This window comes from Oncorhynchus kisutch, linkage group LG14 (genome assembly GCF_002021735.2).
Source record: "Oncorhynchus kisutch isolate 150728-3 linkage group LG14, Okis_V2, whole genome shotgun sequence".
In the NCBI taxonomy this organism is placed as follows: Eukaryota; Metazoa; Chordata; class Actinopteri; order Salmoniformes; family Salmonidae; genus Oncorhynchus; species Oncorhynchus kisutch.
Genome location: NC_034187.2, coordinates 57,874,073 through 58,162,430, shown reverse-complemented (window position 1 = coordinate 58,162,430; position 288,358 = coordinate 57,874,073). Strand labels below are relative to the sequence as shown.

The window sequence follows — 288,358 nt, the reverse complement described above, 5'->3', positions numbered from 1 at the left end:
CCCTGCGCACCCGAAATGACAAACAAACAACCCAAAACTTATCATGTTTTGTTGATTTCCAAAACATTTTGACTCAATTTGGCATGAGGGTCTGCTATATAAATTGATGGATACCGGTGTTGGGGTGGGAACATACAACATTATAAAATCAATGTACACAACAACAAGTATGCGGTTAGCAGTGGCAAAAAAAGACAGAATTCTTTCCACAATGCTGTGGGGTGAGACAGGGATGCAGCTGGAGCCCCACCTTCTACAACATATATATCAAATAATTGGGGAGGGCACTAGAACAGTCTGCAGCACCCGGCCTCACCCTACTGTACTTTGAAGTCAAATGTCTGCTTTTTGCTGATGATCTGGTGCTTCTGTCCCCAACCAAGGAGGGCTTACAGCAGCACCTAGATCTTCTGCACAGATTCTGTCAGACCTGGGCCTTAGCAGTAAATCTCAGTAAGACAAAAATGAATGGTGTTCCAAAAAAAGGTCCAGTTGCCAGGACCACAATGCAAATTCCATCCAGACACCATTGCCTTATAATTATTTGTGTGCCCTACCTACCTCAGCCAAATATCAGCACCATAGGTAACTTTTACAAAGCTGTGAACGATCTGAGAGACAAGGCAAGAATGGCCTTCTACACCATCAAAAGGGACATAAAATTCTACATTGAAATTAGGATCTGGCTAAAAATACTTCAATCAGTTATAGAACCCATTGCCCTTTATAGTTGTGAGGTATAGGGTCCAATCACAAACCAAGAATTCACTAAATGGGAGAAACACCACATGCAGAATTCTGCAAAAGCATTCTCAGTATACAATCTAAGACCCCAAATAATGTATGCAGAGCAGAATTAGGATGATACCTGCTAATTATAAAAATCCAGAAAATAGCTGTTAATGAGGTGGGGTTCCGCTAGCGGAACGCCCGTCCTAGACAGGTTTAATTAAGCCCTAGAACCACCTAAAAGGAAGTGACGCCCAAACCTTCCTTAACAAAGCCCTCACCTACAGCGAGATTAACCTAGAAGATTCCACTTAGCCAGCTGCTTTGGGGGCTCTGTTCACAAACACTAACAGATGACACAGAGCCCAAGGACAGCAACACAATTAGACCCACCAAAACAAAGAGATAACTATCTGAGACACTGGAAAGAATTAGCCACAAAAAAACCACAGCAAACTGGAATGCTACCTGGTTCTAAACAGCGAGTGGCAGAATAACTGACCATTGTGACACCCAAAATGAATAAAAGCTTTGACTATGTACAGACTCAGTGAGCATAGCCTTGCTATTGAGGGAGACCGCCATAGGCAGACCTGGCTCTCGAGAGAAGAAAGGCTATGTGCCCACTGCCCACAAAACGAGGTGGAAACTGAACTGCAATTCCTAACCTACTGCCAAATGTATGACCATATTAGAGTCACATATTTCCCTCAGATTGCAAAGACCAACAAAGAATTTGAAAACAAACAAAGTAAGGGGAACGCAGTGGCGATTGTAGCATGTAAATCTACAAAAAATGTATAAAAAATGGGATGCATGCCAGCAAAGCCACTACACTACACAACACAAGACTAAACAATGCATTAATTGCACTATAACTGTGACAAACTGTGCCCACAAACTGTGAGGGCCTACATAAAGCTATCCCAACAGCAGTCCCAACATCTTACCACTGCTACACCTGGTTATCAGGAGGAGCCTTGTCTGGCAGAAAAACAGTTCATTCAGCCTCATTTACTGTCCTTAAAAAAACATAGCTTATATGGCTGACTTCTTTAAACAAATGTGGTTTCTAATGACAATTCAGATGTACAAACTATGGCATAAGGGGACGACAAGCGCATAAGAGGCAATCCGCAATTTCAATTAAGACATTAATGAGCGAGCTGGGACGGACATAGTCAATATAACTATTTGTTTAGCACTTTTGACATGTACAACGACAGAATTCAGAACATGGGCCGTTCTTACAGTGTTCTCCCTGTATACCAAGTCAGAACCGTAGGATAAATGAGGGGGGCATATAAGCAGACAATGAAAGCTCTTACAATAGTTGATGATTACATTTCTCTAAAACAGGTTATAGGCTACATGTGCACCACCAAGTCAAAATAGTAGGTGAAATTAAGAGGGGAAAATATAACAAATTATTAGGGTGAGACACATGGGCTACTAACATCTTACTACACAACACACACTTAGTATTACTTTCTTAACTACAGTATACATATCTCCCTGGCATATTACATCATTCATGCAGCAGCAAACAAGACATTTTTGGACTCACCTTGTTGTGCTGTGCTCACTTAAACAGGAAGGGGGCGCGACGGTCCTTTGTGGGCAAATTTTGTCATCAATGTCTGGCATTTGTTGGGGCGGCAGGTAACCTAGTGGTTTGAGTGTTGGGCCAGTAATCAAAAGGTTGCTGGATCAAACACCTGAGCTGACATGGTAAAAATCTGTTGTTCTGCCCCTGAACACTGTTCCCTGGTAGGCTGTCATTGTAAATAAGATTTTCTTCTTAACTGGTTTCCCTAGCTAAATAAAGGCTAAATCAAATAAAGAAATATCTGGATTTATGGTGCTTTCAAAACAACTCTGAAAAAAACAAGCTTGAATCATGATGACATTGATCTTCAGAAAGAGGCCCGATTTACAATTCCGAATTGGATGGCCGCTCAGAACGTATTTTCCCAGTCGGAGCTCGTTTATTCCCGACTTCCCAGTTGTCTTGAACTCACTGAAGTCAAGTTTTCTCAGTTCTGAGTTAACAGTTGTTTTGAGCAAGGCACAAATCATGCTTCATTGACAGCATGGCCAATGTTGAAAGTTTATCATATTAAACTTGGAAAAGAGCCCCTTAATCCCAAATTTGGGACCACACAGAAACTCCACTGAATATCATTGTCTTTTACAATGCTTGCAGTTAGCCACTGTCACTTATTCATTCCAAACCACTCATTGTTGAATTTGCGATTTCCAACTTGTGTAATGTTTATATCCAATGGCTGCTGATGAGCACCGATACGTTTTATCCATAATTTCATTATTTCTCTTCATATGACAAGGATTTAAAAGTATTTGCCAGTAGATTGTTGACTTGATTCATGATGACTGCTAGCTAAGATTTAGAAAGCAAGGGAAGGGAAAGGGAAAGGGGTCAGTTGTATAACTGAATGCCTTCAACTGAAATGTGTCTTCTGCATTTGCCCTCCCAGTCACTCCTCTCAGGGCTTAATGACTGGATTTACTGCATCAATTAGCCATCAAGGTCTCTGAGAGGCGAGAGGCCTGGCTGGATGATCGATTGTTCTCTGGCACCTGATATCCCCTTGCCGTGCTGTTCTATGTTGACATGATCAGTCCAATCAAAGATACTGTACATATAATGTGATTTGACGCCATTTTATCTGTGGCCAATGACCTTGAGCCTTCTTGGATGGGCACTTCTAATGTAACTTTATGGCAGCGCCCAACGGGATAAAATGTTCTATCTCTACCCTTAGACTTGGTGGTGACATAGTGTCCCCATGAGTGACAGAACACTGAGCCAATCACGGCGCAACTCTCCGTATTTTCTGCTGGCTTGCCCCACCACCACAGAAAGCACTGAGCTAGGTTGAAACACCTGCATTTTGTAGCTGCCTTACTCAAGAAAACAAAAAAGAGACAATGTCTGTATGCGGCTTTATTAACTCAATGATATATATATTTTTTTACATTGCTTGCAAACTGATACATGCTATTTTGGTATTAATGCCAAAATAGCATGCAAAACAGACAAGCCCCACCTGCCCTGAATGACGGGTCGCCACTGGGGGAAGGTGGTGTGAAGAGGCGAAGGGTCCGGCAGAAAGAAAAGGAGGTAGAGAGAGAGATACCCAGAGAGTCCGGAAGCGAGGGCCAGAGGATAAAGGAGAGTGAAGGTCAGATCGAGACAGAGTTTGAGAATCGGCATACAGTCACAAATGAAGAAAGAGAAAGACGGCGAGAGCAGACAATTTGTGTCTGAGAATGGCGCTACACCATATGTTGATCCCTATCAGTGCAAGTTGGATGTGCTTTACCACCACAGTTTGGGCGAAGGGAGGCAGAGAACTATGATTGGCATGTGAAAAAAGAGCCAACCGCCTCCACTCCCTATCTAACCCTCTATTTATATTTCAGTGTCATCGGGTCTTGACAGGGAGATCCATGCTTCACGTAGGCACCACATGGAAACCCTTATCTACCCAGACCATCACTCGTCAACTAACCCCCTCCATCTGCCTGGGATTGAGAGAATCCCCCACCGCCGACTACACATGGGTTATTCTATTTCATTTCAATATTGTCGCACCCTAATCTGTTTCACCTGTCTTTGTGCTTGTCTCCACCCACACCAGGTGTCTCTCATCTCCCCTCATTATCCCCTGTGTATTTATACCAGTGTTTTTCTGTTTGCCTGTTGCCAGTTCGTCTTGTCCCGTCAAGTCCTACCAGCGTGGTCTAGTTTTTGTTTTACTATCACGGCTCAGGCTAAGACCCAGATGCAGACACAGGAGGCAGATAGTACGAGTCTTACAGTTTATTGTAGTTCAAGGGGCAGGTCAGAGTCAAGCAGGTACAGGACAGGCAGAAAGGTCAGAACTGGGAAGACTAAGAAACAAAAACTAGAGCACAGGGAACACGCTGGTAGGACTTGACGAACTGCCAACAGACAAACAGAAAAGGCAGGTATAAATACACAGGGGATAATGGGGGGCGATGGGAGACACCTGGAGGAGGGTGGAGACAAGCACAAAGACAAGTGAAATCAAATCAAATCAAATCAAATTTATTTATATAGCCCTTCGTACATCAGCTGATATCTCAAAGTGCTGTACAGAAACCCAGCCTAAAACCCCAAACAGCAAGCAATGCAGGTGTAGAAGCACGGTGGCTAGGAAAAACTCCCTAGAAAGGCCAATACCTAGGAAGAAACCTAGAGAGGAACCAGGCTATGTGGGGTGGCCAGTCCTCTTCTGGCTGTGCCGGGTGGAGATTATAACAGAACATGGCCAAGATGTTCAAATGTTCATAAATGACCAGCATGGTCGAATAATAATAAGGCAGAACAGTTGAAACTGGAGCAGCAGCACAGTCAGGTGGAAGTTGAAACTGGAGCAGCAGCATGGCCAGGTGGACTGGGGACAGCAAGGAGTCATCATGTCAGGTAGTCCTGGGGCATGGTCCTAGGGCTCAGGTCAGTTGAAACTGGAACAGCAGCATGGCCAGGTGGACTGGGGACAGCAAGGAGTCATCATGTCAGGTAGTCCTGGGGCATGGTCCTAGGGCTCAGGTCCTCCGAGAGAGAGAAAGAAAGAGAGAAGGAGAGAATTAGAGAACGCACACTTAGATTCACACAGGACACCGAATAGGACAGGAGAAGTACTCCAGATATAACAAACTGACCCCAGCCCCCCGACACATAAACTACTGCAGCATAAATACTGGAGGCTGAGACAGGAGGGGTCAGGAGACACTGTGGCCCCATCCGAGGACACCCCCGGACAGGGCCAAACAGGAAGGACTATTAGTTGTCGGCTACATCTAGAGTGATTTTGAGCACTTAGAATCTTGGTGCTGAAAGGACAGCAGTGGTCCTCGTGTCGTTCTGGGGCCCGTGGAGTTATGACCAGTATGGTATGGACTTGTACACATCAATATCATAGGGATGTTACTAGATGACATCTCATGCATAGATGAATATAAACAATTTACCTTACTGAAATATGTCTGATCTGAAACAGATCAGGGTGTGACAGATATAAAATATGAAAGTGCATAGGTTGACATCATGACAACAGTAGACACTTGATATCATGACGGCACATTTCTATTTTTCTCTATTGTTATGCTTCTTCTGGGGGGGGGGGGGGGGGTGTTATGGACTATGCGTTGCTGGTGAATGAAAAATCCTAACAGTCTTGAATAATACACCCGTGGGAAAATCCCAGGGCCAATTGATTTCACAGCAATCGAAATAGGATCTGCCCTAACTGAATTACCATGGACTTGTCTCTCTAATACACAGATAGAGCTCAGCTGCTTGGATACAGAGTAAGAGATCTCTCCAAAATAAATGTCAATATAATCATCATGAAACCACATAGAGGCCTAAACTTCCTCAATAGGTTAGATCTGGACTTCTGTTGCTACTCTCTCATTATGGCTACCTGGTATCACTAAATGCTTCGTGAGGACGGACCCCACATCCCCACACACAGCCCTAACTGGGGCAGGATGTCCACACCCCGCTGAGGAGAGACAGCCCGTTGCGAGGCACGTATCTGTCTTATTTTCAACTCTTCAACAACAGAAAATACTTATATGGCCCGAAGATGTTTTGGCTAGCATTCAGAGCCCCTTTGGGGTCTGGCCTCTCAGATGTAGACTGCCCCCACTTCTCCATAATTGTACACACCACCCTGACCCTGCAAACATCATGCAGTCACATTGTCAGGTGTGCTCTCAGTCTCAATGCACAATTTTTACTCTGAGGGGAAATGAGGCAGAGGAGACCAAGGGATGATAGTATCAATGAAAAGAACACACAGGGACACACAGCAGTGGGGAATGCTGTGGAGCATGTATGCCAGATTTACTCGAGGACTGCCGCTGAGACGACTAGGGTAGTTAAGGCGGTCCACTCTAGGCCCTGCCCATGGACATCTGGTCACCATGGTTACAGGCTATCATGACATGACTGGTCCAATTGGAAGGCATTGTGGCTCAGTGACAGCTTCAGGTCAACCCCGGCCTGTCCCGGAGAGTTATGTCATTCAAATGGCTCACTTGCACAATTACACACGCTCACTCTCAGCCAGTCATCTTCTCTGTCAATTAAAGAGGCGGTGTCAATCCGAAAATATGTGCTGCCTGGCAGGCTGCCATGCATGGGCCAGGGTGTCAGTCACTGGTTACGTTGTCCCTGGCCTGTGGTTTTCATTTATCAGCTCTGCAGGTCGTCTTCGGCTGTCAATCTATGTGGGGAACTCGGCAAACACTGTGAGGAGGAGTCATAAAGGACCATTATAAGTGCAGATGAGCTGATTGAATAAAATTACCTCCACATATCGTGACTTTATCTTTGTGAAGCATGCTTGAAGGTGGCACACACACACACACACACACAAACAAAACACACACATACTCACACCCATCTCTTTGTGTGCCACCCCCAAGCACATACACCGCCCAGGAGAAAGCATGGGGTATAAGGGTAGGGTTCCCGTGGGGGGGGGGGGGGATTCTCTCCTCTGTTGATCTCTGTCACCCAGCGATTAGATAGTAAAGAAGCAACAGGATCCCGGTGCTGAAACACTTTCATTCAGGAGTTCATCCACAACATCATGCTGTTGAGTGTGCAGCAACCTGCAGAACAGCTGACACAGAGTTCTAGAAAAGGAGCCAGTCAGGCATGCCAAACCATGGCTAGTGATGTACATGGTGCATTGAGGATTATGTATCAACAGTAAACATCATGTTAACTTTCACATGTCTGGGACTGCAGGTGATGTTTTGAAGATCAGATTGCCGGTGAAAGGTTTGAAATTGAAACAGTGTCTGATGAATGGTCTTCGCTGGGGTTCTACTAAGCTAAGATGGTCATACAAGGATCATTAGCCCATAGAAACGCATTGAATAACAGATTCATACATGGAAAAACAGATCATTTAAAAAATCGAAATTAAGTTTGTCCTATATTTGAGAGGCAAAAGAAAGATCAGGAAAATATTTATAAAACATTTTATTTTTTTATTTTTTTATTTCACCTTTATTTAACCAGGTAGGCTAGTTGAGAACAAGTTCTCATTTACAACTGCGACCTGGCCAAGATAAAGCATAGCAGTGTGAACAGACAACACAGAGTTACACATGGAGTAAACAATTAACAAGTCAATAACACAGTAGAAAAAAAGAAAAAAAGAGAGGAAAAAAAGAGAGTCTATATACAGTGCCTTGTGAAAGTATTCGGCCCCCTTGAACTTTGCGACCTTTTGCCACATTTCAGGCTTCAAACATAAAGATATAAAACTAAAAGAAGAAGAATCAACAACAAGTGGGACACAATCATGAAGTGGAACGACATTTATTGGATATTTCAAACTTTTTTAACAAATCAAAAACTGAAAAATTGGGCGTGCAAAATTATTCAGCCCCCTTAAGTTAATACTTTGTAGCGCCACCTTTTGCTTACTATTACAGCTGTAAGTCACTTGGGGTATGTCTCTATCAGTTTTGCACATCGAGAGACTGAAATTTTTTCCCATTCCTCCTTGCAATACAGCTCGAGCTCAGTGAGGTTGGATGGAGAGCATTTGTGAACAGCAGTTTTCAGTTCTTTCCACAGATTCTCGATTGGATTCAGGTCTGGACTTTGACTTGGCCATTCTAACACCTGGATATGTTTATTTTTGAACCATTCCATTGTAGATTTTGCTTTATGTTTTGGATCATTGTCTTGTTGGAAGACAAATCTCCGTCCCAGTCTCAGGTCTTTTGCAGACTCCATCAGGTTTTCTTCCAGAATGGTCCTGTATTTGGCTCCATCCATCTTCCCATCAATTTTAACCATCTTCCCTGTCCCTGCTGAAGAAAAGCAGGCCCAAACCATGATGCTGCCACCACCATGTTTGACAGTGGGGATGGTGTGTTCAGGGTGATGAGCTGTGTTGCTTTTACGCCAAACATAACGTTTTGCATTGTTGCCAAAACGTTCCATTTTGGCTTCATCTGACCAGAGCACCTTCTTCCACATGTTTGGTGTGTCTCCCAGGTGGCTTGTGGCAAACTTTAAACAACACTTTTTATGGATATCTTTAAGAAATGGCTTTCTTCTTGCCACTCTTCCATAAAGGCCAGATTTGTGCAATATACGACTGATTGTTGTCCTATGGACAGAGTCTCCCACCTCAGCTGTAGATCTCTGCAGTTCATCCAGAGTGATCATGGGCCTCTTGGCTGCATCTCTGATCAGTCTTCTCCTTGTATGAGCTGAAAGTTTAGAGGGACGGCCAGGTCTTGGTAGATTTGCAGTGGTCTGATACTCCTTCCATTTCAATATTATCGCTTGCACAGTGCTCCTTGGGATGTTTAAAGCTTGGGAAATATTTTTGTATCCAAATCCGGCTTTAAACTTCTTCACAACAGTATCTCGGACCTGCCTGGTGTGTTCCTTGTTCTTCATGATGCTCTCTGCGCTTTTAACGGACCTCTGAGACTATCACAGTGCAGGTGCATTTATACGGAGACTTGATTACACACAGTTGGATTGTATTTATCATCATTAGTCATTTAGGTCAACATTGGATCATTCAGAGATCCTCACTGAACTTCTGGAGAGTTTGCTGCACTGAAAGTAAAGGGGCTGAATAATTTTGCACGCCCAATTTTTCAGTTTTTGATTTGTTAAAAAAGTTTGAAATATCCAATAAATGTCGTTCCACTTCATGATTGTGTCCCACTTGTTGTTGATTCTTCACAAAAAAATACAGTTTTATATCTTTATGTTTGAAGCCTGAAATGTGGCAAAAGGTCGCAAAGTTCAAGGGGGCCGAATACTTTCGCAAGGCACTGTACATTGTGTGCAAAAGGCATGAGGAGGTAGGCAAATAATTACAATTTAGCAGATTAACACTGGAGTGATAAATGATCAGATGGTCATGTACAAGTAGAGATACTGGTGTGCAAAAGAGCAGAAAAGTAAATAAATAAAAACAAAAACAGCAAAAACAGGTTTTCAGACCATTTACTTGGTAATTTTTGAAGCACCCTTGGCAGCGATTACAGCCTCGGGTCTTCTTGGGTATGACGCTACAAACTTGGCACACCTGTATTTGGAGAGTTTTTCCCATTCTTCTCTGCAGAGCCTCTCAAGCTCTTTCAGGTTTGATGGGGAGCATCACTGCACAGCTATTTACAGGTCTCTCCAGAGATGTTCGATTGGGTTCAAGTCCGAGCTCTGGCTGAGCCACTCAAAGACATTCAGAGACTTTTCCCGAAGCCACTCCTGCGTTGTCTTTGCTGTGTGCTTAGGGTTGTTGTCCTATTGCAAGGTGCACCTTCGCCACAGTCTGAGGACTCTTAAAAATGGTTCTTCACCAACATCTTCTTCAGTGTTGTGACCAAATAATGTCTCATTATTTATTTTACAGATTACTCTTATGTTTGAGAAGGTAGATGACAGTTTCACACTAACATATAAATGAGTATGAATTAACTCTCAAAATCTAACTTAACTTATATAAACTGTAATGAAAATCAGTGGTCAGCTAGCTAGAAGGGTGTCTTTAGTCGCAAAATGTACCGTTATTTTCCAGGCCATTGAAGAGTTAATTTAATCCTCCAACTGCTAGAAAGTGTCCGAAGTCCGGGGGTGTCCGATGTTGGGGGGAAATTAGCTACAAGGTTGCTGGTTCAAGCCCTGCATAGCACTGCATTATGTGTAACACAGAAGGCTAGCATGGACAATGACGACTAAGGTGCTAATTGGATCCACGGGAGATGTATTGTGGAATATAAACACTTCTAAGGAATGGAAAACATTTACATTTTTGGTGAACTGTCTTTGTTCTCATGCCACGTATCTGATTGTCTTTGGGATTCAATTAATTTCAGCTAGAATCATCCCATTGGGTAAAAAGTCAATTCGGCCTTAAAACTCTCACAGAGGTGGTGAAATGCATTACAAAGACACTCACAGGTGGCATAAGGATATGGGCATACACATATTTACTCACACACAAATCTACAAGTACAATAGAATATGGCATACAAAAAAAATACATTTGGACACAATAAACACACACACAGACATGCACACACACACACACACACACCATCATGGCACGTGGATGCGAATAAACACCTGAGGGATGCAAAGGCACGGGAACTCACTTGAACACTTAAGAGGTATTGGAGGGAAATACGCACACGCACGCGCACACACACACACACACACACACACACACACACACACACACACACACACACACACACACACACACACACACACACACACACACACACACACACACACACACACACACACACACCTGTGCAAATACACTCACAATTATAGCTTAAAGTATTGTTTTATATATTATGCCTGGCAGTGCCAGGTTCAAGCCTGTCCCACCCTGCTCTGTGACAATGATATAGTTTCCTGTTCTTCCTCTACAACAAAGAAATAATAATAATATCCAAGAGAACTTTACAGGTGAATTCCAAATAAAAAGTCAAACACATGACTGCAGTAAAACAAACAGTGAGCTATTGCATTTCCCCCTAAAGTGAATCCATGAACACACACAATTGGGCTGCCATCTGATTAGCACTTTCTAAAAGGAATGACAGAGAGAGAGAGAGAGAGAGAGAGAGAGAGTAGGGAGAGAGAGAGAGTAGGGTGAGAGTAGAGAGAGAGAAGAGAGAGAGAGAGAGAGTAGGGAGAGAGAGAGTAGGGTGAGAGTAGAGAGAGAAGAGAGAGAGAGAGAGAGTAGGGAGAGAGAGAGTAGGGTGAGAGTAGAGAGAGAGAAGAGAGAGAGAGAGAGAGAGAGAGTAGGGTGAGAGTAGAGAGAGAGAAGAGAGAGAGAGAGAGAGAGAGAGAGAGAGTAGGGAGAGAGAGAGTAGGGTGAGAGTAGAGAGAGAAGAGAGAGAGAGAGAGTAGGGAGAGAGAGAGTAGGGTGAGAGTAGAGAGAGAGAGAGAGAGTAGGGAGAGAGAGAGTAGGGTGAGAGTAGAGAGAGAGAGAGAGAGAGAGAGAGAGAGAGAGAGAGAGAGAGTAGGGAGAGAGAGAGTAGGGTGAGAGTAGAGAGAGAAGAGAGAGAGTAGGGAGAGAGAGAGTAGAGAGAGAGAGAGAGTAGGGAGAGAGTAGAGAGAGAGAGAGAGAGAGAGAGAGTAGGGAGAGAGTAGAGAGAGAAGAGAGAGAGAGTAGGGAGAGAGTAGAGAGAGAGAGAGTAGGGAGAGAGAAGAGAGAGAGAGTAGGGAGAGAGTAGAGAGAGAGAGAGAGAGAGAGAGACTCAGATTACATACACCCACAAATAATTCCAAAACAAATCCAATTTTGATAAACTCCCATATCTATTGGGTGAAACACCACAGTGTGCCATCACAGCAGCAAGATTTGTGACCTGCGAAGAAAAAGGGCAACCAGTGAAGAACAAACACCATTGTAAATTCAACCCAACCCACATTTCACGGTCAAGTCGACACCTGTTGTATTCGGTGGTGGTGACAAATAAAGTTTGATTTGAACCCATATTTATGTTTATTTATTTTCCCTTTTGTACTTTAACTATGTGCACATAATTATAACACCGTGGGAGCCAGGAGTAGAGAGGGAGAGTGAGAGGGGGCGAGAGAAAGAACCGGAGAGAAAGAAATTAAAAATATGAACGAACGTAGGAGTAATCAACAGCCGCTGATTGAGACTGATGTAAACAAGTAAGAGAGCAGAAGGGGGAATGACACACACACTCACACCTAGCAAGTACTCCTTCACACAAGCACAAACACTCACACACAGCCACTGCATGTACACATGAGGGAAAACTAGCACTTCATAAGAACACGAATGATCTCTGTCTACTGTATATCACGTATACTATGATTCACAGAATTATAAACTCTCATTCATGATCACATGCAAAACACAACAGATGCTGGTTGGTAGCTACACATACAATACATCTGTATGACGCACATGCAAACTATTACAGACATAGACATGACCAAACTCAGAACCCCCCCCACACACACATAATGCACCTAACCACAGGCACGTGCACAGGCACAAAAACACACACATAATGCACTGAACCACAGGCACGTGCACAGGCACAAAAACACACACATAATGCACTGAACCACAGGCACAAAAACACACACATAATGCACCGAACCACAGGCACGTGCACAGGCACAAAAACACACACATAATGCACCGAACCACAGGCACGTGCACAGGCACAAAAACACACACATAATACACCGAACCACAGGCACAAAAACACAAAAAGGCAAACACAAAACCACTCAGCCAGCCATCATCTGTCCTTATGTCGTTCAAGGTCCCCGCAGAACATCACACACATTTTATATACTTAAGCAATAAGGCCCGGGGGGGTGTGGAATATGGCCAATATACCACAGCTAAGGGCTGTTCTTACTCACAACGCAACAAGGAGTGCCTGGATACAGCCCTTAGCCGTGTTATATTGGCCATATACCACAAGCCCCTGAGGTACCTTATTGCTATTATAAACTGGTTACCAACGTAAATAGAGCGGTAAAAATAAATGTTTTGGCATACCCGTGGTATACGGTCTGATATATCACGCCTGTCAGCCAATCAGCATTCAGGGCTCCAACCACCCAGTTTATAATTGACATTATAGCCATACAAAAACATGAGCTATTCTCATGTTTGCAGTGTGTTGTTCAAGGTCTTCGTCCAAACACACTAAACATGAATTTATACAGTACATAAACGCTCTGCTAACATGTGACCAAAGACATACAGAATTGTTCGCAATTTGGTTCCTTCCTTTATGTTGTCAAAGCATTCAGTTTTAATATCACAAAAGTTTATACAAACTGTACACATGTGACAAAACACACATGCATACACACACAGTAAAGTATAGAGACATTCAGTAATCATCACAAACGTGCATACAGTAGTCAGTAATGCATTCTATTTGACCTTGGGTAAATACCTGCCACTCACTGTACCTGCGAACTCTTTCAAAGAACTTTAGGATAGTGCAGTTAAACGACTGTCATGATAACTTCAACCCCCCCCCCCCCCAAAAAAAAATACTCATCGGCATCATTACATAGAAGTAACACTGTTTCAGCTGCTACTTTGTAATATACAGGGATTATAACTGATATTTTTATTTAAGCAAAAATGATGGGGATAATAATGAAATCTTTATGGTACTTGCTTCAAATAATTCAACACAATTGGTGACTACTTGTTACTACATTCAGCCATGTTTCAGCTTGTACTTACCCTGTAAGCTTTACCTTAGACTTGCCCTAATACATTTAAAAAATACCTTCATTCAAAAATGATTGATTGACTGTGCAGCCAACACTGTATAAAGTATACTGACAGTGATTTCACAAAAAGATCTTCAGCCCTATTTCTGGCACACAGATAGGCCAATAGTTATAAATTAATATATATGACCTTTAACCTGTTATCTGCAGACATCACTGACCTCTTGTCTACTGGGAGGGTTACGGTTACAAGGTTAAATACAGGCCAATGCAGTGCTTATCACCATATATTGGCAGTTACCTTTCACCTATAATAGTCTGATCATTCCTGGGAAAAACTCACACACACTTTTCGACATGGATACACCTATGCATGCATGTGGTGGCAGGGTAGCCTAGTGGTTAGAGTGTTGGACTAGTAACCGAAAGGTTGCAAGTTCAAATCCCCGAGCTGACAAGGTACAAATCTGTCGGTCTGCCCCTGAACAGGCAGTTAGAAAATAAGAATTTGTTCTTAACTGACTTTTTTTTAACTTCATTGTTGGTTAGGGGCTCGTAAGTAAGCATTTCACTGTAAGGTCGACACCAGTTGTATTCGGCGCATGTGACTAACAACATTTGATTTGATATGCTATTCATTAAACCCTACATTGCTCTCAGTCATTGCTCTGACCGAACCACTATTGGACTATGACCGCATAATATTCTGATGAGTTGGATGTCACTCCATTCTTAACATTACTTATCTGATTCTCAAACATTTGAAATAACAGTAGATATGCAACAGTATATTTGTCCTTCATGCATTAACTGAACAAGGCTGCCCTCTTGTGTTGATAAGAGGGACTGCATGAACGAGACTGCTTCAGTTGGGTATACACTGAGCAGGTAAATCCAGGTGAAAGCTGTGTCATCTACGCTGATTGATGTCAATAAGGGATCATCAATCAGTGTGGATGAAGGGGAGGAGACAGGTTAAAGAAGGATTTTGGGGATCCTGTCGGCCAATAAGAGGCAGCGGTAGCAACAGGAACGAACGGGAAATGGCCAGGAGTAGTGCGGATAAAATTGAGAAAAAGATGGTGAAGCAACAGCTGTGCTGGAGTGCAAACAATATGGGTGTCAGTTCTGATGATATGGAGCGGGAGGATAAGGGTCAAAGACCGGAATAGTCGGTAGAGGAAATATCATGATACAGAACGCAATGGAGCATCTAGTAAAGAAAGCATAAAGGGAGCCAAGGTAGGAAGCAAGAGTAATGATGTGTTGGAGTGGAAAGTGGTGACAGTGTTTGATGAGACAACAAGGCCTCATTTACATCCTATCTGACTAACCAACGCCGTAAAGAAAGGGGTGCGTAAAGTGAAATTAGCTCAGTTAATTGGAAATGGTATATTGTTCATATGTTGTGGTAGCCAGGCTTAGCAATAGAATATTGTGAAAATGGAAAAGCTTAATGGGAAGAAGATTGAAAGCCATGTCCCTGATGTTTACGCTAGATTGAGGGGAGTCATCACTGGGGTCCCAATATCTATGTCCACAGATGATATTAAAGAACATGTGAAGGGAGGAAGAGTGATTGAGACCAAAAGGTTGATCAGTAGGAAAGAGGGTCAAAGAAGTGGAAGCCTATCTGTGATGCTGAGGTTTGAGAAAGTCTTGCTGGGAAAAGTACAGATAAGATTCCTTAGTTTCAATGTTAAAGAATTTGTCCCATATACACTGCGGTGTTTTAAATGGCAAGGAATGGGAGATGTAGCTGCTCAGTGTAAAGAAAGAAAATATGTGCCAAGTGCAGAGGGGAATATGATTACGATGAATGTGGAAGCAATGTGAAGGTTATGTGCTGTAATTGTGGGGGAAAGGCTAGAGAGGCTTCAGAGATATAGGATCAGTCATGATGTATCATATGCAGAGGCTATAAAACAGATTGGAAGAACTACAGAGTGGAATGATGAAGCTTCCATGACTGCTTCTGTACTATGTGGACCTACTGTCAGACTGATGGAGCTTCCATGACTGCTCCTGTACTAGGTGGACCTACAGTCAGACTGATGAAGCTTCCATGACTGCTCCTGTACTAGGTGGACCTATAGTCAGACTGATGAAGCTTCCATGACTGCTCCTGTACTAGGTGGACCTACTGTCAGACTGATGAAGCTTCCATGACTGCTCCTGTACTAGGTGGACCTACTGTCGGGGTAGGTGCTTCTTTCTGATGGTCCTGCCGTCATTTCGAGGGCCGGTTCGGAAATCTTGTTATTTATATGCAGTGTGAAATTACACTTTAATAATGAATAAAGTTGACTTCATAGCTTTTATTGGTAAGGTTATCAATATGACTTGGGTTGTGGAAAGCAGAAATGCCAGTTTGAAGGTTATTGTGGAGACTGCAAAAGAGCTATTGGGGGTAACAATGTTACTGTTGAAATGGTTGTTGACATGCTGAACAATCCTATGGGTGGAATGTTTCAGTATGATATAGATAAATGTTGGTGAGGGGAAGAAGTTAGTAGGGATTTATTTGTATTTTATTTCCATGGAAGTACAGAATTGAACAGATCATGATTGATCGTACATTCCAGCACAGTAGGTGGCGGCATGCACTTAAACGATTGTTTACAGACCTCCATGATATAGAAGAAAGATTTTTAAACCTTGAGACATGGATTGTGTGTGTACCATTCAGAGGGTGAAAGGGCCACCACCCAAAGGACATCCATCCAATTTAACAGAACTGTAGGAGTCAACATGGGTCAGCATCCCTGTGGACCGTTTTCGACATCTTATAGAGTCCATGCCCCGACGAACTGGGGTTGTTTTGAGGGCAAAAGGGGGTGCAACTCAATATTAGGAAGGTGTTCCTAAACAAATTCTCTGCTCGTCATCACTCATTATTACCTGGCTTGTAAGCTTAAATCCGTGTTCAAATAACAGAAGCTTTATGCTTCTTAGTAGAGTTATGCCTCTCACTTGTATCAACAAAAGTCTGGAGCATAGGCTACATTTATTGGAGTCAGTGAAAGTTGTGCCACCAACCCATTACTTAACTATACAGAGCTGCAGGCCTCTGAGTGCAGCAATGTCAACCCACTAAAGCATAGTTGTCACTCATTCCATGGAGGGCCTAGTGTCTGTAGGTTTCTTGCTTTTCCTTTCAATTAAGACCTAGACAATCAGGTGAGGGAAGTTCTTTACTAATTAGTGACCTTCGTCAGTCAAGTACAAGGGAGGAGCGAAAACCCGCAGGCCCTCATGGAATGAGTTTGACAGGTGCTCTAGATCCGGGTTTCCCAATCTCGATTTAAATCCCTAGAACCACACAGCTGACCGAAATGATCAAAGCTTGATGAGGTTAACGGTTGACTGTTATTTCGCTGTGGTGCTGAGGGGCCAGTCACAACATGTTCCATTCAAGGTTACAGGGATAACATTTTCAGACTGCTGTTTCAGATCAAGGCCTCTCATTTAAGCCCTACTCGCACCAGATTTGTATTACTATAGAACGTCGGTTATGTAATTATAACCCAAGCGATGTCCGTTTTTTCCAGTGGACGATTTGGACGGGATTAGTTTTACCAAACTGCCTCTAATTATTTTTTTCCTAATTCACAATGGACCGTTATGATGGAGGCCTGGAGCCTCTTCTAGAAGTGTAGATATTATATATAGGCCTAATGGCCTTCAGTTTGGAGAAAGTCAAAATCATGCATATCAGTAAGAACCAGGAACTGTAACCGACATGTACCTGACGTATTTGGCAATTTATCAATTAATTGGCACAATATCTTCCACTTCGTCTTTCAAAAGAGAAGTATGGCATTGGGAAAGTTGATGTATGACAAAACAGATCATTAATCAGTAGGCTACATGCATATCACTTTGTTTTAAGTATCAATTTTTCCCCCATGTTCTTACCCAAACTGTGTGTAGCGCCTGTTAAACGCTGTAATATCCCTCAAAACACAGGGATGACGATTCGCACGGGATAAGTATTATCAGAGGACCTTGGAGTTTGCCGAAAAACAGTAGGTCTTTAGGACTGGGCTAATGACATTCCTGCCAGGTAAAAATTTATGACATGGCAGATTCGGACAGCAGTAATATTACAGATGTGTTCATTTGTGTTCATGCACATAATTACATTACCTGACCCCCCCCCGTAGTAAAACGTATCCTGTCCAAATAGGGCTAAAGAATGGCCTACCCTACACACACCTCCTCCACACTTAGTCTGCCATTAGGGGCAGGCCAATAATATTAAAATGGCATCCTTTCCTCATCTATTTTCCTTTATCTGCACTGATGTGAACATTAACAAGACAGGTGATATTTCAATCGTTCGTTAATATCCACCATGTTGTTTTCGTTCCATTTTACTGAAGATCAGTAAGATGAAGGATGGTCTCGCTACTGGTGTCCCCCAGGGCTCAATACAAAGTCCTCACTGATTATATACTGAACAAAAATATCAACGCAACATGCACCAATTTCAAAGATTTTACAAAGTTACCGTTAATATCAATCAATTGAAATAAAATAATTAGGCCCTAATCTATGGATTTCACATGATTGGGAATACAGATATGCATCTGTTGGTCACAGATACCTTTAAAAAAAAGTAGGGGTGTGGATAAGAAAACCAGTCAGTATCTGGTGTGACCAACATTTGTCTCATGCAGCTAGACACATCTACTTCGCATAAAGTTGATCAGGCTGTTGATTGTGGCCTGTGGAATGTTGTCCCACTCCTCATCAAAGGCTGTGTGAAGTTTCCAGATATTTGTGGGAACCGGAACACAGCGTTTTACACGTCAATCCAGAGCATCCCAAACATGCTCAATGGGTGACCTGTCTGGTGTGTATGCAGGTAGAACTGGGACATTTTCAGCTTCCAGGAATTTTGTACAGATCTTTGCAACATGGGGCCATACATGTGGACTGCGGTTATCAGGCCGGTTGGACGTACTACCAAATTCTCTAAAACGACATTGGAGGCGGCTTATGGTAGATAAATCAACATTTAATTATCTGGCAACAGCTCTGGTGGACATTGCTGCAGTCAGCACGTGAATTGCATACTCCCTCAAAACTTGAGACATCTGTGGCATTGTGTTTTGTGATAAAACTGCACATTTTAGAGTGGCCTTTTATTGTCCCAGCACAAGGTGCACCTGTGTAATCATGCTATTTAATCCGCTTCTTGATATGCCACACCTGTCAGGTGGATGGATTATTTTAGCAAAGGAGAAATGCTCACTAACAGGGATGACAACACATTTGTCCACAATTTGAGAGAAATAAGCTTTTTGTACATTTCTGGGATCTTTTATTTCAACCCATGAAACATGGGACCAACACTTTACATGTTGCGTTTATATTTTTGTTCAGTGCAAATAGCTCTGGGTAACGGAGTCTATTAAATTACTAAAGTCTGAAATGTAAAAATGCTTGAGTTATAGCAGTCTGGATTAACCGTCAACACTTACAATACAGTTTCAGCCAACAGATCTTCAATCAAAGGCATTTATTTTGTGAAAACCTTTTCTGCACACAGCCGCCAAGCATCAGCACTGGTGGTACATTAGCATCAAGACAAGATTTCAAAGATGTTAAACATGGCTATAAAAATGTTCTCACTCACTGAGGAAAATGGTTGTAACAATCCGCTCCGATTCATATCAAAACAGTTAAAATATGATTTACTGGATTATTTACAAAGCCATAGATTATTAGTCTTATATTTGATTATGAATCATCAACAGTTACACCTCTACAGTGTGACACGATTCAAAAGTAGTGGAGATTATACCAGAAATCATGTCCACAATTAGCCTGTCAAGGACAGCGACTAAAAAATTGTTTTGCTAGCTAGCCAGAGACCAAATTTTTAAATGAGCCGTATGAAAGATTTTGGGCTCCTGAGTGGCGCAGCGGTCTAAGGCACTGCATTTGGGGCGGCAGGTAGCCTAGTGGTTAGAGCATTGGGCCAGTAACCGAAAGGTTGCTAGATCAAATCCCCAAGCTGTCGTTCTGCCCCTGAACAAGGCAGTTAATCCACTGTTCCCTGGTAGGCCATCATTGTAAATAAGAATTTGTTCTTAACTGACTTGCCTAGTTAAATAAAGTTTAAATGAAAAATCTCAGCACAAGAGGTTTGAATCCAGGCTGTATCACATCCGGCCGTGATTGGGAGTCCCATAGGGCGGCACACAATTGGCCCAGCGTCGTCCTGGTTTGGTCGGTGTAGGCCATCACTGTAAATAAGAATTTGTTCTTAACTGGCTTGCCTAGTTAAACAAAGGTTACAAAAATGTTTTCATAATATAGCATGGCTTTATCCCACTGCTGTGTCATTGCAGCTGAATACACTTATATATCTAATATAGCTTAATTCGCATCCGGTTCAGTGGCTTTAATACACAATATTGATGTAATTGAGTTATACAAATTGACTTAAGTAGCTTAACAAAAGTACTTACAAGTAGAGTAAATCATTTGCTTTTGGGTGAATTTAACAAATGATTAAGTTAAATGGACTGAATCAGTAGATGCCCGAGTTGGCTGAATCATTTGCTTAATTGTCATAATCACTGGCTCTGTAAACTCAATTTATTTTACACATGCATAAATGTTAGTAAAATACTCTAATGTGGACATATTACCCATATCAGCACAAGAACACAGCCGACTGGTTTGCTTCCCTATACAAGCCAATAAATGTCCCCTTTTACCCGCTTATAAAAAGGACCCTTCACCTCAGTCATTATTATTAAACATTCACACACGGTCGGAGAAAATAATTTATTGCACCTCTTCATAGAAATAAAGCTTCATGTTATGGCTTTAATTAACTGAGGAAGATGTTCCACACATCTAGCTGTACGGCGTTCCTCACGGATAACATTGGACAATAGGCCCATCTCCCAAACCAATGCTGTAGGTACAGATAATCCTATCCAATGGTATCATTTTGAATACGCAGGACAGAAACAGTATGTATAGGGATGAGGAAGCATTTTCCTAATAGAGACCAGGATCCCATTTCATATGCTAATTAAGGTTATAAACTAAGTGCAAGTTATGAAAGAGGACAGCTAGTAGTATTTGTGGATGTGGTCTCTCCCCTTTGACAGAGAAGTTTGGACTTGAGACTTGCAAGACAGCTGCTCCTCACAATCATCTGAGAAGATATTATGGATCATCAACATACTTGGGTTTGTCATGTGCTCCCCACAGCTTGTGAGTTCAGTAAAATGGAATCCATGAGTTCATGATTCTGGGGAAGTAGATAAAGGGCCATCATTGTCAAAATCCCAAAGTATCCACCCACTGAATGACATTCTGGCTTTCTTTGTGCTGTGTAGCACAAGATGTATAACTTTCAAAATACGGTATGATGAATTTTGCATCATGATAAATGCATCATACAGGCTGTATTTAGAAAGTTATACATCTTGAAAACATTTGGGGCTACATCAACAATGGACGAATGAAACAAATACCGAAATAATGTCGTTTTTCTTTAAAGCCTGGGTAAATCACAACTGACAAACTTCATGAATTTGACTTTGTGTTTATGCATCTACCTCTGTGTGTTTGTGCCATTCGGAGTCAACAATGTTCAATGTGCCGGTTCAATACACTTGCATGGGGAAGGTCCTTCTCAACTACCAAACCAAACAGCTTTTGGGGAATTTAGTGTTTGAACATTTTAGAGCATGAACAGGATACAAAAGGCGTAGTTCCAATACAACGCTCAATTGCAAATTCTCTCTTTGATTCGAAATACTACTGTTTCAGTCCACCAACCTATATCTGAGCATGATCTGCTCAAAACTCTAAACTTTCCAAGCAAACAGTGTACAGGACCCATCATGCTGCATCCTTAGACACAACAGCACTTCTAGACTTCTACCAGCGGACCTAAAACGTTCTGCTAAAATGCCTCCTTCCAGGCTTGAGCTTGAGGAATGTTCGACTTGAGCTAGAACGTTCAACCAAAAATTCGGGCTTCTTCACGGTTTGAGCTTGAGCCAGGGGTGGACGATGGTGAGGATGGAGAGAACAGAGGAGGCCAGGCCGCAGGCCCCCACGAAGCCCTGGCCGGTAGGGTAGATGCCCAGACGGTCCAGTGGGATAAACACATCGCATGCATTCTTCAGCAGGTCCAGCAGCAGCGGTGGGTTGCTGCGCAGCACCATCCCCAGCAGGTGGAACTGTCTGCTGAAGCGTTCGGACAGAAGGGGTAATATGGCCACAGGGAAGGAGGAGGAAGAGGGGTGGGGGTGTGAGAGGTCTCCGTTCTCAGGGGATGGAGAGGAGGTCCAGGTAGCATTTGACCCCCCGTGGGAGGTGCGGGCCTCACGCTCCATAAGCAGGCGGATCTCGTAGGCATCCCGGGTTAGGTTGAGCATGAGAGCAAAGAGGTAGTACCTGTAGAGTGAGAAATGTGTAAGAGCGTGAGAGAGAGAGAGATTAATGGAAAACATGAGAGACAGTAAAGATAGTGCAAGGCCAGAAGAGAGGATGTAGAAGACATTAAATAAAAGAAAAAGTGTGAGGGAAAAGAAGAGGGTGAGGTAGAATTAGAGAACGAAAGTGATAGAAAATACACTATATAAACAAAAATAAGTCGACACCCCTTCAATTTAGTGGATTCGGTTATTTCAGCCACACCGGTTGCTGACCGGTGTATAAAATCGAGCACACAGCCATTCAATCTCCATAGACAAGCATAAGCAGAAGAATGGCCTTACTGAAGAGCTGTCATAGGATACCACCTATCCAACAAGTCAGTTCGTCAAATTTCTGTCCTGCTAGAGCTGACCCGGTCAACTGTAAGTGCTATTATTGTGAAGTGGACAACGTCTAGGAGCAACAACGGCTCAGCCGCGAAGTGGTAGGCCTCGCAAGCTAAAAATCGTCTGTCCTCGGTTGCAATGCTCACTACCGAGTTCCAAAATGCCTCTGGAAGCAAAGTCAGCACAACAACTGTTAGTCGGGAGCTTCGTGAAATTGGTGTCAATGGCAAAGCAGCCACACAAACCTAAGATCACCATGCGCAATGCCAAGTGTCGGTTGGAGTGGTGTAAAGCTCGCTGCCATTGGACTCTGGAGCAGTGGAAACACGTTCTCTGGAGTGATTAATCACGCTTCCCCATCTGGCAGTCGGACGGACGAATTTGGTGGATGCCAGGAGAACGCTACCTACCCCAATGCATAGTGCCAACTGTAAAGTTTGGTGGAGGAATAATGGTCTGGGGCTGTTTTTCATGGTTTGGGCTAGCCCCCCCTAGTTTCAGTGAAGAATAATCTTAACGATACAGCATACAATGACATTCTAGACGATTTAGTTTGAGAAAGACTCTTTCCTATTTCAGCATGACAATACCCCTGTGCAAAAAGCAAGGTCCATACAGAAATTGTTTGGTAGAACTTGACTGGCCTGCACAGAGCCCTGAGCTCAATTCCATCTAACACCTTTGGCCCGCAGACTGCGAGCCAGGCCTAATTGCCCAACATCAGTGCCCGACCTCACTAATGCTCTTGTGGCTGAATGGAAGCAAGTCCCCGCAGCAATGTTCCAACATCTAGTGGAAAACCTTCCCAGAAGAGTGGAGGGTGTTATAGCAGCAAAGGTGGGACCAACTCCATATCAATGCAAATGACTTTGGAATGAGATTTTAGACGAACAGCTGTCCGCGTACTTTTGGTCATGTAGTGTAGCTCTAGGGAGAGAATGTAGGCAACAACTGCCAATAATAGTAAAGTTCACTACAGAACTTATGATGCCCTTGGACAACTCAAATACACTGACTCCCAATACAGTTTAGGACTTAAGGTTCCCAGTTATAACAGTCACCTGAAGGATCTCTGGCTCCACTTGTCCTGGTCCAGTTTGGGCAGGAGGCCCACCTTGCCAGCCCACAGCACGTTGTCACAGGCGAAGTACATGGCCTTGTTGAGGTGGGCCACGGTCAGGCAGAGACGTAGCACACTGTCTGAGAGGTGCACCGCACGCTTCGCTGCCTCCACAGCCTCTGCAGAGTTCCCCAGACGCATCACTGGAGAGAGAGAGAGAGAGAGAGAGAGAGAGAGAGGTGAGACCCAGGAAACTGAATTGAGGCAGTGAAATACCAATGGAGAGTAAGCCTGAGCGATAATCCTGAGACACAGAGGTGCGGCAATGATTTACAAACATTGACTTACACTTCCTTGTTAGGCTCATATGCGTTTCCAGTTGTTTCACCATCTTCAGGAGCTGAACGCCTGACCCACCCTTCTGGAGAGTGTAGCCTAGCAACGTGCAGGCATACTGTGCAGCCCTGTGTTAACACAGAAAATGAATGTGTGTCAATCTGATTATCTATTTTACTATAGTTTAGTCATTGTTTACATCTTGTGATGAATAACTTGGACACAATGTGTGTTTTCATGTCAATGGCAACTGGTACTTTCATGTAGCTAGCCATCAGTATAATACCAAATGTAATTGGGACTATGCCCACTTGATAAGGAAAGGCTGGACATTAGCATTGTGCATGAGACCCCCTCAATTCGAATCCAAAAATCAGCTGTGGCGCAGTAATTTACCCAATAAAACGGGAGCCCAAAAACGACTTTTTATAAATGTATTTTTTGTTATTTGTATTTTTTCGTCCTCTTATACATTCGTATTTTGTATGCTCATGGATATCAGTTTACATTGACTGCGAATGTATGTGCTAGCTAGCTGATATTAGCAGACTAAACTCCCTAGCTACTGTATTCGCGTAATGAATTTAACTTGAAACCTACCAGCTAATTCTGACTTGTTGACATGACATACTACTGTCTGAGAAATCTCAACTCTCATATGACATTGTTCCTAGCTACTGTACCTGAAAACGCGCTCCTTGGCTTGGCTTTGCGAGCTGAATCGAACCCAAGAGTCCATTCTCACGACAGGTAGACTACCACTTCCGCTCACTTGCAACCGTGGATTAGGCCTGTGCTTTGTTAGCTAGCAACGTTCTATACCGTCTTCTGGCAAGAGCAGCCCAATGCTATACACACAGTTCAATATGTCCACAATGTGCCCCACACGTCTGCCAACACTTTGTAAAATGTAGATTTATTTGTTTACTAAAGAGTTAGCTTCACATCATCTTTACCCATGGACGGAAACTGTGCAGGGACACAATAGCGAAAGACCTTTCCCAGGGTAATCATTAGCTCCGTAATTTAACTGATAGGAAGTTCGCGCACAGCACATTGATTGTATTGTTCATGGCATTAGTCGATTCGTGATTTTTTTTTGTGCAGCACGCTATTGTATAAGCAATAGCATAAATGAAAACGAACGATTGTTGTTATTCGACCACAACAGTCAAGCCAAGGTAACTCATTACCGTGGATTATATTTGCTGCGAAACCTCATACCGCCACATGGGGGTGACTCACACACACACAGAGAGGCCAGACAAAACACACAACCAATTTGGAAAAAAAATGTCAGTACATTTTATTTTAGTGTGTTAATAGAAAATAAATTAAGGAAAACAATCATGATCAAGAGGAATAAAAAACACAAAACATAATATACTCCCATATGTGGCACTACCAGATCCACGGAGTGCTGAAATAATAAGTGCACAACCGTTGTACTACAGGTCAGGGGGTAATAAAGGAGTGTGAATCACTCTGGAGAGGTACTGTACTTGGCATTATCTCTATTTACTGGAACACTATAAAACATTGTATGATGACAAACCTGTTGTAGGCGGAGCAAAATTAAAATGCCAGCTGCGCCCATCAAATTCCATTCTAGTGGACCATATTAGGCAATGCTGCACATTAATGGCTTGTCAACATCAACACCACCTGTGTATTAAATATCCTCAGCAACTCAGTTCACAACTGTCAAAGTATTCCCACTGCAACATGGCACCAGTCCTGAGTACAGGCTGGTCAGCTTACAAACACAAAGCAATAACCCATGAAAGCATTGAGGTTCCTCTCCAATTCAATTGAAAAGCCATCAGAACATCTTGTTTTCATCATCTTCTATATTACAATCTTTTCATTCTTTCCATTTCCTTGGCTGGCAAGATACTCCACATCCTTTGGGACTCTCCCTCTAATCTTCAAACTCACGTCTCATACCCCTTCGCAATTTCCCAACCGCCTTTAAATCAAACTTCAAACTCACTCCTCAATACCTGCCACTTTACCTACTGTATGACCTTCTCATCCTAGTATTTGCTCCCTTCCCCTCCACAATTCCCCATAATATCTACCTTTCTTCAAGCCCCCATCCCTCCAGGACCGCAACCCCTTTCCTCCCTCCCTCCCTACATAGTTTCACCTAAACATCTCATCTCTGGCTCTCCATCAAAGATAAATGTTGTAACTTCAGGCAAACCCCACGCTGTCTCAGCATTTTTTAAATATTAAACACTACAGTCAATTGGTTTCATTGGATACTAAAATGCTAATGTCGGCTGTTGTTAAAAGCCAGACCTCAATTTCAGCACAATGAGCATACGGTACATCAGCATGGTTCCTGCCTTCTCTAATGCGCACAAGAGGCTAATCTCTTCAGTAACAATTGTTAGTTTCGTTGCTGTTGCAAACACTCATAATCTAACTCGGACAAGAGTCATTAGTCTCCTCGTGGGAGTTGGAACTAGGAATTGGGGTTATAAGGGTACCACTGGAGGACTGTCGTATCCCACAGTGCCCCTCTCTCAGTGCTCAGAGTGCTGTTTCTTGTGGAAGGTGGAGCGCATGCGGCTCCAGAACGAGTGGTTCCTCCTGGTCTTCCTCTCACTGCCACGGACCGACTCGGCCTCGCGTTGGCGAATCTGGCGGACCAGGGCGGCGAAAACCTCGTCGATGTAGTAGCGAAATGCCGCAGAGGTCTCGAAGAAGGGGCACTGGAACTCCCTGGCCAGCTCCTTCCCCTCCTCTACTGACACCTAGTGGAGTGGAGGGAAATACCATGTTGAAAGCCAGTATACAGATAAAAACTACAGACAGGAGACCATTTTTATATACAGTATATGTACCAAACAGAGTCATGATGTATATGTTACCGAAGTGTGTGGATCTACAGATTCCCCGTCTCCTTGGTAAATCTACAGATTCCCCGTCTCCTTGGTAAATCTACAGATTCCCCGTCTCCTTGGTAAATCTACAGATTCCCCGTCTCCTTGGTAAATCTACAGATTCCCCGTCTCCTTGGTAAATCTACAGATTCCCCGTCTCCTTGGTAAATCTACAGATTCCCCGTCTCCTTGGTAAATCTACAGATTCCCCGTCTCCTTGGTAAATCTACAGATTCCCCGTCTCCTTGGTAAATCTACAGATTTACCGGGGAATCTATAGATTTATCATACCAGTCAGACAGGCAGTCTGTAAATCTCCCAGTAAATGTGTAAAGATAGGCCTTTTTTATAGTAGTAAGATTTTAATGCCACCAGATAGTGGGCAAAACCTACTTTAGTGCCAAGACTACCAATGTGCGTGTCCCCCTTCCTTCCCACAATTCTCACCTGTCGGAGATGGGTCAGGTCAGACTTGTTGCCCACCAGTACCACTGGTGTGTTGGCAGTGCGGCGCACACGATCAATGAGCTGCTTGAACTGGCGCGCCTCCTGTAAGCTCCGCCTATCTGTGATGGAGTAGGAGATGATGAAGCCCTCGCCCGCCCGCATGTACTGGTCCCGCATGGCTGTAAACTCCGCCTGGAGAGGGACGCGCGTGTGTGTGTGTGTGTGAGAGAGAGAAAGAAAGAGGCAAAAGTGGAGCGAGTAATTAAGGACTGGAACAGAAAGAATAACAGCAAAATACTTAGATAACATTACCTATGCAGATGCTACACATATACCCACACATTCATGTACTGGTGTGAGTGTGAACACCTGAGAGCATCCAGAGAATCAATCACCAATACATCGGTCTGTCCTACAAGCTACTAGAGGACGAACATGGAGACCCACTGAAAAATATTTGAATTTAGATTACTCAGAAGTTAAGGGTCACTTGAGACAGTGGACTGTCGAGGTCACTCAGAGCATTAGCTCTCTAAACACAATGCCCTGTGTGTGGACACTTCCCTGGATTTGGTCCGGTATGAACAAACCCAGTCATGGGCATGTATTATAGAACATGTACATGACCATATATAGAACATGACTAACCTCATAAGTGAGCCATGCATGAGTCTATGGATGAGTCAGACAGGCAAAGATGTGGTGCGGGGAGCGGGTGAGAAAGGCAGATTATGTAAGTAAAAGAAGGGAGAAGATGGAGTGAGCACTGCTTAAAACAGAAGCTGAGAAGAGTAAAGACTTGGATGTCATGACGATGAAGGGGAGATATGTTCTTCTGGGTGTACTTTGATAAATAATGATCTTACATTGCCAATGATAAGGTATCATGCTAATAAGAATGATTGAATTGAATGTAATTGAGAGACAAGGACAGACAGTCAGAAATGATTGATTTTATAGGAAAGTGAGCATCAGGATAGGCGGAGAGGGTTTCCCCTCCTCTATCTGATCTAATGTGAAAAGACTAGACAGATTAAAGCAAATTCCCAGTCCTTCCAAGGTGTTTTTTTCCATATTGCTTTCACCTATCCTATGTTTACAGATCAGTAGAGGAAGGAGAGGAGGCGAGGAAGCCATATTAGACTACCGAGAATGAGATGCAACCAAAGAAGGTGGAGGAGTGACGTTTTAATGGAAGCCCTTTGTGAGGAAGTTACCTGTCCTGCTGTATCCAGGATGTCCAGGTTGGCTGGTTCATCATCGATGCGGATCTGTGTCTTGTATGCATCCTCTAGGAGAGACATTGAGTGGTATTTTAATGGCTATACAAGATAATTGTGTAGTTACGTCATAGGCCGTGGTTCATTGACTCTGGTCGATGCTATGCAGCGTGCATGTGCGCTTTATCAAGTCACGCCAGGTGTTCTCTTGTTTTGGACTGCGGTTCCTTGTATGAGTTCTGACATTTCAGGCTCGCAAGGTAAGTATTGTTCTTGGAACCATGGGGTCTATACCCTATATGGGCCTCTGACAGTTCAGGCTTCTCAGGTAAGTATATTAGGGGAAAGGAGACTTCTGTAACCCCTTTTCGGAGCCGGTGGAACCTGTGTGTGCTTGGCGTGCCGTGGGCCTCCTTGCTTGGTACCCTCGGAGTCAGCTTGGGGAATGATTGTATGTACCCATAGTATGTTATACAGAGTAACCGACTGAAAGGGAACATACAGTTATTAATATAAGTAATGAAGACTGGAACGAGTTAGAACATATTTTGGCCACCCACGTCGGGGGATTTGTGCTCGCTGAAAAACAGTTCTGAATTGAGGAAATGGATGTGAGCCCTGGTATTATAGCCAGGAAGGCGGGGCATCCGAGGTTGGGCCTCGGCATTCATTGGCCCGTTAGGCGTGATTTCAGTTTTTCAAGTGAATATTATTCACTTGACTGCCCGTAGTGTTATACCTCATTCCCTCCTTCAGTAAGTTTTGTTGATGGTGGTGGAAAACGCTGTCTCAAGCGCTGCTCTAGAATCTTCCTTAAGTGTTCAATTGGGTTGAGATCTGGTGACTGAGAACGGTCATAGCATATGATTAACATTTTCCTGCTCATCGAACCACACACACTGACAAACCACCGAGCCCTGTGGATGGAGGCATTGCCATCCTATTGGGGCAGAGCCATGGTAGCCAAAATAATGGTCTGCCCAGTATTTTTTTATATATGACCCTAAGCATGATGGGATGTTAATTTCTTAATTAATAATTAAGAACCTGCTTTCAATATACTTTGTATCCCACATTTACTCAACTGTTACCATTATTCTGGCAGTTACATGTATACACATCTATCTACTCACCAGCCAGTTTATTAGGTACACCCATCTAGTACTGGGTCGGACCTTCCTTTGCCTCCAGAACAGCCGGAATTATTCAGGTGATGGATTCTACAAGTCAGACACGTTCCACAGGGATGTTGGTCTACGCTGACGCGATGGAATCACACAGTTGCTGCAAACTAGACGGCGGTACACTGCTAACACCAGGCAGAATAGAATCATGATGCTTATGTCAAATCCTGACTCTGCCATTGAATGATGCAACAGGAACCGGGATTTGTCAGACTCAGCTGTCCGGTGTTGGTGATTGCGTGTCCGCTGAAGTCGCTTCTTCTTGTTTTTATCTGATAGGAGTGGAACCCGATGTGGTCGCCTGCTGCAGTAGCCCACCCGTGACAACAATCGACAAGTTGTGCGTCCCAAGATGCCGTTCTGCGCCGTTATTTGTCTGTTCGTGGCCTGCCTGTTAGTGTAGCACATGGGGTGTGTGAAACTTACTCCTCAGCCTGAAGTATGCCCATTGCGCCAGCAAATAGCTAGCTTTTCACGTAGCGCAGACTGGTAAGACGCTTCAGGAGGGCGGTCACATGTGCTAGCAAGTCAGAGGTCCCGAGTTCGCGCCAGGTATGGGCTGAAACGGGAGGAAGTGGTACTCGCTAAGCAAGCAACGTGACATCTTTTACAACGCGACGTCCTTGCCATTCTCTTTCGCCCACAGGACTTCCACTGACTGGATTTTTTGTTTGTCGCACCATTCTCGGGAAACCATACACACTGCCGTGCATGAAAAGCCCAGGAAGGCGGCCGGTTTTAGAGGAACTGGATCCGGCGTGCCTGGCCCCGATGATCATACCACGCTCAAAGTCGCTTAGGTCACTAGTTTTGCCCGTTCTAATGTTCAATTGAACAGTAACTGAATGCCTCGATGCCGGTCTGCTTGCTTTATATAGCAAGCCACTGCCATGTGACTCCTGCACTTTCCATGACAGGTGAATCAAGATTTTGCCTTACTGATGTCACCTGTTAAATCCACTTCAAATCAGTGTAGACGAAGGGGAGGACACCGGTTAAAGAAGGATTTGTAAACCTTGAGACAATTGCGACATGGATTGTATGTGTGCCATTCAGAGGGTGAATGGGCAAATCAAAAGATTTAAGTGCCTTTGAACGGGGTATGGTAGTAGGTGCCAGGCGCACCGGTTTGAGTGTATCTAGAACTGCAACGCTGCTGAGTTTTTCATGCTATTTCCTGTGTGAATCAAGAATGGTCTACCACCCAAAGGACATCTAGCCAACTTCACAACTGTGGAACACATTGGAGTCAACATGGGCCAGCATCCCTAAGGAACACTTGAGACACCTTGTAGTCCAATTGAGGCTTTTCTGAAGGCAAAGGTGGGTGAAACTCTATATTAGGAAGGTGTTCCTGATGTTTTGTACACTCAGTGTATGTAAATACAGTACCAGTCAACAGTTTGGACACCTACTCATTCAAGGGTTTTTCTTACATTATTACTATTTTCTACATTGTAGATTAATAGTGAAGACATCAAAACTATGAAATACATATGGAATCATGTAGTAACCAAAAAAATGTCAAACAAATCTAAATATATTTTATATTCTTCAAAGTAGCCACCCTTTGACAACTCTTGGCATTCTCTCAACCAACTTAATGAGGTAGTCACCTGGAATGCATTTCAATTAACAGGTGTGCCTTGTTAAAAGTTTATTTGTGGAATTTCTTTATTTCTTAATGCGTTTTGAGCCAATCAGATGTCATATGACAAGGTAGGGGTGATATACAGAAGATAGCCCTATTTGGTAAAAGACCAAGTCCATATTATGGCAAGAACAGCTCAAATAAGCAAAGAGAAACAACAGTCCATCATTACTTTAAGACATGAAGGTCTGTCAAATACGGAAAATTTCAAGAACTTTGAAAGTTTCTTCAAATGCAGTCGCAAAAACCATCAAGCGCAATGATGAAACTGGCTCTCATGAGGACCGCCACAGGAAAGGAAGACCCAGAGTTTTTATTTTTTATTTCACCTTTTTTTAACCAGGTAGGCCAGTTGAGAACAAGTTCTCATTTACAACTGCGGCCTGGCCAAGGTATAGCAAAGCAGTTACCTCTGTTGCAGAGGAAAAGTTTGTTAGAGTTACCAGCCTCATAAATTGTAGCCCAGATTGATGCTTCAGAGTTCAAGTAACAGGTACATCTCATCATCAACTGTCCAGAGGAAACCATGTGAATCAGGCCTTCATGGTCAAATTTCTACAAAGAAACCACCACTAAAGGACACCAATAATAAGAAGAGTCTTGCTTGGGCCAAGAAACACCAGCAATCGACATTAGACCGGTGGAAATATGTCCTTTGGTTTGATGAGTCCAAATTTGAGGTTTTTGTTTACAACCACCGCATCTGTGAGACGCAGGTTAATGACCCAACACACCTTCAGACTGTGGAAGGGCTATTTGACAAAGAAGGAGAGTGATGGAGTGCTGCATCTGATGACCTGGCCTCCACAATCACCCGACCTCAACCAAATTAAGATGGTTTGGGATAAGTTGGACGACAGAGTTAAGGAAAAGCAGCCAACAAGTGCTCAGCATTTGTGGGAAGTCCTTCAAGACTGTTGCAAAAGCATTCCAGGTGAAGCTGGTTGAGAGAATGCCAAGAGTGTGCAAAGCTGTCCTCTAGGCAAAGGGTGGCTAATTTTTGGTGTGGTTTAGAAGGCCAAATTTGAGCAAATAGGAGTCGCCGTATTTTGATCAGAGACCAAGCACTCTCACCTATGGTGGGGTCATGGTCTTCAGGGAACCTGTGGCTGATAAACTGCATTATAATAGCTGAGGAGAGAGAGAGAGAGAGAGAGTTACGTTTTAACAAGCTTCATAGGCACTGCATCAATAATCCAAAAAGGAGAAATCAGAAACAAACTACAAGTAGATCAGAAAACAGAGTGGAAGAAAGAGAGAGAGAAAGAAAGGGTGATGTAGAGGGATTATGACGTCAATACGGGAGACTTTATTACATTTCCCAGGTTGTATCACACACACTTCCACTCCCTCTCCCCATCTCTCTCGTCTCTGTTGTTCTTCCTCCAGGCGTGCAGTGGTTCACGCACATAGATAACACACACACACACCTCCGCAGCATCAGTGTACACCCACTCTAGTTTCCATGACAATAACTTGCACAGATGAAATCAGAATGACGGTTGTTTTTATGACCCATCTCTTCCTCCATCCCTCTGTATCCTCCCTCTCTCCGATGTTTTTACTACTTTGCTGTGCACCTATACCAGGTGAACTCTGCCAGTCTCCACAGCAACAGTAGCCAAGAAGAGGAAGGCGGTTGCTAGGCACTGATGCGTCTTCCTGACAACAGGCACCCAAAAGGCACCCCAGACTGCCGTAAAAGGCAGCCAACGCCCATGCTTACGAGAACTGACTGCCTGACTGTTCTTGGAGGGTGTGTGTGTGTGTGTCTTTCTCTCTCACACACAAACACCCACACATCTCACTCATTAAAAAAAAGAGGACATTAGGAAAAGTAATGTAAATCAAGACCGAGTTGAAGAAGAATAGTCGAAGTCAGAGATAATACGTAAAAAAATAGGAGCAAGACAGAAACAAAGACATGCACTGAGTAAGACTGAAGAGTATAGTTAAGTGTAATTATGAGTGTGTGTGTGTGTACTCACCGCTCTTCCCCACTCCCCCCTCTCCCAGCATCACCAGCTTGTACTCGCGGGAGAGGCCCCCAGAGCCTCGCGATGACTCCATTTACACTTTGAAGAGATAGAGGCGCTGATTAATACTCATATACCCTTTACACACACAGGAACCGGCACATATCGACACCCAAATAATTCACATAAATATACACATACATTTCCATTTTTGGTCCCAGTTTATTAAGCCTGGGACTATTGAATAGAACTGTAAAAGAGAGTGTACAGAGTTGAAAGTGACTAACACACAGTACCACACGTGCCAATGTGCAATCGTGCCATCATGTGTAAAGCGCTGAAGCTGCTGACAAGAGATGAGAGAGAGAGACACACACTGAGAAACTTGAACCTCAATATCCATTCACTGTTGAAATGGACCATACAGAAGATCTACTGAATGGCGATGGAACGAGTTTTCAGGGACAGAAGTGGAGCTATACCAGCCAAGTCTAGTCTACTTTGCCACCCTTAGAAATAAAAACTATTCAACTCATCTGAATAGGCCACTATTGTCATCGCCTCAGATCCATTTGGTGTGTGTGTAGATTGACTTATGAGAGTCAGATGACTTCAGTTTATTAAATTGGTCTACGCAGCAGCCAGCAGCACTCACGCGGAAAGAGGAACCGACTCGTATCGACTTGATGGGGCAATCATGTGATTTCTCGGTGGAAGGCGAATGTGTGACATTGACCACCACAACCCCAGGCAATGTCATCAAACCTATTATTTGCCATTTTCCATAGCGATGTCGCCTAGCTTTCCCTTACCAAAAATACTATATTTTTTACTATATTAAACTTTAATTTCAATTGTCAGAATAAATTTATGATATATTTACAAGTGATAAATAGGCCTACATAAGCACATATTTACTTATCATTAGGGCCTAGGCTAATAACGGTAGACCTATGAATGGATCACATTATCTCAATGATGGAATGCGGAGACAAAATATTTTACAAAGCCGGTTCATTGTTGTCAGGACAGAGGCAGATTGAACAGACAGCATTTGGGAGGTTAAAAATAGATGTTCATATCCGCTTGAGAGCAGCTACGTTTTTTGACTCGGTTTTATGTCAAATATGAGGTCTGAACTTCAATAACGCCTGACTGAGCTCATGTCCGTGCACCATTGCCCAACGTTTGATCCAAAAACACAAAGGAGTGGATGGTATTGTGGTATCATGCCGAGTTGTTGTTTCCTCCCTCGCCCTGACAACATCACTACATGGGCTCCGTGATTCAAGGGAGTCTCCAGGCTTCAGATGGCTCAGGCCTCGAAGTTTGTTATTGAAATGCAGATTAAATAAATACTCGCTGTACTAGCTTTATTCAACGCCCAAAGTTTGGGAATTTCATTTTTATTGTACTTTTATTGCGCTTAGTTTAGTTAAAAGTTTGTTGGACTATTGTCACTTTGTTATAGACTACAATGTTACAAACAGTGAGTCGGCTACAATGTTTCAGCTGCCAAAAATATTAAAAATATTTGCTAAACAACGAATGAGATTAACACTGTTTCAAATCATTGGATCTCTGACAAAAGGCGCAGTGAACTGCATCCGTTGCAGTCGCTGAAATAGAACAACCATTTGATATACTTTATTGGCTACTTTGAAACAGGATAACGAGACTTAACAGGATAAACAACAACATTTTAGAGGGCAATAGTGAACCTTCAAAAGACTGCTCAAGTAGCAAAATGAATTGTGTGGCTGTATGTGAAATGGGATTTGGGGGGAAAAAGTAGGCTAACTTTTGTAAACTTTACATGTAAGATCCTTCTAAAATCAAGTGTAGCCTACGAACCGATGAAATGTAAAACAAGCTGCATGGATTTGTTAGCCTAACTGTTTGCAGATCAGTGTTCAAAACAGACATTGAAAACATTGTTTCGTGTAATTACAAACGAACAAGTTAACATGAATAATGTTGACTGCGAAAAAAGCAAATGATTGAACATCTGCAAACATAAATAGCCAACTTACTTTATGCATGAATAGAAATTAGCGACTCACCTGTGTCACAGAAGTTCTTTCCTCATAATTGCCGAAATTACGTCTATGGCTATTTAGTGCTTGATGTTTGATAATTCATGCCACAAAATGATCAAACTGTAAACAGCGCGAGCGGTCTGTAAACGCTACGTGACAGGGTCCCACCGCCCGTCGGCTCAGCGGCTGTGACTTTTCAGTAGAGTTGGACAGCCTTGAAATGTACCTTTTGAAGTTCAGTTAGGCACTGTTACACACGGGTAACGAATGAATAGGCCCACTAAAACGCAATTTCATATATTTTAAGGTTTCTCGTAATAGAATATAATAAAGACACTACCATATTGTTGTTGAGAGGCACATGGTCAGTGATGGTGCAGCAGCCCTGGATGGGAGGCACTTTTGGGTTAACAGTCTTGTTCTAGGGCACAAAGGCAGTGGTTAGGACCTGGGATCAGATACCAGCAGCCCTCCAGGTGCCAGTTCACTTCCCATTTCTGTAATCTCCTGGCCTATGTCTTGAACCAGCAACTGTCTCTCTAACATCTAGGCTACGTGCCATGCGTAGGTGGTGGTGTACGGTGCATTCGGAAAGTATTCAGACCCCTTAACTTTTTCCACATTTTGTTATATTACAGCCTTATTCTAAAATGTATTAAATCTACACACAATAACCCATAATGACAAAGCAAAAACAGGTTTTTAGAATTTTTTGCAAATGTACTACAAATAAAAACAAAACTTATTTACATACGTTTTCAGACCCTTTGCTATGAGACTCGAAATTGAGCTCAGGTGAATCCTGTTTCCATTGTTCATCCTGTGGTAAATTAAATTGATTGGACATGATTTGGAAAGGCGCACACCTGTCTATATAAGATTCCACAGTTGACAGTGCATGTCAGAGCAAAAACCAAGCCATGAGTTTGAAAGAATTGTCCGTAGAGCTCCAAGACAGGATTGTGTCCAGGCAAATATCTGGTGAATGGTACCAAAAAATGTCTGCAGCATTGAAGGTCCCCAAGAACACAATGGCCTCCATAATTTTTCAATGGAAGAAGTTTGGAACCACCAAGACTCTTCCAAACAGAGCAAGCGGGGTGAAGGGCCTTGGTCAGGGAGGGGACCAAGAACCCGATGGTCACTCTGACAGAACACCAGAGTTCCTCTGTGGAGATGGGAAAACCATCTCTGCAGCACTCCACCAATCAGGCCTTTGTGATAGAGTGGACAGACTGAAGCCACCCCTCAGTAGAAGGCACATGACAGCATGCTTTGCGTTTGCCAAAAGGCACCTAAAGGACTCTCAGACCATGAGAAACAAGATTCTCTGGTCTGATAAATCCAAGATTGTACTCTTTGGCCTGAATGCCAAGCATCACATCTGGAGGAAACCTGGCACCATCCCTACGGTGAAGCATGGTGGTGGCAGCATCATGCTGTGGGGATGTTTTTCAGTGGCAGGGACTAGGAAACCAGTCAGTATCGAGGCAAAGATGAATGGAGCAAAGCACAAAGAGATCCTTGATGAAAACCTGCTCCAGAGCTCTCAGGACCTTGAACCCGATCGAACGTCTCTGGAGAGACCTGAAAATAGCTGTGCAGCGACGCTCCCCTTCCAACCTGACAGAGCGAGGATCTACAGAGAAGAATGGGAGTAACTCCCCAAGCACAGGTGTGCCAAGCTTGTAGCATCATACCCAAGAAGACTTGTAATCGATGCCAAAGGTGCTTTAACAAAGTACTGAGTAATGGGTCTGAATGCTTATGTAACTTTGCTTTGTCATTATGGGGTATTGTATGTAGATTGATGAGGGGGAAAAAATGATTTAATACATTTAAGAATAAGGCTGTAACGTAACAAAATGTGGAAATAGTCTAGGGGTCTGAATACTTCCCGAATGCACTGTATACTAGGCATGTACATGTAACTGCCAAAATAAAGGAGATGCTTGAGTAAATGAAGGATACACAGTATATTGAAAGCAGGTGCTGCCACACAGGTGTGGTTCTTGAGTTCATAAAAAAATGGACATCCCATCATGCTTAGGGTCATATATAAAAATGCTGGGCAGGGCATTATTTTTGATACCATGGCTATGCCCCAATAGGATGACAATGCCCTTAAGTGGTCACTGAATGGTTTGATGAGCTTGAAAATGATGTATGCCATGGCCGTTTCAGTTTTCAGATCTCATCCCAATTGAACACTTGTAAGAAATTCTGGACTGGCGCCTGAGACAACATTTTCCAGCACCATCAACAAAACACCAAATGATGGAATTTGGCATGGAAGAATGGTGTTGAATCCCTCCAATAGAGTTCCAGACATGTAGAATCTATGCCAAGGTGCATTGAAGCTGTTCTGGCTAGTGGTGGCCCAATGCTCTTTTAAGACACTATGTTACCATTTCCTTTATTTTGGCAGTTAACTTTATGTCCCTATTTGCTGTGTGCTTCCTGTGCATTGTTTGATCTTAATTAGCTAGGCCAGACAATTATAGGCTACTGGATATTCTCATGCTGTAAATCTTGTAATCTGTAGCGTATTGGGGGAAAAATGTGTAATATGTGTTTGTGTGTGTGTGTGTGTGTGTGTGTGTGTGTGTGTGTGTGTATATGTGTTCACAGACATTTGTGTCAGAGAACACAGAGTTTGTGTCTGAGAAAATGATGCATTTCCAATTTGGTAATTTAGCAGCCGTTCTTATCCAGAGAGACATCAGTGAGCTTGTCGTGTGTCTGCCCAGGTAACTTAGCAAAAGGACTCAGAAATAGTGTATCAGTTATTTTTTTATTTGCACATTCGTTGTGTTAACAAATTCAACAAGTCAGCATTAGTGTAATATATTTAGCATAGACTTCATAGCATTATGCAGTTTAAACCCAGTTCAGACTACTTGTCTTATTTTGCATTTCACCCACACAACATACAGTTCTGACTGAGGCGGTGAATCAATGATAGCCAATGGGATACTCATAACCAATGAATCAATTCCTTGTTCTCTTTTTATTTACATTTGACATTTCAGTCATTTAGCAGATGCTCTTATCCAGAGCGAATTACAGGAGTAATTAAGGTTAAGTGCCTTGCTCAACGGCACATAAACATATTTTCACCTAGTCGTCTCGGGCATTCGAACCAGCAACCTTTCGGTTACTGGCCCAGCGCTCTTAAACGTGAGGCTACCTGCCCCCCCGTCAGATTTATTCACACCTCAGATTTGTCTATACAACACACGAAAGAGAGAGGGATGGGTTGTCAATGGAGGAAAGAAGGGGCTGAAAGGGAAAAAAGGAGTGTGGATTCAGTGCGGGCCAAGGGATAGGAAGAGGGAGGGCACCCCAACAATGGAACACATTTACAGCGAGGGGAGAACCCTTTGCCATTCCAGGGGGAACAATCACATACTTTAAGGACAGGCGGCAGTGCATCTGCCTGATAGTGCTTGGGAACAAACAGTAATTTACACAAGGATATACGGTATTTAAAATGTAGAGATCTATAAAATAGGCTTATTTGTGCTGTGGGTTCAGGGTGAGGCCAGCAAAACAGAGGGTAACAAAGACGGAGCATATCATTTTGTTTTGGATTATTCAGTGATATGGGACATCGTTGCTGATTTTTGCAGGGTGCTTTCTGTGCTATTTACAAAGGAAAACGCTCACAAGAGGAGGAAACTGTTGAATATTGATCAGGCACCTGTAATATACACACCCCGTGTCTCAAAGTAAAGTCAGAAAATAAGCAGTGAGAACATAGAAATAGGAAACTGGAAAATCTATCAAAGAATAAAGAAATGGGAGAACGTACATGATTTGTTTTCTAAAATAAGTTAACTTGCAATTATGATCCATCTTGATTTGATCTTGACTAAACCTTCCTGTCATGAACAGAACTCACAATGTTGTAGCCAAACTTCTCACAGTAATTATCTGTCATGCACAGACATGAGGCTAAAAAAACACTGGTGTCCTTACCAACCAACCGACACATTGACAGCCATCTTTTTCTACAGAATTAGGCCCACAATGCTAAGATACTGTCATTCTCTTTTTGCCTTTCAAATATGCTCCACTTTTTAACACTTTTAGAATATTGAACACAACCCCTATTAGTGAAGTTATAGTTAGGAGCCTGAACTCTCCAGCACTGCCAGAGCAATGAATAAAGATAACATCACATCATTCCTCAGCAACTATGTTAGCACCTCCTGGGCAAAGTTGACCAAACAGTGGACTACAAACCATTGGCCTTTCAGTGGTGAGACTGATGTGCTTTGTGTCTGTGCTCACACTAGAAATGGGGGCATAGAAGCTTGTCTTCAGGAGTCCATATGGTTAATGCAAACACACACACATCCAGGCTACTGCCCAGCACCTCTGTGCCCAAGCTAAGACCAGGTTGGGGTTACGGTGTTAGAGCTAATGCAATTTTTGCCTCACTCCAACGGCTCTCATATCCATATTATTAAATTATGCCCCAGACTGCAAGCCTCCTACAAATACAAAATCATAGTCACAGGACATTACTCTGAATTGGAAAAAACTACTAATCATCTCTCTTCATCAAAACCTGTGCGGCTGTTGTGATTATTATCAACCAAACATTATGAAACCAAAAGCTCCTGGGACAGAGTGATTCTTAATGAAAATTGTATTTTGTTTCAACAAGTTGCCTTCATATATTAGTTTTGATGGAAACTGAAGATACTGTGCATGTATCTACACTGAACAAAAATATAAAAACACATGTAAAGTGTTGGTCCCATGTTTAATGAGCTGAAATAAAAGATCCCAGAAATGTTCCATACGCACACAACGCTTATTCTTCTCCAATTTTGTGCACACATTTGTTTACATCCCTGTTAGTGAGCATTTCTCCTTTGCCAAGATAATCCATACACCTGACATGTGTGGCATATCAAGAAGCTGATTAAACAGACTGATCATTACACAGATGCACCTTATGATGGGAAGAATAAAAGGCCACTCTAAAATGTGCAGTTCTGTCACACAACACAATGCCACAGTTTAGAGGGAGCGTGCAATTGGCATGCTGACTGCATTAATGTCTACCAGGGCTGTTGCCAGAGAATGGAATGTTTATTTCTCTACCATTTCTCTACCATTTTAGAGAACTTGGCAGTATGTCCAACTGGCCTCACAACCCCAGACCACATGTATGGCGCGTGTGGGCAAGCGGTTTGCTGATGTCAAAGTTGTGAACAGAGTGCCCCATGGTGGCGGTGGGGTTATGGTATGGGCAGGCATAAACTACGGACAACGAACACAATTGCATTTTATCGATGGCAATTTGAACCCCATAAAAATAGAGTGATGAGATCCCGAGGCCTAAGTGAGGCCTATTATTTTTAAGGTGTCTGTGACCAACAGATGCATCTGTTCAGTATATGAATTTCTCACGGCTGTGAGAGGGGAAACTATAGGACTAAGGACATGAAATGTGCAGGATGTCAAGAACTGAACTGGGAAAGTGTACCTTTTTACTAAAATAAATGTGTGTGAGGGGGCTAACTAAGACCAATTCATATGACAATTTGATAGCTGTCACGTTCTGACCATAGTTCTTTTGTGTTTTCTTTGTTATAGTGTTGGTCAGGACGTGAGCTGAGTGGGCATTCTGTTGTGTCTAGTTTTCCCATTTCTATGTTTGGCCTGATATGGTTCTCAATCAGAGGCAGGGGTTAGTCATTGTCTCTGATTGGGAATCATATTTAGGTAGTCTGTTTTGTGTTGGGTTTTGTGGGTGGTTGTCTTCTGTCTTCGTGTGTTTGCACTAGACAGAACTGTTTCTTCACATTTGTTGTTTTGTATTTTGTAGTGTTCACATTTATCATCTTTATTAACATGATGAACACTAACCACGCTGCGCTTTGGTCCTCTCCTTCGTCCACAGAAGAAAGCTGTTACAATAGCAAAAACAACAAGATATTAGCCTCCTATGTTACAATATGTACAAATCGATTTTTTTTTTCTTCTTCAAAAAGTAGCAAAAGAGAGCAAAAAACAAATCTAGTTCCGTAGCAAAGAAAGTTTGGTCAAATCAACCAGTGATAAAAACAAAGGTTGCTTTGGGCTTTTCAAAGTGTGATCAAACATCCTAAATGTTCAGTGTGCAGCCTAGATGTGAGTACTGCCTATTCAGTTCCTTATGGGATGTGATTACCTTTATAGGAAAGGACACAACTGCCCACTTAACCACTTCCAGCGCCATAAGTGCTATGGCCGTTGCTGTGATACGCCAAGCATTAGGAAAAGAAGCTTACTGAGTGACTACGCCACGCAAATAATGTTATAACAAACACTAATGTTGATGTGTTTGCTAGCTCAAGTTAGATCAAACTCGCATTAAAGCCAGTTTGTAGGGATGCAGTTTGAGCACCTCAGTGGGCAGTGAAGCGGATTGTGTACAAGGTTTACCTGTGTGGGAGTGTAGGGACATGCAGCATTCAAGTTAAGAGGTTAGCAGTGTACACACACAGCAAAGAGACATAGCGTGCGGTGACAGCTTAACTTCCTTTGATTGCTATTGACTATCAGAGTAAAATAAATAAATAATAATGACAATGGGGACAGTGCCGCAGAGCAACAGCTGTGATAAACAGAGAGAGAGAGAGATCCCGGGGAGAAGAGAGGCAACCAGAACGAGAGCTGACGGCACGGACATCTTTGATGAGTTCAGTGGTTGTGACATTGCAGGAGACTAACATTTGAAATTCTCACACATATTCACCACACACAAAATATATTGAAAAAAATGAATGTACAATTCTTAAGATGCAGAGTTCAAACGAGGATATACTGAGCTGTTACCAGTAGCATGGCTATAAATTCTAATAATTGGAATTAATTATTTATTCACATAAATTAACAGGAGTAATGCACTGCCAGGCAAGTGTATACAGGGTCAAGTGGCCACTGTGGAACAGCATATAAACTACAAAGCTCACTCTGATAAAATTGGTTATACTGGTAAAAATTGGTGATACAGACACAAAGTTACAGATACACTAATGGTCCTTTGGTCACTATGACAACAGATGTACTATAAACAACGGGTTTCGGTACATTAAGGTCCAGTGAATTATAGATACCCATGCTACATGGCTACAGCCTTGCCTCAACCAATCGCATCGGGTCTAAAAAATAAATGCACCAATCAAATGATAGTGAGAGCAACAGCAGTCACAAAGTAAAACCAGAAATCATCCATTTACTGTAATGGGACAGACCCAATCCACTAACCTTGTCTGCTACTGAGGGAGGGTTCAGTGAAGGGATATCACTGAGACGTGGCAGAGTTCTCTTCCATCCCCTCAATTTAGATGAAACTGTTTTGATTAGCTCCACAATGCACTTATCATAGACACATTGTAATATACTGAACACAGGTTTTCCAACATGTACGTGAACTGAAAGTGAATCATGTCTGATTGTTATGCCAGTGTTGGTATGAATCTGCCCCACAAAATGAATGTCTCCATTTTGTACCTGTCTCTAAGAGAGCTGGCTTGAACTCAAGCCCATGTTACACTGTGCATGCAAAAGCTCTGACACATGCAGTTTGACTATTGACTTTCATGGATATTGTTGCTGCATGTGAGTGTACTGATGAAACATATGATCCACATAGAAAAAAAGAAACATAAGTAGTGATAAATATCATCAAGACAGCCCCATAGCCTTACCTGAATATAACTTAAACACTTAGCAACAACTGTATTATCCCTGGTAAATACTGTATTATAAACTGGGTGAGTCGAGCCCTGAATGCTGATTGGCTGACAGCCGTGGTATGTCAGACTGTATTGCACGGGTATGACAAAACCTTTATTTTTACTGCTCTAATTACGTTGGTAACCAGTTTATAATAGCAATAAGGCACCTCAGGGGTTTGTGGTATATGGCCAATATACCACGGCTACGGGCTGTTCTTAGGCACTACGCATCGCGGCCAATATACCACAGCCCTTAGCCGTGGTATATTGGCCATATACCACACCCCATCGTGCCTTATTACTTAAATATAGTACCCCATACTGCCCCATAATTTAACCATGACTCTAATATTACCACTCCTGTTAAAAAAACATTTTTCTACCTTAAAAAACTGCCCCATTGCAATATAAATTAGGCACACCCTCTAATTAACATAATCCCCCCAATCCTGTGCAGTACCAGGGGATACTTCCTGATTTAAAGGGAATTGGTACACCAGGGCTGCATTTCAAACACTTCAAACACACTCAAACACACACAAAAGACACACCCTCTCCCCTCAAATTAAGTGGACGCTTCCGATGACGTATCATAACGTCTGACGAGTTGACACTTGCAAGACAAGGGAAGAAGTAATTCATTTGAAATGGACCGTTCTTTCCCAGGAAATGTGTCACTCGTTCACCCCACGGTTGTGTGTTTTCAGTCATCATGGAACTGTTGTGTGTGCCTTTTATATGCGCTACAGTCAATTAAGACAACGCATCAGCAGACATCGAATGTTAGCCATCCTCTACTAAGTTATTTATATCAGGTAAATGGAAAACGACAATGTAAAAGTGTGATGTCAGAGAACGTTAAGTGCGCAAGTTAACGTTTCCAAAAAGCTAACCAAACAAAAACATCATTACTTTTATGATACGTGTTTGAGCCGTCATGTGCATTAGTAGCACAATTTCTAACTTATGTACATTCTTTTTACTTACACTTGTATGTTGACTTCTCCATATTAATGTTGGTTTTAAGTTGTCTGACTGTTCTTAGCGGATGTACAATCGTCGTGAATTGAATTATGGGGCGTTTCAGGCCCAGAGTGAACATAATTGTACACTCACAAACTCAATGTAAGCTGAGGGGCTTACGTTGCCAACTTCCCTTCATTGGCTAATCATTTGAACCAACGACAAAGATGGCCACGGGGGTTCCCCCAAGGGCAAAGGTGAAGATAAGTGGAGGAGGGTGTCTTTTATGAGTTTGAAATGCAGCCCTGGTTAAGATTAAGAGAGAGTATTACCTACTGTATTCTTCCTTCCCAGGTGTGTTTTATTTTGAACTTGTTCAAGCATGCAAGTAAAGGAATGTTTATACCTATGGGTGGCGGGGGGCTGGAGGAGGGGGTCAGGGGTAGGGTTGTGATGCACTCTGTTGTGAACTCTGATTGGAGGAACCACAGCCCCTTCACACACCCACCCAACCGGTAGGACCACATGGATCTCACTAACAGTATTGAATGTGAAGGCTATATATTTGTGTATACATTCAAATGTGTGTGTGTGTGTGTGTATATATATATATATATATATATATACACACACACACACACACACACACACACACACACAAATGTATATACGTATATATAATATATATATACACAAAATTCAGATTTTGGTTTTGAAATCTTCAATCAAGTCTTTTGTGGTCAGTGATTCCTGAAAGTCTGGTCAGATTTCTCTCAGCCCCCGTGGTTGTCTCAATGGTTGCAGGAATTTTTCATAGAAGTGACTGGTCCAACCATACATGTCCATGCTGGGTGGGGTTCCGGTGGTCTGGTTGGGTGTCTTTACTTCAGGCAGGAAGGGTTTTATTTCATTCTTTAATTTTCTAAGAGAATAGGTTTGAAATAGTAGTGGGGGTGGTGGTTTTTCGACAGAATATCCACTCCGAGAAATTGCACGATTTTTGAAAATGTTCAGGTATTTTTCTGAGCCATCCTAATACTCGCCCAGGTTGTGCCACTTGGCAATCTGCCGGCGGGGGTTGTCGCAGACCTCTCTCCAGTGGGTGACCCCAGTGTGCATGAGGCTCTGGCCGCCGAGCACCAGGCGGCCCACCACTTCATTCTTGGTGGTACGGTCGAAGTCGACCACCAGGAACTCCACGGAGATGTCGGCCAGCAGCTCGGCGGGTACGTCGTAGATGAATGACTCGTTAAAAACGGGGTTGAGGGTGCACTTCTTCACGTGCGTCTTCTTCTTGGCAATGCGCTTGCAGCCGTAGAAGACGTTCACCTTCACATAGGGGTCTGTGAGGGATGGATAGAGGGGAAAGTGGGTAAGGTGTGTGTGTGTGTGTGTGTGTGTGTGTGTGTGTGTGTGTGTGTGTGTGTGTGTGTGTATGCGTAGTACTTACTGCCTGATAGGCCAGTGATGTCCATCTTGGGCAGGTGTTTGGCCTTCAGCACCACCACATTGAGCCTGTGAGTGACAGGCTGGTAGGACAGAGACACCAGTAGCTCCCCACGGCTCACACACTGCAGAGAGAGCACAGGGTTAGAATGTAGATGCACACACACACAGCGGGGAGAACACAGTTAGACACATACAGTGCCATCAGAAAGTATTCACACCCCTTGACCTTTTCCACATTTTGCTGTGTTACAAAGTGGGATTAGAATGGATTTTCATATGAACTATTTACACAATAGTCTTAATGTAAAAGTGTAAAATGTGATTTTTTGGGGGACAAATAATGGAAAATAAAACACTAACATATCGATTAGATAAGTATTCAATAAGTAGTCAATACATGTTAGAATCACCATTGAATCAGCTGTGAGTCTTTGTTAGTAAATCTCTAAGAGCTTTGCACACTTGGATTGTACAACATTTGCCCATTCTTTAAAAAAAAAAATCTTGAAGCTCTGTCAAGTTGTTTCTTGATTATTCCTAGACAGCCATTTTCAAGTCTTGCCATAGATTTAAGCCAATTTAAGTCAAAACTTAACACTCAGGAACATTCAATGACATCTTGGTAAGCAAATCCACTTTGTGTTTTAGGTAATTGTACTGCTGAAAGGTGATTTTGTCTCCCAGTATCTGTTGGAAAGCAGACTGAACCAAGTTTTCCTCTATGATTTTGCCTGTGCTTAGCTCTATTCTGTTTATTTTTACCATAAAAAACTCCCTTGTCCTTGCCGATGACAAGCATACACATAACATGATGCAGCCACCAACATGCTTGAAAATATTACTTTTGTGCCTTATTGCAAACAGGATGCACGTTTTGGAATATTTTTATTCTGTAGAGGCTTCCTTCTTTTCACTGTCATTTACAGTTGAAGTCAGAAGTTTACATACACTTAGGTTGGAGTCATTAAAACTAATTTTTCAACCACTCCACAAATTTCTTGTTAACAAACTATCGTTTTGGCAATTTGGTTAGGACATCTACTTTCTGCATGACACAAGTCATTTTTCCAACAATTGTTTACAGACAGATTATTTCACTTAATCACAATCCAGTGGGTCAGAAGTTTACATACACTAAGTTGACTGTGTTTTTAAACAGCTTGGGAAATTCCAGAAAATGATGTCATGGATTTAGAAGCTTATGATAGGCTAATTGACATCATTTGACTCAATTGGAGGTGTACTTCTGGATGTATTTTAAGGCCTACCTTCAAACTCAGTGCCTCTTTGCTTGACATCATGGGAAAATCTAAAGAAATCAGCCGACCTCAGAAAAATTGGAAGAATTGGAGACCTCCAGAAGTCTGGCTCATCCTTGGGAGAAATTCCCAAACCCCTGAAGGTACCACATTCATCTGTACAAACAATAGTACGCAAGTATAAAACACCATGGGACCACGCAGCCATCATACTGCTCAGGAAGGAGACGCGTTCTCTCTCCTAGAGGTGAACATACTTTGGTGCGAAAAGTGCAATCAATCCAGAACAACAGCAAAAGGACCTTGTGAAGATGCTGAAGGAAACAGGTACAAAAGTATCTACATCCACTGTAAAATGAGTCCTATATCGACATAACCTGAAAGGCCGCTCAGCAAGGAAGAAGCCACTGCTCCAAAACCGCCATTAAAAAAGCCAGACTACAGTTTGCAACTGCACATGGGGACAAAGATCACACTTTTTGGAGAAATGTCCTCTGGTCTGATGAAACAAAAATATAACTGTTTGGCCATAATGACCATAGTTATGTTTGGAGGAAAAAGGGGGATGCTTGCAAGCCGAAGAACACCATCCCAACCGTGAAGCACGGGGGTAGCAGCATCATGTTGTGGGGGTGCTTTGCTGCAGGAGGGAGTAGTGCACTTCACAAAATAGATGGCATTATGAAGTAGGAAAATTATGTGGATATATTGAAGCAACATCCCAAGACAGTCAGGAAGTTAAAGCTTGGTCGCAAATGGGTCTTCCAAATGGACAATGACCCCAAGCATACTTCCAAAGTTGTGGTAAAATCGCTTAAGGACAACAAAGTCAAGGTATTCGAGTGGCCTTCAAAGCCCTGACCTCAATCCCATAGAAAACTTGTGGGCAGAACTGAAAAAGCGTGTGCGAGCAAGGAGGCCTACAAACCTGACACCGTTACACCAGCTCTGTCAGGAGGAATAGGCCAAAATTCACCCAATTTATTGTGGGAAGCTTGTGGAAGGCTACCCAAAACGTTTGACCCAAGTTAAACAATTTAAAGGCAATGCTACAAAATACTAATTGAGTATATGTAAACTTCTGACCCACTGGGAATGTGATGAAAGAAATAAAAGCTGAAATAAATCACTCTACTATTATTCTAACTTTTCACATTCTTAAAATAAAGTGGTGATCCTAACTGACCTAAGAATTTTTACTCTGATTAAATGTCAGGAATTTTGAAAAACTGAGTTTAAATGTACTTGGCTAAGGTGTATGTAAACTTCCAACTTCAACTGTGTTATGTTAGTATTGTGGAGTAACTTCAATGTTGTTGATCAATCTTCAGTTATCTCCTATCACAGCCATTAAACTCTAACGGACCTTCCAGATAATTGTATGTGTGGGGTACAGAGATGGGTTAGTCATTTAAAAAGTATGAACACCATTATTGCACACAGAGTGAGTCCATGCAACTAATTATGTGACTTGTTAAGCACATTTGTACTCCTGAACCTATATAGATTTGCCATAACAAAAGGGTTAAATACTTATTGAATCAGGACATTTATTTTTTTAATTAATTTATAAACATTTCTAAAGACACAACTTCCCTTTGATGCGGTATGTGTGTAGATCAGTGACACAAAATCTCAATTTAAACCATTTTAAATTCAGGCTGGAACACAAAATGTGGAAAAAGGCAAGGGGTGTGAATACTTTCTGAAGGCACTGTACATTACACACATATATACACACACAAAGTACCCATAAAGTACACACATACACAAACCCTGCCTTGCACAAGAATATGGCAGACACAATTCATACATAATGACAGTCAAACTAATATACAGTACCAGCCAAAAGTTTGGACACACCTACTCATTCAAGGGTTTTTCTTTATTTTTAATATTTTCTACATTCTAGCATAAATGTGAAGACATCAAAAATTTGAAATAACACATGGAATCATGTAGTAACAAAAAAAGTGTTTAACAAATCAAAATATATATTATATTTGAGATTCTGCACACACTTGGCATTCTCTCAACCAGCTTCATGAGGTAGTCACCTGGAATGCATTTCATTGAACAGGTTTGCCTTAAGTTAATTTGTGTAATTTCTTTCCTTCAAATCAAATCAAAGTTTATATCTGTCACGTGCGCCGAATACAACAGGTGTAGGTAGACCTTACAGTGAAATGCTTACTTACAGGCTCTAACCAATAGTGCAAAAAAGGTATTCGGTGAACAATAGGTAGGTAAAGAAATAAAACAACAATAAATAGACAGGCTATATACAGTAGCGAGGCTATAAAAGTAGTGAGGCTACATACAGACACCGGTTAGTCAGGCTGAGTGAGGTAGTATGTACATGTAGATATGGTTAAAGTGACTATGCCTATATGATGAACAGAGAGTAGCAAAGAGGGGTTGGCGGGTGATGGGTGGGACACAATGCAGATAGCCCGGTTAGCCAATGTGCGGGACCACTGGTTGGTCGGCCTAATTGAGATAGTATGTATAGTTAAAGTGACTATGCATATATGATAAACAGAGAGTAGCAGCAGCGTAAAAAAGAGGGGTTGGGGGGGGGGCACACAATGCAAATAGTCCAGGTAGCCATTTGATTACCTGTTCAGGAGTCTTATAGCTTGGGGGAAAAAACTGTTGAGAAGCCTATTTGTTCTAGACTTGGCACTCCGGTACCGCTTGCCATGTGGTAGTAGAGAGAACAGTCTATGACTGGGGTGGCTGGGGTCTTTAGCAATTTTTAGGGCCTTCCTCTGACACAGCCTGGTGTAGAGGTCCTGGATGGCAGGCAGCTTAGCCCCAGTGATGTACTGGCCCATACGCACTACCCTCTGTAGTGTCTTGCGGTCAGAGGCCGAGCAATTGCTGTACCAGGCAGTGATGCAACCAATCAGGATGCTCTCGATGTTGCAGCTGTAGAAGCTTTTGAGGATCTAAGGACCCATGCCAAATCTTTTTAGTTTCCTGAGGGGGAAAAGGCTTTGTCATGCCCTCTTCACGACTGTCTTGGCGTGTTTGGACCATTCTAGTTTGTGGTTGATGTGTGTTTGAGCCAATCTGTTGTGTTGTGAAAAGGTAGGGGTGGTATATAGAAGATAGCCCTATTTGGTAAAAGACCAAGTTCATAATACGGCAAGAACAGCTCAAATAAGCAAAGACAAACGATAGTCCATCATTGCTTTAAGACATGAAGGTCAGTAAATCTGGGAAATTTCAAGAACTTTTAAAGTTTAAAGTGCAGTAGTAAAAACCATCAAGCACTGTGATGAAACTGGCTCTCATGAGGACCGCCACAGGAAAGGAAGACCCAGAGTTACCTCTGCTGCAGAGGATCATTTCATTAGAATAACTGCACCTCAGAATGCAGCTCAAATAAATGGTTCAGAGCTCAAGTAACAGACACATCTCAACATCAACGGTTCAGAGGAGACTGTGTGAATCAGGCCTTCATGGTCAAATTGCTGCTGAAAAAGAAACCACTACTAAAGGACACCAATAAGAAGAAGAGACATGCTTGGGCCAAGAAACACGAGCAGTCCTTTGGACTGATGAGTAAAATTAGAGATTTATGGTTCCAACCGCCATGTCTTTGTGAGACGCAAAGTAGTTGAACGGATGATCTCCACATGTGTGGTTCCCACCGTGAAGCACGGAGGAGGAGATGTGACTGTGCTTTGATGGTGACACGGTCGTGATTTATTTAGAATTCAAGGCACACTTAACCAGCATGGCTACCGCAGCATTCTGCAGCGATACACCACATCTGGTTTGCTCTTAGTGGGACAATCATTTGTTTTTCAAAAGGACAATGACACAACACACATCCAGGGTGTGTAAAGGTTTTTTGTCCATGAAGGAGAGAGATTGAGTGCTGCATCAGATGACCTGGCCTCCACAATCACCCGACCTCAACCCAATCGACACTTTTTCGTTACTACATGATTCCATTTGTGTTCTTTCATAGTTTCGATGTCTTCACTATTATTCTACAATGTAGAAAACAGTAGAAATAAAGAGTATTGAACTGGTACTGTATATAGACCTGTGGCCCATCTTTCTGTTCATCTCTTAGTTTCTCTCCGTCTCACTCTTTATAACTGCTTGCAGCTCTCTTTCAAAGAGCGTGAATTCCTATACTACGTCTAGGTGTCACCATGGCAACGCGCTGCGGGATGTTAGCCCAAGGCTGAGCTTGAATTTAGAACGGAGAAATAGAGAATTTCCGAGGCCGAGACGTGTGTCTGTGTGTGCGTGTAAATCTGCTACCATCTGCATACAAAGTATGACGGAAATAGATAGCCTCCTAATTGTCTCCAATACCGTGTATCGGTAGCTTTTTCATTAGTGAGCAAGACTAAATGCCACACTTCATTTAGAATCGCCACTACTGGCAGGGGAGCTCTGCTCTACAAAAAAAGACATAAAAATAGTCTGAAACTACTGGTCTGTACACAACCATTTGTAGTGTACAATAGCTCAGTTCCCTAACATTTGAATATTTTTTCCTTTTTGACTATATTCTAAAGTAAATGATGCATTTCATACTAAAAATGATCTTTTGAGTACATAAATTAACATGCCAAAGATTCACTGCAGTGTGAGATGCAGATATTACCCATCATGTTTGGCATCGCTTAGTTCCCTGACATTTTAATCTAAAGTACAAGTAAATGGTGCAGGTTTTTTTTTTCTTTCATGGATGGTTCTTGCTGCAAAGCACAGTCATAACAGCGCTAGGAGCTAATGCCGCCATATAAACCAATGTGTCATTTTGGACGGCTTGTGCTGAATGGGGGTTTTGAAGCGTTTAAGCGCTACTGTAGAATGATGGAGAATCACAATGGCCATGCTCAAAATATACATTATATGTTCTAAACGGATAATAGCTTTTATGAACCACCGCTAAGTGTGTGAGCTACTTCTGTCGTAATGAGTGTGACGTCTTTACTGCCCCCCCATTTCATCCCCTACTACCGGATCATCCATCAATCTCCTGTACTCACTTTTGTCTTCTTCATCTAGTCAGTGCTATTGCTCTCTTTCTCCTCTTTCACTCCATCAGCAGATACCAGTCTCCTCTTTTTCATTTACTCAAACTAATCTCTCTCACTCTCCTATTTATGTCTGGTTCCTTCTCTCCCTCTCTCTGGAAGATCGATTCCATCCTGTCTCTAAACCCCTTAAGGTTGCACTAAAATAGGAGGGAATTCAATTTAGATAAGAGATAAGGAGGAGAGCGAGAGATGAGGGGGTAGAGAACAAAGAGGAAGAGAAAGGAAGATGAGAGGGGGGAAATGGAAATAGAGGGAGGACGGGAGAGGAGATGGTGGAAGTATGCACTTATACACCTCCATATGAGGGAGAGGGGTGTGAAATAGTGTGACTGCATGGAGATGAAATGTGTACAGTACCAGTCAAAATCTTGGACACGCCTACTCATTCAAGGGTTTATTTATTTTTACTATTTTCTACATTGTAGAATAATAGTGAAGACATCAAAACTATGAAATAAAACATGGAATCATGCAGTAACCAAAAAAAGTGTTTTATATTTGACATGATTTAAAATAGACACTCTTGGCATTCTCTCAACCAGCTTCACCTGGAATGCTTTTCTTGAAGGAGTTCCAACATATGCTGAGCTGGCTGCTTTTCCTTCACTCTGCGGTCCAACTCACAACAAACCATCTCAATTGGGTTGAGGTTGGGTGATTGTCGAGGCCATGTCACCTGATGCAGCACTCCATCACTCTCCTTCTCAGTCAAATAGCCCTTACACAGCCTGGAGGTGTGTTGGGTCATTGCCATGTTAAAAAACAAATGATAGTGGGACTAAGTGCAAACCAGATGGGATGGCGTATCGCTGCAGAATGCTGTGGTAGCCATGCTGGTTAAGTGTGCCTTGAATTTTAAAACAATTACAGACTGTGTCACCAGCAAAGCACCATCACAGCTCCTCCTCCATGCTTCACAGTGGGAACCACACATGCGAAGATCATCCATTCAGTGGTCTGTGGAAATGCATCATCTAGTGAAGTTAGGAGGCTGCAGAATGCACAGAATAAAGCAGCAAGGATTGTTTTAAGGCAGAGATATGGTTCTTCTGTTGCAGTCATGCGCAGTGTTCTTGGTTGGTCATCAATCGACAAGATAATTATACATAATTTAAAACGGCCAAGTTCTATTCACAACGGTATTCAGTTGGTAAGAGACAGACATTCCCTAAATACTAAGAATAGATTGTCCACCATCTATGCGTTATCCAGACAGAAAAAAGAAATGGGCAAAAGAACATTTTGATTTAGAGCAATAAAGAAATGGAATAAATTAACTGATCAAACTAGAAACCTTTCAATATATAAGTTTAAACATTATTTTAAAACAATTTAAATATAGTATATAGAAATGTTGTGGGACTATAGTAGATGAAGAATCAATAAAAAAATTTAGATTGAGTATTTATTGGGTCATTATGCTAGTGTATTATGTATATTTGTAATAGTGTGTTATATGTGAAAGTGTGTTTGTATTATAAATTGTATTTTACTGTTAAGGACTCTTGGAAGATTAGTCCAAATGGGGACTAAAATAGATCCTAATAAAATAAAATAAAATAAAATCACATACTCTGCATCTCACAAAAACACGGCGGTTGGAGCCAAAAATATCAAATTTGGACTCATCAGACCAAAGGACAGATTTCCACCATTCTAATGTCCATTGCTAGTGTTTCTTGGCCCAAGCAAGTCTCTTCTTCTTATTTGTGTCCTTTAGTAGTGGTTTCTTTGCAGCAATTCGACCATGAAGGCCTGATTCACATCACGCAGATGTGTCTGTACCTTGAACTCTGAACCATTTATTTGGGCCGAATATCTGAGGCTGGTAACTCTAATGAACTTATCCTCTGCAGCAGAGGTAACTCTGGGTCTTCCTTTCCTGTGGCGGTCCTCATGAGAGCCAGTTTCATCATAATGCTTGATGGTTTTTGCGGCTGCACTTGAAGAAACGTTCCAAGTTTGTGCAATTTTCTGGATTGACTGACCTTCATGTCTTAAAGTAATGCCTATTTGAGCTGTTCTTGCCATAATATGGACTTGGTATTTTACTAAATAGGGCAGTGTAGCCTAGTGGTTCGAGCGTTGGGCTAGTAACCGGAAGGTTGCAAGTTCAAATCCCCGAGCTGACAAGGTACAAATTTGTCGTTCTGCCCCTGAACAGGCAGTTAACCCACTGTTCCTAGGCCGTCATTGAAAATAAGAATTTGTTCTTAACTGACTTGCCTAGTTAAATAAAGGTAAAATTAAATTAAAATAAATACCTGCTGTATACCACCTCAACCTTGTCACAACACATCTAACTGACTCAAACGCATTAAGGAAAGAAATTCCACAAATAAACTCTTAACAAGGCACACCTGTTAATTGAAATGCATTCCAGGTGAAAACCTCATTAAGCTGGTTGATGGTTGAAAGAATGCCAAGAGTGTGCAAAGCTGTCATCAAGGCAAAGGGTGGCTACTTTGAAGAATCTAAAATATATTTTGTTTAACGCTTTTTTTGGTTACTACATTATTTCCTATGTGTTATTTCATAGTTTTGATTGCTTCACTATTGTTGTACAATGTAGAAAATAGTACAAATAATGGAGGAAGATGTATTATGCATGTGTGTATACATCTGCACTGTCTCACTTGACAGGCTTACAGTGGCACTGGGAATGATACTTATGCCTGTAATGTGTTTACACGCGTGTGTGCATGACTGAGTGAGTGCATGCGCGTGTCTGCTGTCTTCGAAGAGTAGCTGTGTGTACTGCATGAGTTCTAGAGATGATATGAATGTTTTAATGTCTCTGTGGGAACATAATGGTGTGTAGCTTATTGACGGTCTGTCCTAACAGCCATATGGTCTAATCAGTGCAGACTTTGTACCGGGTCTCTCTCTGTGTGTGAGTCTGGCTGTGTGCAGTATGCATTCAGTGCAGGTTTCTTTATATTTATCATTTTCTCAGTGCAGATTGTGTTGGGCGGAGGTCTTTCTCTCTGTCTCTCCCTCCTTCTCTCTGCGTGTGTGTTATGGATGGGGCCCTTTGTCAATTGGAGTAGCCCTCCCCCCTCTTTCTCTTTCCATCACCCTCTCTCTCTTCTTTCTATACCACCCCTCTGCTCTCTCACATCCCTCCCTTCCTCTGTCTGTCCGCCCCCCCCCTCCTCTGTCTTTCTGCTCCCCCACCCCCCACTCTCCCTCCCTCTGCCTTATATGGATCATGTTTAATGATTATGGGGAAGAGGCTTTTGTTTCCGGTGCTGACCATGATGGATGTCTTCCTACAGTCAGAAATAACACCAGTCTCTCTCCACTTTTATGGGCCTAATGGGCCTCCAATCAATACACACACACAAAGAGACCAGCCTCCCAGATATGTTTCAGCTGCACGTGTGTGTGTGTGTGTGTGTGTGTGTGTGTGTGTGTGTGTGTGTGTGTGTGTGTGTGTGTGTGTGTGTGTGGAGTGTTTGGGAGTGCATGCGTGTGTGATAATGATTAAATGAGAGAAAGATTGGTTGTTTGCAATAATACATATGCAATAGCCAAAAAGCAAACAAGCCAGGATTGGTTATTATATTATTTACACCATTTCATATTTCAATCTGTAGACATTTATTTAGCAAATGTATCACCCTTCTGCTAACCCTGTGCTAGAAGCCAGCTATGATTAGTCAGTCTCTTCTCTCTCTAAATCTTTCTTTCTCTCTCTCTCCCCTCGCTCTCCTTATCCCTCCCCCTTCATCTCTAGTGTTGCTGGCCATAAAAGCCCAGTAACTGCTCATCCTATCCATCCTAACCTCCTCTCTCTCCTTCCTCCCATTCCCCCTTTCTCCATCCTCACCTTTCCAACTCCTCCCTCTATCCTCAAATTCTGTCTACTCATCTCTCTATGAATTTCTATCTTTTACCACACCCCTTCCCTCCCTCCCTTCCTTCATCCTCTCTTCATCGGTCCTTCATTCTAGAGTATATTTCATAATCTATCCTCCATCCCTCACCTTTATTCCTCTGAAATGTATTTTTAATAAAAAATAAAAATCCTCCATCACCCAGTTTCCCCTCTCTCTCCCTCCTTTTCTCAATTCCTCATTCCCTTCTCTAACTAGGATGGGTCTAATGTCAGGCCATTACTGTAAAAGAGAAGGAATGTGTTGTTAATAACCTACCTAAATAAAGGTAATAAATCAAGGTAATGCCTTCTCTCTTCCCTCCCTCCATCCACCCCCTCCCTCACCTGGATGTGTCTCTTGCTGATCTGTTGGGTGATGTGGACTCGTCCCGTGCTGGGGTCCACCCCTGCCAGGGGTACCGCCGCCTCCCCGATGACATCATCACGGGCAAAGCGGTCAAAGCTAAGCACCAGGAAGTGCAGCGTGAGGTCAGGCAGTGCGCTGTAGGCCACGCCGTAGAACGTAAACGTCTCGTCAAATACTGGCTCCAGGGTCTTCCTCAGAACGCGGGTCTGCAGAGCAATCGCTTTTATTTCAGTCTGGTTGCCATTGTGACAGTAGCACTTAAACATTTACAGTGACACTAACACTATCTTTTACAATAACAAATAACAGGGATAATGCAGGGCTCTTCAAACTTTTCTTGCCTCATGTTTGCAATAATAAAAACATATGGCGTGATCTTCTTTTGATCTAAATCTGTAATAATGATAATTCAAATAATTCAATAATAACAGTATTAGCCTAATTGGGACTGCAACCCCGAATACCTAATCCCTTAACAAAGCAAATCAAAGCAAACAGTGGAAAGGAACAACCCTGTAGGTAGGAAGAAACCTCCAGAGGAACCAGACTCACCTTGACCCGGTGCTTCTTTTCTGGCAATATGGTCATCTTCACGTAGGGGTCCGAGCTACCCGCCTGCTCGTCCACGGCGGGCAGGCCATGGGCGCCAAGAATGGTCACCACCAGCGCCTTCTTGGGGAAGTTGTAGTCCACGACCAGGCTGAGGGTACCTAGGGCAGCGGGCGGCATGGTGTTGCCCTCCCCCTGACACGGGGTAAAGGGCGAGGCTGTCTTGCTGGCGTCACAGCTACTGCTGCTGCTGTTACCCCTGGAGCTGCTCTCCAGGCAGTAGTCGGAGCGGATGGGCAGCGCCTTCTCTAACCTAGGCTGTCCAGCAGGGGGCAGTAGGTGGCTCATCTGCAGGTTGGTGGAGCTGTTGAGCAGGCCCGTTTCTGGGTCGACGTCCACTAGCATCACCCTTCCTCCTCCCCCTCTTCCTCGCTCACCATTACGACCCCACTCGACGCCGGATCCGCTGCCATTTCGCGAGGAGCCCGGGCGTCGACCCACACGGACTATCTTCTTGTTACTAAGTGTCTCCGGGTAGATGCTGATTCCCTTGAGCATGTGGATGAACTTGTAAGGCGGATCCACGGCCTGGTCGCAGGGTCCTGATTGGAGCTTGTAGCTGCCCGTCATCTGACGGTAGCGACGCTGGCAGCAGGTCCAGAGGAAGACGGCCACCGTGACTGAGACCACCAGGACCCCGGCGCCCAGGAAGCCCGCCAGCACCGGGGACACGTCTGAGAAGGGTGGCGGAAGAGAAAGAGGGACAGAACAGAGAAAGGTTATTCATTTGATCTTATCATTTCATTTCCATCGTTATAAACCCCATTTCTTCAACACTGATGGGTTGAAAGCCTTATTAAAACAGGAAGATCTGAACTTTTTAAAAACTGCCTAAAACAAACCAATGAAGAACACGTGAGATATGACACACAAGGTAGGATACCATCAAAAAGCATCACATGAAAGGCTGTCATAAAGATGTGCTAAAAAGCAGGAAAAAGAGGTTCAAGACACAAATAAACCTTAAATGGATGAAATTGATAAATGTGGTAGGATCAAAGGATTTCAGTTTGTCCCTGTTCATGTTTCTTGGGGCCTTGTCAGATGAGGAAGTTGAAGTTGCTGTAATCCTACTGCAACGACTTATAATATGTTTTACACCATGTTTACACGGCGCATTTTGGAAAACACACAACACCACTGACCTCAATTTGGACTGCAAGTGGTACCGGAGCGCCAAGTCTAGGTCCAAGAGGCTTCTAAACAGTTTCTACCCCCAAGCCATAAGACTCCTGAACATCTAATCGAATGGCCACCCAGACTATTTGCAATGCCCCCCCTATTAAACCACTGCTACTCTCTGTTATTATCTATGAATAGTCACTTTAATAACTCTACCTACATGTACTCAACTAACTGTATATAGTCTATAAATAACTATAATAGTTCTAAGGCAAGCCTGTCAAAAACGATCATTGGCCTAAACTTTTAACAGCAATTTAGCCTGCACATATGGGTACCCTTATGCCCAGGTAAGTTCTATCAGTCATCTACTGATGGTGTAGGTAGATTAAGGTTTGGTGATGCTGGTCACATCTCAGGAACTGATTGACAGAGGCACAATGTCTATCTTTGAGTAAAGCAGTGGGTTCTCTGTCTTGTTGCTAATGTTTAAACTATGTCTGTAATGTTACTTTTGTTTACTACATTATTATGCATGTTGACTACCATGAAAATGTGGTTTCCTTTGCCGTCTCCTTCAATTTAAACCATTTTATTCAAATTAAGACATTTTCCCCAATAATATTCTGTCTTTCCTTCACTGTCCTCTCCCTCTCTTGTTTGGGTGGCCCTGGCAACAGCGGGGGCCCCTCTCCCGTCGAGCTGGTCGGTCGGAGCTGTTTGGAATTCCGAGTTCCCCCCGGAGTGGATGAGAAGAGGATGTGCGTTCCACCGTCTCCACACATAATCAGACTCCAGAAGCCATCGAGAGAGTTGGGGGGGGGGTTACTCACACACTGGCACACACACACACTAAGAAACACGGAGCCTGGTATACAGTGTGAGAGTGTTTTCCAGTTAATGGACACCCGTTATTGTCATGTACGGTAATGTGGTGAGGGATGGAAGCCTCTGGATAAGCATGTCTGTGTGTGTGTGTGTGTGTGTGTGGTCAGGGGTGTGAAGAGTGTAGTATTCAGCACGCGTCATGCGGTCTTGCTCCATCAGGGGCGGGACAGGGACCCGGGGCGTATGTAAGGTTCTGCATACAAATCATCAGTGCACACTAGAGCAGGGATCTCCAGCACTACTGAGTCTGCAGGCTATCACTCCAGTCCTGCAACAACACACCTGATTTAGCCAATCATTGTCCAGACTGTAGAGATCATGAATGTGTGGATTGCGTGTGCGTTGCGTGCGGTTGACAGACACTGCTGTACGGCTGCACTGATCACAGCTATAATGAGGCCTCAAGAGCCTCATTATTTCTCCTTTTCTCCTGCGAGTTCTATGTAAAACAACTCAGCAGCAAGGAAAACTAGGAGGTGAACTACACTATACACACTTAGCATAAAGAATGTTCATGCACTTACAGTAAACACACTCACATACTGCATTCACAAAAAGCCACCGATGCAAATGCATAAACAACTAAATAAATAAAAGCCCTGAATTATGCATGCCGTTGTCATGGGAATTGTCATGGAAGTTCAATTCGTTTTTTTTGTGTAAACGGACCAATTTGCTCACTAATAGGTTTAAAGGGACTATATTACAGTGTAGGCTACGGAATACATAGTTGTTTCCGACTGTTCACTTGTTTACTGTAAAGGCAATCATGTTATATGGCAAGAGCCATTCTGACTTCTGTATGGAGTCAAGTCAGCCTCTAGAATGAGTCATTCTCTATATCTCACTGACCTCTCCTTGGGTCTATAAATGAATACAGATACTGATGAATACAGATGAATGTCAATGTCTCATTCAACATGATGTGTCTTCCTAACAATGGTATCAACACACTTGGAAATTCAAGTGAAGTGCAGCTCATATTTATGCGTGCCACATGGGGATGTCTGCCAACTGAAGAGATTCCTCCCACCAGAGTTGTGTTCAATAGGACACACGGAAAACAAAAGTCTGTGTTTATGTTGGGCAAGTTCTGGCAGCATCTCTCAGTTTCAAAATGTTTCAGGACGTTTTCTCCCTACTGAATACGACCCATGTGTCATGTAAAAGGCGGCGGGATAGGCCTGAAACTGAAACAAGAAGCCACACCCACCAATGGACATCCTAATGATTTCACTTCCGGCGCCGACAGAGATGGCCGCCTCGCTTCGCGTTCCTAGGAAACTATGCAGTATTTTGTTTTTTTCCCGTGTTATTTCTTACATTGGTACCCCAGGTCATCTTAGGTTTCATTACATACAGTCGGGAGGACCTACTGAATATAAGAGCAACATCAACGCACCATCATTACGACCAGGAATATGACTCTACCGAAGCGGATCTTGTGTTTTGCCTTCCACCCAGAACAATGGATCGGATCCCAGCTGACGAACCAAAACAATGTCGCTGTAAAAGGGGCATATGAAGCGGTCTTCTGGTCAGGCTCCGGAGACGGGCACATCGCGCACCACTCCCTAGCATACTACTCGCCAATGTCCAGTCTCTTGACAACAAGGTTGATGAAATCCGAGAAAGGGTAGCATTCCAGAGAGACATCAGAGACTGTAACGTTCTTTGCTTCACGGAAACATGGCTCACTCAAGAGACGCTATCGGAGTCGGTGCAGCCAGCTGGTTTCTTCATGCATCGCGCCGACAGAAACAAGCATCTTTCTGGTAAGAAGAGGGGCAGGGGGTATGCCTTATGATTAACGAGACGTGGTGTGATCATAACAACATACAGGAACTCAAGTCCTTCTGTTCACCTGAATTAGAACTCCTCACAATCAAATATCGACTGCATTATCTACCAAAGGAATTCTCTTCGATTATAATCACAGCCCTATATATTCCCCCCCCAAGCAGACACATCGATGGCCCTGAACAACCTTTATTTGACTATGTAAACTGGAAACCACATATCCTGAGGCTGCATTCATTGTAGCTGGGGATTTTAACAAGGCTAACCTGGATCATTGTTATTCTAACTTCCGTGACGCATATAAGGCCCTCCCCCGTACTCCTTTCAGAATAGCTGACCACGACTCCATTTTGTTGCTTCCAGCCTATAGACAGAAACTAAAACAAGAAGCTCCCGCGCTCAGGTCTGTTCAATGCTGGTCTAACCAATCTGATACCACTCTTCAAGACTGCTTCGATCACGTGGATTGGGATATGTTCCGCATTGCGTCCAAAAACAACATTGACAAATACGCTGATTCGGTGAGCGAGTTCATTAGAAAGTGCATTGGCGATGTCGTACCCATAGCAACTATTAAAACATTCCCAAACCAGAAACCGTGGATTGATGGGAGCATTCGCGCAAAACTGAAAGCGTGAACCACTGCTTTTAACCAGGGCAAGGTGACCGGAAACATGACCGAATACAAACAGTGTAGCTTTTCCCTCCGCAAGGCAATCAAACAAGCTAAGTGTCAGTATAGAGACAAAGTAGAGTCGCAATTCAACGGCTCAGACACAAGAGGTATGTGGCAGGGTCTACAGTCAATCACGGATTACAAAAAGAGAACCAGCCCCATTGCGGACCAGGATGTCTTGCTCCCAGACAGACTAAATAACTTCATTGCCCGCTTTGAGGACAATACAGTGCCACTGACACGGCCCGCTACCAAAACCTGCGGTCTCTCCTTCACTGCAACCGACGTGAGTAAAACATTTAAACGTGTTAACCCTCGCAAGGCTGCAGGCCCAGACGGCATCCCCAGCCGCGTCCTCAGAGCATGCGCAGACCAGCTTGCTGGTGTGTTTACGGACATATTCAATCAATCCTTATCCCAGTCTGCTGTTCCCACATGCTTCAAGAGGGCCACCATTGTGCCTGTTCCAAAGAAAGCTAAGGTAACTGAGCTAAACGACTACCGCCCTCACTTCCGTCATCATGAAGTGCTTTGAGAGACTAGTCAAGGACCATATCACCTCCACCCTACCTGACACCCTAGACCCACTCCAATTTGCTTACCGCCCCAATAGGTCCACAGACGATGCAATCGCAACCACACTGCCCTAACCCATCTGGACAAGAGGAATACCTATGTGAGAATGCTGTACATCGACTACAGCTCAGGATTTAACAACATAGTACCCTTCAAACTCGTCATCAAGCTCGAGACCCTGGGTCTCAACCCCGCCCTGTGCAACTGGGTACTGGACTTCCTGACGGGCCGCCCCTAGGTGGTGAGGGTAGGTAACAACATCTCCACCCCGCTGATCCTCAACACTGGGGCTCCACAAGGGTGCGTTCTGAGCCCTCTCCTGTACTCCCTGTTCACTCACGACTGGATGGCCATGCACGCCTCCAACGGACAACACTACAGTGGTAGGCTTGATTACCAACAACAACGAGACGGCCTACAGGGAGGAGGTGAGGGCCCTCAGAGTGTGGTGTCAGGAAAATAACCTCACACTCAACGTCAACAAAACAAAAGGAGATGATTGTGGACTTCAGGAAACAGCAGAGGGAGCACCCCCCTATCCACATCGATGGGACAGTAGTGGAGAGGGTAGAAAGTTAAGGTCCCCGGCGTACACATCACAGACAAACTGAATTGGTCCACCCACACAGACAGCGTTGTGAAGAAGGCGCAGCAGCAAACAAACTTATACAGATGCACAATGGAGAGCATCCTGTCGGGCTGTATCGCCGCCTGGTACGGCAACTGCTCTGCACACAACCGTAAGGCTCTCCAGAGGGTATTGAGGTCTGCACAACGCATCACCGGGGACAAATTACCTGCCCTTCAGGACACCTACACCACCCGATGTCACAGGAAGACCATAAAGATCATCAAGGACAACAACCAATCGAGCCACTGCCTGTTCACCCTGCTATCATCCAGAAGGCAGGCGAGGTTAGTACAGGTGCATCAAAGCAGGGACCGAGAGACTGAAAAACAGTTTCTATCTCAAGGCCATCAGACTGTTAAACAGCCACCACTAACATTGAGTGGCTGCTGCCAACATACTGACTCAACTCCAGCCACTTCAATAATGGGAATTGATTGTATCACTAGCCACTTTAAACATTGCCACTTAATATAATGTTTACATACCCTACATTACTCATCTCATATGTATATACTGTACTCTATACCATCTACTGCATCTTGCCATCTTTATGTAATACATGTATCACTAGCCACTTTAAACTATGCCACTTTATGTTTATATACCCTACATTACTCATCCCATATGTATATACTGTACTCTATACCATCTACTGCATCTTGCCATCTTTATGTAATACATGTATCACTAGCCTCTTTAAACTATGCCACTTTTATGTTTACATACCCTACATTACTCATCCCATATGTATATACTGTACTCGATGCCATCTACTGCATCTTGCCTATGCCGTTCTGTACCATCACTCATTCATATATCTTTATGTACATATTCTTATCCCTTTACACTTGTGTGTATAAGGTAGTAGTTGTGGAATTGTTAGGTTAGATTACTCATTGGTTATTACTGCATTGTCGGAACTAGAAGAACAAGCATTAACATCTCCTAACCATGTGTAGGTGGCAAATAAAATCTGATTTGATTCAGATTCACAACTGCAGTCTGCCAAGCCACCTTCTTTGGTTACAATCTGTGACTGGGGCCCAAAATCAACCTCAGTGGTCAGGAACAACTACACATAGTCACATTTGCTGAAGGTTACCTAACTCTGTTATAAAGCAAAGATGACAGAGGCCCCAGCTATTGACTACAATAATTCTGCGTGAGATTTTCTCTTGGAAAATGATAGTAAAGGAAGAGAACTTAAAATTGTACTATCAAAAACCAAAAGGTTTCAGCATAGCAGCCTTCATTAGCCGTCATGCACCTTGGCTGAAATTAGTAGCCTGGTAAAACCAGACTGAACACAGCTCTTACAGCTCTCTTGAGTGCAGCATTCAGTCTGGTTTGACCAGGCTAGAACTGGACTGGATGACCCCAGATGGTTGAAGCTGCAGGCAGCCACACCCCGGGCCACCAGTAAGCTGCATGTGCAGGGATTTAGCTTTCGTTTTAGCGGCCAATATTCATATCCAGCAGTGAAGTCAGCTGGAGGGGCTTAGCAACAGTGCTGGAGGCAAAAATTGGGTCAGGGTTAGCAGGCACTTGTCCAGTTGTGTGACAGACAGGAGGATTTTAACAGCTTGACAAGCCAGACAGAAAAACTAAAATGGCCATGAAATGAAGGTGGCAAACACGGTTACTTGAGGATAAGAATCGGGGTAGAATTCAAAGGTAACAGGAAGAGAGAGGGAAATGGGCAGGAGAGAAAGGGGAGAAGAAATGGTGAATGAAAGAGAGAGAGAGAGTCAGGAAATGCGGTATGAATGAGTGGTGACTTTGGCTGCTAACGGAGAGACAACCAGTGAGACAAAGGATCCATAGCTCGGGCCCAGACGGAGAGTCGAGAGCAAGCGTGCCAGACAAACAGACTTTTGGGACATTTCTGAAGAGTGACAGTCACTTCCATGCCGGCCTTGGGAATTCAGAACAGCAGACACTTGTCTGCGTACCGCAGGGCATACCTCACGGCTAAACCATTTAGTCATTTTATCGTCAATAAAATCAGTTACTGGCATCTTTCCCTTTTCTCTTTCTCCTTTTCCTCCCAGAGGCAATGTTTTACCTTTTCCCACCCTCTATTTCTTAATCTCTCTCTTCCTCTCATCCACTCACTGTATCTCCATAGTGTCTACAGTAGCTGCCCACACCCACTCACTCCCCCTCTAGACAAAGACTCGACCACCCCCCCAACACCATTGATCATTGTGACCCCAGTGGGGCATTTTTTGGAGAGTCTTTAAAGCACAGCTGTGAAGCTCCCGTTGCCTAGACACATCCCCTGAGAGACAGACACAGAGAGACAGACACAGACCAAAATGGTCAAGGTCTAAATGAAATAAAACCTTGAGTGAGTTCACATCTCGATAGCAATACTGAAGGCGAAATCCAGGATTTCAAAAGGAACAAAATGCGTGAAAGGACAGGTGTGTGTACACGTGTCTGTGCAAACGCAGGAGGCGTCCATTATTAATAGACTGCAGTAAATTGTTAATCACGAGCAATGATTCTAATGTCTGATTCATACGTGAGGAGGCGAGCGGGGAAGTGTGGGACTGTGGAGGAATACGGTAAGTGTCTCGTCCTGACCTTAGTTACTTTTTTATGTCTCTATTTTAGTTTGGTCAGGGCATGAGTTGGGGTGGGCATTCTATGTTTTGTGTTCTGTTTTCCATTTCTATGTGTTTGGCCTGGTATGGTTCCCAATCAGAGGCAGCTGTCAATCATTGTCTCTGATTGAGAACCATACTTAGGCATCCTGTTTTTCCCACTTGAGTTGTGGGTAGTTGTTATCGGTCTCTGTGTCTCTACCAGACAGGACTGTTTCGGTTGTGCTTTTGTTTACTTTGTGTTTCAGTGTTCAGTTATCGAATAAATCTAACATGGACACTTACCATGCTGCATCTTGGTCCTCTCCTTCCAACAGCCGTTACAGAACTACCCACCAAAAAAGGACCAAGCAGCGTGGTCACCAGGAGCAGCGTGGAATGGACTCATGGACATGGGAGGGCATTCTGGACGGGAAGGGTTCCTACACATGTGAGGAGATCCTGGCTGGAAGGGATCGCCTCGCATGGGAACAGGTGGAGGCAGCCAGGAGAGCGGAGGTAGCAGGTAAAGGGAGCCAGCGCTTTGAGGGAACACGGCTGGCAAGAAAGCCGGAGAGGCAGCCCCAAAAATGTATTGGGGGGGGGGACACGGGGAGTGTGGCTAAGTCAGGTAGGAGACCTGAGCCAAATCCCAGTGCTTACCGTGGCGAGAGGTTGACCGGGCAGGCACTGTGTTATGCCGTAAGGCGCGCGCACGGTGTCCCCAGTGTGCAGGCATAGCCCGGTGCGCTACATCGCAGCTCCTCGTATCGGCCGGGCTAGAGTGGGCATCGAGCCAGGAGCTATGAAGCCGGCTCAGCGCATCTGGTCTCCAGTGCGTCTCCTCAGCCCGGGGTATATGGCACCAGCCCTACGCACGGTGTCCTCGGTTCACCAGCACAGCCCAGTGCGGTCTGTTCCACCCCGCCGCACTTGCCGGGCTTCGGGGAGTATCCAGCCAGGACAGGTTGTGCAGGCTCGGTGCTCGAGACCTCCAGTGTGCCTCCACGGTCCGGTCCATCCGGTGCCTCTTCCAGGCCTCCGGTGGCAGCCCCACGCACCAGGCTGTCTCTCAGTCTCCTCCCTCCAGCTACTCCCTCCTGTCCAGCGCTTCCAGAGTCTGGGGCGGTGTGTCACAGATACACATATATTGATAGCAAAGGGTTTAAACACTGTTTCCCATGCTTGTTCAATGAACCATAAACAATTATTGAACATGCACCTGTGGGTCGGTCATTAAGACACTAACAGCTTACAGACAGTAGGCAATTAAGGTCCCAGTTATGAAAACTTAGGACACTAAAGAGGCCTTTCTACTGACTCTGAAAAACACCAAAAGAAAGATGCCCAGGGTCCCTGCTCATCTGTGTGAACGTGCCTTAGGCATGCTGCAAAGAGTCATAAGGACTGCAGATGTGGCCAGGGTAATACATTGCAATGTCCATACTGTGAGACGCCTAAGATAGCGTTACAGGGAGACAGGATGGACAGCTGATTGTCCTCGCAATGGCAGACCACGTGTAACAACACCTGCACAGGATCGGTACATCCGAACATCACACCTACGGGACAGGTACAGGATGGCAACAACAACTGCCCGAGTTACACCAGGAATGCAAAATCACTCCATCAGTGCTCAGACTGTCCGCAAGAGGCTGAGAGAGGCTGGACTGAGGGCTTGTAGGCCTGTTGTAAGGCAGGTCCTCACCGGCAACAACGTCGCCTATGGGCACAAACCCACCGTCGCTGGACCAGACAGGGTCACAGTTTTGTCTCACCAGGGGTGATGCTCGGATTTGCATTTACCGTCGAAGGAATGAGCGTTACACAGAGGCCTGTACTCTGGAGTGGGATTGATTTGGAGGTGGAGGGTCCGTCATGGTCTGAGGCGGTGTGTCACAGCATCATCGGATTGAGCTTGTTGTCATTGCAGGCAATCTCAACACTGCATTACAGGGAAGACATCCTCCTCCCTCATGTGGTATCCTTCCTGCAGGCTCATCCTGACATGACCCTCCAGCATGACAATGCCACCAGCTATACTGCTCGTTCTGTGTGATTTCCTGTAAGACAGGTATGTCCGTGTTCTGCCATGGCCAGCGAAGAGCCGGATCTCAATCCCATTGAGCACGTCAGGGACCTGTTGGATCGGAGGTTGAGGGCTAGGGCCATTCCCCCCAGAAATGTCTGAGAACTTGCAGGTGCCTTGGTGGAAGAGTGGGATAACATCTAACAGCAAGAACTGCAAATCTGGTGCAGTCCATGAGGAGGAGATGCACTGCAGTACTTAGTATCTGGTGTGGCCACCAGCTGCATTGACTGTTACTTTTGATTTTGACCCCCCCCCCTTTGTTCAGGGACACATTATTCAATTTCTGTTCGTCACATGTCTGTGGAATTTATTCAGTTCATGTCTCAGTTGTTGAATCTTGTTATGTTCATACAAATATTTACACGTTTAGTTTGCTGAAAATAAACACAGTTGAAAGTGAGAGGACGTTTATTTTTTTGCTGAGTTTACTTTATGAATGCATTGTCACAAATCAACGTGCAGTTTCTAGCCAACTAGCCTGCTAATATTAGCTTTACCAGCCTGCTAACATTACCTTAGCACTGAATCAGTCAGCCATTAACATTTTAGTCATTTAGCGGACGCTCTTATCCAGAGCGACTTACAGAAGCAATTAGGGTAAGTGCTTTGCTCAAGGGCAGATGGTCCAATTTTTCACCTAGTTGGCTCAGGGATTTGAACCAACGCTCTTAACCGCTAGGCTACCTGCAAAATAGATAGCACGCAAGCGCTAAGCTATCTGCATTCTGAGGTGGGAAAAGTTACAAAACTCACGTAGCCTACTTAACAGAGAACATGCCAAAAGTTGACAAAACAAAAAGGAGAACAGACGAGGTACTACACCGTTAGTGCAAGCAGGTATGATTTTCGCTTTCATTGAGACCACAGCAATAAAGCACCAGAGCCTGCTGTGCTGAAGTGTTTCCACTAGATAACACAGCCAAAAAGACTGTGACTAGCATGAGGTGTGGCTAACGTTAACCAGCTTGAGCTAGCTAGCTTAAACTCTGTAGCACAAAGTAGATCCTCCATATGACGTTGAGGGTACTTTAGAAGTTATCCGGAAATAAGTCAATAAATATGAAACAACCAGAGTTGCTAAATTCCTGGAACTTTCAACAAATTCCCTTGTTTTCCAGAAATTGTGGTTGGAGGATTCCAGGATTTTCTGCTTATTCTCTCCTGATTCCAGAAATCTCCAACCGGGATTTCGGGAAAACCAGGGAATTTATTGAAAGTTTCCCGAATTTTGCAACCCTAGTAATAACCCAAAAACATTACTATGTTTGTACTTATAGGTAACCAGGTCGTGACTACAACTAAGTTACTAAGTCTTTGACCACACTGTGTTGTTACATTGTTGAGTAAAAACTCATGTTTCCTACCCTTTAAGTGGCAAACCGTCCCGCTCAGGAGTGACCGCTAACTTCCTGAAAGGTGACGTCAAGGTGCATGGAAACATTACATTCTGAAGTACCTCCACTACACAGAGTCATGTGTCTCAAGAATTTTTCAAATAACCCAATCGTTTTTGTAAGCAATCTCTTTTCGCTCTTACACGTACAACATATGTCACACAGTAAGACATTAACAAAGACGAAACATCTAAACATCCATCTCCCCTACTGCCATCAACACGCCGAGGTAAATCACTGCTGCTCAGCTTCACATGACTAAGCTAAAAGACTATCTAAACCACCTTTCACACAACGTTAGCTTCCTCGGTGTGTGTTTCTTCATCCTGAAATCTCAGTGAACATGAGTAATACAGACAGACATCTTGTCCCGAGGTGGATTGTGCTGTATTTCACCACTGGGTGAGAAAGGGGCTTGTCACTCTGACACCAGTCACTATGGCATTAAATCACAAGCACTGTTCCGGCTAGGCCGGACACACTGCAGAGAGAAGGTACAGAGAGAGATGGAGGGAGGGAGAGAGGTGAGGAGGGTAGGACTGTGTGTCACTGTCAGCTCACCCCTTAATCCAGGCTAGTCTGCCTCAGTGAGACATGTACCCCCAAAGAGACAAAGAAAGGCAATAACATAAGGGTACTGTGCTCCCGAGTGGCGCAGCAGTCGAACATGCTGACCACACCGCTCGCAACTTTACACATACGTGCTAGTCAATCATTGCACCCACACTGCTCGCTCGCCTCAGTGAGCGTCTGTGTGGCCAGGTGCCAAAATAGAAATAGGTTCTATTTGTGAGGCTCAATGCGCTGCAAGTCTGCCCTCTCCCATCTCCTCATTGGTTTTAAAGATCATATACCCATGTGCCATCTCCTCATTGGTGTTTAGGAGCATATACCCACATGGGTGATTGAAAAATGAACTGACGTCTACACGCCAGTCGGATGTAGTAATGCACCATAAAGTTGGTTGCCAACCGCCTTATAAAGTCCAAAGAATTAAAAAAGAAGCCTGAGGAAGGAGGAGAGATGTCGAGAAAGGAATTAGGTTTACCGTTTTATCTGTGGATTAATTGTCGGAGTAGAGGACCTTGTGCATTTCAGGTAAAATAACAACCCAATGTTTATATCCCAGGACAACAGCAAGCTAGCTAGCTAAATTGCCATATATGTTTAATGCTTTTCGACCAGTCTCCAAATTAATAGAATTGGTTCAGTGTTTGTTTTGATATTTCAACCTGCATGTCATGATCGTGTTTGGTGTGGGGGTACAAAATCAACATGCGCACGATCGCGCATGCACGCATCCAGTTTGGTCAGCATGTAAGGCACTGCATCTCAGTGCCAGAGGCGTCACTAGAGACCCTGGTTCAATCCTGGGCTGTATCACAACCGGCCGTGATCGGGAGTCCTATAGGGCACAATTGGCCCAGCATCGTCTGGGATAGGGGAGGGTTTGGCCGGGGTAGGCCATCATTGTAAATAAGAATTTGTTCTTAACCGACTTGCCTAGTTAAATGAAGGTTAAATAAAACAATTAAATGCCAAATAAGTACACCAATAAGAATGAGATTCTTCAAAGTAGCCACCCTTTGCTTTGATGACAGCTTTGCGCACTCTTGGCATTCTCTCAACCAGCTTCATGAGGTAGTCACCTGGAATGCATTTTAATTAGCATGTGTGCCTTATTAAAAGATCAGTTGTGGAATTCCTTTCCTTCTTAATGCATTTGGGCCAATCGGTTGTGTTGTGACAAGGTAGGGGTGGTACACAGAAGATAGACCTATTTGGTAAAATACCAAGTCCATATTATGGCAAGAACAGCTCAAATAAGCAAAGAGAAATGAAAGTCCATCATTGCTTTAAGACATGAAGGTCAGTCAATCCGGAAAAGTGCAGTTGCAAAAACCATCAAGCGCTATGATGAAACTGGCTCACACGAGGAACGCCACAGAAAAGGAAGACCCAGAGTTACCTCTGCTGCAGAAGATAAGTTAATTAGTGTTACCAGCCTCAGAAATCGGCAATAAACTGCACCTCAGATTGACTTCAAAGAGTTCAAGTAACAGACACATCTCAACATCAAATGTTCAGAGGAGACTGCGTGAATCAGGACTTCATGGTCAAAGAAACCACTACTAAAGGACACCAATAAGAAGAAGAGACTTGCTTGGGCTAATAAATACAAGCAATGGACATTATCCAGGTGGAAATCTATCCTTTGGTCTGATGAGTCCAAATTGAGATTTTTGGTTCCAACCGCTGTGTCTTTGTGAGACGCAGAGTAGGTGAACGGATGATTTCCGCATGTGTGGGTTCCACCGTGAAGCATGGAGGAGATGGTGGGATGGTGTGTGGGTGCTTTGCTGGTAACACTGCCAGTGATTTACTTAGAATTCAAGGCACACTTAACCAGCATGGCTACCACAGCATTCTGCAGCGATACGCCATCCCATCTGGTTTTCGCTTAGTGGGACTATCATTTGTTTTTCCACACGGCAATGACCCAACACACCTCCAGGCAGTGTAAGGGCTATTTGACCAAGAAGGAGAGTGATGGAGTGCTACATCAGATGACCTGGCCTCCACAATTACCCGACCTTAACCCAATTGATATGGTTTGGAATGAGTTGGCCCGCAGAGTGAAGGAAAAGCAGCCACCAAGTGCTCAGCATATGTGGAAACTCCTTCAAGACTGCTGTTGGGAAAGCATTCCAAGTGAAGCTGGTTGAGAGAGTACCAAGAGTGTTCAAAGCTGTCATCCACACAAAGGCTGGCTCCTTTGAAAAATCTCAAATATCAAATATATTTAGATTTTTTAACACTTTTTTGGTTACTACATGATTCCATGTGTTATTTCATAGTTTTGATTTCTTCACTATTATTCTACAATGTAGAAAGTAGTTTAAAAAAACAAAAAAACATCCTTGAATGAGTAGGTGCGTCCAAACTTTTGACTGGTACTGTGTGTGTGTGTGTGTATATATATTCTCATGAATTTGATTATATAATCTTGAAGCCTATTCAAAACAGTATGGGACTGGATACGGAAGTGAAGCAGAAGGGGTCATCACTTTCATATTATCTTTTCCAGAACAGTTACTGCAAGTATAGGGGATGCATAACCAGGCCAGCTCAGTACAACTTGTTTTGGCTCAGCTCAGTAGTGTGAAAATCCTTAAGGTGGGGTAAACTGCAGCTGTTCCCTCCAGCTTTGGCACTGGGCTGAACTCTGAGGGGAAATCCACCCATGAATCAAAACAAAAGCAATGAAAGTTGCTCTGGGAGATAGCTATCTGTTAAGGAGAGGAATTATGCTAATATGAATTTAACAATGCAGATAAATTGATAATCAAGAGATGATATAACAGAGAGTCCTTTTGTTGGTGTAATTAGACCCCACGCCCTCACTGAGGAGCTGCTCCAACACTCCAGACACAAACAAACAACATTAGCGCCTCTACCCTTCACTGCACACACAAAACAATCTCTACAGGAGGTCATTTATTTTCATAGACAATTCGGTTTGGAAAAGAGGAGGAGAGTTTGAATGTGTCTTACTGATTTTGTCAATGTGATGTGTCTCATCCTGTCCTGTTAGTTGTCTGCACTGGTTGTTGTGTAATCGATTGTTGAGTAATTGTAGGTGTAAACCATATATTTATACAGTAGGCTAAATATATGCATGACTGGGTGTAGTTAGTTTTTGAAATCTTTGTCCACTCATTCTCTTAATAATAACATATTCTGCCCAGAGTTAAGCCCCATAGTTAATGCTTTAACTCTGACATGGGAGCATGGTGCACTCGGCTATTGGCAAAACATCCATCAATGCTTCCCACCATCCCACGGTGACTTAACTAGATTACAATGACCACGCAAATTAATTGCCCAGCGAGTGAGGTTTTTGGGCAGAAGTGAGAGACCACCATCCACCCTGCCCAAATGTTCTGTTACGCTATGGACAAAGGGTCCAGTTCAGGAATTCGGATAGATATTCTTTCAAATAAGAGAAGACCGGGCAGTCGTGCACAGTTGATGCCAAGCCTCAAGAATAGATTGAACGTCATCATCCTCTCTAACCCACACGCAGTCAAAAGCCATTCGAGAAGGATGGAGAAGTGCCTTCCAAACGGGTCTCACCTTTAACAATAAACCTGTACCGCACACGAGATTAACCAGAAGTCAATATATATTGGTTTATATATAAATGTCAAAAGGCACATTTTCATTCAGTCCATATCCCCTGCCCACATTCCTCCTACAAGACAAAATATGACGAAGCAATAGTGGCTACCGCCGGAAACTAACGCCCGCATGACCACACATTTTCATATATAGGCCTATTTGTAATCCCAACAAATTAAACATAGACAACAGGCCTATGCTCAGTTTTAAAATGATAAGAATCGTTGACACTGTCGAGGACTTGATAGGTCTGTGTTCTCCCCTCTGAACATTGTTGATTAAAAAAAATACATACTCCCTAAATCCACATAGTTTAAAGAGGCTTCCCATATTCTAGGGGTCTTTTTTATGTCTTCCTGCTATTGGTTCAAAGCGACTGTATTTAATTATCAGAATAACAAAACTGTAGGAAATAAGACTCACAAGAAGGAATCAACAATGTAGGCTACACGTCACTCGTGTCGTTTTAAATGTTAAATCGACGTGTGCCATTTAATTTCAAACATTAAATGAATTGAATATAGTACAAAAAAACGAGACTAAACAACGAATGTAGCCCCTGGAGTCTTTCAGCCTTGTTAGGCCAACAAGACACCATTTAGAATCTGAGAACCTGAGAAACACTCGCCTAAAACAGTTGTCTGGCATGTTATTTATCATGAGGAAAAACATTTAATAAGATGTCTTACCATATGCTGGTCTTAAATTGGTTATCTCAGCCATTTTGGGGTTCAAAAGGCTGTTGTCCCCCCCCAAAAAAATTAAAATAACAAATTAAACTCGCAGACTTCTAATTTATTTCCATTAATGATATTGTCCCTACGCTTTTTCTTTAGGTCAGTAGGCTATATCAGCCGGGCGATGAGGCGACGATGTTTGACGGTCGGATTTTCCTCAGTCCGAAATTATTGTTGTGATTCAGTGGCTTCTCAAGGATGCTCTCGCAATTGCGCTTGCTTCAGCACACTCCTGTCTCGAGCTCAAGTCGGGTGCGGTTGCTGAGCAAGACGGCAACAACCAGCCTTGAGGACCCCCCCCTGACAACCGTGCGTTTAAGGGAGAATGTTCTTGATTCCTCGAATGCTCTCTTCTCGCCTCTTTAACAAAACCCATTGGATGAGAAGGTCAGAGGGGCGGGACCTCTGACCTTCTCATCCAATGGGTTTTGTTAAAGAGGCAAAAGATAGGATTTAAGGAATCAAGGAAACTCAAATGAGATTCTCCCTTGGAAATGTCTGGTTGCGAGATCCAATCATATCACCCTTTGCTACCACGAAGTTACCGAGAATTGCCCTCACCAACCAACCAGAGACAGCAACGCTACCAAGAATTGGCGAATGAGAACAAAGCAGTGGCATTGGCCAATGGGGATAGGGCTAGGGCAGGACACAGAAAAGGAGCATCTGTCCTATAACTTTTTTTTTGGACTAGTGAAATACAACTTTTTCACAGCATAGTAACCAACTTGGAAAAAATTTATTGATAAGTTGACATACTTTTATTTTTAACCCCTACAGATGTCGAATCTTAACTTGATTACTCTTTTGCCACTGAGAATTTTCGTGTTGCGTCAGGAAATTCAAATGAGCCTCATGATTAGTTGACTACAACTCAGCGTTCAACACCATAGTGCCCACGAAGCTCATCACTAAGCTAAGGACCCTGGGACAAAACAACTCCCTCTGTAACTGGATCCTGGACTTCCTAACAGGCCACCCCCAGGTGGTAAGGGTTGGCAACAACACATCTGCCATGCTGATCCTCAACACTTGGGCCCTTCAGGGGTGTGTACTTAGTCCCCTCCTGTACTCCCTGTTCACCCACGACTGCGTGGCCAAACACGACTCCAACACCATCATTAAGTTTGCTGATGACACAACAGTGGTAGGCCTGATCACCGACAACGATGAGACAGCCTATAGGAAGGATAAGTCTTTGATATTTATTAACAATCCAAAAGAGGTAGGCAAGAGAATGGTCTTGGACAGGCAAAAAGGTCAAAACCAGTTCAGAGTCCAGGAGGTACAGAGTGGCAGGCAGGCTCGAGGTCAGGCAGGCAGGAATGGAGTCCAGAAAACAGGCAAGGGTCAAAACCGGGAGGACTAGTAAAAGAGAAATAGAAAGCAGGAGCACGGGAAAACACGCTGGTTGACTTGAAAACATGAAAACAGATGAACTGGCACAGAGAGACTGGAAACATAGGGATAAATACACTGGGGGAAAAAGCGACACCTGGGGGGGGTGGAGACAAACACAAGAAACAGGTGAAACAGATCAGGGCGTGACAGGTTCACATACTTTTTCCAATCTACACATTGAATTTTTAATTTATGAATTCAATATAGACAAGACTGATGGTTCCGGCATCTGATGGTCATGGTGCTTTCAAGACAACTGGGAATTCAGAAAAAAACGAAATCAAATCATGATGTTACTGAACTTCAGGTTGGAAAGTCGGAGCTCTAGAAAGATGCCAGAGTTTCCGAGTTTGATTACTTTTCCCTAGTCAGATCTCGTTTTTTTTTCTCAGTTCCCATTTGTATTGGACGCACTGAAGGCGGAGATTTCCGAGTTCCGAGGTGTTTTTAACACGGCATTAGTCTCAGCAGAGACAAATTCCTGTTGTTCCTATGACCAGAGAAAGTGAACTACTCCTAACACGACGAGCTGCTAATAATAATATCAATACACTTGTCTACTCATTCATTGCAGCTGCAACAGGAGTGGAAGTAGAGAAGCGCGTTTTATGTTTGTAATAGCGTTGAATAAAAACTGTGTTGATAGTTCTGGATAAAACGTAGACATGAACTCACTCATAAAAACAGCAGCACTTTGCTGTATTCTTTGACAGCCTCTCTCTCTGATCATGGTTTTAAACGTTATGAAATCTCATGCAGGCTTGTATCTAATTTTGCTGTGGCCGGAGTCGTGGATGCTGTAGAGAGGCACGGTGATTTAAGCTATCCGATTGTCCAGCACAGTAGACGCAGTCGATTTAGCAGATCTCCCAGTTCGTCGGGTAGGCAGAGTTTTTATTTTCAGACAAATGAAATGTTCAAAATGCGAACAGTTTGCCTACTTGGTGTGCAGGGTTTCTGAATCAAGTGCAGCTACCTTCAACAGTGCAACACGAAAAAAAAGAGCGCAAGCCTTCATGCTTGTATCGTTGGCTTTTCTATAAAAATGTCTGGCTTCAGGATTAGTCAGAAACATTTATTCCAGTGCCAAAATGGACTAAAAAGTGTAAATTGACTAATGTTGGGCATAAATCAGTATATTCCAAAATAGAGATGTGAGATTTGTGAGCCAATGCTAACTAGTATTAGCGCAATGAAAACCATAGACTTGCGCTAACGCTGGTTAGGAATTTGCGCATCCTTCAAACGGCACGCAGAGACATAAAAATGGTATCCACGATTTCATCTAACTATGGGGAAGAACATAAAGGGCCTCATTACCAAAATCCCAAAGTATCCCTTTAACCACCATAATGTCGATCTTGTCGCTGTAACTTATTACATTGTATCATGTTGTTGTTATTAGGTTGACGTTTGGTGTGATCTGAGCCTTGATGCTTCAGTGATGATGGTAAACTTATATGGAATTCTGTTAAAGACTCCAACCACCCAAACCATATACTATTTTCTCTGCTGCCGCACGGCAAGAGGTACCGTGCATCAAGTCTGACACCAACTGGCTATTGAACAGCTTCTATCCCCAAGCAATACGACTGATAAATAGCTAATAAAATAGCTACACGGACTATCTTATCGACCTTTTTATTTCAATTTCTCTATGCACACTCACACACACTGTCACTCCAACACCTAAACAAAAACTCACTCCACCATTTGCTCACTCACACATAATATGCACATACAATTACAATGACTCTACACACCCTCACTCCAGTATCCCTGCACATTGTAAATATGGTATTGGAACTTACTTAAAAATATATATTTCCTGTATATGGTATGATTACTTACTTACTTAGTGTATTTCAAATTTCTTATTCTTATTTCTCATGTTTTATCTATGAATACCTTGTCATTGATTATTGCATTGAGTTTGCAAGAAAGACATTTCACAGTACTTGTTGTGCATGTGACATTAAAACTTGACATGAAAGAGCATGGAATCAACACTAGGTCATAAGTATTTTATACTTTGGGATGATTTTGGCATGAAGCGCAAAAATGCTAATATGGGCACCATTGACTAATATAGGCTGGCCTATATTATGCATAACGCACAATATAATGAATAGGATGTGGAAAAGAGGAGGTTGGTGGGAGGAGCTATAGGAGCTATAGGCTCATTATAATAGCTGGAATAGAATAATTGGAACGGTATCAAACACACGGAAACCACTTCTGACTCTGTTCCATTCCAGCCATTACAATGAGCCCGTCATCCTATAGCTCCTCCCAACAGCATCCTCTGATATACAGTTAATGATAGATAGCCTAAGTAACTGAAAGATTAGGCAACATATGGTGTTTTTTTCCCAATCTGTCATCATTCCTGCCACTACTCAAAGGGAATAGGTATGACTGACTTACAGTGGCTCTAGAAACTATTCAGACCTCTTGACTTCCACATATTGTTGTGTTACAGCCCGAATTCAAAATGGATTACACACATTTTTGTCCACCCTTCTACACACAATACCCCATAATGACAAAGTGAAAACATGTTTTTAGACATTTTTGCAAATGTATTGAAAATTAAACACTGAAATATCTCATTACACAAGTATTCACACCACATGTTAGAATCACCTTTGTGGTGACATCTTTCTGGGTAAGTCTCTAAGCTTTGCACACCTGGATAGTACAATTTTTGCCCATTATTCTTTAAAATTCTTCAAGCTCTGTCAAATTGGTTGTTGATCATTGCTAGATAACCATTTTCAAGTCTTGCCATAGATTTCCAAGCAGATTTAAGTCAAAACTGTATTTTGGCCACTTGGGAACATTCACTGTCTTCTTGGTAAGCAGCTCCAGTGTAGATTTGGCATTGTGTTTTAGGTTATTTTCCTGCTGAAAGGTGAATTCATCTCCCCAGTGTCTGGTGGAAAGCAGACTGAACCAGAATTTCCTCTAGCTCCATTCCATTCCATTTCTTTTTTTATCCTGAAAAACTCTCCCGTCCTTAATGATTACAAGCATACCCATAACATGATGTGGTCACCACTATGCTTAAAAATATGAGGATTGGTACTCAGTAATGTGTTGTATTGGATTTGCCCCAAACATGACAAACATTGCATTCTGGGCAAAAAGCCACATTTTTTGCTGTATTACTTTAGTGCCTTGTTGCAAACAGGATGCATGTTTTGGAATATTTGTATTCTGTACAGGCTTTCTTTTCACTCTGTCCATTTGGTTAGTATTGTGGAGTAACTACAATGTGATTAATCCATCCTCAGTTAAACTCTATAACTGTTTTAAAGTCACCATTGGCCTCATTGTGAAATCCCTGACCGGTTTCCTTCCTCTCCGGCAACTGAGTTAGGAAGGACACCTGTATCTTTGTAGTGACTGGGTGTATTGATACACCATCCAAAGTGTAATTAATAACTTCACCATGCTCAAAGGGATATCCAATATCTACTTTTAAAAAATTACATTTGCAAGACATTGGAAAACCTCCCTGGTCTTTGTGGTTAAAACTGTGTTTGAAATTCACTGCTCAACAGAGGGACCTTAAAGATTAAATGTAATGTATGTGTGGGGTAGAGAGATGAGGCTGTAACAACAAAATGTCAAGTCAACGGGTATGAATACTTTCTGAAGGCACTGTATGATAGAGAAAGTATGTCCTCCAGTGTTCAACCTGAGCAGTAGCAAGCCTATGGCCACTAGAATAATCGTCTCTCCTCAAAGCTGCTGTGTGGCGGAGATACAGCGACTGTGAGAAGAGACGACTCATTCTATTTGTTTGGGAAACGCTAATCTCACCTGCCAGACTTTACATTACTTTTATGGTAAATTCAGAGACATTTGTCTGGCTCTGTGAGATAAGAACAATTATTGGAGTAGCTGCAAAGCCAATATAACAATGCAATGACATGGTTAACAGTGTAACACTAACTGTGGAATAACATCCATCACAATCTTAAACCGCTTTTATAAGGGTATGAAGATCATATGACACACTTATGACTATTGTATAAAGGCAATTCAAACCTCATACTTTAAATGTCTTGTAGGAGAAGCCTTGCATACATAATGTGCAACATTAGCAGAAACCTTCACTCTGCCTTGGGGCAACGTTCCTTTTATCAGAAACTTTAACTCTGCCTCAGAGCAGTTTCCTCTACCAAATGTTTCCCACTGTAGATGAACATTTCAGAATTTGTACCCTAAGGACTTGAATACTGGAACTAAATTAACATGAAAAGTCAAACAGTGTCAAAAAGACAAAAAAAAGTTTGTATTAAAATGACAATGCTGTATTTTTATTTCACTTTGGTGTACAGTCAACATTACAAGAGCAGCATGTCTTTTTACAATAAAATAATTACAATTACAACAATAATAGAAATAACAATACCATAAAATAGCCAAATTGAGTAATTTCACACTTGATAACATATTGTCTATTATATTTTCTGTTTTAAAATGAAATAGATAATTTATGTACGGAATGATGTATGATTCCTGTTGAGTGACCATCATCTCACTCACGTTCTCTTTGGTGACAGGTATCAGTTTGAATGTGGTCAAATGCAGAGGAACATGACATGGGTCTCAATTAGGGTTGCAAAGGGAGGGTATATTACTGGAAACTTTCAAAGTTTACCAGTAAACTACCAGAATGTTGGTATCTTTCAAGAATTTTCTGTAATCTATCAAAATACATCTAGTGGACCTTTTTGGTATCTCATATTATCACAGGTGTCTGTAATTACCTCTGGCACTCTGTGTGGCTTTATCACAGGTAAAATATAAAATAGAATGCCAAAGCTGTAAAACATTATCCTAAATATAAACCATCAACTTAGTGAATACCACTGATATTTAGTATTAGGGTTTCAGCATGAAATAGACTTGTTTTATTTTTACTATGTCAATATGTATTTGTTGTCAATGTTTGGCATCAAATCGGTGGCAGTTGTGAAAAAGTCAATAGTTGGAAGTTGCAGAGTTAAATGAAAATAATGGCATTGTTGATTATATGCTTTTTCATTAATTAGGATATTTTCTGTTTAATTATATGGTCTATCTACTAGAAACTCATGGACAATATGGACACAGGTAAAAAAAAAATTTTTTTTTAAAGTCATTCAAGTATAAATTACCAAAGTTAAGATAAATTGCCACAGACTTTCTGTTAATTACCAAAATTACTGAAGATTCTGGTAACTTTGGAAAACTACCGGTAGCTTTGCAACCCTAGTCTCAATGGTTAAAGCACTGGTTGAGGGGAGATATAGCACTACGATAAGCAGAGCCATAGATGGAGCAACAATAGTTTTAAACCTCTCTTCATCCCTGAATACATAACACTCCCAGACACATGCCGAGCCCAAGTGAAAAATAATGAAATCAACTGTGACAAACGTGTGTGGAGTGCATGGGCAGTTTCTAGGGGCAGCAAGTTTTCCAATTCATATTAGACACCTTAGTAACATAATTGTTCAGTAAGGCTAAACAACAACAATGGCTATATGGATATTTGGGGTATAACTGTCAAACAGTATTAATCCAATACCAGCCTGATACAATAATAAAGTGGTATGTAATAATACCTACAATGGGGCAGTACCTGAGGGAACCACTAGATGTCGGTCTCAATCTAACTCAGGGGCTGTTGAGCTCAACACTTTCACTTCTTATTGCTTCACTGCCCGAATTGATCAGCAAAACTCAGTGGCATGTACAAACACTTGATCTATGTTATTTTTCATTCCTCCCCAACCAACACACTCAACAGAAGGGATAAAACTATTGAGATGACAACCAGTATATAATGGTACTGTATATCTACAAAGGAAGACAAAGTGTAGTTTGTGTGTTACAATCCAGTGTGAGGTGTATCATCTACTTTGACTAAAACTAAAGGCACTAATCACAAACAGTGAGTATAAATGGCTGTTCACTTTAAAGCAGTTGTGTTAAATGACAACAATTACATGAAGGCTTACTTCTATCTTCAACATAACCGGAGCCACCTTTTTCAACCCTGCAGTGAGGCTTCTCTTTCAACAAAATCTCTAGTATTACTGAATAAACTACCACTAAAATTGTTGAATAGAATCGTTGAATTGACTCTTTCAACTACAGATTTTAAAAGAGCTATTGAGATTCTCCCAAAACAGCGAGAACACCTTTTTGACCTTGACCATTGTTGCCAACATGTAGGCTTAGTAGAAATCCCACTCTGACTGGAGGAGTATAGTCATGCTTTGGAGAGGCCCCACTTAAGAATGACATAAACCCTGGCGTCTGAAGTACATTCCTAAACAGCTTGACTAGGAGAACGGAAAGGCACAGGTATCAAATGCACCAGAGCACAGGAAGGAGCAAATAAAAGCACTCATGTTCCTGTCCCTGGATTGGGAGATGGTTTGCATTCAGTCCAGGCACTTCAACCCAAAATCATGAAGCCAAGCCTACTTTCTACTACTGTAGAAAATGTGTTACGTCTTATATGATTAGCTTTCATATCGTATCACACATCAATGTTAGAACATCAGTCATAACTTCACTTCAGTAGGCTTGAGGTTGATTGTTACCAACACTAGGGTACCTGATTTAAATGAATGCAAAAAAGTGAAGATACATTTATGTTTATCAAAAGTGACCTAAGTCACTGTATAAGTGATATTATTCTGGACTAACTTAAATTGACTGAGAATGAATCATTCTATCCAAAAGTGGGACATCCTATTAATATGACATTTGAAAACGTTGTGTTGGGTCTCTACTCAAAATATTATTCCCACGAGTCACGGGATTTAAGATTTTAAATCTGAGCAACTACTGTATTACAGCCTGGATTATGTCTTGGTGTTCCCCAAGGCTCCATTGAGGTTCCACTCCATATTCCATTTTATATTGATTTGGTGATACAGGCATAATGTGTTATGAGGCTGTAAGGGGGAACTTACAAGAGGAGAAAATGTGAGAGTCTGAGGTTTTGGCTGAAAGACAAACTGTGGGTTTACACTGTTATCATGAGGTATTCTGGCTTTGGTGAGTTCCACCATATGGCAAACTGTTTGGTTACATACACTGTACTGCTTCATCACAAATACAAACACCACTTTTAAAGCTGACATTTTTGGGCTTTTTTCTCTCCATCTTTTGGTAAGAAAATAAATTAGCTTGAGAAAGGTGCCCTGTGCTATTACAGGGCTAACGAGCTAACAATGTTAACAATGACTAACTATGCGATTTGAGATCCACACACAGGAGAACACAACACAAGCACAGATATGACAAAAGGTTGGCTGGCTAGGTTCATTAGAACGCTGGTTCCATCACTCTGGTGTTCTTCCAAGGTCCCAAGCCATTTTGGTTCTGTGACCCAAGTTTTGGTCTGGATTTGCCAAAAACTCTGTAAATCTTCTAGGTTAACCTTAGAATCCACATCTGATTTTTTTTGTGTGAGATGTGTGTGTGACCAGGTCATTTTATTAATGAGTTATTTGGGTCAAGTTCTTTAATCCTCCTGGGTTTGGGTCATCTCTGGATTTCTGACCTGTGTGTGTGTGTGTGTGTGTATAAGCAGGAAATAAGAAAGTGTGGATTGTGTGTGCATTTGAGGAGTACCAAAGTATATCATGTTACACATCTCTGAAACACATCCCTAGATTTCTACAGTGCATATCCATTTCTGTAGAGAACAGAAGACGAATAAACATAAATTACTCAGTAGACATATTCACTAAAGTTACCTGATTATACTATAATAAAGAACCTCTGTGAAAGGTAATTCAGGGGTCTGGGCTGCTTTATAGTGTTCGTGTTTAGCATGTGGGAGCTGTGCAAAAACAATGAATGTTCACAAAATATTGAAAGTATGTTAAGGACATCAGTAGCTTTATGTCTGCATGCCCACAGACATGTGGTTTGGTTAGTGGTTGCATGGCCATGTGGGAGACCGTACAAGTGGTTAAGAAGTGTGCAGTGATTGTTGGCTGCTTAAGTGTGTGTCTGTGTGTGACGGAGAGATTGATGTTAGCCTTTGTGGGGCTTTGTGTGGCTCTAGATTGTGTGCGTTAAATAGAAAGAAAACATGCATGTGCCTGTATGTGGTTCTATCTGCATGTTTTGGTCTATATGTATCATCAAGAGGGGGGAAATCAGTGTGTGTATGATTGTACATTTTAACCCAGTATGGATTTTTAACTGGTCATCTTTCCTTCCACTCAGTTAGAGGGTCCTGGGTCGGCCAAGGGCATGGTGTGTAGTACCTCGTCCAGCAGCTGCAGAGCCCGGTGCAGGTGTACCTCCACCCAACAGGGGGTATGTTTGATGCTCTGCCGGGGGTAGTCGGGCCCCCAACCCTTCACAAAGCTCAGCCGCAAAATACACAGCCTCCGGAGATCATCTACACCTATCCCCGCTGCAGCAGAAAGACCTGGAAGAAAGAGGAAATGAGGTATCAGGGATAGGCATTTGAAAGGATTTCACTATTAGAATAATAGTTCAAATACATGTTTTTTTAAGAAAACCCTTATATATTTTTTACTTCAATGGGGAGTTGCTCGCATGACTCGGGAGGGAGCCAGTGCGCTACGCTACACTCTTAGAAAAAAGGTTTCCAAAGGGTTCTTCGGCTGTCCACATAGGATAACCCTTTTTGGTTCCAGGTAGAACTCTTTTGGGTTCCATGTAAAACCCTCTGGGGAAAGTGTTCAACATGGAACCCAATAGCGTTCTACCTGGAACCAATGGGGTTCTGCAAATGGTTCTCCTATGGGGACAGCCAAAGAACCCTTTTAGGTTCTAGATAGCACCTTTTATTCTAAGAGTGCATGCTTGTTTCAGCAGTAGGGTGGGGGAGCGGAAGAGGAGCAGGGGCTAGTGTGTGTGACAATCTGTGTGGCACGGAGGGAGAGGGAGAGAGAAAAGTAGCCAAACCGACTAGCGCTGGATAGAAAAACTTATTGCTTTCATAGGTTCCTATCATACCATCTGGTAGTGCCTGTTTTGACTGCATCAAATCAATGTAAAGAATCTAGCTAGCTACAATAGCCTGCTAAGTTAGCCAGCCAGCTAGCTAATGTAGCAAGGCTAACTGAGGCTATTTTGCTGAGCTGATCTTCATTCATATTAAACAGCCTACCTGTTGGTTGATCATTGTAGCCTTCTCATTTAGTCAACGTAATTCCATAATTGTAATTCCATTTTGCATTGGTTAGAAATCTCCCACTTCACTTGATACACATGGAGCCTCTGACTATAGAGCAAACAACAAGTTACACGTGTCACCTGTATGGCTATAAGGTATGCCTTTTTATGGGACGCAAGTCATAAAAACTACATTCAAAAGTCGGAGGTTTTATCAAATTAAGAATTGAAAATGTCCTGGTATATCCTTCTGTGTAGCAATGTCACCTATAAATGTATTTAATTGAGAAAGCCTTCATAGTTAAAATGAGTCTATATATTTTGAATTTAAAAAAATGTATACTCTCTCAAGTAATCAAACACTAACATCTGTTTGGATATTGAAATATTTGAATAATCGTGCCCATCCCTATGAGGTATACACTGAGTATACAAAATATTAAGAGATAGACTGACCAGGTAAATCCAGGTGAAAGCTATGATCCCTTATTGATGTCACTTGTTAAGTCCACTTCAAATCAGACTAGATGAAGGGGAGGAGACAGGTTAAAGAAGGATTTTTAAGCCTTGAAACAATTGAGACATGGATTGTGTATGTGTGCCATTCAAAGGGTGAACGGGCAAGATGAGAGTTTTAGGTATGGTAGTAGGTGCCAGGCTCACCGGTTTCTCAAGAACTGCAACGCTGATGGGTTTTTCACACTCAACAGTTTCCCTTGTGTATAAAGAATGGTCCACCACCTGAAGGGCATTCAGTCAACTTACCCAAACTGTGGGAAGCATTGGGGTCAACATGGGACGGCATTCTTGTGGAATGCTTTTGACACCTTGTAGAGTCCATGCCCCGACTAATTGAGACTGTTAAATGGGACAAAAGGAGTGCGGGTGCAACTCCATATTAGGAAGGTGTTCCTAATGTTTGGTATAGTCAGTGGTGTCCCACAGGGGTCAATACTTGGACCCATTGTCATTCAACAGAGGTTATAAATTCACAATAGCCTAATGGAAAATTGTAAATAAAAGACACTAAGGCTGTGCATATCTCATACACTGTACATTGTACTTACTGACTGCAGGGGCAATGCCTCCAACACTGCCTGGCCCGGGGATGTTGCCGGCCACGGCGGCAGCCTGAGCTGCTGCTGCTGCCTGCGCTGTAGCTGCTTGTTGCTGCATCTGCCTGTGACACTGTCTCAGGTCAAACACCTACAGGGGAGAGAACAGTCTGATGTCAGAACACCTACAGAGAGTCATCAGTGTCCAGTGAAATTCCTATAGGAAGAGGTTATCAAGAGGTCAAACAACTGCAAAGAGAACAGACGAAAGTCATTGTGTTCCTCACCTTGATGTAGGCGCCGGGGTAGATCTTGTGTACTGCGTCGCCTGGTGCTCTGCCTGCCTCTCGGTCCAGGTAGTAGCTCTGCACGAACACGGCATGGTCGCTCATACAGCGCATCCACACATCTCCCTCGCCACGACACTCCAGCTGCACTCCTTTACCTATGTGTAACCTGTGAGATAGAGGGAGAGATGAAGATGATGAGTACAAGTGAATATAAGTTGTATTAAAGTGTTATATTTCAGTCAATAAAATAAGTTGCATTTTGCTAGAGTGGGTCTTCTGCCACTGGTACAAACAGAAAGAGACAAGGCATGGCATGATTATGAACGAGAGATATACACCTATTCATAGTTTGCAAAAAGGCATAGATATACCAATCAACATTTCTGAGCCAAAAGAACACAGACACATATAAAAACATACAAAATAGACATTTGTGGCAAGGTAAGAACTAGCATGCTTATTGATATAGAGATGGCATTAGAGGAGCACAGACCTGGCTCTTTCGCTGGAGTCGGTGCGGTGGACGTTGCTGAGCTGGCCCAGACAGAAGCGGTCGCCCCCTGAGGGGTCCACGTAGCCATCCACCGTCACCACCGGGCAGCTGGCCGGCACCTTGAACATCTCCCCCACCTGGACATCCATCTCAAAGTAGGAGATGGAGCACCAGAACTCTGGTCCTGCACACAGACAAAGATGTGGATAGCAGAGTGTTTGTGCATCTATATACAGTGCATTTGGAAAGAATTCAACCCTTTGACTTTTTACACATTTTGTTAAGTTATAGCCTTATTCTAAAATTTATTAAATTGTTTTTTCCCCTTGTCAGTCATTCATTTCTAAAAACCTGTTTTTGCTTTGTCATTATGGGGTATTGTGTGTAGATTGATGAGGGAATACATTTATTTAAATCAATTTCAGAATAAGGCTATAACGTAACAAAATGATTCAACAGGTCTGAATACTGGCCCTCCAACATCACGTGTGTATGTGTTGTCTTACCTGGATGATTGGACACAGGGGGAGGAAATGAAGCCGAGCCATGATGCTGAGACCCTAAAAGGTGAACAAATAAAAGATGTAGATTACGACACAGGTTACCAAACATGTACTATTCCTAGGGCTGGGCGGTGTACCATATTTTACGATACACCGTTATTGATGCCTGGAGTGATTTGGGTTTTTACTTGACCTTCTATAACGGTATTAAATGTTTGTTTTGTTAAAAGTGATATGCCATGTGTAACTTACATTTTTACAATTTACTCCGATACTTGAGTAATATTTCGCCACTCTCACTCTCTCCATGCCACTTTCCACACAGACCTAGCCCCGCCCCCTGTCACATGCATTGAGTCTGCAAGGTCAATGCAGCACAAGCAACATTGTTGATGACAACGATGCTGTTTTCACTTTGCTTCTTAATAGAAATCCACTAGCGTTCTATAATTACAATATTAGTTTGTGTTTCTTCTTTTCTTAGCAAGTTAGGCCTAAATCGCGTTAGCCGCTAATGCTAATCAGCATACCACCCTGCATCCCACTGCATGGTTGCCTCTGAAGCTAAGTAGGGTTGGTCCTGGTCGGTCCCTGGATGGGAGACCAAATGCTGCTAGAAGTGATGTTGGAGGGCCAGTAAGAGGCATTCCTTTCTTTGGTCTAAAAAAATATCTCAATGCCCCAGGGCATTGCCCTGTGTATGGTGCTGTCTTTCAGAGGTGTCCTGACTCTCTGTGGTCACTAAAGATCCCATGGCACTTATCGTAAGAGTATGGGTGTTAACACTGGTATCTTGGCTGAATTCCCAATCTGGCCATAAAATCATCCCCAGCTTCTAAATGGCTCATTCATCCCCCTTTCTCTCCCCTGTAACTTTTCCCCAGGTTGTTGCTGTAAATGAGAATATGTTCTCAGTCAACTTAGTCAGCTAGCTACCTAACAAACACATTTATTGAGTCAACAATATCTTCTAAATCAAAGAAGAATATGCGAAGCATGAATATGTTAGCTACATGAAGTAGCTATGAGAAAACATTAAATGTTACCAAAGAGTATAGGGTCCCCTAGGAAACACTTAACAACACTTTGGTTCCTACCCTGTCACAATAACTCCTCCCTGGCATTTTCATTTGTTGTCATGTGAAACACTGTATTCAAAGTGCCCACTATTATATTTTAACAATATAATTGGAATAATCCTTCTATTTCAATGATTCCAACAGTTCACCAAAGTGTTTTGCTCTAAAACGCCAGTCAAATCGCAATTTCAACATTTGGTGAAAAATAAGGCCTAGATTGTTTGCTTATATCATGCAGCCCTTTGTGGCAGTGCGGAAATGATCCCAAATGAGTGCAGGAAATGCAAAAATGTATCAATTGTTTTTGGTTGAAGTTGAATTGAACAGTATAAAACAATCAGAATGGAGAAAGACCCATTGAAATCACTTAGAATGTACGTGTTGCCACCCTATGGTCACACACTACTCAGAAAGCAAATTTAAACTTTTATTATTTAAACTTTTATTATATTTTTATCCAACATAAAATACTGTCCAAAATGTAAAAAATACCAAGATATGATATTTTGGCCATAACACCCAGCCCTAACTTTTCCTAACAATATCCCCCCAAAAAACCCACCTCAGAAGACATACGGACACACTTTGGGCTTGCATACTATAACTTACTGTAACTGCCTAACTTACAGAAGTGGGTTGGATGGTGGAGAGGAGGCTGTTGGTGGCCACGCCCATTCTGTTGTTGGGGTCCTACAGGAGTGTAGGATGCTGTGCTGCTGCCTGTCCAAGTTGCTGAATTCCCCCAAAATAAATACAAGTTAACAACATGCACATCAATCTAGCAAACAGCCATTTAGCATTTTTACTAATATTTTGATTTATTTTTACACTTTCTAAATATGATGATCCATCATGCCATTGAAATTAATTGTGTATTGCTCCCTGAGTGTTTGTGTGTGTGTGTGTGTGTGTGTGTGTGTGTGTGTGTGTGTGTGTGTGTGTGTGTGTGTGTGTGTGTGTGTGTGTGTGTGTGTGTGTGTGTGTGTGTGTGTGTGTGTGTGTGTGTGTGTGAACCATATGGCAGTACTAACTGTGGAACGCAGCCTGTGTCTGTGTGTGTTTGGAGCTGTTGTATCCATTCTGACCAGACGGGAGCTGGGGTGGCTGGGGGGTGTGTTGTGGCCCATGTGGTAGCCCGTGTGTTGGGGTGGAGGGGGGCGGCGTGGGGGTTATAGGGGTCATGACCTGACCCTGCGGAGAGGCGATCTGTAGGAGCCCCTCACTGTGACCTCCCTGGAGAGGCAGCATAGAGCCGGGCACTAGAGAGAGAGGAAGACAGAAAGAGAGACAGACAGAGAGAGAGAGAGAGAGAGACACAAGAAGAGCTACCAGGTTGTTTTCAATATCAATAGGTAGGCAGAAGTCGATAAACAAATGTCATATAACGGGATTACGTAGTAACACCCTTAGAAACAAAAATATAACCCTTGTGGACATCTTTGGTGACACCTACCAAACAATCCCCTAAGCTTTATTAAAATATCACCTTAGGGAGCAGCAAAACAGGAGCGGATATTCAATGTTTCTCTATGTATTGGAACTTATTTTTGTCTAGTTCCCGTTATTATGTTGGATGTGCGTATAACTCCCTCCATTCATTAAACAACTATCGGTTTTACCTGTGGGCGAGAGGGGCATGTTGGGGTAGAGGGTGATGGGCGGAGGGGCGCACTGCGGTTCCGGCGGGAGCTGCAGAGGCGGGAGGGGCTGGCCGTAGTGGTCGGGAGGCGGTAGCTTGAGCGCCCCTGGGTGGGGGTGGTCCGATGGGGACATGCCTAGTGGCATATCCATCTGGATACAGTCATGAATGTACTCCTCTTTGATCAACCTCCCAGGGGGGCCTAGAGGAGAGAGGGAGAGGGCTACCAACAACATGGTATAACATTGTCATTAGTTTCAAGTTTTATTAGGCGTATGTAGGGGATACACATGGTATACACCGTCCAACGAAATGCTAACTTGCAGGTTCCATCTCATCAATGCAACTATAATAAGAAATAATTGAAGATTATAATACGACCATGAAGTAAATGGCTCAGTAGAATAAACATTTTAGCATAAGAATAACATGAACCATGTGTGTGCAATTAATTAGCCATCTGTATTAACAGGTTTAAAACCTGTTTTACAGCATTACCACCTGTGTGTAATGCATTGTGAACGCATTTAAGCAATTATAAAACATTAAGTTCAATGCTTTGTAATGAATGCAAGTCATTTTTGTCTATGAAACTATAAAGAATTGATTCATGCAGAAACAGTCTGGCATCCAGGCCAGTGAGGCACGAGCGAACCTCAATAGTACTCTTTTCACACTATAGTGCCAAGTCGAACCGTTGAGTGCTGGCTTGGATTTTTTTTTTTCACATTGTCCTTTCCAGCAACTATGGTGGATGCTTAACCAGACCAGCACAGTGCAGCTAGGCTCAGTAGTGTGAGAAGGGTATAGGAATGAAAGGAAAGAGGAATGTTTGGTCATCTGATACCATCAGCAAAGTATAATACTGTTATACTTAACATGCCTGCAGTAAGTTCATTAGTGCTGTGATAGGACACTCACCTGTATTTTGAAGACTGAGACCAACTTTGAAAGAGAACAAAAGAAAGAGGGGCAAAGAAAGAAAGAAGAGAATAAGAGACAGAATGCTTATCATTTGTAGTTACATTGTGGTGAAGTCAAAATATCATTCACATAAACCATTTTATGTGAGTAAAGTACATGTTGGATAAAAATGTCATGACAGGCCTGACGGAAACAGCAAAAATCTTTCTGTGTCAGTAAAATGTATTTCGTGAGAAATGGCAGTGAAAACGCCTTGATATAATAACCATCATATCAAAGTAAACTTGGGAATCACGCAATGATATGTCGGTTGGTCTTCCTAATACGACTCGGGAAAGCTTGCAGTTTGTTAGGCAACACATGAAATAAGTGATGATGAACTTCACAGGGAGGTGAAAGTGCACGTTGATGAGGTTGATGCACTTTTCCAATAAATATTCAGGGTCTAATTCTGGTTACATTATGATCGATGCTTGGCTGCCGTTTGACAAATCTAAAATCTTGCCCGTATCCATAATAATCTCATCATGTAGGTAACCTAACCGTGACTGTATCTGCGAGCTGATGGCTAGAGCACATGTACCAAGACCAGAGCAGGCGCATTAGATTACTATTACGCAACTTCTTTGGGACAAAACCATCAGTAGTACTGAAAATGCAATGGAAACGTAAAAAAAAAATGTTTGGTGCATTACATCATCACGCAGTTTTTTAACCACAGAAAGTCAATTTGACTGAAACATCTCTAGTGGGAAAATGTGCATATTGTTTTTCTGCAGACTTTAATTTTTGGAATGTTATAACAGGAAACATAGTATTTACATATCAGAAACACCTGTACCATTAGACATTACGCGATATATGGTGAACTATCCCTTTAAGCTGTTGAGCAGACCTACCAATGCCGGGAGAAACCACTCTCTCATAGTGGTAGGGGTTGACACACACATTGTCATATTTGAGGTCAAAAGCGTATTGGCAGAATTTGACGTGCTTTAGCTCATTCTTGTGCAGGTCTGGCCAGCGCCATAGTCGAGCGTAAATCACATGGGGGAAACCTTTCCTCCCTGCAACCTGGAGATAAAGAGAGAAAGAAAAAAAGATTGAGAGAGGGGGGGCGAGAGAAAGAGAGGGGGTGAGAGAAAGAGAGGGGGTGAGAGAGAGATATTTGCAATTTGTTCCAGTCATTGGCAGCAGAAAACTGGAAGGAAAGACGGCCAAAGGAAGTGTTGGCTTTGGGGAAGACCAGTGAAATATACAGTTGAAGTAAGAAGTTTACATACACTTAGGTTGGAGTCATTAAAACTTGTTTTTTCAACCACTCCACACATTTTGGCAAGTCGGTTAGGACATCTACTTTGTGCATGACAAGTCATTTTTCCAACAATTGTTTACAGACAGATTATTTCACTTATAATTCACTGTATCACAATTCTAGTGGGTCAGAAGTTTGCATACACTAAGTTGACTGTGCCTTTAACCAGCTTGGAAAATTCCAGAAAATGATGTCATGGATTTTGAAGCTTCTGATAGGCTAATTGACATCATTTGAGTCAATTGGAGGTGTACCTGTGGATGTATTTCAAGGCCTACCTTCAAACTCAGTGCCTCTATGCTTGACATCATGGGAAAATCAAAAGAAATCAGCCAAGACCTCCACAAGTCTGGCTCATCCTTGGGAGCAATTTCCAAACACCTGAAGGTACCACGTTCATCTGTACAAAAAGGTATGCAAGTACAAACACCATGGGACAACGCAGCAGCCATACCGCTCAGGAAGGAGACGCGTTCTGTCTCCTAGAGATGAATGTACTCAAATCTACCCCAGAACAACAGCAAAGGACCTTATGAAGATGCTGGAGGAAAGGGGTACAAAAGTATCTATATCCACAGTAAAAACGAGTCCTATATCGACATAACCTGAAAGGCCGCTCAATAAGGAAGAATCCACTGCTCGAAAACCGCCATAAAAAATCCAGACTACGGTCTGCAACCCCACATGGGGGACAAAGAAAGTACTTTTTGAAGAAATGTCCTCTGGTCTGATGAAACAAAAATAGAACTGTTTGGCCATAATGACCATCGTTATGTTTGGAGGAAAAAAGGGGAGGCTTGCAAGCCGAAGAACACCATCCCAACCGTGAAGCACGGGGGTGGCAGCATCATGTTGTGGGGGTGCTTTGCTGCAGGAGGGACTGGGGCACTTCACAAAATAGATGGCATCATGAGGTGGGAAAATTATGTGGATATATTGAAGCAACATCAAGATATCTATCAGTCAGGAAGTTAAAGCTTGGTTGCAAATGGGTCTTCCAAATGGACAATGACCCCAAGCATACTTCCAAAGTTGTGGCAAAATAAGGACAACAGTCAACGTATTAGAGTGGCCATCACAAAGCCCTAACCTCAATCCTATAAAAAAATTGGGGTAAGAACTGAAAAAGTGTGTGCGGGTAAGGAGGCCTACAAACCTGACACCGTTACACCAGCTCTGTCAGGAGGAATGGGCCAACATTCACCCAACTTATTGTGGGAAGCTTGTGGAAGTCTACCTGAAATGTTTGACCCAAGTTAAACAATTTAAAGGCAATGCTACCAAATACTAATTGAGTGTATGTAAACTTCTGACCCACTGGGAATGTGATGAAAGAAATAAAAGCTGAAATAAATAATTCTCTCTACTATTATTCTGACATTTCACATTCTCAAAATAAAGTGATGATTCTAACTGACCTAAAAGAGGGAATTTTTACTAGGATTAAATGTCAGGAATTGTGGAAAACTTAGTTTAAATGTATTTGGCTAAGGAGTATGTAAACCTCCGACTTCAACTGTATGTTCCAATGGCACGTTGTGTTAGCTAATCCAAGTTAATAATTTTAAAAGGCAAATTGATCATTAGAAAACCCTTTGCAATTATGTTAGCATAGCTGAAAACTGTTGTTCTGATTAAAGAAGCAATACAACTCTCCTTCTTCAGACTAGTTGAGTATCTGGAGAATCAGCATTTGTGGGCTTAAAATAGACAGAAACAAAACTTTCTTCTGAAACTCGTCAGTCTTTTCTTGTTCTGAGAAATGAAGGCTATTCCATGCGAGAAATTGCCAAGAAACTGAAGATGTCCCTTCACTTCTCCCTTCACAGTACAGCGCAAACTGGCCCTAACCTGAATAGAAATAGGAGTGGGAGGCCCCGGTGCACAACTGAGCAAGAGGACAAGTACATTAGAGTGTCTAGTTTGATAAACAGACGCCTCACAAGTCCTCAACTGGCAGCTTCATTAAATAGTACCAGCAAAACACCAGTCTTAACGTCAACAGTGAAGACTCCGGGATGCTGGCATTCTAGGCAGAGTTCCTCTGTCCAGTGTCTGTGTTCTTTTGCCCACTATTTAATGAAGCTGCCAGTTGAGGACTTGTGGCGTCTGTTTCTCAAACTAGACACTCTAATGTACTTGTCCTCTTTCTGCGTGACCCCAAACTTATGAACAGTAGTGTATATTACCGTGAGCACTCCCATGGTAGTCTAATTAAGCAATAAGGCCTGGTGGGTGTGGTATATGGCCAATATACCATGGCTAAGGGCTGTTATTATGCACGATGCAAAGCGGAGTGCCTGGCCACAGCCCTTAGCCGTGGTATATTAGCTACATACCACAAACCCCCAAGGTGCCTTATTGCTATTATAAACTGGTTACCAACGTAATTAGAGTAGGAAAAACAGATGTTTTGTCATACCCGGTCTGATGTACCACTGTTGTCACCCAATCAGCATTCATGGTTCAAACCACCCAGTTTATAATTGTTTTGATAGAGAACTTTTCAGGCCACCTCCAAGAGTCAATATATAATTTGCAACCTGCACTAAGTCTAATGTAGTATGTAATGATGTCACTTTTGCTCTGCTCATACATCTGCTGGTGTCAATACTGTTCTGACTGTACCTGGAGCATTCTGGAAGCAGGGAGATTGTGTGTGAAAATAGGGGTGGAGAGTGAGTTTGTACAGTATTTAATGTGTGTTTGCGTGTGTGCCTGCGTACGTTCATGCCTACATGTTTGTGTGACGGAAAGAGAGAGAGAAAGCGAGACAGAACGGGAGAGTGGGTGACAGAAAGAGAGGATATGGATCTACATGTGACTGTGAGCAAAGTCCTTAGACATTTGAAGCCTGATCTAGTCTACAGCTATGTCTATACAGCCCCCCCTCTCTCTCTCGCTCTCTCCCTCCCCCTCTTGTTGGGGAGAAGGTCACAGAAGGTGAGACATGTCTTCACTCAGCAGTTAGGATTTATTCTGCCAGGGCGTATTGAATTAATTCCCTCTCTCTAGATCCACTGCGCGCACACATACATACAGTATATATACACACACTCAAAACAGACGGCCTCAGATTAGCCCGGTCCCTTTCCGGTGTCTCAAGACAAAACAACTCTAACAGCCCCTCCAGCCCTCCACTCCCTCCCGCTCTTTCTCCCCCTCCCTCTTCAGGGGGATGGGTGGGGGTTCATTGGGAACTCCCTAAAACGTTCTCTCTCTTGACATGCAAAACTTGACTGTTGTACTGGCCACCATAATTCAGGCTTCAACTGTTAAACACAAGTTTCATATTTTTTTATCATCACCAATAACCAAACACCCTCAACCAACATTGGAGATAGGATTCTTCTTAGCAATACTGAGGTGTTAGCTACTATTAGCAAGTATCCCTTTGTTTCACTACTATAGCGCTAGCCCCATAAGCAAAACCTGGCTGTTGGCTAACACGTTTAGCATTTACTATAAGCAGTGAGATCTTCAGCTGTCAGTAACTCTATAGTGTTAGCCTCCGTGAGTACAGTCTGCTGCCTAGTAAATTTGCAGCATTAGCCACCATTAGCCAGGCTTAAGTCACTGAAACCTCATAGCATCCGCATAAACTAGCAACTCCTCATTTGGCTATTGCCTTTAAGCATTAGCCAACACTGTTTCCAGGGAAAATCTATGAAAGAGTTTAGCATTTAGCTGTATTGAGGCAAAGATTTATACATTCCATGTAGCCTATCGTCATTAAACATTTCTTATGTCTTTCAGTACAATACCTCCCACATGTGTTTGACAGCAAGTGCTTGACAGAAACCTGGGCCCAACTCTCAAAAGAGAAAACCAGGGCAACAGCTGCAAGGAAAAACGTATTGAGAGGTTTCACAGTAGGCTACATATGATGTGGCATGACATTCAAAAGTTGTCAATGTATTTCTCCGTTTAATAAAGTGTAGTCAAATAATCGCCTCCTCATATCGCACAGTTGTCAAATTAAATCACACTGCAAGACTACGAGGTTCACGCTATTTTTGGCACTTTTCACAATGCTCTTGCACTATGAAAATTCTGTCCCAAGTCTTTCTCTGTGACATTACATGTGCATTTGAGTCATTTAGTAGATGACGTACATGATCAATCAGGGTTACGTGCATTCCTCAAGGGCACATTTCTCACCTAGTCGGCTCTGGGATTCAAACCAGAGACCTTTTGGTTACTGGTCCAATGCTCTTAACTGTGCTATAGGTGTCTCTCTGTATGCTATAGGTGACCCATCTGCAGGTGTCCATATACATGAATGAATACACAATATATAATTTATACTATAGACTTTGGACAATACTTTTGCACTATGAAAATGTCTGTATTATAAATTATATATAGAGTATTCATTAATGTATATGGACACCTACAGATGGGTCATCTATAGCACACAGAGACATGTAAGTAGTGCATGTGTACACTGTACAGACCTATATCACAGAGAAAGACTTGGGGTGATATTTTCATTGTGTCTTCTTACTACTTTATGACCCACTTGCAGGCGACCGTCTAGGGTCCTCTGGATGGTGACACACTTGCTGGGGTGCACTCCATTGGTGGTGATGGCGGTGATGAGCGAGTCCAGCTCGTCCTTCTTCTCCTTCAGCTTCTTCACCAGGCTCTCGATGGCGCGCTTGGCGAAGCCCTCATTCTCGCCGCCCTGCCGGTGGCACATGAGGCTGTGCACGATGCTCAGGCAGGCGTCATTGCTGCTGGGGGCATTCACCGACATGATACTGCAGAGGGAGGGAGGAAGGAACGGAGAGGTCAGTGGTTGGCATAATGATAACCCTCAACATATGTCATAGCGCTTGTCATAAAGGTTCAGGTGCATGCAAACTGACACTGTCTTGACACTTGACATTCAGTTATGTTATGTTTATGACAACATTGTGATACTGTTATAGCATACAATTGAAAATAGTGTCCCACATAAGGACTTAATAACCCTTTCATAACCCATTCATACTGCATTCATGAGCACAGACATGAGTGCACACCATTGGCGCACACAGTCTCACACACACACAAAAGGGAGTGAAGTTGTGTATCAAGGCTTGTGCTTTGAGTTGTTACGACTTGCTTGTGTGTGTGTGTGTGTCATCATTCTTTACTGGCATTGTTAGTCAGCAGCGGATAACACTCAGTATCAACAAATTCATTTAAGCGTTCCAACTGGCTTCCCTCCATCTCCTCTAGAAAGAGTCCCAGGGTTGCATTCAATAAAATGAGCTTCTTCAATGTTGATTCTGATGCAGTGTCTTTGCTTACAAGCTGCTGCCCCTGCACAGGTTGCCATTGCCAACCCTCCCGGCTGGTCTCGACCAGAGAGTCTCCAAGAATTGAATCTTGGGGTATAAAGCTATTTTGGGAGATTATAGTAATGTCGTTGACTGAGATGTGAAAAATGTTAAAAGGCTTCCTATGAATACACTATTCATAATGCATTATAATCACATTTATAATATCTCATGAGCCATGGATAATGCACTCTTATGCACAAAATACATGCTAACAACTATAATCTCCCAGACTGAGCTTGATCCAACTTGGCAACCCTAGCCTCGCCTGGAGTCACCTGCCTGTGAGGGGAATCTACCTGGTACTTTAAAAAGGCCTGCCTTTAACCATTCTACAGTTTCATTTGACAAAAGTGGAAAACATGTTTGTGCTACTAGTGCAATGTGAATTGAATTAAATTGAGCCCCCCATACTCACTAATCAACATACCTCCACTACCAGGGTCGAGTTCAGGAGGCACAAAATGAAAGAGAGAGAAAGAAAACGCTTCAAAACTGAGTGAAACAGGGTGGTACCATCTGCACTTACTCTTCATATTACGTAAGCCAATTTCTCTATTGTTAGGCCAATAACCCCAAAATGTCACTATTAGGAAATCCATGGCAAAACTGCAGCCTTGCTCTGTTAATACGTGCAAGAGCTAAAATAATTCTGCAATGACGTATCTATCATAACCTGTTAACATCTACGTGGCTAAGCTGACTGGAAGTGACTCCATGTTCTCCCTCCTCTCATTATCTTAATATCTGTCAGTTTGGAAACATCCTCGCACAACAACATGGCCTCAAGCTGTGGGAGAAAGTCACAGGCTACCAGTGTGTGTACACTCAGGAAATTCATTGACACAGCTTCTTCAACATAGAACAGCCATAAAAAGACAAACTCAGTCACCATAACGTGAGTCACATCAAAAAACAGCAAGTCCTACTTATAGCAAGTGATGTGTGTCTTCGTTATTCAGGATATACTGTATAGGCCGGGCCTACTGAGTTGGTGTTGTAGTCTAAAGCTTATCTAGAGCAGGATAGCATTCCTTTGTTAGTCCTTTTTTCAAAGCAGTCATAGGGAATGGTGCATGTCACCATCAAAAAGCCTGGTGTGTCTGTCCTCTTACACTGAACCAATCTGATAAATATCTAGTGGCAGGGGGTTATATTGGACTAAGCCAGTGTTACTGTGAAGTCAATGCTCCAATAGAGATATTATGAAAAGAGAGGATTTGGGGGCTCTGTGCAAAGTGGAAAAGACTCAGCTGATAAGAAAGCTACGATGGTTTACAGTAGATCTAACGACTGTCGATCAACCTGTCCTCAGGCCGACTATAAACCAAGCTTTAGACAGGCTTTAAATCATAAATCAAAATTCAAGAATTCAGACGTGAATCCATGCAACAGGTGACCAACAATAAGGGCATTCTGAGAAAAGAATGATTGTCTGGAGTAGAGATGTCATTCTGTGGGTATATGATAGATTTGTACTAAACTAGGGCCTACCTCACAATTAATAGATATATAACTAGCAAATTAACACTTCAACAATTAATGAATGAATGATTGCAATTCTGTTCTACACACTATTCCTGTAGGCCTACAGTACTCTCTCAGGGCTTCACCCATTTTGAAGGTATTATTTTATTAAAATGTAATATTTTAATAACAACATGAGCAAGAGCACAGTTAAGGTCCACTTATAGGCCTAAATGTATAGCATGCGGTTGGGGTTACATTTAATGTGCATCTTTAGACCCTAGTAGTAAAGCTATTATAACATAATAGTATGGCCTACACTACAGAGTCTGCTGTTATGTAGCAAGTAGTGAGCATTCTGACATGTCCCTCATAAAACAGCTGATTCTGCCAATAACATTACTGATCCAGCAATGCTTACAATATATAGGCCCCTACTGCCCAAATAAGATTTGGCAACTGAAGATGTACACTCACTGGACAGTCTATTAGCTACACCACCCCGTTCACAAAAATGGATTGCTCCTACAGACAATGAGTCATGTGGCTGTGGCTTGCTATATAATGCAGGCAGACAGACATTCAGTTACTGTTTGATTGACCATTAGAACGAGCAAAACAAGTGACTTAAGCGGCTTTGAAAGTGGTATGATTGTCGGTGCCAGGTGCACAGGATCCAGTATCTCAGAAACGGACACCCAAAAATTATAATAACCATCCAATCAGCGGCAGTCCTGTGGGCGAAAACAGCTCGTTGACGAGAGAGGTCAAAGGAGAATGGCAAGAATTGTGTAAGTTAACAGGCAGGCCACAAACAGATAAATAACTGTGTAGTACAACAGTGGTGTGCAGAACGGCATGTCAGAACGCACAACTCGTCAATCCTTGTCACGGATGGGTTATTGCAGCAAGCGACCACACCACGTTACACTAAAAGCATCTAAAAACAATAAGAGGCTCCAGTGAGCACACGATCACCAACACTGGACAATTCAGAAGTGGAAAAACATTGGCTGATTCGACAAATCCCAGTTGCTGTTGCGTCATGCTGATGACAGAATCAGGATTTGGCGTAAGCAGCATGAGTCTATGGCCCCATACTGCCTGATGTCAACAGTACAGGCTGTTGGCGGTGGTATACTGTTGTGGGTAATGTTTTCCTGGCACACGTTAGGTCCCTTGAGACCAATTGAGCAACGACTGAACGCCACAGCGCATCTGAACATTGTTGCTGACCAAACCCAATAGAGCATCTGGGATGAGATGGAACGGGCTGTTGGCAGCATGAATGTACTGGTGTCCAATCTGCAGCAACTGTGTGATGCCATCACATTAGCATAGACCAACATCCCTGTGACACCTTGTATCCCAATGTTTGTGACACCTTGTAGAATTCATGCCCAAAATAATTAATGCTGTCCTGGAGGCAAAGGGGGGTCCAACCCGGTACTAGATGGGTGTACCTAATAAACTGTCAGGTGAATGTATGTGTCGGTTTCTGCACATGACTATAGGCTAATCTCAGGGAATGGAAAGGATCCTTACATGACAAAATAATATGCTACAACTAAAACACAGCATTGTTGGTGTGACCTTCTTGGGTGACCCTTATAATGCATTATTATATCTCAATCTGACCAATTTTCAAGCCATACATTCCCTTTACGAGGTTCTTCCGCGGTGAAGCAAACACTGCCACACCATATTTGGTCATATCGCGTCACCAAATCTAGGCTAGTCAACATTTTAAGAAATCCCGGTAGGGATGATAAAACGCTTGCAACGTTGTATCAATCGAATCATCCGAAAGCAGGAACTACAGTGTAACTAATTACAGTGCTACATCTAGTAGCATCTTTGAATAGAACATTAGACGTTGAGAAGATAGAGGGCAAAATGTCATATCAACTACCTTTTCGAAAAAACATCGACAGCGCAGACTACACAGTCATGCAGCCAGTGAAATCACTGCTGGACCAAATCATTCGAAATAAAAGCAGCTAAAACAAGCATATCATAAAACCGAAGACAGACAGACACACTCCCCAGACATATGTCTGGTTGATAAAACTAGCGAGTAATCAAGCTATTTTGCCAGTCTGGTCCAGAAATCTCCCCCTCGGTCTCTTACTGTATTTGGTCTGCTTGGAGATTAGAGAGCTCGCGTGACGAGAACCCGCATAATTTGATAAATTGACTATACTTACACGTCAACCAGAGTGTATTGAGGGATTAGAAGAGAAGTAGTGGTGAATGTGTTGCACTGAGGTAGCTAGTATTCCGAATTCCCTTCCTCCCCTCCTGGGCTATCTGTTTCTATCCCTGTCGATATCAGCCTCTCTGTCTCCGCTCGTGCATCCTGCTAGCTCCCCCAAACCTCTCCTCGCGCTCGGTACAATAACAAAAGAGAGTAGCTATCTTGCGCGTGAGTGTCTCACCGAGCCCCAGCCAATGCGGCCTCCAGTCTCAAAGGGATGGCGGCTCTCAGCCAATAGTGATGCGGCTCTCACGGGAAGGCCCGGGTCGAGGTCTGTCTGGGTCGCGTCAAGATTGACATATCAACGCGACTGTTTTTTTTAAAGTGGCGCCGCGGAGATTACCACGCCCCTATGCCTAACCCACTCACCCCCCCCTCCCCGACTACACTTTGTCAGTCCTACTAATGACTGGTGTTGTAGGCTACTACAAATAGGCCTACACCCCACCCCAAATTTGATGACTATTGTATTGTTTCTTAAATCCCGATTACTTAGCGCCACATTGGCCCTAATTTGTTAACGTCAGGTTTAAAGGTTTAAGGAACCATGGTGATGAATAGGGCAATTAGTATTCAATTTAAAAACACCTGTTTTCAGTAATACATTTGATCTACAGTGATACAATCCAGTCACACAACTCTATATAAAGGGGTGGGATAACTTTTTTCTGCCTAACTTTCTAAAACAACCGTGTCCCCTCAATAAGCCAGTACAATTCCATTTTAATGTACCATTTGTATGACATTCTGTGATAAACAAATGCACCAGCGTGGCATATATGAGTGCTACTACCTCTACCTGAGCCCCATGGCTTTGTGGTACAGGTTGTTTAATGATCGCTCCTGCACCGCAGGATCATTGATTCGAGCCCCCCTTCAGCTTTTCTCTAAGTTACAATAGACAAAAGAGTTAAGCATAAAAAACTACACAACAGTGAAACTCTAACTCTCCATTGAAAGTGCCATACATACATGTCTGCACAAATTCTCTCCAAATTCATGTTCAGGGAAATTCAGGGATATTCAAGAAAGTCCGGTTTGATCTGAAAAACACACCAAGGGCCGTACAGTCAGTGTAAGATTTTTACTTTGTCTCAGCCTTTCCCTCCATCTCTTTCTCTCTAACTACCTCAACCTATGACAACGCCACCATAAAACTCAAACTCAGCTGCCCTCACCCAATCCATTTGTATCAATTCATCTACCTCTTCCACAAGCCTTCCCCTCTCGACATTTGCCCCACTCTCGAATCCCTCTCTCGCATTCCCTCCTACTCCAGTTCAAACCCAACTGGATCACCTTCAACCTACCTTCTCTCGTTACAAAACATTCAGTGTTGACATAGGAGGCAGACACATTTTGCATTTTACCACTGATCCAATTATGCAGGAGAGCAATCCTTAAGAAGGTATACAGGTGAAGGACTTTTTAAAAAGAGTGGAGGAGCATTTCTAGCCCAGTCTTAGATTTGTTTGTGTCGCTTCATTCTCAGTTAACTGTGGACACTGTCATGCTTGAAAAGCCCAGGAGGGTGGCCGTTTCTGAGACACTAGATCCGGCACGCAAGGCACCGATGATCATTCCACGGTCCAAGTTGCTTAGGTCACTTGTTTTGCCCATTCTAACATTCAATTTAACAGTAACTGAATGCCTCAATGCCAGTCTGCCTGCTTTATATAGCAAGCCACAGCCATGTGACTCACTGTCTGTAGGAGCGATCCATATTCGTGAATGGGGTGGTGTACCTAATAAACTGGCTGGTGAGTGTAGGTCAGAGCTGAGTTTCCTACAACGCTGTCTTTCTTGGCATGAAAACATGATTTAAGTTCAGTATATCCACATAAACATAAGGTTTGTTTGTGAGAAAGATGGTGTTGTTTGAGAATTGTGATTAATATCACAGAGCAGAAATTTGAATTACAGAGCAATCCCTCAAAATCACATTTTTCAAAGGTGTCCTTGAAGTTTACTGTTAAAATGCTTGAAAACAGTTCGCTAGTAAGAATACTGACTTGCCCCCATTCATCTTAAACTTTGATACTGATCTGTCATCTTGAACCAATGAAATGTGTTTGCGTAAAACTTCAGAGTAAATATTTGGCTACTATAACACATTTCATTGTGTTGTCAGACCAATCCGCTGAAACACAAATAATGTTAAGGACCTCCTCTGATTGTCTATACACACACACAATACGACAATGTCATGACAGTAGTACTAATACCATTTCCTTATACTAAAATGTATACACTAACAGAGTATTTGCACAATTCACAATATAAAGGACCGGAAAATAGTAATGCTTCTGTTTTATTCAATTGCATCTACTAAGTACAGATGTTGTCACTAACATGATGTTTTGTACTATTGGGTATTACTACACTGTCGGAGCTAGAAACATAAGCACTTCGCTGCACCTGCGATAACATCAGCAAAATATGTGTATGCAACCAATAAAATTCGATTTGACATCAAGAAAAAAAGGTTTGACACACCGTATCAGGCAGCGGTGCATATCAGCTGCTGCTAGAAGCGTGAAACAGTGACGGCTGTTTCCAAACATTCCTTGCATCTTTTTTTTCTCTGCAATATATTATATTGCCGGGTCTAGTTACAGAGTCCATAGAGACAAAAAATACATCACCCTTCAGAGAAACCGGTTCCATCAATTACATATCTGTAGGCATAGCTTTGAATGTAATGAAGAGGCATCCATTCACATATTCTGGAAAGAGGTTCGTAAAAATCTGTACGCCCAAAGCATGTAAACTCACATTTCCTTGAATAACTTGAGGATAACCAGCCACCCATGGTTCTACACTTAATCCTATTTGAGTTGCAATGTCTGAACATATTAAATGCATTGTTTAATTCATTTTCTTGAACTATGTGAAAAATAGTGTGACAAGTGATTGATTGGCAAACCTTAGTCAAACAGTGTCATGTGTTAAGGATGAACCATGCCCTCCTTTGGCCATAGCAAAGCTGTACATATATGCAATGGTGAAAAGCATGACTTTAGATCGCTTTCAAATTATTTTTATTTTCAATTCTAATTTTAGCTTGCACAATCTTAACATTCTATCAACTTGTGTCCGTTTCTGAAGCAAAGCGCTCCTGGTTCTAATGGCTTTTGGCTTATTGTAAATTAGTAATTTATGACTATACAAGATATGTACTCGTTGAACATTAGCACAAAGCAGAGGCAACGTCGGCGTTTCAGCAGGTAAAATGAGCATAGTCTGTGAGAATGGAAAGAAATATTCCACCCACTCTCATAGCGTAGGCTTGGGCAATATACCGTATGCCAGGACATTTTGAAATACAGATGGTATGATTTTCAATACCGTTTGCTATGCCACGGCATAAAAGTTAACCATCTATGATGTGCCAAATAAATTATCATCTCAGGACTCCAGCTATGCAGCTAGATCAAGCTTCTAGGTTACAGCAAAGACAATCAATCCCGAATGGATCAATATCCCTGCTATCTAATATTTATTTTGTACTACAGCAAACTGTGAGTAGCCTTTTGATATGGTTATCTGTCCTTGCAATTCGTTTATGTTCACTTGCGCTTATTAGCATTTATCTAGCATCCGCTATGGGAATTCACTAGTAATTTGTTATCATTTGTTGGGACCCCAACACACGCATATATATATATATATATATATATATATATATATATATATATATATATACACTCTTTACATTTGAAAATAAATAGCGCCCCTTGTGCACACTGACGGTAATCCCGTATTCCCCGGTATGGTACAGGAACGGTATGAAGGTATGAAAATCTGGATACCGCCCAACCCCAGTGGAAAGTTGAATGTGAAAACTTTATTTAGTCCAGGAGGAAGGCAGACAAGTTGTGTTGTTTTCCAGGCTGAGGAGTGAGGCTGTGGTCATGGTTTACTAGGCGACCGAGGAGTGAACGCTCCAGAGGTCTCCAGCATGGTCTTTCGACGCGCCGTCTCCTTGGCGACATTGTGATTGAGCCGTCGCAGCCGTTCCTAGAGAGGGAGAAAGAGTGAGTGAAATTCAAGTGAGCATTGAATGTTGAAAGTCAGAAGTTTGAAATAATATACCACCTGAGCAGTGGCGACCCGTCATTCATGGCCTGAGCCCCACATTTTTAGATAAAATAAAATATAAAATAAAAAATGTTTTGGACTTGCCTGTTTTGCATGTTATTTTGGCATTAATACGTATCACATATCAATTTGCAAAGAATGTAATTTAAAATATATATAATTTAGTTAATAAAGCCGCATACAAACATGGTCTCTTTTTTTTTTCTTGAGTAAGGCAGCTCCAAAATGCAGGTGTTTTAGCCTAGCTCAGTGCTTTCTGTGGTGGTGGGGCAAGCCAGCAGAAAATATGGAGCGTTGCGCTGTGATTGGCTCAGTGTTCTGTCACTCATGGGGACACTGCGTCACTGCCAAGTCTAAGGGTAGACCTCGAAAATTCTAGCCCTTTGGGTGCTGCCATAGAGTTACATTAGAAGTGCCCATTCAAGAAGACTCAAGGTCATTGGCCACAGATAAAATGACGTCAAGTCACATATCTACAGTAGCTTTGATTGGACTGTCAAAATCATACTTCCAAAATCTTAGCTAGCAGTCATCATGAATCAAGTCGACAATCTACTGGCAAATCCGTGTCATATGAAGAGAAATAATGAAGAGAAATTATAGATAAAACATATCGCTGCTTATCGGCCATTGGACATAAACATTACACAAGTTGGAAATCGCAAATTCAAAAATGTGTGGTTTGGAAATAATCAGTGACAGTGACTGTGTGGTCCCAAATTTGGGATTAAGGGGCTCTTTTCCAAGTGTAAAATGATTAACATTCAACACTGTCCATACACTGTCAATGAAGCATGATTTGTTCCGCGCTCAAAACAACTGTTAACTCGGAACTGCGGAATGACTTCAGTGAGTTCAAAACAACTGGGAAGTCGGGAATAAATTAGCTCTGACTGGAAAAATACGTTTTGAACTGTCATCCAACAAGGAATTGTAAATCAGGCCTCTTTCTAGAGCTACCGACCTGAAGATCAATGACAACATCATGATTCAACCTTGTTTTTTCCCCCTGAGTTCCCAGTTGTTTTGAAAGCACCATAAATCCATAGAATGCCCGACTTTGATGATAAAATTTGCGCATGAAGAACCACCCACCACCTTCCTGTTCAAGTGAGCACAGCACAACAAGGTGAGTCCAAAAATGTATTGTACACTGCTGCATGAATTATGTAATATGCCAGGGAGATATGTATACGGTAGCTAAGAAAGTAATACTAAGTGTATGTTGTGTAGTAAGATGTTAGTAGCACATGTGCCTCACCCTAATAATTTGGTCTATTTACCCCTCTTAACTTTGCCTACTGTTCTGAATTGGTGGTACGCATGTAGCCAGCCTATAACCTGTTTTAGAGAAATGTAATCATTGAATATTGTAAGAGCTTTCATTGTCTGCTTTATATGTCCCCTTTATTTATCCTACAGTTCTGACTTGGTGTACAGTGAGAACACTGTAAGAACGGCCCATGTTCTGAATTCTGTCGCTGTACATTTCAAAAGTGCTAAAACAATTGTTATATTGACTACATCCGTCCTAGCTAGCTCATTATTGTCTTAATCAAAATTACGGATTGCCTTTAATCTGCTTGTCGTCCCCTAATGCCATAGTTTGTACATCTCAATTGTCATTAGAAACCACATTTGTTTAAGCAAGTCAGCCATATCAGTTATGTAAATGAGGCTGAATTAACTGTTTTGCTGCCAGATAAGTCTCCGCTGAAAGCCAGGAGTAGCAGTGGTAATGTGTTGGAACTGCTGTTGGGACATCTTTATGTAGGTTTGTTGGCACCGTTTGTCACCGTTATAGATCAATTCATGTATTGTTTTGTGGCTTTGCTGGCATGCATCCCAAGATTTACATGATAAAATGGCCACTGCACCCGAGTAGCTAGCAGAGCTGCATAAATGCAAAATGCATAGACAAGGCAGAATTGCCATGCCCATTGGAATTGAACAAATACACATTTCATCCACATATTTAATGTATAGACGGACACATGGAACACTAAATGAACACTAAAACAATGAATTGGACACAGTGACACATAAAAAGAGTGTTAGGTAAAATGACAGGAGTAAAAGAAGGCCCACAAAACAGCACAAGCAAATAAGAAAGAAAGCATCCAAGCTCTTGCTTTGAGCCACTGACCTGAGCATTCTGTAGTATGTTGTTGACCAGCACCACCCTGCGTCTCGCATTCAGCAGCTTTTTCACATAGGGGTCCAGGTCTAGCACCACCTTCTGGTGCTCATTTATCCTGCACAGCTCTAAAAATGAAGGGATGAGCTGAGGATGACTGACAGGATGGTTTGGCTAACCATAAAGAAAATTGATAAAAGACAGCAGCCATTTTGGTAAGGTATTCAGGTCTCATTCATACCTTCAACAGTAGGATTGATTCTGTATATAATTTTAACACTTTTTTTTAATGCTCTCATGAAAATCACAGGTTCTGAATAAAGGATATACCTCTTTCAATTTAATTACCCCCAGGCAGCACATGAGCTTGTAGAAGCCTTACACAAGCGTCAAAATCTGTGGTTGTACTGGTCACATCACAGCAGCATCTGCCTGTCTCACACACTGGTTTTCATGGGCTTGGCTAAGGGCTTTCTTTCACAGGGTCAAGTGCATTAACCTAGCACCACTCCACTTTCCTGCTCCCCCGGGAAGGCATAATAAGCATGTAAAAGTAAATCATTTTACCTGTGGCTAGATTGTCTATGTGTTCTCGTAGTTCCACCTGGCTTTCCCTATAACAAGAAAACGCAATAGCATTATTCATAGAGAAAAATAGTAAAGTAACAATCATTGCTACTACAACAGACAAAGAGTGGTTACAGCAGACTCCATTGACATCTGTAGCATAGGCCTACTTGGGCTACAGCAAGTAACAAAGTAATGAGGAAAGGAGACATCCAGAATGTCCCTCCCTAAAAACACGCCTCTTCAATACAAGTGACTTTTCGTAGCAGGTTACGAGAGCATTTTCTCTAACCCTAACCCTTTTCCTAACCTAATTCTCCTAACCTGCTACGTAAGTTCTTAACTTGCTATGAAAAAGTTGTAGCTGATCCACCAACACAGAGAATAGTGAGGCACTGGACACAGGAGGCAGACTCAATAATGCAGGACTGTTTTTGAGTATACTAATTGGAATATGTTCAAAGATCACCTAAGACTCATCATCAATGTTAAGGAATATACATTCGCACTCACAGGCTTCATTAGGAAATGTGTTGATTATGTTGTATGCACAATTACAATCCGGACATACCCCAACCAAAATCCCTGGATGAACGGAGATATCCGTACTAGAGGTCGACCGATTATGATTTTTCAACGCCGATACCGATTATTGGAGGACAAAAAAGCCGATACCGATTAATCGGACGATTTTTTAAAAAAAATGTATTTGTAATAATGACAATTACAACAATACTGAATGAACACTTATTTTAACTTAATATAATACATCAGTAAAATCAATTTAGTCTCAAATAAATAATAAAACGTGTACAATTTGGTTTAAATAATGCAAAAACAAAGTGTTGGAGAAGAAAGTAAAAGTGCAATATGTGCCATGTAAGAAAGCTAACGTTTAAGCTCCTTGCTCAGAACATGAGAACATATGAAAGCTGGTGGTTCCTTTTAACATGAGTCTTCAATATTCCCAGGTAAGAAGTTACCCATGCAGACTACTCCAAGTCTCAGAGCGAGTGACGTTTGAAGCCCTATTAGTGCGCACCCCGCTAACTAGCTAGCCATTTCACATCACATCGTTACACCAGCCTAATATCGGGAGTTGATAGGCTTGAAGTCATAAACAGCAGAGCTGCTGGCAAAACGCACAAAAGTGCTGTTTGAATGAATGCTTACGAGCCTGCTGCTGCCTACCACCGCTCAGTCAGACTGCTCTATCAAATCATAGACTTAATTATAACATAATAACACACTGAAATACGAGCCTTAGGTCATTAATATGGTCGAATCCGGAAACTATAATCTCGAAAACAAGACATTTATTCTTTCAGTGAAATACGGAACCATTCCGTATTTTATCTAACGGGTGGCATCCATCAGTCTAAATATTCCTGTTACATTGCACAACCTTCAATGTTATGTCATAATTACGTAAAATTCTGGCAAATTTAGTTAGCAATGAGCCAGGCGGCCCAAACTGTTGCATATACCCACCCTGACTCTGCGTGCAATGAACGCAAGAGAAGTGACACAATTTCACCAGGTTAATATTGCCTGCTAACCTGGATTTCTTGTAGCTAAATAGGCAGGTTTAAAAATATACTTCTGCGTATTGATTTTAAGAAAGGCATTGATGTTTATGGTTAGGTACACGTTGGAGCAACGACAGTCCTTTTTCGCGAATGCGCACTGCAACGCAGGACATGCTAGATAAACTAGTAATATCATCAACCATGTGTAGTTATAACTAGTGATTATGATTGACTAAGTTTAATGGTAGCTAGCAACTTACCATGGCTTCTTACTGAATTTGTGTAACAGGTGGGCTCCTCGTGAGGCAGGAGGTTAGAGCATTGGACTAGTTAACCGTAAGGTTGCAAGATTGAATCCCTGAGCTGACAATGTAAAAATCTGTCGTTCTACCCCTGAACAAGGCAGTTAACCCACCGTTCCTAGGCCGTCATTGAAAATAAGAATGTGTTCTTAACTGACTTGCCTAGTTAAATAAAGATTAAACAAAGGTGTAAAAAAAATATATATTTTTTTTAATCGGCGTCCAAAATGACCAATTTCCGATTGTTATGAAATCTTGAAATCGGCCCTAATTAAATTGGCCATTCCGATTAATCGGTTGACCTCTAATCCATACCATGCTGGGAGCCCGTACTGCAGCATTCAATGCCAGCAGAACGAACCCCAATGACTCGATGGCGTACAACACACACAGGGTAAGCAGGTACGAGCTCCTCAAATCCATTAGGGACGCAAAAAGACAACACAGACTCAAACTTGAATTTATGTCAGACAACTCAGACTCGCAACGCATGTGGGAAGGATTATAGACCATTACGGACTAGAAAGGCAAATCCATCTGTGTAGTGCCCACCTAAACCTCCCTCCCAGACGAGCTTAACACATTCTATACTCGCTTTGAGGCAGACAATAGCCATTCAGGAAGACTCTCACTGCTTCGGAGGACCAGGTGATTTTGCTCTCCGAGAAAACTCTGAAGAGTGAAAACTCACAAAGCCGCCGGTCCAGATGGCATCCCTGGCCGCTTCCTCAGAGTGTGTGCTGAAAAGCTGGCGGGAGTCTTCTCGGACATCTTCAACCTCTTCCTCTCCCAGGTTGTATTCCCCACCTGCTTCAAGGAGACCACCATCATCCCAGTGCCCAAGAAAAACAAGGCGACATGACTATCGCCCTGTCGCACTCACCCCGGTCATCATGAAGTGCTTCAAGGTGCTGATCATGGCCAGCAGGCCACGCACGCTGGACCCACTCCAATTTACCTACCGCTCCAACAGATCCACGGAAGATGCCATTTCCATCGCTATTCACACAGCTGTAACACATCTGGACAAAAGGAACACCTATGTGAGAATGCCGTTCAGTGACTACAGTTCAGCATTCAACACTATTGTTCCCTCTAAGCTCGACACAAAGCTCAGAGCCCTGGATCTGGACACCACCCTCTGCAACTGGGCCCTGGACTTCCTGACGGTCAGACCACAGGCTGTGAGGATTGGTAACAACACCTCCTCCATACTGACTCTTAAAGTCAGCCTATAGGGAGGAGGTAAGTGAACTGGCATTCTGGTGCCAGGACAACAACCTCTCCCTCAACGTCAGCAAAACATAGGATTTCATTGTTGACTTCAGGAAGCAGAGGAGGGAACATGCCCCAATCCACAAGAACGGGACTGCAGTACAGAGAGTCAGCAGTTTTAAGTTCTTCTGCATCCACATCACCGAGGACTTGACATGGACCAACAACACCACCACTCTTGTCAAGAGGCCGCAACAGCATCTCTACTTCCTAAGGCGGCTAAAGAAATTCAGCATGCCATCCCGGGATTCTCTCCAAATAATACCAATGCACCCTCGAGAGCGTCCTGACCGGTTGTACCATGGCCTGGTACAGGAATTGCTCCGTCCACGACCGCAAAGCCCTCCAGCGGGGGGTGAAGATGGCCCAGTACATCACTGGGACCATGCTCCCACCCATCCAGGACATTTACTCAAAACTGTGCCTGAGGAAGGCCTGCAGCATCGTTAAGGAACCCACACACCCCAGCCACGAGCTGTTCACTCCCATACCATCAGGTGGACGGTGTCGGAAGGTCTGATAGGTCTGATACCAAAAGGCTCAGAGACAGTTCCTATCTACAAGCCATTAGACTGCTGAACACTTGAACTGGACTGACCACCTGCTCTGATTCTCTGCACCTTAGCACACATGCACTCTATCACGCACACACAACACAAATGTTACAACCAGACTCTTATTATAATTGCTAAATACTGTACAATTTAGACACTTGTACCCAAATATTGGAATATAAATGGTGCCTTCCTTTATTATACATATGCTCAAATATTTTTCTATTCTACTGAGCCATTTCCTTTATGTTTGCATTCTTATATTTTATCATTTCTTATTGTTGTTGCATTTCGAGAAGGAACCTGCAAGTAATTGGAATTGTAACCCCCTTTAAAGACTGGATGTAATTTATTATGTGTGGCAATAGTCATGTCTGCATTCTGGAACTGCCTGGGTCCCCGTACAGAACTGTCCATGTAAGGTGTGGCATGAAGTAGATTGGGCGGGTACGTGGGAGTTGGACTGAGGTGATCTTGGGGAACAACGACGGATTTCGCTAGAGTGTTGAGACACCAAAGTTCATTGTTCAATTAGCTTTTTGTTTAATAGTCAGGGGCGGTATGAGTGTAGCCAGTTCCTTTTCACTCACTATTCTTGTTTAATTTTGTGGTTCACCGGATTGGTCATCATCCTCGAGGGACAGTCGAACGACATGCTGGCTACTCTACCAGCAGGATCCTATTGATCCTACCACTACATCATCACCGGCTTCCTGCAGTCGTTGTACAAGTTCTCTCTCGGCACCGATGGAGCTCCCTAGTTGATTTTTCACCTGTTAAATCCTGTGGAGGGCCTGGTCCTCTCATTGACGGATGCCGGTTACCTACGCTCCCTCTGTCCGGTTCCCCTCTCTTCACTGGATGGATGGTAACTTGAATGTTTAACCCCTCTGTGTCCAAGGACAAGGGCCAAACGTATTAATATTATTTTCAGGGCGCCCCAAGGTTTTTATTGTTTGTAAAAAAAATCAATTTAAAAAAAGTGTTTTAACTTTACCATCTACCGGCTTTTAGGTATGTATTCTGGTACTAGTTTCAAACTAGCTTCAGCATACTAGGGTTCTAGGTTTGGAAAGTAACTTTAGCTACAGTATATTTTCCCCCGGGTTTCAGCTGTTTACAGGGTTTGATCCATATTTGTTATAGCCTGTGTGGCTCACTAGAGCATGGCACTTGCAATGCCAGGGTTGTGAGTTCAACTCCCACGGGGGACCAGTATAAAAATGTATGCACTCCCTACTGTAAGTCGCTCTGAATAAGAGTGTCTGCTAAATTACTAAGATGTAAATATATATATTTGTAAAATTGCAAAACTGTTGATTTTTTATGAATCTTATTCAAATAATTTTCTCATTTTGAGGTTTTAATATTATACCAGTTTACATTTTCTCTCAGGGTTTTATTAGGTCCAGTATTATTCTGTGGTCCTCCTTGGCTCATTGTTCTTTGTGATAATTGCTATGTCTTAATTTTTTTTACATTCTAATTTATTTTTGACCATTATCTTTAGTTTGAATCAATTCTACTATCGTGGGGGGAAAAGGTTGTGTTTGTCACTGTGTGGGTGTATCATGTAGTTTCCTAATAAGCTAATTATAACCTTTCACGTCTTATTGCTTATCAGGTGGAGGCACAGCATTATTCTATACATGGTACATATACAGTCTCATGGTATATCTTACCCTGTATCATTCATGGGCATACTGACTCATGGTAATACACAGTGTCCTGTAGACCTACAGGGATTTTCTTTATTTGTACTATTTTCTACATGGTAGAATAATAACAAAGACATCAACACTATGAAATAACTCATATGGAATCATGTATGTTCCATTTCATAGTTTGGATCTCTTCACTATTACAATGTAGAAAATAGTAAAAAAAAAAATAATAATAAACTCTGGAATGAGCAGGTATTTCCAAACTTATATATATATATATATATATATATATATATATATATATATATATATATATATATGCCCACACTGATATAACCCAGGTATTCTCTCTCTATCAGTACGTGCTTAGTTAAAGTCATAACAAAGCTGCCTGAAGAAAGAGGGGTCACATAAGCATTTTGTTGGCTGGTGTATACCATGTGTATCCCGTACATACAACTAATAAAACTTGAAACTATATCGAAGCGGGATGTTTTTAGGGAATCTGTCCCTGATAACTAACGCCTCATTCACGTGCTAGTCGGAACTAGGAAACTCTGACTTGCTAACTGGTTGTAGTTATAGAGCTTGCTAGTTTGTAGTCCTAAAACCCAGAATGAGTTACCTCTGGTTCGTTCAACCATCCCTATGGAAAAAATAATGGGGAAATAATAGGGTTTTGGAATAAATGCATTTTGTTCTATGAGTTAACAGTCAGTTAGCATGACCTTTATGAATGATGAAGCCTTTATGTGCTTAATGTTTTTTATTACAAATTCTCAAAAAGGTGGCGTTAGCTGTTGAAGATGACCATAGAACAAAAACGTATAAGATCTCCTAAGCCGTTTTAGCACAGACCTTATTTTTGGCGTTTATCCAAAACCGCCATTAATTTCCCCCATAGGCATTGTCCAACACACCATGGCGGAGTTAATGCCTACAAAAAGACGGCATTATTATTTCTCTACGCGTGCTGCGTTCAACGGTTAGCCTAGTAGGACATTTCCGAGTTCCTAGTTCCTACTAGGGAGGAGGAAGGGCTGCATCGCTGGACTGTCATGACGATGGGGTGATCTTATTTCTGCGTTCAAAACAACTGGGAACACGGGCCTCTTTCTAGAACACGGACTTTTAAACCCAAAGATCATCCACGTTAAGATTTTACCATGTTTTGTTGGTGTTCCCAGTTGTCTTGAAAGCATCATATTTGATAGCAAGCTAGCTAGCTGTAAATGGAGCTGTATCTAGCAGGCACATTTTAAGTCGAAGCACATATCTTGCTACTAGCTACCCACCTCACTGAGTGTACATGAAGATCAAGCTGCTGGACAGCTGGTTTTAAGAGGTCAAGCAGTCCTTCTGCAATTGCATCCTTCCCGGACGGTGTCTCCACCACAGCTAGAGCGGCAGCCATTTCTCCTCCAGAAACAGTGACAACAACAAACGTAAAACCCCTCCAGGAAGTAACTATGTGACGTAGCTATAAAACATCTCCATTTTCCGCCAGTTAGCACCATTTTGTAAGGAAGGGAGATAGGGAGAACAGGCTGTTCTCAGTTAAAAAATAATAATAATCAAATAACGTTACTGTTTTAATCATTGTAGCTAGCTAGGATAGTTCGTATTTTAATATTATCCGAAAGAGCAAGGCGAACGAAAACATCAAGTGAGAAGTGGATCCAGATCTTTCGACTGCAACTAGCTTAGCTACTAGCTAACTCGTAACTGGTTCATCGCTCAAGTTAACGAAGATAACTAGCACAGCTAGTAGTTCGCTTGCTAGCCAAGTGAAACGAGTATTGACATAACAAGCACCGATCAAAGTAAGTTTCTACCAATCGTCTACTGAACTTGTTTCAGACAATGTTTACTATTTTAAATAGTTTATAGCTAGTTAGCTAGCTAACGTTATTTACGTTGACTAATATTCAGACTCGTTGGGGACGCCAGCCCAATGTTAGCTCACACTGCAGGTTCCCTTTTTTTGTTGTTGCTTACAGGCTGTTTATAGGTAGGTAATTAACTACCGCGAATAGGTAACGTTACTATAGTTTTTGTAGATGTCCCGTCTCTCGTTTGTCTTTCAAACGCAGTGAAGTCAACGCATGTGGTACATGTTCTTATTAACTGGACGTGTAACGTTATGTTGTGCCTGCAATGTCCACGATATGTTTATTTCGAGCCCGTGGCGTTTTCTTAATTACAATTATGCATCCAATTATTGGTTGATGCTAATTAACTATTTGGATACCACAACTAGCCAACGCTAGCGATCTACAAACTACGGTAACCATTTTGCCAGCTAAATATAATGAATTATTATACAACTAGTTAGTTATGCACAGATGAAATGGCCAACACGGGTGTATTTCCATCTCCTTGCTTGTGAAGTTTTTCTAACCAGTCCCCCCTCCCCCTCCCTTTTACACCCTCCCCCTCCCTTTACAATCCCTATCCCAATCCCTCTCTTGTCTGTTGCTTGTTACAAGGAGTTCCAGTGAAGTCAAAATGAGTGCTCCCTCCTCCCAAAAAGTTGTGCTGAAAAGCACCACCAAGCAGTCCCTGAATGAGCGGTGAGACGCGCTACGCACCCTGACAGCACTAAGCGAGGCGAAGGGCGAAACAGTGGTACAGACGGCCCTAGTGTGCTCTACTACGGAAGGCCACTGTTGGGGACCTGACCAGACATGGACGCTAGACTGCCCAGGGCCGACGTGTGCTCCGCTCACTCAAAAGGCATGCCGTAGTCAGCATTTGCTGACAAAAAGTTCAACAAACAGAGTTTGGAGTGCAAACATGGTGCTCCGGGCCAACCTTTTGTGTGAGCAGCGCACACTTAGACCCAAGGAGAGAGGGTAACGGTGATGCTTGGTAAGGCGACTGCCCTAGAATGGGCACAGGCTGCACTCCTGATATGCCCGGGCACTCCTCTCTGTGTGTCACACAACCCAAAATATACTGTACGTATGGGAGAGGAGAGACCAAACCAATGAAAAGGGGAGGGTGTGCCAAAGCACCCTCCCGCTCCTCTCCAACCCTCTCTACACACACAACTCTCTCTCAACTAAATGACTGTTTGTTTAGCCATTTGTCTCCTCTTCCTCTCTTCTTTGCTACCACTTTAATTTTCAGTTCTCTGTGCTCTGAAGTCTTTCTATAAGACTAGGTGCCCAGTCCTAGCCCGGACGTGACCAACCCCCCCCCCCCCCTTCTATTCTCTCTCCCCCTTCTATTCTCATGTGTGGTGTGAGCACAAGGCACGGTCCGGGCTGTAAGTGGCTGGGTTGCCAGATACCCCTCCAGTCCTGGGCCTCCAACCTCCACCAGGCCTTTTTCGCAGGCGGATGACATCAAAACAAGGTGGCGGGAGGCCTGTAAGTGGCAATCACTCTCCTCTCTTGACATCCTCTTTCTGTTCTCTCCTGCCTTTCTCATTCTTGTCTTCCAATCTGTCACATCTGTTCCAGTGGTTCTTCTACTGCCTTTTCATCCATCTTTCTACTTTGTTTTACTTTAACCTAAAATGTGCTGAATTGCTTCCAGAAGTCATTTTGGGTTGTCAAATACTTAACACTGAGAGAGAGAAACAAAGAGAGTGAGGTGCCAACAAGTGGGGCATTCATAACACACCACAGCTCCTGTGGCCGTGTCCATGGTATGAGAAATGACTTGATTTGGAACCCTCCCTCCCCCTCCATATCCTCTCTTTCCCTCCTCTTCCCCCTTCTGTCCCGCTCCCCCTCCCCTCCAAAGCTTCACTACCATGCTGAAGAACAAGGCGCCGACAGCGGTGAGTGTGCGAGCCACCATGCAGCAGCAACACATGGCCAGCGCCCGGAACCGTCGCCTCGCCCAGCAGATGGAGAACAGACCCTCTGTGCAGGCCGCCCTGCACCACAAGCAGGTGAGATACGGTGCTCCATCTCATTTAGTCTTTCTGCAATTCCTCACGTTAAGATGAATTGAGATAGAAACAAATGGAGACATCTGAAGCACTAAACAGGTGAGAAGGAGAGCGGAATGGGACACCGGAAACAGGCCATGTTCTATAAGTGTATGGTGGGGATCGGGAAAAAGGCTTTACACTTGAAATCAGAATATATTAGGAACTTGAAATGCTTGACGCAGACCTAGTAAGAGAGGGGACCGTAGAGCAAAGGTTAATATACAGATCACATAAATGCTGAGTGCTTCACCACCTCCCTATCCCTGCCACTTGGTATCAATCTTCCACCTAACCCTCCCAGAGCCTGAAGCAACGCCTGGGGAAGAGCAACATCCAGGCCAGGCTGGGCCGGCCCATCGGGGCCTTGATGCGGGGGGGTGCTGGAGGCCGGGGGTTTTCCATTGGAGGGATGCGGGGGATGACCAGAGGAGGTCTGCGAGGCCGCGGCAGAGGAGGAGCCCTGAGGGGAGCTATGGCTCTGAGAGGTGAGCATTTGGTATCAGACAGCAAAGCCTACTTGGATTGATATTTTGGTACTATGTTAGACCTGAGAATGTTGGCCTCATAAATTGAAAGACTACGACAAGAATGTTTTCTCTGAAATGTTCTACCCTGGGGCTGGAATATACTTTCCACAGCTTTTATGTTGGCCTTGTACTTTTTTTGCATAGGGGAAAGGCACATTTAGATATTTTAAGGGGTGACTTCATCTGTAAACTAGCTTGAACAAATGCCCTCTGCTGAGTTGAATGGAATACCCCAGCTGTCTGTCCAGGTGGAGCTGTCAATCAAAGTATGGCTTCACCCCCTGGTTTACTATCCATCCCCTCAACCTGAGGGAATGTGGCTTTCAATCATGTAACTCCACTCTCCATAAACCCCCTGCTGTCCTGATTGGCCCGGCATCTTGGCAACTGTTGTGCAACTGAACATGTGGTGACGGATCTAACAACAGCTGCACTGTCCCTACTTATCCACAGTCACCCCACACCCATTTCTACACACTCCTGGTGGAGGGGATAGATTTTAGAAAACATTTAGAATAAAACATTTTTAAAATGAGGGTAATACTTCAAGTGAAATTAATTGAAATAATCCTGATGTCTAAACGTTGGCTTTAATTTCTGTTTTTATGTAATTGTGCCGATTCAAAATGTGCACTGCTGTCGTATAGCTGTTGCATACTGGCATTCTGTAAAAATAAAATAAAAATGAACCAATCTTGGTCATAGCATTTGAAGTTATATTAGTGCATTTACAGTCTCACTAATTGTTATTCTGTCAGAATACATGTGATTCGAGAGAATACATGGGCAAACGTCTTTACCCTGTCTGTCAAGGCTAACTTAAAACAAGATGGTGTACAGTTTTTTTTTTTGCTCATAGAATTGGAATACTTTAGCTGTTTTACTTAGGTGTGGCGGAAATGGGGGTGGATGATAAGCTTGCAGAAGGTTCTTGTATTCACTTGACAACTTTGTTCTTAAACTGAAATGTGATAGTTCAATTCCTAAATGCTAACTTATCAACCTTCAGCTAAGTCGCTAGCTAACTGTTCCTTTATTACATCCTGTGTCGTGATAGGGAATCGCCTTGCCCCAAGCATGGGCCAGATGCGTGGCAGAGGGGGTCCAGGCCGGGTGGCCCACCGTAGGGGGATGCGTCAGAGAGGAGGGTTTGCTGGTCGTGGAGGTGCCTTCGGAAGAGGAGCTGGAAGAGGAGTGGGAGCCAGGGGTATGGAGCTGGGATGAATTAAATCTGTATATTGACATGTCACAATCTGCCTCAAGTTTCTTGTTTACATGAAAATTTGTGCAGCAGCCATTTTGTTAACGCATTGTGACTCTATCGTAGTTTGGTTGGTGTTGTTGACCACCATCTCTCTGCCTCCAGGACGAGGCGGTCTGCGTGGGCGTGGTAGCTTTGCCGGCAGGGGTGTTGGCCGCGGTCGTGGGGGGGCAAGAGGAGGCCGGGGCAGGGGAGGTGGCCCAGGGATGACCCGCGAGCAGCTGGACAACCAGCTTGACGCCTACATGTCCAAGACCAAGGGCAACCTGGACGCTGAGCTGGATGCGTACATGGCCCAGGCTGACCCAGAGGGCATGGAGTGAACCTGGACCTCCACCACGAGAGCAGGGACTCCTTCAACAGACCCCTTAGTGAGACAGTACTGATAACATGGTGACATGGAGGGAAGCTTGTTTAGTGCTATTACTCCACACAAACGTAATGATAAACGCACATACGTAAACCTTTGAGTGCACTGTCTCGCACTACATGGCTAAAATTTTAGATGTGATCACAACCTCGGGCTTAAATATGAAACCTGCTTACTCACTGACACACATGCATACAAACTCACTCTAAAATGTTGGGCCTATGAAGAGAACTGTTTGAAATGGACTGTTTCCCTGAATCTGGATTTGACCATTCTATCAGTATCAGTGCAACGTAGACACACCTGCGGTTTTAAACCCTTTTTCTGTATGTGCAAGTGTGCATGAAGAACGCAAATATCTTCAACTTGAATGGATGACACTGACCAAACTAGAGACTTGAAGAACCAATATTATCAATGTTCCTGAAAGGCCTGCATTTTGGACCAGAATCTCTCCTGTCATAATCTGTTTTGATGCTGAATTGGACTATTGCTGAACTTTGCATCTATGTCCAAATTCCTTTTTTCGGGAAGGAACCATGCCCCCAACCCCAGCGCCATAATCATGTCCAGCTAGCATCCACTTATCATATTTCGTAAACCTATTTTTTTACTACCATGTTTTTGTTAGGATTTGTATTTAGCAATGGATGCTCCTTTTATTGTTTTAGCAGTAATGTTCATCGACTTGACTCTCGAGTAAAAAAAAAAAAACATCTAAAGAAAATGACCAGGGGAATTCTAGAGAAATCATTCTGTTTTTCTCCCATTTAATGCCTCCAACTTAACTTAAGCTTTGCTTCTGGTGAATTGAAGTATGTTGATGTCTTCAGTTGATATTCCCCTAACAGCATTGTATGGATGCTAGACATACCAAATAAGCAACTACACAAGGAGGTGCAAAATATTTCCATCAAGTTGCAAATGTGTGAGTGGTCTTCCCTCCTGGTGTCAATTGTATACATTTGAAATGGTCTTTAAGCTGTGGTTGTTGTACACAACACTCCAATGAAGTGAGTGAAAAATATTTTCAGATTGAGTGTGTCCATCTGGATGACACTATCTAAACTCCAATTTCTATGTAATTCCGTTAGTGTCATTGAAAAGAGAATAAACTTTATATTGTCATCTTCTCTTAACATAGTTGTTGTTTGAATATTGGTTCCATCTATTCTCTCAAGACTAATACACTTGGCTTTTTGGCTAAATCACCATTTATACTCACCACCATTTACACTCATTTTCACAAAAATTGATCTCTCCTACAGCGAGCGTGGTATCATCATTGGTGCCAGCCACACTAGATCCAGGTTCTCAAACCGATGCCCTCCTGGGCTTTTTACGCATGACAGTATAGGGTTTACAAAGAATGGTGTGACAAACAAACATCCGGTCAGCGGCAGTCCTGTAGCCGAAAACTCCTTATTGAAGTCGAAGGAGAATGCAAGCTGACAGGCGGGCCATAAACTCACACACAATGATTTGTAGAGAACTGATCATATATCAATGTTTATCCGTAGTAATTTCTTATCACTCTATGGTACAACATTGCATTGTAGTTGTGATTAGCATTTTTTTTTGTTCTTGAACACTCCCTATTCACTTGTGTAATTAAAATGGCTCAACTCATGGCTTAATCACAAAGCAATTACTAAATACTGAACAAAAATATAAATGCAACATGCAACAATTTCAAAGATTTTACTGAGTTACAGTTCATATAAGGAAATCAGTCAATTGGAATAAATTCATTAGGCCCTAATCGCATGACCTGAGAATACAGATATGCATCTGTTAGTCACAGATACTTAAGTGAAGCGGTGTGAAAACCAGTGGTATGACCATTTGCCTCATGCAGCGTGACACATCTCCTTCACATAGATTTGGTTGTGGGACAATGGCTGTGTGAAGGTGCTGGATATTGGCAGGTACATTGTCAATCCAGAGCATCCCGAACATGTTCAATGGGTGACATGTCTGGTGTGTATGTATTTTCAGCTTCCAGGAATTGTGTATAGATTCTTACATGGGGCTGTGGATTATCATGCTGAAACATGGGGTGATGGCGGCAGATGAATGGCACGACAATGGGCCTCAGGATCTCGTCACGTTATCTGTGTGCATTCAAATTGCTATAGATAAAATGCATTTGTATTTGTTGTCCATAGCTTATGCCTGCCCAGACCATAACCACACCACCTCCATGGGGCGCTCTGTTCACAATGTTGTCATCAGCAAACCGCTCGCCCATACAAAGCCATACACGTCTGTGGTTGAGAGGTCGGTTGGACGTACTGCCAAATTCTCTAAAACGATGTTGGAGGCGACTTATGGTAAAGAAAAGAACATTAAATTCTCTGGCGACAGCTCTGGTCAACATTCCTGCAGTCAGCATGCCAATTGCACGGTCCCTCAACACTTGAGATATGTTTGACATTGTGTTGTGTGACAAAACTGCACATTTTAGAGTGGCCTTTTATTGTTCCCATCATAAACTGCACCTGTGTAATAATCAGTCTGTTTAATCAGCTTCTTGATATGCCACACCTGTCAGGTGGATGAATTATATTGGCAAAGGAGAAATACTAACGGATGTAAACACATTTTATGCACAACATTTGAAATAAACTTTTTGCGCTTATGGAACATTTATGTGATCTTTTATTTCAGTTCATGAAACATGGGACCAACATTTTACATCTATTTTTGAGAGAAAACTTTTTGTGCGCATGGAACATTTCTGGGATCTTTGTTTTCAGCTCATGGAACATATATTCCATGATAATATTTTTCATGTATATATATATATTTTTTTGTAACAAGTAATAATTACAGGGTTACTACCCAAGCTACACTATAAATGATCTTTGTTAAGAGCCTAATGGCCTACTTATTGGTAGATCTGATGATTTTGAATATTCATATAACAAGAATATCCATGCATTTCAATATTTGCATAAGATATACACTCCCCTATGTATTTATTTGGACAGTAAAGCTAAAACCTTTAATTTGGCTCTATATGAGGTGACAGTATAGAATTCAAATGTTATTATTTTTTTCATTCATACAAGTATTTGGACAAATTCACTTATAGGCTATTCATTACAAGTTTAGTATTTGGTCCCATAGTCCTAGCACGCAACGACTACACCAAGCTTGTGACTCTACAAATTTGTTGGATGCATTTACAGATTGTTTTGGTTTTGTTTCACATTATGTTGTGCCCAATAGAAATTAATGGTAAATAATATATTGTGCCATTTTGGGTCACTTTAATTGTAAATACGAATAGAATATGTTGCTGAACACTTCTATATTAATGTGGATCCTACCATGATCACAGATAATCACAAATTAATTGTGAATATGAAAGAGTGAGAAATTTAAAGAGGCGTAAATATCGTACCCCCCCAAATGCTAACCTCCCCTGTTAATGTTGAGAGGTTAGCATGTTTTGAGGGCATGATCTTTGTGCATCTGTAACTTTCTCACTCATCATTATTCAAAATGAATGAATGATTATCCATAATCATTGTAGCATCCACATTAATGTAGAAGTGTTCAGAAACATTTTATATTCTTAATAAAATAGCTCCAAAATGACAGACACATCATTGACTATTAATTTCAATTGGGCACGCCTTAATCCGAAACATAACCAAAACTAACGGCATCCAACCAGTTTGTAATCACAAGCTTGAGGTATTCATTGTGTGCTAGGAATATAGGACAAAATACTAAACTTTTGACATAAATGTAATACAATATAAGTTGAATTTGTCCAAACACTTTTGATACCTTCAAATGGGGGGACAAGATACATAAAGTGCTTCCATTTCTAAACAGTAAAACAGATATGTATGAAAATACCCTCAAAAAAGGTGGCAGACAGCCTCAAATAAAACATTTGATCTCAAATCCAGCTTTTCTGTCCAAATACGCAGGGGAGTCTGAGCTTGATATAGGGGGGCATTGAGGTAGGAAGAGTGTCTCCTGCTTGCCCTCCAACAACACACTTCTAGCAGCATCTGGTCTCCCATCCAAGGGTCGATGGTCATCAAAACGAGAAGAATTTTATACATTTGCAATTAAGTTGGGTTATTGGGTAGTTGTACTTAGTAGGCAAAGTGCTTCATATTTGACTGAACTAGTTGACAAATATCACTTCATTGAGAAAGAATGCAAATGCTAAATTATTATTGGTATTTAGATTTTAAGATGTCAAATCCATCTGTCATACTTTTTGTTGAAGTGGTTTTTGTATCTACAGTACCAATCAAATGTTTGGACACACCTACTCATTCTAAAGTTTTCTTTGTTTGTACTATTTTCTACATTGTAGAATAATAGTGAAGACATCAAAACAATAAAATAACACATGGAATCATGTAGTAACCCAAAAAGTGTGTTAAACAAATCAAAATATTTGTTATATTTGAGATTATTCAAAGTAGCCAACCACTCTTCAAGTGCTGTCGCAAAAACCATCAAGCGCATTATGAAATTGGCTCTCATAAGGACCGCCACAGGAAAAGAAGAACCAGAGTTACCTCTGCTGCAGAGGATATGTTCATTAGAGTTACCATAAATAACAGACACATCTCAACATGAACTGTTCAGAGAATACTGCGTGAATCAGGCCTTCATGGTTGAATTTCTGCAAAGAAACAACTACTAAAGAACACGGATGAGATGGAGAGACTTGCTTGAAGAAAGAAATATAAGAAAAGGAAATTAGACCGGTGGAAATCTGTCATTTGTTCTGATGAGTCCAAATTTGAGATTTTTGGTGTCTTTGTGAGTTGCAGAGTAGGTGAATGGATGAACTCCGCATGTGCGGATCCCACCGTGAAGCATGGAGGAGGAGGTGTGATGGCGCGGGGGTGCTTTGCTGGTGACAATGTCTGTGATTTATTTATACTTCAAGGCACACTTAATCAGCATGGCTACCAGAGCATTCTGCAGCGATACGCCATCCCATCGCCATCCCATCTGGTTTGCGCTTAGTGGGACTATAATTTGTTTTTCAACAGGACAATGACCCAACACACCTCCAGGCTGTGTAAGGGCTATTTGACCAAGAAGGAGAGTGATGGAGTGCTGCATGAGATGACCTGGCATCCACAATCACCCAACCTCAACCTATTTGAGATGGTTTGGGATGAGTGCTCAGCATATGTTGGAAAAGCATTCCAGGTGAAGCTGGTTGAGAGAATGCCAAGAGTGTGCAAAGCTGTCATCAAGGCAAAGGGTGGCTACTTTGAAGAATTTGTGAAAAAAGAAGAAACCCGCACACTGCTCTTGATTGTTCTTTAATAAGCTTTACATGTCGGCCTCAGGGACTTCTTCAGAGATTTTCGAAGCTCTGAGGAAGGCCGTGTGGCCTATATGTAAAGCTTATTAAAGAGCAGATACCATCAAGAGCAGTGTGTGGGTCTCTTATTTTTTCTCATTTTATTCAACTGTTACCATTCACCTGAATAAAAGATAGCTCATGTGAATTTTACTTTGAAGAATCAAAAAAATATTTTGATTTGTTTAACATTTTTATGGTTACTACGTGATTCCATGTGTTATTTCATAGTGTTGATGTCTTCACTATTATTCTACAATAGTACAATAGTACAAATAAAGAAAAACCCTTGAATGAGTAGGCGATTCCAAACTTCTGACTGGTACTGTATGTATTTGAACATTAATCGAAAGAAAGTTAAAATGTAACAAGTAACTATATTTGTTAGATTTCAGGAAAATATTTAGCAGAGGATGGTTTCGATCCATCGACCTCTGGGTTATGGGCCCAGCACGCTTCCGCTGCGCCACTCTGCTACTGTTGATATAGCAAGATCCTAGCTATTTATTCAGTTTTTCTGATGGCGGTCTGCACGCCGGCGTTGTGTTTTTGCAGTTAGCAACAGGTAGTTAGTTGCATTTTGGGCCCTGACTTCCGTCCATAGCTGTACTCCATCTAGTAGTCTAGCTGACCGGCGTTGGATGCTGGTGATTTCTCTGTGAATTTCTACATTAAAACATCAAAACGTCGTACGCAATGAGGTAATTTCATGCATTTGATAAGACCGTAATGTTGGACTATATCTATACAGTATCCAATTATAAAATAGTTATAGACATGGAATTTAAAGGGGTGGTTTAGAGGGGGTTGCATTATTAGCTAGTTTACGTGTAGCGTGCTAACGTTAGCCCAGCTAGCCCACTTTGTTAGCCAAGTGGCCTGTATCATAGCTTATCTGATGACTAACTAGATAGCTATTATAGCTACCTATCTACAGAGATATCCATCAACTATCTTGCTAACTAGTGTATGATTTGCTAGCTAGCGCCCTTTATTAGCTACCTAGCTAAACGTGCTTTGTTTTGTCTAAGTAAAATCAATGGACGAATGAATGAACAAACAGTCAGTAGCTATTCATGCTATGCTATAGTAGCAGCTAGCTAGTCATCTGGCTAGCTGCTGCTGCTTCTAACACAATTTAGTTAATGTGGTAATTGCCATCACTCAACTAACTATATTAATAATGTAATCAATTTCAGAGGCGATAGGGGCAGGGGCCGTGGTGGCCGGTTCGGCTCACGTGGAGGACTGGTGCAAGGGTGAGTAGCCAGTTGCTAACATAATAATGCCCACAACTGTAAATTTAACCTGTCCATTGTATGATTTAGGCCTATGAGATTCAAGATTCATGAGGTCACTTTGCCAACTGAAATTCATAGAATAATGTCTGGCACAATATAAGATGCATTGATGTTTACTTGCCCCTTGTTTCAGGTATCGGCCATTTGTCCCCCACATTCCCTTTGACTTCTATGTGGTGAGTATTTGCCACTATGCCAAGCATCCTTCCCATACTCACGCACCAAGGGTTACGTTGAAATGGTGCAGCATGTAGCTCACATGAATTGAAGTAAACAAAGAGTATGACAATAAAGACAGATTATAATCAATGGCTATCAGCTCACAGACACACACAATGGTCTAGTAATGCTCTAGTCGAAACAACAGAGATCTTGTCAAAGTAATACAGTAGCGCAGATAGGTATGTCGAGTGGACAGTGCTAAGCTGTCTCTCTGGTTCCCCCAGTGTGAGATGGCCTTCCCCAGAGTAAAGCCAGCAGCGGATGAGACTGCCTTTAGCGAGTGTCTACTGAAGAGGAACCAGGACCTCAGTCCTACACCTGCAGAGCAGGTAGAGAACACATACATTCTCTCTCTCTTAAACATTCAACACACTTCCCTCGGTCAAACCACGCTCGCTGGATCATTTCAGTCAAACTGTTGTATGCACACAGCGACATATTCCTTTCAGCTATGTGTTAAAAAACACTCCTACACTATGCCACCATAGAAGTCTTTCAGTTGATTCCATGCAAACTCTCTGCTCTGACTTTCAGTCCTCTATCTTGTCCCTGGTCACCAAGATCAACAACGTCATCGACAACCTCATCGTCGCCCCCGGCAACTTTGAAGTGGTGAGTTCCAGAGCTTGGTAGAGATTAGCGTGCCAAAATGGATATGCATCTGTATTAGATAACATATTTAGCCATGTACAATAACAATGGGAATTGCTTTCTCCTCTCATTCCAGCAAATTGAAGAGGTACGTCAGGTAGGCTCATACAAGAAAGGCACCATGACAACAGGACACAACGTCGCTGACTTGGTGGTCATCCTCAAGATCTTGCCCACATGTGAGTTGTGTGTGTGTGACCCAACAAAGCAAAGCCCAGTTGTACATTCATTAACTGGTCTTCATATGTCAGCATAGTGTCTCAGATGTTGATTGCTGCACAGCATTTTGCATCTTTGCTGGGTTATAATACGAATTGGTCCTCATTCTGGACTGTATTTCCCAGAGCAGCCATTTTTGAAATTGCGTCTATTGGTTGTGCTGAACCCCCATAATGGAAGTTCTTTCTCTTGCAGTGGAGGCCGTCGCAGCTCTCGGCAACAAAGTGGTGGAGACCCTTCGCACACAAGACCCTGCTGAAGGTGACCTATATTACACAGTTACATTTGTTTTCATGTAGCCACAGTGAAACATCAGTCACAGAAGTTAGATTTTGCTTTCAATAGCATACATTTTACTCATATTTAGCTTTATTAATTTGTCATGCCATGTTGTTTAGTGATGAATTCATACAAAGTAGAAGGATAATGTAGGCACACTGGGTAATGGGATATTCTCGATTTTCAGTGGTTATGATCTAATGTTGCCAAGTGACTCCCGCTCTGTGTCCTAGTTCTCTCCATGCTGACCAATGAGACAGGCTTTGAGATCAGCTCTGCTGATGCCACAGTGAAAATCCTCATCACCACCGTTCCCCCCAACCTGCGCAAGCTGGACCCCGAACTGCACTGTACGTGGAGACAGAAACCCACACACAAACACGCAGTACAATGTGATAGAATGTAAACATGAGCTGCAACATAAGTACACTCATAGAGCTACAGAAATAAGTCAAAACACTCACTTAGATTCACTGGGATTGGCAAACAGCTCCCTATACCATGCATGCCATACATAAGCAGTCATTGTAGACTGGAGGAAGAGTGTGTGTGTGTGTGTGTCTTAAAGTAGATGGTCCCAGGACTGAGTTTGGGAAACACTGCTGTAAGTGGTCACATTGGTGTTGATCTTGATATGTTCTCTTTCTCCCCAGTGGACATCAAGGTGCTGCAGAGTGCTCTGGCTGCCATCCGCCATGCCCGCTGGTTTGAGGAGAACGCCTCCCAATCTACGTAAGTCACCGTTTTACCCTTAACCTTTTAGTCTTTTACCACTCACCTGGTTTACCTTCCCAAACCGATATCTCCTCAGAATGTGTTCCAGGTTTTTGTAGTAGGTCCTTACACCTCAGGCCTCTTTTTTTTTTTTTTTTTTACGTCAAGGAGGAATAGAGGGAGGCTTTTTAATCTAAATGTTTCAGTCATCATGGCCTTTGTCTTGAAAAATACTGTCTCCCTTCAAGGATCAAGTTGGCGCCGACTAACTTGATCCTTTAACTTAAAAGTCTTACTCATGTCCTGTTTGCTGCTGTTATTTAGGGTGAAAGTGCTGATTCGCCTGCTGAAGGATCTGAGGGTGCGTTTCCCCGGGTTCGAGCCTCTCACCCCCTGGATCCTGGATCTACTGGTGAGTCCATTGCACCTGACCATAGTTGCACTGGATGTACTGGTTTGGTCACTACACCCACCATTATCACGACTCAGCACTTAACATGTGATACTAGTAAGCCCACTGCATTCACCGTAGTTATGCTAATGTTCAGTTATACTGGATATACTGGTGAGGACGCTACGCCTACCATTAACACAACTACTGGTGAACCAATAGCATGTGATACTGGTGAACGTTGGCACTTGGAGAGGCATGATAATGGATGATTTAGCTATTAATTTGTTGTGGATTACCACACACAGAGCAAGTCCCCTGGCTAATATGTTTTGTCTGATTTTCTGTCTTTGTTATTGTATTGACCCTAACTGAAAGCTTGTATCGCATCACTTCATATCTAAAGGATGAATAAGAAATGAAAAGCGTTTCATGTGTGTCTTCTCAGGGTCATTCTGCAGTCATGAATAACCCCTCCAGACAGCCCTTGTCACTCAATGTGGCTTACAGGTGAGCCTCCCCATTCCCTCAGTCAGTGCTCGATGTATCTGAGGTTGTTTTCTTACGAATTACTATTAGATATAGTATGTTTTTCTGTTATACATGTATTTCGTACCACATTCCACTATCATTTTGTATTAGACACCCATATTTCCTTAAGTGTATGCACCAAGTTGTTTTTCAACTGGAGGTGTCTTTGTTGACAGTGTCTCAATTTATGAAACGTTGCTGGCGGTGCCTATTTTTGCAATCGGAAAGTATTCAGACCCTTTTCCACAATTTGTCACGTTACCGACTTATTCTAAAATGGATTAAATTAATAAATGTCTCCAATCTACACACAAAACCATATAATGATGAAGCAAAAACAGGTTGTTGAATTCTTTTTGCTAATTTGTAAAAAAATATATAATAATATATATATATAAACAGAAAACCCTTATTTACATAAGCATGCAGACCCTTTGCTATGGCACTCGAAATTGAGCTCAGGTGTATCCTGTTTCCATTGATCATCCTTTAGATGTTTCTACAACTTGATTGGAGTCCACCTGTGGTAAATTCAATTGACATGATTTGGAAAGGCACACACCTGTCTATATAAGGTCCCACAGTTGACCGTGCATGTCAGAGCTAAAACCAAACCATGAGGTCAAAGTAGTTGTCCATTGTGTTAAGGCATAGATCTGGGGACGGGTACCAAAAAATGTCTGCAGCAATGAAGTCCCCAAGAACACAGTAGCCTCCATCATTCTTAAATGGAAGAAGTTGGGAACCATCAAGACTCTTCTTAGAGCTGGCTTCCTGGCCAAACTGAGCAATCGGGGGAGAAGGGTCTTGGTCAGGGAGGTGACTAAGAATCCGATGGTCACTCTGACAGAGCTCCAGCTTTCCTCTGTGGAGATGGGTAAACCTTACAGAATGACAACCATCTCTGCAGCACTCCACCAATCAGGCTTTTATGGTTGAGTGGCCAGACGGAAGCCACTCCTCAATAAAAGGCACATGACCGCCCGCTTGGAGTTTGTCAAATGGCGCCTAAAGGACTCAGACCATGAGAAACAAGATTCTCTTGTCTGATGAAACCAAGATTCAACTCTTTGGCCTGAATGCTAAGAGTTATGTCTGGAGGAAACCTAGCACCATCCTTACGGTGGTGGCAGCATCATGCTGTATTGATGTTTTTCAGCGGCAGGGACTGGGAGACAAGTCAGGATCGATGGAAAGATGAACGAAGCAAAGTACAGAGTGATCCTTCATGAAAACCTGCTTCAGAGCGCTCAGGACCTCAGACTGGGGCTAAGGTTTACCTTCCAACAGGACAACGACCCTAAGCACACAGCCAAAACAATGCAGGAGTGGCCCAGCCAAAGCCCGCACTTGAACCCGATCGACCATCTCTGGAGAGACCTGAAAATAGCTGTGCAGGAATGCTCCCCATCCAACCTTAGAGCTTGAGAAGATCTGCAGAGAATAATGTGAGAAATACAGGTGTGCCAAGCTTGTAGCGTCATACCCAAGAAGACTCAAAGCTGTAATCGCTGCCAAAGTTACTTCAACAAAGTACTGAGTAATGGGTCTGAATACTCATGTAAATGTAATGTTTCCTTTTTTATACATTTACAAGAAAATATATAACCTGTTTTTGCTTTGTCATTATGGGCTATGGTGTGTAGATTGATGAGGGGGGAAATCTATAATAATTTTTAGAATGAACCTGTAACGTAACAAAATGTGTCACGGGGTCTGAATACTTTCTGAATGCACTGTGTATATTTTCCCTTAAATGTACCACGCCCTCCCGTTGGAGTAAACTAATGGACAACAACACTTAGGCTTCTACTTCCAGTTTATACATACTATATAGTTATTTTGTTTGTTTTTCGTCCCATCCTTCCCGAAAGTGAGATGTTGTAATCTGAATAAAGGGAAAAAGGCCATTCTTCATTCTTAATTTTTGTTTGTTGCTCTTTTCAGGCGCTGCCTACAGATGTTAGCCGCTGGACTTTTCCTGCCAGGCTCAGTGGGCATCACTGACCCCTGTGAGAGTGGAAACTTCCGGGTGCACACCGTCATGACCCTCGAGCAGCAGGTAATAATTTAGCTTTAGCTGCCTTCATGGTGCAGGGGTGGGGAACCTTGGTCCTGGTGACAGGGTTTGCACCAGCACTAAAACACTAAATTCATTTCCGTGATCATATGTGTTTGGTTAGGATTATTGTCAGATGAATCACATTGAGGTATGTGAATTGAAAGTGTGTGTGTGTTTGTTTTGTAGGACATGGTGTGTTTCACTGCTCAGACATTGGTGAGGGTGCTCTCTCATGGAGGGTACAGGAAAATCCTGGGCCTGGAGGGTGATGCCAGCTGTGAGTCTCATTCTCTCGCGTGTGCTCACTCTCTCACACACACACACACCATTTTTTCAAAGTAAATATTAAACAAATCTACCTCACTTTCCCAGACCTGGCTTCGGAAATGTCCACCTGGGACGGCGTGATCGTCACACCCTCCGAGAAGGCCTACGAGAAGCCGCCAGAGAGGAAGGAAGAGGAGGATGAGGCGCTGGAGGAAGGAGGAGATGTTGAGGATGAAAGCATGGAGACACAGGAATGAGAAGGACCCGGAAGGTGGTGAGCTGCCAGGTACCAATAGCCAGTCAAAAAAATCAGGCTAGCTAGCTGCCTAGCTTGTTGCAGCTCCTACAGTAGCTTTGTTAGCGCATTAGCTAACTTAAGCCATAGTTAGCTAGAATCATAATGTTCTATAAATTAGATGCTAGTTGAAAATCTCACTGAGTTAACAAAATCAACATAACTTTTTTTGTTTATGGAAAGAAGTCATTGTAATACCAAGTCATAACAAAGTAAACTATGTAGCCAACTAGCAGTGCTGCCACACATCAACTCACCAGCAAGAGAGACTAGCCAGCAATAGTACTGCATGGTGCCATAGTGCATAGCGCCATCTACTATATCAGTGTTATTGGCAAGAATTCAGCAAAATCAACTCCCCTTTACACAGATTATAATAGGAGAGGGTTTGCGAAGGATATTATTTTGTCTTTGAGAACCACCCCAAGTTCAACTTCAATTCTAACCCTGTGGGCAGAGTGATGGTTGTGCCAGATATCCTCTCTAGTAAGACAAAAGGGTCACGGGTTAATGGGAGACGGGCAGCGCCATTAGTGTTGCGAGTGACAGAAGGCCAAATGGTGTTAGTGGTGGGATCCAATTCACCCTTTTACCCATACAATGTGCTCTTAGGCTTTTACCCATACAATGTGCTCTTAGGCTTTTACCCATACAATGTGCTCTTAGGCTTTTACCCATACAATGTGCTCTTAGGCTTTTACCCATACAATGTGCTCTTAGGCTTTTACCCATACAATGTGCTCTTAGGCTTTTACCCATACAATGTGCTCTTAGGCTTTTACCCATACAATGTGCTCTTAGGCTTTTACCCATACAATGTGCTCTTAGGCTTTTACCCATACAATGTGCTCTTAGGCTTTTACCCATACAATGTGCTCTTAGGCTTTTACCCATACAATGTGCTCTTAGGCTTAACAACATTTTATTTTTCTCCTCTTGTTGCCATCCAGAGGATCCTGTGCCACGTCTTTTAAACAATCGTTTACCCCTGACCCTTTTGGAAACCCTTCACTCGCCCATTTGTCCTTCATTGAAGTTCATGTCCACTAATCATGAATTGACTGCATTGACCTGGACCAAAGTGCGCCAACTGGACGGACAGACTTGCATATAGACTGTTACTGGTCCCTCAACGCCCTCAACAAAAATTCAATTCATGATCTTCTCAAAAGGGGCGGGTGTCACTATCAAATTGTATTCCGTGTGTTTGTGTGGTTTTTACTTTGTAACAGCAATGATGACTAAATTAAACAGCTTCTTTATTTTAATATGCCTCTTTATGTAAATGTATACATTTAGAAATGCATATCCCTATTTTCAAATGTGTGTCTGGATGGATGGGTGTGTGGAATACATATGCACCATGTTTGTGCGAATACGAATAAGTTTTTAGATCTGGTCATAGAATGTGTAATTACCTCCACAGAACCAGTCTGTACCCCAAATTTGACAAACTTGTTAATGTTTTATTTGATACTTTATTGAAGCACAGTTCAAATTAAATGCTGTTTTGCAGTTCAGATTTAAGATACTAAGATACTTCTGGAAAATGCCTGGATCTTTCAAATGGTCTCATAGAGATTCTGTGAAATGACTAGAGGGAATATGTCACTAAACCCTCAAAGTCCATAATAGGGTGAAAATGACATCCATCTTGGTCAGGAAGAAGTCCAAAACCAGTCAAATTGGAATGAATGGCAGTAGGGGCAATGGTGTGGTGTTACCTGCTTCTACTTATGCAGGAACATAAAAGTAAGGCATGGGATGTATCATAAATTGTAATGGTATTATAGTCAACATAAAATGTTGTCATATAGTTATAAGTAGTTTATATAGGTTTTATACACATTTTCTATATAAATAGTCCCTATCGTCAACTGATTTCAGCCAATGAATGGCTGTGGATTGACTGCATTGTTTGAATGAAATGTTGGCATATTGGCAGTTAATTTGACAAATGTATGGAATACTTCCTCTAAAACTAAATGCAGATAAATTCTTCAAATTCATTGTTTTACACTATCTATTCACCGCACTGGAAAGCCATGGTTGACCAACTCCCTGATCTGTATTCTAATTCTACTTTCTCATTTTGAAGTTGAAGTTACCACAATTGAATTAGGACTTAAAGTAATATAGTAGGGTCTAATGATCTAACTGAAGAAGACTGCATAACATTAGAACAACTGAGGACCAGCCACAAGTAGCACCGCATGCCTGTAGGTGGCATCAGAGTAAAGGGTATTGCATATGGCAGCCAAGCTCAACCAACTTTTGCTGAAATCCCCCTTATGGTCTATCGATCAACTCTCCAATTCAAGCTAATCACACTGTACCATGATCTAATCATTTACCATATATCCTAATTCTATTCTTCAAGACTTTATTCAGAAACAGGATATTCATGATATTAGATTGCATTCTTATGTATAATGCTTTATTACTGGTCTCTATGTGTTACTTCATCCAGCTCCAATATGTAGCTTCCACCTGGATGACACATGGAAGCCATTTTGTGCCCGAAAACTATGCTCACATCTGCGATTATAGCAGAGAAGTGAGCGTTTGTTCCCTGACCAATCTGTTTCACTTCTGAAGGTTTACGCAGACAGACTAATTGAATAACAGAGTATCTGGAAAGCCATCATGCACTTTGTGCCTGCTCTGTTTTCTGTTGCTTTTACCAGACTGTTCAAGTCCCTCCAATGGTGTGTTTACTGAGTGAATTTAGCCAATTAGCTGCAGTGAATTAGTGTCTGTGTTCCAGATGGCCAAGTGATCTTGTTTTTGATCCAGTAGACCTTATTAACCCAACATTGACCTCGTCCAGATATTCTGACCTCTTGGCTTTACAGCTAGTGTTGGGTTGACAGTAGCATGGGTTCAGGCCCTGGTTGGGACTAAACCCTGACTTGTCTATGTGAAATGTACAAAGGAAAAATACATTTCCAATGCTGATTATAAGAGAAACATTATTTTAGAATACAACAGCGACAGTGTCTGGTGGTAAAGCACTACAGTTCAATCATATCTGATGAACTGGATAGGCCTTATTAAGTATCCAAGCCCAGGTCCTTTAGCTATATTGTAGTTTGTTGGATTACAAAGATCAGCTCCTTTTCAAACAAACGTGACAGCCTTCCAATTTTCCAACAACTAAGTCACACCTGTAAATGCCACATCTTGTGTTCACTTTCCATATCCCTCCTTTCTGAAGTAATTGCCTGGAACGGCCTATTTCCCCCCTGCAGGAGGTAAACTGGGATGTGAGAAGCAGTTTACTCAGTCGAATAAAGCTGGCGCTTGGAATCTCGGATCCCATTGAGTCACACAGCTGTTCCTCTCTACGTGCAGGCCTTCTTTCTGATGCTGTCTGGTCCAAACGAGTATGACATTGTTGCCGCCCGTTGCATTGAAGGCAAGGGAATATAAAAAATGATTCAATCAGTATTGAGCTAAACTGAGCGAGCTCAACTGTGAATGGTTCTGGCACAACAACAAAAAGGTGGGGGAAGCCAGTTTGGCTTTGGCATCCCTCCTATTAAATCCCATTGAGAGCATACCTCATGGACAGTAACATTTTAAGTGTTGCATCGTGTTGTGTTGTCCTCCAAAGGCTAGTTAGCTAGCTAGCTAAAATTGTCCCTTTCCTAAATTAGCTATGGATGGAGAAAGGGATTTGGACTTGTGGTTTTAATTAATTCTCCATTCTGGGCAATGATTATAATGGTGATTCTGATCCAACCATCAATTCATACATGTGCCCCTGGTCTGAGAGGATGGAAGTTAAATTGATGTAAAGAGACACAATTGTGAGCTGAGAGTAGCCTCGATGCAACACCCTCACGCAGACTCTTATTAAAATAGTGCAGAAAATGGGAAGAATTGTTCACAAACTACTCTTGTAGAGCATTTGGAGGCAGCATGAACAGTCTTACTTGTCATTGGCTGAAATCCTGGACATTTAGTCCATGAAGCCTTATATACATTTTCCAGTAAGTATTTCCCATAGAGTGAGCGCTCATCTGTTCCTTCAGAGAATCTTGGTTACATACGCAGTGCAACCTTTTAATATCTCAGGTCCAGATCAGACACTAATTCAGAGGATGAAAAGTTTGAAAATCTACAGGAGTGAAATTTGACACCTTCGCTCTATAATCACTGTCCTGGTGACCAGGGCCGGTCCTTTCCATTCTGCCGCCCTAGGCGCGACCAAAAGATGCCTCCCTGCAAAACTATTGCAGTCCCAGTATTTGGTATTTTATTAGGATCCCCATTAGCTCTTGCAAAAGCAGCACCTACACTTCCTGGGGTCCACACAAGACTTGAAACATAATACAGAATTACATAATATCAATAGATAAGAACAGCTCAAGGACAGAACTACATACATTATTTAAAAAGGTACACACAGCCTACATATCAATGCATACACACAAACTATCTAGGTCAAATAGAGGAGAGGCAAGGTGTTGCTTTATCTGTTTTTGAAACCAGGTTTGCTGTTTATTTGAGCAGTATGAGATTGAAGGATGTTCCATGCAATAAGGGCTCTATATAATACTGTGCGCTTTCTTGAATTTGTTCTGGATTTGGGGACTGTGAAAAGACCCCTGGTGGGATAAGTGTGTGTGTAAATTGACTATGCAAACTATTTGGGATTTTCAACACATTGTTTCTTATAAAAATAAGTTACGCAGTCAGCCTCTCCTCAACTCTTAGCCAAGAGAGACTGGCATGCATAGTACTTATATCAGCCCTCTGATTACAATTAAGAGCAAAACGTGCCGCTCTGTTCCGGGCCTGCTGCAGCTTAACCAGGTCTTTCCTTGCTACACTGGACCACACGACTGGACAATAATCAAGATGACAAAGCTAGAGCCTGCAGAACTTGCCTTTTGGAGTGTGGTGTAAAAAAAGCAGAGCATCTCTTTATTATGGCTAGACCTCTCCCCATCTTTAAAACCATTGAATCTATATGTTTTGACCATGACAGTTTACAATCTAAGGTAATGCCAAGTAATTTAGTCTCCTCAACTTGTTCAACAGCCATACCATTCATTTCTAGATTCAGCTGAAGTCTAGAACTTAAGGAATGATTTGTACCACATATAATGCTCTTAGTTTTAAAGATGTTCAGGACCAGTTTATTACTGGCCACCCAATCCAAAACAGTCTGCAACTCTAAGGGTTTCAGTGACTTCATTAGCTGTGGTTGCTGATGCGTATATGGTTAAATCATCAGTATACATGGACACAAATACTTTGTTTAATGCCAGTGGCAGGTCATTGGTAAAAATAGAAAAGAGTAGAGGGCCTAGAGAGCTGCCCTGTGGTACACCCCACTTTACATGTTTGATGTTACGTACGCCTCTTGGCGGAGGGAACACCCTGCTACAACTCGACTCCCCGTGGAGTGAAAAAGTATGTGATCGTAGGTGCGGGGAAGGACGACAGAGGCAGAAAAAAATGTTTTACAGGGAATTTATTTCCTTAACACTGTAATGTGTGGAAAAGGGGCTGGATGGAACCAAAGCAAAGAAAGTAAAAGTTAGAGTCCCCTCTCCTACCTTACCTGCCTACCTAATCTTAGCACCACCTGGTGCGCTAACCAAAATACAGGGGGTGGTCCGCCCAGGTCTTACCTAGTGTGCATAAACAGATTAAATACTACGGGTAATGTATGCCCGCAGCCCTCTTGCCTAAACATTCCCAAGGTGCGCCCCCCCCCGGAATCAAATGAAACGGAATAATTCACCAATACCTAGTGAACAGTTTCAATAAACCAAAAACACTAAGTCCTATGGCATACACATACCTCTGCAGGAGCGGCTACAAAATACTTTCAACATCTTATACAGACCAACAACCAACACAGAGCATACAAAGAAGCTCTCTCCCCTGGGGCAGGAACACTGGCTTCTCAAGCTGCAGAAGGAGTCGGTAATTAATAAGCCAGCTGTTTCCCCTGACGAGAGTGCGAGGTCAGAGCTCCAATCAGTGATGGGGCCGACCAATCAGCTGATTGAGGAATCCAGGATTCCATTTCCTGAAATACACACATACACACACACCCAGAACAACACAGAAACTGGGGAACGTAACATTTGACATTAGAGAAGCTTCCATTAAAGAAAACCCTCTGAGTTCTATTAGATAGATTGCCATATCGTGGATTCAGAGCTGAGGTTGAAAAGCCGTAGCACATACGTTTTTTTCAAAAACAGGTTATGGTCAACAATATTAAAGGCTGCACTGAAATCTAACAGTACAGCTTCCACAATCTTCTTATCAATGTCTTTCAACCAATCATCAGTCATTTGGGTCAGCGCAGTACATGTTGAGTGCCCTTCTCTATAAGCATGATGAAAGTCTGTTGTTAATTTTTTTACTGAGAAATAGCATTGTATTTGGTCAAACAATTATTTCCAACAGTTTTGTAAGAGCTGGCAGCAAGTTTATGGGTCTGCTGTTAGAACCAGTAAAGGACGCTTTACCACTCTTGGGTAGCGGAATTACTTTGGCTTCCCTCCAGGCCTGAGGACAAAGGCTTTCCTCTAGGCTCAGCTACCATCCTCAGTAGCTTTCCGTCTAAATACAGCCCCAGATCGATTCCAATAATTTTCTCACCTCTCCCACACAAACTTTACAAAATTCAAACTTGCACTGCTTTTCTTTCATTATTTGTTTTTTTTATGCATGAATAGAATTGCTCACTGTTCGTTGTTCCTGCCTAAGTTTGCCCACTTTGCCAATGAAATAATCATTAAAATCATTGGCAACATCACATTTTTGTGTGTTGTGATGAATAAGCCATCTGATTTGATGAAAGATGGTGTTGAATTTGTCTTTCTGCTCATAATTTCATTTAAAGTACTCCAAAGTTTTCCCCACCATTCTTCATATCATTGATCTTGGCTTCATAACACAGTTTCTTCTTTTTGTTGAGATTAGTCACATCATTTCTCAATAAGTCAGCCAGTCAGATGTACAGCCAGACTTATTAGCCACTCCTTTAGCCCCATCTCTTTCAATCATACAGTTGTTCAATTCCTCATCAATCCGTGGAGCCTTAACAGTTCTAACAGTCAGTTTCTTAACAGGTGCATGTTTATCAATAATTGGAAGAAGCAACTTCATAAATTCATCAAGTGCAGCGTCTGGATGCTCCTCATCAATCACATCAGAATAACAAATATTTTTAACATCAGTAAGCAAATTATGTTGTATTTTCCAGACGTTGCCGTTAGGTTCAGTTTAGGTTCTGAATGAAAGGCGAAAAGGTCATTTCTGTATGTTTAAAATACATATTTTACAGGACATTGAAAGAGCATCTTGAAAATATGTATTTTTCAGAGATTTGAAAGTATGTATTTTCCGGATGTTGAAATCAGGCACATTTTTGGGTCTGAATGAAAGTTGAAAATAAGTAATTTATAGACATCTATGTTTAGGCCAAATCTAAGCTGGACAAAATCTTTGTTGTTGTCTTTGTTGTTGACCAAAAACCAATGGATGTAGAAATCAAAGCCGGTCCGGAACTGCACCAAAAAAAGATGCCAAAAGGGTGGCGGTTTCGGGTCTGTGCTTACGGAGGTGTAGGCAACAGTTTTGGTTGAAATATAATGTTATGAATGCCCATCTATGTGGTAAGCCTACCGTTTGTAAAACACACAAAAAAAAAGAGGTGCAAAAGACACCATGCTTACTGGGGTGTAGCCTACCATGTTAGCGCAAATGGAATTTTATGAATGCCCATCCATGTGGTAGGCCCACCATTTGTAAAACAGGCCGTTGCGTTCACTTTTTCAGTCCTGATTCATGTGACTAAACAATTTGTCTGTTTATGCTCTGAATATCAGTTACCCAACTTTATCAGGAGTAATCGTGAGCCTATTTGCAATGTTTTTAAACCGCCGGAAATGCAGAAGTATTTTCTTTTTCGCCACGATCAGCAATTGAGGGATACAAACTTGAAACCACTGATCATGACAATGGGGTGAAACACCTGGACAACAGTTGTGATTGGTCCATTCCATATTGTCCATTTTACTTTGACCTGTCCTGTTTTTAGGATATGTTGTTTGTTAACATGACAACACATTTTTTATTTGATTGAGTGCCATTTAGGTTAGGCTATTTGATCAGAGAAACCTGCATGATGTAAAAAGTTTCAGTCTCATTACATTGTCATATATTTTATCTCTGGCCTGTAGGCTATAGAAAAGGCCACATACTATTTCTACCATATCCTATATCTGCTACTTGATTTATGTTAATGATCTTTTTGACTGAATGTTTGGGGGAGTCCCGCAGCGATGCCCGGCGAGGCATGCTGGGAATGGACAAGCTAAATATTTTGCGCCATTGACAAATTGGCCACTGCTTATCACAGGACGTCATCAGCGCTCACCTAAAAAGCCCATATGCCACTGGTTGAGAGAAATTGTTTTTGGGCAGAATTATGTGAGGCTTTATGTGTTGTTGTTGGAAGTGTGTCTTGGTCAGTTTAGCTCAGAAGATGCCGCCCTCGTCAATCTGCCGTAATAGGTGTTCGCCTAATCCTGCCTAATGAGCGGGCCGGCCGTGCTGGTGACTCATCTTGTATTTCACTCTAGCGGGAACAGTTTCTCAATGGCGCTGTGTCAATAATAGTCCTAATTAAATGAAACTCTGAAAGGACATGCAGCTGCTGGCAGAATCACATAATGTCAAATCTACATCATTAGCTTGCAGTCATATCATATCAAATTACCATAAATTGGTGACTAGTAAGAGTGCCATTTAAACAGGGGCTAGTTGATCTTTACAATCTGCTTGGTTAATTACAGTACTTTTACCAAATCCTTCTATATACTTGTGCCAAGGTAGTAATGGTTAAATGTGCACCAACATTGTTTTGAACTACCATCACGTGACAGAAAATAATGACTCTGTTGACGTATGCCCTCCATTTGATTTTGGCCACACAGTTGATGCTTATCTACGCATCTCACATCCATATTTGTCATGCTCCATACCATGTTGATGCTAACTTGTATTTTGTCCAGAACAAAATACCGTGTAGACTGGTCATTAGCTTAGCGCTAAAAGAGAAACAATATCATTTTCATCCATATGAGCAGAAATGACCTTCAGGGTCATGCCGCAAACCCTAATTACGTCTGGGCTCTGTGCAGGCCGGTCAAGTTCTTCAAAACCGATCTCAACAAACCATTTTGGTATGGACCATGCTTTTTGCATCGGGTGCACGGGGGCATGGCCATGCTGAAACAGGAAAGGGCCTTCCCCAAACTTGGAAGTTGGAAGCACATAATTGTCAAGAATGTCATTGTATGCTGTAGCGTTGATTTCCCTTCACTGGAACTAATGGGCCTCGACCAAAACATGAAATACAGCCCCAGATCATTATTCCTCCTCCACCAAACTTTACAGTATGCACTATGCATTGGGGCAGGTAGCGTTCTCCTGGCATCTGCCAAAGCCATATTTGTCTGTCGGAATGCCAGATGGGAAAGCGTGAGTCATCACTCCAGAGAACACGTTTCCACTACGCCAGAGTTCGATGGAGGCGAGCATTACACCACTCCAGCCAATGCTTCACAGAAATTTAACAAACTGACTTGTTGGAAAGGGGGCATCCTATGACGATGCTATGTTGAAAGTCACTGAACTCTTCAGTAAGGCCATTTTACTGCCAATCTTTTTATGGAGATTGCATGGATGTGAGCTATTGCCAAATGTACTTATTTGAAGGCGTGTCCACATACTTTTGTATATATAGTCTATGTGTGACTCCTCTCCAGTATTACAGTTTTTCTCAATCGCGTACAAGTATTTTTGGGATCTGTGTTGAAATATATCTACAGCAGAACAGCAATGATCAAATTCTCAAATACATTTACAGATCTCTCTCCTTCCAGACCCATATCAAACATCTCCAATCCAAAGTTAAATCTAGAATTGGCTTCCTATTTCGCAACAAAGCATCCTTCACTCATGCTGCCAAACATACCCTTGTAAAACTGACCATCCTACCAATCCTCGACTTTGGCGATGTCATTTACAAAATAGCCTCCAATACCCTACTCAACAAATTGGATGCAGTCTATCACAGTGCAATCCGTTTTATCACCAAAGCCCCATATACTACCCACCATTGCGACCTGTACGCTCTCGTTGGCTGGCCCTCGCTTCATACTCGTCGCCAAACCCACTGGCTCCATGTCATCTACAAGACCCTGCTAGGTAAAGTCCCCCCTTATCTCAGCTCGCTGGTCACCATAGCATCTCCCACCTGTAGCACACGCTCCAGCAGGTATATCTCTCTAGTCACCCCCAAAACCAATTCTTTCTTTGGCCGCCTCTCCTTCCAGTTCTCTGCTGCCAATGACTGGAACGAACTACAAAAATCTCTGAAACTGGAAACACTTATCTCCCTCACTAGCTTTAAGCACCAACTGTCAGAGCAGCTCACAGATTACTGCACCTGTACATAGCCCACCTATAATTTAGCCAAAACAACTACCTCTTTCCCAACTGTATTTAATTTTAATTTATTTATTTATTTTGCTCCTTTGCACCCCATTATTTTTTTATTTCTACTTTGCACATTCTTCCATTGCAAAACTACCATTCCAGTATTTTACTTGCTATATTGTATTTACTTTGCCATCATGGCCTTTTTTGCCTTTACCTCCCTTCTCACCTCATTTGCTCACATTGTATATAGACTTGTTTATACTGCATTATTGACTGTATGTTTGTTTTTACTCCATGTGTAACTCTGTGTCGTTTTATCTGTCGAACTGCTTTGCTTTATCTTGGCCAGGTCGCAATTGTAAATGAGAACTTGTTCTCAACTTGCCTACCTGGTTAAATAAAGGTAAATAAATAAATAAAATCTTCAGATCATTTTCTTGCCTTTGTTCCTGAGTTAGATATCTTAGACCCCTTTTTGCAAAACTTTAAATACAATTATTTTCAGTGAATTTGAACAAATTGTTTAATCAGAAGAGAAATCTGTGCAATTATGTTCACTGTTTCCAGCAGTGCTGGGGGGGGTGCATCATTCGTGGGGGACCACATGTTTACTGTTGCCTTGTTTCTATTGTGGGATTGTGTGTCTGTGGGCCAATGGAATGTTGCAAAACTATTAGTAACCAGGCTATGTGTTGTATACATGGAATTGGATTGTGCTGATAACGATGAATGAATCATGCACTTTTAATCAAGAATCCTATTTGTTTTAATGTGCATGGAATTGTTTGGTGACATGCATAAAAGAAAAAGTGCAAAGCTGTGAAACCTACTCTTGTTCTCTGTGTTTTTTTGTTGTTGACTCCAGCATAGGTTGGTAACTACAGGCCATTAGGGCGGCAGGTACCCTAGCTGTTAAGAGCATTGGGCAAGTAACCGAAAGGTCGGTGGTTTGAATCTGTCGATGTTCCCTTGAGCAAGGCACTTAACCGTAATTGCTTCTGTGAGTCGTACTGGATAAGAGTGTCTGCTAAGTGACTAAAATGTAATCAAGTAACATGGTCAAATAGAATGGCAGTGATTGTCCTGTAGGTGATGCTGTTATAACCAGTCTCACTCAAATCTGTCGCCCAACTTGACATTGAAACTTTGTATGTAGGTGTCTTTCCTCATGCTGAACACATTTGCCTCAAGGACCCTTAAGGTCCGCCAGGATAGATTTTGGAAAACCAAATAACACCAAATTGTATTTTTTTCTACTGGTGGTGGACTCCGATAGAGGTGCCGGTTTAGATATAGTTGCAACTGTCCCAGCGTCCTGGTAAGAGGACATAATTTACCAGTAAGAGACAGGTGTATAGAACACACATTTATTGCCACACGCAAGACAGGGACACCCACACAGCAAACAAGAAGAGGACTGATGATAGTGATAGTGGTTTACTGTAGGACAGAAGGAACAGGGGATATACACTGCTCAAAAAAATTAAGGGAACACTAAAATAACACATCCTAGATCTGAATGAATGAAATATTATTATTAAATACTTTTTTCTTTACATAGTTGAATGTGCTGACAACAAAATCACACAAAAATTATCAATGGAAATCAAATTTATCAACCCATGGAGGTCTGGATTTGGAGTCACACTCAAAATTAAAGTGGAAAACCACACTACAGGCTGATCCAACTTTGATGTAATGTCCTTAAAACAAGTCAAAATTAGGCTCAGTAGTGTGTGTGGCCTCCACATGCCTGTATGACCTCCCTACAACGCCTGGGCATGCTCCTGATGAGGTGGCGGATGGTCTCCTGAGGGATCTCCTCCCAGACCTGGACTAAAGCATCCGCCAACTCCTGGACAGTCTGTGGTGCAACGTGGCGTTGGTGGATGGAGCGAGACATGATGTCCCAGATGTGCTCAATTGGATTCAGGTCTGGGGAACGGGCGGGCCAGTCCATAGCATCAATGCTTTCCTCTTGCAGGAACTGCTGACACACTCCAGCCACATGAGGTCTAGCATGGTCTTGCATTAGGAGGAACCCAGGGCCAACCGCACCAGCATATGGTCTCACAAGGGGTCTGAGGATCTCATCTCGGTACCTAATGGCAGTCAGACTACCTCTGGCGAGCACATGGAGGGCTGTGCGGCCCCCCAAAGAAATGCCACCCCACACCATGACTGACCCACTGCCAAACCGGTCATCCTGGAGGATGTTGCAGGCAGCAGAACGTTCTCCACGGCATCTCCAGACTCTGTCACGTCTGTCACATGTGCTCAGTGTGAACCTGCTTTCATCTGTGAAGAGCACAGGGCGCCAGTGGCGAATTTGCCAATCTTGGTGTTCTCTGGCAAATGCCAAACCTCCTGCACAGTGTTGGGCTGTATGTAAGCACAACCCCCACCTGTGGACGTCGGGCCCTCATACCACCCTCATGGAGTCTATTTCTGACCGTTTGAGCAAACACATGCACATTTGTGGCCTGCTGGAGGTCATTTTGCAGGGCTCTGGCAGTGCTCCTCCTGCTCCTCCTTGCACAAAGGCGGAGGTAGCGGTCCTGCTGCTGGGTTGTTGCCCTCCTACGGCCTCCTCCACGTCTCCTGATGTACTGGCCTGTCTCCTGGTAGCGCCTCCATGCTCTGGACACTACGCTGACAGACACAGCAAACCTTCTTGCCACAGCTCGCATTGATTTGCCATCCTGGATGAGCTGCACCACCTGAGCCACTTTTGTGGGTTGTAGACTCCGTCTCATGCTACCACTAGAGTGAAAGCACCGCCAGCATTCAAAAGTGACCAAAACATCAGCCAGGAGCATAGGAACTGAGAAGTGGTCTGTGGTCACCACCTGCAGAACCACTCCTTTATTGGGGGTGTCTTGCTAATTGCCTATAATTTCCACCTGTTGTCCATTCCATTTGCACAACAGCATGTGAAATGTATTGTCAATCAGTGTTTCCTAAGTGGACAGTTTGATTTCACAGAAGTGTGATTGACTTGGAGTTACATTGTGTTGTTTAAGTGTTCCCTTTATTTTTTTGAGCAGTGTATATTACAACAGTGTGATGGCAGTATTGGCTATACAGTAGTAATAACAGTGATGCAATATATACAAAGCAGCAATGGCATAGCAATGGGCTAATACATTGCAGCGTTAGCAGTGCTAGCATGGTAATACTATTGGCTGGTAATAAATATACAGTAATACACAGGACCTAGTAGGCTAAACTGCTACAGAGCAGTAATGCTGTGGAACAGGCTAAATAGCACAAATGATAGCATAAGGGCTAGAATAGCATAGACTGTATAAGCCAGGAGTTTGTGAACCTCTCTGTTTGTGATAATAAAGAGTGATTCATTTAATTTTGACTTCCGGTGTCCTTGGTGTAGAATTTCCACGACATTAGCATCAGTGTTGGCAGCTACAAAGGCTAGGATGCTAACATGCAGCCATGTTGGATGTGGCTATGACCATATCAGGACTTGACTGTGAAGTATGTAACATGGGATTACAGAAGGCAATCCTGACATAAACATCTTAAGGAAGCATATAAACTCAGTTTATGCCCCTTTTTCAGGACCCTGTCTTTCAAAGATAATTTGTAAAAAATCAGATCTTCATTGTAAAGGGTTTAAACACAGTTTCGCATGCTTGTTCAATGAACCATAATCAATTAATGAACATGCACCTGTGGAACGGTCGTTAAGACACAAACAGCTTACAGACGGTAGGCAATTAAGGTCACAGTTATGAACATTTAGGACACTAAAGAGGCCTTTCTACTGACTCTGAAAAACAAAGAAAGATGCCCAGGGTCCCTGCTCATCTGTGTGAATGTGCATTAGGCATGCTGCAAGGAGGCATGAGGACTGCAGATGTGGCCAGGGCAATAAATTGCATTGTCCGTACTGTGAGACGCCTAAGACAGAGAGGCAGGATGGACAGTTGATCGTCCTCTCAGTGGCAGACCACGTGAAACAACACCTGCACAGGATCGGTACATCCGAACATCACACCTGCGGGACAGGTACAGGATGGCAACAACAACGGCCCGAGTTATACCAGGAACGCACAATCCCTCCATCAGTGCTCAGACTCTCCGCAATAGGCTGAGAGAGGCTGGACTGAGCGCTTGTAGGCCTGTTGTAAGGCAGGTCCTCACCAGACATCGCCGGCAACCACGTTGCCTATGGGCACAAACCCACCATCGCTGGTCCAGACAGGACTGGCAAAAAGTGCTCTTCACTGACGAGTCGTAGTTTTGTCTCACCAGGGGTGATGATCGGATTCGCGTTTATTGTTGAAGGAATGAGCATTCCCCCTGGGCCTGTACTCTGGAGTGGGATTGATTTGGAGGTGGAGGGTCCGTCATGGTCTGGGGCGGTTTGTCACGGCATCATCGGATTGAGCTTGTTGTCATTGCAGGCAATCTCAACCCTGTGCGTTACAGGGAAGACATCCTCCTCCCTCATGTGGTACCCTTCCTGCTGGCTCATCCTGACATGACCCTCCAGCATGACAATGCCACCAGCCATACTGCTTGTTCTGTGTGTGATTTCCTGCAAGACAGGAATGTCAGTGTTCTGCCATGGCCAGCGAAGAGCCCGGATCTCAATCCCATTGAGCACATTTGGGACATATTGGATCGGAGGGTGAGGGCTAGGGCCATTACCCCTAGAAATGTCCGGGAACTTGCAGGTGCCTTGGTGAAAAGGTGGGGTAACATCTCACAGCAAGAACTGGCAAATCTGGTGCAGTCCATGAGGAGGAGATGCACTGCAGTATTTAATGTTACTTTTGATTTTGACCCCCCTTCCTTTGTTCAGGGACACATTATTCCATTTCTGTTAGTCACATGTCTGTGGAACTTGTTCAGTTTATGTCTCAATTGTTGAATCTTGTTATGTTCATACAAATATTTACATATGTTAAGTTTGCTGAAAATAAACACAGTTGACAGTGAGAGGACGATCTGTAAACTTAGTTTCAGAAAAGTTAAGGGATTGCTTAAGAGATGGCTGTTATTTATACATCAGGAAATCAGCCGATGTCAAAGTGCTATATAGAAACCCAGCCTAAAAACCCAAACAAGCAAGCAATGCAGATGTGGAAGCACAGTGTGCATTTAAAGCCTTCGTAAATCCACTCCACAGTGGCCTATCAACATGAAACTTTCTTGGGTCTTCAAAACCAATACCATGATGAACCATGTTACATTTGGCATTGATATGGAAAAAAAAGCTATTATTATTAAACTATTATTAACAATATATTTGACTGTGTAACACCAATGCTCAAAACCGTCTGCAATCATCTTCTTATCAACCAAACATCAGATTGGTCTTTATGTTGCTGCATTCCTATAGATGCACTTTAGCACATATGCTACTGCTAAAAGTACTTTCAAAATCTTCTCCTCGTGAACCACACATCAGATTGACTCCAGATTTGGAATACAGACTCACTGAATTAGCCTCTAATCAATTTAAGAATGATTCATTTTTGCATTCAACGTCGGCAATGCAACACCACTAGATGGCACTATGTCACACCAGGGCTATAAGAACTGAACAGATGGACATGGGGCCATAAAATTTGGTATGTAAACTTCATGTACATTTCCTTAGAAGCTGTGTGAATATTAAGTCACCTTCAACCTTAGATGGCTGCACCAGACGAGTTGGTGGCACTATAGATGTCATTGGCACCATAGGATACTAGAGCACTAACTAATGATCAACTAGACTTTGTCTCACGCAAATTAACGTTAGATTTTAATTATGCAGACGAACAATGTCAAATATTGTGAAAATATTTCACCAAATTGACCCTAGAATTGGTATACAAACTCGATACATTAAGTAATGACATTAAGAATGAATACCTGCTGCATTCAAAGATCACCAACCTACAGCACTGAGCACCTACTGTGCACAGTACGAAAGTTTTCATTTTGACCAATTAGGAATTTAATGCTGAAGATTTTTTAATATATTTTTTAAGTAGGTTAAATCAAAACCATGTCTGGTGTGTTTGATGTTTTCCTAAACTTATTAAAGGGTAACCAATTAACTGTGTCTTTGATTGGTTGCATCCTTTAACTGGGCACGCATACTAATAAGTGTTTAAGTAATGGTCTAACGAATAATGCTTTGATTATATTGTCACAGGTGTGATTCATTTGCATGTTTATGAAATAAGTATTTTTATTGGTTGATTAATGCATCTGTATTTAAACCCCCCAGTTTGTGTTTGCCAGGTGGATGCCCATAGGAAGTGAAAGCAGTCCGGAGGCATGTTGGAGCCAAGGTTTGGCCAGAGTGTGTCATGGCTTTGTTTGGTGAGAGCAATGGCTAATGGAGTTTGGTTAAGCTGAAATAGAGATATTGAAAAAATGGACGTGTGCTTCCTGGGCTGCATCACTTCCTGTGCTCCTTTTGTTTTCTGTTGGTTTGGTATGTATGAGTGATTTAAAAATATATATAATAATTTGAACTACCATGTCTTTTAAAAGTAAAGAAAATAGAAATTATACGTATGGTAACAAAGTATGCTGAACTGAATTGACAATGGAATAAGATTGTGCTGTAATGTTCTGAAAGGAATGTTGGAAAACCTGGGAAACAACATTGATTCAACCAGTTTGTGCCTAGTGGGGGGGTTGTTTCAACTGTGACTCAGTTGTCTCACTCATGCAGTAGCAGCTTGACTGTGGCGGCCTCACTATCTATCTATCACTCCTCGACTTGTCGTCTTGCCTCGCTGTTTCTTGTCCACACTTGTCTCCGTGCCCTCTGGAAAGTGATCAGAGCCTTGTGCAATTGGCTGCCCTCTCTTAAACTCAATTCAATTCCAGCTGCTACCAGGAACTTGCACCGCTGTGATTACCCATGGTTGGCAGCTGCACAACAACAAACACCCCCCCCCCCCCTCCCCCCATACGGGGCATGGCGGTTTCCTGCGCTCCCTCTCATGGGCTAACTGTAATCAGAAATGAGTCATTCAGTTGAGCTTGTCAGCTGTGATGCCTTCTAACGAGCCTCCTGCGGGCTACGGCCTCCTCTGAGGGCAAAGGGTCTGTAAAAAAGTCTGTAGCTGCTGTAACTGACTTTTTGCATCCTGAGCCAGTGTACGACATATACACTGCAGGTCTATGCAATATGTTTATCTATACGGGACTTGCATCTGTTTATTTGTAGTTTTTTTGGGGTTTACATCAGCCTCTGCCCAGTGACTATTTGCGACGATAACAGTGATTTGTACCTCATTTGTTGTTATTTTCTTGCACTGGCTCAATTGGGTGGGGGTGTTTAATGTATAGGAATGTGAAAGGTCCTGCTACATATGTTATTTACCAAATAAGAGGTGTGGTTTATGTCAACTTCCATTTTCAGCTAACGCCAAGATGGTTTCCAAGGGAAACCTGTGTGTGTGTGTGGTACATTCCCTAGCATTACTTAAGGCCGTAGGCTAGTCCCCACACTTCTCTGTATAGGTTTTGTGGGGACTCCTCTTTTTTCCCATTTATGTGATGTATCTATTACAGCTTCTCTCAATCACATACAAACATTTTTTTGGAACAATGTTGTCGATTTTCAAAACCGAGTTCACAAGACAGAACTCTGTGGCCCTTTCCAAAACAGTAAATGTGTTTTCTTTCAAAATGTAAATACATTAATCTAAACTATACCATCAAAATGGCAAACGTATACATCAAAATAAAACTACTGCCTGCAAAAAAAAAAGAAAAACACAACCATAGTTATCTCTTAAGTCCAGAACCAAGTTAGTCTGTCTTTTCAAAAATCTCAGTAGATCAAAAGTTTTCTTTGCCATCACTAAATCATGATGATCAAAATTGGAAGCACACAATCCAATGGGATTCAATACAAAGGCTGGTTTTATCAGTGTTTTGTAGACTTTCCATTGGCTCACAAACACTATCCACAATAGAAATAAGGTGAATACAATGTATGAACACAACTGATATGAATGTATAGGCCTAAATTCACATCAGTTAAATACTTATTATTTTTTTTCAATAAAAAATGAACTCCCATCAAAGTAAAGCTCTATAATAGGTACCCCCCAGTTTGGTACGTTTATCTCCTAGCAGGGCTAGGCGACGCGAGTGACTGTGCCTTGCATACTCCCTAAAAAGACCTTCGCTTGAAAAACAGCAATATAGTTGGAGACGCCGTAGCAACAACATATCCAGTATAGACAATAGTTTGCTTTAATCCAATGTAAATCAAGAAACATGTAAATGATTTCAACATCTTTGCAGAGGAGGTCTTAGTCGTGCAGTATTTCTCAAGTGAGAAATGTTTCATTAAAACTAGTCGTCTCTCATTGAATGACGACAAATATTTTATAGAATCCCCTCCATAGTTCACAATCCTACTAGGAGTAGTACTGTTGACCAATCACAGACAAGGGGGCGTAGACTTTGGCTACTGAACATCAACTTGCCTCAAGAAAAAGTAATGTGTGCTTTAACAACCACCCCACAAAATGACCTGCCGAACCCCAAACGAACAAAAAAGTCTAAACATTTCGTCACAATATATGCGGAAACTGTTTCGACTGCGACGCATCAACAAGCTTTAAGAGTAACCCAAAGTTACTGAGAAGTAACCCAACTCCATTCTCTGCGTCTCTTCATGTCTGCAATATGGTGAAACATCATATCGATTAGACAGTTCATATATTGTACATGGTATGACACTGATCGGGTGATTTATAGAATTTTGTGCAGTAGTATTTATTGATTACCGGAAACGGCGAACACAATAAGCTTACTCCAAACAAATAAATAAATTCAATACACACACACATCTCACTGAACAAATATATAATGAGCTGAAACTCCCCAAATACAGGTGTGCCAAGCTTGTAACTTCATACCGAAAGAATACTTGAGGCTGTAATCGCTGCCATAGGTGCTTCAGAAAAGTACTGAGTAAGGGTCTGAATACTTATGTATATGTGATAATTGTAAAAAAAATGTTGCTTTGTTATTATGGGGTATTGTGTGTAGCTTGACGAGGCTGTAACGTGAAAACAATGTGGAAAAAGTCAACAGGTCTGAATACTTACCAAATGGACTGTATACACACAAACCAAAGTATGTGGACAACCCTTCAAATTAGTGGATTCGGGCTATTTCAACCACACGCGTTACTGTCAGGTGTATAAAATTGAGCCATGCAATCTCCATAGACAGCCACGCAATTCCCATAGACAAACATTGGCTGTGAAATGGCCTTACTGACTTTCATCGTGGCACCGTCATAGGATGCCACCTTTCAAACAAGCCAGTACGTCAAATTTCTGCCCTGCTAGAGCTGCCACGGTCAAATGTAAGAGCTGTTATTGTGAAGTGGAAATGGCCAGGAGTAACAGCGGCTCAGCCACGAAGTGGTAGGCCACACAAGCTCATAGAACGGGACCACCGAGTGCTAAAGCACGTAGCGAGTATAAATTGTCTGTCCTTGGTTGCAACACTCACATCAAGTGACTTGCTTTCTTGATGTCTATAGTATTATCCCTAGTATGCAATCTGGTTTCTGCTCAGGTTATGGATGTGTCACTGCAATCTCAAAGGTCATAAATGATGTCACAATTGCTCTTGATTCTAAGCAATGTTGTGATGCTATTTTTATTGCCTTGGCCAAAGCTTTTGATACGGTAGACCATTCCATTCTTGTGGGCCGGCTAAGGAGTATTGTTGTCTCTGAGGGGTCTTTGGCCTGGTTTGCTAACTACCTCTGAGTGCAGTATATAAAGTCAGAACATCTGCTGTTTCAGCCACTGCCTGTCACCAAGGGAGTATGCCAAGGCTCGATCCTAGGCCCCACGCTATTCTCAATTTACAACAACATAACTCAGGCAGTATAAAGCTCTCTCAGCCATTTATATGCAGATACAGTCTTATACTCAGTTAGCCCCTCCCTGGATTTTGTGTTAAACGCTCTACAACAAAGCTTTCTTAGTATCCAACAAGGTTTCTCTGCCCTTAACCTTGTTCTGAACACCTTCAAAACAAAGGTCACGTGGTTTGGTAAGAAGAATGCCCCTCTTCCCACAGGTGTTATTACTACCTCTGAGGGTTTAGAGCTTGAGGTAGTCAGCTCATACAAGTACTTGGGATTATGGCTAGACGGTACACTGTCCTTCTCTCAGCACATATCAAAGCTGCAGGCTAAGGTTAAATCTAGACTTGGTTTCCTCTATTGTAAACACTCCTCTTTCACCCCAGCTGCCAAACTAACCCTGATTCAGATGACCATCCTACCCATGCTATTATGGAGATGAATTTATAGATTGGCAGGTAAGGGTGCTCTCGAGCGGCTAGATGTTCTTTACCATTCGGCCATCAGATTTGCCACCAATGCTCCTAATAGGACACATCACTGCACTCTATGCTCCTCTGGTCATCTCTGTATACCTGCCGCAAGACCCACTGGTTGATGCTTATTTATAAAACCCTGTTAGGCCTCACTCCCCCCTATCTGAGATATCTACTGCAGCCCTCATCCTCCACATACAACACCCGTTCTGCCAGTCACATTCTGTTAAAGGTCCCCAGAGCACACACATGCCTGGGTCGCTCCTCTTTAGTTCGCTGGAGCTAGTGACTGGAACAAGCTGCAAAAACACTCAAACTGGACAGTTTTATCTCAATCGCTTCATTCAAGACTCAATCATGAACACTCTTACGGACTGTTGTGGCTGCTTTGCATGATGTATTGTTGTCTCTACATTCTTGCCTTTGTGCTGTTGTCTGTGCCCAATAATGTTTGTACCATGTTTTGTGCTGCTACCACGTTGTGCTGCTGCCATGTCGTGTTGCTACCATGCTGTGTTGTCGTGTGTTGCTGCCATGCTATGTTGTTGTCTTAGGTCTCTCTTTATGTAATGTTGCGGTGTCTCATGTCATGTGTGTTTTGTGCTATATTTTTATTTTAAATCCCAGCACCAGCCCCAGCCCCAGCCCCGTCATTGTAAATAAGAATTTGTTCTTAACTGACTTGCCTAGTTAAATAATTACTGAGTGCCAAATTGCCTCTCGAAGCAAAGTCAGCACAAGAACTGTTCGTCGGGAGCTTCATGAAATGGGTTTCCATGGCTAAGCAGCTGCACACAAGCCTAAAATCACCATGCGCAATGCCAAGCATTGGCTGGAGTGGCGTAAAGCTTGGACTCTGGAGCAGTGGAAACGCGTTCTCTGGATTGATGGACAAATCTGGATTTGGCGGATGCCAGAAGAACGCTACCTGCCCCAATGCACAGTTATAACTGTAAAGTTTGGTGGAGGAGGAATATTCGACTGGGGATGTTTTTCATGGTTCGGGCTAGACCCCTTCGTTCCAGTGAAGGGAAATCTTAACAGCATACAATGACATTCTAGACGATTCTGTGCTTCCAACTTTGTGGCAACAGTTTGGGGAAGGCCCATTTCCGGACAATGCCCGCGTGCAAAAAGCGAGGTCCACACAGAAATTGTTTGTCGAGATTGGTGTGGAGGAACTTGACTGGCCTGCAGGGCCCTGACCTTACACCTTTGGGATGAATTGGGACACCGACTGTGAGCCAGGCGTAATCACTCAACATCAGTGCCTGGCCTCACTAATGTTCTTGTGGCTGAATGGAAACAAGTCCCCACAGCAATGTTCCAACATCTAGTGGAAAGCCTTCCCAAAAGAGTGGAGGCTGTTATAGCAGCAAAGGGGGGACCAACTCCATATTAATGACCATGATTTTGGATTGAGATGTTCGACGGGCAGCTGTCCACATACTTTTGGTCATGTACACATGACCATGAACATACTTTTGGTCATGTTGGTTAGGATTATCCAATTGTTGGGGGCATAGTGTCCAACTTTAAAAATGTTTTAATACAGATTACTCTGTACAATTTTTTTTTGGGGGGGGGGTTGATGCTTTTTACTAGACTGTAGCTTACTCACACACTCACAGGCAAGCACACACGGTGATGCAAACCATCATTAGTGGAGCTGCATCATGTCAGAACCATGGAGGCAAGTGGTAACTAGTTTTCTGTAGTAAGATCAAGGCACTCTCCCACTCCCACACAGACCCGCAAATGTGTGTGCGCGTCCACACACACAAATCAGTATCTGTCACCACAGCGATGTTCGGCTCTCTATTTTACTCAGTGAGACCATTAGCAGTTTGGAACAGTGTGATTCAGCAGGTTCAAAGGGACAGAGACCAGAGAGAAGGGGAAAAGGACACAGAGAGGTTAGGCATCATCACATGCAACTCGCTGGGCAGAAAATGCTAGTGGGAGTGCAGGGAAAGAGTCATCAAGAGCTGGAGGAAAGCAAAACACCACATGAAGGAATTGTGGAGGTTTTCTAGTCTTATATCTGTACGTTCATGTGTAAGATAGCTACATAAGAGACTACTGATCTCATGCTATTTTATCCGGAGGTATTCTGTCTTCCACCAGTTAATAGTGTGGGTAGGGAAGAGGGAAGCATGTGTTTAATTGTCAGAGCAGTGTGATGACCAATAACCTGAGTGCACAGGCCTAGTGGAAGAGAAGAGGGAGGGGGTGGAAGAGTGTGTGTGTGTGTGAGAGTGAGTGGGGGGGGGGGTCTGTCCGGAGGTCGGTGATAATATCCAGGAAAAGGCACAGGGGAGAAAGGGAGTGCACAACTGTGCTACATCCTGTTTTGTAAACGGTATCCTGCAGCCTTTTGGAGTGCGGCTTGGGCAGAAGGATGAGGGAACGAGAGGGGAGAGAATGGGTTAGGTGGGTGGACAGAAGTGGAGGAAGGTTGTACATTAGCCAAGAAAAAACACATGCCGGGGTAAGAGGAGCATGGTGAATGAACTCCTCTGTTGGAAGTAAAGGCAGCATGCGTCCCGCGGATGATTTACGAGTGGCCATGACTCGGGAAGCTTCACCTCGGCTTGGCACTTTGCATACACACGTTCTTCCGCCTCCCGGCGTCCGGGAAGCAAGCGAGCGCTTGTTTTCCCTCTATTGAGCTGGAAGTTAAGCGAGCAGAACACGCTTGCAAGTGATGCAAGACACGAGGTAGGGCAAGGTGAAATTAAAGTGCAGTGAAGACTATTGAGGGGAGAAGGACTAAGTGGCAATAAAAGCTTAATGGACTTTTACAAAAATAGTATGTTTTAGAATGAAAAGGAAGCGGAGCGTGCGATGGGCAAAAATTCTTCAATATCTAGTTTAGCGACAGTCAGTAGTAGGCAATTGTTAAATACATTGTTGCTCTCCTTTAGCAGAAGTCACGAACATTAACCTACATCGCTATCCAGTCATAATAGGAGTGACTGGATTACCGTATGCAATCACAGTTAACCTTAGACATTTGGCAAAAAAAAGACACTATATCAGCTTGCTTACTCAGTTTGAGGAACAATGGTTTCAGATGTGCACATCGAACAAGCTCACCCAATTAAGCATTTATCTGGAAATCAGACCATCAGCCCTGATATTCTAACTATTACAGTACATGCATTTGGGAACACTGACAATGCAAACGTTCCTTATGCACACAATCAAACAACATGTTTTGGCATAAATGTCCCTGCAATGACACAGCTCCCCATCCCCATCCATCCCTTAGGCGCACATCTCTTGTTATTGATGACACATGGTAATGTAATGGTATATGCCTCACCCTTCCCAGCCCTGTGCACAAAAGCAAATATAGCCTATCACACTGCAGCGCACACAGACTGGTTACCCTTGTGCCCGGAGCTCCCCAGCGCTTATTCATCAGAGCGATAGATCATTGTGTGTTGCTGTATGAGCTGAATGTTGGCGATGTGCGCAGAGAGGAAACCACCGCACGCAACGCTAAGAATGACACTTCGGTTTATCGGTCGGCTTCGAGAACTTTGGATGTTAAGTTGCTATTTTAACTTTGAGCATTAATGGAATCAACAAGAGACGAGTAAAATCGCTTCCTTCACAGCACCAGCAAAACATGTGTTGGAATTTAGGCTAAGAAGCAGCGGCTACAGATTGAAATAATTAGCCGTTTTTTTTCATTCTTCAAAACAACAAAAGTGATATACATTATGCAATAATTCAGTCGCCTACTGCAGATATTCACCTAACTGTTGTGTTATTTATGATCCCAAATACCAGCCAGAGTTTAGAGAATTTTCCTATAGGCCTAGTGTTGCCAATTTAGCTTAGCCTATAGCCTAGTTCATAGACACTCCTGGCATACCTAGAGAGCTCTTTTTTTAATAAACGTTTTTCTGCGTTAAAGTAGGCAATTAAAGAAAACAACAGTTCAAATATCCTGTTCAAACTAAACTGAAGGAAAGAGTCAAGAGATCAGGGATTTGCACTCTAGTAGGAGTGGTGTGCAACAAAATATTTCTCGCGCGAGGCGCAATGTCTTTACAGCCTCGCATCTTCCATTGACAGGACAGCCCAGGGACAATCAACTGAGAACATCTGTGCCACTTGTGGAAGAGATACAAAAAATGGAGAGAAATAACCATCGACATTAAGGTAAAATGTAATTTTAATTCAATTTAGGCCAATCGTGGAAAGTTTCACGCAATAGTCCAGGGTTCCCCAACTGCCATCCCACTGGTGATTTTATTTGTCTCCCCGAGATTTGTTTGTGGGGAAGAGGGGGGACATAAAAGACTGTAAAAACACCAGCAAATCTGTTCTTAGTGATGTTAATTTTGGAAATCTCTCCCGAAGTACGCGCGCACAATAGAGATGTGATCTTATGCAAATGTAAGCACGGTTTGAAATGCTTGTTTTAGTCAACTTTTATATCTGTTTGGGCTTCTTGCGGTCAATTTGCAGTCTACAAATTTTTGGTAATTAGGTTCGAACCCCGTGACCATCTTCTCAAGAAAACATCGTCTGAATCTAGTTGATGATCCCTACAATAGGCTATCTGATATTAACAGTTCGAGTAGCTAGCCTATTTGCCTGCAAAGATGAGCACGCACTGACAGCTGAGTTAGTTTTGGCTTCACATACGCAATGGCATAGTAGTGAATCTTTTTAACTAGTCACAGGTTGGCTACGGGGTTATACTACATTTTTTGGTGTCTCAAGTAAGAAACTGACTGTTAGGCAATTGCTATATAAGCTAAGTATACAGTGGCAGGTCTAGCCATCCTCACTAACAAAGCAGTCAAATGCTAGACTTTATCATATCATGTGTCTTGTCCACACACACCAAATAAGTAGATTAGAACCTGTTAATACCATGATGCTTCCCTTATCCCCCACCACCCCCTTTTTTAAATGCTTATTCTGTCAATCGAATAAATTCAACACTACTTTGGTAGTCTTATCTAGTGGTTATTCAAAATCCTGCTATAGAATTGAACTGAATCATTCAAAATAAAGGCCACATGCCTCTGGGAGTTGGGTTGGTGTCATGTTCTAAATCATTATTCACAGGCCACCTCATGCACTGTGTGTTTGTTCCTGCCAGCCCCTCTGTGGTTGATGGTGATGCCCGAGTCCAACCCAGCAATGCAGAGGACGAGAACCTGGTGGTGGCAGGGACAACTGGGGGTTCCTCTGCTGTTTCTGGTTTTCCCGCTCCTCAGGACCGAACCGCTCCAGCTCGAGCTGTCTTTCAATGGACTTTCGGAACTCCAGAATGTGACACTGGCTGCTATTCTGCCTTTGAGCAACACTGAATACCCGTGGGCCTGGCCTCGCGTGGGGCCCGCTCTGATGAGGGCTCTGGAGCGAGTCAATGATGACCCCACCCTGCTACCGGGCCACCGCCTTCGAATAGTCTACGACAGCAGCGAAAACAAGGACGGCGTCTGCTCCGACTCAGTGGCGCCATTGGTGGCCGTGGACTTTAAGTTCTCCTACGACCCATGGGCCTTCATCGGCCCTGGCTGTGACTATGCTTCGTCTCCCGTGGGCCGCTTCACTACCCACTGGGACGTTCCCATGGTGACGGCCGGGGCAGCGGCCATCGGCTTCCACTTGTACACGTCCATCACAAACACGGGCCCCACGCACAAGAAGCTGGGCGAATTTGGGGTGCGCCTGCATCGGCATTTTGGCTGGCACAGACACGCCATGCTCATGTTCAGCGACAACAAGAACGACGACCGGCCGTACTACTTTACGACCGAGGGGTTGTACACGCAGCTGCAGCTGGACAACATCACCACAGCAGACAAGGTCTTCAATGAGCAGAATGGACCGGTCCAGTATGATAACCTCATCAGTGTCATCAGCCAGAGTGCCCGAGGTGAGCTCCATGTCTAATCTCTGTCCATCTGACCTTTATCCCTTTTCTACCTGAAGTCTTCTGGACACCCTCTGCCATTATCTGGGTGACTGTTCCTTGTTCTCATCTTGATATGAAATGTTTTTGGTTTGTTTGTACAATTGCTTACAGACATGTACGTACATGTTGACATGGTTTTCTCATGCCAAAGACATGAGAAAATAGCTCTCAATCAGTCACAAACTCAGCTAGCAGTAGATTTGGTCAAATTTTTATGACCGTGCATTAAAGCCATATGTTTCATGTGTGAAAATAAGTGGCCTGAATAATTGCTTTTGGCAGTAATGGTATTTTAATTCCGTTATTTCATGAAGCTGTAGCGAGCAGTCATTCCCAGTTGGTCCTTATTTTAAGACCCCCATGTGTATGCTGTTTTCATTTCCAACCATTCTTTTAATTATTTTGAATTGACCTGTAAACTTACTAATTATGTCGACACATGATGTCCCAATTACCAGAATTAGGCCTACTTGCACATGCACAGTTTAAGTCCAATAGATTGAATGATATTATTTGAGCTTATGTTTTGTTGACCTAGTGAGTCAAACAGATGGACCTAGATGGAAAATGTAACCAAAAGCCTAATTAATGCATTGCCCTGGCAGATCGAGTATTCAAAATGCTGTCAACTTGCCACAACGACAATTAACAGGCAACACAGTGAGGGAGAGAAAACAGACATCTGTTAACACACATTTAACAGACAGCATGACAATGTATATAACAAAGACAACAAACACAACTAATTTTTCACTCTCCACTTTTAAATTCCACCAAGGGAACAACTACTTTAGAGTAATTAGAATTTAAACAAGGCAACAGTAAACATCTCGTCCTCCACGAACGATCTCTGTGGCAAGCCGTATCATTCACCCAAGTATCGTCAAAATTGGGCCAGTGCTGTGAGAGATGTCACGTGTGACTAACGGACGGAGACAAATCCCCAGTCCCCTCCCCGATTTCATTGTGGGGGACAATGAATCCTGGCAGGTAAAAAAAAAATGGAGAGTGGAGAGGGAGTTAGAGTGAAAAAGAGAGCATGTGCACAAGCAAAGTGATGGGTCTGTCAAATATATAATGGACGAAACAGGATGGTGAAAGATAAATTAAGATCTACAGATAGAGTGCAAATAGTTAGACGACGTAGTCCTGCTGTCAGAGAGACGGCAAGGGTTGAAGTACAATAGTGTTGAAAGGAAGTAGAATAGTACTCTCTGCTTTGCTGGGCTATGGATGGTATTTTTGGTATTTTATTAGGATCCCCATTAGCTGTTGCAAAAGCAGCAGCTACTCATCCTGGGGTCCACATGAAACATGACATAATACAGAACATCAATAGACAAGAACAGCTCATGGACAAAACTACATGATTTATTTTTATTTTTACGACACACGTAGCCTACCAATCAATGCATACACACAAACTATTTAGGTCAAATATGAATCATAACTAGTCCACTCCTCTGCTTTAGCTCCGTGTGTGGCAGTGGTCCTATCCATATGGCAGCAGGAGAACACCCTGTGTGCACATTCTGAAACGACATCTCACCACGTCTTCCCATTTAAGAGATGCTGCGTCTGGCACTGTGTCTGCAGGTGTGAGGAGCCTCGCTGGCATCACCTCGCTGGCATCACCTTGCTGCAGCCAGGCCACACAGGCACTAAAGTTTAGGAGAGAAGTAGAGGAAATGCGTCCAGGAAATGCTGACAGAACATGTTCCTGAAAACTCTCTCTCACACAAACACACACACACACACTAAGTTGGGCACCTCCCCACCAAATAGCAATGGAAAGTTAAGGCCAACGTCAGCAGAGGCAACTCCACTTGGCATACAGATAACCTTATTATGTACTTGAGTGCTTCATTGTTATTTCAAATATGTAACTAATTAAAGGTGCACTACGACATTTCCTGGTTTCTAAAATTCAAATAGTTTGCCTAATTTTAATTTTATGTGAGCAAGTATAGTGTAGAGAATCACTAACATCTAAACCGCTGTGAAATATATTTTCCATAACCAAAAATATTGTTATTTGAGCTGTTTGAAGCTGGTGTACAAAACCAAAAGTAAACGACACAAAAACTCAACTTTAGAATGGGAAGGATAGAAATAGCGTACATAGACAAAATCTACCACTTCTTAGACTTGCTTTCAATGAGAGTGACAGATCTATAATTCACATTTCTATGTGATTTTGTTTAGATCACCCAAAAAGTTACATATTGCAGTTATAAGTGCTCCCTGGCTAGCACCCTTAACTGAACCACCACCAAGCAATCAATATATCCAATATGAAGTTTGCGAGTACTGTGAACTTTAATTCGATAATTGGCTAGTTCAGATGTTGAAATGTGTTGTCAGACTGGGTCTTCCCCCAAGAGAGAGTCCAAGACATACTGGAGGAGGCCACCTAGAGAGAGAGGATTAAAATAAACATGTTCTGGAGCCCTTCAGTTGGTGTGCTGTTTGAGCGTGAAGTTGACCTGAGACAAAGCTGTCATGTCCAGGCAAAATAACTCTTGTACAAAGGGCAAATGTGAACGGAAGAGGGAGATGGAGATGTACAAAGGGCAAATGTGAACAGAAGAGGGACAAGTACAAAGGGCAAATGGGAACGGAAGAGGGACATGTACAAAGGGCAAATGGGAACGGAAGAGGGAGCTTGTTTTACCTTCTAAAACCTACAGCATTTCATTAGCATTTTTTCACACTACTGAATTCTTTATTTTGGAATTAATCCACAAGAAACTGTATCTAGTTGGCTGTAAAATCCAACAATGTGTGAATGGGAACACTTGATTGGTTCTAGTTGGATTGTAATGGAGAAAGTCTTTGTTTCCTTGAAGTAGACACATGCATTTCTGTTGCCAGTACTTTGTGTTCTTAGCCTCAGGACACACTGAAGAAGGTACATGAAAGCACATTGAATGATCAGAACTCATCATTTTCTATAGATTTTACTTTTGACTTCTTCAATTTGATCATAAGCTATTTGATTATTATTAGCAGATGGTATTAATTTTAACATGGCTTCTTTCAATTTATTTGGCTTGCTGCATAGCTGTAAATGTGGAATTTTGATAGTGTGGCTCATGGTTTCTGAAAGAGGACATTACATGAACTTGAATGGTAGAATGTTGGTGGTATAACTGCCCTGTCAGGAACCACCTCGCGCTGTGCCCGGCCTCAGCCCACTCCCCCAGTTCCCACATGGGTACGACAACATTTCTAATTAAAAGTCCCAAACTTAAGCAAGAGGTCAATCCAGTGGCCCCTCTTTGACTTTATAAGGCAAACGGCTCGGGACATTTCTGATACCAAGATATTTCCTGTGAAACATAATTCGTCCAGATTTTTTTGTTCTCTAATGTTTTGTAGGGCTATTTCTGGTACCGGCCCCGTACCAGAAATACCCCGCCATCTGAGTTTATTGACTGTCACACAGTCGTTTGTCTCACCGAGCAACCGGGGAATCAATTTGCAGGCTAAGCTGACCCAGCAGGGGTGGAGTGGTGATTGGTGGGAGAGAGAAGGAGAGAGAGAAGCGGGATGGCTGGCTCTACCCCAGTCCATTGTGAGGGATGCTCCGATCTCACATGGTCTTCACTGCACTCCCTCTCCCTCACCAGGAGCCTGAAGTTTTCGTGGTTGGTCAAAAATAATACAGGACCATCAGTGCCCCCTCTGCCTCTCTTCAACAACCACCGCTTCACAAGATTAGGAAACCAATGGGAACCACTCTTAACTGGTCAGAACACACCGTTTCAAATGAATTATTCTTTCAATTACCCAGGGCTCCGTACAATACCCGAGTGTTTTCCTCTTGTATTTTTTCGGTTATAGCCTGTCCAAGCCCCAGGGCCTCTGGAATGATTTAAGGCTGGTGGTAAAAGGGGTTTGGGTTTTGGGGGAGAGGCGTTGGGGGGGAGCTCTGTAACAACGTCATTTGATGAAGTGATTTGCAAGCAGAGATCTATATCGGAGCCAGCAGTCCCATTTAAAAGGCAAAATATAAGCCTGGTTTCTCTGGCTCTTTGGGTTGGAGTGGAGGCAGAGAGCGCCCCTAATTCAAACAGCATGGAGACTTCCAGTGTGGGATTACTTAGTAGTGCTGTGGCTGTCTCATCCTTCTTGTTTACCCCCCCAGCAGCATTTATTAAATCAAAGCTGGGGATAGTGTCGGTTTGTTAGACTGGAAGGCAAGAGAAGGGGATAGAGAGAGAGAATGAGAGAAGGAAAACATTTTTCAGAATGTTTTCTAACTGATTTGACATTGGGAATGTTTTCAAATATTTCAGAGAACATTTAGAAACAACGTTCTTCTGGGGGAATTTCAGTACTTCAGCATAACGTTTCTTCAGGATTCTATTTAAAAATGCACTATGCAGAGATCTCTCCGCCGTTTCCTGGTTGCTAAAATTTGAATAATTTCAGTTTATCTGACAAAACAAGGAGTTATTGTGTAGAGAATCATTGTACCATCTAAACTGCTGTGAAATGCAGTGTATTTTCCATAATCACAAATATTGTATTTTGAGCTGTTTTGAAGCTGGTGTGCAATACCGAAAGTAAAAATCATCAAATCAAATTGTATTTGTCACATGTGCTGAATACAACATTAGACCTTACTGTGAAATGCTTACTAAAAGCCCTTAACCAACAATGCAGTTTTAAGAAAAACAAGTGTTATTTACTCAAACTGAAGTAATTTAAAAAAATTAAAAATAAGAAAATGTACATGTAGGTAGAGGTAAAGTGACTATGTATAGATAATAAACAGAGTAGCAGCAGTGTAAAAATGGGGGGTGAGGGGGGTCAATGCAAATAGTCCAGGTAGCCATTTGATTAGCTGTTCAGGAGTCTAATGGCTTGGGGGTAGAAGCTGAAAAGACACTTAAGAACGGGAAGTATTGAAATAGTGCACATAAAACAGATCTACCACTTAGACTTACTTTCATTGGGAATGAAAGATCTATAACTTGCATTTCTATGATAATTGGGTCGGTCATGTTCTCAAATTGTTCTGAGAACATTAAGAAAACTTATCATAAAAACCACAAACTTTAACGTTCAGAGAACATTCTAAGAATGTTATTTAAAAATATACACGCCATTCTCAGCATCAACAAAACTCTTATCCTCTCTTGTTTTATGTGTTCAGGTGTGTTGGTGGCACCCACTGATTGGCCACACCTGATCTTAATCAGTGCTTTGTTCCTTTGAATGGGGTCTGTTTGAATATACTAAAATGAACAGCTTTGAATGCGTAAAAAACTAATGGAATGCTAGCTCCATTCTGGTGGCACAGTGGACTCATTCCATGGATAGAGAACAGAAGAATCTCACTGATGCCATGTCACAATAAAAAAAAAAAATGTATTTGCATGTTTAGGCCTAAGGACACATAGAAATGAATTACCTTAGCCATATCTGTGATTGGTAAAACAAAGTTAACTCAAAATGAGCTAGCAGTGTTATTAAAAGTCGTAATGAAATGTTCAATTAAAGTTTTTAGAAAGTTATTAAAAAACCTCCAAATAACCTATAATTTCCATTGTTAGTGTTAATAAAACCTCCCAGGAAAATCTCCAACGAACCAGAGTAAATCATTCTCAGAACCTCCCTGCAACCTAAAAATGAAAGTTCCCAGAACAGGCAACATTTTCACTTCTATTCTCAGAACCTTTAAAAAATGTTCAGTTTACCGGTCAGGAAATGCATGGCTTCGTTCCCACAACCAATGTGAAACCAAAAGCATACGTTCCCACAGCTTCCAAGAAACTAAATGTGCTAGCTGGGAGAGCTTTTGTAATACTGTTCCATTATTACTTCTAATTTCCCCGGTAGCATTGCGTCTTTCACAGTCATGCTGATAAAGAGTATTTGGATCAGAACATTAATTTGCCAGAGAGTCATAGATCTCACCAGAAGGGAAGACTGAGTGTGCCAGAATGTGGCAGCTTGTCGAACAACCCAAGGGGCAATGAGAAAACAGTTTGGTTTAACTTACTCCCAGAGAAATATGCAAAGTCATTTTTTTATCGCATTCCAAACGATTTAATTCTGGCTGTTTATCCTCCTGTTCAAATGTCAACCAATTGTAGTACCTTACTTGCATAAATATTACTTGCCCTGAGTAGATGCAAAGAAAGTTACAAAACAATTAGCTTGAAACGAGTGAGAGAAGTAAAGACAGAAAGAGATGGTGGAGTCTTGGCCAGTGAGGGGTGTCTCTGAGAAAGAAAGAAAAATACCAAGTAGAGCCAAAACAGAAGGAACGAGAGAAATACACATTTAGTGTGAATGAAAGCACAGAGCTGCTTTGTAAAGCTCACTATGTCTAAACCACATTTTAGCTGGATTTGTGAGTTTACCCTTCACTGAGGAGGGATTATGAGGAACTGGCATTGTCATGGTATTTGGATAGATAGCTCCATTTTCTTTCCTACTCCCGATGTGCCATGATGAAAGTTTGACGGAGAGAAGGATCCGCAATCATGTCTGAGCCGAGGAGATAGTTTCCATGGTGACAGGCAGCATCTGCGCAGGAACGTGTGGGCATGACAGGAGCTGTCACCTGCCCTCCCGTGTCGTATATATTTTCATCGGGCGCACAGTGGAACTGTCAGTGTGACCACAACTCTTTACTCCCTCTCTTTCACATGCTCTCAAACATACAGAAGCACACAGTCTCTCTCTCTCCCTCTCTCTCAAATACACACACAATAACCATATGTTCGAAAACATGTCACTTTGTCTATGCATGTGCATCTGACAGGCTAAATTGAATGTGTGGATGTTCAATACTCCCAGATACACGTAAATCAAATCAAAGATTTGCTTTTTACCTAAACATTTAACTGGAATTGCCATAAATAATTTACAAGCCAGGACTTCGAGAACTGACATATGCATGCTTCAGCAGAGTAACTTTGGACTAGCCTTTACCAGACTGATTACTGCTGAATCCGTGTAGGTTAACTGAATGTAAGCTCGCAAGACTTCCAGAAGGTAGTACGAGGTTAACTTTGGACTCCAATTAATCCAAATCCTATCTATTTTAACCTCACCTCAATTGCTTTAAATTGCTTGTCTTTTTCTAAATACGAGGATGTAGAAAAAAAAAGACCAGTTTCTACAGGAGCAATATGGCAGAGCCTTACCTCATCACACTCTAGGTGGGATATGTTGACAGGACTCTGCATTCTTAGAGTATCTACAGTGAATTGTACCCCAGGGGGAATTCTTTTACATTTTAACTCTGGGGACATGGTTACAAATTGAACAGACAAACTCATGTTTGCTTTAATTGTTGTTAAATTGTTAGGTTGCTGAACTGTAGAGATTATTTGCAAGTATTTGTTCACTTTTTTCAACTTGCCTGGATTTGATTCACTTCAAACTAGAAGGGCGTCCCTAGAAGTTTTGTCACGCACATTAAATCATGTAAAATAAAGCAACTATTCCCATTCATTTGGCTATGTTCAGTTTTATCTGGGGCGGCAGGGTAGCCTAGTGGTTAGAGCATTGGACTAGTAACCAAAAGGTTGCAAGTTCAAATCCCCGAGCTGACAAGGTACAAAATCTGTCGTTCTGCCCCTGAACAGGCAGTTAACCCACTGTTCCTAGGCCGTCATTGAAAATAAGAATTTGTTCTTAACTGACTTGCCTAGTAAAATAAAGGTAAAAAAATAAATAATAATAATTATGCAACTGCTACTGTGAAATGTTTTATTTGCCACTATCGACAACAGTTTAAGTCAGCACTGACTGTTTGTCAATAGAATGGATTATAGTTTTTGAGTGAACACGCTCCCTGTCATCATTTCAAATTATATACTTGAACAGAGGTTGATCATTGGTTGAGTTGTCACATCAACTGAGAAGGTAAACTGATGCCTTGTGCGCTGGGGCAAAATGATACGATATCGTTCCACTTCTCTGAATTGGAGAGAATTACTTTCACACCAGCTGGGAATCTAACATCTTTTCCTATTGGCAAACTAGGTCGCCTTTTTTTCTCTTCATTTTGGCAGAAAATGCTATCACACCTGTTTAAAAAAAACAAAAAACAAGCAACCCCTTTCAAACGATCCAGGTTTGACAGATATCCACCTTAGATGGTCCATGGCGGTCAGTACGGGTATGAAGTACAGTTGACCGGACATTGCTGAACGCACCCTGAATCTAACACCCCTCCAATTGAGCCAGATGTGAAAGACAACTAAAGAGGAATCCACCTGAGGGGGGGTCAGTGTTTAGGCCTAACACTCAGACAGGACGATGCACCTGGACACCGGCGCGGCTACCCAACAGACGTGGCATGTTCTTTGGCTGAAATCCACTGAGGCGCGGCTCCGGGGTCGATGCCTCGCTAAATGGTACAACACACACACACACACACACACACACACACGGGAAAACACACAGAGGAGCGAAGGGTCTGACCCTATCTGATTTATTACGGCTGATACGGTTGATCATGACGCTGGTCGAAAGATTGCTGGTCCGGTTAGCATGGCAAACGCTCCTCTGGATTCAGTGGGCTATAATAAAGGGGGCCATCTGTTGCCGCTGGAGATGCGAGGCCTACGTGCCGTGTGCCAAGACAGGAGAGGCTGTAATTGCTGCTGTTTGCCGTATGCAAGGCCCGCCGTCACTTGTCATGGACGTGTTGGACGTAGTGTGTAAACAAGATGGGCCTGCTGCTGCTTTCCTTTCACCATGTAGAAGCCAACTCTGCCATATGTACTTCCTCGACACAAGAAAAATGGGTTAGACGGAATGGAAATATGTTACTCCAAGCTAAACATTTGAACATAATGTCAGAGAGCTTAGTCAACCTGTTAAAATATCTGCCAGGGAATATTATCTTTAAAAAAACTCCCAGTTCTTGGTGATGACAAGCATACCCATAACCTGATGCAGCCACCACTATGCTTGAAAATATGAAGAGTGTTACTCGGTTGTGTTGGATTTGCCCCAAACATAACGCCTTGTATTCAGGACATAAAGTTAATTTCATTGCCAAATGTTTTGCAGTTTTAATTTAATGCCTTATTGCAAACAGGATGCATGTTTTGGAATATTTATTATTCTGTATGGTCTTCCTTCTTTTCACTCGGTCATTTAGGTTAGTATTGTGGAGTAATTACAATGTTGTTGATCCATCAGAGTTTAATGGCTGCGATAGGAGAAAACTATCTGTTTTAAAGTCACCATTGGCCTCATGATGAAATACCTGAGTGGTTTCCTTTCTCTTAGGAAGGACGCCTGTATTTTTGCAGTGACTAGGTGCATTGATACAACATTCAAAGTGTAATTAATAACTTCACCATGCTTAAAGGGATAGTCAATGTCATTTTTAAAATGTATTTTACCCCATCTACCAATAAATGCCTTTCTTTATGAGGCATTGGAAAACCTCCCTGGCTTTGTGGTTGAATCTGTGTTTGAAATTCACTGCTCGACTGAGGGACCTTGCAGATAATTGTGTGTGGGTTACAGAGCTGAGGTAGTCATTCAAAAATCATGTTAAACACTATTATTGCACACAGAGTGAGTCCATGCAACTTATGTGACTTGTTAAGCACATTTTTACTCCTGAACTTATATAAGCTTGCCATGATAAAGAGGTTGAATACTAATTGACTCAAGATATTTCAGCTTTTCATTTGTAAATCATTTGTAAACATTTCCAAAAACATAATTCCCCTTTCACATTATGGGGTGTTGTGTGTAGTCCAGTGACACAAATTCTCAATATAATACATTTTAAATTCTGGCTGTGACACAACAAAATGTGGAGAAGGTGTGAATACGTTCTGAAGGAACTGTACATCATTGACAAGATAGAGACCATGTGAGCAAGGGAGAGAAAGGGCAAGAGTGGGAAAGTGGAAAAAAGAGAGCGAGAGAGAGAGAGAGAGAGAGAGGGAAATGAGAGAGCGATGGAAGAGAGCAATGCAGAAGAAAGAGGAGAGCGACGACCGAGTATAAATAATGAGTGATTATAAGGAAAAAGAGGAGAGAGATGGAGACAGAATGTATGTGTGTGTGAGAAATGGATTAGCAAGTCCTCCAGTAATTAAGTCTCCCAGATCCTCAGTCTTAAGTCTCTCACCACGGCTAATTTACATTAGCCGCTTCACAGCCACATCCAGCAGAACCATTTAATTTGGCAGAATTTGTTTAGAATAATGAACCTTTCTTTGAAGCTTTACATTTGGCATTACGGCATAGGTTGTTTCAGGTTAGGGAATAACTTGTGGCAGTTGGTATTGTTTTTGTCCATATACACCTGGTTGTTTTGTCAGGTATAGGATGGATTTTTTCAGGAAAGGTTGATTTATGCCACAATTTATTAATTATATTGACCAGATACTATAGTGGCCACTTTTAAATTAAAGAAATGTCTTCAAAAATGGAAGGCAGTCTGAAGGAGATCAGATGGGACCATTCTAGCCAATGAGAGTCCAGATATGCGTGTGAACAACAGGCACAACAATTTCCACTAGTTATCACAGCCACAAAGTGTTAATTGGGTCAAACATTTCGGTTAGCATTCCACAAGCTTCCCACAATAAGTTGGATTTTGGCCCATTCCTCCTGACGACAGAGCTGGTGTAACTGAGTCAGGTTTGTAGGCCTCCTTGCTCACGCATGCTTTTTCAGTTCTGCCCACAAACTTTCCATAGGATTGAGGTCAGGGCTTTGCAACGGCCATTCCAATACCTTGACGTTGTTGTGCTTAAGCCATTTTGCCACAACTTTGGAAGTATGCTTGGGGTCATTGTCCATTTGGAAGACCCATTTGCGACCAAGCTTTTACTTCCTGACTGATGTCTTGAGATGTTGCTTCAATATATCCACATAATTTTCCTACCTCATGATGCCATCTATTTTGTGAAGTGCACCAGCCCCTCTTGCAGCAAAGCACTCCCACAACATGATGCTGCCACCCCCATGCTTTACGGTTGGGATGGTGTTCCTCGGCTTGCAAGCCTCCCCCTTTTTCCTCCAAACATAGTAATGGTCATTATGGCCAAACAGTTCTATTTTTGTTTCATCAGACCAGAGGACATTTCTCTAAAAAGTATGATCTTTGTCCCCATGTGCAGTTGCAAACCGTAGTCTGGCTTTTTTATGGCGGTTTTCGGAACAGTGGCTTCTTCCTTGCTGAGCGGCCTTTCAGGTTATGTCGATATAATACTGGTTTTACTGTGGATATAGATACTTTTGTACCTGTTTCCTCCAGCATCTTCACAAGGCCCTTTGCTGTTGTTCTGGGATTGATTTGCACTTTTCGCAACAAAGTACGTTCATCTCTAGGAGACAGAACACGTCTCCTTCCAGAGCGGTATGACTGCTTGCGTGGTCCAGTGGTGTTTATACTTGCGTACTATTGTTTGTACAGATGGACGTGGTACCTTCAGGCATTTGGAAATTGCTCCCAAGGATGAACCAGACTTGTGCAGGTCTACACATTTTTATCTGAGGTCTTGGCTGATTTCTATTGATTTCCCCATGATGTCAAGCAAAGAGGCACTGAGTTTGGGGATAGGCCATGAAATACATCCACAGGTACCCTCCAATTGACTCAAATGATGTCAATTAGCCTGTCAGAAGCTTCTAAAGTCATGCCATCATTTTCTTGAATTTTCCAAGCTGTTTAAAGGCGCAGTCAACGTAGTGTATATAAACTTCTGACCCACTGGAATTGTGATACAGTGAAATAATCTGTCTGTAAACAATTGTTGCAAAAGTTACTTGTGTCATGCACAAAGTAGATGTCCTAACCGACTTGCCAAAACTACAGTTTGTTAACAAGAAACTAGTGGAGTTGTTGAAAAACAAGTTTTAATGACTCCAACCTAAGTGCATGTAAACTTCCGACTTCAACTGTATATATATTTTAAATATATCTAAAAATAATTTTTTAAACGTTGACTTCCAAATGACACCACATTGTAGGAATGACCCAGCTATTCTTTCCCACCTTATTTACTAGCTAGGTAACTTACCATCTGACTGCAGGTAACATTACCCAGAGTAGCTAACGTTAATGTAAACCCCTGCGATTATTTTTGGTTTTGATAATGTTAGCGATCTACACATACACCAATTACCTGTAAATCACCAGCAGTAGCTAGGTAGCTACAGTACATTTGGCCAACTCATTTTCCTCATCTCTCCTTCTTGGTGATAATGAGACTTCACTTTATCCTCTGTCTTAGCCTCAGAAATGATAGAAGTGTGTTACACAGAACAAAGCCATTAGAGTCCCCTTCAAACCCTTTTTCATATTTTGTTCCTATGGGCTCAACAGTAATTAGCTCTTCTTTAGTTGATTGTTAAGCGGCTCGTTAGGAGAACCGATCTCGGATAATTATCATAGAGATTGACCTAGTATGTGAAGTCATCAGTGAAGTGCAGTTGACCCCATGGAGAGGGGGATATTGAGTTTCCCTCACTGTATAATAGATATAGAAATATAATGGGGGTTGGGTGAATTGGTTAAACTGTGTGTATGCCTGATGCGTAAGGGAGAGCCTGGATGAAAGTAACACGGGGTGAAAGTAACACGCCCATTTTCTCAGATAACACAGAAGCTAGAATGGTGCACTGAAGTCAGCATGTCCCTAATGCGGAGGACAACCTCCCTTTAAAAAAAAGAGCCCAGTCCGACCATGTTTTGCAGAGTTATCAACAAAAAGTGCTTTTGAGTAATGTAAGTTTAAAAAAGCAGACATGACGAGGACAACTGCAACACACCTGATTGATAGGCCTAAGCATGAATCGTAATAGAAAATCTCCCACTGCATTTACATTAAAGTGAGATGATAAAAGGATAGTTAATATAGCAATTATGTGATCCAATTTTGTCCGATTAATATTGTAAGGCAAAATATAGTGCTTGCGCAACATTACGATGTTGACGTATGGTTCATTTTCATAAATGTAGAACCTATAGCATTCATTATTCAAATTAACAAAAACATGAAATTAGAACTGATAGTACATTTGTTGAAAGTAACAACCATTACAAACCAGAAACATGGAGATAAGACCGATATTGTGCACTTCTCGCCACGTGTTACTTCTGTCCCAGGGCTGGCAGGTACAAAAGTAACGTTGTGGTCAGTGTTCCCTCTAAGCTGCACACGTGCCCACTCAAAAGGAATATCAGCCTGCACAGAGAAGCACGAGATTGAATTTTACTCAACCTTCTAGAGTTTTCCCCGTTAGTTAAAACATATCGTTTCCCTTTACTGTGGGAATTGTGATCGAATCAATGCAATATTAGCGGCCACGTGTGCACATTTGTTCATATCCTTTGCTCGTTAGTGAGTTATTAGCCCAGTTATAGATAATTTGTAGTCAGCAATGGGGGAGTGATTGCTTCCTACAAGGGTACAAAACGTGTGCATTTCTAGTGTTGTGTCTTTACAATCATTAAACTGAAGATTCATCTTTAGCAAATGGCTCTCTGTAATTATTATTACGTGATTAAACTGATTAATCATGTAACTGTAATTAACTAGGAAGTCGGGGCTCCAAGGAAAATATTCAGATTACAAAGTTATGATTTTCGTAATATAACTTTTTCAGATATTTTCATATCTGAACAATAGTCTTCTGGTTAATGAATTCTTCTTTACCTCACGTTAGTCTCATTCCAAATGTCGTAAATTGTTGGTTATCTGCACAAACCCAGTCTTCACTATGAGTCATCCATACAACAATTAAAATAATTTATTTACTAACTAAGTAATTCACAGAAATGCATTAACAAACAGTAGATAGTGACAAGGAAATGATAACGGAGTTTCCCTAGTGGGATAAACCGGCATCGCGGCTTGGTGTACAAAAGGGAAGTGGGGGTCGACTGAGATAAGACGACACACAGTTGATAATTATAACAATTGAAATGCTAATCCTTTGCACATGAACGCTCACTCATTCGGGAACAACTGCAATCAATATATATTTACGCTCAGTGTGTCGTTGGGGTCGCTGTTGAAAAGTTAGTTTCTGTTGGAGAGTTTGTCCGCCCTCTGTCGTGGTTAGATTGGATAGTTCAGAGTGACATTCATTCATGTCGTTATGGATAGATGTTTCGGCGGTTGTCGGTCTTCGTGCTCAATGATACTGAATTCCTAGCTGCAGACTAGTAATTAATATCAAAGACTTGTTCTTATTCTGTCGGTATCGATAGTCTAAGAGTTTGACCACGTGGGATTGTTAAAAGATTCAGCAGTCTGGTTTCAAACCCTGGCCCTCTCGTTATCGAGGTAAGCTGGTCTGCAACCTTTGTCCTCCCGTAATTGAGAGCAACATAGTCTGTTGAGAAATTCTCAAGGTGGGGGTTATATTCGGAATTGCAGAAAAGGGCCTGTTCCAGGATGCCCGACCATAACTGTGCTCATGGGCGGTCCTCTGATTTAGTTAAACTCAAAAGGGAATTGGAGTTTCCTTCATTAAACAGTCCAAAATCACATTACACAATTTTACAAACAGTATCATCCTCACTCATTCATCTTATACAACAATTAGATGTAAACCTCATATCTGAGGCTATTATATAAACAGCGTTATGGTAATGTGGCCGTATTGTCTCCCATGAGTTTCACAAAAATGTACCAAACGGACCAGTCCGTAGCTGGATTATTCACCGATCTTTTGTACCTTTTCCGGAACATAAATGTTGTTGGGACCTCTACTCTCTCTCTATACTGTGGCCATGAGGAGATAATCTCCTTCAGGAATTTACGACCTCTCTCTGACCACAGCAGCCTGGGTGTAGGAGACAGGGAGAGGGGGATGGGACTTGCTGTACCCAAAGAGGGCAACGTCAGGGCACTAGCCATCTTTTAAAAGCGAGTCAGGTAAAGAGATTCTTTTTTTTAAGGGGCAGTGTTATATTTTAGACAGGTTTAAATAATCTAAGTAGCCAATAGGCAGAAGGTTGCATAATTTGTCTGATTCTCTGTAATAATGGTATGGGAATAATAATGCATTTTATTTTGTAAAGGGGTTTCTTGCATCAAACAACACAAGCATTTTCAGTCACCTCCTTGTCTGAAGGACAAATGGATAAACAGGTTAATGTCAAGGCTTGCATGTTTTTTTCAGAAGTCTCATTGAATGTAGGCCTAAATTGAACACCACATATTGGCTGCTACTGTAGGCCGAATGATAGAACAGCTATTTCCATATTAAAATGTTATGGGATATTTTCTCCATTGTTTTTGATGATAGGCCACTCAAATCAAATCAAATTTTATTTGTCACATACACATGGTTAGCAGATGTTAATACGAGTGTAGCGAAATGCTTGTTAGGCCTACTTGACCACAGTAGCCTACTTGACCACTGTTAAAACTGTAACTTAAAGCAGAAAAAATGTAAACGATCATTGGTTGCGGTAGTTCTGTTCTTGGTCTATTTAATTTAAAATAATTTACCCTAGAAATGAAATTACATTTGTTAATGGTAGAGGACATGTATAAGTTGTTTGTCATAAAATATGGTGTCTCTAGATCTATTGATCTCTGAGTAGTTAGGAAAAAACCTAAAAGTGTCACTTTCATCCCGGTTCTCCCCTTTTTGTGTGTGTGGGCGGGTGAGGTGACTTGGCAGTATATTGTATTGCTAACAGCAACATGGGCCGTTCACATCATACTGTCATCAGAACATCTGCCCTGAATCAGTTTGAGACCTTCACACAGAACCTGTCAACATATTCGTTCGGTCTATTTAGCCTACTGTATGTCTTCCCCTTAGAGTGGTTCTTGGTATGTTGCAGAATGCACTTCATGTTATGTGTCTTTACTAGTTGACCTTGTGTAAAGTATTCCTTTCACTTGTACCCTATAGTATAAGCAATAAAGAACACTATTTCTATGGAAAATCACCACAATGCGGGATGTAATGTAGTCAAGTATTATATCTTCTCTCTGACACAATGTACACTACAGGACCAGTGGCGTGTACTCATGGATGCCAAGGGAAGCCAGGCTTCCCCCAAAAAATGTCCCCAAAAAATGTATTTTAATAATGTATCTCTCGTCTCTGTGTTTCACAATTTTACTTCAATTCGCAAGAGGCTTAATGTATCTCACTGGAGAAAGCATCCAAGCGAGCGAAACAGCGGCCTTCTTTCTCAGGATGTGTTGCCCGTGTATCTGAGGCTGTCTGGTAATTAAGAGTATGACATTGTGCCGCCTGCAGCATTGAATGCAAGGGAAGCCAGCGAGTATTTGGCCTCCCTTGATAAAAAAGTTCTAATAATAGCCCATCAGCATTGAGCTACACTGAGTGAGCGCAACTGTGAATTTGCGCTTTCCTAAGCGGTCATGAACTTTCATCAGCCGGGTGATTGTCAAGCAATTAACTATCTGTCTCATGACCCTTTGACTTTTCCACATTTTGTTACATTACAGCCTTTTTCTAAAATGTATTAAATAATTTTTTTGCTCATGAATCTACACACAATACCCCATAATTTTAGATTGTTTTGCAAATGTATATATATTTTTTTGTTTGAAATATTACATTTACATAAGTATTCAGACCCTTTTACTCAGTACTTTGTTGAAGCACTTTTGGCAGCGATTATAGCCTCAAGTCGTCTTGGGAATGACGCTGCAAGCTTGGCACACCTGTATTTGGGGAGTTTCAGTCATTCTTCTCTGCAGATCCTCTCAAGTTCTGTCAGGTTGGATGGGGAGCGTTGCTGCACAGCTATTTTCAGGTCTCTCCAGAGATGTTCGATCGGGTTCAAGTCCGGGCTCTGGCTAGGCCATTCAAGGACATTTAGAGACTTGTCCCGCAGCCACTCCTGCATTGTCTTGGCTGTGTGCTTAGGGTCATGGTCCTGTTAGAATGTGAACCTTTGCCCTAGTCAGAGGTCCTGAGCGCTCTGGAGCAGGTTTTCATCAATGATCTCTCTGTACTTTGCTCTGTTTATCTTTCTCTCGATCCTGACTAGTGTCCCAGTCCCTGCCACTGAATAACATCCCCACAGCATGATGCTGCCAACACCATGCTTAATCGTAGAGATGGCGCCAGGTTTCTTCCAGACATGACCCTTGGAATTCAGGCCGAAGAGTTCAATCTTGATTTCATCAGACCAGAGAATCTTGTTTCTCATGGTCTGACAGTCCTTTAGGTGCCTTTTGGCAAACTCCAAGCGGGCTGTCATGTGCCTTTTTACCGAGGAGTGGCTTCTGTCTGGCCACTCTACCATAAAGGCCTAATTGGTGGAGTGCTGCAGAGATGGTTGTCCTTCTGGAAGGTTCTCCCATCTCCAGAGAGGAACTATGGAGCTCTGTCAAAGTGACCATCAGGTTCTTTGTCACCTCTCTGACCAAGGCCCTTCTCCCCCGATTGCCCAGTTTGGCCGGGCGGCCAGCTCTAGGATTAGTTTTGGTTGTTCCAAAATTCTTCCATTTAATAATGATTGAGGCCACTGTGTTCTTGAGAACCTTCAATGCTGCAGAAATGTTTTGGTATCCTTCCTCAGATCTGTGCCTCAACACAATTCTGGCTCAGAACTCTACGGACAATTCCTTTGACCTCATGGCTTAGTTTTTGCCCTGACATGCACTGGCAACTGTGGGACCTTATATAGACAGGTGTGTGCCTTTCCAAATCATGTCCAATCAATTGAATTTACCACAAGTGGACTCCAATCAAGTTGTAAAAACATCTAAAGGATGGTCAATGGAAACAGGATGCAGCTGAGCTCAATTTCAAGTCTCATAGCAAAGGGTCTGAATACTTATGTAAATAATTTTATTTTTATTTTTATATAATTTATCATAAATGTCCAAAAACCTGTTCTCGCTTTGTCATTATGTGATATTAAATCAGCATGTTGTTTGTGCAACTGTATCTTCTAAATCAAAGAGGAATAGGCGAAGCATGAATATGTTGGCTATTGATCTTTAATCTGTCCTCCTTGAAGTCAAATCAAATCAAAGTTTACAGTGCCTTGCGAAAGTATTCGCCCCCCTTGAACTTTGCGACCTTTTGCCACATTTCAGGCTTCAAACATAAAGATATAAAACTGTATTTTTTTGTGAAGAATCAACAACAAGTGGGACACAATCATGAAGTGGAATGATATTTCAAACTTTTTTAACAAATCAAAAACTGAAAAATTGGGCGTGCAAAATTATTCAGCCCCCTTAAGTTAATACTTTGTAGCGCCACCTTTTGCTGCGATTACAGCTGTAAGTCGCTTGGGGTATGTCTCTATCAGTTTTGCACATCGAGAGACTGACATTTTTTCCCATTCCTCCTTGCAAAACAGCTCGAGCTCAGTGAGGTTGGATGGAGAGCATTTGGGAACAGCAGTTTTCAGTTCTTTCCACAGATTCTCGATTGGATTCAGGTCTGGACTTTGACTTGGCCATTCTAACACCTGGATATGTTTATTTTTGAACCATTCCATTGTAGATTTTGCTTTATGTTTTGGATCATTGTCTTGTTGGAAGACAAATCTCCGTCCCAGACTCAGGTCTTTTGCAGACTCCATCAGGTTTTCTTCCAGAATGGTCCTGTATTTGGCTCCATCCATCTTCCCATCAATTTGAACCATCTTCCCTGTCCCTGCTGAAGAAAAGCAGGCCCAAACCACGATGCTTCAAATCAAATCAAATCATGCTTAGGGTCATGGTGCTGCCACCACCATGATGCTGCCACCACCATGTTTGACAGTGGGGATGGTGTGTTCAGGGTGATGAGCTGTGTTGCTTTTACGACAAACATAACGTTTTGCATTGTTGCCAAAAAGTTCAATTTTGGTTTCATCTGACCAGAGCACCTTCTTCCACATGTTTGGTGTGTCTCCCAGGTGGCTTGTGGCAAACTTTAAACAACACTTTTTATGGATATCTTTAAGAAATGGCTTTCTTCTTGCCACTCTTCCATAAAGGCCAGATTTGTGCAATATACGACTGATTGTTGTCCTATGGACAGAGTCTCCCACCTCAGCTGTAGATCTCTGCAGTGCATCCAGAGTGATCATGGGCCTCTTGGCTGCATCTCTGATCAGTCTTCTCCTTGTATGAGCTGAAAGTTTAGAAGGACGGCCAGGTCTTGGTAGATTTGCAGTGGTCTGATACTCCTTCCATTTCAATATTATCGCTTGCACAGTGCTCCTTGGGATGTTTAAAGCTTGGGAAATATTTTTGTATCCAAATCCGGCTTTAAACTTCTTCACAACAGTATCTCGGACCTGCCTGGTGTGTTCCTTGTTCTTCATGATGCTCTCTGCGCTTTTAACGGACCTCTGAGACTATCACAGTGCAGGTGCATTTATACGGAGACTTGATTACACACAGGTGGATTGTATTTATCATCATTAGTCATTTAGGTCAACATTGGATCATTCAGAGATCCTCACTGAACTTCTGGAGAGAGTTTGCTGCACTGAAAGTAAAGGGGCTGAATAATTTTGCACGCCCAATTTTTCCGTTTTTGATTTGTTAAAAAAGTTTGAAATATCCAATAAATGTCGTTCCACTTCATGATTGTGTCCCACTTGTTGTTGATTCTTCACAAAAAAATACAGTTTTATATCTTTATGTTTGAAGCGTGAAATGTGGCAAAAGGTCGCAAAGTTCAAGGGGGCCGAATACTTTCGCAAGGCAATGTATATATACCTACAGGTGTAGGTAGACCTTACGCTGAAATGCTTACTTACGGGTGCTAACCAATAGTGTAAAACAAGATATTAGGTGAACAATAGGTAGGTAAAGAAATAAAACAACAATCAATAGACAGGCTATATACAGTAGCGAGGCTATAAAAGTAGTGAGGCTACATACAGACACTGGTTAGTCAGGCTGATTGAGGTAGTATGTACATGTAGATATGGTTAAAGTGACTATGCATATATGATGAACAGAGAGTAGCGGTAGTGTAAAAGAGGGGTTGGGGGGTGGAACACAATGCAAATAGTCCAGGTAGCCATTTGATTATCTGTTCAGGAGTCTTATGTCTTTGGGGTAAAAACTGTTGAAGCCTTTTTGTCTTAGACTTGGCACTCCGGTACTGCTTGCCATGCGTTAGTAGAGAGAACAGTCTATGACTGGCTGGGGTCTTTGACTATTTTTAGGGCCTTCCTCTGACACAGCCTGGTGTAGAGGTCTTGGATGGCAGGCAGCTTAGCCCCAGTGATGTACTGGGCCGTACGCACTATCCTCTCGGCAGAGGCCGAGCAGTTGCCGTACCAGGCAGTGATGCAACCAATGCTCTCGATGTTGCAACTGTAGAACCTTTTGAGGATCTCAGGACCCATGACAAATCTTTTTAGTTTCCTGAGTGGGAATAGGCTTTGTCGTGCCCTCTTCACAACTGTCTTCGTGTGTTTGGACCATTCTAGTCTGTTGTTCATGTGGACACCAAGGAACTTGAAGCTCTCAACCTGCTCCACTACAGCCCCGTCGATGAGAATGGGGGCGTGTTCGGTCCTCCTTTTAATGTAATCCACAATCATCTCCTTAGTCTTGGTTATGTTGATGAATAGGTTGTTATTCTGGCACCAGTCCAGGTCTCTGACTTCCTCCCTATAAGCTGTCTCGTCGTTGTCGGTGATCAGGCCTACCACTATTGTGTCGTCTGCAAACTTAATGATGGTGTTAGAGTCATGCCTGGCCATGCAGTCGTGGGTGAACAGGGAGTACAGGAGGGGACTGAGCACGCACCCCTGGGGAGCTCCAGTGTTGAGGATCAGTGTGGCTTTGAGGGTACTATGGTGTTGAACGCTGAGCAGTAGTCAATGAATAGCATTCTCACGTAGGTGTTCCTTTTGTCTAGGTGTGGAGTGCAATAGAGATTGCATCATCTGTGGATCTGTTGGGGCGGTATGTAAATTGGAGTGGGTCTAGGGTTTCTGGGATAATGGTGTTGTGAGCCATTACCAAACTATCAAAGCACTTCCTGGCTACAGACGTGAGTGCTACGGGTCGATAGTCATTTAGGCAGGTTGCCTTTGTGTTCTTGGGCACAGGGACTACGGTGGTTCTGCTTGAAACATGTAGGTATTACAGACTTAATCAGGGACATGTTGAAAATGTCAGTGAAGACACCTGCCAGTTGGTCAGCACATGTCTGGAACACACGTCCTGGTAATCCGTCTGGCCACGCAGCCTTGTGTATGTTGACCTGTTTAAAGGTCTTACTCACATCGGCTACGGAGAGCGTGATCACACAGTCGCCTGGAACAGCTGATGCTCTCACGCATGCCTCAGTGTTGCTTGCCTCGAAGCGAGCATAGATGTGATTTAGCTCCTCTGTAGGCTCGTGTCACTGCGCAACTCGCGGCTGTGCTTCCCTTTGGAGTCTGTAATAGTTTGCAAGCCCTGCCTCATAAGACGAGCGTCGGAGCCGGTGTAGTATGATTCAATCTTAGCCCTGTATTGACGCTTTGCCTGTTTGATGGTTCGTCGCAGGGCATAGCGGGATTTCTTGTAAGCTTCCGGGTTAGAGTCCTGCACCTTGAAAGCGGCAGCTCTACCCTTTAGCTCACTGCGAATGTTGCCTGTAATCCATGGCTTCTGGTTGGGGTATGTACATACAGTCGCTGTGGAGACGACGCCCTCGATGCACTTATTGATAAAGCCAGTGACTGATGTGGTGTACTCCTCAATGCCATCGGAAGAATCCCGGAACATGTTCCAGTCTGTGCTAGCAAAACAGTCCTGTAGTTTAGCATCGGCTTCATCTGACCACGTTTTTATAGACTGAGTCACTGGTGCTTCCTGCTTTAATTTTTGCTTGTAAGCAGGAATCAGGAGCATAGAGTTGTGTTTGGATATACCAAATGGAGGGGGAGGGAGAGCTTTGTACGCTTTTCTGTGTGTGGAGTACAGGTGATCTAGAATTTTTTTCCCTCTGGTTGCACATTTAACATGTTGATAGAGATTTGGTAGAACTGATTTAAGTTTCCCTGCATTAAAGTCTCCGGCCACTAGGAGCGCCGCCTCTGGGTGAGTGGATTCCTCTTTGCTTATTTCCTTATACAGCTGACTGAATGTGGTCTTAGTGCCAGCATCTGTCTGTGGTGGTAAATAAACAGCCACGAAAAGTATAGCTGAAAACTCTCTAGGCAAGTAGTGTGGCCTGCAATTTATCACAACATACCGTACTTCAGGTGAGCAAAATCTAGAGACTTCCTTAGATTTCGTGCACCAGCTGTTGTTTACAAATATGCAGAGACCGCCCTCCCTCGTCTTACTGGATTGTGCTGTTCTATCTTGCTGGTGCAGCGTGTATCCCGCTAGCTGAATATCCATATCGTCATTCAGTCACGATTCTGTGAAACATAGGATATTGCAGTTTTTGATGTCCCGTTGGTAGGATATTCGTAATCATACCTCGTCTAGTTTATTGTCCAATGTTTGCACGTTGGCGAGTAGTAGGAACGGCAGCTTTCCCACTCGCCTTTTTCGGGTCCTGACCAGGCATCCGGCTATGGTGTGTGTACAGCAGCAGAGGCTATGTTGTTCTCCAAATGCTGCACAAGTGTACATTAATTGTGTCTGTCATTCCGCTTTAGTAGTGTACCTAAAGTCTACTAATTCATAATCAGTAGATGCTACAGTATTCTCTCTCTGTCTCTCTCTCCTTTAGTGTCTACTAATTCATAATCAGTAGATGCTACAGTATTCTCTCTCTCTCTCTCTCTCTCTGTCTCTCTCTCCTTTAGTAATGCACATAGGGCAGTCGTTGCTACATTCTTTCATCTTTGTCCCTTCAGTGATGCACCTGTATTTCCCATTAACAGTAGTAGCCAATTCCCCTTATTGTTTTCTGTCCACCCTCTGTAGTTGCTCACAAACAGTATCACAGGGGTCGAAACTATTTTCCTAGTGTACTGCAGGATTTTATTCCAACATAGGCACCACATCTGAGCTAATTGCTAATTGATCAGTTCAGTGATTGCCTAAATTTAACACACACAGAACATTGGTAAATTCCACTGTGAATCACAAACCGTAGCACATGGGTAAATTCCACTGATATATATGTCTTTGATACATTCTCTCTTCTATGTCTCTTCTTCTTCAGTGGTGTACATGTGCTGCTCATGGGACACTTTCCGGATGCTGATGGTACAGTTTTGGAGGGAGGGCTTGCCCCCGGAGGACTATGCTTTCTTCTTCATCGACCTGTTCGGCCACAGCCTGAGGAAGCGGCCCGCTAGGCCATGGTACAGAGGAGACGCAGACGACCATGCCGCTAAGAAGGCCTTCAGGGTGAGAGGGGATGACAGAGGGATGGATGAGGGAGGTCTGTAGGAACGAAGGGAGGGGTAGACTGAGTTGGGGGTATAGGAGATGGATTTAGTGGGGACTGCATCTTTGGGTCTGAGAAAAGCGCTTTAATCGGATGTATTACTGTCATTACACTGCAGTTATGAGTGAGATTTGACTGGTTTGAAGGAGGGATGAGAGAATTGTTTCATTTGATTTAACTCTACTTTTACCAGAGCCTAATAAAGAGGAATGTAAGGGGTATATCATGAGTAGGGGATAGAGGAGAGGAATTTAGTTGGATGCTGTACTGTCATTATAAGTGATATTACAAAGGCAGGGAGGGTAAATGAGTGATGACTCAGCAGCAGATAAGAGAAAAAGGGCATCAGTCATGCAGCTGCATTGGTAGGTAATGAGAGGTACATGATACATTTTGAGAATATTGTGAAATAGGACATTTTATCGCAAGTTCAAGGAAATAGCACTAACCCAGTGAAAAATTGGAGAGTGGTTGGCTAAACATGCATCTTTTTCCTGCAATATATGTACCTTTTTTCAAGAGAGAAATGGATGAGAGACGAAGGAATGAGGAAAAGGAATGACTGAGGAACAAAGGACTATGGCAAAAATTTAACCAAACATATCCAGCTGTAGAATATCTCCCATTACACTGTCAGATAGAGTAACACTGAGTGAGGAATATAGGGTGTTAAGCATTCAGATGGCTTGTCTTGATGACAGTACCCAGACAGCAAGACTATTACGGCCCAAATCCAGTCCACATCTACAATGTTACAGCCAGTTATAACTTGGTATTACGGTCAATTAACCCAAGCTACTCCATTTTCCCGGCATACTAAACCATTTGACAAAACAAACTTGCACAGTGAATTGAAGTTATGTTTGTCTCTCTGGCGGACAGTTTAAATAGATGCAAGCTGCACCACACTACTGGGGGAAAAAACTTGCATCTCAAGGGGGAAGGCCAGCTTTGTACAGCGCTGTCAGCATGTTTTCTCACCCTAAATAGCCATGTACTGCAGTCTGTACTGTAAATCAAATACCTTTCACTCCTTCACAAATAAAGTCTAGAGCTTCGTTAGCATACTTACTGTGTAGTACACGCTTACAAAAAAAAGGTGCTATCTGGAACCTAAAAGTGTTCTTCAACTGTCCCCATAGGATAACCCTTTGAAGAACCCTTTTTGGTTTTAGGTAGAAACCTTTTGGCTTTAGCTGGAACCAAAAAGAGCTCTAACTGGAACCAAAAAGGGTTCTCCTATGGGGACAGCCGAATAACCTTTTGGAACCCTTTTTCTAAGAGTGTACAGCATAAAGTTTGGTAGGATTGTTAGATTTTTGCAGAATGCATGCTCTAACATTATCGCCACATTCCTAAATTACAGCCATGTTTTTACTCACAAGCTCGTGGGAGATCGGGCCCATCGTCTTAAAAGTGTTATATGTAGCACAGAGCCCATTTGTCATACATTCCTAATTATTACATCAATAGAATATATCTCACGTCCTGAGCATTATAGATTGCCTAAATGTATACAGTCATGTTAAATGACTAATTACTTGGTCTATGGACAGTATGTACAGTTCAGCGGGTAATCTTTAGAAAGTGCATCGGCAACGTTATACCCACAGCAATGATAAAAACATTCCCAAACCAGAAACCGTGGATTGATGGCAGCATTCACATGAAACTGAAAGTGCGAACCACTGCTTTTAACCAGGGCAAGGTGACCGGAAACATGACCGAATACAAACAGTGTAGCTATTCCCTCCGCAAGGCAATCAAACAAGCTAAGCGTCAGTATAGAGACAAAGTAGAGTCGCAATTCAACGGCTCCGACACGAGGTATGTGGCAGGGTCTACAGTCAATCACGGATTACAAAAAGAAAACCAGCCCCGTCGCGGATCAGGATGTCTTGCTCCCAGACAGACTAAATCACTTCTTTGCTCGCTTTGAGGACAATACAGGGCCACTGACACGGCCCGCTACCAAAACCTGCGGACTCTCCTTCACTGCAGCCGACGTGAGTAAAACATTTAAACATGTCAATCCTCGCTAGGCTGCAGGCCCAGATGGCATCCCCAGCTGCGTCCTCAGAGCATGCACAGACCAGCCTTCAAGAGGGCCACCATTGTTCTGGTTCCCAAGAAAGCTAAGGTAACTGAGCTAAACGACTACCGCCCCGTAGCACTCACTTCCGTCATCATGAAGTGCTTTGAGAGACTAGTCAAGCACCATATCACCTCCACCCTACCTGACACCCTAGACACACTCCAATTTGCTTACCGCCCCAATAGGTCCACAGACGACGCAATGGCAACCACACTGCACACTGCCCTAACCAATCTGGACAAGAGGAATACCTATGTGAGAATGCTGTTCATCGACTACAGCTCAGCAATTAACACCATAGTACCCTCCAAACTCCGGGTCTCGACCCCGCCCTGTGCAACTGGGTACTGGACTCCCTGATGGGTCGCCCCCAGGTGGTGAGGGTAGGTAACAACATCTCCACCCCGCTGATCCTCAACACTGGGGCCCCACAAGGGTGCGTTCTGAGCCCTCTCCTGTACTCCCTGTTCACCCACGACTGCGTGGCCATGCACGTCTCCAACTCAATCATCAAGTTTGCGGACGACACTACAGTGGTAGGCTTGATTACCAACAACGACGAGACGGCCTACAGGGAGGAAGTGAGGGCCCTCGGAGTGTGGTGTCAGGAAAATAACCTCGCACTCAACGTCAACAAAACAAAGGAGATGATTGTGGACTTCAGGAAACAGCAGAGGGAGCACCCCCCTATCCACATCGACGGAACAGTAGTGGAGAGGAGGCTGAAGAAATTCGGCTTGTCACCAAAATGACTCACAAACTTCTACAGATGCACAATCGAGAGCATCCTGTCGAGCTGTATCACCGCCTGGTACGGCAACTGCTCCGCCCACAACCGTAAGGCTCTCCAGAGGGTAGTGAGGTCTGCACAACACATCACCGGGGGCAAACTACCTGCCCTCCAGGACACCTACACCACCCGATGTGACAGGAAGGCCATAAAGATCATCAAGGACAACACCCGAGCCACTGCCTATTCACCCCGTTATCATCCAGAAGGCGAGGTCAGTACAGGTGCATCAAAGCAGGGGCAGAGAGACTGAAAAACAGCTTCTATCTCAAGGCCAGCAGACTGTTAAACAGCCATCACTAACATTGAGTGGCTGCTGCCAACATACTGACTCAACTCCAGCCACTTTAATAATGGAAATGGATGTAAATTGAAGTAAATGTATCACTAGCCACTTTAAACAATGCCACTTAATATAATGTTTACATACCCTACATTACTCATCTCATATGTATATGTATATACTGTACTCTCTATCATCTACTGCATCTTGCCATCTTTATGTAATACATGTATCACTAGCCACTTTATACTATGCCACTTTTTTGTTTACATACCCTACATTACTCATCTCATATGTATATACTGTACTCGATACCATCTACTGCATCTTGCCTATGTCGTTCTGTACCATCTCTCATTCATATCTTTATGTACATATTATTTATCCCTTTACACTTGTGTGTATAAGGTAGTAGTTGTGGAATTGTTAGGTTAGGTTACTCGTTGGTTATTACTGCATTGTCGGAACTAGAAGCACAAGCATTTCGCTATACTCGCATTAACATCTGCTAACCATGTGTATGTCACAAATACAATTTGATTTGATTTCCATCTACAATACAATAAGAGTGAACAAGAAAAATGAATAAAAATAGATTGGAAAATGTAAAGAAGGCAGCATATCACAAAGATGTAGTGAATGCTTTGAACATGTAAAAATACAGGACAAAAGAGAAAGGGATGATGAGTCGGAGGTAGGGAAGGGAAACAGAAGGTTTGGTCCAATATCCACACTAGCATACCACTTAACCTCCTAGACTAGAGTCTAAGCCTCTAGATTTTATTTATTTATTTTACCTTTATTTAACCAGGTAGGCAAGTTGAGAACAAGTTCTCATTTACAATTGCGACCTGGCCAAGATAAAGCAAAGCAGTTCGACAGATAAAACGACACAGAGTTACACATGGAGTAAAAACAAACATACAGTCAATAATGCAGTATAAACAAGTCTATATACAATGTGAGCAAATGAGGTGAGAAGGGAGGTAAAGGCAAAAAAGGCCAAGATGGCAAAGTAAATACAATATAGCAAGTAAAATACTGGAATGGTAGTTTTGCAATGGAAGAATGTGCAAAGTAGAAATAAAAAAATAATGGGGTGCAAAGGAGCAAAATAAATAAATAAATAAAAATTAAATACAGTTGGGAAAGAGGTAGTTGTTTGGGCTAAATTATAGGTGGGCTATGTACAGGTGCAGTAATCTGTGAGCTGCTCTGACAGTTGGTGCTTAAAGCTAGTGAGGGAGATAAGTGTTTCCAGTTTCAGAGATTTTTGTAGTTCGTTCCAGTCATTGGCAGCAGAGAACTGGAAGGAGAGGCGGCCAAAGAAAGAATTGGTTTTGGGGGTGACTAGAGAGATATACCTGCTGGAGCGTGTGCTACAGGTGGGAGATGCTATGGTGACCAGCGAGCTGAGATAAGGGGGGACTTTACCTAGCAGTGTCTTGTAGATGACATGGAGCCAGTGGGTTTGGCGACGAGTATGAAGCGAGGGCCAGCCAACGAGAGCGTACAGGTCGCAATGGTGGGTAGTATATGGGGCTTTGGTGATAAAACGGATTGCACTGTGATAGACTGCATCCAATTTGTTGAGTAGGGTATTGGAGGCTATTTTGTAAATGACATCGCCAAAGTCGAGGATTGGTAGGATGGTCAGTTTTACAAGGGTATGTTTGGCAGCATGAGTGAAGGATGCTTTGTTGCGAAATAGGAAGCCAATTCTAGATTTAACTTTGGATTGGAGATGTTTGATATGGGTCTGGAAGGAGAGTTTACAATCTAACCAGACACCTAAGTATTTGTAGTTGTCCACGTATTCTAAGTCAGAGCCGTCTAGAGTAGTGATGTTGGACAGGCGGGTAGGTGCAGGCAGCGATCGGTTGAAGAGCATGCATTTAGTTTTACTTGCATTCAAGAGCAATTGGAGGCCACGGAAGGAGAGTTGTATGGCATTGAAGCTTGCCTGGAGGGTTGTTAACACAGTGTCCAGAGAAGGGCCGGAAGTATACAGAATGGTGTCGTCTGCGTAGAGGTGGATCAGGGACTCACCAGCAGCAAGAGCGACCTCATTGATGTATACAGAGAAGAGAGTCGGTCCAAGAATTGAACCCTGTGGCACCCCCATAGAGACTGCCAGAGGTCCGGACAGCAGACCCTCCGATTTGACACACTGAACTCTATCAGAGAAGTAGTTGGTGAACCAGGCGAGGCAATCATTTGAGAAACCAAGGCTGTCGAGTCTGCCGATGAGGATATGGTGATTGACAGAGTCGAATGGCGATATGTACTAACTTATGGAATTGTTTTACGATGGAAAACCTACCCAGACTCCTTGCTCTGGCTAAATGTTACGCCACACCCACGGATGTTAGTTTCTTTTCCTCAATGACTTCCTAATGATTTCTAGATTGAAAACACATTCTAGTCCCAAAAACCGATGGGTTGGGCCAACTATATTGATTTGGGGACAGGTCGAAACACACATGAAACATTTATGGACATTTAGCTAGCTTGCTCTTGCTAGCTAATTTGTCCTGGAAAATAAACATTTGTTTGTATTTTACCTGAAATACATATGGTCCTTTTTTGTTGTTGCTGGATCTTTGTCGAATTTTGACCCATGTCGAGTCATACAAACAATGTTCTAGTTTTGTTCATTCTTCTTTTTTGTTCATTCAAAATTTTCTTTGGATTTTTACTATTTAAAATATATCTGTCAGCAGCAATGAAAGAAGTTCATAGGATGTCAGGAAGGACACAAGATCAGTTGGATAACAAAGCAGGCCCTCTATCGTGTAGGAACTACCTTCCTTTATGTGCCATCATGAGACCAATACAACATTTGGAGTGAATCTGACTATGGTTCATGAAGAGAGAATTATTTTGAGAATTAGCATTACATATGCAAAGAATGGGTTGCTGATAGTTTCCTTGTTTTTCAAGATGGCAATATCAAATTCAGTGTGGTTTTTGAAGTATTTGTAGCATATCTTAGCATATGTACTAATATGCATCTACTAGAATAGTGTGGACATCAACGTTATTTTCACAATCTCCTTAGGGACAATTGTGATGAGTTCAAAGACTACATTTGGAGTGAATCTGACTTTTAGTCTATGAGAAGATTTTTACATAATCAAAAGTGAATTGTTAATAGTTTCCTTATTTTTAAAGATATCAATGCCAAACATGGTTCATCATGGTCATGTCTTTGACGATCCTAAAAAGTTGATTTACAAAGGAGTGGATTTACAAAGGATTTAAATGGACATGTAAAATCCGATTTCCTGATTTATCCATAACTCAGCTATCTCTTAACCAATCCCATAGCTCAAACTAAGTTAAGAGATTTACCATGGTGATACATACTGCATTTGGAGTTATTTCAAAGATTTAGTGTTTTTCAAAGATTTTCAAAAAGTTCCAAGATGGAGGAAAGTCTGTCCTGATGGACCTTATTTGTTATTGCATTTTTCTGACTGGTTGTCGTTCATTTTTCTTGACAGAGTGTGAAGATCCTGACCTACAAAGAGCCACAGAACCCAGAGTACCTGGAGTTTGTGTCCAACCTGAAGACGGACGCATTGAACATGTTCAACTTCACCGTAGAAGACTCTCTGGTAAGTGGGGATGGCTGATTGGTTACTTGACTGGTTTGTTGGTTGATTGACAGGCATTGGGAGGTCAGAATAGAAAGCAGGCAGAAATAAGTTAGTAAGAGTGGTAGAGACAAAAAATTGAGGACGTCTCTCTTACTCACAGGATGAACACTCAAGAAAATCCAACTTTGAAAAGCATTGTACCTATTTCAGACCCACAGGCAGAATGAAATAGACAAAAAGTATTCATTATTTTTTTATTTCACCTTTATTTGACCAGGTAGACTAGTTGAGAACAAGTTCTCATTTGCAACTGCGACCTGGCCAAGATAAAGCAAAGCAGTTTGACACATACAACAACACAGAGTTACACATGGAATAAACAAACATACAATCAATAATACGATAGAAAAAGTCTATATACAGCATGTGCAAGAGAGGTAGGATAAGAGAGGTAAGGCAATAAATGGGGCGTTGCGGCGAAGTAATTACATTATAGCAATTAAACACTGGAACGGTAGAATGTGCAGAAGATGAATGTGCAAGTAGAGATACTGGGGTGAAAAGGAGCACGATAGATAAATAAATAAATACAGTATGGGGATGAGGTAGATTGCATGGGCTATTTACAGATGAGCTATGTACAGGTGCAGTGATCTGTGAGCTGCTCTGACAGCTGGTGCTTAAAGCTAGTGAGGGAGATATGAGTCTCCAGCTTCAGAGATTTTTTGCAGTTCGTTCCAGTCATTGGCAGCAGAGAACTGGAAGGAGAGGCGGCCAAAGGAAGAATTGGCTTTGGGGGTGACCAGTGAGATATACCTGCTGGAGCGCGTGCTACGTGTGGGTGCTGCTATGTTGACCAGTGAGCTGAGATAAGGCGGGGCTTTACCTAGCAGAGACTTGTAGATGACCTGGAGCCAGTGGGTTTGGCGGCGAGTATGAAGCGAGGGCCATCCAACGAGAGCATACAGGTCGCAGTGGTGGGTAGTATATGGGGCTTTGGTGACAAAATGGATGGCACTGTGTTAGACTACATCCAATTTGTTGAGTAGAGTGTTGGAGGCTATTTTGTAAATGACATCGCCGAAGTCGAGGATCGGTAGGATGGTCAGTTTTACGAGGGTATGTTTGGCAGCATGAGTGAAGGATGCTTTGTTGCGGAATAGTAAACCGCCTAATTCTCAGGACCATGTGCTAGAATATGCATATAATTGACAGCTTAGGATAGAAAACACTCTAAAGTTTCCAAAACTGTAAAAATATTGCCTGAGTATAACAGAACTGATATTGCAGGCGAAATCCTGAGAGAAATCCAATCAGGAAGTGGCTCTTATTTTGAAACCTCCGTCTTTCTATGCATCCCTATTGCCCATTGAAAGGGATATCAACCAGATTCCTTTTTTTTCAATGGCTTCCCTAAGGTGTCTACAGCCTTTAGACGTAGTTTCAGGCCTTTATTTTGAAGAATGAGCGTAAACGACTACATTGCGTCAGTGGCCAACTGAGGGCTCTCAGAGTGATTCTTGCGTAAAAGACAGAGGTAGTCATTTTTCCTCTCGCTCCTACTGAAAAGCCAATTGTCCCAGTTGATATATTATCGAATAGATATTTGAAAAACACCTTCAGGATTGATTATAAAAAAAACGTTTGCCATGTTTCTGTCGATATTATGGACATAATTTTGAATTTTTTTCGGCGTTGTTGTGACTGCTATTTCCAGTGGATTTCTCAACACAACGTGACCAACAAAAGGAGATATTTTGGGTATAAAAATAATCTTTATGGAACAAAAGGAACATTTGCTGTCTAACTGGGAGTCTTGTCAGTGAAAACATCCGAAGATCATCAAAGGTAAACGGTTAATTGGATTGCTTTTCTGATTTCCGTGACCAAGCTTCCTGCTGCTAGCTGGACATAATGCTATGCTAGGCTATCGATAAACGTACACAAACGCTTGTCTTGCTTTGGCTGTAAAGCATAATTTCTAAATCTGAGATGACAGGGTGATTAACAAAAGGCTAAGCTGTGTTTCACAATATTTCACTTGTGATTTCATGAATATGAATATTTTCTAGTAATATTTTTTGACTGTTGTGCTATGCTAATTAGTGTAGTTGATGACAATTCTCCCAGATCTGGGATGGGTAGTTCCAAGAGTTTTTAAGAGCCGTTGGAGGCCATGGAAGGAGAGTTGTATGGCATTGAAGCTCATCTGGAGGTTAGTTAACACAGTGTATTAAGAAGGGCCAGAGATATACAGAATGGTGTTGTCTGCGTAGAGGTGGATCAAAGAATCACCATCAGCAAGAGCGACATCATTGATGTATACAGAGAAGAGAGTCGGCCCTAGGATTGAACCCTGTGGCACACCCATAGAGACTGCCAGGGATGGGCAAACCCCTTTTGTAGGCCCGCTGACCAATAAAAAAAATCTAACCAAAGAATATTTTGGAACTCAGTCCTGGCCTCAACTTACTGTTGAGAGTTATAACAATATAATACAATAAAAGGTTAGAATAATAAAAGGTGCAATTTCAAAATTTGGTTGTGCATGAGCAGTCACTCAATTATCCCATGTCAGCAAATTATTTTTTAGATTGATACGGTAGGCTAGCGGCCAGCTATCTAAACGTGTAGTAATCATGGTCAAATCCCCAACTGGGGTCGGGCCAATTAATAATCAGTTATCATATTAAAAACAGCAATCGTTCCCTCAGCCGCATGGCAAAATGTGTAGAATTACAGGAAATGAATGTAACATTTTTTTGTTTTAGTTTTCGCTGTCATGAAGGGGATCGCTAAAATGTTTTGCTCGCAAGGTGGGTAACTGGCTCACTGTTACCGATGTGGGCCCAAACTGTACCACCTCTACCTGCCTTCACAATGCATGACCTTTCAAAGGCTGCTGGGACCAAGAGAGGACATCCAAGAGGCTGTAGAATTTTCATGACATCCCGTCAGTGCTAATGGATCTCATGGTAAAAAAACGTAGGTAGGTTTATTCTTCACCAATACGGATGTTCTGCAATGGGATGTGTGCAACACTAGTTCTTAAATGGTATTTGAATCGCAACCGTAGATATGGAATATTGTCATTTGATGCACTATTTTCAACTATTTAATAATGTCCTATGAGGAGTGGACGGAAAATTGTACGATATACTGCTATAGTAATTCCTCATTGTCCCCACTACAGATCCCTGGGTTGTCCCATTCCATGAACAGGGTTTACTGGATAAATGTTGCTTGTATGAGTTATTCAGGGCAGAGCATGCCAGTTAAGCTTCTGGTGACATAAATGGGGTGGTTAAGACTCTGGCCCCTCGTATATCAAAAAACACCTTCACAATTTCCTCTACCCTCTCTTTTCTCCTCTCCCAATCTTTCTCTTTATTTAGATAGTTTTGCTCTCTCTCTCTCTCTCTCCCTCTCTCTCTCTGTCTCTCTCTCTCTCTCTCTCTCTCTCTCTCTCTCTCTCTCTCTCTCTCTCTCTCTCTCTCTCTCTCTCTCCCTCTCTCTCTCTGTCTCTCTCTCTCTCCCTCTCTCTCTGTCTCTCTCTCCCTCTCTCTCTCTCTCTCTCCCTCTCTCTCTCTCTCTCTCCCTCTCTCTCTGTCTCTCTCTCCCTCTCTCTCTGTCTCTCTCTCCCTCTCTCTCTCTCCTTTCCTGTTCTAAAACCAGCTGTAATTATTTATAGGAAGGTGAAGATTGGAGTCTATGCTTTGAATCTACACCCTTAGAGAAAACAAAATGTTTTTTGGGGTTGAACCCTTTGAAGAACCCTTTTTGGTTCCAGGTAGAACCTGGAACCAAAAAGGGTCCTCCTATGTGGACAGCTGAAGAACCCTTTTTGTGTAGAGAATTAACATTCTGGTGTTTTGCCTTCTGGCTCTGGCTGGATTTGCTAGTATAGAATTACCTTAATTACCAGTATGCAATTATCAAACTGTAAGTATAGGTGTTGCATTTAAAATCCACTATTTTAAAGTCCGTCAGTGATCGCTGTGGGACATCTAGAAATGGTAATTTCCTTGCACTTGGTTTGCGCAATCCCTAAGTATGAATGTCAAGTAAAATGACAACTTAATTAGACTGTTGTCTGGCAACAGATTTAGATGTTCCACTTAAATGCTAAATTATGCATGTTGGGACATGCAGTTCTGATAACCATTGCTATAATAAATGGTTAGCTATGCATTCATAAAAAACAACAATTATTTTTGGCTATGCTAATATAGTATAGGTTATAGAACCGATAACAAGCTCACAATGTGATATACTGTACAGAAGCATCTTACAGAAATTAAAATAGGCTGAGTGCCAGTGGCTTACTGCTTTTTCTGTCTCTGAGAATCCTGGTGTTGAAACATACAGTAGTAGCATTCATGAATCTCATGCGTCACCCTGTTTTCTAAGTGGATTATTGGGCTTGCTAGAGTGTATATTTTCCACACAAACCTGGCTTTCGATGGATGAAGTTATGCCACAGGTCTTTTTACACTGCAAACAGGGATTTATCTGTCAAATAGAGCATATTGAGTTACATATCTCCCCTTGGGAAGATTTTGGGGATCTTTTTGGTGTGTGGCATCATGTTGTTTATGGAAAATAACAAACTGTTGCTTTATAGCCACTGCTGGGTTCAATGTCAGTGAGCTAAGGTTGTTGGAAAGTCTCTCACAGACTCTCATAAGCATGGTGGGGCTGACCTAAATTCGAGTGATAGGGCTGTGTGTCACACTCCAGTGTCTCTAGTCTCAGCCCAATCAATGGCCCCTCAGTTAGGAAGCTAGCGAGCTGGTCACTAATTAGCGCAGCAGCAGTCCAGGAAAGGTAGAAAGTTACGCTTCCCCTCTCATTTGGCACTTAGGAAAACTTGATGATATCCTAATTGCCATAGCAACACAGATCCAATGTAGAAATGGCAGCCATTATTGCACAGTATACTTGAGCAGCCCTGCTTATTACACTAGGAGACGGGCGAAAGTTCAGGCTAAACATCTATGTGGATTTGTCAGCTCGTGAAAGCAGTTCCATGCATCTTTATTGCATTTGTGTGGTAGACATAGTAAGTTTCACCTAAATACACAAATGAAAATGTCTCTATGAACATTTTGTAAATTACACGGTTTGTGCAAGACATTAAATGTGTGAAACCATGTCAAGGTATATAAATGATGTTATTATGTTTGAGTTGTGGGTGGTAATAGCGTGAGGTGTAGGGGGAGTGTGGGTGTAGAGAGCTGCCTGGCTAAAATTCAGGGCTTTCCTCTGTAAGAGAGCTTAAATTGGTACTCAACGTCCCTAGGTGGTGCCTGCTAAAGTGCTGAACGAGAGATGTGGAGGGCAGGTGCTCCACCTTTATTAGAGCCAACAAGGGATGGAGTGTGGGGAATGTTGTTCGCTCAGGGGCCAGCTCGTGTACCTGTGTCTGCCTGCCTGCCTGTTAAAGGTCCAATGCAGCCATTTTTATCTTAATATCAAATCCTTTCTGGATACAATTAAGTACCTAACTGTGATTTTTTTTTCAATTAAAATTGTAAAAATAATAGCTTCTTAGTAAGAGCAATTTCTCAAGCAAGAATTTTACTAGGACTGTCTGGGAGTGGCCTGCAAACTAGCTGTTATTGGCAGAGCAGAGAGGTTTGGAACTCTTTCTTATTGGTCTATTTACCAATTTACAGTGATGTCACCAGACAGGCCAAAACTCCATCCCACCAAACAGCTCCTACACTAAAAGGGCATTATCATAATTTTCACAATTTCACAGTATTATTCCAACTTCATAGTGTGGAAGAATATATAAAGCACAGAGAAATCACGTTTTTGACTGCACTGGGCCTTTAAGCCACATTTATGGTAGAAAAGTGGCGTCCTGGTGAGTCACAGACACAATTCTGTGCGACTCCACTGTGGCCAACACCTACTTAATTTTGTCTGCTTTGCCGTCACATCGGTCTGCGACTCACCAGGACGAAACTTGCCTTTTCGAACATAAATTTGGCTTTTGTCTGTCTGTCCGCCCGTTAGTCCGTCCGTCTGTCCTTCTTTCTGTCTTTTGTCAGTGAACAGCTCTCTCCACACACCAAGCTTTATTTTTCTCCCTTCTATGTGTCTGTACTGGGCTTGAATCAGTCCACCTGGCCACTGTTATTGACATAGTAAAGTCTTTCAGCCGCCCAACACTTTAAATGCCCATATTGGAAGTTTATTTTTCTCACCCCTACAACTACTTCTGCATGCTTTGGAGATTCATAATACACTCATAGTTTCATTATTAAACTCCTTCATATCTTCATCTCTTGTTACCTGTGGGCAACAACGACAGCATCTATTTAAATCTGTCAATTTAAATAGAAACAGACAGAGAAGAGAACTGGCTAAATACGCATAATGTTTGTTTATATTAAGCTTATGTTTGATTAATGTATGAAGGAATGGTTGGTTGGTTGGATGGATGGGTGGGTGGGTGTATAGTTTGTCGGCAATGTTTCAGCTAACATTGCTTGGATTTTAAGGTTTGCTGGTGGATGGGTGGGAGGATGGATAGATGGATGGCTGGACAACAGGTAGCCTAGTGGTTAGAGCGTTGGACTAGTAACCGAAAGGTTGCAAGATCAAATCCCTGAGCTGACAAAGTAAAAATCTGTCATTCTGCTCCTGTACACTGTTCCTATGCTGACATTGTAAATAAGAATTTGTTCTTAACTGACTTTCCTAGTTAAGTAAACTTTCCTAGAATTATTGGCACCCTTGATAAAGATGAACAAAAAGACTGAATAAAATAAATAATACAAATACTGAATATTGTATCCTCCCAAAAACATTTTTATTTTAAACTAATACAATTGCTCAGAGAAAGGTCCTGGGACTCTTCTTAAGGTCAATGGCATCATGAACCTTACCCAGTACCTGGACATTTTAGCCAAAAACCTGTTTGTCTCAGCTAGAGGGCTGAACATTGTAGGCAAGTGGATGTTCCAGCAAGACAATAACACATACAAATCCACAAAGAAATGGTTAATTGACCAGAAAATCAACATTTTGCAATGGGCATCTCAGTCTCCCGACTTGATCTGAAAAGATTGTGGAGGAATGGTCTAAGATCCCTCCCAAAGTGTTCTGCAGTCTTATAAAACATTTTTGAAAAAGTCTCAGTGCCGTTATCGTCACAAGGTGAGGTATTGAAAGGTATTGAAAACAGGGGTGCCAATACCCCTATCTTTTTAAGATCAAGAATTATTACTTGTTAAACAAAATCTCTTTCTCTGAGATTTTTTTTTAGCATACACTATAGCTCAGTATTTGTATTATTTATTTTATGCAATCTTTCTTTCTCATCTTTTATCAAGGGTGCCAATAATTCTGGACCTGACTGTAGATGGCTTGAATTATGATTCAGTGAAAGATACGAAGCTACTCCGAGGACTGTGCCATTTACAGCATCGTCAAGGTTCATTTACAGGGCTTCTCCAGCTGTCCCAAGTCCGCAGTGGGAGGTTAGACATATTTCTAACCACAGGGGAATAGGATGTATTTCTCCATGTCTGAGTGATGTGGAGATATGGCCAGTTTTGGCACAAGTGTAAATCCAATCTCCTAGTCTGGGCTCTAACTCAAACAAATACAGGTTTTTACTTTTGAGCCTGTGTTAGGCATTCTATAATAGTTCATATTTATAGTTACACAGTTACATTCGGGGCTAGTAAATAATCCCTATGTCAGCGTGAACTCTTTCAAGGGCTATTCAAGACACACAGTCGTGCTTACAAACACCGAGTAACATACAGGCTTGACTCTGGCTCACACACACACGCACACACACCCTTACACGCACAAACAAACACACTGTTATGGATACTCTCAGACTTGAGACGTGTGTCTGAGAGAGGTAGAGGACTAAAAAGTGCCTGAAAAGATAGACAGGTGGAAAAGTAACAATCAACAGATGAAGAGGAGAGAACACCAGATGGTATGAGAGTGGATATAACAAGATTTGATGACGGTCCTCCTCCCTCCATCTTTCTAGACGAACCTGATAGCAGGAGGCTTCTATGACGGGGTAATGCTTTACTCTCAGGCCCTGAACGAGACCATGGCCGAGGGAGGGGGCCGGCCGCGAGGTGACATCGTCACCAAGAGGATGTGGAACCGCACGTACCATGGTGAGTCAATGCAGATACACAAACAATGCCCGTATCAATACAATATTCCAAACTTATTTTGCAGTAGTGCCATACCATCCATTTGAAATGATATGGTTGTTTTTGGTAAGATCACTATTTAGTTCACTGTAAGGCCTGTGCGTTGGACAGAAAATGTCACCCATCATCTGTACACTTTTGGGGAAAAAAAGGTGCTATCTAGAACCTAAAGAGTTCTACCTGGAACCAAAAAGGGTTCTCCTATGGGGACAGCCGAAGAACCCTTTTGGAGCCCTTTTTTCTAAGAAGTGTACATATAGCTTACACAATGAGAGATGCCACAATATGCTGTACAAAATATTACAATAACAATCCCACATAAATACTATGGTATACAATGGTATAAATACTATAGTATTCACTGAGTGTTTTTGAGAACTATACTGTAGTATTCACTGTAGTATACTGTAGCATTTATAGTTAACTATAGTATAAATAATGTAGTAAAATAAAACTGTAGTATATACTATATTATAAACTGGGTGGTTCGAGTCCTGAATGCTGATTGGCTGACAGCCGTGTTATATAATGGCAATAAGGCACTTCGGGGGTTTGTGGTATATGGCCAATATACAACGGCTAAGGGCTGTATCCAGACACTCCGCATTGGCCATACACCACACCCACTCAGGCCTTATTGCTTAAGTAATTAATGTAGTGTTTTTGCAGATTGTAGTACACTGCAGACTGTAGTATATACCGTAGCTTTTGCAGACTAGTATACTGTAGTGTTTGCAGACATTAATCTATTATTTACCATAGTGTTAATGTCTTTGACTTATAAATGGAGTCGTTCTTCTTTTTCTTTTTTTTTTTACAATAACAGCCTAGGAACAGTTGGTTATCTGCCTTGTTCAGGGGCAGAACAACACATTTTTACCTTGGGGATTCGATCTAGCAACCTTTCGGTTACTGGCCCTACTCCCTAACCACTAGGCTACCTGCTTCCCCAAATTCCTCCTTGAGGAATTCGTTTTATTATTATTATTATTTTAATTTAACCTTTATTTAACTAGGCAAGTCAGTTAAGAACACATTCTTATTTACAATGATTGCCTACCAAAAGGCAAAAGGCCTCCTGTGGAGACGGAGGCTGGGATTAAACATTTAAAATAAAATACAAATATAGGACAAAACACACATCACGACAAGAGAGACACCACAACACTACATAAAGAGAGAACTAAGACAACATAGCATGGCAGCAACACATAACACAGCATGGCAGCAACACATAACACAGCATGGTAGCAACACATAACACAGCATGGTAGCAAACATAATGGAGAAATAATAAAATAGTACATTTTCCATAACCTGTAAATCAAATCAATCAAAATCCAATCAAATTGAATGTTATTGGGTCACATGATTCGTAGAAAACAAGTGTAGACTAACAGTGAAATGCTTACTTATGGGCCCTTCCCAACAACGGAGAGAGAAAGAGAAATAATATCACAAGGAATAAATAGACAAGGAGTAACGATAACTTTGTACACGGGGTACCAGTACCGAGTTGCCGTGCAGGCTGCGAGGTAATTGAGGTAGATGCAGTATGTACAGTGCCGTCAAAGTATTCACACCCCTTGACTTTTTCCACATCGTGTTGCGTTATAGCCTACATTTTTTTTTTGCACTGGCCTACTCACAATACCCCATAATGTCAAAGTGGAATGATATTATTAGAAATGTTTAAACATTTATAAAAAATTAAAAGCAGAAATGTCTTGAGTCAATAAGTATTCAACCCCTTTGTTATGGCAAGTCGAAATAATTTCAGAAGTAAAACATTTGCTTAACAATTTGCATGCTCACTCTGCAATAATAGTGTTTAACATCATTATTTTATAACTACCTCATCTCTTGTACGCCACACATACAATTATCTCTAAGGTCCCTCAGTCGAGCAGTGAATTTCAAACATTGATTCAGCTACAATGACCAGGGAGGTTTTCCAATGCCTTGCAAAGGATGGCACCTATTGGTAGATGGGTAAAAGAAAAAGCAGACATTGAGCATGGTGAAGTTATTAAAAACCCTTTTGATGGTGTATCAATACACCCAGTCACTACAAAGAAGCAGGAGTCCTTCATAAAAATTCCAAAACATGCATACTGTTTTCAGCAAGGCACTAAAGTAATACAGCAGATGTAATTCATTTTTTATCCTGAATACAAAGTGCTCTGTGTTGTATTAGATTTGCATCCCTAACATTACTGAGTACCGCTCTCCATATTTTCAAGCATAGTGGTGGCTGCATCATGTTATGGGTATGCTTGTAATCATTAATAACTGGGGAGTTTTTCAGAATAAAAAGTAAATGTCACAGGCAAAATCCTATAAGAAAACCTGGTTCAGTCTGCTTTCCACCAGACACTGGGCGATGAATTCACCTTTCAGCAGGACAATAACCTAAAATGCAAGGCCAACTCTACACTGGAGTTGCTTACCAAGAAGACAGGGAATGTTTGTGAGTGGCCGAGTTACAGTTTTGACTTAAATCTACTTTAAAATCTGTGTCGGTGTCTAATAATGATCAACAACCAATTTGACGCAGCTTGAAGAATTTTGAAAGGAATAATGGGCAAATGTTGCACAATCCGTTCCCTGAAAGCGGCAGCTCTAGCCTTTATTACAGTGTGAATGGTACCTGTATTTTGTGGCTTCTGGTTGGGATATGTACATGCCAAGGTTTCCCTTAGGAAAATGTGGCACCGGACAGCGTTACCGGGAAGATTTAAATTAGGGCGTCCACCCACTGTGCTCAAAATGACAGAAATCACATTTAAATTATGGTAATGCATCTTAACAGAACATGCAACTAATGTAATGAAGCAGTCAATAAAATGTCATTTTCAAACATTTGCCAAAATGCAATTCACAGGAAAAGACCCGTTCTAAACAGCACACCTGATAGCGGTTCCATATGTGACAGATGAAAATCTTTTCTAGAAACTTAGAAAGAGGGGTAATCTAAAAATTCAACAACTAGGATGGATTGCTAATATGACTAGGATTGTGCCTTTGGCTATATGGAAAACTAAATAAAGTTGATATGAAAATCAATAGAACAGGAGAGAGAAACCATAGCGGATCCAATAGGGAAGTAAACGGAAATCAATTTGCCAAAATGATATTATTACTCCTGTCTTTACAGAAATAAATAAAATAATACAAAATACTTCACCAGAAAGCATGACTTACCCACAGAGGATCATAAGCTTCTTTAAAAAAATATCTGTGGATTGTTTCAAATCCCAAGCTCGTAGGCCTATGCCTATTTTGGAAGCCCGCAATTTGGGCAGCGTGCGTGACGATAGGCCTAGCTGATTACTGAGTGGTGGCTGTCAGTGAAAAGCATCTAAAATATGTGTGAAGATAATGTGTCTTGAGTATAATTTTAAATGTTGAGACAAGAAGGGAGGGATGTGTGGCGAAGATACAGTGCATCTCAAAAGTATTCAGACCCCTTGACTTTTTTCATATTTTGTTACGTTACAGTCTTCCTCTAAAATATATATATATTTTTTATCCCTCATAAATCTACACACAATACCCCATAATGACAAAGCAAAAACTAGGTTTCAGACATTTTTGCTAAAGTATAAGAACCTTTACTCAGTACTTTGTTGAAGTATCTTTGATAGCAATTACTGCCTCGAGTTTTCTTGGGTATGACACTATAATCTTGGTGCACCTGTATTTGGGGAGTTTCTCCTATTCTTCTCTGCAGATCCTCTCAAGCTCTGTCAGGTTGGATTTGGAGCATTGCTGCACAGCTATTTTCGGTCTCTCCATAGATGTTCGATCAGGTTCAAGTCTGGGCTCTGGCAGGGCCACTCAAAGACCTTCAGAGACTTGTCCCGAAGCCACTCCTGCGTTGTCTTGGCTATGTGCTTATGGTCGTTGTCCTGTTGGAAGGTGAACCTTCACCTCAGTGCTCTGGAGCAGGTGTTCATCAATGATCTCTCTGTACTTTGCTCCGTTCGATCCTGACTAGCCTCCCAGTCCCTGCCGCTGAAAAACATCCCCACAGCATGATGCTGCCACCACCATACTTCACCGTAGAGATGGTGCCAGGTTTCCTCCAGACATGACGCTTGGCATTCAGACCAAAGAGTTCAATCTTCTTTTCATCAGACCAGAGAATCTTGTTTTTCATGGTCTGACAGTCCTTTAGGTGCCCTCTGTAAAACTCCAAGCGGGCTGTCATGTGCCTTTTACTGAGGAGTGGCTTCCGTCTGGCAACTCTACCATAAAGACCTGATTGGTGGAGTGCTGAAGAGATGGTTGTCCTTCTGGAAGGTTCTCCCACCTCCACAGAGGAACTCTGGAGCTCTGTCAGAGTGACTATCAGGTTCTTTGTCAACTTCCTGACCTAGGCCCTTCTCCTCTGACTGCTCAGTTTGGCCGGGCGGTCATCTCTAGGAAGGTGGGTCCAAACTTATTCCATTTATGAATGATAGAGGTCACTGTGTTCATGAGAACCTCCAATGCTGCAGATATTTTTTGGTACCCTTCCCCAGTTCTGTGCCTCGACACAATCCTGGCTCGGAGGTCTATGGACAATTCCTGAGACCTCATGGTTTGGTTTTTGCTCTGACATGCACTGTCAACCGTGGGACCTTATATAGACAGGTGTGTGCCTTTCCAAATAAATCATGTCCAATCAATTTTGAGTATCATAGCAAAGGGTATGAATACTTATGTAAATAAGATATATCTGTTTTTTTTGTAATACGTTTGCTAAAAAATCTAAACCTGTTTTCGCTTTGTCATTATGGGGTATTGTGTGTAGATTGATGAGGATTTTTATTTATTTAATCCATTTTAGAATAAGCCAAAATGTGGAAAAAGTAAAGGGGTTTTAATACTTTCCAAATGCACTGTATAGGCAAATCTCCCTCCAGAATGTCTCAGCTATCCCCCGCCAATTCTTGCGCATTCATTGTTCCATTGTGTGAATGATTTTCCCTTTGTTTTTTGTTTTCAATCAATTCCCCATTATATATGTCACCAGTAGTCAATGTACCCTTAATCCCTGTCATTCGGTTACATCAATTTCTGTTAATGCATGTATTAATCACAGTCATTTACTGTTCTCATTCTCGGAGTGGAAACGTTGTTACAACCTGCTACCCTTGTGAGAAACAAGTTTTGAATTATTTCATAACCAACATATATGAGATTTGTAATTTTTTTTATTTTGTTTGGAGTGCACCATATGAGCAATGAGCATGTGTCTGGTTTCTCCTTCCTGATAATGTTTAGTAACTGGAAATGTGGAAATGTAGGAAAGTTTTGTTTTTTTACATCCATTACGAATGATAATATATTAACCCTATAAGTTCCTCACAGTAAGCTATTTGAAAAATCTTCCCAACAATCTCCACCTCGATAATCACCAATCCTCAGTGTGAAAGAGACATGGATGTTAAAGGCCTAGTGCTGCATTTGGCCTATAGGCTATGAGTTCCATGCATTCATTTCTTTAGCTGCCAATGGATCACGATGTATCAATGTGTCCATATGGCAGAGACAGAAATGCATATGTGAAAATCAAATCAAATCAAATTTTATTTGTCACATACACATGGTTAGCAGATGTTAATGCGAGTGTAGCGAAATGCTTGTGCTTCTAGTTCCGACAATGCAGTAATAACCAACAAGTAATCTAACTAACAATTCCAAAACTACTGTCTTATACACAGTGTAAGGGGATAAAGAATATGTACATAAGGATATATGAATGAGTGATGGTACAGAGCAGCATAGGCAAGATACAGTAGATGGTATCGAGTACAGTATATACATATGAGATGAGTATGTAAACAAAGTGGCATAGTTAAAGTGGCTAGTGATACATGTATTACATAAGGATACAGTCGATAATATAGAGTACAGTATATACGTATGCATATGAGATGAAGAATGTAGGGTAAGTAACATTATATAAGGTAGCATTGTTTAAAGTGGCTAGTGATATATTTACATAATTTCCCATCAATTTCCATTATTAAAGTGGCTGGAGTTGAGTCAGTGTCAGTGTGTTGGCAGCAACCACTCAATGTTAGTGGTGGCTGTTTAACAGTCTGATGGCCTTGAGATAGAAGCTGTTTTTCAGTCTCTCGGTCCCAGCTTTGATGCACCTGTACTGACCTCGCCTTCTGGATGATAGCAGGGTGAACAGGCAGTGGCTCGGGTGGTTGATGTCCTTGATGATCTTTATGGCCTTCCTGTAACATCGGGTGGTGTAGGTGTCCTGGAGGGCAGGTAGTTTGCCCCCGGTGATGCGTTGTGCAGACCTCACTACCCTCTGGAGAGCCTTACGGTTGAGGGCGGAGCAGTTGCCGTACCAGGCGGTGATACAGCCCGCCAGGATGCTCTCGATTGTGCATCTGTAGAAGTTTGTGAGTGCTTTTGGTGACAAGCCGAATTTCTTCAGCCTCCTGAGGTTGAAGAGGAGCTGCGCCTTCTTCACGATGCTGTCTGCGTGAGTGGACCAATTCAGTTTGTCTGTGATGTGTATGCCGAGGAACTTAAAACTTGCTACCCTCTCCACTACTGTTCCATCGATGTGGATAGGTGGGTGTTCCCTCTGCTGTTTCCTGAAGTCCACAATCATCTCCTTAGTTTTGTTGACGTTGAGTGTGAGGTTATTTTCCTGACACCACACTCCGAGGGCCCTCACCTCCTCCCTGTAGGCCGTCTCGTCGTTGTTGGTAATCAAGCCTACCACTGTTGTGTCGTCCGCAAACTTGATGATTGAGTTGGAGGCGTGCGTGGCCACGCAGTCGTGGGTGAACAGGGAGTACAGGAGAGGGCTCAGAACGCACCCTTGTGGGGCCCCAGTGTTGAGGATCAGCGGGGAGGAGATGTTGTTGCCTACCCTCACCACCTGGGGGCGGCCCGTCAGGAAGTCCAGTACCCAGTTGCACAGGGCGGGGTCGAGACCCAGGGTCTCGAGCTTGATGACGAGCTTGGAGGGTACTATGGTGTTGAATGCCAAGCTGTAGTCGATGAACAGCATTCTCACATAGGTATTCCTCTTGTCCAGATGGGTTAGGGCAGTGTGCAGTGTGGTTGAGATTGCATCGTCTGTGGACCTATTTGGGCGGTAAGCAAATTGGAGTGGGTCTAGGGTGTCAGGTAGGGTGGAGGTGATATGGTCCTTGACTAGTCTCTCAAAGCACTTCATGATGACGGAAGTGAGTCGGTAGTCGTTTAGCTCAGTTACCTTAGCTTTCTTGGGAACAGGAACAATGGTGGCCCTCTTGAAGCATGTGGGAACAGCAGACTGGTATAGGGATTGATTGAATATGTCCGTAAACACACCGGCCAGCTGGTCTGCGCATGCTCTGAGGGCACAGCTGGGGATGCCGTCTGGGCCTGCAGCCTTGCGAGGGTTAACATGTTTAAATGTCTTACTCACCTCGGCTGCAGTGAAGGAGAGACCGCATGTTTTCGTTGCAGGCCGTGTCAGTGGCACTGTATTGTCCTCAAAGCGGGCAAAAAAGTTATTTAGTCTGCCTGGGAGCAAGACATCCTGGTCCGTGACTGGGCTGGATTTCTTCCTGTAGTCCGTGATTGACTGTAGCGGTTAAGAGCGTTGGGCCAGTAACCAAAAGTTTGCTGGCTTGAATCCACGAGCTGACTAGGTGAAAAATCTGTCCATGTGCCCTTGAGTAAGGCACTTAACCCTAATTGCTCCTGTAAGTCGATCTGGATAAGAGCATCTGCTAAATGATGTAAATGTAGGATGAATTGGAAGCTTCCCCAAACTTGAAAGTCTTTATAAAATAATTGCCTCCACGTCCATGGTCAGATTTTGCCTAAAAGCTACTTTGAAGTAAGATAATAATATTCAGGGTTCAAATAATGAATTATGTTTTCAAAATGCATACTTCCTCCAGCTCACATTGTAAAGTGGTCGGTGACACACTGATAGCTTGTTGCCTGCGCTTAATTGGTGAATGGGAGACGTGCTTCAATTACCAGTTGAGAAATAAAAATAGCAGTTATTTTTACTCGTGCCCCAAAAGTTTTTTAACATGCGATTGGATTTAGAGTTGTTGCGTATTGAATTGGCTTTGAAAAGCATTTTTTTTTTACTACAGTAGAAATCCAGTTCAAAATAGTCTCTGTATACAGTACTGTCACGTTGGTATGAAGGGTCAGGAGACAGGCGCAGGAATGCGTAATCGTTTTTCTGATTAAGCCCAAATTACGGCGTGCCGTGTAAAGGCACGGGGACGGGCCAGTTGCCGCTGCCGAAGTTGCGTCGGCGGACGGACCCGTTGTGTCAACGTTGGACGGGCCAGTTGTGTCAACGTTGGACGGGCCAGTTGTGTCAACGTTGGACGGGCCAGTTGTGTCAACGTTGGACGGGCCAGTTGTGTCAACGTTGGACGGGCCAGTTGTGTCAACGTTGGACGGGCCAGTTGTGGCAACGTTGGACGGGCCAGTTGTGGCAACGTTGGACGGGCCAGTTGTGGCAACGTTGGACGGGCCAGTTGCAGCTGCTGAAGTTGCGTTGTTTTTAAAAACAATTATTAAGCCCAAATGACGGCGTGCCGTGTAAAGGCACGGTGACAAAGACCAAACAAACACTATACAAAACACAGGGTTGAAACGCAAAACAAAAGAGCGAGGAGTACCTTGAATAAATAACACACGAGCGCAATGATTAACACACGGGGACGAGACCCGTAATCATCTGAGCAATCCACAATGGCACGAAATCCCGAAATTAACAGCACAGGTACTCACATGACCAACGGACATAGTAAAAGTAATCGACAAGACCATGGTGAACAAAGGGCACACATAAACAAATACAATCAGTGGGAATAGGGGCCAGGTGTGCGTAATGAAAGTTCTGAAGGGATCCGTGACAAGTACGCATGTAATAGTTATGTTGGATAAATTAGATAGGCCTACATGATGACTAATGAAAATACACACATGCCAATTTAATTCCACAGAATTATGCAAACTAACCTACAGACCAATTAGCAAATCTATTAACATCGACTGGTATTTCCATCAATGAATAAACAGCATTATTTTGCAACAGGATTTTCTTCTCCCTGTCATTTTGATCGGCAACAATTTAAATTATCAGCTTTTTTTTTCAATTACCAGTTAACGGAAACCCTGGTATATGGTCACTGTGGGGATGACGTTGTCGATGCACTGATGTGGTAAACTGCTCAATGTTATCTGATCAATCCCAGAACATATTCCTGTCTGTGCTAGCGAAACAGTCATGTAGCTTAGCATGCACTTCATCGGACCACTTCAAATCAAATCAAATTTTATTTGTCACATACACATGGTTAGCAGATGTTAATGCGAGTGTAGTGAAATGCTTGTGCTTCTAGTTCCGACAATGCAGTAATAACCAACAAGTAATCTAGCTAACAATTCCAAAACTACTACCTTTTAGACCCAAGTGTAAGGGGATAAAGAATATGTACATAAAGATATGAATGAGTGATGGTACAGAGCGGCATAGGCAAGATACAGTAGATAGTATTGAGTGCAGTATATACATATGAGATGAGTATGTAAACAAAGTTGCATAGTTAAAGTGGCTAGTGATACATGTATTACATAAAGATGCAGTAGATGATAGAGAGCACAGTATATACATATACATATGAGATGAATAATGTAGGGTATGTAAACATTATATTAGGTAGCATTGTTTAAAGTGGCTAGTGATATATTTGACATCATTTCCCATCAATTCCCATTATTAAAGTGGCTGGAGTTGAGTCAGTGTCATTGACAGTGTGTTGGCAGCAGCCACTCAATGTTAGTGGTGGCTGTTTAACAGTCTGATGGCCTTGAGATAGAAGCTGTTTTTCAGTCTCTCGGTCCCAGCTTTGATGCACCTGTACTGACCTGGCCTTCTGGATGATAGCGGGGTGAACAGGCAGTGGCTCGGGTGGTTGTTGTCCTTGATGATCTTTATGGCCTTCCTGTGACATCGGGTAGTGTAGGTGTCCTGGAGGGCAGGTAGTTTGCCCCCGGTGATGCGTTGTGCAGACCTCACTACCCTCTGGAGAGCCTTACAGTTGTGGGCGGAGCAGTTGCCGTACCAGGCGGTGATACAGCCCGCCAGGATGCTCTCGATTGTGCATCTGTAGAAGTTTGTGAGTGCTTTTGGTGACAAGCCGAATTTCTTCAGCCTCCTGAGGTTGAAGAGGCGCTGCTGCGCCTTCTTCACGATGCTGTCTGTGTGGGTGGACCAATTCAGATTGTCTGTGATGTGTACGCCGAGGAACTTAAAACTTACTACCCTCTCCACTACTGTTCCATCGATGTGGATAGGGGGGTGTTCCCTCTGCTGTTTCCTGAAGTCCACATCATTTTCTAAATATACTAATCCAGTTACCTAGGCATTATCTGTGTGGGAAAAAATCTAATGACACACTTCAAAGAGCTTAAATGTGCATAAAATCTGATAAAATAATTTTAAATGGTGCAGTAATTAGAGGCCTGCAGTGACCACACACTGTCAGGGCTTTCAAATGTTGAAATGTTAGTATACTTCTCACAGTCAGTCTTTGTATCAAAGCGCTACTTCACTCTGCACCCTGCACAGCATGGAATACAACCCCCTTGCCATTCCCTGTCTCCATAACAACAGTCTAACCCCCACACACCCCGACTACCCTTCCCCCACCCCACCTCTAAAACTGATTACACTGATGACTGTAGAGCACACATAAGCTCCTCTCGCTGTCCCCAATAAGCACTAACCAGCCAATCAAAGGGTCAAAAGGCAATTTAAGCATTTATAGAACGTTCAATATCAAAGATGTCAGTGCAGGCACACACACACACACACAGAATGTATAATCACCTGTATCTGTGAAGAGTTGACCGATGAAGGGAGAATATTGAACTAATGCATTCGTGTGTGCTGGCGACTAACTGAATCTCAAACTTGTAGAACAAATCATCAGGGCCGGCCCTAGAGTTTTGGAAGCCCTAAGTCACGTTTTATCCCTCCAGGATACTGCAATTCTGTGATCGCACGTCAACAATTTCCTACATATTATGCAAGGGATTGCAAATTTGGGTAACACTTTACTTAACACCTAGTGTCATCATACGTTATGACACTGTCATAACCATGTCACAACTTGTCATAACCTTACCATAATATGGTCATAACACTGTCATGACCAATATATTCAAACCTGTTGTGACATATATTGTGTTATTTTATGGCTGGTTATGACACCTTCATTATAGTTTCAAAATCCACATTTATTGAAATGTTTTTTTTTCCTGCCAAGAAGTTTCATTTGAACGTTTGTTTATTAAATCCTTTGTTGTTGTTGCTGTTGTAATAAATACATTTTTTCAATCATATTTTAAGTAACTTGTAGAAAATACACATTATGACACTGTCATGAAGCATTATGACTATACTGTGTCACTTTACTTGCACTAAGAAAATACACTTTATGACACTGTCATGATGCATTATGAAAGTCATAATCATATAAACCAGATTAGCCTGTTAAAATGATAAACTTGTATTAGCTAACACAACGTGCCATTGGAACACAGGAGTGATGGTTGCTGATAATGGGCCTCTGTACGCCTATGTAGATATTCCATAAAAAAATCTGCCGTTTCCAGCTACAATAGTCATTTACAACATTAACAATGTCTACACTGTATTTGTGATCAATTTGATGTTATTTTAATGGACAAAAATTGTGCTTTCTTTCATAAACAAGGACATTTCTAAGTGACCCCAAACTTTTGAACGGTAGTGTATATACTAGGCGTGTCAGAGGAAGGCTCCAAAAATTGTCAAAGACTCCAGTCACCCAAGTCATAGACTGTTTTCTCTGCTACCACACAGCAAGCGGTACCTGAGTGCCAAGTCTAGGTGCAAAAGGCTCCTTAACAGCTTCTACCCCCAAGCCATAAGACTGCTGAACAATTCATCAGATGGCCGCCCGGATTATTTGCATTTGTTTTTACACTGCTGCTACTCGCTGTTTATTATCTATGCATAGTCACTTTACCCCAACCTACAGTTGAAGTCGGAAGTTTACTTGCAACTTAGCCAACTACATCTAAACTTAGTTTTTCACAATTCCTGACATTTAATCCTAGTACAAATTCACTGTCTTAGGTCAGTTAGGCACCACTTTATTTTAAGATTGTCAAATGTCAGACTAATAGTAGAGTGATTTATTTCAGCTTTTATTTCTTTCATCACATTCCCAGTGGGTCAGAAGTTTAGATACACTCAATTAGTATTTGGTAGCATTGCCTTTAAATTGTTTAACTTGGGTCAAACGTTTCAGGTAGCCTTCCACAAGCTTCCCACAATAAGTTGGGTGAATTGTGGCCCATTCCTCCTGACAGAGCTGGTGTAACTTGAGTCAGGTTTGTAGGCCTCCTTGCTCGCACATGCTTTTTCAGTTCTGCCCACAACATTTCTATGGGATTGAGGTCAGGGGTTTGTGATGGCCACTCCAATACTTTATGCCATTATGTCCTTATGCCATTTTGCCACAATTTTGGAAGTATGTTCATCTCTAGGAGACAACGCGTCTTAATTCCTGAGCGATATGAGAGCTGCGTGGTCCCATGGTGTTTATACTTGCGTATCATGTACCTGTTTGTTACATGCGATATGCTTTGTGGACTTCACCAGACAGAGGTTGCTCTCTGGTTTTGTGATGAAACAAAGGTGTGGTTGAATTTATTCTGCCGCTGTGTTTTCTTATTGTGTTGGCCTTAGTTCATATGCCTTGTGACTGTGTTATATGCCTAACAGGTGCCTAACAGGTTATAGAGTAAACGACACAATTATCACAACACCTATGTTGTAATATGGCATTTGTTTCTGGCTTGACTTCCCCAATGATTAGCCACACACCGCAACTGACTATTTCCTCATAAAACAATCAAAGCATTGCAATATTATCGCATAAAACTAACCCATCAACACAGTACAATTCACCCCACATTTACTGCATAACATGGTTCAATCGAGCCACACATCAACAAAATGTTTCCCTCGTCAGTGCATAGACATTCTTGCTGTTTTAAAGCTAATTTCCTGCAATTCTACACATTTTATGATGACTTATGATATCTGAGTGAGAGTGACTAACTAAATCAATGGGGGCCCTCTAGAGGTCAGATAGCTGGCTCGACTAACTTACAATCAAAATTGAGTGACTTTCAGTGACAGACATAAGAGATACACTGCCAATGCACAGCCACATTTCGAAATGGCACCTTGTGTATTCTACTATTCTAACGCTCAACAGGAAGTTGAGACGCCAACAGAGTTCCTATAAAATACCACTTATGTCGCTTATGCCCTGCCTATCATCACCTCGCAGCTAAACCTTAACTTGATTGCACTGATAAAAAAAAAATACAATTATAAGATTACAAATGATCCTCAGGGGTTTCTCATTCTAACCACAGAACGATTAGCTTGTCGTGCCGAAGTCCATACTTCTCACTTGAGGCCTTTCCGAGCTCTTATCTCTGGTTTTGTTGTTGATGTCATCGTGCTAACGAGTTAGCTGACTGGGCACCGTTTGCGTCGCTACACCAGCGGGCCTTCTTTTCATCATGAAGATAAGCTCACAGCGGCCGATGGTCACATTCAGCGACAGCCTGTTACAGCACCATCGATTCGTATCTGTGCTTGATAGGATTGCACTGTAAGATGTTGTATGGGTACATTGTCATATTGACGGTTTGCCTCGGAGGATTTATATTGGGCACATTGTGTTTGGTGGCTGACAGGGAATAGCATAATGTAGGGAGAGAAAGCATGGGAGAGAGAGAGATGGGAAGAGATGTAGAGGAAAGAAAGAGACAGATGAATAGAAAATGATGATTGAGAGATGGAGACGGACACTGATTAATACAATAAATGTTGATGAAGGGTCTATCAGGTGTCTTAACTGTCGGCGCTATTAGGGAGAGCACCAACTTCAGCTCTATTCTGTTCTGCTTCCAGATTATTGACCAGCAGCCCCTGTCCCTCAGGGTTTTTGTGTCTGCTCCGACCAAGGCATACAAGAGCCAGTCACCTACCACAGTCATCCCGTGTGTGTGTGTGTGTGTGTGTGTGTGTGTGTGTGTGTGTGTGTGTGTGTGTGTGTGTGTGAAAGAGAGAGAGCGAGTGTGTGTGTATTTGGTATTTATTATTTTAATAGGATCTCCATTCACTATTAAAGCATCAGCTACTCTTCCTGGAGTGCCATGCGTTTATTGGGAGGAAAGCTTTCTGTTCTACAGTTGGTTATTTTAAGCCATCTCTGCTGGGTTGTCTTCATGTGTCGGCAGATAGGAGTAAACACACTGTGACATGAGATAGATAATACGTAGCGGGTAGAGGTGAACTCCGACCAGACAGCACACAGACACTGGAATGTGTGTGTATATTATACAGTATAAACACCCAGGTCTGTGCACCTCCTTGACTGGATTCAAGTGTGATACTTGTGCGTGAAGCTGTATTAACAGGACTGCACATGGTCAGCACAAGTTCATCGCTCTCCCATGTTTATGTTTGTACCTACTGTACCTGGATCACTAACCAGGGGTTGGGGCCTTGTGGTGGCACGAGCAGCACCATGAAAGGTACTGCTGGCAAGTACAGCATAAATACTATTTTTTTAAAGCTTTCTAAAGCTGCCCTGATCCCTTGACATTACATTGAGGAGCCCTGCGTGATCCAGGGGCGCTGCTCTGCCGCACACCTCTCCAAAGTGTGCACAGTTCCTAAGTCATTTCAATGCACTTTTATGACTCAAGGAAAGAGCCTTTAACTACTAGGTGCTCTTTTAAGCACTCGAAGCTGTGCCGTTGAAGGACTGATGCAAGCACACTTGTAGTTTTTGGTTTGGAACACAGCCGTGCATCCCCCACCCTCACACGATGACCGTTGTTGTTTATTCGTTCCGTTACAAATCGCAAACTGGGTCCCGGGGGCATCATTTGAAGGCTTATGCGATTGCCAACATGACTAGCTAAGTTCTAAAGTACGATCTTACAGTGTTAGGTTCTCACAAAGCACAGAGAAACACATTGTAACTGTTGGTGCGTAGAGAACTGCATTCCGTGGCTACGTTTCTTCAGAATACGGCGAACAGAGGCTGATTCTTTTCAGAACAACCGGGGGTGTGACACCATCAAATCAAATCAAATCAAATTTTATTTGTCACATACACATGGTTAGCAGATGTTAATGCGAGTGTAGCGAAATGCTTGTGCTTCTAGTTCCGACAATGCAGTAATAACGAACAAGTAATCTAACTAACAATTCCAAAAAAACTACTGTCTTATACACAGTGTAAGGGGATAAGGAATATGTACATAAGGATATATGAATGAGTGATGGTACAAAGCAGCATAGGCAAGATACAGTAGATGATATCGAGTACAGTATAACATATGAGATGAGTATGTAAACAAAGTGGCATAGTTAAAGTGGCTAGTGATACATGTATTACATAAGGATGCAGTCGATGATATAGAGTACAGTATATACATATGCATATGAGATGAATAATGTAGGGTAAGTAACATTATATAAGGTAGCATTGTTTAAAGTGGCTAGTGATATATTTACATAATTTCCCATCAATTCCCATTATTAAAGTGGCTGGAGTTGAGTCAGTGTCATTGACAGTGTGTTGGCAGCAGCCACTCAATGTTAGTGGTGGCTGTTTAACAGTCTGATGGCCTTGAGATTGAAAAACAGCTTCTGTCTCTCGGTCCCAGCTTTGATGCACCTGTACTGACCTCGCCTTCTGGATGACAGCGGGGTGAACAGGCAGTGGCTCGGGTGGTTGATGTCCTTGATGATCTTTATGGCCTTCCTGTAGCATCGGGTGGTGTAGGTGTCCTGGAGGGCAGGTAGTTTGCCCCCGGTGATGCGTTGTGCAGACCTCACTACCCTCTGGATAGCCTTACGGTTGAGGGCGGTGCAGTTGCCATACCAGGCGGTGATACACCCCGCCAGGATGCTCTCGATTGTGCATCTGTAGAAGTTTGTGAGTGCTTTTGGTGACAAGCCGAATTTCTTCAGCCTCCTGAGGTTGAAGAGGCGCTGCTGCGCCTTCTTCACGATGCTGTCTGTGTGAGTGGACCAATTCAGTTTGTCTGTGATGTGTATGCCAAGGAACTTAAAACTTGCTACCCTCTCCACTACTGTTCCATCGATGTGGATAGGGGGGTGTTCCCTCTGCTGTTTCCTGAAGTCCACAATCATCTCCTTAGTTTTGTTGACGTTGAGTGTGAGGTTATTTTCCTGACACCACACTCCGAGGGCCCTCACCTCCTCCCTGTAGGCCGTCTCGTCGTTGTTGGTAATCAAGCCTACCACTGTTGTGTCGTCCGCAAACTTGATGATTGAGTTGGAGGCGTGCGTGGCCACGCAGTCGTGGGTAAACAGGGAGTACAGGAGAGGGCTCAGAACGCACCCTTGTGGGGCCCCAGTGTTGAGGATCAGAGGGGTGGAGATGTTGTTGCCTACCCTCACCACCTGGGGGCGGCCCGTCAGGAAGTCCAGTACCCAGTTGCACAGGGCGGGGTCGAGACCCAGGGTCTCGAGCTTGATGACGAGCTTGGAGGGTACTATGGTGTTGAATGCCGAGCTGTAGTCGATGAACAGCATTCTCACATAGGTATTCCTCTTGTCCAGATGGGTTAGGGCAGTGTGCAGTGTGGTTGAGATTGCATCGTCTGTGGACCTATTTGGGCGGTAAGCAAATTGGAGTGGGTCTAGGGTGTCAGGTAGGGTGGAGGTGATATGGTCCTTGACTAGTCTCTCAAAGCACTTCATGATGACGGATGTGAGTGCTACGGGGCGGTAGTCGTTTAGCTCAGTTACCTTAGCTTTCTTGGGAACAGGAACAATGGTGGCCCTCTTGAAGCATGTGGGAACAGCAGACTGGTATAGGGATTGATTGAATATGTCCGTAAACACACCGGCCAGCTGGTCTGCGCATGCTCTGAGGGCGCGGCTGGGGATGCCGTCTGGGCCTGCAGCCTTGCGAGGGTTAACACGTTTAAATGTCTTACTCACCTCGGCTGCAGTGAAGGAGAGACCGCATGTTTTCGTTGCATGCCGTGTCAGTGGCACAGTATTGTCCTCAAAGCGGGCAAAAAAAGTTATTTAGTCTGCCTGGGAGCAAGACATCCTGGTCCGTGACTGGGCTGGATTTCTTCCTGTAGTCCGTGATTGACTGTAGACCCTGCCACATGCCTCTTGTGTCTGAGCCGTTGAATTGAGATTCTACTTTGTCTCTGTACTGGCGCTTAGCTTGTTTGATAGCCTAACGGTACATACTGTGACACTTAGCAATTCTGAATGGCGTTACTGTAAATGAAATGAGTTTTGTCGCATATGCGCTTCAAGAGCACATTTGTACTCATGGGTGTGTGGTTTGCTTGTGTGACATCAAAGTCTTATTTATTAATAATCCTCAAGGTTTCATCTTTCAGAACACATCAACTCCTCTTGAATTTACTGCATTCCCCTCACTTTACTCAGACAACACCAACGTGTGCAAAAGTAACCCCATTGGCAGGAAGGATGTGGGCATCTTTCTGTTGCAGGTCCTGCTCCCGCTTGGAACGTATTTCAGTTGAATCGCATATAGCTCTGTAAAGCAGAGACCCTGAGCTCTGACATCATGTATAGCATCTTACTGTACAGCAACTGTTCCTATTTATACGCTTATCAGTGGACAGAATCTGCTACAGCAAGCACTTGTTGAACTTGTTTCAAACAAACAGAACTTAACAGAAGTTAAATAGGGTTACACTTGACCAGGGCGCAGGATGCAGCACGGTTGTGTTGTCAGTACCAGAATAAAAGGAATCTTATTTAATAAGCGCAAAACACCTGCTTTCCAAATATTAAGCATAATTTATTGCACTTACCTTTCGACAAACAACATTTTAACTGACGTTTTACAGGGTTGCTTTTGAGATCGCTTTAATGTGCCATCTCTTCATTCTGGCCTTCTATGGCACTGATAATGTCATCCTTATACCAAGCTTCATCCTTCAATGAAAGACACCTACTGTATTGATGCCAGCCCTTGATTAGCTGAAACCACCTTCAGCTGGGGCTGAAGATGCAAGGTTCCAAAAGGGTTCTTCGGCTGTCCCCATAGGAGAACGCTTTTTGGTATCCAAGTAGAACTCTTTTGGGTTCCCTCTGGGTTCTACAATGGAACCCAATAGGGCTCTACCTGGAACCAAAAAGGGTTCTTCAAAATGTTATTTTATGGGGATAGCCAAAGAACCCTTTTAGGCTCTTGATATAAACTTTCTTTCTAAGAGTGTAGGTTGTGTGTGCTCATGGGACGTGTAGTCTTTGTGGGCAGGACAATGACTGACATCTTCACGAGATATACCACAAAATGCCACTCTGTAGTAAACCTCATTCTGGCTTAATCCCTTCTCCTCTACATTGACAGACCCAATCTGTTGACCATTTAAAAAACAGATGCTCAGCCCGCTGCCTAAATGACCTGTCTGCTCTACTCTCTCTCCTCCATGTCCATTATCACCATCCCTCCATCCTTTCACCTCTTCATCTCCATCCTCTCCTCACCACCACCACCACCGCTTGACACTTATTATCTCACCTAAAGATCAGCCTCCCTTTTGATAGGCGCCTTCATTCCATCTAAAATATTTTGCCACCACATTTAGCTAGAATTGAATCTTGCTCTGTTTGTATTGCTGCTGTTCTGAAGATGGACCAGCCATCAGAAATCAGTAATAAAGCCTTTAGGCCTGAGATAATGAAAGGGATATAGAGAGGGGAGAGGGAGATATAGAGAGGGGAGAGGGAGATATAGAGAGGGGAGAGGGAGATATAGAGAGGGGAGAGGGAGATATAGAGAGGGGAGAGGGAGATATAGAGAGGGGAGAGGGAGATATAGAGAGGGGAGAGGGAGATGTAGAGAGGGGAGAGGGAGATGTAGAGAGGGGAGAGGGAGATGTAGAGAGGGGAGAGGGAGATGTAGAGAGGGGAGAGGGAGATGTAGAGAGGGGAGAGGGAGATGTAGAGAGGGGAGAGGGAGATGTAGAGAGGGGAGAGGGAGATGTAGAGAGGGGAGAGGGAGATATAGAGAGGGGAGAGTGAGATATAGAGAGGGGAGAGTGAGATATAGAGAGGGGAGAGTGAGATATAGAGAGGGGAGAGTGAGATATAGAGAGGGGAGAGTGAGATATAGAGAGGGGAGAGTGAGATATAGAGAGGGGAGAGTGAGATATAGAGAGGGGAGAGAGAGCTATAGAGAGGGGAGAGGGAGATAGAGGGAGATGTAGAGAGGGGAGAGGGGAGATGTAGAGAGGGGAGATGTAGAGAGGGAGATGTAGAGAGGGAGATGTAGAGAGGGAGATGTAGAGAGGGAGATGTAGAGAGGGAGATGTAGAGAGGGAGATGTAGAGAGGGAGATGTGGAGAGGGAGATGTAGAGAGGGGAAGTGGAGAGGGAGATGTAGAGAGGGGAAGTGGAGAGGGAGATGTAGAGAGGGGAAAGGGAGAGGGAGATGTAGAGAGGGGAAAGGGAGAGTGAGATGTAGAGAGGGGAAAGGGAGAGTGAGATGTAGAGAGGGGAAAGGGAGAGTGAGATGTAGAGAGGGGAGAGGGAGATGTGGAGAGGGAGATGTAGAGAGGGAGATGTAGAGAGGGAGATGTAGAGAGGGAGATGTAGAGAGGGAGATGTAGAGAGGGAGATGTAGAGAGGGAGATGTAGAGAGGGAGATGTAGAGAGGGGAAGTGGAGAGGGGAAGTGGAGAGGGAGATGTAGAGAGGGGAAAGGGAGAGTGAGATGTAGAGAGGGGAAGTGGAGAGGGAGATGTAGAGAGGGGAAAGGGAGAGTGAGATGTAGAGAGGGGAAGTGGAGAGTGAGATATAGAGAGGGGAAAGGGAGAGGGAGATGTAGAGAGGGGAAAGGGAGAGGGAGATGTAGAGAGGGGAAAGGGAGAGTGAGATATAGAGAGGGGAAAGGGAGAGGGAGATGTAGAGAGGGGAAAGGGAGAGGGAGATGTAGAGAGGGGAAAGGGAGAGTGAGATATAGAGAGGGGAAAGGGAGAGTGAGATGTAGAGAGGGGAAAGGGAGAGTGAGATGTAGAGAGGGGAAAGGGAGAGTGAGATGTAGAGAGGGGAAAGGGAGAGTGAGATATAGAGAGGGGAAAGGGAGAGTGAGATATAGAGAGGGGAAAGGGAGAGTGAGATGTAGAGAGGGGGAAGGGAGAGTGAGATGTAGAGATGTAGAGAGGGAGATGTAGAGAGGGAGATGTAGAGAGGGAGATGTAGAGAGGGAAAAGGGAGAGTGAGATGTAGAGAGGGAAAAGGGAGAGTGAGATGTAGAGAGGGGAAAGGGAGAGTGAGATGTAGAGAGGGGAAAGGGAGAGTGAGATATAGAGAGGGGAAAGGGAGAGTGAGATGTAGAGAGGGGAAGTGGAGAGGGAGATGTAGAGAGGGGAAGTGGAGAGTGAGATGTAGAGAGGGGAAAGGGAGAGGGAGATATAGAGAGGGGAAAGACTGAGAAAGCAGAGGCCCAGAGGGTCCCTCCACATAAAGAGTAACTTTATATATATATATAATTATTATTTGTATTGTCACATGGGTGCAGTGAAATGTTTTGTGTTACAGGGTCAGCCATAGTAGTAAATCAGGGTTATGTGCCTTGCTCAAGGACACATTGACAGATTTTCCACCTTGACGGCTCAAGTATTCGAACCAGCGACCTGTCGGTTACTGGTCTAACTCTCTAACCGCTAGGCTACCTGCCGTCCTATAAACTGGTCTCTCAGTCCTGAGCAAACTGTCCCTCAGTATATTTATAGTCTAAAGTGGGGATCTGGGGGAGTTTGCCCTGGATTTGCGTCATGAGAGGCCGCGCGGTCAGCTAATCGCTCCTCTGTGGCTAGCGGGTGTAAACGGCCAGGGGAGAGATGGAGACAGATGTGGTGTAGAATTGGAGCGAGCCCCGCTTATCACATTAGTTGATGGGGCCTGATTGAATCTGAACTGGGTGATATAGCATGGTTTTTGTGTTGGGAATGGTTACAAAGTTTTCAACACAACAAAATACAATCATATTCACCACACCTGTAGATAAAGCAAGCAATGACCATAATCATTTTCATTCCTTTGAATTCGACATTTCTGCTGTTATGCTGAAACCCCTCAAAGTTCATCCTACCAAGTGCTGATCGCCTGAAGAGCTCAAGTTACCCTAATGAGCACAAAGATGATGAAGGTTGTTTTTTTTAATCAGGAATGTTACCTTTTCCCAGGAGCAATGTACTGTAGTTTCAATTACTTGAAATGATGTGTCAGAGTAATGGCCTATGGGAGGAATTTGGCTCAGTTCTGCTGAACTAGGTTGTCCTGCTGGGTTGTCTTCATGTGTCGGCAGATGGAAGTAAACACACTGGGACATGAGATAGATAATACGTAGAGGGTAGAGGTGAACTCCGACCAGACAGCACACAGACACTGGAATGTGTGTTTATGCTCATGCTGATATGCATATGTGTGTGCGTGAGTAGAGAAGTGTGTGTGTGCGTGTGATGAGGATACATACAGTAAGTCCACACCTCAGTGAGTCAGTCAGTGGAGGGAGTATCCATTGTGTTGCATATCCACCTTTCATGTCCTCCTCTCTTCTTTTCCCGCTCTACCCCCCCTCTGTCCTGTCCAGTCCATTCCTGCAAAACACCCGTGTGGGTTCTGTCAGGACACACGGCGCTGCAGGACCTCAATAATAAAAGGGAAGGGAATCTAATAAAGGGGAAACAGAGTGTCCTGTTTATCTCTCCCATCTGGGTCCCGTCTCGCTCTGCCTCCGTCATATAGAGAACAACACAGTAGAGCAGCACCCTCCCCTCTGAAATCAGTTTTACCCTCACACTTTGTCTCTGTCTTGTTGCTAGTCCTACCCAGTGTGCTGGTTGTGGTAAAGTTATTATGGAGTGTTTTGGGACGTCACGTTCAGGTTGTTTACTAGTTATAGAAGGACATTTTCTAGACATCTTTTTAGTGATCAGAAAAAATACATCTTTCACTGGTTGTAATCTGGTAATCTGACCAGAATAATCTATTTAAGTAACGTCTGGATGACGTCATGAAAAAATGCGTCTCGACATGGTTCACACAATAATCTGACGTCTCTACAACCACGAAGCTTGTTTTCAACTAGATAATGACATCATTATGCAAAATGTTGCCTTTATTTGTCCCCTCCTCAAAACTGCTGTGTCCTTTTAAATTGGTCTCATTCTGTCCATGCTCTCGATCTTGTGGTTTATTTCACCCTCTTTTTATTACCCCTTTACCTGTCTAACTTCTTTATCCTGTTCATCTTGTACTCTTGTTACTATCTTGCTACTTTACTTTTACGGTCTGTCTGGCTACTTTGTCTTGTTTATCTTCTCTTTTCATTACCCCATCTGTTTATCCTTTCTTCTCTTCCTTGGTCTGTTCCTTGAAGCCAGGATTCCACAACTGGTGGCCCGTCAGCCAAAAGTTGGCCACACAATATTTTTATTTGGCCTCCCAAGTGATATGAAGAAAACAAATTAAGGCTGTTCTGAGGGCAAAACTGGGTGTGCAACTCAATATTAGGAAGGTGTTCTCAATGTTTGGTACAGTATGCTCAGTGTATGTGACCGTATACAAATGTAAGCAAGGTTTGAAATGATTATGTTTGGGCAAATATGATATCTTCTTGCGCTGAATTTGCAGTCTACAAATGATTTGTATTTATGTTCCGGCCCCCAGACAATCCTTTCAAGAAAAAAAAATCAGGCTCCAGCTGAATCTATTGATGATTGCTGCTCGAAGCTCTCTTTCCCTTTCTTGATGCTCCCCGACTTCTGAGGTCTCTTCAAATTTTTTTTTGCTATCCATCCCTCTCCACACTCTACTTCTCCTTCTTTCTTCTCCTTTTCCTTTCTAATTTTACACAGTGGGCTCACTCTCTCTGACCCGCCACCCCCAACCGAACACTTTCTCTAACTTTGCTATTACCTCCTGAACATGTATTTTAGACTTTCGTTGCTTCAAACACCCCAGTCTCCCCCCTCCTTTCTCCCCCTCTTCTTTCTTTCCTCATTATCAGAAAGTATTCAGACCAGTTTACTTTTCCCACATGTAGTTCGGTTACAGCCTTATTGTAAAATTGATTAAATTGTTTTTCTCCCTCATCATAATCCACACACAATACCCCATAATGACAAAACAAAAACGTTTTTGTGAAATTTGTGCTAATAAAAAATGTAAAAAACGGAAATATCACATTTTACATAAGTATTCAGACCCTTTACTCAGTACTTTGACACTTTTGGTAGCGATTACAGCCTAGAGTCCTCTTGGGGGTGACACTACAACCTTGGCACACCTGTATTTGGGGAGTTTCTCCCATTCTTCTCTGCAGATCCTCTCAAGCTAAGTCAGGTTGGATGGGAATCGTTGTTGCACAGCTATGTTTGGGTCTCTCCCTAGATGTTCAATCGGGTTCAAGTCCTGGCTCTGGCTGGGCCAGTCGAGGACATTCAGAGACTTGTCCCGAAGCCACTCCAGCATTGTCTGTGCCTCGACACAATCCTGTCTCAGAGCTCTACGGATAATTCCTTCGGCCTCACTGCTTGGTTTTTGCTCTGACATGCACTGTCAACTGTGGGACCTAATATAGACAGGGGTGTGCCTTTCCAAATCATATCCAATCAATTAAATTTACCACAGGTGAACTCAAAACAAGTTGTAGAAACACATAAAGGATGATCAATGGAAACAAGATGCACCTGAACTCAATTTTGAGTGATAGCAAAATGTCTGAATTTCTATTTATTTTTTACCTTTTATTTAACTAACAAATTCTTATTTACAATGACGGCCTAGGAACAGTGGGATAACTGCTTTTTCAGGGGCAGAACCACAGATTTGTACCTTGTCAGCTCGCGGATTTGAGCCACCAACCTTTCGGTTATTGTCCCAACGTTCTAACCACTAAGCTACCTGCCACACCAATACTTATATAAATAAGTTATTTTTATTTTTAAATTAGCAAACATTTCTAAGCACCTGTTTTCACTTTGTCATTGTGGGGTATTGTGAGTAGATTGCTGAGTTTTTTTTTTTTAAAGCCATTTCAGAATAAGACTGCAACATAACAAAATGTGAAAAATGTCAAGGGGTCTGAATACTTTCCGAAGGCACTGTAAAAGACAGTCTGGACAAAGAGCAGAGACACATCACACCACCAGAGCCGTGTCAGCTGACCCTGACTGGCACAAAATGGACGCTGGTCGCTCAGTCACCCTTATGAGTGGGAAGGAAAACAAAGGCAGCCGCTCGCCTGATGTCAGTCTATGCCTTTCGCTTGGTCATTATTCTTGTACTGTAGTTCTGACGGACAATGTACAGTGTTGGACTGTCATAGCCACATGCTGTGTTGGTATAATGCCCTTCTTATCCCAGTTTGGTCTATATGACTCACTATATGTATAATTATTTGGTGTTCTTAACATAAAGTATTCCTTACCTAATGTGCGTCAAACGTATGCTTATTGGTTTGCTTTAGCTATCATGGATGTTTTATATGCTAGTCAATTGTGTAAATAAAATGACAGAATATGCGTTATTTACATGCAGTAGGTCACTTAGTGTACTCATACGCTTCCTAACTCATACACTGCATGGGTAGATCATTCAGTAATTTATTGGTTGAACTTATGGGCATCAAGTAGCCTCAAGGTTAGTGCGTTGGCCAGTAACCGAAAGGTTGCTGGATGGAATACCGGAGCCAACCAGCTAAAAATAAAAAATAAATCCTATTGCTGTACCATTGAGCAAGGCACTTAATCCTAATTGTTCCAGGGGCACTGTACAATTGTGACCCCACTCCCTGCGGGTGTCTTGGAGGGTTTGAATATGCAACAACATCAAAAATATATTATACACTTGTGTGTAACAGGACAAGTATAAGCACCCCCCCAACTGATATTATGATCTTGATAGTGGCGGTCAGAGGTCACATTACTCTAAGTGGTCTGAGCCTGACATCTATCTTCTTCAGCAATGACCAAAGAGGACAGTGGATCATGGCTTTGAGCGTCTGTTCGGAATGGAGTGACAGTCCAATGTGACTGTTTCTTCTGCACCTTTATACTACTTGACCAATTTACTCAGACTAATGTGTGTTTTACTGTACCTCCAAACCCATTTATTTGACTAAGTTCTAAATGGTTCTAAACTGTGTTGTGGAATGACGGCTCCTGTGTGTACATAAAATAGTTTACAGGTGCACATCGGTTGAGTTGTGCTTCAGAAATGGAAACATTCGGTTGCAGTTCATTGCAGCACAGCTTAGAATGTGATCGTTCAGCTGACTTCAGGGTTTGTTTTGGATCCAGTGTGGTTATTTTCTATTGAGAGCAAGTGTCAAAAGTTTTGCTAACAAAGTGAAACAAACTGCACAAGGTCCACATGACTTCAGAACCTGACAACAGTTCAACCCCTGGATTGATTCGATAAATCGCCCTTGACGCTTATGTATTATGTTTTATTAAGTCTGGTTACAAGTGGTTATTCAATCTATTCAGCCCTGGGGGATGTAGAGCTAAACCCTAAACAGCCATAATGTTGCCAGAGGCTGCCTGTGGGTAATGTGAGCTCTGTGTTGTGCTGCTGACTACTGAATCATCATGGCCTCCTGTTACACTGAGGTCAGCCTGCTTCCCTGTGTACCTCTCCCCACTGTACTGACCTGTGTGTGTGTGTGTGTGTGTGTCTCCATCCCCACTGTGCTGGTGTGTGTGTGTGTCTCCACCCCCACTGTGCTGACCTGTGTGCTACTGAGCCTTTTCACCCATCTGGACTACCTGGAGGAGGGAGTTTGTCATGAAGTCTTCTTTGCATAGGGGTTCATTTAAAAAAAAAATATATAGAATGTAACCTTCATAGGACTAGGCAAGTCAATTAAGAACTAATTCTTATTTACAATGACGGCCAAACCCAGACGACGCTGGGCCAATTGTGCGCCACTCTATGGGACTCCCAATCACGGCAGGTTGTGATACAGCCTGGAATCAAACCAGGGTGTCTGTAGTGACGCCACTAGCACTGAGATGCAGTGTCTTAGACTGCTGTGCCACTCGGGAGCCTCAAAATTGCAGGTAGCTCTTTGATGACTGTTGGTTTCTCTCTCTCTCAGTCCCCATTCTCCCTCTCTCTTTATTTTTCAGTGTCTCTCTCTCTCTCTCTCTCTCTCTTTCCATCTTTTTATTTTTCTCTCATAAAAGTTGTTTTGATTGACCAAAAAATCTGGTTTGGGAATTAGAAGATCTTTCCAGCTCCCAATTGTTAAATGTAAGTACCTCTTTGAATTATGGCCCTCTCCCCTGAATGAATACCCTCTCCCCTGAATGAATACCCTCTCCCCTGTTTTTCTCCACCTCCCCATCTCTCCTCTCACTGATTAGATTAGCTGCCAGTTGCAGCTGGGCCCAGCCTGTCAATTCCCTTGATGGACACACTTCCTGTGTCCATGTGTGCTTCCAAATGGCACCTATTCCCTATACAGTGCACTACTTTAGACCAGGGCCCTATTCCCTATACACTGCACTACTTTTGACCAGAGCCCTATGGGCCATTTGGGAAGCACCCATATGTTTTGAATAAGAGAAAGTGGAGTCCCTCTTTTCTGTGGTTGGTTTCCAGGCACTGGTGGTACTTCTGTTTTGGATTTCGCACAATGTTGATTGGACAAATGTTTTATATATGGTAATATACTTAATGGTTTTATTACGGTATAGGACAGCTGGTATGAGTTGTATTCTGAATGGGAGAAAGTCCCTTGCTGCTGGTGACACTGTACTTTTCCATCGCATCTGGATCGATGTTTCTATCCCACTGTTGATTTTGAGTTGGACTAATATTTTAGTGTCATAAACCTGTAAACCTTTATATTTGTACAGGACACAAACATAGATGTTTTGATGATCAGATTGCCTGTTCTTGTTACAACCACCGAAGAAGCATTGGAATGATTGGGACTGGAGTAACACTGACACGTCAACAGTGTGATAATCGCTCTTTGCCAGTCTGCCTTCCCTCCTTTTCCTGACGTGTGACATCAACCAGTGCAGAATTTCATTAGGGCTCTAATCAGTAGTAATCAGCAGTAAATATAGTCCATTCAGCGCCGGGGGCCTAATTGACAAAGCACTTCTATACTGAACAAAAATATAAACGCAACATGTAAAGTGTTGGACCAATGTTTCATGAACTGAAATAAAAGATCCCCCAAAAATTAAGTCTGACAAAAAGCTTTTTTCTCTCAAATTTTGTGCACAAATTTGTTTACATCCCTGTTAGTGAGCCTTTCTCCTTTGCCAGGATAATCCATCCACCTGACGGGTGTGAGGGATCAAGAAACTAATTAAACAGCCTGATCATTTTTGAGGGAGTGTGCAATTTGGCATGCTGACTGCAGGAAAGTCTACCAGAGCTGTTGCCAGAGAATTGAATGTTCATTTCAACATAAGCCACCTCCAACGTTGTTTTAGAGAATTTGGCAGTACATCCAACTGGCCTCACAACCGCAGACCACATGTAACCACGGTATTGTTGTCTCTACCTACTTGACCTTTGTGCTGATGACCTTGCCCAATAATGTTTGTACCACGTATTTGTGACGCTACCATGTTGTGCTGCTACCATGTTGTTGTCATGTTATGTTGCTAGCATGCTGTGTTGTCATGTTTTGCTGTTATGTTGTTGTCTTAGGTCTCTCTTTGTGTAGTGTTGTGTTGTCCTATATTTATATTGTATTTATTTAATCCCAGGAGACCTTCTGCCTTTTGGTAGACCGTCATTGTAAATAAGAATTTGTTCTTAACTGACTTGTCTAGTAGTTAAATAAAGGTTAAATAAATAAAACCACACCAGTCAGGTCCACCACATCCGGCTTCTTTACCTGCGGGATCGTCTGAGACCATCCACCCGGATAGCTGATGGAACTGTGGGTTTCCACAACCAAAGAATTTCTCAACAGTCAGAAACCATCTTAGGGAAGCTCATTTGCGTTGCTTGTCATCCTCACCAGGGTCTTGACCTGACTGCTGTTCGGCGTCTTAACCGAATTCAGTGTGCAAATGCTCACCTTCGATGGCCACTGGCATGCTGGAGAAGTGTGCTCTTCACAGATGAATCCCAGTTTCAACTGTACCGATAGCAGACACTGTGTATGGCGTCGAGTGCCCATGGTGTCGGTGTGGTTATGGTATGAGTAGGCATAAGTTACAGACTACAAACACAATTGCATTTTATCAATAGCAATTTGATGCACAGAGATACTGTGATGAGATCCTGAGGTCCATTGTTGTGCCATTCTTCCGTTGCCATCACCTCATGTTTCAGCATGATAATGCACGGCCCCATGTTACAAGGATCTGTACACAATTCCTTGTAGCTGAAAATGTCCCAGTTCTTCCATGGCCTGCATACTCACCAGACATGTCACCCATAGAGCATGTTTAGGATGCTCTGGATCGGCGTGTACGACAGTGTGTTCCAGTTCCCACCAATATCCAGCAGCTTCTCATAGCCATTGAAGAGGAGTGGGACAACAATCAACAGCCGGATTAAGCTATGTGAAGGAGATGTGTCTCACTACATGACACACATGGTGGTCACAGCAGATACTGACTGGTTTTCTGATCCACGCCCCTACTTTTTTTTTAAAGGTATTTGTGACCAACATATGCATATCTGTATTCCCAGTGATGTGAAATCCATAGATTAGAGGGCCTCCCAAGTGGCGCAGCAGTCTACAGCACTGCATTGCTGTGCTTGAAGCGTCACTACAGACCCGAGTTCGATCCCAGGCTATGTCACAACTGACTGTGACCGGGAGTCCCACACAACTGGCCAGGCGTCGTCCGGGTAAGGGGAGGGTTTGGCCGGGGGGGCTTTACTTAGCTCATTGTGCTTAACTTAGCTCATCGTGCTTTAGCGACTCCTTGTGGCTGGGCGCCTGCAAGCTGACTTCGGTCGTCAGTTAAACAGTGTTTCCTCCGACACATTGGTGCGGCTGGCTTCCAGGTTAAGCAGGCAGTGTGTTAAGAAGCACGGTTTGGCAGGTCATGTTTCGTAGGATGCATGACTCGACCTTCACCTCTCCCGAGCCCTTTGGGGAGTTGCAGCGATGAGACAAGAACGTAATTGGATATCACGAGAAAGGGGGTAAAATATGAAAAATAAATGATCCATAGATTAGGGCCTAATGAATATATTTCAATTGACTGATTTCCTTATATGAACTGTAACGTTTAGATTTTTGTTCAGCCTAATATAGATAGAAATAGAAGGCCTGAAATACACACAGGCTAGCTTGGATGATTAATGAATAAACAAATCTTACATTTGAATCCCCTACGTGGAGAAATCTCAATGACTGAACCAAAATGACAATAATAGGCGAGACTGGAAATGAAAGGCACAATCCCAGTTATCTGATGGTAATTATTTGGATGATTACCTTAAATTAGTTTAATAGTATCATGTAATATATTCCAACCAAATAACCACCTACCACATCAAAGCTCACAATACACCTTTACCTGATGCACATAGTGGCTCCATGGCCTCTGTACTTCAATGAGCAGTTAAATAATGACACACTCTGAAAGCTCAGGGCCCTTGAGAAAAACAAGGACATTATCGTCTTTCAAGATATGATTTTACCCAGCTAAATGGGTGCCAAGAAACATCCAGAACTACAAAATGTCAATAAATCTGTTGAAAATCAACCACTCTGCCTTACATTACGCCGAGTTTCAGCATCGCCTTCACTAGTGACATTGTGCCAAATTTAGCGTCACTGCACAATACCACATCCTTGAATCATTCTGAGAGTACATTTTTAGAGGAGTTGTATCGATTGAGCACATACAGATGTAGGATCGTAATTTGAGACAGTTTTCTACAGCAGGAAAATGATCCTGCAGGAACAGGAAATTTGCATTTTTATGTGGATTATAATTATTGGACATTTTTTGTAGGGGTTGATAAAAAATTAATTAAGTGGAAAATACAAACTGGAAGCCTTTTTAAACCTCAATACACTACGTTTGCATGTCCTGCTATGCAGGGAAATTCTCAGCAACAAAAGAGTGATCAAATTAAGGTCCTACATCTGTTCAACTCTTATCGACAGAAATCAGGACCCACTAGCTCCTGAAGCAAAAGACGCTCAACCAAAAAATCCACCTCTTTACTCCATAAATTAAGCCTCGTCAACCAATCACCTCAGAGATAGGAAGGCATCTACCCAGTGGGGGTCCATGGAGGCTGGAGGTTGATGTTGTTCTCTTGTGATTTCCATCTTTTGTCTTTTCCTAATCCCAACCTGCGAGTGGGATCACTCGCTCTCTCCTATTCCCACAGCCCACACTCTGAACTCCACAAGCCTCTTCTCATAGCTCTTCAGTTACCCACAACCCCCTCGGTGACAATACTGTTGCATATCGTAAGGGAAAGCCTGTATTATTGCATGATGAATCCATATGTGGTCATATGTGTGTGGTTGATCATTGAGCAGTGGTTGGTTCCTCTGTGACTTCTTGGCTGGTTTCTTCTGTGTTGACCATTATAAGAGGCCCCCGTTAGATTGAGACATGCATGTTTTGGGTTGTCTAACAGCCGTGGGTCCCTATGTGTTTCCTTGGTGATTGTTTCAATGTGACATGGAAGATGCCACTACATTGGAATTTATTGCTTTTAAAAATACAGGGAAAAGAAAGGCTTGTGAATTGAATTAAAATATGTGAGAGATGGCCTTCATAATTGACATTTCTAAAGCAAACACGCATCTTCACAGTGAAAATTACAAAGGAAATGTCAACTTAGCTCGTTATCGAGTGACCTTCCTTTGCCATTTATTAATCATTTATAATATATTAATAAGGCATGAATAAAACATGAGTAAGGCATGAATAAGCTATATTAACAAGAGGGACCTACACTGAAAGGGACTCGATTAATGGAGGTTTCAAAGAACAGGGGTAAGATGGGTACTTCTTCATTGACCTGAGCAGCAAGTGACAGATGGGTAGAATGCTCTGCTCTCATCACAAAGGGACAGATTGGTGGAGGAGAGGGAGCTGTTAGTGGATTGGGCTATGTAATCACCACAATGGGTTAGCCAGGTCTCTTATAGAGCCCTATACTGAAACCCACTGAGCCTGGCGACTCAGGCAGATTGGCAACAGATAGATGGAGAGATTGGAGGAGGTTACGAAAGTGTGGAGGAGTGGATGAGATAGGAAGAGGAGAGATGGATAGAGGAGAAGGGAAGAGGAGAAGGTAGGGTGATGGACTGAGGTGGTTACAGAGAGGGAAAGGAGAGATGTGGAAAGAAGGAGAGAGGGAAAGAGAGGAGGAGAAGAGAAAAGGTTGAGAGAGTGCTTTTAGAACGAGTGGGTAAATAAGATGGGGAGTGTAGCAGAGAGGGGAAGGAGAGGTGAGAGGGATGAAAACAACATTGAATGACACAGAAATAGGAAAATAGTGAAGGGAATTAAAAGATACAGTAAAGAGAGAAATACATTAATACTGGACTATAAATACAGTCAGGTAAACAATTATTGGCACCCTTGATAAAATAAAATAAAAACTTAAATAAATAATCCAAATGCTGTGCTATATTGAATGCTCACAAATGATATTATTTTATACTAATACAATTAACCTTACTGTACATAGCAAAAATAGAGGGAGAATGAGGCAGAGTGGTCCTGTGAAGTGAATGACAGTGTTCAGTTAGGACTGCCAATGGAGCAGCACAGGCACCAGGGGCCAGAGCATTGAGTTTCAGCTTCTACACAGAGGAGCTCCTATTACAATGACTAATGGACCAGGGGTTGATGTGTGTTTTTTCAACATATGAGACTGAAAGCCAGAATGCTTTTTTTTCATCTTGTTTTTGTCAAATCACCCTGTGTGAAATTAAAAGCAGCATCACTGTTATCATTCAGTTAAATGCAAATTCTCTTCTTTTTTTTTTTTGTGGTAGTGCACGGCCCTCCTCGGGTTCTGCCTGTCTAAGAGCTGGGAAAACATGTCAGACGAGATCTGCTTCTCTTCCTCTCTCTCTCTCTATAAACACACACACACACACACACACACACACACACACACACACACACACACACACACGCTTTACTTGTTTTAATTACAGTTCTGTTTTCAATGCACCCCTCGACCACTCCCCTGTTCACCCGTCAAGTTGAAAGCACATGCCACTGCTACCACGATTAGTCTTGTCAGAGACGAGCGCTGCTGCCACTGTGCTTTTTTACTCCCACGCTAATTAGCCGGGTATTTTACAACACAATGGATGTAGATTTTAGAACAAGGACAGTTTAACCACCTGGTGAAGAGACGAAAGATGATTCCCTTTTTTGTGGAGAAAGAAAGAGAGATTATATTTTACATTTAGACATAGGGCCCTGCTAGAATACTTTTCAAATGCATCTTTCCTTCAGTCCTTCCTTTCTTCCTTCTTTGAAGTAATCCTAGATCTGACATTTTTGGACTAGGTTAAATTATGTAGTGGAACCCTTGCTTACACCTTTCCAGTTGTGTACGATTAGTGATAATTACTTCAAGGCAGGGAGCGGAGGGATACATTTCACAACTATTCAAAACGGTTTTAGTCAGATTTACAAGTGATGGATATCTTTCCTGGAGATTCGAAGTTGGGTAGCTGCTCAAATCAAATCACATAGTTAGCAGATGTTAATGCGAGGGTAGCGAAATGTTTGTGCTTCTAGTTCTGACAGTGCAGTAATATCTAACAATTCCCCAACAACTACCTAATACACACAAATATGAAGGGGGAATGAGATAATGTACCTGGAAGTATATGGATGAGCGATGGCCGAGCGGCATAGGCAAGGTGCAATAGATGGTATAAAATACAGTATATACATGTGATATGAGTAATGTAAGATATGTAAGCATTATTAAAGTGGCATTATTTAGAGTGGCATTGTTTAAAGTGACGAGTGATTCATTTATTAAAGTGGCCAGAGATTGGGTCTTAATGTAGGCAGCAGCCTCTCTGAGTTAGTGATTGATGTTTAGCAGTCTGATGACCTTGAGATAGAAGCTGTTTTTCAGTCTCTCGGGTCCCAGCTTAGATGCACTTGTACTGACCTCCCCTTTATAGTTTGACATTGAGAAGCCATAAATTGCCAGTATCATCATGATTCCTTATAGATGGACATCATGTATTGTAGAAACAAATTAGATCCTTTTTAGGGAACGCGTTTACTGTACATTATGTCCTTGGGGGTCCATCATATGTATGTCAGAATAGACTGTGTCTGTTGAAATTATGATGACTTTGAAAGAACCATAGCCATCTGTGCCAAATACCTTTTGGAAATAGGAACGCAGATGAATTATACGATGACTAACCCCCATACAATGTAAAGTGCTTTGAGACCTAGGCCTTGAACGTTATATAAATGCATTCCATCCGTGATTCACCCTGTTAACCTTAGAGATCTTGTAATATATAAGCAGTAATTTGGTAGAGTGAGCTGTACTACCTCAGTCAACTATGAGCCTTATAGACTCAGGTCAGGGACAGCCACTGTATGATACCTTGCATATCTGATCTGAGGTCAGAGCAGTAGAACATGTAGGAGGCAGCATGTTGGACACAGAGATAAATAAATGTGTTAAATGAATTACGATTATGCAATGATTCATTTCTGATGGCGTTGAGCAAGGTAGAGACTCAATCATAGAAGTAGTAAATATAACATAATAAAGTGATTGTCACGACTTCCGCCGAAGTCGGTTCCTCTCCTTGTTCGGGCGGCGTTCTGCGGTCGACGTCACCGGGCTTCTAGCCATCGCCGATCCACCTTTCATTTTCCATTTGTTTTGTCTTATTTTCCCACACACCACCTGGTTTACATTCCCTCATTACTTGTTGTGTATTTAACCCTCTGTTCCCCCCATGTCTTTGTGTGAGATTGTTTGTTGTATGGGCATGTGCACTTCTGACTGGTTTTGTGACGGGTTATTTTACCCGTATTTTGTTCTTGTGGGTACAGCTTGTTTTTGCATTATTAAAGTGCTCCAGTTGTTACCCATTTCTGCTCTCCTTCGCCTGACTTCCCTGCAGTCAGTTAAGCACCGCTTACAGGGATCTTATTTCTATGGGCTCAAACCAAATCTGTTCAACTCTGACTCAAGAAGATAGAAGAATTTGAGAGTGCCGAAGGAGAGAGATTTTTTTTCCAAACTTTATTACTACACTCTTCCAGCACAGTGGTGTGAAGAAGTGGGAGGTTTGGGTTAGGAGGCTTTTCACTGTGAGGTTGCAGGTTCAGTTTCCAGATACTGTGTGTCTCTGTCATTGATCAAATAAGCCTAAGAGGGGAAGTATGGGAATTGGCTAGGTGCCTGTGAAGTTCTAAAAACATCCAAACTAAAAGTCAGCTCACCCCACTTTATTTGGCAGAATTATTGCTGCAGTGCATGTGCAACAATAACATGTTCTAGTACAAGTTTTAGTTTGAGTTTTTTGTTGTAACAAGCTAACCTTTTAGGTCTCACAACTGTAGGGCCAAGAGCCAAACTAAGAGATGACATGAGTTTGAATCAACTCATATATTTTCCTTGGTTTCCCCTAAACCCTATTGATATTTAAAACCATGTCCGTCTCAAGTGTGCACGGTGTAGTTGAAGTGTGTTTTATAAGCGAGCTTGATAAATGTGCCGTATGGATTACTTAACCAAAGACTTGATTCAAGAGAGGGGCTTTACATCACATTATGCTCCTATTTCCCATTACCCCCTCCACAACATTAAAGATGGTGTACAGAAGTTAAGTTGCTAATTTACCTCAAATTTTGACTTGAGGTGTAGGATCTTAATTTTAAATCTGAAACTTGTTGTGTATTTCAGGTTTAAAAAAGGCTTCTGATGTTTAATATATATGTATCAACCCCTACAAAAATGTCCATTTCTAATCCAGATAATAATTCACATTTCCTGTTGTTGCGGGATCATTTTCCTGATGTAGCAAACTGGCTCAAATGAAGATCCTACATCTGTACTTGTGACTTGGCAAGGCTAACTTTCTGCATCCTGTTGGTTTGTTTTACTGCGGGGGACAGGATATAGCAACACACAGGGACTGGCAACAGGTGGTGCTACACAATATGGACCCAGCTGGCTAGTTTGTTCATTTATTTTGTGAAGGGCAACCAAATCAACTAACGGGATTGAACAAAGTGCCCATCTCTCAATCTTGAAAGCAATGAGGAAAAAGCACAGCTTGCGCCCAGATTGTGCACCTGAATCCTTTGTGTTAATCCCTCTGTTCTCTCTCTCTTTCTCTCTCTCCTCTTCTGTGGCAGGTGTTACTGGCTTGGTTCAAATTGATGGAGAAGGCGATCGGGAGATTGACTTTGCCTTGTGGGACATGACCGATCTTGACTCTGGGGTCTTTCAGGTAGGCACTGACTGCTCCTCTAGCAAAATGGTGGTTAGGCACAAACACACACTGGCACATAAATACACGCTCACACTCTGTAGCTGTGTTCTTTGTCCTCTTCCAGTGTAGCAGCTACAAAACCTGCAATGCCATGCACTTTCGTTCAACACCCAAAGTTAGGCTAACCATCTATCCTGTGTATCTCCAGATCGTATCCGTCTACAACAGCACCCTGAAGGAGTTGGTTCCAGTGCCGGGCATGAAGGTCCAGTGGCCGGGGGGCGCCCCGCCCCAAGACATCCCCGACTGTGGCTTCAAGAATGACAAGCCCGCTTGCTTAGCACGTATGCACTGAGGAACCCCTGGGGCCTCATTTATCAACATAAAAATACAGTGGGGAGAAGAAGTATTTGATACACGGCCGATTTTGCAGGTTTTCCTACTTACAAAGCATGTAGAGGTCTGTCATTTTTATCATAGGTACACTTCAACTGTGAGAGACGGAATCTAAAACAAAAATCCAGAAAATCACATTGTACTATTTTTAAGTAAGTAATTAGCGTTTTATTGCATGACATAAGTATTTGATACATCAGAAAAGCAGAACTTAATATTTGGTACAGAAACCTTTGTTTGCAATTACAGAGATCATACGTTTCCTGTAGTTCTTGACCAGGTTTGCACACACTGCAGCAGGGATTTTGGCCCACTCCTCCATACAGACCTTCTCCAGATCCTTCAGGTTTCGGGGCTGTCGTTGGGCAATACGGACTTTCAGCTCCCTCCAAAGATGTTCTATTGGGTTCAGGTCTGGAGACTTGCTAGGCCACTCCAGGACCTTGAGATACTTCTTATGGAGCCACTCCTTAGTTGCCCTGGCTGTGTGTTTTGGGTCGTTGTCATGCTGGAAGACCCAGCCATGACCCATCTTCAATGGTCTTACTGAGGGAAGGAGGTTGTTGGCCAAGATCTCACGATACATGGCCCCATCCATCCTCCCCTCAATATGGTGCAGTCGTCCTGTCTCCTTTGCAGAAAAGCATCCCCAAAGAATGATGTTTCCATCTCCATACTTCACGATTGGGATGGTGACCTTGGGGTTGTACTCATCCTTCTTCTTCCTCCAAACACGGCGAGTGGAGTTTAGACCAAAAAGCTCTATTTTTGTCTCATCAGACCACATGACCTTCTCCCATTCCTCCTCCTCCTGGATCATCCAGATGGTCATTGGCAAACTTCAGATGGGCCTGGACATGCGCTGGCTTGAGCAGGGGGACCTTGCGTGCGATGCAGGATTTTAATCCATGACGGCGTAGTGTGTTACTAATGGTTTTCTTTAAGACTGTGGTCCCAGCTCTCTTCAGGTCATTGACCAGGTCCTGCCGTGTAGTTCTGGGCTGATCCCTCACCTTTCCTCATGATCATTGATGCCCCACGAGGTGAGATCTTGCATGGAGCCCCAGACCGAGGGTGATTGACCATCATCTTGAACCTCTTCCATTTTCTAATAATTGCGCCAACAGTTGTTGCCTTCTCACCAAGCTGCTTGCCTATTGTCCTGTAGCCCATCCCAGCCTTGTGCAGGTCTACAATTTTGTCCCTGATGTCCTTACACAGCTCTCTGGTCTTGGCCATTGTGGAGAGGTTGGAGTCTGTTTGATTGAGTGTGGGGACAGGTGTCTTTTATACATGTAACGAGTTCAAACAGGTGCAGTTAATACAGGTAATGAGTGTAGAACAGGAGGGCTTCTTAAAGAAACACTAACAGGTCTGTGAGAGCCGGAATTCTTACTGGTTGGTAGGTGATCAAATACTTATGTCATGCAATAAAATGCAAATTAATTACTTGAAAATCATACAATGTGATTTTCTGGATTTTTGTTTTAGATTCCGTCTCTCACAGTTGAAGTGTACCTATGATAAAAATGACAGACCTCTACATGCTTTGTAAGTAGGAAACACTGCCGATTTTGCAGGTATATTAATATACTGTATGTATATTTGCATACAAATTAACAAAACCCCTGGAGATTTTATAAACACTGAGAGAAACATTAAAATGTTGTGCTGCTCACAATTATGGCCGTTGCGGTGGCCATATTAACACCACACCGGCAGTCATGATGATAGGAGACAAATTTCCTGTGACCGTTGATCACGGTAATCTCAATCCAAAACTATGCAAATTAATGGCGCTGATGGGTAGCCTACCAAACTTGCTAATGGCCCTTGCTAATTAGCTGGTACTCAGCGCTCAGCATGCTTTTTGCAGTTTGGAAGAGTTTGTGCAAATATTATGATGACATTTTGACATTTTTGTTAATTTTGGACTTCGCTAAGGATTTTTACGTCAAAATTATTGACAGATTTCTTCAGTTATTTTAGACTAATCCTGACTATTTTGAGGAAGTGTATGCTGGCTATGGCATCTTAAAATGGTCAAACAGTACTACTGCCGATTTTAGTTTCTCATTCGGTTCGACTATCCGACTTTGGCTAGCCAAAGTTCTGACTCCTTTCGAGTGCTGTTATGAAATGGACACGGTAAAGCCTGACCCGGACCCATTATGCAGACATTTTTTTAAACCTGTTCTGAAAGGACCAAAAGGACAAAACTGTCCAATACAAGTGAAGGAAGCAGCAGAAATTGTTTTGCCAATTGCCAAATGTTTTTCTACTTTATTCAACCGGAGCCATGGAGAAAGGGGGAGAGAGAGAGAGAGGCAAAGAGCGAGCAGCTGTGGGCTATTAGGAGGAGTGGAGGCTGTTTGGTGTGTGTGTGTGTGTAACACATAGGAAGCTCAGAGCACCATAAGGCACAGAGGGAGAGACCGCAACCACTTATCTCATGCTAGACTAACTTCTTGCTAGTTATTTATCATCCCATCTGGTTACATAGTAGCTGTCTTCAAATCAAATGTATTTATATAGCCCTTCTTACATCAGCTGATATATCAAAGTGCTGTACAGAAACCCAGCCTAAAACCCCAAACAGCAAGCAATGCAGGTGTAGAAGCACGGTGCTCGTAAAAACTCCCTAGAAAGGCCAAAACCTATGAAGAAACCTAGCGAGGAACCATTCCTCTTCTGGCTGTGCCGGGTGGAGATTATAACAGAACATGGTCAAGATGTTCAAATATTCATAAATTACCAGCATGGTCAAATAATAATAATCACAGTAGTCGTCGAGGGTGCAACAAGTCAGCACCTCAGGAGTAAATGTCAGTTGGCTTTGCATAGCCGATCATTGAGAGTATATCTACCGCTCCTGCTGTCTCAAGAGAGTTGAAAACAGCAGGTCTGGGACAGGTAGCACGTCCGGTGAACAGGTCAGGATTCCATAGCCGCAGGCAGAACAGTTGAAACTGGAGCAGCACGGCCAGGTGGACTGGGGACAGCAAGGAGTCATCATGCCAGGTAGTCCTGAGGCATGGTCATAGGGCTCAGGTGCAGCCGTGACCAGCTCGGAAAACCAGATTGCATAGAGGAGAAGGTACGGTGGGATTCGATCATGGTCAGTGACCTGTTTGTTAACTTGGCTTTCGAAGACTTTAGAAAGGCAGGGCAGGATAGATATAGGTCTATAACAGTTTGAGTCTAGAGTGTCTCCCCCTTTGAAGAGGGGGATGACTGCGGCCGCTTTCCATTCTTTAGGAACCTCAGACGATACGAAAGAGAGGTTGTACAGACTAGTTTTAGGGTTTGGCGGCGGATGATGGCGGCAGATAATTTTAGGAAGAGAGGGTCCAGATTGTCTATCCCAGCTGATTTGTAGGGATCCAGATTTTGCAGCTCTTTCAGAATATCAGCTGTCTGGATTTGGGTGAAGGAAAAGCGGGGGGCTTGGGCCAATTGCTGCGGGGGGTGCGGAGCTGTTGGCCGGGGTTGGGGTAGACGGGTGGAAAGCATGCTTTGTGAAATTCGCGATTATCGTGGATAACATAACTCCACTCTGATTATAGCGTAAATAGCAGCCTACCTGTTGGTTTTTGGTCGTTGTAACTTTTCTTTCTCATTTCTGTAATTTAAATTCCATCTTTCATTGATTAAATATCCTCTGCCTTTATTGCTACAAAGCATAGCAGCAATGCAGTTGTCTCTCTCTCCCTGCTGGAAGGGAAAGGATCAGGGCCCATGTATAGAGTTGCATCAAATCAAATACATTTGCATTTGTCATGTGTGTCGAATACAACAAGTGTAGACCTTACGGTGAAATGAGTCATATAGCAGACACTCTTACCCATAGCCACTTTTAGCATGTTAACTTTGATAGGTGAAAAGTGAAATTGTTCATGTTCAGTTACATATTCTAGCCAATAACGGTGAAATATCTTTATTTAGTAAAGTTCTAAATAACTTTATAAACTAAAGTTAAAAAAATAAAATGTAAAAATATAAGTAACACAATAAAATAACAATAACGAGACTATATTCAGGGGGTACCGATACTGAGTCAATGTGCGAGGGTACAGGTTAGTCGAGGTAATTTGTACATGTAGGTACGGGTAAAGTGACTATAAATACATAATAAACAGCGGGTAGCAGCAGCGTAAAAAAATAATGTGGGGGTGGGGTCAATGTAAATAGTCCGGCTGGCCATTTGATTAATTGTTCAGTAGTTTTATGGCTTGGGGGTAGAAGCTGTTAAGGAGCCTTTTGGCGCTCCGGTACTGCTTGCCGTGCGGTAGCAGAGAGAACAGTCTATGACTTGGGTGACTGGAATCTTTGACCATTTTTTGAGCCTTCCTCTGACACCGCCTAGTATATAGGTCCTGGATGTTAGGAAGCTTGTCCCCAGTGATGTACTGGGACATACGCACTCCCCTCTGTAGCGCCTCACGGTCAGCTGCAGAGCAGTTTCCATACCAGACGGTGATGCAACAGATCAGGATGCTCTCGATGGTGCAGCTGTATAACTTTTTGAGGATCTGGGGACCCATGCCGAATCTTTTCAGTCTCCTGATGGGGAAAAATGTGTTATCGTGTCCTCTTCACGAATGTCTTGGTGTGTTTGGACCATGATAGTTTGTTGGTGATGTGGACACCAAGGAACTTCAAACTCTTTAACTGTTGCACTACAGCCCAGTCGATGTTAATGAGGGCCTGTTTTGCCCGCTTTCTCCTATAGTCCACAATCAGCTCCTTTGTCTTGCTCACATTGAGGAAGAGGTTGTTGTCCTGGCACCACACTGCCAGGTCTGACCTCCTCCCTATAGGCTCATCGTTGTCAGTGATCAGGCCTACCACTGTTGTGTCGTTAGCAAACTTAATGATGGTGTTAGAGTCGTGTTTGGCCATGCAGTCATGGTTGAACAGGGAGGACAGGACAGGACTAAGCACGCACCCCTGAGCGGCCCCAGTGTTGAGGTTCAGCATGGCAGATGTGTTGTTGCCTACCCTTACCACCTGGGGGCGGCCCGTCAGGAAGTCCAGGATCCAGTTGCAGAGAGGTGTTTAGTCCCAGGGTCCCGAGCTTAGTGATGAGCTTTGTGTGCACTATTGTGTTGAACGCTCAGCTGTAGTCAATGAACAGCATTCTCACATAGGTGTGTGTTCCTTTTGTCCAGGTGGGAAAGGTCAGTGTGGAGCGCGATTGAGTCATCTGTGGATCTGTTGGGGCGTTATACGAATTGGGGTGGGACTAGGGTTTCCGGAATGATGGTGTTGATGTGAGCCATGACCAGCCTTTCAAAGCACTTCATGGCTACCAACATGAGTGCTATGTCGCGGTAATAATTTAGGCATGTTACCTTCGCTTCCTTGGGCACAGGGACTATGGTGGTCTGCTTGAAACATCAAATTGTATTGGTCACATGAACATATTTTGCAGATGTAGTGAAATGCTTGTTTTCCTAGTTCCAACAGTGCAGTAGTATTTAAAAACGATTCACAATACACACAATCTAAAAGTAAAAGAGTGGATTTAAGAAATATATAAATATTAGATCAAGCAATGTCGGAGTGGCATTGACTAAAATATAGTAGAATAGAATACAGTATACACATATGTTGAGTAAAGCAGTATTTAAACATGATTTAAACAATATTAATGTGACCAGTGTTCCATTATTAAATTGGCCAGTGATTCCATGTATATAGAGCAGCAGCCTCAAAGGTGCAGGGTTGCGTAACCGGGTGGAAGCCGGCTAGTGATGGCTATTTAACAAACTGATGGCCTTAAGATAGAAGCTGTTTTTCAGTCTCTCGGCCCCATCTTTGATGCACCTGTACTGACCTCACCTTCTGGATGACTGCGGGGTGAACAGGTCATGGCTCGGGTGGTTGATATCCTTTATCTTTTTACCCTTCCTGTGACATCTGGTGCTGTAGGTGTACTGGAGGGCAGGTAGTTTGCCCCCGGTGATGCGTTGGGCAGACCGCACCACCCTCTGGAGATCTCTGCGGTTGTGGGTGGTGCAGTTGCCGTACCAGGCGCTGATACAGCCCGACAGGATGCTCTCAATTGCACATCTGTAAAAGTTTGTGAGGGATTTAGGGGCCAAGCCAAAAACATGTACGTATTACAGACTCGGTCAGAGAGCGGTTGACAATGTCAGTGAAGTCCTGTAGCGTAGCATCCACGTTATCTGACCACTTCCGTATTGAGGGAGTCACTGGTACTTCCTGCTTTAATTTTTGCTTGTAAGCAGGAATCAGGACGATAGAATTATGGTCAGATTTGCCAAGTGGAGGGCTAGGGAGAGCTTTGTATGCGTCTCTGTGTGTGGAGTAAAGGTGGTCTAGAGTTTTTTTTTACTCTGGCTGCACATGTGACATGCTGGTAGAAATGAGGTAAAACGGATTTAGGTTTGCCTGCATTAAAGTCCCTGGCCACTAGGAGGGCTAGGATACTTCTCATAGATATGGCTTTATACAGCTGCGTCATGCAGCCCTTATGTTTTGATTTCTAAGACATTCTCAGGTTTAGAAGCCTATCACAATTTTATTGTGATGGCTATATTAAATGAATTTATTTACTTGTTTTAGCAACTTATATTATTTGGTTATTTTTACCTACCATAGCTGAATGCGCTAAAAGTGGCTATGGATAAGAGTGTCTTCTATATGACTCAAATGTTAACGTATTTAGTTTATTTATTTAACCTTTATTTAACTTGGCAAGTCAGTTAAGAACAAATTCTAATTTGCAATGACGGCCTACTCCGGCCAAACACAGACCAAGCTGGGTCAATGCTCCTCCCTATGGGACTGTAGTAGCTATATGAACAAAACCTTGCCATATGCTACACATACTATGACAGATGTTATTGAATTTGCCCTGGGTATAACTTCATAGAATTCAATAACATAGTTTGTTCTTTCGTCCCAGGGACTGTCACTATGCACCAGATGGTGGCCATCGTTGTGTGCTTCATCTTCATCATCATCGCCACCGTCACCGTCTTCATCTACAGGTCAGTGGTACCCCTTTTTTTACCATACAGTGTACCCCTTCCCTGAGCAAGACACTGGTCGATGGTTATGGGTTCTTATGCTTCCCCTCCACTCCCGACCCCTCTTCCACCCATCCTCTATTGCTCTCGCCATTCTGTTCACTCTCTTCCCATACTCTGCACATCTTTCCTTTTCTCTATTTTATCCCCCCTATCTCTTCCTCTTCTGTTTGTTTTTCTACTTTCTACAATCATGGTATGCTTTTGCCTCCCTGTTTAACCTTCTTACCCACATTGTTACTCTATCTCTCTCTTGTCCTCTTCACCCTGTGACGCTCCTCTTTTCACTATCTTTCTTCCTCTGCCCTCTTTTTCCTTACTCTTTCTTCACACATTACAGGGAGATCACTGCCAGGCCAAGAAGGAACGAATAAAAGTGTTTCTGTCTCCTCTTCAGTGATGACTCACCACCAGGGTCATGTTCATTAGGCACCACACAGAAATAAACAGACAGAAACAGTGAGAGACTACCTGGACCTGTTTTAATCAAAAACATTCATTTTCGTTTTCCATTCAAAAGTGTTTTTATATATTTACCTCCAGCCAAGTGTTTGCCCTTTGACCCTGCTCTCTGGCCTGTTTCCAGCTCCATCAGTCTTGCAGCTGAAAAGGTCACTTGCTTTATAGCTTGTCATGTCTTGTGATAAAATTGTTTGACATTGAGTGCAAGTCCAGGTGAAAGTATACCTTACTTTCTAAATAATTGTTTTCTCTGGAGGTCGAAGTATATTATGTCTCGTATCAAATATAAAAAATAAATATGTTTTTACATTTTCTAGAGATTTATGTTAACTTTGATAGGTGAAAATTGTTCAAGTTCAGTTACATATTCTAGCCAATAATTATGCTAAAGTCACTTTGTGTTTGATATAAGCTATCCTCAATCTTTACTTTTGTCTGATAATTCCGATATTTCACATTTTATTAAAGGAATACTTCAAAATGTTGGCAATGAGGCCCTTATCTACTTCCCCAGAGTCAGGTGAACTTGTGGATACCATTTTTATGTTTCTAGCGCTAGCACAATTGCTAACTAGCATTAGCGCAATGACTGGCACTCTATGGGTATCTGCTAGTGTGCTATGGGTATCTACTAGCACTCGAGCAGATAACCATAGACTTCCAGTCATTGTGCTAATGCTAGCTAGCATTGGCTCATGAAAGTATTTCCTTTTTACTGGACACAGTAACTTCCTTTTTAAATGGATACACATTTTATCCACAAGTTAATCTGACTGGGGAAGTAGATAAAGGGCCTCATTGCCAAAATCCCAAAGAATCCCTTTAAATGTGCTGTAAAATTACACAGACCCTTTTTTTCACTTTTTTTTCACATTATAAAATAAAGCAACGTGTAGTACATTTGAATAGCACATAGCCGTAGGCGAATACATTTATGAATGTATTCATATTCTTGTAAAATAAGTGCTTATTATATGAATGACTTAATCTATGGATTACTAAGTCTATCTGTAAATGTATTGCTTAAAGTAAATGGAAGCTACTGTATGATGTGTTTGTATGTTCATATATTTTTTTTAAACAACAACATAAATGTGTTATTACTACACATGAATAGTGACTTTTTGACCTCTTCTTACATAATGTTCCATTACAGTAAAGAATGTTAGATCAAGCAGAGGAGGCTATTGAGGTGAGGACGGCTCATAATAATGGCTGGAATGGAGTGAAAGGAATAGTATTGAACACATGGAAACCATGTGCGTGATGTGTTTGATACCATTCCATTGATTCTGTTCCAGCCATTACTATGAGCCCGTCCTCCTCAATTAAGGTGCAACCAGCCGCCTGTGATATCAAGGTACATGTCTGAACAACTTCACACAGACAGCACTGTTGGTGAATGACTCGATTAAGTTGTATTCACTCCAATCAGGTCACCCACTATAATAGAGCACTATAATAGAGCTCTATCCAAACTCAATTAATTAATCCCATCCCCAATGCTATAGTAAGGTTGCATTTGTTTCTGAGAAATGTGTGTGTGAATACAGTTTGGTGGTGGGTGATAGAGGTTCTGATTTTGGAGTGTTGATGGCCTGTGTGGGTAGAGGTTCAGTCCTACACAGTGTACACTCACGCTGAAACACATCCATCCCTCTCCTTAATCTCTCTGTCCTTTATTCTGGATTCTCATTCTCTTTATTGATTTCTCTTTCTCTGTCGCCCTCACACAATTTTGTCTTCCACCATCCTCACCTCCTTTCTCTACTCTATCCTTCTACCTATTTCTCTCTCTCTCTCTGAACCTCTCTCAAGCCTCCTCTTTCCATCACTCTGTCTCCCTTTCTCTCACCTTCCACCTTCTCTCCCTGTTTGTCCCTCTCTCACCCCCCCCCCCCCCCCTACACCCTCTCCATCAGGAAACTGAAGTTGGAGAATGAGTTGGCTGCTCAGCTCTGGCGGGTGCAGTGGGAGGACGTGCAGATGAGCGACCTGGAGAAAGTGATGCGCAGGGCCTGCAGCAGACTCACCCTGTCTCTGGTACTGCACGGAGAAACACACACGTACAGCATATAGAGGCTTGAAATACAGAGCACCTACACAATTACACAGGGAAACACACTGTTGAAAAGGACACTGTTCTCATTCCCTCTCTATGTCTCTATATGGTCCACAGAGAGGCTCCAACTATGGTTCCCTCCTGACCATGGACGGAAACTTCCAGATCTATGCCAAGACTGGCTACTACAAGGTCTGTCCTTTTACACAGGGATTGTTGTAATAGACTGACAATGCTTATGATGTTTGCTTTATTAAGGATGTGTAGTGATACCTACAGTAGTTGGATACATAAAGGCTTCATAAGCACTACATAAATGCTTCACAAATCATCTATAAGCGTATGACATACTCTATGAATCAGGGGTTCTCAAACTTTTGGGGGGGCTGGGGATCCCTTTTATGATAGCAAATTCATCAGGGACCCCTCATAATCAGAACACAACTGGAGGGAGATACAAATATCATAAAAGGAGTAGGATTATGACTCTGTCGGACGAACCAAGTCTCGGGCCTTGGGGATGACATTTAAATCCCGCCTCTAAGTATCTGAGAGAAAATGTTGCTGTTTTCAAGCTAATTTCCTGCAGTTTGACACATTTTGTCATGGGGCAGAGAGATTTTTTTTGTTGATTCAGCTTTAAAGGATATTTATAGGTAATATCCTGCAATTTCATGTATTTTGCCATGAGGCAGAGAGAAAACGTTATAGTTTTGAAGCTTAAATTACAGTGCATTTATGTTTTAAAAAAACGTTTTTGGGGAATACAAGAAGTATTCAGTTAAAACCTTGATAATTGGTTGAGAACCGTGGATACTAATAACCCTGTGACCCTCCCAGGCCCATGTTGCCTTGGGTTAATAACATACATTGTAGATGAATAATATTACATTGTATTGCAGTACGCCCTCTAAACGTATTCCACAGATCCCTTTGCCAAAATGAGTTCAATCTGTTGTCGTTAGTAATATTCACACAAAAAATATCTGTCCGCGGACCCCCCTGCAGTACCTGGAACACACTTTGAGAACCCCTGCTATAAACGGTGTATAAACATACATAGTGTGTTATGTCACATTTGGCAATTCGCTCTACAGGAGGAATGATTATGTCACCTTTTATTAACCATTTAAAGTGAATGACATACGCTTACGGATTATTTGTGATGCATTTATGTAGTGCTTATGAAGCCTTTATGAATGCTATTTAAAGCCTTTATATTGGGACCCAATATTTGCCAGTGAGAAGTGTTCGTCCCGGGATTCTGATAGGCTTCACCTGGGCATTTGCATAGTTTACATCCTTGGAGTCAGAATTACAAGTGAATTACAATCATTTTACATCACCCCATATTACCGACGGACACAGATAGTAAAATCATGGTGAAATATTGTGTTAATTAATGTGTCCTCCTTTCCAGGGAAACATTGCGGCCATTAAGTACGTCACTAACAAGAAGCGCATCGAGCTCACCAGGATGGTGCTCTTTGAGCTTAAACATGTGAGGGTTTTATTCAGTAGGCTTGTAATCATGTTGCCAGAGCAACAATGTCCTGTCTTGTATTCTGTCTACTCATTATGTTGTAAGGTGTATACTTGTCTCAGGTGTAAATGCTTTTGTATGCTGGTGATTATGTATGCAGTTGGTATTGATGTTAATCTTCTTTCCTCCAGATACGTGATGTTCAAAACGAGCACCTGACTCGCTTTATCGGAGCCTGTATTGATCCTCCCAACATCTGTATCATCACAGAGTACTGCCCCCGGGGCAGCCTGCAGGTACTTCACACATCCTATAGGATCTAATTGTTCTAGTCTATATTATTCCATTCTATTCTTTAACTTTATATAACCTTAGCGTTGTGATCCAAAACCCCTATTGGTCTCTTATCTCCCTCATCACACATTCTCACAATGAATTCATGAACCATCTAGCCTACAATTACAACCCTTGGGTCTTGAGATGGTTGGTTCATCCTCTAGGCTACATGTGTTGAATACTGACAGCCTGTGTGAAAGGAGTATGACATGTCATGTATATTCTGATGTTAGCATTGTGGACTGGGATTATTAACCTCTGGGTGACTTTCATGTCTGGCTGATTTGAAATATGTTCTGAATATTTGTGTGTGTGTGTGTGTCTGTGTAAATTGTCATGTTTATGTTTATGTGCTGTGCTGTGCAGGATCTTATGGAGAGCGAGACCATCACCTTGGACTGGATGTTCAGATACTCTCTCATCAACGACATTGTTAAGGTGTTTCTCCATCCTTCATCCTCCATTCAGAGGTTTTAAACAAAGACATAAGACACTGTAGGAGGAAAGAGAGGAGGAGGTTTGTGATTAAGTTGCGATTGGTCCAGGATTCTCAACCAACGGGGTCACGGGCATATATGTACTGATTGTACTGATACTTAATGTTATATTCACAGTATGGGGGCTAACGTTGTGCTAGGGGAGAGGTAGAAAATATTCAAATAATATTTATTCTATCATACTTCTTCAGGTTTTTATTTTATTTATTGTCAATACAAAAAGTTATGCCAAGCATGTTACCTCTCACTTTATTTCATGCTCTTACGCTGATTTGTATCATATATTTTCAACAAGATGTTTGGGATTACACCAGATCCAACCAACCCGTCATGTGTATTGCCTGCAGCAGGAGTTGGGATTGTCCAGGCTTTGTAGATGCATGCAGCCAGGCATGTGCGATGCTTATAACGAAGGGTAGACGGATGGTGTCTGACACCTCCTGGTGTCCTGGTTAGAATGATGAACGACGAGTTCACTGCTTTTACTTGAGTTAGCCTCGATTTAATGCCCCTCACTGTGCATTCTAGCAGAGAGCTGTCGTGAGAAGGCTACCTCCGTACTTTGCAAAGGAAGCTATGCACATCTTCAATGGAAGTTAATGGGAGGGTACAGAATTGTTGGTTATTGACTCAGCAAATGCAATTTCGTTGGCCTAAAGCATGTGTGACAGTTCCCGAAACATTTTACACAGGGTCATCCACTGGTTGCATACCTTGTCAATCACACTGTCTTTGATTCTAGGGGATGGCCTTCCTTCACAACAGCGTCATCGTCTCCCATGGTAACCTGAAGTCCTCTAACTGTGTGGTTGACAGTCGCTTTGTTCTGAAGATTACTGACTACGGGCTGGCCAGCTTCCGCGAAAAGTCCAATATGGAGGACACACACGCCTACTATGCCCGTGAGTTACCTGAGCTGCAGAAACACACTCGCACGTAGACAAAGACACACAGATTCGAACCCATGAGTAAACACACACACACACTCTAAATAACTCAAACCAAGTGGTTTCCCTGCCTTTGTTGTTATTCAAAAACCAAACATGCCCATTTTCGGATACAATTGGCTGTTTGTTTTACACAATAGATTTCTGTCTAAATGTTGTGTAACAATGTCCCTTCCTGAGAGAAAGCCCTTGCTGGCTCCATTGAAATACATGTCATTGATGTGGCGCAACAGTCAAATCACCTGGCTGAAAAAGTCTTGACTAGCTGATTGAAAAGGTGGGTATTAAAACTCTCAGTTAATCTGGCTCTTTCTCTCTCTCTAAGTACATCTTTGGCTAAAGAAAACTCATAATACATCTTGAAATGGCCTTTTATTCTTATGTCACGTTAAATGTGTAAATATATATTTTGTGTATTTAAGTTGTGTTATACAAGGCGGATTTGAAAAAGAGACCTAGGTCTCAATACGTCTTCCCTGTTAAAACAAAGGACACTGTATCCACAAAGGAAACTGTATCCAAACTGTATCCACAAAGGAAACTGTATCCACCTCTTCTCTCTCCCTCTTTCCCCCTCTACCTCCCTCTTTCTTTCTCTCCAATCCCCCTTTACAGGGAAATTGTGGGCAGCTCCAGAGCTGCTGAGGGCAGAGTGTCCCCCACCATGTGGCACTCAGAAAGGGGACATCTACAGCTTCGGCATCATCCTGCAGGAGCTGGCCCTGCTCCGAGGGGTCTTCCACATCGAGGGGGACACCTTCAGCCCCAAAGGTGTGTGTGTGTCAAATCAAATTAAGTGTTATTTGTCACATGCGCCGAATACAACAGGTATTTTCAACCTTACCGCGAAATGCTTACTTGCAAGTTCTGAACCTCTTGGCGCACCGATCCCTTTAGGGGGATCATTTTCGTCAACATCAGTTTAAGAAATAGAGTTAACTAAACTAAAGTTTAAAGTTGAAATAATTACATCAAAAAGTAACACAATAAAATGACATAACAATAAAGAGGCTATACACAGGTATAGGTTAGTTGAGGTCATTTGTAAAGTGACTATGCATAAATAATAAACAGTGAGTAGCAGCAGTGTAAAAACAAAGGGGGGGGGGGGGGGTCTACCATGAGGCCAGTGGTGACTTTAAAATAGTTACAGAATGTAATGGCTGCGATAGGAGAACACTGAAGATGGATCAACAACATATAACAGTGTAGTTACTCCACAATACTAACCTAATTGACGAGATGAAAATAAGGAAGCTTAATTGAAACAAGGCACTAAAGTATAACTGCAAAAAATGTGGCAAAGCAGTTACATTTTTGTCCTAAATACAATGTGTTATGTTTTGGGCAAATCATATACAACACATTACTGAGTACCACTGTCCATATTTTCAAGCATAGTGGTGGCTGCATCATGTTATGGGTATGCTTGTAATTGTTAATGACTGGGGAGTTTTTCAGGATAAAAAAGAAACAAAATGGAGCTAAGCACAGGCAAAATCCTGTAAGAGAACCTGCTTCAGTCTGCTTTCTACCAGATACTGGGAGATTAATTCACCTTTCAGCAGGACAATAGCCTAAAACAGAAGGCCAAATTGCTTACCAAGAAGACTGAATATTCCTGAGTGGCCGAGTTGCAGTTTTGACTTAAATCTGCTTGAAAATCTATGGAAAGACCTGAAAATGGTTGTCTAGCAATGATCAACAGCCAATTTGACAGAGCTTGAAGAATTTTGAAAACAATAATGGGAAAATGTTGCACAGTCCAGGTGTGGAAAGCTCTTAGAGACTTACCCAGAAATACTCACAGCTGTAATCACTGCCAAAGGTGCTTCTACAAAGTATTGACATTTACTTATGTAAATGAGTTATTTCTGTATTTCCTTTTCAATAAATATGCAAACATTTCTAGAAACATTATGGGGTATTTTTTGTAGATGGGGAGAGAGAAAAAATCTATTGAATCCATTTTGAATTCAGGCTGTAACACAACTAAATGTGGAATAAGTCAAGGGGTATGAATACTTTCTGAAGGCACTGCAATTATTTAAGAATATATAGCAAGGTAAATACGGTTAGGGTTAAAGATGAAAGTACAGACAAATATGGATGGGCACTTGGAATAATGAAAATAAAATGAAAATGAATGAGGTTGGCGTCTTTTATTTTGATTCTTTTTGGGAAAGACAAAGCGTTTCATTGCACAATATTGTACAAATAAATATGACCTTTATTTATCTAGGTTAGTCTCATTGAGATAATAACTATTTTTCAAGAGAGACCTGGACTATATAACCTTCTGTGTAGAACACAAATCATTTTGAAAAGAAGTTCAAACAGGTGCCATTAATACAGGTAACGAGTGGAGGACAGAGGAGCCTCTTAAAGAAGAAGTTACAGGTCTGTGAGAGCCATAAATCTTGCTCGTTTGTAGGTGACCAAATAATTATTTTCCACCATAATTTGCAAATAAATTCATAAAAAATGTGATTTTCTGGATTTTTTTCTCTCATTTTGTCTGTCATAGTTGAAGTAAGTGTACCTATGATGAAAATTACAGGCCTCTCATCTTTTTAAGTGTGAGAACTTGCACAATTGGTGGCTGACTAAATACTTTTTTGCCCCACTGTACCTAGGTGTCTGGTTAGACTGTAAACTCTCCTTCCAGACTCAAATTAAGCATCTCCAATCCAAAATTAAATCTAGAATCAGCTTCCTATTTTGCAGCAAAGCCTACTTCTCTCATGCTGTCAAACATACCCTCGTAAAACTGACTATCCTACCAATCCTCGACTTCGGCGATGTCATTTACGAAATAGCCTCCAACACTACTCAGAAAATTGGAGGCAGTCTATCACAATGCCATCCGTTTTGTCACCAAAGCCCCATATACTACCCACCACTGCGACCTGTATGCTCTCGTTGGCTGGCCCTTGCTTCATACTCGTTGCCAAACCCACTGGCTCCATGTCATCTACAAGTCTCTGCTAGGTAAAGCTCCACCTTATCTCAGCTCACTGGTCACCATAGCAGCACCCACCTGTAGCACACGCTCCAGCAGGTATATTTCACTGGTCACCCCCAAAGCCAATTCCTCACTGGCCACCTTTCCTTCCAGTTATCTGCTGCCAATGACTGGAATGAACTGCAAAAATCACTGAAGCTGAAGACTCATATCTCCCTCACTAACCTAAAGCACCAGTTGTCAGAGTAGCTCACAGATCACTGCACCTGTACATAGCCCATCTGTAAATAGCCCATCCAACTACCTCATCCCCATACTGTATTTATTTATTTATTTTGCTCCTTTGCACCCTAGTATCTCTACTTGCACATCTATCACTCCAGTGTTTAATTGCTATATATGGCCTATTTATTGCCTTACCTTCATTTGCACACACTGTATATATACTTTTTCTACTGCATTATTGACTGTGTTTGTTTACTCCATGTGTAACTCTGTGTTGTTGTATGTGTCAAACTGCTTTGCTTTATCTTGTCCAGGTCGCAGTTGTAAATGAGAACGTGTTCTCAACTAGCCTACCTGGTTAAATAAAGGTGAAATTTAAAAAAAAAGAATAATGCCTAGGCATGCTTTTATGAAAGTACATTCAAATACTGTACCATTTTCTATAGCTCAATCGGTTGGTACGTTGTCGAGCGGACGGTCACATGTGTTGGTGAGGTAGAGCAGGGGTTCCCAACCTTTTCCCCCAGGGCCCCCTGTTTCACATTTTCATTGTCATTTTCATTATTGAGATTGTCTATTTTAAATACACCGCCAGCTTGGTTTTGTTTCATTTGAGGGACCTAGGAAAAGTATTCTTTGAAGCTTTCCTGCAATTCCTTCGTAGTTTAACAAGACTCATCTTTTAGGTAGGCTATTGAATGATAATAATAATAACTATAATTATTATAATTATGATAATAATGTTTAAGGAAATAAAGTCTAGACCCAATTTCCCAAAATGTTATTCCGCTACCGAATATGTTTTATTATGATAATTTATATGAACCCTTAATTTAATTATACATATTCTCTTTTACAGAAAGTGATTAGATCAATTGATAGCGACAGTGACAATACAATATAAGATAACGTCCTAAGCCAATTCCAATTTCTTTCACTACTCGACATTAGAAGGTCGTAGCTCAGCTTCATATGAATGTCTTAGAGACAAGTTGTATGCGTCATTTTAGATTGATATAAACAATCGTTAATTGTGTATTTAAAAAAAATATTTTTAAAAGGAAGGACCCCTACAAAATGTTGGCGCCCCCTATGGGGTGGGTGCGCCCCCTAGATTGGGAACCACTGAGGTAGGGGACCCTGGTTCAGGGAGGCAGCGCTATATGCTAAGCTAGCACACTTACGGCAGTTATATATATATATATACACACATTGAATTGAAGAGGTGGGTGGGTCATATCATTTATGTGTGAGAGATGAGACAGAAGTTGGGAACGAAAAATAAGAGTAAAATAAATGAAATGAGAAGAGAGAAGGGGGATGGACAATGAGTTCAGGCCATTAGCACTGGAAGAGCCCGTCCCCGGGTGGAAATATTGTTGGTTTATGAAATGAAGAAGAGCTGATATAGAGTAAACATAGGAGGTGACCCAGATACAGTATTGAGTATTGACGCATTTAACAGAACACATCATTTCTTTCAACCTCATTCTGCATTGCCTTTCATCTTCCATATTCAAGTCTATTGGGATGGCGCTGCGTTTCAAGTGCCGCCCGCCTTCTTCAGAACAGAAAGGAAACGGAGAGAGAGAGGGAAGAAAGGAAGGAGATGGAGAGATTAGATGACAGAGTTATGTCTCTGAAACTATTGACCATGGGAAAGAGGCTGGTTTTACTGTCACCTTGGGAATATTTGAACGTGTCGTGTTCTTGTTATGTGAAAGGAAAAGAGGCTTGCCTGTCCAAGGGCTGTGTAACTTTTCTAAATGAAGCTCCCTTGAACTCCACCTCTCTCTCTCTCTCTGCTTCTCTATCTCTCGTTCTCTCTGAAATTGATGTGTGCCTTAGTACAAAATGGTTATATGAATTCGCACATCCCCCTTTCTTCCTCCCTCCCTCTTTCTCTCTACCAGAGATTGTAGAGCGCGTGGCCCTGGGCCAGTGGCCCTACCTGCGACCCTCCCTCTGCCCCCAGAGCCACAGTGAAGAGGTGGGCCAGCTCATGCAGCGCTGCTGGAGCGAGGATGTGAACGAGAGGCCCGAGTTCCACCACATCAAGCTGCTGCTGCGCAAACACAACAGGTACTCTATTTTTGTACGCACTGCTTAAACCTCTCTTGACGCCATGCACTTTCACCCATCCACTCACTTTAGAGATCTTCCTTCCTCTGCATTCAAAATAACACTCCACACACAAGCATGTATTTATTATCCCCAGTGACTTTTTATACTCACAACAACAGGTTTGCACTGCTCTGACCACTATCTTCCAATCCTCCCTCCAATGTGTTACCTGTCCTTTACTCCCCTCTCCATCATTCCCTCCCCAGAGGTTATGGGTCTAATATCCTGGACAACCTGTTGTCTCGTATGGAGCAGTACGCCAATAACCTGGAAGAACTGGTGGAGGAAAGAACACAGGCTTACCATGAAGAGAAACGCAAGGCCGAGGCACTGCTCTACCAAATACTTCCACAGTGAGTCTATGAAGAGGATCACAATGGAAATATGTAGTTCAACTTTTTAGTGTTGTCCTCAATGATTTTGAATGCAGTGTATCCACTGAGTTGTGACAAAAAAAATGACACAAACACACCCCCACACAGAAATACTCAGAGGCTCCACTCTGCAGAGGACGAATAAATCCAAACATAATTTGGTGATTAAACTGAATCACTCACACACACACACACACAGCCTACTCACTCTGATTAACACTGTGTCTTACATAGCTCTGTAGCGGAGCAGTTGAAGAGAGGGGAGACGGTGCAGGCTGAGGCCTTTGACTCAGTCACCATCTACTTCAGTGACATCGTGGGCTTCACCGCCATCTCAGCAGAGAGCACACCCATGCAGGTCAGTCCAGAATGAACGTAGTCAACAGCAATTTGCCAGTACAGTCTACTCCTGATATGCAATGGCTTTGGGCTGTCATGAATGAGAAGTGGAGTATGCCGATTTTCAGAGCAAATTAAAATTATATATTTGAGTTGGGCCCAATGAACTGCACTCCATTTCAGCATACTTGTGTTCAATGTGCACTTTTCAGAAGTTGACTGTATTGAAAATGCCTTATATTGCTCGGCAAATGAATTAACTGTTATTCTACTGAAAGGAAACATATTTTATGCAGGGGCTAATAATCTTCATGTTTTCCCATAGGTGGTGACCCTATTGAATGACCTCTACACGTGTTTCGATGCCATCATCGACAACTTCGACGTTTACAAGGTGAAGTCAGAGTCCAAACCTTGTTTATTCACACATGGTCACAGGGTGTGCAAGCTTTTGTTCCAGTCCAGCATTAATACAACTGATTCAGCATTAGTTGAATCAGCTGTGTTGGAGCTAGAATGTCACAAAGACCTGGACACACTGCGGTCCTCCTGTACTAAACTTACCCACCTCTGGGTTAGGGACATATTTAAAGGGAAATTTGTAATAATAAATTCATCATCTCCAGCGCCACCCCAACATCAACATATGTGAAAATGGCGCTTTTCTATGTTTTGTAGTAAAAAAGGTAAATTAAGATGTATTTCTAATCAAATTTAAATCAAATTAATTTATATAGCCCTTTTTACATCAGCTGATATCTCAAAGTGCTGTACAGAAACCCAGCCTAAAACCCCAAACAGCAAGCAATGCAGGTGTAGAAGCACGGTGGCTAGGAAAAACTCCCTAGAAAGGCCAAAACCTAGGGAGAAACCTAGAGAGGAACCAGGCTATGAGGGGTGGTCCTCTTCTGGCTGTGCCAGGTGGAGAATGACATCATAAACCAATTAGTAGACCATGCCTACTCACACGATGCACACCGATGATGTCATTGGAAACACTTTTCTTCCTCTATCTTTTTTTACTACAAAACATAGAAATGCACCATTTTCATATATGTTGATGTTGGGGTGGTGCTGGAGACGACAAAACATGACATTGAAAAATGTACCTTTAAGAACCCTAGTGACGGTGTGACCGTCTCGCTCTCTCTGTGGCGTCCTCAGGTGGAAACGATAGGTGATGCGTACATGGTGGTGTCTGGGCTGCCGGTGAGGAACGGCAAGCTGCACGGCCGAGAGATCGCCCGTATGTCCCTGGCCCTGCTGGAGGCCGTACACTCCTTCAGGATCCGCCACCGACCTGCTCAGCAGCTCCGTCTGCGCAGTGGCATCCACAGTGGTGAGCAGTGGTGGGGGCAGGATTGTAGAGTTCAAGCAGTACTGTATTTGTTCTCGGACAAATGCACTTCATTGAGCTTTTCTGACACTGCGGAATCATTGGAGTCTGTGGAATATTGAAATAGGTTGTCTGTGTGTTCTCTCCAGGCCCTGTATGTGCTGGCGTCGTAGGACTGAAGATGCCTCGGTTCTGTTTGTTTGGAGATACAGTCAACACAGCCTCTCGCATGGAGTCCAATGGGGAGGGTGAGAGTGACCAACCCTCTTTATCTACTATCCCATGACCTATCAGGACAAACACTATTCCTTCTCTGGTTTAAATGACCAAATTTCTGTCATGTTCTCAGCCCTGAAGATCCACGTGTCGGAGGCCACGCGCTCGGTGCTGGACGACTTCAACTGTTTCCAGCTGGAGCTGAGAGGAGACGTGGAGATGAAGGGCAAAGGGAGGATGAAGACCTACTGGCTACTGGGGGAGAGCATCAACAACATGGCTTAGTAGAGAGAGAGAGAGAGAGAATTAGACATAGACAGTATTGGAAAGATGCCGTAGAAAAGAGAGGTAAGGCAAGGGAGGACTGAGGTAAAAGGAACAGACATGCATACAGATACACATAGGAATGGGGTGAAATAGAAATAAGCCACAAACAAATACTCCTGACAACCCCCTCCAGAATGATAGTCTCATCGACTCAGTCTCACTGCTCTTCAAGGGCATTCCTTGGCTCCTTTAGGTGGAAACGCTCTCTCTAGATTGACCTACTATGGTGCATAAGCTATCAACGTTGACCTTCCATGGACAGCTTTAGACTTGTACCTCTCCAACCAAAGGAAAGCTATCACTGTTACACCGCCGTGTGCCGAATGGTGAGGCCCCACCTCCTCCTATTGGCAAGGACGATGGGCATTTGCGAACATCTCCATCCAGTGTTCAAGAGTTGTAACTGTCGCTTTCAAGAACGAACATTTTGGGACAATCTTGTTGGACCTGTTGTTTATCGTGACGAGAGTAGTCCAATGTGTTATTCTGTGGTTATTTCACTTTGTGACTGACTTGGTGTTCTCTAACATGTAGAGGCCTTAGTGTTATGTGAAGCCTTCACAGGTTTTATTCTATTTGTTTCACGGTGGTGTTTGTTCTGTATCACAATATCAGTTTGTTCTATATCTATATAATTGAACATTAATCAAGTGGAGACCAGAGGGGTATACTACGAATGTAGCTAGATGTGCTCAGGCTTTTCTGAAATTACCTAACTTCATGAACTGTGCGTTCATGTCGCACATGGCTAGTCGAACTCCGAACTCTTCATTGAGACAATGCTGAAACATCAATCCGTGGGCGAGTCAGTGCCACATTTACATTTTTGCCAAAATCAATTTACCTGCAAATTCAGCAGGCTATGGTGTGAAATGGGCAACTAGACGGTTTTTATATTTTTTACACATATTGTGTTTGTTTGTTGTGCTTATCAATGCACAAGTCCCATGATTCCTCACTCCACAAGTCCCATGATTCCCCACTCCACAAGTCCCATGATTCCCCACTCCACAAGTCCCATGATTCCCCACTCCACAAGTCCCATGATTCCCCACTCCACAAGTCCCATGATTCCCCACTCCACAAGTCCCATGATTCCCCACTCCACAAGTCCCATGATTCCCCACTCCACAAGTCCCATGATTCCCCACTCCACAAGTCCCATGATTCCCCATTCCACAAGTCCCATGATTCCCCACTCCACAAGTCCCATGATTCCCCACTCCACAAGTCCCATGATTCCCCACTCCACAAGTCCCATGATTCCCCACTCCACAAGTCCCATGATTCCCCACTCCACAAGTCCCATGATTCCCCACTCCACAAGTCCCATGATTCCCCACTCCACAAGTCCCATGATTCCCCACTCCACAAGTCCCATGATTCCCCACTCCACAAGTCCCATGATTCCCCACTCCACAAGTCCCATGATTCCCCATTCCACAAGTCCCATGATTCCCCACTCCACAAGTCCCATGATTCCCCACTCCACAAGTCCCATGATTCCCCACTCCACAAGTCCCATGATTCCCCACTCCACAAGTCCCATGATTCCCCACTCCACAAGTCCCATGATTCCCCACTCCACAAGTCCCATGATTCCCCACTCCACAAGTCCCATGATTCCCCACTCCACAAGTCCCATGATTCCCCACTCCACAAGTCCCATGATTCCCCATTCCTAACCATACAAAAATAGTATTAAGTCATACGAAAGTTTTTCTGCACGTGAAGTTTCAAATGTGTTATTACTATGACTATTTTTAACACAAGAATTTGATGGGTCCTTCGGCTCAAACACTTCATTCAGTAGTGGGACAAGCCCCGAGTTAGCCTGCCCGGGAGCAGGCTACTTCTGAAGGATTCGTTGCCATAGATATGTTACTGGCTAGAGCCATATTCGTGTCACCACTTATCCCGAGTTGACCAAAGTTACCTCAACTCCTCAAACCTGATTCATAATAATAACCCATAATAATACCAGTCCACAAAGTGTGCTCTACAGCCTGCTTGGCTATGTGCTTTAGGAGGAAGTAGTGGAGGTAATCACCACCATGCCAATGCGGACTATCTTATTGACATTGGTGAAATGTCTCAAATGGACACTTATGGCTGTTATGTCCTGTTGAATGCTAATTCACAACTTGTGTATTCAACAGGACTGTTCAAAATCTTTTTGGTCATAAAAAAACAATTCATTGCTTTAGTCTGCTCAAGATAAACTGCGATGACAAGGAAGAATGGAGAGTTAGATTGGCCATAAATGACAACTTCTGGGTGAATTAATATTGTCGCAACCTGTTCTCAGAACATTTTGATTTATTCTATACGTAAATCCAAGACACTCCATTTAGTATGATATGTTACATAAGACAGATGGTCACTTATAGACAGATGGTTACTTATAACCAGCTAGCCCTCTCACATTAAGTTCTTATATTCCAGACTCATTTTGAGTTTCATATTTTCTAATGATCCTTTTTCCTTTACTTACAAGATGATGTCAAAATACCTTATATTTCACACACAAGTGTACAAAAGAATGAGGATGTCTAGCTCTTCACTTCTCTTACTGTTACTGAGGGGAAAAGTGAATATTTTCAGAATGGGAGTCCTACTAAATGACATACACAGTACATTGAAAAATATATACACTGAACAAAAAAATAAACGCAACATGTATAGTGTTGGTACCATGTTTCATGAGCTAAAATAAAAGATCCCCGACATTTTCCATACACACAAACATATTATTTCTCTCATATTTTGTGCACACATTTCTTTACATCCCTGTTGGTGAGCATTTCTCCTTTACCAAGATAATCTACCCACCTGACAGGTGTGGCCTGTCATGAAGCTGATTAAACAACATGATCATTAGAGTTGCACCTTGTGCAATAAAAGGCCACTTTAAAATGTGCAGTTTTGTCACACAATGCCACAGATGTTTAAAGTTTTGAGGGAGCAAGCAATTGGCATGCTGACTGCAGGAATTTCCACCAGAGCTGTTGCCAGAGAATTTCATGTTAATTTCTCTACCATAAGCCACCTCCAAAATCATTTTAGAGAATTTGGCAGTATGTCCAACCGGCCTCACAACAGCAGACCATGTGTGTGTCATGTGGGCGAGCGGTTTGCTGTTGTCAACATGTGAACAGAGTGCCCCATGGTGGCAGTGGAGTTATGGTATGGGCAGGCATAAGCTATGGACAACGAACACAATTGCATTTTATCGATGTCAATTTGAATGCACAGAGATACCGTGCCAAGCTCGTGAGGCCCATTGTCGTGCCATTCATTTGCCACCATCATCTCATGTTTCAGCATGATAATGCACGGCCCCATGTCGCAAAGATCTGTACACAATTCCTGGAAGCTGAAAATGTCTCAGTTCTTCCATTGCCTTCATTCTCACCAAACATGTCACCCATTGTGCATCGACGTTTACGACAGCATGTTCCAGTACTCGCCAATATCCAGCAACTTCGCACAGCCATTGAAGAGGAGTGGGACAACATTCCACAAGCCACAATCAACAACCTGATCAACTCTATGCGAAGGAGATGTGTCGTGCTGCATGAGACAAATGGTCACACTAGATACTGACTGGTTTTCTGATCCACGCCCCTACCTTTTTTTGAAGGTATCTGGGACCAACAGATCTATATTCCCAGTCATGTGAAATCCATAGATTAGGGTCTAACAAATTTATTTTAATTTACTGATTTCCTTAAATGAACTGTAACTCGGTAAAATCTTTGAAATTCTTGCATGTTGCGTTGATATTTTTGTTCAGTATATTTAAAAAATCTCAAAGTTGACTCTCTGAGGATACTTCTTTGGCTTGTGATTTGCAAACATGTTACAACAAACTGTACTCTTTGTCCTTTTGTTCTCTGGTATTTTTGGGTGGTTCTGCTCAGTTGAAAGGGAACAACTGCACCACCTAGCTTATAAGTGGAGCAGTAGGTAGGCAGTAGGTACCCATTTGCCAACCAGCGCTATGGACCATGTGAATGTGCTCTCAGTTGAACGCCCCTAAACCTTAATCTTATCAGTGAGATTTTCCCCTTTCCAATTTAAGTCTAAATGTTTGATCACCTAAGGCCTAAGCCAAAGCCAATACTCCTGAGATGATCAGGATTAGTAATGAGACGTGGTAAATGATAACAGGTCTGTGTAACGTCAGGGAGACAAGTTATTGGTCAGCAGTAACTCACCCAATGTCAGGCTTAATCTGACAGGTAACCCAGCGTGCAAAACTGTTTAATGATGTCAGTATAATCAATTTTATGAGGTCATGGTCAGGTTGCATACTGGCTATTTTTAGCAACCAGAAAAACATGTCTTTGTCTAGTTTTAATCTGACCAGATAATATGTCTTTGTCTAGTTTTAATCTGACCAGATAACATCCAAAATATGTCTTTCCCATTGTTTTCTTGTCGTGAAAAATGTCTTTACCAGGTTGTAACAGAGACCAGTTGGTTGCAATGTTATTTTTTCTCAATCAGATCAGAAATGTATATCATTAAGACGATTCCAAGTCAGGTCTGTACGGTATGTCCACTATGAATGTACTCCCATGGGTTCTGGAAATGGGTCTCTAATGCAGTGAAATGTATTGTGTTGGTTGCTGTGTACTTTAGAGGAGCGGGTTGGTCTTTGTGTGTTACCATGTATTGTTTGGTGTGCTTTAAAATATGACATTGTTTTTGGGGCGAGAAAGAAATGTTCAGTTACATTGCCTGTCTTGTTTCTAGTCAGTTGAATGTCTTTATAAAAGCAGTTGAGAACCATAATCTGAGTTAATAGCAATGTGTTATTGTTCTTTGTCATTTTAGCCGATGAACTTGCCATGTTTAGTTATTTAGACCTTACAAGTGGGGCAGTCTATGCATACAATTGCATTTTGTATCATAGTAGGGCACAACAACCCACATACTTGTAGTTTAATCTACAGGTTACAAAATGTCCATCGTTACAGTATATAATCTTGAAATAATGGGGATAGAGTAACTACAAACACGTACAAACACAGTAAAAAAAAAACAGCTCAAAGACACTGACTGCTTTTATTTGTACTGTGTAGCAATTTGAAAAAAGTTTGTCACACAGCACTTAAATAATCGGCTGACAAGGCAGATACTTTCCCACAGATTTAACAATGAAACATGAAAGGAAAAGGAACCAAATGAGGAGTCTATTTCTCTCTGGCAAGTGAGCTGAATGTTCAGATTCTGTCCATGTCAAGAGACCAGTCCCTGCATCGGTTTAGGAATCCAATGGAAGCAGGCTGATGTGGTCTTAAGCGTCCAATCCAATGAAGGTCCCATCCAATTGGGAACTCTGACAGAGGCTGGAACAGTTGGCAGTCATGGCCAGATCGAGCTCGGGCTGTGGTTGACACAGCAGCCAGGGCATACCGGGGAAGAAGCTTCAGTCTAGCGATGGCAGGGGGTTAAAGTCATATCAACTGTAACAGACAGAGGCTCAGAGAAAAAACACAAACATGCAAGCAGAACAAATGAGTTAGTCTGTATTGAGCTTCTTCTTAATTCCTCAATGAGGCACTAAGAAGAAGCTCAATACAGACTATCTGGTCTGGACATATTCTTCCTATGTGCAGGCCGTCATTTTTAACAATAATTTGTTCTTAACTGACTTGCCTAGTTAAATAGGCGTCCCGTCAACGGGACAGTTGTAAATCATGCAGCGCCGTGTCACGATCGCAGATGTTAGTGAAACAAATGTCGGTACATATAAGTGTCTTATACCGGCAGAAAGCTTAAATTCTTGTAAATATAACTGCACTGTCAATTTACAGTAGCTATTACTGTGAGAAAATGCCATGCTATTGCGGTCTTCACTTGATTGACTAACTGTCAAATAAGCACCAATCGGGGTCAAACAAAGCTAGCTAGATAGCCAATTAACTGTGCTTTACAGAAGAATGCGTATATGTCGCAAAATGTTGCTGCTAACCTTGTGCGGCAGCAAGCCTTTTACTTTTGGACAAAAATTACAAGAATATGGAGAGTTATGAAGTTATGAAAACTGGGTGTTTTGCAAATGTTCAACTTACAATATGGCTACTAATACTGGAAAAGCTAAATCAAAGTCCAAGTTTACAGATTTGATGATATTCTTGCAGAAAAACGTAATGTAAATGTCTCCTTCACGATTTGCCATGTAGCTTGCTCATAGTTGAAGTTATCCGTCTGAAACTTTGCAAATGCACTGCTGCTCGCTTATGAACACCATCGGAATTACAACCAGAGTGATGGCTAGATTGGGACCTTTCGGTTGCATTTCAAAGATGGTGGTAGAAAGAAAAAAAAGTGTTTATTTCTTTGTATTTTCTACCAGGTCTATTGTGTTATTCTCCTACATTTAATTCACATTTCCAAACTTAAGTGTTTCCTTTCAAATGGTACAAAAAAAATATGCCTATCCTTGCGTCAGGGCCTGAGCTACAGGCAGTTAGATTTGGGTATGTCATTTTAGGTGAAAATTGAAGTTTTGAATTAGAGCAAATAAATCTAATTCACAAAAATGTAAAGTGCCCTTAGAGGATTCGCAACCTTTGACTTTTTCCACATTTAGTCAAAATTGATTTTTTTGTCACCAATCAAAACACATGTCAAAGTGTAAGAATTTTTTATTTTTTTTAAATTAAATTCATCCCCCTGAAATCAATCAATACATGTTAGAATCACCTTTGGCAGCAATCACAGCTGTCAGTCTTTCTAGGTAAGTCTCTAAGAGCTTTACACACCTGTATTTTTTTAACTCTGAGTTTTACACACACACATACAACACAAAGCAATAAATAATATACTCAACTAGAAAAAAATACAAATAAAAAAATTGCTTTAAAGATATTGTCCTTTAGACAAGTTAAACACACCAGGGAGAAGGCTACAAAGGTTAAAGGGCAATCTATAGTACAGGGACAGAGCAAACACCTCACCATTGTTCCTGTAAACAGTCAAGGGATAAGGGTGGAGAAATGCAACCACTCACAGACAGTCATGGCCACAGACCGACCATCCACTGGACCCAAAAAAAAATAGAATGATTATTCATGTAGGCGTGAACAAAATGTAAAAATAACTGGGAAAAACAAGCTCACACTTCAGTCTCTGCCCGGGCAAGATGAACAAGGCATCCGTGGGTCAAAATCAATAAGCACATGGACCTTATTTTAGTTTTAATAGGAATGCCATCAGAGGATGGACTGTTTAAAGTAAGACCGGAATGGAGCCCAAGCCTCATTAAACAGTTTGGGGTTCCCACATGAATTTAATAAAATTTTCTCTAGTTTCAGAGAGCACAACACATCCCTCACCCAATATTTATAAGATGGGGGAGCTGCAGTCTTCCAGTTCTGTAGTATTAGCCGTCTAGCTAAAGGAGTTGTATAAACAACGGTGTCCGACTGGATTCTTGATAGGGGGGTACCCATGGGCAGTACTCCAAAAAGGGCTGTAAGGGGAGATGGATCTATAAGTGTCATATATATCAGAAACATTTAAATATTTCATCAAACCTGACAGTTTATGACAGCCCCAAAACATATGCAACAGTGTGGCTGGTTCCATTTTTACATCTGACACAGGTAGGATGAAAATCAGAGACTATTCTTCCAAGTTTGGCCCCCTTGAATGAGGCTGTGTCTAGTGCTAAAAGAGGACGAGTGCACCCTGTTCAGCACAGATTCCCAGGCGTCTTCCCCAAGTTCCTCCCCCAAATCCTTTTCCCATCGAGTCTTTAAAGGCACCAAAGAAGGGTTCTGTAAGTCATGAATGATTGCATATACATCTGAAATTGCACCTCTAGGAAGCTAGTTCAACTCCAATATTCTCTCTATAGTTGTATTCGCAGGACACACCTGGATTTTATAACATTTGCCCATTATTCTTTATAAAATTCTTCAAGCTCTGTCAAGTCATTGCTAGACAGCCATTTTCAAGTCTTGTTATAGTTTTTACTTAAATCTATGACTAGGCCACTCAATGTCATCCTGATAAGCAACTAGTGTATATTTGGCTTTGTAAATTTGTGTGAAGAGATCATAACTATGAACTAACGCATATGGAATCATGTAAGCAAAAAGTGTTAAATCCAAATATATTTGAGATTCTTCAAAGTAGCCACTCTTTACCTTGATGGCAGTTTTGCATTCTCTCAACCAGGTTCATGAGGTAGTCACCTGAAATGCTTTTCCAAACAGTCTTGAAGGAGTTCCCACATTTGCTGAGCAGTTGTTAGCTGCTTTCCTTCACTCTGCGGTCCAACTCATCCCAAACCATCTTAATTGGGTTGAGGTCAGGTGATTGCGGAGGCCAGGTCATCTGATGCAGCACTCCATTCTCCTTGGTCAAATAGCCTGAAGGTGTGTTTTGGGTCATTGCCATGTTGAAAAACAAATGACGCAAACCAGATGGGATGGGGTATCGCTGCTGAATGCTGTGGTAGCCATGCTGGTTAAGTGTGCCTTGAATAATAAATAAAAAAATTGAGTGTCACCAGCAAAGCACCCCCACCCCATCACACCTTCTCCATGCTTCACAGTGGGAGCCACACATGTGGAGATCATCCGTTCACCTACTCTGCCTAAGACACGCTTGGATCCGCTTGGATCCAAAAATCTCAAATTTGGACTCATCAGACCAAAGGACAGATTTCCACCGGTCTAATATCCATTGCTCATGTTTCTTATTATTGGTGTTCTTTAGTAGCAGTTTCTTTGCAGCAATTTATCCATGAAGGCCTGATTCACACAGTTTCCTCTGAACAGTTGATGTTGAGATGTAGCTGTTACTATAAGGGCACAGGACGAGACCCAGATGCAAGCACTGGAGGCAGTTGTTTCAAGTCTCTGATATTTATTATAATCCAAGGGGCAGGCAAGAGAATGGTCATGGACAGGCAAAAGATAATAAGGTCAGAGTCCAGGAGGTACAGAGTGGCAGGCAGGCTCGAGGTCAGGGCAGGCAGCATGGTCAGGCAGGTTCAGAGTCAAGGCAGGCAAGGATCAAAACCGGGAGGACTAGCAAAAACAGAGAAAAGGAAAAAGCATGCAGCTCGACAGGACTAGGCTGTCTCCAGCCGAACGCGTACGCAGACTTAACACCCAGAGTTGTCTGTATTGCGGTACTGCCGGTCATTGTGTCTACCTGTCCCTTCAAGAGACCTAGCTCATTGGTAGGAATGAGTACTCTGGTGGGTCTTAAGGATAATTTTGCTTCTCCCCCTACTTGCCCCCCCTCTCCATGCCACCCCGCGGTGGGGGAGACCAGTCCAAGACTCCGCAGGTACTCATCGACTCGGGGGCTGATGTGAGTCTTATGGGCGTTACCCTGGCGTCAGTGCTGGGCATCCCCACTCAACCCCTCTCCATTCCTATAGATGTTAGAGCACTGGACGGGCTCTCTCTAGGCCAGGTCACCCACCATACCACCCCCATCAACCTACAAGTGTCAGGGAACCAGAGCGAGACAATCCAATTCCGGCTAGTTGAGTCTCCGCAGGTTCCCGTGCTATTGGGATTCTCTTGGCTCTAGCGACACAATCCATCCATTAACTGGGCTACTGGTGCCATCGTGCGCTGAAGCCCGTCCTGCCACACTCATTGCCTGAAGTCAGCTTTGCCTGCCTCGGGACATCTTCCTGGGGGTTTGGAAATTGTCCGGATCTCTCCGCCAGCCCTGTAGAGTAACAGGACCTCCGGGAGGGTTTCAGTAAGGCCCAGGCCACTTCGCTTCCGCAGCACCGACCTGTGTTCTGACGCTGTTCCTGTCTTGTTCTATGTCTGTTCCCTATTAAAATGTTTGACTCCCCGTACCCGCTTCTCCTCTCCAGCGTCACTCCTTACATTAGCTACTGATCATAGCATGCTTGTATTAGAGACTCCATCTGACCTGAAATCCCGTAGCTGTGGTCTTGAATTTGTACATATTCATTTGATTAAAGATTTTTGGCTTATCAATCTAGAGTTATGGTTTCTCAATCCAAATGTGGACATTTTGATCATTTCTGAAACTTGGTTGAATAGTTCTGTCTAACTGGTTATGTTTACAGATCGGACAGAATTGACAGATATCGGTGTTTCCATATTTATGAAGGACAATTTAAATGTGTCTGGATCTCTTGCTACCTCGGTCACTAAGCAGTTTGATTGTCTTGTTCTTAACGTGGGCCTTGGTCATAATAACCAGCTGAAACTAGTAGGGGTGTATCGCCCTCCCTTGTCTCCCTTACTTTTTCTGAATTGCTCTCCATGTATGGTCTGATTTACTGATTATGGGCGATTTATAATATTGATTGGAGGATGTCAGTGTCAGATACGCTGAAAGATATTTGCTCTGAGCTAAAACTGCCTCAGGTGATAACTGAGGCTACACTGCCGAATCCTAAACATCCATTGAAATCTACCTTAATGGATCTTATTTTGACGAATACTCCAAATAAATATACTGAGCCAAAATATAAAATCACAACATCCAACAATTTCAAATATTTTACTGCGTTACAGTTTATGTAAGGAAATCAGTCCATTGAAATACATTCATTAGGCCCTAATCTATGGATTGCACATGACTGTGAATACAGTGTGGTCACAGATACCTTTAAAAAAAAGGTAGGGGCATGGATCCGAAAACCAATCGGGTATCTGGTGTGACCGCCATTTGCCTCATGCAGCGCGACACCTGTCCTTCGCAGGCTGTTGATTGTAGCCTGTGGAATTTTGTCCCACTCCTCTTCAATGTCTGCGAAGTTGCTGGATATGGGTGGGAACTGGAACACGCTGTCGTACATGTCGATCCATAGCATCCCAAACATGCTCAATGGATGACGTGTCTAGTGAGTGTGGATGGTTTCCATAGGAAGAACTGGGACATTTTCAGCTTCAAGGAATTGTGTACAGATCCTTGTGACATGGGGCCGTGCAATATCATGCTGAAACATGAGGTGATGACTGGTGCGACAATGGGCCTCAGAATCTCGTCACGGTATCTCTGTGCATTCAATTTTACCATAACCCCGCGGGCACCATACATGCTGTCTGCCATCCTTCCAGTACAGTTGAAACCGGGATTCATCCGTGAACAGCACACTTCTCCAGCGTGCCAGTGGCCATTGAAGGTGAGCAATTTCCCACTGAAGTCGGTTACGACACCGAACTGCAATCAGGTCAAGACCCCGGTGAGGAAGACGAGCACGCAGATGAGCTTCCCTGAGATGGTTTCTGACAGTTTGTGTTTGAACAACTGAAGAATTTCTGCACAAAGTTTCAGTGGAGGCTGCTGAGGGGAGGACGGCTCATAATAATGGCTGAAATTGAGTGGAATGGCTGGAATGGAGTGAATGAAATCAAACACATTAAAATATATTTGATACCATTCCATTTACTCCATTCTGGACATTATTATGAGTTGTTCATCCCTCAGCAGCCTCCGCGGTTGCATCGATATTTTTGTTCAGTATGTTGCTAGTGGGTTTTTCCAACTGGACTTTAGTGACCATTGCCCAGTTGTCTGTCAGAGATGTGAAAATGCATAAATCAAAGCCTCATGTCAACACTAAGAGGAACTTTAAAAACTTTAGTGACCAAGCTTTTTACATTATCTTTATCTCAGCTATCGTTGAATCGGATTTAGCTTTAATATTTTTTGCTAATGTCTAAAATACTATTGTAGATAATCATGCCTCCTTCAAAACTCAGAGTGAACGGTAGATCGGATAATTCAGGAGTTAACGAGGCATTCGAAATCATTTATAAAAGAGAAATGTTGCCTGGGTGAAGTCCAGGAACACAAGTTTAGGCCCGGATTGGTAATCTTTTAGGCAACTGAGAAATCAATATGTAAGACCGATTTAATAATCCGATTTTTGATCAGATTGTTATGTAACCACTAATTCTGATTGGGGGAACCCGGCTAAATTCTGGAAAACTGTCAAATCTCTAAAGGATTGCACTTCCTCCTCTCTGCACCAACAAATTAATTCAGACTCTGGCCCCATTATGGACAAAAATGTCATTACATTTGAGTCATTTAGCAGACGCTCCTATCCAGAGCAATTTACAGTTAGTGCATTTATCTTAAGCTAGCTAGGTGGGACAACCACATTTCACATGCATAGAAAATAAATATTTCCAGAATAAAGTAGCTATCAGTGCTGGTTCAGGGTTGAGGTGAGGAGGAGGTTTATTTAAGATACTGTTTGAAGACGTAGGGTTTCAGATGTTTTCGGAAGATGGGCAGAGACTCTGCTGTCCTAGCTTCAGGAGGAAGCTGGTTCCACCATTGGGGTGCCAGGACAGAGAAGGGCTTTGACTGGGCTGAGTGGGAGCTGCCCTCCCGTGTGAGTAGAACGGAGTGCTCGGGTTCGGGTGTAGGGTTTGAGCATAGCCTGAAGGTAGGGAGGGGCAGTTCCTCTTGTTGTTCTGTAGGTAAGCACAATGGTCTTATAGTGGATGTGAGCTTCGACTGGAAGCCAGTGGAGTGTGCGGAGGAGTGGGGTAACATAAGAGAACTTGGGAAGGTTGAAAACCAGGCTGCAGCGTTCTGGATAAGTTGCAGGGGTTTAATGGCACAAGCGGGGAGTCCAGCCAACAATGAGTTGCAGTTGTCCAGACAGGAGAGGACAAGTGCCTGGAATAGGACCTGCGCCACTTCATCTGTGAGGTAGGGTTGTGCTCTATGGATGTTGACCCGAGCAAGTCACTGCTATCATGTTTGCAGAGACAGGGTGTTGTCCAGGGTCATGTCAAGGTTCTTTGCACTCTGGGAGGGCGGTTGGGGTCAAGAAGATCGTTCTGAGAGAGGTAACAAGAAATGTTATCAGAGACAGCACACTCAGGTGTTGAACGAAAAGAAAGGGATACAGGTCTATAGTTTTTTTATTTCGTATGAGTTGAGGAGAGGGGCGACTCGGGACATTTTGAAGTCAGAGGGAACGCAGCCAGCGGTCAAGGATTAGTTGATGAGGGATATTAGGAATGGAAGATGATCTCCAGAGATCGTCTGAAGTGAGGGGGGGGGGGGGGGGGGGGGTGTGGTCGGAGATGGTGTCGGACAGTTTATCGGGTGGCCAGACCTCACTTCATTTCACCTGGAGAGATAGGCGAGAAAGAGGTGAAGGCGTAGGGTAATTCCGGGTGAGTGAGACCAGTGGATTCAATAGGCTGAGTGAATGAGTAGCGGACGTCGTCAACCTTTTCAAAGTGGCTGACAAAGTTGTCCACAGAGAGGGAGGAGGACGGGGTGGAGGATTAAGGAGGGAATAGAATTTCCTAAAATCAACAGTATTTATTAAGCCCTTTTTACATCAGCAGATGACAAAGTGCTTATACAGAAACCCAGCCTAAAACCCCAAAGAGCAAGCAATGCAGATGTAGAAGCACGGTGGCAAGGAAAAACTCCCTATAAAGGCAGAAACCTAGGAAGAAACCTAGAGAGGAACCAGGGTCTGAGGGGTGACCAGACCGTTCCATAGCCGCAGGCAGAACAGTTGAAACTGGAGCAGCAGCACGGCCAGGTGGACTGGGGACCGCAAGGAGTCATCATGCCAGGTAGTCCTGAGGCATGGTCCAAATTGAGGGAGCATGTAGTTGGCATGCTGACTGCAGGAATGTCCACCAGAGCATTGGATGTTAATTTCTCTACCATAAGCTGCCTCCAACGTCATTTTAGAGAATTTGGCAGAACATGCAACTGACTGGCCTCACAACTGCAGACCACGTGTAAGGCGTCGTGTGGGCAAGCGGTTTGCTGATGTCAACGATGTGAACATAGTGCCACATGGTGGCAGTGAGGTTATGTTATGGGCAGGCATAAAATATGGACAATGAACACAATTGCATTTCATCAATGAGGTCCATTGTCGTGTACGACAACCTGTTCCAATATCCAGCAACTTTGCACAGCCATTGATGATGGCATTCCACAATCAACAGCCTGATCAAAGCAATGTGAAGGCGATGTGTGCTGACATGAGGTAAATGGTGGTCACACCAGATACTGACAGGTTTTCTAATCCACACCCCTATTTTGTAAGGTATCTGTGACCAACAGAGGCATATTTGTATTCCCAGTCATGTGAAATCCATAGATTAGGGGCTGATGAATTTATTTAAATTGACTGATTTCCTTACATGAACTGTAACGCAGTAAAATCTTTGAAATTGTTGCATGTTGCATTCATATTTTTGATCAGTATATAAGAATGAGGTTACAGAGATTGAGACAGTGATATGTTCTCTTCCTGCCTTAAATTTCCTGAAAATGCAAGATAACCCTTTCACCTGTGACTGAAGCAGTGCTTGGTTCATCCAGTCGGTGAAGATCAACAACTAAACAAGTCATTTATGCTAATGATTTTGTCTGCAAATTCCCAGAGGTTCGGAAAGGCACAAAACTGTTGGATCTTGACATGCACTCTTCTTGGGAAGACATTGTTCTATTTCATCCCCACACCTTCATTTGTCTCTCCTTGAACCTCTTCAGGATCCGCCCCTTTTTTTTAATTTTCGCCTAAATTGACATACCCACATCTAACTGCATGTAGCTCAGACATTGAAGCAAGGATATGCATATTCTTGATACCATTTGAAAGGAAACACTTTGAAGTTTGTAGAAATGTGAAACGAATGTAGAAGAATATAACAGATCTGGTAAAAGAACATTTTGATCTGGTAAAATAAAAATGTTGTACCATCATCTTTGAAATGCAAGAGAAAGGCCTTAATGTATTATTCCAGCCCAGGTGCAATTTATATTTTGGCCACTAGATGGCAGCAGTGTATGTGCAAAGTTTTAGACTGATCCGATTAACCATTGTATTTCTGTTCAAAATGTTGTATCAAGACTGTCCAAATGTGCCTAATTGGTTTATTAATAACTTTTCAAGTTCATAAATGTGCACTCTCCTCAAACAATAGCATGGTATTCTTTCACTGTAATAGCTACTGTAAATTGGACATTGCAGTTAGATTAACAAGAATTTAAGCTTTCTGCCAATATCAGCTATGTCTCTGTCCTGGGAAATGTTCTTGTTAAGTACAAACGCCATACTAATGATAATCACATATTAGCTCAACCATCCCGAGGGTGGGACACCGTTCTGTAGAGATCCTTAAATTAAGCTGCGTGGGTCATTTTTCTACCATTTCCGCGGCTGGTTTGGTTTCCCTGTAGCTCTCAAAAACTTTAGGCGGCATTCTGCCTTCTCCCCACAGTTTTCAGCGATTAGCTTCGCCCAAGACTGACTTGTGAACTACAATCCCAATGCTGTTTTTAACTTTTAGAAACTTCAATAATCATTGCTTGCAATGCGGCTTTCGTAACATATTGCCCTTATATTTCATCAGCGAGAAATAATCCTTCAAATAAAAAAAGACACACTTACTGTAGCATTTTTGCATAGATCCATACAGCTACGGATGCGTCCATCTGACGAAACTACACTTCCCGAGTTACACTTACACACAGGTGTTTGGAGCATGCTAGATAGCTAATTAGCATAGGTGGTTGCCTCTGTCTTCCTTCTGTTTTCCGTGAACAGTAACATGGAGACATGGCCAAGTGGGAACACTAACCCCAACTCCAACCCTATAAAGGTGTGTAGCAGTGGAGGCTGCTGAGGGTCACAATAATGGCTGGAACGGAGCAAATGGAATGACATCGAACTCCTGGAAACCATGTTTGATGTAATTGATACCTTTCCATTGATTCCGCTCAAGTCATTACCACGAGCCCGTTCTCCCCAATTAAGATACTTCCAACCTACTGTGGTGTGTAGTAATTTAACCTTTTGTTTTATCAAAATTATTTATTGCTGATATCAAAGATACGTTCCTTATGTTTTCAAAACAGTACCGCAAGCAATGCGTGTTAATGTTTACATCAAGCGTCGGGGCTCTTAACAAAACTCCCCGGACAGAAGACACTATTGACACTAAAGCATTTAGAGCCTATGAATGGGGTAGTTAGTTTCCCTGTAGATCAGGGATGGGCAACTTTGATGGGTGTGGTGTGGGTGCCCCCCGCCGCCCCCCCGCCCCAGCCGCTTGTTCGTTGACATGGGTTGTTGCGCCATCAAGTGGTATACATATATAGCTAGTAGTTGGCCACAAACTTTTCTTGTCACTCACAAAATCACACATTTAACTTGGAGTAGGCTATATACTATAGGCAGCTATACCTAATATCAACCACGTTTCCAACGTTTTGCTTAATTAACTGTAAAATTAATTAATTAAAAGGTAATTGGTCTGAATGCTATTTTTTTAATTTAGCACGATAAGGAAGAACAATTATCCAGATTGTTTTTCAATGCACACAATTCCATAACAAAAAATCCGATGAGACTTTTCTGTTCTATCCTTACAAAGTGACACAAATGTGTTGATATCAATACTCGAAACTATTTCTGTTCAAGTTACATCGCTACTCATTTGCCGGTTAACCTCTGCGTTCATTGGTAAACCATTATGTCACTCAAAATGACTAGATCAATGAATGGCTAAAAAAGTGACTACTGATCCTCCCTTCTACTAGCTCTGTGAAGGAATACTTCCGCTAGGCCACCATGCCCTCCGGAAGTTAGTTTGTTTTATTCGGACACAGTCGAAAGCACTGGAGTGAGAGTGAAAGGTGGCCAAACCAAGTAAAAAAAGCACACGGTATCCGACGAAGAGCGTGTAAAGAGAGTCTAAACAAGAGTCTAGTGTTAGAGGCGCTCCATTGATACAAGAAAATCATTTAGAATTTTCCCCGAACCCCAGTGTCTAACCCCTCAAGTCCTCTGGGGCCAGACGAAGCGAGGCGGGAGGTGATGGAGCCTTCACCGGCAAAGGGGAAACCGCAGGGTCGCCTATTGGTGTCCACGACCCTGGACGCAAAAGATGAGCTTGAGGAGGTAGGTTTACTATATACCATATTATCATTAAGTGTTGCTCTATCATACAAACAGCTGTTCAACCATACAGCACGTAAAAAACATTCACGAATACAAAGACACGGAACCATTTTACAGAATAGCCTCGCCTGCATGTTGCTAGCTATCATTCAGCAAGGCTAGTTCCTAATTCTGAAATTAATTTACTAGTCTAGCATGTGTAGGTTTGCAGCACGTATTTGTGCTTTGTTGACGTGGGTTTAAACGATGGGGAATCCAGCTGAATTTAACGTAGCATTTAGTATGCTATTTATGTAAACATATGGATGAGACACGAGCCCATGCACATGCGCAAAGGTCATCATACACATGTCAATACAGTACCTTTTCTGACACTACCCTTGTAGTGATTCTTCCCTTTAAAAAAAAAATCTATGGCCTAACCTCCACACCAGATGGCTTAGACATTTTCATACAGTATGTAGCCAGCTCAATTAACAGAGGCGTCAACACATTCTGTTGTTTGTCTGCTGTTTTTGTGTGTGTGTGATTTCTCAGACTTTTTTTTCTCCCATGGGTGTGAGCCTGCTGTGTTGTTCTGTGGCTTTTTGTGTTTTTTTTGTTGTTGTCCATCTGTATGCCCACATTATGTGACTTCTGAATGATTCGGGCCTATCTACGTTTGTGTGTGTCTATCTGTTTTCGTGGTTAACATAATTTTTTTGTTTTTATCCATCAGCGTTTGGAGAGGTGTGTGGGGATTGTCACTTCGTTGACAAATGGCCTGTCAGAGCGTGAGGCCAACGATGCCATCACAGCTAATGTGAGTCCCTTGCCCTTTCACTAATAGTCCATCATCATGGGATTGGACACTGCATGCTAGAATGTGCAGTTGAGATGTGGCTACTTGCATGCTTGTATTGAGCCTCAGAATCTAATTGAATCTTAATAGAATGTGACTATGGTCAGACGAATCAGAGTTGGCCTTGTAATTGATCCTTTCTCGTAAACATTTTTGCAATGCCATTTGTAAATGTGAGTAGTTAAAGGACGTAGTACATATGCTTCATAAGCATATTGAGAAGTGTAGGATTATGTACCGTATGCTACCTGTAGGCTCAGCTTTTATGTTGAATTGAATCGGTTCAAGTGACATGAATCCCTGATATGGCTAAAGCTTCCAATGTCAACACAATGATAAGCAGGTAGATGCTTATTGTCGGGAATCTTGACCTGGAGGCAGAACTGAGCAATTTCCACTAGATGGTACCTACACACTGAAGAAGGCTGCGATGCCAAAACCTCTGCGTTCGCTATCCCTGATGCAGTGAAAACATTAAAAATAAATAAAAAATGAAGTCTGCTTTATGCAACATCTTTTTGAGTGAAGACAGATTACACCTTTTGTTTGTCTGAATTCACAGGTTTTACGCACCAGCCAAGCTTCTGGGAGAGCACATGGTCCGCTTTTGACCAGCTGCAATGTGAAAATGTCTATATGGTCTTATTTAAGGTTAGGGTTAGGCTTTAAGGTTAGTTTTAAAATCATATTTTATGACTTTGTAGCTGTGTCAGATAGTGACCACTCTGCAAAACTGCCACCAGGGCCAGATTCATGACAATAAATGCCAACCTGACCCATTATAATCGAGGCTACAGCCATATCATGGGTAGATTAAGTGGCACGGTAACATTGTCATATTCTCCTCATCCTCCAGGTGTGTAAGGGCCCCCAGCAGCACGAGGAGGTGTGTCTGGGACTCTTCGCTCTGCTGCTCACCGAGCCTCCACAGGCACAGAGGGTAAGGCATTGTTATTACGTTATCCTTATCAGCATTATCATACCTCACATCTTTATTATACACATTATCATTTCATATGATTATTGGGGTTGCCAATTCAGTCTAAGATCTGTACCTTCATTATTGCATTTTCAAAATACCCTAGAATAGCTTTATTGTTCGCCGGCAGTCAAAAGACAATTCTGGGAGACTCCGGGTCAAACCAAGAGGGTCGGAAAGCCCTCATGATCATAGCACCATTGATTGCATTCATTATACAGACACCAAACGTTTGAATTAGCTTACATAGTGATTCTTGTGAGTGCACTAAAAATAGTGTGCTGTTATCCACACTTATGCCCAGCATGTAATTCCAACCCTAATACCTCAAATATTTTAGGCTCCCTGATATGAATGGGATTATACACTCTACATACTCCACAACCCAATATGTACATCACATACGCTGCAAACACTTCACAAAAGTTCATGCTATACTCTGAAGCTTCACTGTTCTTGTCAATATTGACACATTTTACATTTGTGGCTGTCATGCGAACAGAACACACACACACAGTACAGACACTCATATTTATTACACACACAACACTATAACGGCACACACTGCAGCCTCCAAAACCACTGTGTGTGACCACCTGCATCACACACACTTGATACACATTTCATTTCCTCAACCCCCTAACACCGGTATTATAAACACACACCTTCAGACTGTATATGATCAGTATACCTTATGATGACACATCAACATTTCCACCATAAGGTACTATAGAATGGGACAGTTTGGGCTTTTATGAATTACGACTTGGGAAAATCGATAAGAATAATTTCACCATTCTTGAAATAATGTGCCCGAGTCTGGTGTAGTGTTTAGCTCTACATACTCCGGAGCACACATACCCCTGGAGCTTTGGGTATGAATCCTCTCGCCCCTTCTTGTCTCTCTTCCTCTGTATCCGTCTCCCCTCTGCATTCTGACTTTCACTGTCCATTAAACAATAAAATAAAAGAATGGTAAACTTCTATAGTATTCCTGTGGCCTCTCTAAATCCTTGTCACCTGAACATGCTTGTCTGGGTGCTCAGTTTAATTGAATCCACATTACACTATTTATGCAGTAGGCCCTATTGAGGCACAAACCTGTTAATTATCACACTATGTTGTATGGACACTGTACAGTATGTCCATATGCTGCAAAGCAAATTAGCCTTTGGTTATAATAAAGACATATTCTCTACTTTACTATATTCTACTTAAGCAATAAGTCCAGAGGAGGTGTAGTATATGGCCATATATCACAAACCCCCAAGGTGCCTTATTGCTATTATAACCTGGTTACCAACATAATTAGAGCTGTAAAAATAAATGTTTTGTCATAACCTTGGTATACGGTCTGATATACCACGGCTGTCAGACAATCAGCATTCAGGGCTCAACCCACCCAGTTTCTAATCTACTGTATTTGACTCTACTCTCCACAGTGCTACAGAGACCTGACCCTGGTGAATAGGGACGGCATGAACGTGATCCTGATCAAGATCAACCAGATCCTCATGGAGAAGTTCCTCAAGCTGCAGGATGTGTGCCGCACACAGGTCAACAGTTTGTCTCCATGTAGAAAAGGCAGAAACCGTTTTCGTGCTCTCAATACAGTTAGCTTTATTGACACAATACACATGTGGATGTTTTCTAATGAGTAAGTGATTGACTAATGATCTCGCCCTTCAGTTGGTGTGGTTGGTGAGGGAGCTGGTGAAGAGTGGCGTGATCGGCGCGGACGGCGTCCTCATGACCCTTATGAAGCAGATCGCAGGTCAGTCCATTCACTGTGTACTGTTGGTTTCACTGCTTTGAGTAGCGTCTTGTTTCACCGTTCCTCTCGCGTCTAAATTGTGTCAAGACAAAATGGCTTCCTCACCTTTTGTCTGTAGTCTCTGTGTTGTTTTGCTTGATTGAGCATCTCTGGATTTTTGTTTTCCTGTGTCCAGGAGGAGACATCACCAGTAAGAACCTGTGGCTGGCTGAGAATGTTCTGGACATACTGCTGGATCAAAGGTGTGTTGGAGAGCGATCAACAGGAAACACTCTTTCGCTCCATTATTGTCATGCAATAAAAGTCAAACTGGTTCATAAGGCAAAAAACGTATCACACACTATTATTATATATATTTTTTAAATATGTCATGCTTTGAAGTAGGCTCACAATACATGAGAAGGGCTTAGCAATAAAAACTGCCAGAAGAAGTGATTTCTGTTGAGTGCTCCAACTCCTTTCTGGCTCATATTAGTACTGTGGGAGTTTTACTTTGTGTGCTCTTCTCGGAAATTTGTCATTGTTGTTAAGCACCCCTCCTTTCCTTGGTTCGCTGAAGCGTGAAGGACCGCCTGAACTCTAGGTTTATAACACACTCACACTTTTGGACTTGTTTGGTTTAGCGCACAACAGTCTCTCTACAAGAACTACAATCGTCTCTTGTCTCTTCGTCGTCTCTCAGGGAGTGGGTGCTGAAGAGTGGCATGCTGATAGCCATGTCCGTGTACACCTACCTGCGCCTCATCGTGGACCACGGCACCCCGGCACTGCTGGTCCTCAGACAGAAGGAGGTTGACTTGTGTATCGGCCTGCTCCGAGAGAAGGTGAGGGAGGAGAGGAATGAAGGAGGGAATGATGTAATGGCATACGCAAGGTAAGGAGAAGAGCGATATAGTGAGTAAGGGAATGAGGGCGGAGTAGATTTGGAGCGAAGATGCGTATGGAGTCTTGAGGACAGATGAGAAAGAGGATTTGTGTCATATCGTATATGCCCAAGAACACAGACAAACTTATTATACTGTATCTAGGTTTGACAATGGGGAATTTCCACACAGCAATTCAATAATTGAATGTAATGACATATTCCCCTCTTTCTCTCTCCTCCCCTCATCCCTGTCTAGTTTATGGAGTGTTTTATCATTGGGAGAGACCTGGTGCGTCTGCTGCAGATCGTGGCCCGGATCCCAGAGATGGAGCTACTGTGGAAAGACCTGCTCCACAACCCCCAGGCCCTCAGCCCTCAGTTCACTGGTAAGGGTAAGAGAGTGTCGTTAAGCAGGGGTGGGTCTGTGTGTTTCTGTGTGTGAGACCCGTGGCTCAGTTCTAACTCTCTCTCTCTCTCTCTCGTTCTATAGGTTTGCTGCAGCTCTTGACCGCTCGCACATCCCGCAAGTTCCTGGCTTGTCGCCTCACACCAGACATGGAGACCAAACTGCTCTTCATGACCTCCAGGGTAAACACATACACACACACACACACTACAACACATCTCAGGACAGTACACACAAACACACACGCACTACAACACATCTCAGGGCAGTACACACACACTACAACACAGTACACACACTACAACACGGTACACACACACACACACACACTACAACACATCTCAGAACGGTACACACACACACACTACAACACGGTACACACACACTCTACAACACATCTCAGGACGGTACACACACACACACACACACACTACAACACATCTCATGATGGTACACACACACACTACAACACATCTCAGGACGGTACACACACACACACACACACACACACACACACTACAACAACACATCTCATGATGGTACACACACACACTACAACACATCTCATGATGGTACACACACACACTACAACACATCTCATGATGGTACACACACACACTACAACACATCTCAGGACGGTACACACACACACACTACAACACATCTCAGGACGGTACACACACACACACTACAACACATCTCATGATGGTACACACACACACTACAACACATCTCAGGACGGTACACACACACACACTGCAACACATCTCAGGACGGTACACACACACACACTACAACACATCTCAGGACAGTACACACACACTACAACACATCTCAGGACAGTACACTCACACACACTACAACACATCTCAGGACGGTACACACACACACTACAACACATCTCATGATGGTACACACACACACACTACAACACATCTCAGGATGGTACACACACACACACTGCAACACATCTCATGACGGTACACACACAAAGTACATGCACATACACATTCCTTTATGCCTATCCTCTCCCTGTAGGTGCGATTTGGCCAGCAGAAGCGCTACCAGGACTGGTTCCAGAGACAGTACCTGTCCACGGCAGAGAGCCAGTCGCTGCGCTGTGACCTGATTCGCTACATCTGCGGCGTGGTGCACCCATCCAATGAGGTGCTAAGCTCTGACATCCTGCCCCGCTGGGCTATCATTGGCTGGCTGCTCACCACCTGCACGGTAAGGGGCAGGGCAAAGATTGGTTATAACTTTAAGGCACATTAATGCAAAGATGAGTAATGATTTATTTTATAGTATGCCCAAGATTATTTTCTGTCTAATGTTAATCTAGTAAACAATAAAGCTTTTTGAATTTACCTCGTATTTACAACTATTTACCTGGATTTTACCCATACAGATAATTGTAAAATAGTAATTACATTGAAATATTTAAATGTTTTATTACTTGCGTCTTTAGTCTAACGTGGCGGCCTCGAATGCCAAGCTTGCCCTGTTCTACGACTGGCTCTTCTTCAGCCCAGAGAAGGACAGCATCATGAACATAGGTAAGACGGGGGAACAGAAACCACTACCTGTATCTCTTCGTGTGTAGAGTAAGGGGCCAATGTGCTCAGCTAAATGTTTAGAAGTAGGGAAAACATGCGGGTGTTGGGTTAGTGGTATATTAGAATAACGAGTAAACTGGAACAGAGGTTACAGGATGGACGCATTTCTGCTATCACCTTCTCTATCCGCCACAGAATGCACTTTTGTCTCTTTCTCTTTTCATGGTTGACCCATCCGTTCTCTCTTCCCCCTCCCTCTTTCAGAGCCGGCCATCTTAGTGATGCACCACTCCATGAAGCCTCATCCAGCCATCACTGCCACTCTCCTGGACTTCATGTGTCGGGTGAGTGGGTGCACACATTACACAACGGAGCTCATTCAGATCACTTAACTGTGGTGAATGTACCACTTTTTTAGCTATTCAAAGTGGAATAGACTTTATTGACATGTGCTTCATGCTCAGTGTGTTAGCGAAGCATTAGAGAGCGAAGAGATGTTTTGACATTTCCTGCCGTATTCACTAGAGGTCGACCGATTTAATCGGAATGGCCAATTTAATTAGGGCTGATTTCAAGTTTTCATAGAAATCAGTAATGAGCATTTTTGGACACCGATCATGGCCGATTACATTGCACTCCACGAGGAGACTGCGTGGCAGGCTGACTACCTGTTATGCGAGTGCAGCAAGGAGCCAAGGTAAGGTGCTAGCTAGCATTCAACTTATCTTATGAAAAACAATCAATCTTAATAACATAATCACTAATTAACTACACATGGTTGATGATATTACTAGTTTATCTAGCTTGTCCTGCGTTGCATATAATCGACGCGGTGCCTGTTAATTTATCATTGAATCACAGCCTACTTCGCTGTTTTCGAAATGATAGTTTCCGGATTTGACCATATTAATGACCTACGGCTCGTATTTCTGTGTGTTTATTATATTATAATTAAGTATAAGATTTGATAGAGCAGTCTGACTGAGCGGTAGTAGGCAGCAGCAGGCTCGTAAGCATTCATTCAAACAGCACTTTCCTGCGTTTGACAGCAGCTCTTCGCAATGCTTCAAGCATTGTGCTGTTTATGACTTCAAGCCTATCAACTCACGAGATTAGGCTGGCAATACTAAAGTACCTATTAGAACATCCAATAGTCAAAGGTATAGGAATTACAAATGGTATAGAGAGAAATAGTCCTATAATAACTACAACCTAAAAGGAACCACCAGCTTTCATATGTTCTCATGTTCTGAGCAAGGAACTTAAACATTAGCTTTTTTACATGGCACATATTGCACTTTTACTTTCTTCACTTTGTTTTTGCATTATTTATACCATATTGAACATGTTTCATTTTTTATTTGAGACTAAATTGATTTTATTGATGTATTATATTAAGTTAAAATAAAAGTGTTCATTGTTCATTCAGTATTGTTGTAATTGTCATTATTACAAATATATATGTAAAAATCGTCCGTTTAATCGGTATCGTCCTTTTTTGGTCCTCTAATAATCGGTATCGGCGTTGAAAAATCATAATCGGTTGACCTCTAGTATTCACCCGTTTTGTCTGACTTGGGAAGCGAATGGTACATTTACAGCAGTGAGGAAGTTTAATGATACCTTGCATTGGTGTTAGTTGTGCCATGCTTTAGAGAAGTTGTGGTATTTTGGCGTTTGCGCAGATGCTTGACTCATCAAAAAAAAAAAAACTCTCTCTCTTTCCTTCAACTGATCCTACTCTGTTTTGCTCTCTTCCCCCCCTCTTTCTCCCTCACAGATCATCCCTCACTTTTTCCCCCCTCTGGAGGGGCAGGTGCGGCAGGGTGTCTTCAACTCTCTCACCTTCATCATGGAGAAAAGAGTGCTGGCGTGAGTCATTCTCTCTCACTCGCACACATTCATGCACCCACCACCACCAGCCATCATGGGATATATTTGACATTGGACACAGTTGTACATAAAAAAACATATAACATTTAAATTGAACCTCTGCAGATTTTACATTTTTGATCAAGTGATTTTGGTATCATGAGTGATTTGATTTTATTACATTTTATGTCAGTGAATCTTTATCGCCCTTATTTTAACCCCCTAATCGGTCTGTATTTTCCTCCCTCAGTCATCTAGCTCCTCTGTTTGACAACCCCAAACTGGATCGGGAGCTGCGCTCCATGCTGAGGGAACGCTTCGCAGAGTTCTGCAGTTCTCCCTCACCTCCTACTGAGGGAAGGGATGAAGGTGCAAATGAAAGTAATTCAACTTTTATTTGTTAACATGAATGAATGAATGAACACTGTTGGTGGTCCTTGAAGATGAATTTCTTTACAAGGCTCACTACAGTTACTCACATGCAAAAGAAACATCCCTTCTCTTCAACCATCCTTCCCCAGACATGCACAATAACACCCAAAGACATTTGATGGAGGGATTTGGAAAGAAGCAACCTTTTTCAATCATGCTTCATGGTATAATGTGTAGAGTTGAAACTAGCCTATTTCGAGTAACAGTAGGGAAACTAGGGAAGCCCTAGTCCAAGAGCAGAGGCTGTTATGTGTCAACTGGAAGTGGCTTGGGATAAACGTGTCGGCTGAATGTTCTACCTAGAAAAGTTCCATGAATGTTGAATGTTCCACCGTTTTCAATTCAATACGACTTTATTGAATTGCGTTGAGGTGCAACTAACAGTTAACTTAAATTGTCCCCACTAAATATTGGATGATTAAATTTTGATTTTGAATTAGGTTATCCAGGAAAATAATATGCAGGTGTTTTAAATGTGTATGCATTACACTGTTATTCCAGTGTTGCCTTTATTTGAGAACCTCCTGTGTTTGCTTGCCTCTACTTTACAATGTCGTCTGATCACCCTTTGCTCCTCAGTGAAAATGGAGGAGTCTGTTTCCTTGGAGATGGACAATCATGTTCTGCTTGACAAGGAGGATGGTTGCTACGACAACACGGAGGCTGCCTTCAGCGACGATGAGGAGGAGGTTAACAACAAGGGTGAGGGTAAGGAAGGACAGATTTTATTACTCCACTCAACACAGATACCAGATAATATGTTAGAACCATGTTAACGTTGAACTACACCAGACTCAACACTTAAATGGGTACAATATATTCTGCTGCATTTTACACCAAATGAGCATTATCTAGCTTGCTCCCAAATCTGTCTGTCCTTGCCAACTCCTATGGGTGACAATGACCATAGGAGTTGGATAGACGACACAAACAGATCTAGGACCAGGCCTATCACTAGCATCATCTCAACTCAGATTATCACCCCGTTAGATTTGTTTTGCCTTCGATAGATGAAGCCCTCTTTTAACATAGATGAACCATAATGCCTTAACACTGAGTTTTATCTTAGATGAAGCCAAATCAGAAACTTGCATTTGAAAAACAATTTCGAAACTCATAATCGAATTCAAAAGACTGGAAACATATTAGGGCCTCACTCTGCTTCGTATTCATCCACATCAAGTCATTGGCTGACCTCTCATTTGGGTTATTACAGGCAATAAAAAGCGGGAGTTCAGATTCCACCCAATCAAAGAGGCCGTTATTGAGGAGCCCGCTGACATCACTCCCTTCGTGGATCAGTTGGACGACACAATGAAGGAGAAGGTGTTGCAGTTACAGAAAGGAAGGTTAGTAGAGTGGATGTGACTGGACTCTCACATCGGGACGTGTATTTGTCTAACAAACACACTCACTCAGTTAAATTCAATTAGCCTTATTGGCATAAGACATTGCCAAAGCCAACATCAGTGAACGTGACAAGAGTTGGAGAAGGCCCTAAAAATTGTCAAAGACCCCAGCCACCCCAGTCGTAGACTGTTCTCTCTACTACCGCATGGCAAGCGGTACCGGAGTACCAAGTCTAGAACAAAAAGCCTTCTCAACAGTTTTTGCCCCCAAGCCATAAGACTCCTGAACAGGTAATCAAATGGCTACCCACAGTATTTGCATTGTGTGCCCCCCCCCCCCCCCCACACCCTTCTTTTTACGCTGCTGCTACTCTGTTTATCATATATGCATAGTCACTTTAACTATACATTCATGTACATACTACCCCAATTGGTCCGACCAACCAGTGCTCCCTCACATTGGCTAACCGGGCTATCTGCATTGTGTCTCACCCACCATTCGCCAACCCCTCTTTTACGTTACTGCTACTCTGTTCATCATATATGCATAGTCACTTTAACCATAACTACATGTACATACTACCTCAATCAGCTCGACTAACCGGTGTCTGTATGTAGCCTCGCTACTGTTATAGTCTTTTTACTGTTGTTTTATTTCTTTACTTACCTATTGTTCACCTAATACCTTTTTTGCACTATTGGTTAGAGCCTGTAAGTAAGCATTTCACTGTAAGGTCTACCTACACCTGTTGTATTCGGCGCACGTGACAAATAAACTTTGATTTGATTTGATCCCTGCTTTACCCTTTTCTCAGTGGTAACGTGTAGATCTGTATGGATTGGAGAGATGTTGACAATAATGCCATTAGCTCCACTCCTCTGCCTAGCTCACGAGTAGGTTGGCTGCTTTCGGCCATTTTGCTTCCTTTGATTTGGAGAGCCACTTTCATACTTCATCTCTCAGCCATTCACTCCCGTTGCTGTCAATTGTTCTCATTGCTGATTGCAACAACATTGCTGATTGCAGCAGTGGAAATCTTAATCGAAATGGGGTCTTCAATCATTATTTCCTTTCCCCATCTCTCCAACAGTGACACAGAGGCACATTGTGAAGTCATGCAGGAGATAGTGGACCTGGTCCTGGAGGTGAGTCAGCAAGAAAATATACAACAGTGGTTAAATACAGATATTTATTTGGGTAATCGTATATCTTGTGGGGGAAATGGGAATTCTCTGTGGTTTATTGATGTCCCCTTTCTGTCTCTCCTCCCTCATCTCGCTTGCTCTCTCTCTCTCAGGAGGACTTTGACTCAGAGCAGATGTCCACTCTGGCCTCCTGTCTGGCTGAGCTCTTCAAGGGCCACTTCAGAGGAGACGTACTGCCTGACGACATCACAGAAGAGTAAGTTAATGTGCGCCTTCTGATGGCGTCAACATGGCCTGGTTAGGGGGTAAGACATGCATTTGTGTATACATGCGAAAAAAGACGAAGTCTATAGAATATTAACTTTGTTTTGTGTTCCCAGGTCGCTGGAGGAGTCTGTGTGTAAACCGGTGTGCCTGGTGTTCAGGAACCTGTGTCAGATGCAGGAGGACAACAGTGGCTTCTCAGTGCTGCTGGAGATGCTGGCGGAGCTCTACCAGAAACAGCCCAAGATCGGCTATCACCTGCTTTACTACCTCAGGGCCAGGTGAAGGGACTGGGTCCACCACACTGCTTAGCATTGGCAAGGAATGGGAGCTCTTAGTTTCAGGGAGGCTGATGGAGTAGTGTGTTAGACATTTTGCTGTCCGCTAGAAATGATTGTTAAAACCGTCCACTGTTTTTTGTTTCTCTAATGCTGCTGGTAATGTTCTTTCTACATTGATAAAGCAGTCAATGGAGACATGTGCCTGGACACATTTTTGCCCTCGCACTGCTCTATTGGTTTAACATCACTTGATCTAATGTTGTTGTAACATTGTTGCAGCATAGCTGTAACCTAGTTCTAACGTTGTTGTAACATTGTCTCCCACCACAGTAAAGCAGCGATGGGGAAGATGAGTCTGTACGAGTCGTTTGCCCAGGCCACAGCGCTGGGAGACCTGCACACCTGTCTCATGATGGACATGAAGGCCTGCCAGGAGGACGACATCAGGCTGCTCTGCTATCTCACACCATCCATCTACACCGAGGTACACACCAAACTTCTTCTACGCCGAGGTACACACAAACTTCTACCACGCAGAGGTACACACAAACTTCTTCTACACCGAGGTACACACAAACTTCTTCTACGCCGAGGTACACACAAACTTCTTCTACACCGAGGTACACACAAACTTCTTCTACGCCGGGGGTACACACACTTCATCTATGCCGAGGTACACACAAACACACCATCTACGCTGAGGTGTGTACACACAAACATACCATCTATGCAGAGGTACACACAAACCTCTTCTACGCCGAGGTACACACAAACTTCTTCTACGCCGAGGTACACACAAACTTCTACCGCGCAGAGGTACACACAAACTTCTTCTACACCGAGGTACACACAAACTTCTTCTACGCAGAGGTACACACAAACTTCTTCTACGCCGAGGTACACACAAACCTCTTCTACGCCGAGGTACACACAAACTCCTTCTACGCCGAGGTACACACAAACTTCTACCACGCAGAGGTACACACAAACTTCTTCTACACCGAGGTACACACAAACTTTTTCTACGCCGAGGTACACACAAACTTCTTCTACGCCGAGGTATACACAAACTTCTTCTACGCCGAGGTACACACAAACTTCTACCACGCAGAGGTACACACAAACTTCTTCTACACCGAGGTACACACAAACTTCTTCTACGCCGAGGTACACACAAACTTCTTCTACGCCGAGGTACACACACTTCATCTATGCCGAGGTACACACAAACACACCATCTATGCAGAGGTACACACAAACCTCTTCTACGCCGAGGGTACACACAAACTTCTTCTACGCCGAGGTACACACAAACTTCTACCACGCAGAGGTACACACAAACTTCTTCTACACCGAGGTACACACAAACTTCTTCTACGCCGAGGTACACACAAACCTCTTCTACGCCGAGGTACACACAAACTTATTCTACGCCGAGGGTACACACAAACTTCTACCACGCAGAGGTACACACAAACTTCTTCTACACCGAGGTACACACAAACGTCTTCTACGCCGAGGTACACACAAACCTCTTCTACGCCGAGGTACACACAAACTTATTATACGCCGAGGTACACACAAACTTCTACCACGCAGAGGTACACACAAACTTCTTCTACGCCGAGGTACACACAAACTTCTACCGCGCAGAGGTACACACAAACTTCTACCGCGCAGAGGTACACACAAACTTCTTCTACGCCGAGGTACACACAAACTTCTTCTACGCCGAGGTACACACAAACTTCTACCGCGCAGAGGTACACACAAACTCTTCTACACACCGAGGTACACACAAACTTCTTCTACGCAGAGTACACACAAACTTCTCTAACGCCGAGGTAACACACAAACCTCTTCTACGCCGAGGTACACACAAACTCCTTCACGCGAGGTACAACACAAACTCTACCACGCAGAGGTACACACAACTTCTTCTACACCAGGTACACACAAACTTCTTCTAGTGCGAGTACACCACAACTTCTTCTACGCCGAGGTAACACACAAACTCTTCTAAAACGCTGAGGTACACACAAACTTCTTCTATCGCCGAGGTACACACAAAACTTCTTCTACGCCGAGGTACACACAACTTCTACCACGCAGAGGTACAACACAAACTTCTTCTACACCGAGGTACACCAACACGTCTTCTACGCCGAGGTACACAGCAAACTTTGCTTCTAGCCGAGGTACACACACTTTCATCTAATGCGGGTACACACAAACACACCATCTACGCCGAGGTGCGTACACACACAGAGACAACATCTACAGTGCCTTGAGAAAGTATTCACACCCCTTGACTTTTTCCACATTTTGTTGTTAGATTGAATTTTAAATGGATTAAATTGAGATGTTGTGTCACCTACACACAATACCCCATAATGTCAAAGTGGAATCATGGTTTTAAAAATGTTTACAAATGAAGAGTTGAAATGTCTTGACCCCAATAAGTATTCAACCCTTTTGTTATGGCAAGCCTAAATAAGTTCAGGTGTAAAAAATATTGTACAATCCAGGTGTGCAACGCTCTTAGAGACTTGTAATCGCTGCCAAAGGTGATTTTAACATGTATTGACTCTGGGTTGAATACCTATCTAATCACGATATAGTAGTGTTTTTTTTATTTTTTTTTAGGATTTTTTTTCCACTTTATGTAGATTGTTGACAAAAAATGACATTCATTTAGTCCTACTTTGTAACACAACAAATGTGGAAAAGGTCAAGGGGTGTAAGTACTGAAGGCACTGTTTACACTATATCTCCCTCCTCTCTCTGTAGTTCCCAGATGAGACATTGCGCAGTGGAGAGCTACTCAACATGATTGTAGCAGTCATCGATTCAACACAGGTAATTTAACCACACACACACACAAAAATATACAATACTGCATAGTATTTTTCTCCTTCAACCCTCCCATTCCACCCCCCCCCAACTCTTTTTGTCTCTTTCAGCTTCAGGAGCTGATGTGTCACGTGATGATTGGCAATCTGGTGATGTTCCGCAAGGACTCTGTCCTCAATATCCTCAGTGAGTCACATATAATGTCAGACACACACACACACACACACCAAAAACACACACAGATAGAGAAAAACAGATTCATAGTGCATGTGTATGAACTGTGTGCTTGTCTCACTGTAAGAAATATTGTCTCTGCCCTACAGTCCAGTCTCTGGAATGGAGACGTTTGAGCAGTACAGTGCCTGGCAGCTCTTCCTGGCCCACAGCATTCCACTGGAGACTATTATCCCCATCCTGCAGCACCTCAAGTACAAAGGTGAGATACACACAATGGCCTAGATAGACACTGCTCTCCGCTATTAGCTAAATCGCTAAGACCGTTGACCCCTTCAACAGTGCCCTTGTCGTCTTTTGTTTGGTACACATCCTGCGTCCCCACCATCACACAATTACTGTTTATGCAATCCAAAAATGTTCCATTATTAGTTGCAATCTGTGTCAGGTGGGTGTCATTTGAAAGCCTATTCTATTGCTAACGTGGCTATCAAAGTTATAAAATATGGTCTTACAGTGTTAGGCTTTCAAAAGGCAGAGTGTAATTAAGACAGAGTGTAATTCTGGTGCGCATAGAATTAAGTCGTGACTGCATTCAAGTGCATGTTCCGTGGCTAATTTTCTTCACAAATACAACAAAGGCTCATTCTGTTCAGGACAACCCAGGGTAGAAACACATGTCATCCTGTGAATCAAACAACATAGCGATTAAATGTTGATACTGTAATACATTCGTTTTCAAATATGGAAATGAAGTGCCCATTTGGACTCACAGGTGCATTTCCCTCACTCAGACAACACATAGCGAAAAGTAGCCCATTTAGGGGCTGGAGGGCGCATCTTTTGTACTCAAGTTTACAACGGTTGTCAGTCAAAACACACAGCGCTGGGAAGTGGAGAACCTGTGTTCTGACATCCATGTATAGCATGTTGACTGTACAGCTTCTGCATTATAAATTAGGCTCTCTCAATGACAAAATGTGAATATTTGGGCTGGGTATGCTATTGACCTTCACTAAAATGAGTTAATGGTTCTACACTGTACTTTCCTGGTATTACCACTGGCATAATATTCTTACGTTGTACCTCTTCCTGTCCAGAACACCCAGAAGCACTCTCCTGTTTGCTGTTGCAACTACGCAGGGAAAAGTAAGCTATATTTACAGGTACATACTGTATCTCTGCAAATGAATACAGTGGCATCGGTAATGATCCCTGTGGTGCTCCTTCCCCCTTTAGACCCAGTGGTGAGATGGTGAAGATGGTGCTGAGTCGGCCCTGCCACCCGGAGGACCAGTTCACCACCAGTATCCTGCGCCACTGGGCGGCAAGCACGACGACGTCCTGGGGAACATATCAAGGCCCTGCTCATCAAGAACAACAACATGCCACGCAAACGCCAGAGGTGACTACGAGTCCACCACTTTCACTTTTTAAGGAGATGGAGTTTTTACCTTAATCTTAATAGTTTTCTTTACCTCCAGAGAAGGTCTTTGATGACTTGTTACATCAATCCACTGTTTGGATATTGCTAATGTCGGCATCCAATTGGTTCATTCCACGCTTCATAAACGCATAGCTCACACACATACTTCAATTCAACTTATAGCACAACAATATCAGTCCAGAAGATCTGTGTTCGACTCAGTTCTGTCTAAAGATTTTTCATTCTGTTTCCAACGAAGTTTTCATACTCGCATTCCATGCATTGTTTACTTCACAGTGCTTTCTGTATCTCTCGGGGGTAAGAAAAACCATTGATTGGTGTGAAAGTCCAGAAATCTGTAACTGAAGAGACACACGTGGGTTTAAAGGCTTCAGTGTTATGTTCTAATGGTCCTGTTCATTGAGCTTTTGTTGGTTTTGACTGCACTGCAGATAGCCTGTCTGGTCTTGGTTATTAGTTGAATCGGTCTTTAAATGCTGGGCTTGAACAAAAGCCTGCACACTGTGTTTGTGACTGATAGGTTAAAGCCTGGTAACAAGAGTAAGAGGAAAGACTGTTATTGTCTGTGTGTGTGTCTCCCAGTCTGCGCAGCTCCAGCAGTAAACTGGCCCAGCTGACCCTGGAACAGATCCTGGAGCACATGGACAACCTGAGGCTGAACCTCAGCAACACCAAGAACAGCTGTGAGACACACACACACTGTTTTACTATTCTAAAACACACACATCTGTCCTGCAATAGCAGCAAACTAACACCACATTATACACCAACCTCAGTGTCCCCCAAACTCGCCTCTAACCCAGTGAACTCTGACCCTACTCTGTCTGTGGGTCCCCAGTCTTCACACAGACTCCCATCCTGCAGGCACTGCAGCATGTCCAGGCCAGCTGTGACGAGGCCCACAAGATGAGGTGAGACCCCAGACTCTCTCACTGTCCTCGGGGGATCATTTCAAGCTACTATGACTGCGCTGAGATACTCTGTATTTTTATTACACACAGTTTCCTATGTGTCTTATAGTGGCTTAACAGTATGACAGGATTCTGAATGTGTCCCTCCTTTCTGTCTCCGCCTCAGATTCAGCGACCTCTTTTCATTGCCGAGGAGTACGAAGAGCCCTCCTCCAAGCCTCCCAAGTCACGGCGCAAGCCCCCGCCTCCTCCCCGCGGTCGCGTAAGGGAGCGGTCACCCCTGTGAGCAACGAGGAAGAGAGCGCGTCTAGCAGTGCCTCGGTAGGTCTTCCAAAGGCAACTTCCTTTTTAAATCCTGTTTAGAAGCTGCGTTAAGATGAGCCTTACATAGCCCCATACCCTTGTACACTCCCAGAACCAGGATTAGATTTAGGTTTGTTAATTGCTAATTAACAGAATAACCTATTTTGTGCCTCCCTCAGCTGTCACTATAATTTGTTTTATTTTAAGCTTTCCTGGTTTCAGAAGCTATTTCTGTCTCCACTTGTTCCTCCAACCTCCTTTTATTTCCACCCCTACTCCAGGAGGAAGAGGACTCCAAACCCAAAGCCCCCAAGAGGAAGAGAAAGGCTCATCTGCGGTGGCCTCGGACAGCGACTGACAGCCCCACAACCAACCCTCCCACCTCATCTGATCAGTCCATCCCTGTAGACAGGACCATCAGCCAACCAGCTTCTCCAAACCACTGAGGAAACCCCGCCCCCAGAGACACTCAACAAGAGGGGTCGGAGCTCCTCCGCGTGGACTCTAGTGCTACTGGCCGGAGCCATGGAGACACTCGCCACTCACCTCTCACTGGTCATTGGCTGCTTTGTCAGTTGGTCTGGCTGGATTGGTCAGGGGGAGCATTCCGAGGGGAAATGCCAGTCGCTGTGGCACAGACTGACAGAAGTACTGTTACGAAGGGATATCTATATCCTTGAGGAAAGGATTACATGACTAGACTGGATGTTTGGGGGGTAAATGTGTTGCTCTATTGTCACTTAGTTGTCCGCCTATCACACTGCACTTAGAGACATCAGACAAAGCATTTTATAAGCCATGACCATGATGACCGACCACCAGCAAGAGCATCCCAGTCCAGGCGATTTTAACAGAGGCACGTTTCAAAGATTTAAGTGATTCCTACCGTTTTGGGGAAGGGGGGGGGGGGGGGGTGCGAGAGTTGAAGTGGGGAGAAAGTCACCTTTGTCCCAATCCCATAGAGAAAAATGTTCCTACCCACATCTGAAAAACTCAACATGCCTGTTCACCCTTCATTTCTGATTGGCAAGAAGGGAGACCATGGACACGCTCTCATTGGATCATTTTAACCAGATGGTTGGACTGTATG

General features: G+C 42.7%; 8 protein-coding genes, 1 long non-coding RNA gene and 1 pseudogene across 14 annotated transcripts; 4 read left to right on the top strand and 6 right to left on the bottom strand.

Moving 5' to 3' along the window:
• Positions 1–19,547: 19,547 nt before the first annotated feature.
• On the bottom strand, positions 19,548–25,468 carry LOC109875846 (peroxisomal membrane protein 11B). The gene is made up of 4 exons (XM_020468268.2): positions 24,919–25,468; positions 24,248–24,363; positions 23,901–24,102; positions 19,548–22,471 (listed from the first exon to the last, which is right to left on the bottom strand). Exons 1-4 carry the CDS (start codon positions 24,972–24,974, stop codon positions 22,054–22,056), a joined length of 792 nt encoding a protein of 263 aa, XP_020323857.1. The 5' UTR covers positions 24,975–25,468; the 3' UTR covers positions 19,548–22,053.
• A 52-nt stretch (positions 25,469–25,520) lies between these two features.
• LOC109875847 (GTP-binding protein Rit1-like) lies at positions 25,521–35,844 on the bottom strand. The gene is made up of 6 exons (XM_020468269.2): positions 35,668–35,844; positions 33,617–33,703; positions 32,703–32,759; positions 28,791–28,864; positions 27,574–27,765; positions 25,521–26,997 (listed from the first exon to the last, which is right to left on the bottom strand). Exons 2-6 carry the CDS (start codon positions 33,696–33,698, stop codon positions 26,767–26,769), a joined length of 636 nt encoding a protein of 211 aa, XP_020323858.1. The 5' UTR covers positions 33,699–33,703; positions 35,668–35,844; the 3' UTR covers positions 25,521–26,766.
• A 2,574-nt stretch (positions 35,845–38,418) lies between these two features.
• LOC109875852 (synaptotagmin-11-like) lies at positions 38,419–74,010 on the bottom strand. The gene is made up of 5 exons (XM_020468277.2): positions 73,623–74,010; positions 56,928–57,658; positions 56,354–56,581; positions 45,799–45,919; positions 38,419–45,691 (listed from the first exon to the last, which is right to left on the bottom strand). The coding sequence occupies exons 1-5, from the start codon at positions 73,654–73,656 to the stop codon at positions 45,381–45,383; spliced, it is 1,425 nt and encodes a 474-aa protein (XP_020323866.1). The 5' UTR covers positions 73,657–74,010; the 3' UTR covers positions 38,419–45,380.
• Positions 74,011–79,377: 5,367 nt separating this feature from the next.
• Positions 79,378–100,884, bottom strand: LOC109875810 (mothers against decapentaplegic homolog 4). 3 transcript variants are annotated; one of them, XM_031788645.1, is made up of 12 exons: positions 100,773–100,884; positions 96,063–96,303; positions 91,125–91,299; positions 90,223–90,246; positions 89,282–89,524; positions 88,694–88,921; positions 88,290–88,394; positions 86,587–86,640; positions 86,081–86,264; positions 85,585–85,753; positions 85,310–85,448; positions 79,378–83,529 (listed from the first exon to the last, which is right to left on the bottom strand). In XM_031788645.1, exons 2-12 carry the CDS (start codon positions 96,297–96,299, stop codon positions 83,318–83,320), a joined length of 1,770 nt encoding a protein of 589 aa, XP_031644505.1. In that variant the 5' UTR covers positions 96,300–96,303; positions 100,773–100,884; the 3' UTR covers positions 79,378–83,317. The 3 variants fall into 3 exon arrangements, with proteins under 3 accessions (XP_031644505.1, XP_020323811.2, XP_031644506.1); XM_020468222.2 differs by having other exon boundaries at positions 100,542–100,881; XM_031788646.1 differs by lacking the exon at positions 100,773–100,884 and adding an exon at positions 100,542–100,745 and having other exon boundaries at positions 88,748–88,921.
• Positions 100,885–104,418: 3,534 nt separating this feature from the next.
• On the bottom strand, positions 104,419–115,073 carry LOC109875819 (SNARE-associated protein Snapin-like). Its single transcript, XM_020468237.2, has 4 exons — positions 114,016–115,073; positions 107,397–107,443; positions 106,839–106,957; positions 104,419–104,611 (listed from the first exon to the last, which is right to left on the bottom strand). The coding sequence occupies exons 1-4, from the start codon at positions 114,132–114,134 to the stop codon at positions 104,504–104,506; spliced, it is 393 nt and encodes a 130-aa protein (XP_020323826.1). The 5' UTR covers positions 114,135–115,073; the 3' UTR covers positions 104,419–104,503.
• Positions 113,746–119,963, top strand: LOC109875816 (chromatin target of PRMT1 protein). 2 transcript variants are annotated; one of them, XM_020468232.2, is made up of 6 exons: positions 113,746–114,543; positions 115,210–115,293; positions 116,474–116,624; positions 116,968–117,151; positions 118,251–118,400; positions 118,560–119,963. In XM_020468232.2, the coding sequence occupies exons 2-6, from the start codon at positions 115,229–115,231 to the stop codon at positions 118,775–118,777; spliced, it is 768 nt and encodes a 255-aa protein (XP_020323821.1). In that variant the 5' UTR covers positions 113,746–114,543; positions 115,210–115,228; the 3' UTR covers positions 118,778–119,963. The 2 variants fall into 2 exon arrangements, with proteins under 2 accessions (XP_020323821.1, XP_020323822.1); XM_020468233.2 differs by having other exon boundaries at positions 114,226–114,543; positions 115,210–116,094; positions 118,560–119,957.
• Positions 119,964–124,695: 4,732 nt separating this feature from the next.
• LOC109875815 (interleukin enhancer-binding factor 2 homolog) lies at positions 124,696–132,643 on the top strand. 2 transcript variants are annotated; one of them, XM_020468229.2, is made up of 15 exons: positions 124,696–124,881; positions 125,380–125,439; positions 125,615–125,657; positions 125,928–126,032; positions 126,238–126,315; positions 126,431–126,533; positions 126,769–126,834; positions 127,086–127,202; positions 127,506–127,584; positions 127,891–127,978; positions 128,406–128,467; positions 130,436–130,550; positions 130,737–130,827; positions 130,923–131,103; positions 132,063–132,643. In XM_020468229.2, exons 1-14 carry the CDS (start codon positions 124,877–124,879, stop codon positions 131,072–131,074), a joined length of 1,164 nt encoding a protein of 387 aa, XP_020323818.1. In that variant the 5' UTR covers positions 124,696–124,876; the 3' UTR covers positions 131,075–131,103; positions 132,063–132,643. The 2 variants fall into 2 exon arrangements, with proteins under 2 accessions (XP_020323818.1, XP_020323820.1); XM_020468231.2 differs by having other exon boundaries at positions 124,717–124,881; positions 130,923–131,091; positions 132,063–132,639.
• A 22,685-nt stretch (positions 132,644–155,328) lies between these two features.
• On the top strand, positions 155,329–257,688 carry LOC109875808 (atrial natriuretic peptide receptor 1). Of its 2 annotated transcripts, none has more exons than XM_020468216.2 (22): positions 155,329–156,123; positions 157,042–157,858; positions 180,983–181,170; positions 187,885–187,998; positions 196,004–196,139; positions 231,665–231,759; positions 231,950–232,085; positions 239,072–239,156; positions 241,580–241,700; positions 241,837–241,911; positions 243,140–243,220; positions 243,394–243,498; positions 243,905–243,976; positions 244,778–244,937; positions 245,598–245,753; positions 250,086–250,254; positions 250,503–250,649; positions 250,905–251,028; positions 251,335–251,403; positions 252,174–252,348; positions 252,495–252,593; positions 252,695–257,688. In XM_020468216.2, exons 2-22 carry the CDS (start codon positions 157,090–157,092, stop codon positions 252,844–252,846), a joined length of 3,228 nt encoding a protein of 1,075 aa, XP_020323805.1. In that variant the 5' UTR covers positions 155,329–156,123; positions 157,042–157,089; the 3' UTR covers positions 252,847–257,688. The 2 variants fall into 2 exon arrangements, with proteins under 2 accessions (XP_020323805.1, XP_031644503.1); XM_031788643.1 differs by having other exon boundaries at positions 155,330–156,123; positions 157,076–157,858.
• A 108-nt stretch (positions 257,689–257,796) lies between these two features.
• LOC116353404 (uncharacterized) lies at positions 257,797–268,560 on the bottom strand. The gene is made up of 2 exons (XR_004202860.1): positions 268,304–268,560; positions 257,797–258,362 (listed from the first exon to the last, which is right to left on the bottom strand). It is a non-coding gene; the product is annotated as an uncharacterized LOC116353404 (long non-coding RNA).
• A 909-nt stretch (positions 268,561–269,469) lies between these two features.
• On the top strand, positions 269,470–287,626 carry LOC109875822 (integrator complex subunit 3-like; annotated as a pseudogene).
• The last annotated feature ends 732 nt before the right edge of the window (positions 287,627–288,358 follow it).

What these genes read in the sequence shown, in the direction of transcription:
- LOC109875816 (XM_020468232.2), top strand. Translation starts at nt 115,229, where the DNA reads ATGAGTGCTCCCTCCTCCCAAAAAGTTGTGCTGAAAAGCACCACCAAG. An exon ending in AAGCAGTCCCTGAATGAGCG is followed by an intron (nt 115,294 to 116,473) that starts GTGAGACGCGCT and finishes TCCCCTCCAAAG; the next exon opens with CTTCACTACCATGCTGAAGA. An exon ending in AAGAGGAGTGGGAGCCAGGG is followed by an intron (nt 118,401 to 118,559) that starts GTATGGAGCTGG and finishes CTCTGCCTCCAG; the next exon opens with GACGAGGCGGTCTGCGTGGG.
- LOC109875852 (XM_020468277.2), bottom strand. Translation starts at nt 73,656, where the DNA reads ATGGCTGAGATAACCAATTTAAGACCAGCATATG. An exon ending in AAAAGAAGCACCGGGTCAAG is followed by an intron (nt 56,582 to 56,927) that starts GTGAGTCTGGTT and finishes ATTGCTCTGCAG; the next exon opens with ACCCGCGTTCTGAGGAAGAC. An exon ending in TCAGCAAGAGACACATCCAG is followed by an intron (nt 45,920 to 56,353) that starts GTGAGGGAGGGG and finishes CTCTCTCTGCAG; the next exon opens with TGTGTGAGCCGTGGGGAGCT.
- LOC109875847 (XM_020468269.2), bottom strand. Translation starts at nt 33,698, where the DNA reads ATGGAGTCATCGCGAGGCTCTGGGGGCCTCTCCCGCGAGTACAAGCTG. An exon ending in TCCTGGATACAGCAGGACAG is followed by an intron (nt 27,766 to 28,790) that starts GTAACTTCCTCA and finishes GTCCCTCTCCAG; the next exon opens with GCGGAGTTTACAGCCATGCG. An exon ending in ACCTGACCCATCTCCGACAG is followed by an intron (nt 26,998 to 27,573) that starts GTGAGAATTGTG and finishes CCACTCCACTAG; the next exon opens with GTGTCAGTAGAGGAGGGGAA.
- LOC109875846 (XM_020468268.2), bottom strand. Translation starts at nt 24,974, where the DNA reads ATGGACTCTTGGGTTCGATTCAGCTCGCAAAGCCAAGCCAAGGAGCGC. An exon ending in TATGAGCCTAACAAGGAAGT is followed by an intron (nt 24,103 to 24,247) that starts GTAAGTCAATGT and finishes CTCTCTCTCCAG; the next exon opens with TGATGCGTCTGGGGAACTCT. An exon ending in TGGAGCCAGAGATCCTTCAG is followed by an intron (nt 22,472 to 23,900) that starts GTGACTGTTATA and finishes CTCACTCTACAG; the next exon opens with GTACTACCTCTTTGCTCTCA.
- LOC109875808 (XM_020468216.2), top strand. Translation starts at nt 157,090, where the DNA reads ATGGTGATGCCCGAGTCCAACCCAGCAATGCAGAGGACGAGAACCTGG. An exon ending in GCCCCCGGGGCAGCCTGCAG is followed by an intron (nt 243,499 to 243,904) that starts GTACTTCACACA and finishes TGTGCTGTGCAG; the next exon opens with GATCTTATGGAGAGCGAGAC. An exon ending in ACAACTTCGACGTTTACAAG is followed by an intron (nt 251,404 to 252,173) that starts GTGAAGTCAGAG and finishes TGGCGTCCTCAG; the next exon opens with GTGGAAACGATAGGTGATGC.
- LOC109875819 (XM_020468237.2), bottom strand. Translation starts at nt 114,134, where the DNA reads ATGGCTGCCGCTCTAGCTGTGGTGGAGACACCGTCCGGGAAGGATGCA. An exon ending in CTTCATGTACACTCAGTGAG is followed by an intron (nt 107,444 to 114,015) that starts GTGGGTAGCTAG and finishes TTCTTGTTATAG; the next exon opens with GGAAAGCCAGGTGGAACTAC. An exon ending in ACATACTACAGAATGCTCAG is followed by an intron (nt 104,612 to 106,838) that starts GTCAGTGGCTCA and finishes CTCCCTCTCTAG; the next exon opens with GAACGGCTGCGACGGCTCAA.
- LOC109875810 (XM_031788645.1), bottom strand. Translation starts at nt 96,299, where the DNA reads ATGTCGGTGAATGCCCCCAGCAGCAATGACGCCTGCCTGAGCATCGTG. An exon ending in CATGCCCCTCTCGCCCACAG is followed by an intron (nt 88,922 to 89,281) that starts GTAAAACCGATA and finishes CTCTCTCTCTAG; the next exon opens with TGCCCGGCTCTATGCTGCCT. An exon ending in CCACCATCCAACCCACTTCT is followed by an intron (nt 86,641 to 88,289) that starts GTAAGTTAGGCA and finishes TTCACCTTTTAG; the next exon opens with GGTCTCAGCATCATGGCTCG.
- LOC109875815 (XM_020468229.2), top strand. An exon ending in CCTCAAGATCTTGCCCACAT is followed by an intron (nt 126,534 to 126,768) that starts GTGAGTTGTGTG and finishes TTTCTCTTGCAG; the next exon opens with TGGAGGCCGTCGCAGCTCTC. An exon ending in CCTGGATCCTGGATCTACTG is followed by an intron (nt 127,979 to 128,405) that starts GTGAGTCCATTG and finishes GTGTCTTCTCAG; the next exon opens with GGTCATTCTGCAGTCATGAA.